Here is a 258,189-nt window from a genome sequence, read left to right on the forward strand (position 1 = left end):
GGTTATGCTCAAATCCGCTGGAACTAAATAAGAAAAATCGTTATAACCACGTATAAACTTATGCGCCAATATTTAAATTAAACAGAAATGAAAGTTATATGTACAATTATGAAATATTTTTCCGATAACAAAGAGTTATTGTACAGCAACAGGTTCTAATATCTGAAAAATACAATGAAAATAAGATGGGTTGCGACGAGGACAACACCGCGAATGTCACATTACCCGACGATATTTCAATGTCCATTGTCATATTGTTTACTGTTTTAAAAGGTCTACAACATTTCTTAGACCTTATGCTACACATTTATGCTAACTTTTAGCCAAATCCCCAACACATAATATTCGAGTGATGTGTACGTTCTTGAAAATATAGGAAAATTAAGCGGCGAGAGCCGGTAAAGAAAAGTATTTAATTAAGGAATGAATTGCGGGGTTGAAGTCATTATCGGGGTATGAACGCAATACTTCAAGCCCGGAAATCCGTATGTGGGTTTTTCCAATATTTACGTCACGTGACACCGGTACAAACAAAGTCAATCGATAGCGCCAAATTTAAACGCTGTTTTTAGCAAAACAATCGTAATTTAAGAGTAAATAAACACAAAATGGTTACAAAACGCTGCAGTTGGGGAACTTGCAAAAGTGACAGTCGGTATAAAGACAAGCCACACATGAAAGACGTTTATTTTAAGCCATTTCCTAAACCAACAAAGAGCCACGACCGTTGTAAACAGTGGATCAAAAATTGTGGCAGGCCACATCAGGATCTATCGGTTGAAAAAATCATTTCGTATGCTCGAAGGTTTATTTGTAAGTCCTGATGTAAGACTAAATATTAGTTAAATGAAGAATTCGTATCGGAAGTGCAGTTTGCAGGCCTATATTATTGACAGTGGTTGCTTGATATTACTTTTTATGAGTATTAACTCTATAAGACCAGCACACTGTCGTTAAGTTTATTTGTCAATGTATTTTGGTAAAAACTTAAATACTTTGTAGCTGATACAACAATGAGTTTATTTATTTTCAGCACTTCCTTGAGGGAGCCATAGATCCAATACCTGCCACCTACCCCACCCACACCTCAACACCCATTGCCACTTCAAGTCGCAAACGACCTTCAGAGAGGAGAACACCTCAACAGCAGTTGAAAAAGTCTAAATTAACATATTCCAACCGTGATAATTTTAGCACTGATAACAGCACACATGAAAATATCTTTCTATGCAATTTAAACCTACCTGTGTTTCAGGATATCATTCAGTGTGAAAATAGCCCAGATGTTAAAATAGAGAGTATTAGTAGCACAAAAGACTTTGGAACACAGACATCTGATAACACATCGGTTGACTTTATTCACTATATTCTAAAAACCAATGCTACATGTTTTCAATATACTGGTTTCCCAACAGTAGCACTTCTTCACTGGCTTTTTGACTGGATATTGCCTGCAGCTCAAAATACTAAGCTTTGGGATGGTAAATACAAAAACACTCCACGTTCCAACCAAACCCGAGGGAGAAAAAGAACATCACAATCATTATTTATAGAAATGTTACTCTGTTTAGTTAAAATTCGAATGGGATTTGGAAACAAACACTTGTCATACCTGTTTGGTGTATCTAATAGTCATGTCAGTAGAATTTTTATCTCTTGGACCAATTTGTTACACCAGTGTTTAAAGGCTTTAATTATATGGCCTTCAAAAGAAATAGTCAAAGCAAACTTACCCCAATCATTTGCTAGATATCCAAGAACACGTGCAATTATTGATTGTACTGAGTATTTTGTACAAAAGCCATTGAGACCAGCTGCTCAAAAGGCAACATGGTCAAATTATAAGCATTCAAATACATTCAAACAATTAATTGGTATATCTCCATCTGGGGCTATTACATTTATATCTAACATTTACCCTGGTTCTAGAAGTGATGCCAAAATTGTACAAGTTTCAGGATTTATAGACAATATTGAAGAAGGCGATGATAAAATGGCTGATCGTGGTTTTAATATAAGGCACTTGTTACTTCCAAAGAAAGCTACACTAAATATACCGGCATTTACACATGGAAAATGCCTCAGCAGTAAAGCAATTAAACGTTCAAGATCTATTGCCTCTGTTAGAATTCATGTTGAAAGAGCTATCCGAAGAATGAAGACCTTTAAAATTTTGTCAGGCATAATTCCATTGAAGTTTCGATTTCTGTTGAGGCAAATTACAACAATTGTTGCAGTTGTTAGCAACTTACAGCCATGTCTCGCCTAAAGTATATGCCACATTCTCTTTTTTACCAAATAGGTTTATGAGTATACATTCTTTTTATGTATAAAAATTAAGGATTTTTATGTACATGTGTTCTTATGTCAGGGAATAATGTATACTTTTGTATAAAACCAAAACCCAAAGTGGAAGTATGAAATCAATATGTATGTACAATACTTATATTTGGTAATAAATGTGTGATTACATTCTTGAACTTGAATTTTGAATTCCCACTCAAGCATTAAAACCTACATCTTGTAGGTAAAGTTGGGTACAAGTACACAAAAACAACTGGATTAATTACTCCCTCATTTAATAACTTGCTTTTTTATCATATCAGAAGATAGATGGACTATTCAACAGATGCAAACATCGAACAATGTTTAATGGTATTTATACATCAATTATGGTACAAAAGCTCATGCAGAGAGACTTGTATGTTTCAATATGAATATGTTATTCAATAACACATTAATACAAATATGAATTTTGTTCATTTAAAGATTGCTCCAATTGTATTTGAAATATAGAACAAAACAATATTTAACAATAATTTTGCCAGTGTGTAACATCTGTCATAAAAAGCAGGTCAGCATACTGCAATATTGTGATTGTTTTCCTTGGACCATATTATTGAATATTGTAGATATATTGCCTTTCATGATTTTCATGTTTGAATATCAGGAAAGCAATATACTTGGTGTTCAAATTATACCAAAATAATGGTATAACAAGGCATCAATATCAAATGGATGGAAAAATACAGGAATGCCATTTGTGCACCATATACCTTAAAGATATAAATTAATCTCACAAGAGCAACAATTCTTTTAACATATGTTCTAAATAACAGTTGTAATAAAACTGTTATGCTGTCTACATGAGATGAACACAGACAAGGCATTAGTCCTTCAATTTGTACAGCATATGTTTTTCAAAAGTGGAAAGTATGCATCAGTGTAAAACTTAAACAATTTATTTTTAGAATTATTCCAAAATGACTCGTCAAAGTCAACTGTTATGGAACAAATGCCTTTGTGTGTGTACCCAACCAACACACATTTCGTGAGGCCAGTTACTCCCATTTGTCCTTGTACTTGGTCAAAATATGTATGTGAACGCCTCAATGTTAAATTATTGTTTTCATCTTCAACACAGACATTTGAAAGTTTCAAGGCATTTTTAGGGTGAAAACACTTATATTTATACATACACTTTATTTCAATCAAAAATTTCCCACATATTTTGCAATCAACTATTCCATCTGGTGAACAAGCTAAAACTGGGTCTTCATTAGAAACAACTAGCCCAGGCACTTTTACAGAACAATGTTTATATTTAAACCTATGTGTCTTTATAAAAATGTCACGAGCTTTATTTTCAAATCGCTGTCCAAATAATATGGAGTCTGGAATAGAGTTTTCTGCAAACACTGATTTTTTTGTAACGCAATTGCTGTTCGATTTAAATCAGTTGAATGTGTAATTTTATGAAAATTGGATGCAGTTAATAGTCCTTTTCTCATCCGATGCCAGTTATTATTTTTTGATTGCCCTCTTGTTAATTGTTCAATTTGCTCACATTCATTCTCTGAATAAGTAAGATAATAATACATAAATATATTAGAACAGTTACAAGATCAATTTTCACATATATGTTCCTTCATAAATTGTTCAGCTCTTTCCATTGGTGTTTTGACGCTCAGAGGTGATGAAGTACAATTCTTTTTATATGAGCAGTCATACATGGCACGTAATCCGCAGGCTGTTGGTTGAAGAGTTTTCACTTTTTCAAGGAAATCGTTAGGATCTGGCACTGGATACTCATCAGACAATGGCGAATACAGTGGCATTGCTGTCTGTGTGCTGCAAACAGGAAACAAAAACCTTAACTGTAGGCAAGTAAGAAAAGGCCAGAGTATGAAATGTTAAGGTTATTGTCTTAAGATGGGGCTTGTTGGCAGTTTATTTTCATCTTTAAAAATATATCTATTTATACATATATAAATATATATATATAACTTATTGATTGGGTTTCAGACAGGGGTGAGGGATGTTAATCTTATATTTTATAGCCTTTAATATTTCATTAAAACATGTTACAAAAATCACAGTACATCAGTTTCCAGTTAATAGGGGTTTTTTTGCATTTTTTGGTACATGTAGTATCATGCAGATAATTTTGAGTTAATATAAGTATTGGTAAAAATAATTTGTGTGTACACATGTTTATCAAAAAACATACAATGCAGGAGAAATTATTTTTTCCAATTCTTATATTAACTCAAAATAGGTACTTAGCCTGTGCTCATCACTAATACAGACACAGCCTGGTTATTTTTAGAAAACATTTAGTTCACCTATATTACCTCTGACTCAATTTCATATGGTGGGTGCTAAATATAAAACTTATCTTAAAGTAAATTGACTAAAGACAAATGAAATATACCTGGGCTCCACCATAACTGAAGTCTCAAGTTGTGAGGCAGGAATAGGTTTGCCTAGTTGATCGGCCTGAGAAGCACGCCGAACCCACATACATGGCCCTGAAGTACAGCTGGTCTTCTTGAAGTCTTGTACAAAGTCAAGGACTTCGAAGAGGGTTGCCACAACATGTCGACAGCATCCATCAATGCTATCAAAAAGCAATGGTATTAAGATGAGCAGCCACAAAAAATCCATGCCTAAACAAACTTATAGATAAATATGTGGCATCAAATTATATCTTATAATTTGGAGTGGGTTTATATAAGAGTATCAATAAGTAAGCTATGATAAAATATGATCTAAAATAACAAATTAAATATTAGATTATATCTATGGATGTTTTTTGTATAACTCAAGTTCATGGTACTGAACTGTTATACAGATCAGAGAATACAAGTTATCCAGGGCCGGTTATCTAAGTTGGTAGATAATTTTTTGTGCACAGGATGTCCTGGGTTCAATCTCCAGACGGGCTTCAAACTTTTCTGAATATGTGAGAAATTGTGTCCAACAAGGGACCGTGGCCTGTACCCTGCATGTCAGTGAGACTACACTGCAGTTTAACAAATATAGCCAGTGGATATATGGTCCAGCAAGTTAGAGGGAATCTATGTCTCAGTTCTATTAATTGAATATATCAGTTATCCAGGGCTAATTAGCTCAGTTGGTAGAGCATACAACTTCCAAGAACAGGTCCCTGGTCCGATTCCCAGGACAGGCCACATACTTTTCTGCATAGATCTGTGACAAGTATTAAACATGAATTGTAGTTAAGGAATAGTAAATTAGACCATTACCCTCCTTTGCAACTGCAATAAGCAGATTGAATGGATCCCTCGTCACTGTTCTTCATCATGATCCAACAGCTGTAGAAACAGAACAGTACTCATTTTGATAAATGCAAATGGCGTTTGTATTTGTACCGGCATCACGTGACAAAATTATTGGAAAAACCCCAAGTGAGTCATTTCCGGGTCACGACTATTGGACTGATCCACGCGTACTTTGACCAGCCCAATTGCGTTCATATCCCCGATAATGACATCAGCCCCGCAATTCATTCCTTATATTTACACCAATAGTTTATTATTTCATTCAAGAAACGTTAAACAAATACTTCATTTCATTTAAGATAACCTTTCAGTAATCCTTTCTTACCCATTCTGTAAATAGAACGACCCGACTGTAACCAGAAACATTTTTTTCAAATGACGTCACAATAACGCGGGAAACGATCAACCACTTGAAATCACTCTTAAACGTAAAATTGAGACACTTTCGGCAATAATACGTTTAAAATACAATAACTTAACACCTTATAAAATGTTGTTTCATATTTATGGGACCTGCTAACACAATACAAACAATAACAAGATCAATAGTTTTCATGTATATTGTTATGCGATGAATTGCGATCCGAAGATGTTGCGTTCATCGAGCGATAACCGCAATTGCCGAAAAGCATTTCATTTAAGGAATGGAAGTTGAGGTGTAAATATGTCATTTTGGAAAGTAAACAAGATCAATTACACAAATTGATACCTGGGTGTATTTATGTGCGTCTGACATAAATTAAATATTTAATTGTGTATACATAAATATTCTGCATTGAAGTGATTAATAACATCACAGTGGGCCAGAACGCCTCTGTGCGGTCCCCAAAATGTTTAACGGCATTACTCTGGTTATTGTTTACCTTTACAACTTCGCATACAAGAGCATTTTTGAAAATGGTTGTGCCTTTGACTTTGCGGTCTTAAATGATACGTTAAAAACTGGTCAACTATAAAATTATTATAATAGCTTGAACATGCACTAGAAAATTCTGCATATATTCCAATCCTTCAAGTCTTGTTTAAACTTGTTTCTGCTGAGCTTGTTTCTGTAGCTATTTGCATATATATTGGGTACGCTCGTGCGTAAGTTAATCTATATGTTATGTGTTGCAAACAAAAACTGTAGTTAAATGTATTTGTTTCTGAGATGACTCCGATTGATATTATTATAATTATTACTTTATTATTATTATTATTATTAATATTATGATTATAAATTATGATTATTATTATTATTTTTTATTATTATTATTATCATCATCTTTTTATTATTATTATTATTATTATTATTATTATTATTATTATTATTATTATTATTATTATTATTATTATTATAATTATTATTATTATTATTATTATTATTATTATTATTATTACCATCATAATCATCATCTTCTCATCATCATCATCATCATCATCATCATCATCATCAGCAGCAGCAGCAGCAGCAGCAGCAGCAGCAGCAGCAGCATCAGCATCAGCAGCATCAGCAGCAGCAGCAGCATCATCATCATCATCGTCATTTTTATTGTATATACGCCCGTTACTTGTCCGTAAGTTTTGATATTTAGCGTTTATTAGGAAGACGTTCACTTATATTAACATATACATTAAAGCTGACAAAAAATCAGATAGAATATTTTCATATTTTCGTTCGAAAATTAATGTCTTATGGCTTTAACTGTTACTAACGGTTTTAGAAAAAATGAATTAAACATACATTTTTGAACTTATGTATACATAAATGTGCGATCTAATTATTTGTCAGCAGTCTTTTATAACTGGTTTCCATGGATTTTCGCAAAAAAATGGCTCGTTCCAAGACACACAAATATAAAAAGGTGTCAAAACGTTCAATCTGTGAGAGTGCAGCTTTAAGCATTAGATGGATAAATCGTTAAGGGAGATAAACAGCCGTCATATCTTCAATTACTTTAGAAGGGGGCGTTCTTGATTAGTTGTAATTTACTTCCTTTTTCGAATTACTTAATGGGAACGGGAGGGCACAACTACTAGGCTGTTCCTCTATCCGAGACGGGCTCAACAGGGGACATGAGGATTAAACGCTACGTTTGCAAATGTTTTCAAGGTTGTTTGTTTTTCTTGTTTACTATTGTACTTCTTCAAGTTTGTCAAGTGGTCTTGATATGTGTCATTGTTCTTAGTTATCAATGTGTACTATGTCTATGATATTCACGTATATCGGAAAGTTGATGTTTGATAAAGGACATTTCACTCTCATAAATCAGTTATTCATTCACTGTCGATTTCTTCTGTATGTATCTCACCAAAAATATTGAAATACTTTTATTAAAACGACTTTTTAAAACTATAATTGATAAATTAGCAAATGTTATCTGGGTCGATATGGAATGAGTTAGTCATTAATTAAGGCAATAGCATGTTTGATATAAACGGGCGACGGACATTGTGAACTTAAAATCGAAATTAACATTTGTTAAATAACTATATCGCTATAACGTTCTGCGGAGTGAGATATGCGATCCAAAAATCATTAGCATAGAGGACTGTGTCGATCTGGCATGAGTATATAGGACCGTGTCGATGTTGCATAAGTATATAGGACTGTGTCGATCTTGCATGAGTATATAGGACCGTATCGATCTTGCATGAGTATATAGGACTGTGTCGATGTTGCATGAGTATATAGGATCGTATCGATCTTGCATGAGTATATAGGACTGTGTCGATGTTGCATGAGTATATAGGACCGTATCGACCTTGCATGAGTATATAGGACCGTGTCGATCTTACATGAGTATATAGGATCGTATCGATCTTGCATGAGTTTATAGGACCGTGTCGATCTTGCATGAGTATATAGGACCGTGTCGATGTTGCATGAGTATATAGGATCTTGTCGATCTTGCATGAGTTTATAGGACCGAGTCGACGTTGTATGAGTATATAGGACCGTGTCGATCTTGCAGCAATATATAGGACCGTGTCGAAATTGCATCAGTATATAGGACCGTGTCGATCTTGCATGATTATATATGATCTTGTCGATCTTGCATGAGTGTATATGACCGTGTCGATCTTGCATGAGTTTATAGGACTGAGTCGATCTTACATGATTATATAGGACCGTGTCAATCTGGTATGGAACAATTAGATGATTGTATTTATATTTTCGCTCTTTATTGTCGATATAAAGCTTGGTCATAGAATTTATTTTGTAGTACAAATTAAACGACACAATTATTTAATTCCTAAAAATCAGAAAATGTTATCGACAAATATTTGTTATTACAGTGATCTTCGAAGACATGCTCGTTGCGACATGTAGTCTGATGTTACCAAAACTATAACCCCATATATACTGACCACGGGCCAATTTTCTATGTAGAAATACGACCCCACTAGTACTGACCCCCTCCCCCACATACACATGTCACAGAAAAAATACCACCTACACAAAGAGTATTGACCAGTAAATAATCCTTACCCTAGAGTGTGTATTATATATTAATTTTATGATCGTTATGAAACAACATTTGGCACAAAATGGTTATTTGAAATGATATTACTCATTTGACTTTCATGGCTTAAACGCAAACGCGTAAGATTTCTGTACGGATTAAACTATTTTGTGCACATTAAATGAAAGCTGTTTAACAAGACAATCGAAAACTAGCAGAATTGTACGTGCACTTGTAGGTATAGCTACACTTTCATGTATAATTTGCAGTTTTATAGTCGTTGACTTAGTCTTTCTCATGGTCCTCGTGTCATCGTTTTTGTACCCATCCAAGTAGTGTTCTCAACCTCTTGAATATCAGAGTACCTTCCACCAACCCAACCACTACCAGCTCCACCATCACCAAAATCTCTACTACTACTATTGCTCCTGATACTGCTGGTGCTACTGCTTCTGCAACTGCTGCTACTACTACTACTACAACTACTTCTACTATTAGCACTACTACTATTACAACTACCACCACATTACCACCTTACATTATAAATTCGTACCGTTTTACAAAAAATAAAACGCATCGTTTGGGTTGTGCGTTTATTTTGGGATCCTCCTTTTGCTGTAGAACATTAAAAATACATTATATATGACATTATTATAAATACAATAACTTATCGCACAATGCCGTATACACTCTTAGGTTCCAAGAAAGTCATTTATACTCGGTAAACATTTTTTAAGATATAGAATACAATACTCTATTGTTTCACCATTAATTCTTCTTTGTCTGTGTAGGTGTCCTTTTTGTGTACAAAAGTGCCAAAAGGATTTGGGACAGGGGACTGCCTCTGTTTGGTAAGTGTTAATTGGACAGCTTGAAGATTTTAGCCAAACCCAAATTTCATTTTTTCTGCTCTCTGACCTTTTGTCAGAAATTCAAAGAAAACACAATATCAATTATTAACAACTGGTATATGTTGCACACTTGTATGTGATGGTAATACTTTTTCAGACTACTTGGAGTGCTTTGCGCTTATTTGTTGCTGTGGACGGTTGACAAAACTCTGGAAATATTTAAAGTAAATGTTTAATTGTTCATTATATGTTTTTGTTTGTAAAATATGAACATAATAGCGATTGCTGCATGCACGTATAGATGAGCGAACCTTACATGGCTTCCTTTGCAATACAAAAATCAAACTTTAACAAAGACCATGTTAAGACCATGTTAAGTATTTGTTCAACAGTTAAAAAAACAGCATCTTATTAAACGACAATCCTAGAAACTATTTTAATTTTGCAGGAATACATCTCGTGATTTACATTTGACTCATGTCATTCTGGACATATTGTTGTTTAATTTGGTTCACATTACTTAAGTATAAGTAAGTATTAACCAGCATTTACTTGTAGATCTACACTGTGATTTATCTAAACTTACAGGATTGTTTACAGTTCTTAACATTCACTCAGTTATGAAAATTATTACCGAAAGCATTCTGCTTGCTCTTGGTTATTTTATCTAAAAAGTACTAAGAGTATTTTTGTTTTAGTAAACGCTATGCCAAGTCCAACAAACCTTCTATCAAGTCTGAAAGTGGCTTGACCAATTTCGAAATAGTAAGTATGCAGGTACAACTGGATCAGAAAGACAATGAGATACATGATCTAAAAGAGAACGTTCGAAAACTTGCACAAGACAAACGTCAGGCAGAGATGGAAAAGCAAGATGCTCTTACAAGGTAGGTGGAAAGTTGTGTGGCAATTAACTTTGACGGAAAGTTCATTATCAAGCTTATGCAAGATTACCTTTTTGAGGCCAACTGTAATCCAACTCTGGGCACCAAACGAAAGGGCAAATGTTAACAAGTGTCTAGGTTATGGGTTATAGGCATATGTTCATTGCTACCAGCTATGAGGTAAACCTTAAGAGATTAATCTGGAGAGAGTTGGTCGAACCTGTAAGCGATTTTCAAGTTTTCAGTCATGTAACCAATCATTAGATAAGGTCTACATAAGATTCACTGACATAGTGTCATTAAAACATCTCGTGATTTACATTTGACAAATGTCATTCTGGACATATTGTTATTTAATTATGTTCACATTACTAAAGTATAAGTAAGTAAAAGTATTAACCAGCTTTTACTTGTATCTACACTGTGATTTATCTAAACTTACAGGATTGTTTACAGTTCTTAACATTCACACAGTTATGAAAATTATTACCGAAAGCATTCTGCTTGCTCTTGGTTATTTTATCTAAAAAGTACTTAGGGTATTTTTGTTTTAGTAAACGCTATGCCAAGTCCAACAAACCTTCTATCAAGTCTGAAAGTGGCTTGACCAATTTCGAAATAGTAAGTATGCAGGTACAACTGGATCAGAAAGACAATGAGATACATGATCTAAAAGAGAACGTTCGAAAACTTGCACAAGACAAACGTCAGGCAGAGATGGAAAAGCAAGATGCTCTTACTAGGTAGGTGGAAAGTTGGGTGGCAATTAACTTTAACGGAAAGTTCATTATCAAGCTTATGCAAGATTACCTTTTTGAGGCCACCTGTAATCCAACTCTGGGCACCAAACGAAAGGGCAAATGTTAACAAGTGTCTAGGTTATGGGTTATAGGCATATGTTCATTGCTACCAGCTATGAGGTAAACCTTAAGAGATTAATCTGGAGAGAGTTGGTCGAACCTGTAAGCGATTTTCAAGTTTTCAGTCATGTAACCAATCATTAGATAAGGTCTACATAAGATTCCCTGACATAGTGTCATTAAAACATCTCGTGATTTACATTTGACAAATGTCATTCTGGACATATTGTTATTTAATTATGTTCACATTACTAAAGTATAAGTAAGCAAAAGTATTAACCAGCATTTACTTGTACCTACACTCTGATTTATCTAAACTTACAGGATTGTTTACAGTCCTTAACGTTCACACAGTTATGAAAATTATTACCGAAAGCATTCTGCTTGCTCTTGGTTATTTTATCTAAAAAGTACTTAGGGTATTAAAATTTTCTTTTTAGTAAACGCCATGTCAAGTCTGACACACCTACCTACAATTGGGATGAAACAGAACAACACCCTATCAAATTTAAAAGAGGCTTGATAAATTTCGAAATAGATCGTATGCAGGCACAACTAGATCAGAAAGACAATGAGATATATGATCTAAAAAAAAAAGTTCGAAAAATTGCACAAGACAAACGTCAGGCAGAGATGGAAAAGCAAGATGCTCTTTCTAAGTAAGTGGAAAGTTGAGTGGCAATTAACTTTGACGGAAAGTTCATTATTAAGTTTATGCGAGGTTACCTTTTGACGCCACCTGTAATCCAACTCTAGGCACATACCGAAAGGAAAAATGTTAACAAGTGTCTAGGGTATGAGTAATAGGCATATTTTCATTGCTACCAGGTTTGAGGTAAACCGTAAGAGGTTAATCATGAGAGAATATGTCGAACATGAAAGCGATTTTAAGTTAACAGTTGTTTGACTTATCATTAGATTCACGGGCATAGTGCTATTAAAACACCTTACATACCATTGCAGATTGAGCGAGGTTATCTCAGTAAAGCTCAGGGACAACAATCCAAATATCGCGGATTTAAATGATCCGTTCAGACCCACAAAACTGGCTGAGATGTTTAGTGAGCTGTACGAGGATGAATGGACTGCCCTTTACACAGTATTGGAGGCATATAAAGTCAAGGACGAACAAATGATAGATTTTCTTCTTGATGTTTTTATGGTAAAATTATACAAACGAATTAACTTGACTTTGCATCAAGATGAACATTTCTTAATGTATTTATAAGAAGAAACATACTTACGTTCAGAAGCGTTGCTTTCAAATGACATCAACACAGATTTATAAACAATATTTTGTGTGTTTTAGGAGTCATTTACATTTTGCAAAACGAAACTGGATACCAACTGGCAGTTAGTTACAGGATGGTATTTTGACGAGGTAAGTCAATTACTTCTATTACGCTACTCAATCAAAATGTACAATTACAATAAACAAACGTTTACCCCTTCTTAATTTTTCAGAATTTGCCCAATAGCAAGTCTTTGAAAAAGGCGTTCAAAGATGGCAGGAAGTCAATGGTTCCTCGACTCCTGACTGAAATTGAAAAGGTATATTTTTGTATTTAGTGATATTGAATTCTCACTTAAAGAAATAATCTTAATGACTTCAAAATATCAGGCCATTTATACCAAAGGTAAAGAACATGCAAATAGAAATCTAGTAGTGCATAGATGTAATAGATAGAAACTTATTTTGTTTTTTACAGAAATTTAATACCTATCTTTGTGGTTTCTGCAAGAACGCAAGTCTCCAGCCCGTTTTGACGAGTGGTAAAATGAAAGAGTACGTGTCCAGTTGCGCAAAGTTGAGTTTGCTGATGAACGCGAGCGATCTACCGGTAATCGTTGACTGTCCTGGCTGGGTGCCATGCACACCAGACTACCAGTCGGAACAGGATGAGCACTCTGGTGTATTTGAACAAGCTACTGTCAACGCTGAAGGCGATGAGAGCAACAAGAATAGTACGTCGGATCTTAAAGAGAGGCGGGATTTCAACAAAGAACTATTTAAAGAATACACCGTGAGAGGGAAATACGTGGAGTTTTTCGTGTGGCCTGTGATGTACCTGCACGAGAACGGTCCGGTGTTGACCAAGGGAATTGCTCAAGGTACCGAAAACAAAATGGTATCAGATGATGATCATCGATGGATGTGGTGGAAGACGACCAATATCGTATAAACATGATGACTAATTGGTAGATACTAATTGACCCAAGATAAGCATACACATTGTAAAATATTGAAAGGAGATGTTAGGAATATGAATCCTTAGCGCCAACGAAGACATATGTTACACAATACAGTTTCACAATATTACAGACTAAATTAATGTGATTGAATAGTTGTCTAGTATTATTTGAGACATACTTGAAACTACATTAATGACTAAGTTCATCTAAAATATTAAAGTGGAGTACTTTCAATTTTACAAAACTTAACTTTAATGCTTACTTATTCAATAAACGCTGAATACGTTTTTTTTTTTAAATGCATTACCTTTTACATGAAAACTGGTTTTAAACAAAAGACGATAACTCATTTGTAGTAAACATTAGATTATCCTTCGTAGTACGAGGGGTTTCCAATTAAAACTTTGACAATATGTAGATTAGAATGTGGCGTCTTGATGCAACAAAACCAATTGTCATTGAAATGTCGAAACGTTGAGGGTAGTCTCCATGACAATGTCCTTTAACGTTGCTCAGTCTAAATTGTCATTTTTAATTATATCTGATTGCCTAATCACTTTAGTTACTCCCATGTGTACATCAAGATTTCCTTGCTTGTGAATGCAAGCGATCCACCCGTATTTCTTGAGTGATGTGAGCTTACTTAAAGGGATAAACAGCCTTTTGAAGCAGGCAAAGAAAATCTGGGGTTTAACATTAATGCATAATCCACAGAAACAAACAGCATACTTGAAAATAAAGTATTGCTAAAAGGCGGCCAAACTTCTAATCCATTTGATATTGCAGAAACGAATTCATAAAAAAGAGAGTATCGAAAATAGATCTCCGAGGTCATGGTACGCGTACTTTCTACCTTACTTTGCGCATTTAAATGTTAGGAACATTTTTCCTTGCGGCAAACGACGCCGAAGGTATTTTTTAAATATATTTATAGTACATGTATTAAATAAAGACTTGTAAGTCGAATCACAGAATAACACTTTCACCAAATTCTAGTCAAAAACGTTTTACTTTATGGACATGTGGACCCTAATGCAAGCAATAAAATAATCACAATGTGCCAAGATAGACAAAACATGACCGTAATATGTTTGCCCAAAAGCTCATCATTAATTGCCCAGGGGCAAAACCAACGTAGAAAGCCATGGAGTTGTCGAAATCTTGAAGTGCTTGAATGCTCCGTATGCTAGAAGGAGACTAATGAGCCGACACTACTAGAACATGTATAATTTTACAAGCATTCAAACTTAGCTTTTATTACGGACACAACTAAAGAACTGCGTCTTTGGTAAACAAACACCTTGCAAAATCAGAAAATGCACTAAAACATGTTCGGGAATGTCAATTTATGAACAGTACTACATCTTCTTAAAACGTAAATATCTCAATTACATTACCGTCTTATAAAAATACTTGCATTTCAATAACCGACCCTACTCCCATGTATTTTATATGATCTTTCGCAAGCCTTATAAGAAATTGCTGGACAAGGTCTTTCCAGCCTAACCCAACATATTACTTAGATGCTTATCTGTTAGCCATTGCATAACATAGTTGCCATTTTTAAGCTTTTGTGTTCTATGCTGATGTACCACTAGAAACATACAATTAGCACAAAGAACGCGTATGTTCCGACAGGTCAATAGTTGTAATTCTTGTTCTTATTGATGGCCTGAATGGGCAAGTACTTCCCCATTAATACAAATATACAGTTTCCGATTAATCAGACTGAGGATAGAGTAAAAACGATGAAATATCTACATATATTCATAATACTATGCTGGTTCAAATGGCCCAATGTCCGAAAATACACAATATGAAATGTTCGCAATTGTTTGCGAGAGCGTATTTTGCACATCTGCTAGAGGTAAATCGCTAAAATCTGTATGGTCACTGTCCCTCAGAGTCTTATCAAGTGGTAGCTGCATCATTCGCAAATCTCGGTCCATAATTTGGGGACCGACGGTAAAAGGCCCGGTAGTAGGAATCGTGGTGACCGCTCCAATGTCGTCTATTCTTCCGTACAGGTCTATTGTCCGGCCTCATAGTGTCGGAAAGTCGTGTCGCACGCCCGATCAAGGCGAACTAGATGACGCGATAACCGGCCCATTGATTTCTTCCCCCTATCCCGCGAGCACGTCCGTCGTCGACAGAGAACCTCTCAGTTATGACGGTGATACGCTTGATGGTGCTGGGCCTAGTCGCGCCATCTTCGGCCTTCGAACTTCCTCCACAATAGGTTGTATTTTGTAGGAAATGGAATGAACAATTTACAACTTAGGGTGACGTAGTTGTCATGCAAGTCACAATTGTTAAATTTGGCGAGAACATGGATTCACTTAGTTAATCCTTTTTGAAATATATCTTAATAAACGTCTTAAGCAATTTATAAATCACACACTTTTATATTATTTCTTTTATTTGAAAATTGTTACACAATTGTTACAATATGGCGAGCACATGGATTTACCCAGTTAAACTTTTTTGAAATATATCTTAATAAACGTCTTCAGCAATATATCAATCACACTCTTTTATATTTTTAATTTGAATAATAATTACCTGCCTAATGTGATCGATCGATGTACCATTTAAACATGTATCACTTGGCGAGTACATGGATTTACAAAGAAAACGACTTTTGTTACTTTCTTTGATAATAATATCTCGCTAATAATATGCAATCAATCAAAAATAGTTTGTTTTTTCATTGTTACAAAAATGTACTCGTTAGTGTACAGTAATAGCTTTAAATATTTGAAAACAAATCAATGAAAATAAGATGGGTTGCGTCGAGGACAACACCGCGAATGTCACATTACCCGACGATATTTCCATCTCCATTGTCATATTGTTTACTGTTTTAAAAGGTCTACAACATTTGTTAGACCTTATATTACACATTTATGCTAACTTTTACCCAAATCGCCAACACATAATATTCGAGCGATTTGTATGTACTTTAAAATATAGGAAAATCAAGCGGAGTTTTTTTAGTCATTTTTTAAAGTTAACAAGATTGGCTACACAAATTAATACCTGGATGTATTTATGTGCGTCTGACATAAATTAAATGTTTAATTGTGTATACATAAATATTCTGCATTGAAGTGATTAATAACATCACAGTGGGTCAGAACGCCTCTGTGACGTCCCAAAAATGGTTAACGGCAGAACTCTGAATAATGTTTACCTTTACAACTTCGCATACAAGTGCGTTTTTTTAAAAGGGTTGTTCCCATATCCCACTCCATGTCTTCAACGACTACTTAGAAAAAAAAAAAAACAAGACAATATAATTTCAAAAATTCAATTATTTCAAATATTGAAATGCAGTAGAGCATTGGACATTGACTGATGTGCATCATAACATACAACATTACATATACAATTAAATATAACATAGTTGTTTAAGTCACTCGATAATATCATTAACTAACAATATATGTAAGAAATTGTAAACATTTTACACACATATCAGATCCATCAGTGATAAACCTCGTAATACTGGCATTATTATTATAAAATTTCAACTTAAACAAAACGCTGTTACTCAGTCAAATGTCCAAAGCTGATTGACTTTCAGCGCCAAAACTCCTCGTGCAACTTGAAACTATGAACGCCACCTATCTGACATTACTTTCAATAAAGGGAATTAATTATCTTCTTATTCATTCCATTCAAACTAAGAAAATTATATTTCCATCGACTTTGTGTTCTGAAATGAAATGATTAGAACTGGTCAACTCTGAAACAAATATAACGGTTTTAACATGCACTAGATAATCGTATAATGCGTAGCATCCAAGTTTTTGGTACGCTCGGGCATAAGTTTATCTATGTGTAAAGTGTGGAGTGTTACAAACAAAGACTGGAGGTAAATATATATGTTACTGAGATGACTGAGATTGATATTATTTTATTTTTTTATAATAATAATAATAATTTTAATAATAATAATAATAATAATAATAATAATAATAATAATAATTATTATTATTATTATTATTATTATTATTATTATTATTATTATTATTATTATTATTATTATCTTTGCTATAATTATTATTTTTCTAAACTTAACATAATTGTTTACAGTCCTGAACATTTACGCAGTTTAGAAAATTGATACTGATAGCATTCTGCTTGCTCTTGGTTAATTTATCTAAAGGACTTAGAAAAATCTTCTTTTTTTCTTTTAAGTAATCGCCATGCGAAGTTCGACAAACCTTCCTACAATTGGGAAAATACAGAACTACACTCTTTCAAGTCTGAAAGAGGCTTGATCAAAATAGGTTGTATGCAGGCACAACTGGATCAGAAAGACTATGAGATACATGCTCTAAAAGAGAACCTTAAAAAAATAGCACAAGACAAACGTCAAGCAGAGATGGAGAAGCAAGATGCTCTAACTAGGTAGGTGGAAAGTTGTGTGGCAATTTACTCTGACAAAAAGTGCATTCTCGAGCTTATGCAATATTACCTTTTGACGCCACCTGTAATCCAACTCTTGGCACCAAAACGATAGGAAAAATTTAACAAGTGTCTCGGGTATGAGTTATAGGCATATGTAAATTGCTACCAGCTATGAGGTAAACCGTAAAAGGTTCATCTGGAGAGATAGGTCGAACCTGTAAGCGATTTAAGTTTACAGCTGTGTCATTCATTAGATAAGGTCTGCATAAGATTCACTGGTATAGTGTCATTAAAACATCTTACATACCATTGCAGATTGGGCGAGGTTATCTCAGTAAAGCTCAGGGACAAAATCCAAGTATCGCGGATTTAAATGATCCGTTCAGACCCACAAAACTGGCTGAGATGTTTAGTGAGCTGTACGAGAATGAATGGACTGCCCTTTACACTGTAATGGAGAACTATACAGTCAAGGACAAACACATGATAGATTTTCTTTCGATGTTTTTATGGTAAACTTCTACAAACGAATGAACTTGAATTTGAATCTTAATGAACATCTGTTAGAGTACTCGTAAGAAGAAATATACTGTCAGAAGCGTTGATTTCAACATGGCATCAAAAATATTTAATAAAAAATATTTTGTATGTTTTTTAGGAATCATTTACATTTTGCAAAGCGGAACTTGATACCAACTGGCAGTAAGTTACAGGATGGTATTTGAACGAGGTAAGTCAACTACTTTTTTAACTATATTACTAAATCAAAGTTATATATTATACACTGAAAATAAACAAACGTTTACCACACGTTTAATTTTTCAGAATTTACCCAACAGCCAGGCTTTGAAAAAGGCGTTAAAATATGGAAGGAAAACAATGGTTGCTCGACTCTTTACTGAAATCGAAAAGGTATATAGTTATATTTAATTATATTGCATTCTAACTCGAAGAAATAATCTTAACGACTTCAAAATATAAGGACATTTATACGGGTCGGTATAAAACGCAGCGATTTACGCAGCCAATATAATCATATAGGGAAAACGCAGCGGTAGCGCAGCCAATATTAGTCCGGGTTCCAAGTCCTCATTTTTGAGAAAAAAGTGTCCGGCATGTTATACAAATTATTTTTATATGTCGTGTTAGGAGAATGTCTATTGTTTATGAAAAGTGCCTTTGGCCACATGGCGGCTCTTGCGAATTCGCTAAATTCAAGATGGCGTTCAAAATGGCCGCCAAAATTTGTAATATGAGAAATAATCAAATAATAGGTTGATAAGATATTTTGAAAGTAAATATTAAAACCAAATCACTTTTAAATATATACATACACTCACTACTGTTCAGATTCAAGTTTATTTACATTTTTATATTTTAAAGGTCAAGGTCATTTTAGAGGTCAAAATGTAAATTTTGAGAAAAATACACTATCGGACTGGCTTCTTTTTTATTTTTTAAAAATGATAATGTGTATCAAGCTTATATATATACCAAAATGAACTGCTATGTATGTTCTTTCAATATTTTACTTTGAATGCACCCTATATGCTGTTTCCATGGAGATATTTAAAATGGCGTACAAACAGTCACTATTCAGAATAAGCAAAAAATGATAAAAACAGATGGCTATTATAAATTGCTAATTCGGTAAAAATGTAATGTTTGAATATATGGAGAAACATTTTCGTGGATATGACTCCTCTCATAATGTTCTTCAAATTGACATACAGCCTTAACTACTTCAAGGTCGAGGTCATTTTTTTTCAAGGTCAAATAAAAAAATGTACCCGAAAAATTGATTCTTTCCTGCAATATTGTCGATTTTTTTTTTATTTATGTGTAGTTTGTGTCAAAAAGAGGCCGGTCAGTTTTCAGAGAACAGTGTCAGAGTTTCTAAACACATTTTGGTGCCATAGCAGTACACGTTGCATAATGAAAGTGCAGAAATTGGCGTTACCATTAAGTTTTCCAGTTAAATTTTTTACTATATACCTATGTCTTAAATCTAAATACAAGCAGTGTTTCTATTTCATAATATGCTTAAAATTACAAATAATGGTTATTATAAGGTCATAACACAAAATTGTACCTTGCACTTAGAGATTGCCAATCTATATACTAGTTTTATCGTTTTGAAGATATTTCAAGTTTAGTTTTGTTAAAAAATATTGCCAAATTCTGTATTTCTACTTCATTTTATTTAATTTATACTAATGTGTAAAGAGAAAGCAGTTCTTAATTGAAAGGTGGTCGAATGTTTTGAATAAAAATGTGGAATGAAGGGAAACTAGTCAAATACGAAAAAAAACTTATAGGATATACAAGTTAATTTAAAACGAAAAGAACAAACTTCGGATTTCATTGGACAAATATATCATATCATATAAATATGAATCTCCTGTTATGTGTCTTGCTTGGGTTTGTTTTGCTCTAAATATACTATATCGTTCCGATAATGTTGTCTTAAGGGCATTGTGTATGCTTACTTAGAGCTTCACATGGCTTTGTTTGGATCTAAATGGGCTCTATGGTTTCCAAAATGTGGTCTATTTGACACTGAGTAGGCTTATTTAGTGCTGCACATGAGTTTGTTTGGCTCTAAACAGGCTTTATATTTGCCAAACTGTAGTTTAATGCGTACATAATAAGCTAATTTACAGCTGCACATTGGTTTGTTTTGATCTTAATGGGCTTAATATTTTCCAAAATGTGGTCTAATGGGCACTGTGTATGCTGACTTAGAGCTGCACATATGTTTGGTTTTATCTAAATGGGCTTTATGGTTTCCAAAATGTGGTCCATTTGACACTGAGTTGGCTTATTTTGAGCTGCCCATGGGTTTGGTTTGGCTCTAAATGGGCTTTATGGTTTCCAAAATGTGGTCTATTTGACACTGAGTAGGCTTACATAGAGCTGCACATGGGTTTGTTTGGCTCTAAACAGGCTTTATGGTTTCCCAAATGTGGTCCATTTGACACTGAGAATGCTTACTCAGTGCTGCAGATATTTGCGAAAATGTGGTCTAATGGGCACTGTGTATGCTTACTTAGAGCTTCGAATGGATTTGTTTGGATCTAAATGGGCTTAATGGTTTCCAAAATGTGGTCTTAAGAGCACGGTGTATGCTTATTTAAAGCTTCAAATGAGTTTGCTTGGATCTATACGGGCTTTATGGTTTCCAAAATGGAGTCTATTTCATACTGGGCAAGCTTACTAAGTGCTGCACATGGGTTTGTTTTTATCTAAACTGGCTTCATATTTGCCAAAATGTGGTCTAATGGGTACTGTGTAAGCTTATTTAGAGCTGCACATGGTTTTGTTTGGCTCTAAATAGGCTTAATGGTTGCCAAATGTGTATTTTCATGACACTGAGTAGGTTGAATGAGAGCTTCACATGGGTGTGATTGGTTCTGAATGGGCTTAATGGTTTCTAAATGTGGTCTATTTGACACTGAGTAGGCTTAATTAGAGCTACACATGGGTATGTTTGGCTCTAAATAAGCATTATTGTAGTCACAATTGACTTGATAGATAATTGAACCTACTTTATTATAGACCTATTGATATGCTTGACTGTACACTGGTACTGGTACTGTTTCGGCTCGTATAGAACCTACATGGTCTTGAATATGGCAACTTTATGGATCACTTGACACTCGATTGGCTTCATACGGTCTATATTTGGCAGATATCAGAAATGAAAAAAGTTTATTGGACACAAAGCGGACTTGCGAACAGCCATAGTGTGATGATGGTCTGGAAGATTGGGTTAGATTACAGCCCCAAAGCGGTTGAATGACCGCTGGCTTGGCTTTCGTTGAGCCCGTATGTGTTTATTTGATAATGAAAGCGTTTGTCTGTTACCATAATAGTGATTTTTGAGCTCTTGACGAACCCTTCTGTAGTAAGAAAGGTACAAAATGGGCTTTATTGCAATCATTCAGAGGGCTGTTGGGGACCTTTTGTGTCATGTGGATTCTTTTTTTGGCGCTCAGAAGGGCACGAAATGAGCCATAATGGGATGTCGGGCATTCAGTAGGCTTATATATACAGTGAAACTGAGTTCCCTCAAATAAGCGGTCGTTCGAGAACCGGCGTTCCCTCAAGGTCGGAGCTTGGTCCCGAACTTTTTTCCTTCTATTTTCATATAAAATATACCCACGCTGCATCGAAACCTAATTATGTCGAACAGTCGAGAAATATCCTCGGTCCCAAGTACACAAATCGTGCACAAAACCTTATGGCTCCCTCGAGGACATAATTTCACACTTTTTCCCGAACGCGTGTTCCAAAATAAATAAACAATTGCTAGGTGTTATCATTTTCGCAAGTTGTAAAAATTGCAATGACAGTTGAAAGGAAATTTGATAAGGTGTGAAAAACCGTTTTTCACTGTTAACGCATGACCGATATTAGTTGATATGGGCATTTGAGATGATAATTAGGAGAAGTTAATGACGAGAAGTTAACGCTTTAGATGTGGTCAGAAGGTTCTTTGAATTCACTGCCGATGCTGACCGTGATCTTCAGACGCTCTGTACGCTGTCGCGTCACATTACGATTGAACAGTTTCGCGACACCGACAAGATGCGCCAATCAACAATCCTTGATTTTGCGAAACTTAAATCTGACTAATGCCACAATATGTACTGTCATTCAAATGTTGCTTGTTACGAAAATGTGCTTTTTTGTTAAAATAAACATTTCTATTTATTCAATTATTGTTTTTTTTCTTTTGCGTTTTACATTTAGTTTACGTCAACCTTTGAACATATGAGCGATTTCCACAACGGAACACATAATCGGTGTCTTAGTAAACAGTCTGTTTGACGACTTCAAACTTAAAATACACTGAAAGATATTTCAGATCAAACTGGAAAAATTGAAAATCGGGTCGTTCGAAACATCGGTTCCCTCGAGGTTTTGGCTCGGTCCCTGGCGACCTCGAGCGATCGCAGTTTTACTGTAAACACTTTATGGCCTGCTTAGCAGGTATTATACCTAGAACGAACTCATTTTGGGTTATGATATCAATACATTAAGTTGGCAAAACATTGGATGGACTTGAAAAGGCTGGATGTGCTTACATGGGACTCATAAAAATATATGTCATGTAGCATGTTTAAATTGGCTCAAGAAGGGACATTTTCTGGTTGACTTGACTTTTAATATGGGAAATATATTACCTATATGGTTAAAACTGCTTGGTTATTTTGGTAATGTATAGACGTTTTTAGATCAAATTTAACCAAAATATAAATAAATTAAATAATAACAACGTCGATATTGAACATATTTGCATTTTGACATTCAAATGACATTCAAATGAGTTTGACTTTGATTTTGAAAAGCTTAATTTTGTATTTCAATGTGAACTACTTTATAAAATAGTTAACATCTATTGGTGTGCATATATGTTTAAAAATGAAACAGTTACAATGTACTAATAATGAAATCTCATGGAATCAACAAATTGTTGTAACTGCCTTGGGTAACATGTACAAGGACGACACCTAGTTGTCTCCATATCATCTTTAAAACATTTCACTTAAAAGTAACTGAACAGAGATCAAAATAGAGAAAACTATCAATCACTTTTCTGCAAACACGAATTAATTAACAAAATTTAAAAAATAAAAAGGCGAAAATAACAATATTCTCAACTGTTTGTGTTTCAATATATTTTGACCTTGAACTGACCTTGACCTTGAAGCAATCAGATAAGTATGTCAACATGAAGCACAGTATGAAATTGATACATGCCATGAATTAAGATATACATATTAATTGACTGTTACACTAGCACAACTTGCCATAAGACTCGTTCAGCAATAACAATCTTGCGATCACCTTTAATTGGCACACTCTAACGGTATGATCCTTGGCGGTGACGGTTTCAAAAAATAAAAAAGCTATACCCTAAACAATTGTTTTAAATGAGGGAACATATAATTTACAATTCTGTCTACGCCTTTAGACACATACTAAATGTAAATTGAAATGAAAATGGAAAAAAGTATATAGAAAAAAACATATTTTGAGTTATTTTGCATATTTTGACCTTGAAATGACCATGACCTTGAATTGGCTGAAATAAGCTTAAATTTGACATGGGAGAGGTCAGACATAAAGCATACAATTTAATAGATACAAGCCATGCAATTAGACTTTCAGAGTAACACTAGCACAGTTTGCTATAAGACTCTTACAGCAATAGCAATCTTGCGACCACCTTTGGCATGCTATTATAGTATGAACCCTTGGCGTTTTCAAAAAATATAGAAGCTTTATCCTAAAATATTGTTTTAAATGAAGGAACATACAATTTACAATTCTGCCAGCACTTTTTGACACACACTTAACATAAATGAATTAAAAAAGAAGAAAAGTGAACGGGAAAAATAGAATTTTAGGGCATTTTTTATACTTTGACCTTGAAAATGACCTTGACAATGACCTTGACTTATTTAAGGTTATATGTCAATTTGAAGTACATTATGAGAAAAGTAATATCCATGTGAATTATATATTTTTTCTTATTTATTTAATGAAAATAGCTATATTCGAACATAGTTATTTTACTGAAAGGGCAATTAATGGCGGCCATTTTGGGCCCCATCTTGGATATTTCCTTTTCGCGACATCCGCCAAGTGGCCAACTCACTTTTCATTATCTACAGACTTTAACCTACAATTTGATACCAAATTATTTTGTATAGCAGAGGGGTGCAGTAAATTTCCTTATTTTTCACATTTTTCTGCCTTGGAACCCAGACTATAATATTATAGTCATTTATACCAAAGGTCAAGAACATACAAAAAGAAATATAGTAGTGCATAGATGTAATTGATAGAAACTTATTTTGTTCATTACAGAAATTTAATACCTATCTTTGTGGTTTCTTCAAGAACGCAAGTTTCCGGCCCGTTTTGACGAGTGGTAAAATGAAAGAGTACGTATCCAGTTGCGTAAAATTGAGTTTGCTGATGAACGCGAGCGATCTACCGGTAATCGTTGACTGTCCTGGCTGGGTGCCATGCACACCAGACTACCATTTGAAACAGGATGAACACTCTGGTGTATTTAGACAAGTAACTGTCAACGCCGAAGGTGATGAGAGCAAAACGAAAAGTACATTGGATCTTAAAGAGAGGCGGCATTTCAACAAAGAACTCTTCAAAGTTTACACTGTGAGAGGGAAATACGCGGAATACGTGTACCTGCACAAGAACGGTCCGGTGTTGGCCAAGGGAATTGCTCAAGGTGCCAAAGACAAAATGGTATCAGATGATGATCATCTGTGGGAATGGTGGAAAACGACCGATATCGTATAAACAAAATGACTCATTGGTAAATACTAATTGACCCCAGATTAGCTTACACACTGTAAAATATTGAAAGGAGATTATAAGAATATGTATCCTTAGCGCCAACCTTGAAGACGTATGTGAATGTGGCTGGCACAATATAGTTTCACAAAATCTTTACAGACTAAATACATATGATTGAATAGTTGTCTTGTATCATTTGAGACATACTAGAAACTACATTAATGACTTTGTTCATCTACAAATATTTAAAAGGAGTACTTTCAATTTGACAAAACTGACTTTAATCCTTACTTGTTAATTAAACGCTGAGTATGTGTTCTTAAAATGTATTACCGTTTGTAGATATAACGTGAGAACTTGTTTTAAACAGAACATATTTTATTCACGTAAACTACATAGGTTCCAGTGACATATAAGTACATTTAAACAAATCAAACTATAAGACATAAGGTAATAGCACATGGATCTTATAAGGAATATATAAGTTTCACCATATAAAAGATATAAAGCATGTTCACTATACAAATATAATTAACAATTAGTGAATAGCAACATAATGAGAATAGTGGTAAATGAGTAAATCTTAGATACAAATTTCATTGCTTTAAATGTACTGAACGTGCCTTTGAAGCTTCGTATATATATTTACTTAACAAAAAAGCTCAGATTTATATTCTGATGACAGTAACTGTACTAGTTAAAACATGCTTGGTCGTTGTCTATAATAATGCTTTATATATGTATCTCTTTTTTGATGGTAAAAAGGAAAAAATAGGATATGGAGTTCATCTTCGATAACATTTACGTTACAAATGTGGCATATACGCTAATGTCTTTCAATTATATTTTAGCAATACCTTCCTGTATGGACGCTTAGACTATGAGCGGACACGCGTAGTTTGGTAAGGGCAAATCTAAGGTGTCTTGAAATAATACTTTCTGAATACGGTTACTTAATCCTTCATGCCTTTTTTTGCGAAAAATTCATCATTTACGCTTTGTTTAAACAAAGGAATAAAACATCAGCATCAACATTGACAACATTTTCATAGACTTCTAAAAATCCATACATTGATAATATTTGCTTAAAGTCAGCAACCAGTATGCTTTATTAGTTTCAACACTCAAATGATCATTTGATAACATAGCTTTTAAAATAATGTTGTCCGTTTGATACAACTTGAACCAAAACTTAATTATTTAAATATATTTATATACTTACAGCGGGAAACGCCCTAGCTCTCCGTATACAGAAACGTTGCTAGTGGATTGTTTTACAAAAATTAAGATAAATACTTTCAAAAGTTTAGACTTACTAAAGCCCCAAACTTCACATCCATATGAAACAAATGGGGGAAATAAACGCTTGGAATTACTGTAACGCTACTTTTGGCAAAGTCTCGTATTGGTTAAGCTTGCTTAACAACGTATTCATTTCATTCAATGCCTTTCCATGCAAAACCTGTATATTAAGATTAAAATTACCAGCATAATTTAACGTGACCCCTATATTATTAAAATCATTTACGACGTCGACTTTTATTTCGGAGCCCTAGTTTGTACAATATTCAAAAGGTCTATCTAACGAGGTTTGCAGATCTTGTGCCGTCGCGCCTAGTATACACATATCGTCTGCAAGCAATAACAGTTTAATACATAAATCATTATTTTCTATGCCACAATTTATCCTATTTTGTAAAAACAGCTCTAGGTCTTCGATGTACAATGAAAATATGATCGGGGAAATTATCTCCCCATGCCTTAAGCCTAATGATATGTCAAAGTATTCTGAGTATCCATCACATCCTTTGACACATGATTTAACCTATTGATACATATTGCGTATAATTCTCAGTATTTACCATTGAGGCCATAGTTATTTAGCTTAAACCACACCGCATTTCAATATATCGAGTCAACACAGCGTTTCAAATCAATAAAACAACAATACAAACGTTTATTTGCATTTCAATAGTTTTCGATAAGTGAATGGAGAATAAAAACAGCCTCGACAGTGGACCTTCCTTACCTAAATCCAAACTGCGCATCAGATATGGTATTATTCTCCTCACACCAGGCAGTTATCCTCTGGTTTAGAACACAAGTTAAGTTTCCCAAAGTAACTCAACAAAGTTATCCCTCTATAATTCGCTACATCATTTTTATCTCCTTTTTTGTGTATAGGAATAAAAATGCCTTTAATCCATGCTTCAGCGAACACTTCACAATCTAGAATTCTATTGAATATATCGGTAATAAAACCAGCTAAAATATCGCTAGCTTCAATAAAGTACTCATTTAATCAGCTTATCTTCTCCAGCAGACTTCCTCCTTTTAAGAATTTTAATAGCTTAACATACTTCATCAAATGTAATAACAGCGTCTAAATTTTCGAAAACGGTGTTATTTTCATCAAAATCACGAGACGTATTAGAATCTTCTGATTTTGCATCTCAGAAAACATCGTTTCAAAATGCGATTTTAAACCAGATAAAAGAATAATGTTTGATCTTGAGCTACCATTACTCTTAAAATACCGCCAAAAGTCACGCGGTGACTTTGCCTTTAGCTTTTCGAAATCTCTACCACGCTTATATTTTAACTGCCTTTTCTTCTCCTTTTTAATACTCTTGTATATGGCTTTAAATCTACACAATTCGATTCTATCAACATTTAAACGGGATGAATTATATCGATGTAAAGCATTTCTATACAACATCTTTGCATTTTTACATTCTTCATTCAAACCACTTGGTGCTGCTATCTATATTACATTTCTCAAACCACTTGTTTGCACTTATTTTCTCAACAAACAATGGATCAGCATCATCTCGTACAAAAGATGAAAAATAAATAACGATATGATTAATGTTTTCCGCATTATTGTCAAGATTATTTTGCAGCAAATTATTTAATTCAGGTAGTTTATCTATAAAACCCGATCTATAATGTTCCTTTAGATCTACGTCCAGGAATTTTTCTCATGATTAGATTCAATATTTGGGTCTATATCATTTGTATTACACTTGGCGTTAAACGATAACATTGCATGGTCACTGTACTCGCTGAAGTCATGGATTTTGAAGCTATCAATTGAGGCGAAATTGACCTCTTTCAATAATAAATAGTCGATTAAGCTCGCTCCGTTGGTATTAAAACAAGTAATGTTCCCTACCCCACAATCAGAGCTTAAGCGACACTTTGCAATTCTAAGGGAAGTAGCCTTGCACATATCTAATAATTTATTACCAAGCGTGTTACTTCCCTTGTCCAGTGAAAACAACGGATTATCTAGCTGGTGATTTTCCACATCGGTATCTGGGACATATTTATCACTATGAATGAAATCCGGTTTACAAGAGGTTCTCGCATTACAATCCCCTGTAACGAGTACAATATCAAGCGACCGGAAATGACATATATCAGTTTCGAGACTATCAAAATTAAAAGATCAACGACTAAAAAGTTATAAATTGGCGAGCTATCGCGCCATAAGTATACACATGCAATAAAGACATCACGGTCTAGTCTTAAAAAGTTTCTATCAATTTTTTTACCAAATTATCGTATCATGTACATTTTTCACTACAGATAACCCATTTTTGATATTTGATCGAACAAAATTAAACAGTCCCACCTGAATTACGCTTGGCATTTCGGTGCTATATTTTCTGCAAAACTTAAAACAGTCATAGCCTGAAAGATTCAACTTACTTGTTTTACTTGTACACGACTCCAAAAGAATGACTACATCATATTCAGTTATTAATGAAATAAAGTTTGTATCATCCCGTTTACTAACACTAAGTCCGTAACATTTCTTAACCAAATACTAAACAAGTCCACCCTACCCGTCCTAGGCATCCCTCACCGGTCTTCCGATGACGTACAAAGTGTTATACGACACCCACCCTTGTTTGCCTGCGTCCCTCTCTTCCCTCATCTTCCTAAAAATGCGTTCCTCTTAGTTACGATTTCCGGTGGACATTGTTCAGAAACATAGTAGTTTGTCCCTCTTAAATTGCAACTTTGACCACGAACCAACTCCTTGTGTCTGAAAAAGCTGAACATACACACAATCCGTCTTCCTGGTTTCGACAACTCCGTTTTTAAACAAAAGACGATAACTCATTTGTATTGAACATTCGATTATTCTTCGTAGTACGAGGGGTTTCCAAACAAAACTTTGACAATGCGGCGTCTTGATGCAACACAACTAGTCTCCATGACAATGTCCTTTAACGTTGCTCAGTCCCAATTGTCATTTTTAATTATATTTGATTGCCTAATCACTTTAGTAACTTCCATGTGTACAACGAGATTTACTTGCTTGTGAATGCAAGCGACCCAACCGTATTTCTTGATTGAAGTGAACTTACTTAAAGGGATAAACAGCCTTTTGAAGCAGGCAAAGAAAATCTGCCGTTAAACATTAATGCATAAACCACATGAACAAACAGCATACTTGATAATAAAGATTTGCTAAAAGACGGCCAAACTTCTAACCAATTCGATATTGCAGAAACGAATCCAGAGAAGAGACTATGTATACTTTAAATATAGTTTAAGCACCGTTTTCCTGTGTGGCCGGCAATGTATTTACAATAAGGCGAGATTCTGAGTAAAGGCATAGCTCAAGACTCAAATTGCAACATGATTGAAATCAGTGACAAATCTTGGGTTTGGTGGAAATCTTTTAAAATGAATTATCATACGTTTAAAGCAATGGCAACAACAGGAAGAAACCTAGTAATCTAATGCTTAACCAATAGCCTCTTTTAACGGCACGCAAATCAAGGCAAACACGATGAAAGAAAAAATGAGACGGGGCTTAAAGACAACAATTTTACACATCTATCAAATTATCGCCATCGGTAATTCAAATTTCAAATCCAGCTGGATATAGTTAGGATTAAAACATCATATTCATATTCACAATGTTAATAATCAGTTGTTGTGAAAACACTACAAATTAAAGATTCATTTAATATCTATCAAATGTTATTCTAAATAAACAGGGTTTTAGTTAAATGTTTGGCAAATAGGCTTGACCTCTGTATTGTAGTTGTATAATAAGTATTTCTTTGAAATAGAATTCCATTTCTCCGGATGCTTTGACACGTGGTAATCTACAATTGATATGTATACTTTAAATATAGTTTACGTTCCGTTTCATCTCTCTGTTCCAACGTGTATTGTGCATAATATTCTACTTCCTGTCTTGTTTAAACTTTTTGCTACTGAGCATGTTTCTGTAGCTTTTTGCATAAATATTGCAATTGCAAGATGCAATTAATATAAAATATTGAAAATAGATCCCCGAGATTATGATACGAGTACTTTGTACGTTACTTAACGCATTCAAATGTAAGGAACATTTATTTCCCTGCGGCAAACGACGCCGATGGTCTGTTTAAAATACAATAATTAGTATTGAATAAAGACTTGTTAGTCGAAATACAGAATAACACTTTCACCAGTTTCTAGTCATTTTTTTAACTTTATGGACATGTGAACCCTAATGCAAGCAATAAAATAATCACAATGTGCCAAGATAGACAAAACATGACCGTATAATGTATGCCCAAAGGCTCATCATTAATTGCCCAGGGGCAAAACCAACGTAGGAAGCCATAGATTTGTCGATATCTTGAAGTGCTTGAATGCTCCGTATGTCAGAAGGAGACTTATGAGCCGACACTTCTAGCACATGTGTAATTTTGCAAGCATTCAAACTCAGCTTTGATTACGGACACAACTAAAGAACCGCGCCTTTGGTAAACAAACACCTTGCAAAATCAGAAAATGCACTAAAACATGTTCGGGAATGTCTATTTATGAACAGTACTACATCTTCTCAAAACGTCAATATCTCAATTACATTACCGTCTTATAAAATTACTGGCATTTCAATAACCGACTCTACTCCAATGTATTTTATATGATCTTACGCAAGCCTTATAATAAATTGCTGGACAAGGTCTTTCCAGCCTAACCCAACATTTTACTCAGATGCTTATCTGTTAGGCTTTGCATAACATATTTGCCATTTTAAGAAGTTTTTGTGTTCTGTGCTGATTTACCGCTAGAAACATATAATTAGCACAAAGAACGCGTATCATGTCCCGACAGGTCAATAGTTGTAATTATTGTTCCTTATTAATGGTCTGAATGGACAAGTACTTGTGTAAAAACGATGCAATATCTACATATGTTCGTAATACTATTTTGGTTCAAATGGCCCAATGTCCGAAAATACACAAGATGAAGTGGCCCCAATTGTTTGCGAGAGCTTATTTTGCACATTTGGTAGGGGTAAATCGCTAAAACCTGTATGGTCACTGTCCCTCAGAGTCTTATCAAGTGGTAGCTGCATCATTCGCAAATCTGGGTCCATAATTTGGGGACTGACGGTAAAAGGCCCGGTGGTAGAAGTCGTGATGACCGCTCAAATGTCGTATATTCTCCCATACAGGTCCATTGCCCGACCTCATAGTTCATAGTGTCGGAAGGTCGTGTCGCACGCCCGATCCAGTCGAACTAGATAAGGCGATAACCGGCCCATTGATGTCAACCCCCCACCCCGCGCGCACGTCCGTCGTCGGCAGAGAACCTCTCAGTTGTGGCAGCGGTACGCTTGATGGTGCTGGGCCTAGTCTCGCCATCTTCGACCTTCGACCCTCCTCCACAATAAGTTGTATTTTGTAGAAAATGCAATGAACAATTTACAACTTAGGGTGACGTATTAGTCATGCAAGTCACGATTGTTAAAATTTTGCGAGCACATGGATTCACTTTGTTAAACTTTTTTGAAATATATCTTAAGGTGGTGGGGTACGTTGCTCCGTCAAAATTGACGTTAAAAATAAAATATCTTTCAAATTCTTTGAAATTTGGCCAGAGTGATGTGTCAGGCATGTTTTTCTCATTTTTGCCCAAATGACTTATGTCGGCGTTGTCGGTTAGTGCAAAAAGACGCTATCTAACACGATGCCCCTTTTTACGTTTTTACTACAGTTATATAACTAATACAATATGCATTTTCAACAAATGTGCAAATTATTTAATGTGCAGAAGATAAGCTAAGTGTCATTAGATAGTTGTGCACGTATATTTACGTTCAACGGCTGGCCTTGAAGTGAAAATAACTTCCTTAAATGCACGGCACTTCCTATATTTTTTTTCTATTATTTTATAGCCTGATATTCAGCCTTTCGTGTTATGTAATAAAATATATGTTTAACGTTGCTGACGTCAACGTTGTTTTGATGTACGTTGTTGTAATGCTGGCGTTAAATTTTGATATTTTGAAAATTGAATGCAAAAAGGGCGGTATGTTGTCCAATAACCAAGAAAGAAATGTTAAAATAGCATTTAGCAAATGCAACGGAAATATGATTTTCTAAAACAAAATGTTTTATGATAGATTTTTCTAAAACAAAATGTTTTATGATAGATTTGCATTAATGATTGATTAATTTTATATGTTGCATGAATGATTGCACATGATTATGCACATTCACGTGCATGCGTTTTGGTAAAGGTAAGATATATTATAATTTGCGATCATCACCTATACATAAAAATGTTAAATAACTTTTTTAAGATATATATCATATACATGAGATCATAACCATTTAACATTCCTGGATGATAACCAGTACTCTCATCAAATGATGCTCCGAGTGGGGATTAAACCCGGGACCTTCTGATCTAAAGTCCGATACGTGCAATCTGTGTTAGCAAGTGCGCGTTTTTGTCGAAACCGTGCACGTGCTCGATAAAACCGGAAACAACGTCATACAAAATACAAATGCAGAAGATCGATGCAACTAAGCAGAAGACATGATTATTCGCAAGAAAAATGGAAAGTCTACTAAAGAAAACACCAAGAAACGGATGCAGAACCTCGTATAGATTCGTAAGATAGGCGAGTGTAACTTGGAAGGAAGACGAGTTGTTGAGTTAAAGATTTTAATAGACGGTTGAAAAAATGCTGCAAGTGCGCGGTACAGTTGTCGCTTACGAACATAACATCAGAAACTAAATACGGTCTTGGGAGTATTCTTCATATAAAATGCATGCCATGTCTGGCTGACAACACAGTGCCGACTGGAAAACGATACAAGGCTTGTGATCACAAAACCGGAACTCGATGCTTTGATGTAAATACAAACGTTGCCAGGAGTTAGATAAGAAACGCCAGTTTAACGCCACACAACACAGGACTGTAAAACAGAAAAGGCGTCGTATCGAGCTAAAGGTAGATACGTTTATAAAGTTCAATCATCACATACACATGGTACATATACGTCCCTTACAAATAAGGATATTCCCTATAGGATTTTAAATCCCGTGATATTCACATGTGTAACCCATCGATGTTAATTAGTGTATAACTATACATTTATAAATCTAGCGAATGGATCTCTTAACAATTTCGCCCTTTCACATATGGTAAAAGTAGACGAGCGTTGGATTGACAAACGTACGTGCGCCATGCGCCCTATCGGGATGCCTCAAGGGTATACCATTAGAAAATGTGTGGTTTTATTTTTTGCTTTGTTTACAGGAACAGCGGATTCGCAATGACACGTCTGCTGAAGTGCACGAGGGGAAAACATATGAAACCGCAATCGATTCAGCAGACGACATCACACCGGACGACATAGTTGAAATCCCACCGCCACTTCTTCCCCCAAGTATAAGGCCGTCTGTGTCTGCCCCGCAACCGGATACTCTCATAGTTTTCGACATTGAGACCACGGGATTAGGTACCAAAATTTTCAGCATTTCTTACAATTTTCCAGAAAAAACAACATTAACGTGTTCTTCAGTCAGCGTAGTATAGATATATTGTCCTTATAACTAGGTATTTTATATACCCGTTTAATAATTCTTTGTGTAATTCCAGCACACGACAGTGACAAAATTCAGCTGTCGGCTATGCATTTGGATTCCGGCGACACGTTTTCGGCATACATGAGACCCGCCGGTGGCCGTATTCCAAACACCATTACATCGCTTACGGGAATCGAGATACATGGAGAGGAAATGTTTTATAACATGACACCGGTTGGGTCTACGGACGTGTTTACTGGCCTGTCTACGTTTTCTGAGTGGTTGAAGAAATTTAAAAACCCCGTCCTGATAGCCCTCAATGCAGGTTTTGACACTAGAGTATTAATAAATAGCTTCCTGCGTTGTAGTGTAAGCCATTCGCATATTCATGGTTTTGCGGATAGTTTAAAGCTGTGCAGAGCAATCTTTCCAGGACAATCATGCTACAAATTATCTGCTATCGTGCAAAACGTATTGAAAATTGACTTCAATGCTCACAAAGCGGAAGCTGATGTTGCCGCCCTCGGAGCCCTGCGTCAAACAGTTGACGCCTCCCTGCGTCAAACAGTTGACGCCTTACCACAGAAGCTGCAGATTTTAGCAGGCTTAAAAATGAAAAGAACATCCTGCGGACATATGATATTTATATCATTGCAAAGGTATTAACAAAATCCGCATCAAAAGTATTGACCGGTACTGGACTGCACGGGAAATTACTCCAAACAGCGTACCACCGTTCTTGGTGCGATGGACTATCTGTAGTACTAAAAAACAGATTAGTTAAATCGGCAAAACCAATCGCTGCTTTATCATCTTATTTTTCAGAATTATATATGTGAAATTTTGTTAAAAAACAAAACAACTGTGATACATATTTTCTTAACAATTATTATTATTATTATTATTATTATTATTATTATTATTATTATAATAATAATAATAATAATAATAATAATAATAATAATAATAATAATAATATTATTATTATTATTATTATTAATATTGTTATTATTATTATTAGCATTATTGTTAGCATTATTATTATTATTTTTATTAGCATTATTATTAGCATTATTATAAGCATTATTATCAATATTATTATTATTATTATTATTATTATTATTATTTTTATTATTATTATTATTATTATTATTATTATTATTATGATTATTATTAGTATTATTATTATAATCATTATTTTTATAATTATTATTATTCTTATTATTCTTATTATTCTTCTTCTTCTTCTTATTATTATTATTATTATTATTATTATTATTATTATTATTATTATTATTATAAGCATTATTTTAAGCATTATTATTATTATTAGCATTATTATTAGCACTATTATTATTATCTTAACAATTATTATTATTATTATTATTATTATTATTATTATTATTAATAATATTATTATTAATGTTGTTATAATTATTATTAGCATTATTATTAGCATTATTATTTTTAAAAAAATCTTAGGATTATTATTAGCATTATTATAAGCATTATTATCAATATTATTTCTATTATTATTATTATTATTATTATTATTATTATTATTATTATTATTATTATTATTATTATTATTATTATTATATTATTATAAGCATTATTATAAGCATTATTATTATTATTAGCATTATTATTAGCACTATTATTATTATCATTATAATTATTATCATTATTATTATTATCATTATTAGTAGTAGTAGTAGTCAGTATATAGACGTTTAACGATTAAATATGCTAGTTCATTATAACCAATGACGTCGACGTTCAACGGAACATAAAGTCGTTTACTTTTTGACATTACGTGTTGTTTGTATTGTGACGGTTAATATTGCAAAAATTAGCCCGAAAATCTCAATTTTTTATTTTACATTTTGAAAGTTTGAACATTTGGCTATAACATATCAAAAAATAGCCAAGTGGACCGCCGTCATCTTAAACACTTATTTTGACGTTGATGACGGCAAGGGTACGTTAAAAAACGAAGAAAATGAACATTAAAAATGCGAGTTTTTCTGATATTTCTAATTTATCTTTCTTGTGTGTGCAAATATGAAAATGAAAACGTATTATGCTTGTTTCATTGTATATTTATAGCAATTTACATGTTTTTTCGATGAGATTTAAATATTTGATGACGCAATTTACCATGAAATTAAAGAAATTACGGTGCCATATAAGATAGCCGATTTTTGCACTTACCTTCATCGGAAAGGTATTTTGTTTCGCGTAAATGATTAAAGGAAGCTTAGCACTTTATGCTGACCAATTTTAAGTACATTTAGAAAATATTTATTTTAACGTCGAAAATTGGTTGAGCAACGTACCCCACTACCTTAATAAACGTCTTTTATAAATAGCAATTTATAAATCACACACTTTTTATATTTTTACTGTCATTTGAATATTGTTTCATGATTGTTTTAATATGGCGAGCACATGGATTTACTTAGTTAATTAAACTATTGAAATGTATCTTAATAAATGTCTTAACCAATGTATTACTTTCATTAGAATAATAATTACCTGCCTAAAGTGATCGATCAATATACCCTTTAACAATGTGTATCACTTGGCGAGTAGATGATTTTACCAAGGAAAACAACTTTTGTTACTTTTTTTGATAATAAATATTTTGCTAATAATTACTTAGGCCACAACAAATTGATCATTTGTTCTACGGATTTTGCCAAAAAAAAGTAGGAGCGAGCGAGCGAAAAAAAAAAAAATACTTTTTTTTTAATTTAAGGCAAATCAGAGGCGAGCGCAAGGCGAAAAATTAAAAAGTATATTTGTTACCAAATTTATCATACAATTATGTCAAGAAATGCTTTCTAATTGCAAACATAGGTTCAGTTATTAATGAAAAGTTTTTGATTGTATCACAGTGACATGAAAATCCCTCTCAATATTTAACAAATGGCAATAAGGTCCGGTGCTTTACTATTAACTTCAATTTAAACGTGGATTATTGTAAAGACAACATTCCTCATAGTAACATACAATTATTCGAAGACCAAAAAGAAAACTATTGTATTCATTCCGTAACTTACTATTACAAAAAAAACATTTTAGACTTGTAAGAGTTATTCATGATTTGAGCATTTCTAAATATTGGGTCAGGTCTAAATTTGAACCTCTTGAAGCACATGATTAAATTGGTGTCAACTACTAGTGACTTTGACATTTCAGAAGATTGAAAATGTAAATAACACAGAGAACATATCTAAAAAAGACACTGTGGATTAAATTGCGGGACAACATAAATGAAGCAGTATCAAACAAATCTGCAAATGTGGCACCAGTCATTATATTAGAGCAGGTGGTGGAATAAAGATATTTCCCTTTAAAGAACCCGCCTTTACCCCGAACCTATGGTTTATAGGTCCGTGCCATGAAAAAGAATATCATGTCGGCCTCCATAGCTTCAATGCCCATAAGAGGGTAAGAGTGGTCTAGTGGTATAGGTGTCCGCCTCTCACCTAAGAGGTTGTGGGTTCGATCCCCACCAGGGGTACTTTCTCATAGCTTCTCAAAAAACGGACACAGTACTGGTTTCTGCCCAGGAAACGGACTCGAGAGTGATTCTATAAGCTATCAGCTTTCGTCACAATCGAGCTAAAAAAAATAGTATAAACCAATGCCCATAAGAAACAGGCCACTTTAATTACAGGCCATTTTATACAAATGGATCAAAGAATACAAGTGGATAAAAACGAAGAATTGAGAAAATTAAAACAGTCATTTTACTTATAAAAGGTTTTATTTTCTGATTTTACTGATGTTTTTTTATACTGTCCATGTGTATGTAATGCACTAGTCAATTGTAACCACGCCCCAAGGTCCAGGGAATAGCGGGGACTTTGATTTTCAGTCCAGCCAACCCCGGGTATATCCACTGCATTCACCCGGCACTGTGGGGCCACCTGGAAGGTAAAAACTTGGCCCATTTCCCCGACTATCCCTGGTAAACCCCAGGACCTGGGGGGGGGGGGGAGGGGGCGTGGATTGACTGGTTCATAAATTCAATGTACAGGCTGTTTCTAAAACATTTACAAGTCCTACTATTTTTATCTGTTTATAACGATTATGATTATATGAAAACTGAGAAATGCATTTTAGAAAATTTAAAAAATAACTCACCAAAACATGTTCAATTGTGTTAAGTCGTGTGTCCGTGTATTTTAATATAAGTTTTGCACTCAAAATCCGATTTAGTTATTATTTAACACAAAATTTTGAGTACAAAACAATGAATTACTTAAAACACACATAGATAATTATTGACTTCGACGCTGTAAAACTGTTGTTGTTTACTGAAGACTGTAATCCATTGACTTTGACACTGATTTTCATTTAAAACGTGTATTTTACATTACGAAAACTGAAAGTAACCCGAAAATTAATACCGGAAATAAATAACAACGGTGCGTCCTGCAAAATATTCCCGAAAAAGACTGTCAACAAATATCGGCTGTTTTGCGGTTACCCGGTGTGGCATGAAATTCTTAAGACCCGTGAAATAGGTCAGACTTACCATACTGCGCATGCGCAGACGGCGGTCAATGATCATCGAGTAATGGCCGTGAGATATGCAAGATTCGTCACTGCATGCGATGAATACTCGACGATTAGAGGAATTTAAGGGAGATTTCCATTTGATTGAATGAACTTACACCCATTATAAACATCATGTTGTTACAATTTATATTTTAGCTTCAAATAGGTCAAATTGAAACATGAACGTACTCAAATATGACCTGTCAATCGTTTCTGGTTGTCTGGTATGCACCACAGGTGTCTGCGCGTTGTTACCACTAACCCCCAACCCCCCCCCCCCCCCCACTCCATAGAACCCCACTCCCCCAAACTATAACTCTCCAAATTGTTTTTAAAAAATATCTAAAAAACATATCCAGATGTTGTTTTAACATCATATTCTGTCTTAAAACTGCACTCTCACAGATTGACTGTTTTGACAACTTTCTTAATGTTTGTCTCAGAATCAGTACAGTCATTGTCTTAAAACCAATTGTTTTCTTATTTGTGCTTATAAATTGATGTTTAATGGCGAAGTTGACGTTGAAGGATTAAATTCTTAGTAAAATAACTTCAGAAGATAGAGGAAATTCAGAAGTAAACAAAAAAAATAATATGCGCGGCCAAATAGTAAGTGCGGGCGCAAAAAAAAAGTTGTTTTTTTTTTTTCGTTTTTCGAATTTTAGGTGCGGCAAATCCGACGAACAAATGATCAATTTGTTGTGGCCTTAGCGAAATATTATTATCAAAGAAAAAATGATAAAAAATATGTTATTTATTTATTGCTTATTATTAATAAGCAATAAATAAATAACAGTTCTTTATCACATTTTTAGAAATAGATTGTTATAGTTAGTATCATAACAAGGAAATTTCCGTACAAGCGTTTACAAAGAAAATGGCTTTTGTTGATTCCTTTGATTATAATATCTCGCTTATAATATGCAATAATTCAATAATAGTTTTTCTTATTTAATTGTTATAAAAAAATGTACTCGTTAGAATCAGAATGAGAATTTGTGTGTATACACCGACCTTATTATTCGCCTTAGTCTTTCTGAAGATGCTGCTTGGCTATCGATTGAGGTTATATACGTACGCTCAAATCCGCTGATTGGCAAATGAGGTTCGATTAATACAACCACGTGTTAACTAATGCGCCAATATTAACGGTAAACAGAAAATGAAAGTTATATGTACAGTTATGAAAAATTGTTCCGATAACGAAAAGTTATTGTACAGCAATAGCTTCTAATATTTGAAAAAAAAATCAATGAAAATATGATGGGTTGCGTCGAGGATATCACCGCGAAAGTCACATTACCCGACGATATTTTCATTTCCATTGTCATATTGTTTACTGTTTCAAAAGTTCTACAACATTTCTTAGACCTTATGCTACACATTTATGCTAACTTTTCCCCAAATCGCCAACACATAATATCCGAGTGATTTGTATGTACTTGAAAATATAGGAAAATCAAGCGGAGTTATTTGAGTCATTTTTTAAAGTAAACAAGATTGGCTACACAAATTAATACCTGGATGTATTTATGAGCGTCTGCCATAAATAAAATGTTAACATGTATACATAGATATCTGCATTGAAGTGATTTATAACATCACAGTGGGTCGCAACACCTCTGTGCGGTCCCCAAAAAGTTAAACAGTATTTCTCTGATTAATGTTTACCTTTACAACTTCGCATACAAGTGCGTTTTGAAAAGGGTTGTTCCAATAACCCACTCCATGTCCTCAACGACTACTTAGAAATAACAAACAAGACAATATCATTTCAAAAATTCAATTATTTCAAATATTGAAATGCAGTGGACATTGACTGATGTGCATCATAACATACAACATTACATATACAATTAAATATAACATATTTTTTTTAAGTCACTCGATAATATCATTAACTAACAATATATGTAAGAAAATGTAAACATTTTACACACATATCAGATCCATCAAATTTCAACTTAAACAAAACGCTGTTACTCAGTCAAATGTCCAAAGCTGTTTGACTTTCAGCGCCAAAACTCCTCGTGCAACATGAAACTATGAACGCCACCTATCGGACATTACTTTCAATAAAGGGAAATTAATTTTCTTCTTATTCATTCCATTCAAACTAAGAAAATTATATTTCCTTCGGCTTTGTGTTCTGAAATGATACGATTAGAACTGGTCAACTCTGAAATGAATATAACGGTTTTAACATGCACTAGATAATCCTGCATATCATCCAAGTTTTGGGTACGCTCGGGCATAAGTTTATCTATGTGTAAAGTGTGGAGTGTTCAAAACAAAGACTGGAGTTAAATATATGTGTTATTGAGATGACTGAGATTGGTATTATTATATTTTTTTAACATAATAATAATAATAATAATAATAATAATAATAATTAGTATTAGTATATTATTATTATAAGTTATTATTATCATTATTATTATTATTATTATTATTATTATTATTATTATTATTATTATTATTATTATAAAAAAATATAATAATAATAATAATAGCAAATATAATAATAATAATAATAATAATAATAATAATAATAATAATAATAATAATAATTAGTATTAGTATATTATTATTATAAGTATTATTATTATCATTATTATTATTATAATGATTATTATTATTATTATTATTATTATTATTATTATTATTATTATATTTTTTTCGTCTTTTGTATCTTGTACCTCATTCATTCGAACACATGAAAAAAAGGAAAATATCATAGCTCACCTTCGCTGTTCTACATTGTTTTCTGCTTTCGATGCCAGTTTTTTTTTTCTTTTTTTATGTATTAATCAAAATAATTGTAAAATTAATGTACCTCATTTTAAGTTGCTTATGTTTTGTTATCTTGTGCTTGTATATAAGCACGTTGCTTGTCCGTCAGTGTTGATATTTATGTTTAGCGTATATTATGAACATTTACAAAAACTAGCTTATTATGTATACCAGATCTTTCTGAACATTAATGGTTAAGATTAAGGGGAAGTAACCAAGATTTTTATTTACACTTTGCTTGTATCGATTAATTACCCTGACACAACTCATGCCTTTCTTGTATGTTATGTATTTTAAGCCAGTGGCCTTTAATTACTCAATAAACTGTTGACTTGATTTATGAAGACGTTCACATATCTTAACATATACATTAAGCATTAAATTGATAAATCGTAAAGGGAGATAAACAGACGCCATATCTTCAATTACTTTAGACGGGGGACGAAGCTGTCAAGTTGTAATTTACTTCCTCTTTCGATTTACTAAATGGGAACGGCAGGGCACAAATACCAGAGAGTTCCCGTTTCCGAAACGGGTTCAACAGGGGACATGAGGATCAGACGCTATGTTTGCAAATGTTTCCAAGGTTGTTTGTTTTTCTTATTTACTAAAGTACTCATGTTCAAGGTTGTCATGTTTATCTGATATGTGTCATTGTACTGAATTATCAATGTGTATTATGTTTATAGTATAAATGTATATCAGAAAGTTGTTTGATAAATGACATTTCATTCCGATAAATCAATTATTCATTCACTATGTCGATTTCTTCTGTATGTACCTCACAAACAATATTGAAACATTACATCAAAACTACCTTTTTAATGATATAATTGATAAATTAGCAAATGTTAATATCCGGGTCGATATGGAATGAGTTAGTCATGAATTAAGGCAATAGCATGTTTGATTTAAACGGACGACGGACATTGTGAACTTATAATCAAAATTAACATTTGTTAAATAACACTATCACTATAACGTTCTGCGGAGTGAGATATGCGATCAAAAATCATTAGTATAGAGGACAGTGTTGATCTCGCATGAGTATATAGGACAGTGTCGATCTCGCATGAGTATATAGGACCGTGTCGATCTCGCATGAGTATATAGGACCGTGTCGATCTCGCATGAGTATATAGGACCGTGTCGATCTCGCATGAGTATATAGGACCGTGTCGATCTCGCATGAGTATATAGGACTGTGTCGATCTCGCATGTGTATATAGGACCGTGTTGATCTCGCATGAGTATATAGGACCGTGTTGATCTCGCATGAGTATATAGGACTGTGTCGATCTTGCATGAGTATATAGGACCGTGTTGATCTCGCATGAGTATATAGGACCGTGTTGATCTCGCATGAGTATATAGGACCGTGTCGATCTTGCATGAGTATATAGGACCGTGTCGATCTCGCATGAGTATATAGGACCGTGTCGATCTTGCATGAGTATATAGGACCGTGTCGATCTCGCATGAGTATATAGGACCGTGTCGATCTCGCATGAGTATATAGGACAGTGTTGATCTCGCATGAGTATATAGGACAGTGTTGATTTCGCATGAGTATATAGGACAGTGTTGATCTCGCATGGGTATATAGGACAGTGTTGATCTCGCATGAGTATATAGGACCGTGTCGATCTCACATGAGTATATAGGACAGTGTTGATCTCGCATGAGTATATAGGACCGTACTGATCTCGCATGGGTATATAGGACCGTGTCAATCTTGCATGTGTATATAGGACCGTGTCGATTTCGCATGAGTATATAGGACTGTGTCGATCTTGCATGTGTATATAGGACCGTGTTGATCTCGCATGAGTATATAGGACCGTGTCGATCTCGCATGAGCATATAGGACCGTGTCGATCTCGCATGCGTATATAGGACCGTGTCGATCTCGCATGAGTATATCGGACCGTGTCTATCTTGCATGAGTTTATAGGACCGTGTCGATCTTGTATGGGTTTATAGGACCGTGCCGATCTTGCATGGGAATAGAGAACCATGTCGATCTTACAGGAGTATAGATGACCGTATAAATCTTGCATGAATTTATAGCACCGTGTCGATGTTGCATGAGTATATAGGACCGCGTCGATCTTGCATGAATATATAAGACCGTGTCGATCTCGCATGAGTTTATAGGACCGTGTCGATCTTGCATGTGTATAGAGGACCGTGTCAATCTTGCATGAGTTTATAGCACTGTGACGATCTCGCATGAGTAACTAGGGCCGTGTCGATCTCGCATGAGTTAACAGGACCCTGTCAATCTTGCATGAGTTTATAGGACCGTGTCGATCTCGCATGAGTATATAGGACCGTGTCAATCTTGCATCAGTTTATAGGACAGTGTTGATCTCGCATGAGTTTATAGGACCGTGTCGATCTCGCATAAGTATATAGGACCGTGTCGATCTTTTATGAATTTAGGACCATGTTGATATTGCATGAGTATAAAGGACCGTGTCGATCTTGCATGAGTATATAAGACCGTGTCGATCTTGCATGCGTATATAGGACCGTGTCGATCTCGCATGAGTATATCGGACCGTGTCTATCTTGCATGAGTTTATAGGACCGTGTCGATCTTGTATGGGTTTATAGGACCGTGCCGATCTTGCATGGGAATAGAGAACCATGTCGATCTTACAGGAGTATAGATGACCGTATAAATCTTGCATGAATTTATAGCACCGTGTCGATGTTGCATGAGTATAGAGGACCGCGTCGATCTTGCATGAATATATAAGACCTTGTCGATCTCGCATGAGTTTATAGGACCGTGTCGATCTTGCATGTGTATAGAGGACCGTGTCAATCTTGCATGAGTTTATAGCACTGTGACGATCTCGCATGAGTAACTAGGGCCGTGTCGATCTCGCATGAGTTTACAGGACCCTGTCAATCTTGCATGAGTTTATAGGACCGTGTCGATCTCGCATGAGTATATAGGACCGTGTCAATTTTGCATGAGTTTATAGGACAGTGTTGATCTCGCATGAGTTTATAGGACCGTGTCGATCTCGCATAAGTATATAGGACCGTGTCGATCTTTTATGAATTTAGGACCATGTTGATCTTGCATGAGTATAAAGGACCGTGTCGATCTTGCATGAGTATATAGGACCGTGTCGATCTTGCATGAGTATATAGGACCGTGTCGATCTTGCATGAGTATAAAGGACCGTGTCGATCTTGCATGAGTATTTAGAACCGTGTCGATCTTGCATGAGTATATAGGACCGTGTCGATCTAGCATGAAACAATTAGAATAATGTATTTATATTTCCGCTCTTTATTTTCGATAGAAAGCTTGGTTGCTGATTATAGTTTGTAGTCAAAAGTAAATGACACAATTATTGAATTTCTAAAAATAAACAAATCAGGAAATGTCATCGACAAATATTTGTTATTTCAGTAATCTTCGAAGACATGCTCATTGCGACATGTAGTCTGATGTTACAAAAACTATAACCTCATATAAACTGACCACGGGCCATATTTCTATGTAGAAAAACTACCCCCACTAGTACTGACCCCCCCCTCCACCACACAGAGAGAAAATACCCCCTACTCAAAGATTACTGACCAGTAAATAATCCTTACCCTAGAGTGTGTATTATATATTAATTTTATGATCGTTATGAAACAACATTTGGCACAAGATAGTAATGATAATGATATTAATTACTCATTTGACTTTCATGGAAAAAACACAAACGCATATAATTTTTGTGTACTGCTGCTACTACTACTACTTCTTCTACCACCACATTACATTAAATATTTGTAACGTTTTACAAATAATAAAAGGCATCGTTTGGGCTGTGCGCTTATTTTGGGCTCCTCCTTTTGCTGTAGAACATTATATATGACATTATTATAAATACAATAACGTTGGGCCAATGCCGTATACAATCTTAGGTTCCAAGAAAGCCATTTATACTCGGTAAACAATGTTTAAAATATAGAATACAGTACTCTATTGTATCACAATTAATTCTACTTTGTCTGTTTAGGCGTCCTTTTTGTTAATGAAAGTGCCAAAACGATTTTGGACAGAGGACTGCCTCGGTTTGGTAAGTGGTAATTGGACAGCTTGAAGATTTTAGGCAAACCCAAATTTTGCTTTTTCTGCCCTCTGACCATTCGTCAGAAATTCGAAGAAAGAACAAATGCAATATCAATTATTGAGAACTGGTATATGTTGCACACTTGTATGTGATGTTAATACTTTTTCAGACTGCTTGGAGTGCATTGCGTTTATTTGTTGCTGTGGACGGTTGACAAAACTCTGGAAATATTTAAAGTAAATGTTTAATTGTTCATTATATGTTTTTGTTTGTAAAATATGAACATACTAGCGTTTGTTGCATGCACGTATAGATGAGCGAACCTTAAATGGCTTCCTTTGCAATACAAAAATCAAACTTTAACAAAGACCATGTTAAGTATTTGTAACAGTTAATAAAAAAAAACCAGCATCTTATTAAACGCCAATCCTAGAAACTATGTTAATTTTTCAGGATTGCTTCTCGTGATTTACATTTGTCATTCAGGACATATTGTTGTTTAATTTTGTTAACATTACTTAAGTATAAGTAGTTATTAACCAACATTTACTTGTATCTACACTGTGATTTATCTAAACTTACAGGATTGTTTACAGTCCTTAACATTTTCACAGTTATGAAAATTATTACCGAAAGCATTCTGCTTGCTCTTGGTTATTCTATCTAAAAAGTAGTTAGAGTATTCATTTTTTTAGTAAACGCTATGCCAAGTCCAACAAACCTTCCTACAATGAGGAAAATGGAGAACTACAATCTATCAAGTCTGAAAGTGGCTTGGCCAATTTCGAAATAGTTAGTATGCAGGTACAACTGGATCAGAAAGACAATGAGATACATGATCTAAAAGACAACGTTCGAAAACTTTCACAAGAAAAACGTCAGGCAGAGATGGAAAAGCAAGATGCTCTAACTAGGTAAGTGGAAAGTTGTGTGGCAAATAACTTTGACGGAAAGTTCATTATCAAGCTTATGCAAGATTACCTTTTGGTGCCACCTGTAATCCAACTCTAGGCACCAAACGAAAGGGTAAATGTTAACAAGTGTCTAGGTTATGGGTTATAGGCATATGTTCATTGCTACTAGATATGAGGTAAACCGTAAGGGGTTAATCTGGAGAGAGGGGGTCGAACCTGTAAGCGATTTTAAGTTTACAGTTGTGTGACTAATCTTTAGATAAGGTCAGCATGAGATTCACTGGCAAAGTGTCGTTAATAAATATATACCATTGCAGATTGAGCGAGGTTATCTCAGTAAAGCTCAGGGACAACAATCCAAATATCGCGGATTTAAACGATCCTAACAGACCCACAAAGCTGGCTGAGATGTTCAGTGAGCTGTACGACAATGAATGGACTGCCCTTTACACAGTATTGGAGAAATCTGAAGTCAAGGACAAACAAATAATAGATTTCCTTCTCGATGTTTTTATGGTAAAACTATACAAACGAATTAACTTGAATGAGCACCGAGATGAACATTTATTAATGTACTTGTAAGAAGAAACATACTTACGTTCAGAAGCGTTGCTTTCAACTTGGCATCAACACAGTTTTATAAACAATATTTTGTGTGTTTTTTTAGGAATCATTTACATTTTGCAAAACGGAATTTGATACCAACTGGCAGTTAGTTACAGGATGGTATTTGGACGAGGTGAGTCAAATACTTCTTTTACGCTAGTTTTAAATCAAAATGTAATATGACAATAAGCAAACGTTTACCCCTTCTTAATTTTTCAGAATTTGCCCAACAGCCAAGCTTTGAAAAAGGCGTTAAAAGATGGCAGGAAGGCAATGGTTCCTCGACTCCTTACTGAAATTGAAAAGGTATATTGTTATATTTAGTGATATTGTATTCTTACTCGAAGAAATAATCTTAATGACCTCAAAATATAAAGACATTTATACCAAAGGTCAAGAACATACAAATAGAAATCTAGTAGTGCATAGATGTAATTAATAGAAACTTATTTTGTTCATTACAGAGATTTGATACCTATCTTTGTGGTTTCTGCAAGAACGCAAGTATCCGGCCTGTTTTGACAAGTTGTGAAATGAAAGAGTACGTATCCAGTTGCGTAAAGTTGAGTTTGCTGATGAACGCGAGCGATCTACCGATAGTCGTTGACTGTCCTGGCTGGGTGCCATGCACACCAGACTACCATTTGAAACAGGATGAACACTCTGGTGTATTTAGACAAGTAACTGTCAACGCCGAAGGTGATGAGAGCAAAACGAAAAGTACATTGGATCTTAAAGATAGGCTGGATTTCAACAAAGAACTGTTCAAAGAATACACTGTTCGAGGGAAATACGTCGAGTTTTTCGTGTGGCCAGTGATGTATCTACACGATAACGGTCCGGTGTTGACCAAGGGAATTGCTCAATGTGCCGAAGACAAAATGGTATCAGATGATGATCATCGATGGGAGTGGAGGCAGTCGACCGATATCGTATAAACAATATGACTAATTGGTAGATACTTATTGACCCAAGATAAGCATACACATTGTAAATAAATATTGAAAGGAGATGATGATAGAATATGTATCTTTACAACTTTGAAGACGTATGTGAATGTGGCTGGCACAATATAGTTTCACAAAATCTTTACAGACTAAATCCATATGATTGAATAGTTGTCTTGTATCATTTGAGACATACTAGAACCACATTAATGACTTGGTTCATCTAAAATTATTAAAGAAAAGTACTTTCAATGTGACAAAACTTGACTTGTATGCTTACTTAATCAATAAACGCTGAATACGTGTTCTTAAAATGCTTTATCGTTTACATGAAAACTGGTTTTAAACAAAAGACGATAACTCATTTGTAGTAAACATTAGAGTATCCTTCGTAGTACGAGGGGTTTCCAAACAAAACGTTGACAATATGTAGATCAGAAGAATGTGGCGTCTTGATTCAACACAACCAATAGTCATTGGTATGTCGAAACGTGGAAGGTCGTCTCAATGGCAATGTCCTTTAACGTTGCTCAGCCCAAATTGTTATTTTTAATTATATTTGATTGCATAAACACTTTAGTAACTTCCATGTGTATATTAAGATTTCCTTGCTTGTGAATGCAAGCGATCCACCCGTATTTCTTGAGTGATGTAGGTGGAAACCGATTAAGGAGCGAAAAACTGTGATGAAAGAAGAAGGTAGCGAATATTCTTGATCACCTATTCAACAAAGTGAACTTACTGAAAGAGATAAACAGCCTTTTGAAGCAGGCAAAAAAATATGCCGTTATACATTAATGCATAATCCACATGAACAAACAGCATACTTGATAATAACGATATGCTAAAAGACGGCCACACTTTGTTTCCCTTCGATAGTGCAGAAGCAAATCGAGGGAGGAGAGAAACGTTTGAAAAGAATGTATACAAGGACTATACAAAGAAGTCAATATGTGGAGTTTTCTGTTTGGCCGGCAATGTTTTTAAAGGCCAGATTCTGAGCAAAGGCATAGTTCAGGGATTAAATTGCAACATGTTTGAAATCAGTTACAATGGTTTGGTGGAAATATGTTCAAATGAATCAGCATACGTTTAAACTAAATAATGAACACTACACGGTCACGCCATGTAGCGTAATTATTAGTCAAGATTGTGTTTACCACCAAAAGAACAACAACAAAACACAACAAACAAAGAAAGAACATTACACAACATTAAATAATCGTCAATGGTAAATGTTTAGGTATACACATTGGTGAAAACTGAGTAAGAGCTCTATATTGGTGATAAAATCATATTTGTGAACTTCCAATACACAGACACGAAAAAACTATTATTGTGTATGTTAAATTACTTGCAACATCAAGTTTACCAATTACAGTGTTTTACGCTATATCTAGCCGTTGTCTTATAACAGGTTGATACACATCATGTTAGCCATCCATTTCAATATTATTAGATCCAGATGTTTTCATTTCTTTGACTCGTAGTTGTGCGTCATATGATACCCAAATCGTTATTATCAACGATTTCAGTTTACATTACAAAAATGTACTTATTATATGCCTGCTTTGTTGTGCTTTTTTATAATTGTAAAGAAATGGGCTGACTTTGATTCTGCGAATTAAAACCCGTTTCATCTCGTGTTTAAAGAAAAAGCCAAGCCTCAGTTACAAGTATTATTTTAAAGGGACTTTACACCAGATTGGCACCAAAAAGAAAAAAAAAATCTGTTACGAATCTCAGGACAATTATTTGATAAAATGTTTTACTCTTTGATATCATAATTGTAAAAGAAAATTGAGTCGGGGACCGTGTTCTAACCGGTGTGGCCAAAATTTCAGTCCAATGTTGTTTCCACTGTGTTACGAAGGTTTACACTAACCGTTGGGCTATTTAAGCTATATATTTAACATGGGTAATATAGCGTGATAACATCGTCGCCACTCACGCATAAGAATGAATTCTACTAGGTATACATACCTAGTAATCTTTTTTAATGAAAACAAACGAAAGAAACTGCGACAAATAAATTAATTGTAAACTATGTCGTACTTCAATTAGTTAGTTACAATGCGTTGTACACATAGATACCAAGTTTATGTCAGTTTCGACAATTATTTTATTTTTCGCTATTTTATCATACGGTGTGTAGCCCTTTTGATATAAAGGTCGAGTTCAGTGGCATTATCATTATATGAATTTCACTAGAAAACCACAATTTGAAATTGCATATCGTATTTACGTGCAAAATCATTAAATGATCTGTATTAAATCAGTTTAAAAGTCCTCTTGAAAGTACATAACTTGTAGCTTGTTTTTAATAATAATTTATTTATAAACAATTGGATGATTTTCAAAGGCGGTGACAAAAAATGGACGAGTAATTATTAATTTGGAATCAATTTATAATGAGTGTAAAATGTAGAAGTACGGACAATGTCAAATTGTAAAATACAAGGCATGCGTGTACCAGGAAGGCAAATGATGGTCTTAGAGGGAAAGGAATTGCTCAAGGAGTAAATGACATTAAGGCTGAACCCAGCGTTAAATCATGGAGCATGGTGGAAATAATAACTTATCTGTTTAATGGCATGGACCTTGTTTTTTAAATTAAAGTTTTTAAGAACGATATGTATCATAATGATTTAAAAGTATGCTACTATAAACAGTAAACTATTATCAAAATGTTGGATTATTAAAAAAATATACCAAAGGAAAATGAGTGGATAATATGCGTTCCGGTCCAATTTATAAATCGAAGACTTATTGTCAAAATATATAAGAGATGTTAAGTGTCATAAGCTCAAAACAGTTTGTCTAATATTTTCTTTATCAAACACTCTTTTTTTAAAGCAAAGATGTATGTTATATATGATCTGTGTTTAAACACTATATACATTAATGACACAATACGTTAAAACTCAGTCGTTACTTATGACATGAATCCAGGAGCAGATAAAATATACAAAATGTTGAGATAATTAAATAACTTATTATGCATTAAATGGGTCTGTGACGCGAAACTAATCTGCCTAAAGACTAACATGGAAAAGCGATTCATCGCGCAATCGCGGCTTAAAAACTAAAACCGAAAATACACACGTCACCCAGATTTACCATGAATGATCCTATGCATAAGCATTACCATGTTTTATCCACTAATGTAAAACGGATTATATCAACGGATTGTCAACAAGACAAACCTCCTATGTAGAGGTGTTTTCACTATACACCAATTGATATATTCGATAGATATATGTTCTGCAAAACATTACAGGCAATAATAAAGGACGTCAGTATAAAAGTCATTTCACAGACAGACATTTTGGTTGTACATAAACTCTATGAAGAAGTATAAACTTAAATTACATATTATAACAGTGTACTAACAATATGAAGCACACAGCAAAACTAATTGTAAACTAATTATAATATAAGTGTTTACAGATGCATTACCATTCGTGTAACCACTTATCTATAAATAGATTTATACAACTGGTTTTCTACTTATTGTTTACGAATTTCACTTAATAAGTAACTGGTTAACATAATAAGATTCATGTTACCACTTAGCTATACATGCAGTTTTGGCTTATTGCAGTAACTGGTTATTTAGTTATGGGTTCCGAATTTCACTTAATATTTGGTAACACGAATATAATTACGTTAACAAGTTAGTATAATACTTATTTAATGGAATTCGCAAACCATAACTAGATAACCTGTTAGCGCCTGAATCTAGAGTGCATTTATAGCTAAGTGGTAACACGTATCTTATTACGTTAACTAGCTAGTAAGTTACTAACTGCCCCACTAACTATGCATTAGATGAATTCTTCTTTGTTTGTGTACCCCATTAAAAGGATTTTGATAAGTTTATAAACGTGGCATATGCATTTGTATGTTTCTATTGTGAGAGACTGATTTTACATTAAGACAATCAGAAAAAAAATGCATGAAAAAAGGCGCAATTATTTGACTTCATGATCAAAACAAAAGGCATATGATTCGTGTGCACAGACTCGAATCTGGCCGTTGGGATGTACTATTTTATATTGTTTATATTTCTAATTTACCATTTTATCATAATATAGATTAACCAAAGTTAATGTCTTAATTTTTAGAAACTCTCAGAAAAGTTTAAAGTTTAAAACTTGAATACATGCAAACACCTATCAATTAATGATTATATCTTGAGATGTCTACTTTCGGTTTTCATTCACGTGATATAATAAAATTCATGTTCGTAGAGTGTAGTTGCATTTAAATTCCTTTCTCAATGGCTCTGCTCTCGAGAGAGAGACGCTATATAGTGTACTGGAGTTAACAATGGTAAGGAAATGTTACACTTGTATTTTGTGTATACATGTATATTATTTATTCTATATATATAAGACAAGATGTACCATTTTCACTATCGTTCATACATGTAGCATATTATTTACTTCCGGTTTGATTGATTAAACTGACTAAGATAACAACCCTCAACAATTGTTTAAAGTTTATTTATAACATGCTTTGTTATTGTTTTGCAGAATTGAAACAAAAATAACAAATGATAATCTGTTGAAAGCCGTATGTTTTGCAAGGACGTGCTTAATTAAGGCCAATCATTTTTGTTGGCCGTTACTTTTGTATTTGACTAAGACAAAGTGGCTTACTGGTTCAATCGAAACATATGTTATTGCTGTAGTAAGTTATGTTTAAAGGATGACAAACACAGTCTGGAGTTAAATGACGATTTAACCTTAATATTTGATAGAAAATAACAGTGCCGTGAAAAGTTAACAAAAAATATTTTGTAGAATGTTTTTATAAAAACAGCAACATGTAATGATAATGTGCACCAATTTCAACTCGTAATGCAGGCCACTCGTGCTATTTAAAGTTAATCTTTCTAATCAATTCCGTCCTTAAGCTAGTTAGATAAGAGTGGCCCTCCATTGCATTTAAACGACTAAAATTGTCCTTATTGAGCTTTGTTATTTCAATAACTAATATTTATTTATAAAATTAATACTAATATCTTTTCTAAATACTTGGGAAATTAATCAATATCGTTAACAAACCACTTAAGGAGTTATCTTTCAAACACAAATATATTTATCATTCACTTTTAAAGCACTCAAAACTTGTTCCCATTTGAAAAGAAGTGATTAATTTTATAGTATCAGTGTGGTTATTGTTTACGGTGTAAGCGAAAAAAAAGGATATAATAGTGAGCATTGATTTGTGTGATGTGTTAAATCGGTTTACTCTGTTTATATCATAAGTAAGATATGTTTGCATGATGTGACTTGTGCATGGTCAATTAAACTTCCTCATTCGTTTTTAAAAGGGTAAACCACTGAAGAGAAATAAACAACACAACCGAAGTTGGAAAGGTTGGGAAGGCTATGTAAAACGACCAAACACCGATAAACAGAAGGCAGCTCCAAACACGTTTATAGAATGTCGGTGAACAGTGATTTGAATTAAACATAGCTGCTCTTATTAATTCACACGTTATATGTTTCAACAACACAAAACTTTTGTTTCAGATACTGACTTGATACTGTTGGTGCCATTCAGAAGTATGGGATGGTTTGCCCTTTTGAAGTGGTGGCCATTTGGAGATTACATTGCTTCAGGTTTACCTCCGCTAGCAGTGATAACATTGTTGTTATGGGGAGGTTTGGAAATCTTTGCAATTTGGAAACGATTGTCATTTAAAAGGCGAAAGCAAGTTAGTATTACTACTTTTTCAGTTATATCTCACACACTCTTCTGTTGGCAAAAGTGTACGTATGCATGTGTACTTAATACATTTTGCAATACACAAAGCAAAACGTGTGGGTGAAAAAATACTGCAAGACAATTGATCGTTAATTAGTAGTGCATAAACAGCAACTACAAACATTTTCAACACCTCAAACCGCGCCCGCCATGCGAACGTATTTTAGAGATACTATATAAACTATACTATAATTGGTCGGTTGAAGTGATTACAATTGAATATGTACATGCATGGATGCTTTGCGCGAGTGGTGGTTTTGAGTTTATCTGTACTCGGACAAGGCCCATACTGCGAGTGCCCCGGTAAGATTGTTATCCTCATTTAACGTTCCTTCCGGGAGACGATTCGAAGATTAGAGGTGAATCGAACCTGCGACCCTTGGACTGACAGTCAAATGTGTTACGTAACGATCGAAAAAGGTCGGCACTCGAATATAGAGCGTGAAATTAGTTTTTACACTTGTTTGTCATAATATGTAAATGTCATTGAGGCCAATGAATATGATTTGCCCCTTGTATTAAGATTTGAGAACTGAATATTTCATATCTGACTGGATTACAGAAATGCGTCCGGAAGCAATATTTAGCAGCATAATGTCAAGATACTCAAAACAAATTATTGTACTGATCGCAATTTTTTTTTAATTTACAATCTTTAATGTTGTTCTTAAGCTTAATAATGAGAATTAATCGAACCATTTTACCATGTAAAACGTGTTTGTTTACAACAACATGTGTGAATACGTAACTGTGTGGAATGATTTTGCTAGAATATAGATAGTGTTTTATCATTTAACATAAGAAATATCACTGTATTAAAATTTACATGTAGCAATACATGTTTAATGAGCCGAAGGCTTCGCATTACAATAAACTTTGTAATGTAATGTTATGTTATGTTATATATTATGTTATGTTATGTTATGTTATGTTAAGGTACCACTTGACCACGGATCCGCTACCCGATTTGCTCGAATATAAACCCGACTCCAGTAGTTGATTCCACGTGGTACGTATAATTATACACCAAGTCGGTTTCTTTTATGTGTGAAATCGATCTCCAGGCTACAGTTATTGAACTGAAGTTCACTTGATTTAAGCAGAGTTAAAGCCACGATTATTCAGTGTTTCAAAAACACGGAATGATAGGTTCATTTGTAAACAGTTATAATGCATTTAACAACCGCGTCAAGAGTTTTTTTAGCATTAAGGGGACTCTTAACTTCTAAAGGATAACGCTGTTGAAAAGAGGATCATTATTGGCTTGAAACTCCATTCAAAATAGTACAGATAGGTCAGTTACTGTATAGTTGCGTGTTCGTAATAACAGAAAAAACTCACATTTGACGTCAAAATGAAGTTTGTGACAGAGACCCTTGATTTTATTTTTAAATATTCACAATGTTATAAATGTATACTATTACGTATCGGAACCGTTGAATAATAACTCGGATAACATTTTTTAAAAGACACGCAAAAATGTTTTAGTGCCGTTGAAGGTCAACAAAAAATGGACGTGTTTTCTAATGTTTCTATTTCAGACTGGTTTTACCATTGACTTCCAAAAATGTTGAAATGAATAGTATAGAAGACGAAATGGCAAAACGGAAACGAAAGTTTGAAAATATGCTTGAAGGAAAGGATGACCAAATTGACGAAGGCCAAATGAGGTTAAAGACTATGGAAAGACAGGTGCCTTTCAAGAGGATCTTATACAGAAAGATAACGACATAAGCGAGCTACAGAAGGAGAACAATAAACTCATTTCAAAACTAAAGCGAACTGAACAAAATCTGCGCGACACAAATAAGGAGCTAGATGACGTTCGAGTCAGGGAAAGCGACGCTGACACAAACACAAAACAAAGAGACAACCAGATTAAACAACTACAGATGGAAAAAGGAAAACTTGATTCAATACTCAAGCAAACTGAACGAGAGAAAAGTTACCTTTATAACGATATCCTAACATTAAGAAAACAGCTTCACGACACTGAGGAGAGACTGATTGAAGTTCGAGAGCAGATTAGGGAAGCGGAATCAGAAAAAAAAAATCAGAAGGTAAAGTTGTTACAATTTTTTCTATATATATATTCTTAGCTCCGGATTCTCACCTCTCGAATACATCTGTTCAGTCCTAAAACAGGTGCCCTTTGGTTTTAAACTTCACAAATTGTTTAATTTTAAGTAAACGCAGTTTGCTTGGAAATGTCTGTTACAGACATATAAAAGAAATTATATTTGTATGAATTATCATAAAACTGCCGTCTAAAATACAAAATGTTATTCACTTGTATTTACTAGGTCGGATGAGATGGTGTCGGTAACTTCTTATGACGAAAATCCTGACATCGTCCACCTCAGCGACGAATACAGACCTACGAAGCTGGCGGATATAGTCAGTGAGCTTTATGACGGCGAGAGAACAGTCGCTTACACGGTCATGGAAGACAAAAACTTTCCAGATCGACACATGATAGACTTTCTACTTGACGTTATCATGGTAATGATTTATGTTTGAATTTTAAAAGAAAAACGCTTCTATTTGCGTATTAGAGTGCTTTTTGCTTTTAAAAATAACAAAATTATAGAATATTAGTTCATGTCTCCAGTATTAACATTACACAGGCATATACTTCCAAAAACAATACACACTTACAAACACAGTTCGCTTTAGACTACGAAGCATCTGAAGAAAGGTCGAAATTAAGTTCCGGATAACTTTGACCTAATAATGCATTCTAGGAATCTTACGTTTTCTGCAAAAACGAGGTTGACAACAGCTGGAATGTCGTCTCAAAATGGTTTCTAGACGACGTAAGTTGAATTTCAATGAAATAGACATTTCGATATGTGTTTCATATGATGTAAAGATACTTAAAGATGGTTAAACCATTGTGCGGTAGTTTTCTCATACATTTGTCATGGTTCTTCTTGAAAATATGCGTGCACAGTGTCAAATGCAGCAAATGCGAAATGCGCTCAAATATGGAAGAAAAGGGATTGTTTTGAAGCTGCTTCCGAAAATTGAACAGGTAAATTAACATGTATACATATGGTATAAAGTAAAATTTTAAATAAATGAGTATTACCTATCATATATGATATATTAATATGACAAAGTTGAACTATTATTCCTTTCAACTGATTTATTTTGCAATACCTTCGCTATTCAGTTTAAAAACAATTAATCATTTGTTTCCGATTATATAAAATACATTAAGTTTAAAAACGTGATTTGTTTTTGTCAGAAAAACACGTCATACATGAAAGGTATTTGTCGACATGAGTCTCTTAAAGAGCTGCTTTCAAACGAAGACATCAGAAAATACATGGTTCTTTGCTTAAAGCTCACTTTGCTGATGAATGCAAACGATCCGCCTGTTCATCTTGAGTGTTCTGGATGGAAACCGATCAGAGACCGGCAAGAGGAACAAGAGGATTTATTGCAGAGCGCAAAATCCGCCGTTGATGCAAACAACCTTAAACCAGCAACATCGCCGACAAATGAAGACAGTGAGACACATAAAGAACACATTTTCGAGAAAAACTTTGAAGAACACACTGAAACGAACAGAGAAGAGCTTGAAAAATCTAAGTACAAAGAGTACACTTTCAGAGAAAGACATACTGTTATCCATGTTTGGCCAGTCATGTATCTGCACAAAGGTGGTCCCATTCTGAGAAAAGGAATTGCTCAACGCGTAAAGGACAGTAAGGCTGAGCCAAGCGATAAACCGTGGGCTTGGTGGAAATAAAGTAAATGCATATGACAAGATTTTGAATGTCATTGCCCTTGTTTTTAGGCTTAAGATAATTATCACTATTTGGTATCATGCCTATCAAAACAAAAATTAATATACAATACAATATTTTGAAAATAAACAGAATGGAAGTGTGTGTATGCTATTGGTTATGCCCTTATTTTGTCGAAACAAAAATGATTGTCAAAATATAGAAGGCAGAAAACATGGTGTCCTTATCTTAACCCAAATATTTTCTTCTCTAGTTCCCAAATATTATTTATCCGTACATTGCATATTTTCCTTTACGATATTAAAAGAAAAACCCTAAAACATGCATGCATGTGTGTGCTCGTCAGGAAGTATATACTTATTTCATGTTTTATACACACTCTTTTCCATGATATACAAAATTTAAAAAAAACATTTAAAAATTGGCTGATGTGTCCATGTTCTTATACATAATTGACTTGATATAAAAATGAACGAAATCCGATCAAAAGCGGAAAATGTTTATGAAACCACCACTATCTGTTTGACATGCGTTTGCTAATGCAGCTTTCTCTCCTGCGCTTAAACCTTAGAAAATCGTTTATCTTAAAAATCAAACACAGTTAATTAAATTCTTAACGATAGTACATATGCTTTCTTTTTAAACATTTTACGTGTTTAAGTTACTTTGAAAAGTCCAAAATATGCTGCAAACAGCTTTTTTAACATCGTTATCAAGGTTTGGTCATTATTTTTTAACTTTTAAAGTATTCGTTATATGACTGTACCGCCAGTTACCAACCGTCGCCGTACGAATATATTTTTTTTCTTCAGTGAATTTCTACGATTGTGGGAAACTGGGGTATTGCAGGACTCTGCTTCATCCATGTGTAGCGGTTACATATTTGAAGGGACCCGCGTGATGTTTGGTTGACCATGTGCAAGCCATAAGGGTACCGGGATATTCCTCCCGACACCACTCGGCGTCCTTGCGGCTTAATTGGCATTTAACACGATTTAAACTTATCGTAAGGGGCTTTTGAGTGTCTCGTATGTACATCATATGATATTCAAATACTTTAAAAATCGTACGAATGCGATTTTACTTCATTTTCATAGTTTTCGACCAAAAGTCGTACGGCATCTGTTAGATTGCTGCGGTGTCTATACGGTGTCAATGCGACTCTACCAGTAGATATATCAACGACACACGAAGACGCCCGAAGGATAACAACAGTACTCTTTCAGCTGCTGTGAGATTAAGAAAATTTCTCCGAAATTTTGGTCCGCACGAGCGCATTATCACAATACACATACATGGATATTCATTTTTAGCAAGAATTACTCTACAGTTAGTTCAGACCCGACTGATTATACCTGTACGTCGTGCTGGCACGACATTGGACATTCAAAAATATCATTCGTGCTGGCACAACATTGGAAATTCACAAATAAATGTCGTGCCAGCACAACTTTGGACATTGGATATTCAAAACTGAACGTCGTGCAAGCACGACATTGGACATTGGACATTCAAAAATGAAGGTCGTGCTGGTACGACATTTGACATTGGACATTCACAAATGAATGTTGTGCCAGCACGACATTGGACATTCAAAAATGAAAGTCTTGCTGCCCTATATAGCGTCTGTTCATATCAGTAAGAAAAACGTTCATTTTAAAAAGTTAAAAGCTAAAAAATCTGCAAAAGATTCTCTTTAAATTCAGATTGGTTTTCATTAAAACGCATGTTACGGACAGTAGTGTAATTATATTTTATATAAACCCAGTTGAAAATGATATGTGGACTTAAAAAGTGTGCCTTGTTAATTCATACATCATCAGTGTTGATGTACCCAACATACCAGATTCTTTTATCTTTTATCGTGTTTGTTAGGATTTATTGTTTGTGATTGATCGTCGATAATGATAATGAACAAATAGAATGTGCATTTCAGTATGTGTCAATCTACCGTACCAGAGAATAATTAAATTATATATGAATCGGAAGGATTTTTTTGAGAAGAACTCTCAATCACTATTCTGCGGCCTTTCAATGCAAGTTTTTAAATAGTCATTAAGTACCTCAATTGTATAATATAATAGCTACTCGGACATAAATGTGACTTAAGGTAAATTTCGCACAGCTAAAGTTGTCAATTCATAAACCATTTGCGATAATGCTACATTTTGATGTATGGTGATCCCATATTAGTTTTGGTATTATTTTAAAGAATATTATTAATGAGTTAAAATGACCTATGTCTATATTAAATGTAATGTTTTTGCGTGTTCTTGCAAGTTTGTATTTTACTCCTTATCTCAACTGATTTTGCCAACAATAAAGGCCAACAATTATTATTTGTATACTTGTTGTCGGTTCATTATTATTTTTTTCTCTTAACATTAAACCCTTTCATTTAATGCCAAAATAATATTTGGTCAATATTCATAGACAATTTTACGTTTTATTATACACCATATTCTATCAAATAAAAGCCAAGTTTGATGCTGTTATTTTACGCAATAATTTGAACGGACAAATAACCACTGCGTCATTATCGCTGGTCCAAGATTTCGAAAAAATACATATGTCTACATAAATAAAAGCCTTAGGCGATCCTTAGGAAACCTTGAAATAATCCTTCAGTGTTTCTAGATTTGACAATAAAGAGCGTGAGAAGGTGTCCAAGTATGCAGGTCATCTGGTAGTGGTCCTAGTTTCCAGGCCAGCCCGTCACACCATAACTTTCCAAATGTTTCAGATTGAAGCACTGCGCAATCGTGAGCTTTTTGAAAGCCAAATGTCCAATGTCCAACATTGAAACAGAACAGCATGAGAAATATTAGGATGATTGGTTTATTATTGGCAGCAGAAAATCAAACAGTTCAATTTCAAAATAGATGTCTAGTAAAAGGAAGCGTTCAAAATTCAGAAGAAGACCGTGATCGAAACATTAACCCGAAAAACGTCACTGGATGTTTGACGTGGTACACACCTAGACATTGATCAAAAACACTAAAGACTTCTGATTGAATTTAAACACTTATTAATAAATAATCGTGCTAATATAAGACCAGAATAATCCCCTGCTTACTTCTCGAAACCAAAGCTCAATTTCTATTGAGAAAAATAATAAAACACTACAATTTTAAGATAATTATGACCTTCAAAAACCTAAAACGGGCAGGTAGGAAGGCAGGACACCGAGATCAACAACAAACCATAATTGCAGCCTACGTTAAAAGCATCGAATGGCACAAACACGCCGCCGACACCCTTATATACCCTCCACGAGAACCCCGTACCTTTACAATTTACTCACAAACAGACGACCATTCGCCAATTTGGAAACGGAAACAATTATATATACTCACTTAAAACGTGAGTTAACCAATTTTTCACTTATTTTAAAATACACCACCACACAAACAGTTTCAGGAAATGATACTTTTACTTACTGAAATCTGTTGACATATAATTTTGGAAACATATATCGATTTGATTGAAAGGCGGCTGCGAAATATCCTTCATTCGATTTTATCTTGACCTCATCAGCGCGATATCGACTCAATAATAATAGACCACAATTCGGAACATCTGCTACCGTACACAGACACTTTCATATTAGAACAAAACTTGGTAAATACTTCATAATTAACGTTAACAAATATGTCATGGCAAACCATAGCCAAATCAATTTCCATTTACGACATTGAAAATGAAAACATATATGTCTTTATTTTAGGAAACCTGCTTGAAGCAAAAGCGTTTCATACAGTGTTGTGATTGTTGGGAAATATATTTTCATTTCTTCTCTTCTATTTCGCTTTAAACAAATCATATTCTAACACATTGGTTTGGGAAACATGCTAACTGTATACGTATTTGAATTTTTACACTTTTGCATAGATCTAAATATGGCCTCTGATGAATCCGTATCCCAGATTTTAACGTATTCCAACATCATCCCTTTTAAAATACCGATAGGTATGGGGTTCTTATTGTTAAGCAATTTTTACTTATACAGCCTGAAAGACATGTTTTAACCAGGAATCGTCACATGAATTACTTTCATTTACAATAGTTACTATGATTGTTATAGTTATGGGGTTCTTCTTGTTTGTGGTCTAAACGACTGTTACTTATACAACCTGATAGATAAGTTTGAACCAGGCATCGTCACATGAATTACTTTCATTTGCAATGATATGGGCCAACTTAATCCTATAAAATACAGAATTTAATTTTTATTGTCTAACTTTACATTCTTGAGTGACTGTTACTAAATATAGACACCAGTGAAGCTGGTAAATTGTTCACTGTTGATTTTTGTACACCATACTCTGATTGTTCTAAACGGTTTAAGACTAATTACGGACAATATTACTTTCTCTGCCGGGAGAAATAACGTCATAGGCTTCTGACAACAGCTCCGCTGGGTGATTGGAAACAATCTGACAAACACCAAACGTTCCCTGCCATCTTGCACATCCTTACACTTCCAAATATGCTTTCTGATCACAACAAAATATAAGTTATAACAAGGTGTAATAAACCATTGTTCGTTTCCACTTACCCGACTGACCCTATTTTTTCCCCCCGACCCTAATCTTTTTGTTAAAGTGTGAATTTATTCGTAATTTCCTAACCATTTTAGAACCATTTTGCTTTTATACCATTTAAGTTCTCCTTGCAACAGTAGGTAAGCCATACGTTTTCATTTGAAATTTTCGTACTATTTGTACATCTCCACACGTTGGCATCTTCCGGTGAGAGTGTCATAAATTCATGTAAGTCTTTATCATCATAAATACTTGAGGTTTGTGATTCTACATTCGGTGTTTAGTTGGTGGTATTTTCTTCTATGACGTCAAAGCTATCAATTATATCTTACGAAAGTAGGTCATTTTCATGGTAGTCAATTTCTTTGTCAGTGCACCTTCTTATTTCCTGATATCTTCTGAATAAAGATAAAATAAACTTTTTTTCGAAGCAGGAGATTTAACTGGAGTTACGGCAGTTGTATTGTTTACCTTCTAGAATGGCGATTTTATCGTGTTTTGACTGTTGCCTTTCTTAAACAGGGGATGTACATGAAACGGGTTTGGATAGTGTATATTTTGTTTTATATACCTTCCATTTGATTGTTGTCATTCCTTCATCCATTGCATATATCCACCTCAGTTTGTTAACATGTGGGGAAATGTGCGTGGGCCGATTCCGTCTCCAACAGAGTTGGCGGCCTTCCCAAAACATGAATTTTACATTTTTAAATCGATCAAGTTGATATATAATAGATGTTTTATGCATTATCGTCACAGTTGAGATAGAAATTCAAACAATAAAATAAAAATAATCATGTTACCATAAAGTAGTAAAACATACCGTTGAAACATAGCTTTCTTTATAAAGCTAAGAAGAAGTTCATTCTCTTTTAACGCTTGTTTAATTTCTTAAATATAACTCATTACTAAGAAATACATACAAAACAAAAGCTCACGGCACACGAAGCATTTCAAAATTCTGTCTAGTTAAAATTTTGGCCAAGGGGATTGCATTGTTGAAATACAAACAAATCAAAAATATTTCAAACGTGTAGAACCAGAAAAAAGCATAATCTTTTATAGGCTTAAAAATATGTTCATATATTTTCTGTCAAAACAATAAGTTGACATCACTTACTTGTTTTTACGGTTTTGACCCGTGGTGACCAATGTGAGAACCCCGCTGAAGTCACATGATTCCTCACCCTACGCTATCCTCACTATTCTACTTTAACCATGCTATAACCAAAGTACCTAAGGCGATTAACCCTTGCGAAGATTTTGCGTTTGTTCCTTTTGCTCTTGTTTCCCTTACACGGCATGTGTTAGTCGTATGCGTATTAGAGCTTTCGTGCATCAGTGTATAACACTGACACATGGGGCCCCGTTTAACGTCTTTCCCAGGAGATGATTAGCTTGCTTTGGTGGTAAAGCGGTAAATCGAACATGCGACTCCTGAGAAAAAGATAGGCCTTTTAATTTTCCTTCAGTACATTAACACCTTTCAGGGCCACTCAAAGTCTATATGCATATGCAGCCTAGCTTAGATGAATAACTCCTGCTTTGCTCTAGCGTAGTTTTGCGGGTTTCATTTCCCCTGCACCGCAAATCAATACACCGGGAATATGCTAATTTTAGATAATTTTTGAGGATGCGATAGTTGCCCCCCCCCCCCCCCACACACACACACACACGCACACACACACTCACACTTACCTTTCTCAATGTTGTGTCTGAAAAGTGTTGGTATTTGGTTATTATCCTATCAAGTACTATCTCGCCTTGACTTAATATGATTTCAGCTCGTATAACATTTACCCCTTCCAGTGTACCAATTCCTAAAAGAACATTTATGGTGCCCCCCTTCGAAGAAGAGGGGTATATTGCTTTGCACATGTCGGTCGGTCGGTCGGTCGGTCCGTCGCTAGACCAAAGCTTGTCCGAGTTAAACTCAACAATTCCTGGACGTATGGACATTAAACTTTACATGAAGGTTAGGCCTGACCAGTAGATGACCCCTATTGATTATAGGGGTCATCTGATTAAAGGTTAAGGTCACAGTGACTTTAATGATAAAAAGATTTTAAAACTTGTCCGAGTGATAACTGGCAAGATGATGACCATATTGATTAAAGGGGTCATCAAATCAAAGGTCAAGGTGACAGTGACCTAAAGTGATAAAAGAGATGCAGTTGGGTTTGGCCAGTAGATGGCCCCTATTGTTTTTGTGGTAATCGGGCCAAAGGTCAAGGTCACAGCGACCTTGAATGGTAAAAGGTTGGCCGAGTGATAACTCGATAATGCATGCACCCATGGTCCTCAAACTTTACTTGGAGGTTTGGCCTGACCAGTAGATGATCCCTATTGTTCTTGGGGCCATCGGGCCAAAGGTCAAGGTCACATGACTTTGAATGATAAAAGGTTGACTGAGTGATAACTCGACAATGCCTGCACCCATGGACCTCAAACTGGACTAGGAGGTTGGGCCTGACCCCAATTAATTTAAGGGGTCATCGGGTCAAAGGTCAAGGTCACAGTGACATTGAAAGCAAACTTAACAATTCTTGAGCCCATGGTCATCATACTAGACATGGAAGTTAGGCCTGACCAGAAGATGACCCCTTTTTTAGGAGTCTTCAGATCAAAGGTAAAGGTCACAGTGGCCTTGCATGTGAAATGTTTTTCGAGTGATAACTCGACAATGCCTGCATCCATGGCCCTCAAACTTGACTTTGGGGTTGTGCCTGACCTGTAGATGACCCCTTATGATTTTAAGGACATCGGGTCAAAGGTCAAGGTCACAGTGACCTTGAACGAAAAGAGCTTGTCTGTGTGATTACTTGACAATGCATGCGCCCATTGCCCTTAAACTTGACATTTAGGTTTATGTTGACCAGCTACTGAGTTTAAGGTCATAGAGTCAAAGGTCATGGTCATAACTCATATTCATCATTAAAATGTCTTCATATTTTCTTATTTCCTGCTGTTAAAAGAATATTTTTTATCTGCAAATATCAGTCATCATCTGAACATGATTAAAATCTGTACCTTCTATCCTCACACTGATTTATTTATCATACCTGTTGTGTGACCCTGAGTGCGTATATGCATCTTTTGAATTGCATTTGTTACTTTTTCGGTAATGTTAACCAATGAGCCTTCATTCAAGGGCACATGACTATCTACTTTAGCCTCAACATTGCTTATCTTTATTTTGCCTACTAAGATGTGTAAAATATGTGTTCCATATAGTCACGATCATTCTGTTCGTTTACATCTGCATGTATCTCATTTGTGCACGAGCATGTATCCATGTCTCATGTTTCTGTTCTTTGCTTACTAAACTATGAGCACTAACATCATTCAGTTAGAGACCTGGGTGTCTTGTTTAAACTATAGGCTTCCAGCAATTAATATATATATCTGACATTATAAAAACACAAGTTAAAGGTTGAATCATTTTAACATTTTTAATTCATTATTTCAATTTTTAATTAATAAACATTCATCTATAATTCAATCAATGCTTCATGCACACATATTTGATTTAATGTTATATAATGTGAAATTGCCTTAGGCCACAGTAAGATCGCAAAATTTAGTATATATGCTAATGCTGAAATTCTGTTGACACTTGGGTTTATATTCAAAAAATTAAAGGTGTAAAACTTCATAAACATGCAGGTTCACGAACGTCCAGGAGACATCACGGGCTGAATTCCGCTGTATTCTGCGCATAAACAAATAGTTATTTCTAAGGCTTTGAGACTGAACGTTCTAATCATTAGGCCTAAAAAAAATATGTCTGTTTCGGGTAACCCGACCCTACCTATAAAAATGCGCCGACCCCAACTATTTTGTTCCGTTTCTGAGCAAAAAAAAACATTCGTTAGCGAATAGAGAGTTACGAAGGGCGGATAAATGCATATTTTAATCAGAATTATTGTTTATATGATAAAACAAAGTCAGGCAATGACAGTAATGTAAGAAAGACTGCCATGTGCAAGAAAACACTCTGAACTTACTACAGATTTTGAAAAAAAAATAAAAAAAATCCCGACCTACCCTACCTAGAAATTTTGGGAAGGTTACTCTAAATAAACAATTATTTTTTGTTGGCCTTACAAAAACATATAATCAACCACTACCTGAAGTATTACTAAACTACCACTGTTATTAATGGTCAAATATTCAAATATCTATCGCAGGCAGAAAATGTAAACATACATGTAATACTGTTTATAATCCGAAGACCTACATATGTGAATACAGACATGTATACTTATAAAGTAAATTATCTAACGTTGATAAACATGTTAAAACGTTGATTAACTTAACATATTTATAGTTTACGATATCTACACAATGAAAGCAGGGCGAAATACTTGCATATATAATTGTACTTAAAGCATACCTCTCCCGGGACATAAGATGGTAGATTTATATGTTAAAGCAGTAAGAGTAAAGAGCAAAGTACGATGTTGATTACCTTTATTGATGTGATCAAACCCCACAGGTTACTATATTTGTAAACAGTAGAATCATGAATAACCGAGAAAAAAGCAACGGCCCCTCCTGTTTAGCTGTAGAGATGTATTAATTATATAAACATCGGCCAGGATACTATTTTTTCTCAATAAGTTTCTACATAGAATGTTTACATAAAAGACAACGAAAATTATATTTTGTAAACATTTCAATGCCGAATACATTTTACAAAACAAAAACACACACGCACGCACGCACGCACGCACATACGCTCGCACATACACACACACGCCCACACAAAATACATGCATATACGCATTTACACACATACAGAGTGATGGGTTTTTTTCATGAACATTTTTTTTTAATTATTGTTGTGGCTACTCACATGTCTATTTTTTTAATTAATCATATAAGATATCAAGTACTCTCCATTTTTGTTTGTGGGTCTCATAGTTGTCATGTATTTGTCAAATGTTTTTTTTCTTCTTTTTAATCTTAGCTTCAGGATACTAATTCTGCAACTTCCCAAAAACAGGAATTGCTCACAAAACATTTAATTTATTGACGAAAATAAAGGATTTTAGTAAGAAAATATCCATATCACAAGCAGACATTTATTGCTGCAAATTGAAAATAAATTGTAAAAAAAATCAGAAAATAAAGAAATGTACTCATAAATTGTATAATCTTACAATGAAGGTACATGTACAATATGCGATACACAATATTCAATGTGTATACACATGCGCAGCTGACAAAAAGAATATAAAAATAATAATTTAACCATAGAAATCACGTACAGGAAATTTAATTCTGTGCGGAAAGAAAGCTTCAAAAATATACAAATGCTTCATTTCACTTTATTATCATATTCAAAGTGTTTTATCTTACAAAGCTATTTTGCCTACGTACTTATTTTGGGACAATATACATTCTATCACATGAAGTTATTTGAAGTTATGGAAACCTAGCGAAATGACCGCCAAGAAAAATGCTTGATCAGTATTAGAATTTAAATATCTAAGTATGACAATTAGAAAAATGCATTAAAAAGGCACAGTTAGTCAGTTAATTTTTTAAAGAGGTATTCTCGGAGTTCATGTGATCATATTTAGAAATACAAAAAATAGCGGGTTGGATTGGGTAATGTTGAAGCCTTATATTACTCAACTACCAAAATGCAAAAAATGACAACACAATTGATTGCTCTCTTTCAAAGTATATTCCACCAAACCATAACGATTTACAAGACAGTAACAAGAAACATTCAAATGTTGACCTTTCGTTCCAATTCCGTTCCTATGTTTGAGTCACATGAAATTCTATCAGAGAATCTGTCCACAGTGGTGTATTCATGTCTTAATTGATCACTTAAATATATTTTTCGAAACTTTTAGAAAAAGTTTTACAATTGAATGCATAAAACAGACAAGTAATGGGCCTTTAATGATTATCTTCATGACATGATAGTTTCTACTTTTGGTTTCAATTCACGAAAAATATCAAATTCAAATTCGTGGAATACAATTGTAAAATTTAATGCATTTAACTTCCGTTATCAAAATTTCTACTCTTGAGAAAGACGTTTAATGGGGTACTGGAGTAAACAATGGTAAGGAACGGATACACTTGTACTTTGTGTATGTATTATTTATTCTATATTTATATAAGACCAGATTAACGTTTTCTTTATCGTGAATATATATGCATTTGCTTAACTTCCGGGTTGGCAAATTCAACGATTGACTGCAAGTCATAAGCTTCAAAACAGATGTTTAAAGGTACCTTATTATATTTTTTGTTATTGTTATGAAAAGTTTTATAAATTATTATAATAGATGATAATCTGTTGAAAGTGTCATGTTTTCCAAGGGCGTATTTAATTAAAGCTGCACTTTCACAGATTGAACTCTTTTTATTTTTCATCTTGGAACGAGCTATTTTTTGCATAAATACATGAACATCAGTCATATAAGACTGCTGACAAAAATTAGATCGCAGATTTTTATATTTAAGTTCAAAAATTAATGTTTAATGCATTTTTCTTAAACCGTTAGTATATAACGGTTTAAGCTATTAAACATTATTTTGCGAACGGAAATATGCAAATCTGCGATCTGATCTTTTGTCTGCAATCTTTTATCATTGGTTTGCAGGTATTTACACAAAAAAAATTCTCTTTCCAAGACAAAAAATAAAAAAAAGTTGTAAAAACGGTAAATCTGTGAGAGTGCAGCTTTAAAGCTAATCATTTGTGTTGGCCGTTCATGTTTCTAAGATGTTACTGAGTGAATTACTTTTTTAATCGAAACGTATGTTATTGCTTATGTAATGTATACAAATAATAGGTTCAAAAGTACATATATATATATCAAATACATTATCAACATATAGTTGGCATTAAAATAAAATATAACCGTATTATTCGATATACAATAACGTTAAACAGCTGTTTCACGTTTGCCAAAAAAATGATGATTTATTAAACAAACAAAGACAAAAATGATCGAGCAGGCATCAGGAAAATGTCTTTCTAGATATGTTTGAAAGCCACCCGTGTTATCTTAAGTTTATCTTTCTTATCAAGTCCGTGCTTTAGCTAGTATGTTAAGTGGTTTGCCGCTCCATGTAATAATTACATATTACAATCTAAATAACTTAGATTGTCCCCACAGTGATTTTTCGTTTTGTAAATCTTGTCTTATTACTTGAATGCTGGTCCACGAAACGAATCAATATCCTTAACTAACCACTTTAAGATTGATATTTTACAAGTAAGTTTTAATCATTCAGTGTAGTAGTACAGGCTGATTTACAATTTGGAATGAAGTTCATTGTGCTTAAACAGTATTATTATCAACTGTTTTAGGAGTTCGTGAAAGAAAGTGCGTTAATTAACATTATGTTTCAAAGTTTTGAATCGGTTTACAATACAAATACCGCATATAAAATACGCAAAACCTGTCATGTACATAAATAAAATTATACTTCCTCTTTCTGTTTTAAAAGGGTAACAACAGAAGAAAGAACAAGGGTAAAACAAGTTTTGGAAAAAATAAAAAGAAATCAAACAACGGCATGGAGGCACTTCCAGAGACAAGCAAAGGTACGTAAAGTGTGTTTGAAATTATATCTGACTTTCCAAAATAGAAAAGAACTCATTTAACACGAAAGTAATATCGTTTTAGCCTCGATATCATGGAAACCTTCGTTCTCATGGATACCATGGCTGCTTTGGGGAACTTTGGAACTGTTTACAATTTGGAAACATTGGCCATTTAACAAAAGCAAGTAAGTACGTTTGTTTATGTTCTATTTCATCCACTCAACTGTTCCTATAATTTTTAATAAAATACCAGTATGTGTATACGTTCATAACAACCGCTTAAGCACTCACTAAGCAGATTTTGTAGCTTAAACTTGACTCTCACATTATAAGTTTATACGTCGAAGTAATATTATATCATGTGTAATATCTATGCAAAATGCTTGTAACAATGGATGAAGTGAAATGTTTACATAAATGGAAAAACAAAATTAATGATAAGCATTCTGAATGCCAACATTCAATGAAATTGCAATAAAGTGAAGAATATATAATGTATATACCCCCGTTTCATTTGTAATCGTGATTCCAAAACTTAAGCATGTTTCGGGAAGATCAACGTGTATTTATTTGTAAACAATGTGGTGTTGTTGAAATTTAATAAAAAAACATGGATGAAGCTGTACTGTTTCTATTTTAGGCAGACTTTACCAATAACTATAAAAGAAGCTGAAACGATAGAAGACAAGATGGAAGCACAGAAACGAAAGTTTGAAACTATGCTGGCGGAAAAGGATGCCCGAATTGACGACAGCGATAAAAAATTGAAAATTACGGAGGAACAGAAAGATAACGACATAAAACAACTAAAGATGGAGAACCAAAACCTCGATTCAAAACGAAAGCAAACTGAAAAAATTCTACGAGACACAAAGAAGAAGCTAGATGACGCTGAAGCCAACACAAAACAAAGAGACGACCAGATTGAACACCTGCAGATGGAAAAGGGAAAACTTGATTCAACACTCAAGCAAACTGAACGAGATAAAACTATTCTTAACAACGAGCTCCTAACAGTAAGAAAACAGCTTCACGACACTGAGGAAAAGCTGTTTGAAGTTCGAAAGCTGAAAAGAGAAGCGGAGGCAGAAAAGCACGATGCACTACGAAGGTAAGCATTTAACTAATGTTTCGATATTCACCCACAGGTAAAAATGCTTGAAGAAAATCCAAGTTCCACTTCCGTCCTAGAATATTATTCATTTTATGGTATTCGATTTTGCATTAGATGGAATCTACTTTAACTAAATAAAAATACTGATTTTGCATGGAAATTTTATATTTATACATCTGAAGTACACATACTATGATCGTATTTCTAATAAGTAATAAGAAACCTCCAAAAACTTCTCAGTTTAGCATGGATTCAGTTTTATCACAAACTTATTTACTAGGTTGAGCGAAATGGTGTCAGTCCAATTGCGTGAAAACAATCCTAACATTGTGGACCTAAATGACGAATACATCATTCTCAGTTCGGAGGCCTTAAATAGGTTCCCTTTATTGTATTCAGCTTGACAATATGTTAGCATATGAAAAATTATCATTAAACTTCAGTCTAAAGTTGTATCGTTAAATTATAACCTAGGTTGGATGAGATGGTGTCGGTAATCTTTCATGACGAAAATCATGACATCGTCAACCTCAGCGACGAATACAGACCTACGAAACTGGCGGAGATGTTCAGTGAACTATATGACAACGAGTGGACAGCCGCTTACATGGTCATGGAAGACGAGCAGTTTCAAGATAGACAGATGATAGACTTTCTACTTGACGTTGTCATGGTAATGATTTTGGTTAGAAAAGCTAGAAACGTTAATATTTGCTTATTAAGCGATGTATTTTGCATTTGAAAAACCAACAATGCAGCATATAATAACCAAGCTTATTGATTCATGTCGTCTATGCATGTAGGTTGTATGAACAAAGCACAGTTACACTTGCAAAAACACTATAAATGTACCTACATAGTTCGCTATAGTCTACGAAGAATCTAAAGAATGGTAAAACATGACTCAATATTGCATTTCAGGAATCCTACCTTTTCTGCAAGGACGAGGTTGAGAAAAGCTTTAATGTTGTCTCAGATTGGTTTCTAGACGACGTAAGTTTCATTTTACTGAAATATTTGGATGGTTCATTATGTGTTTGCTATTAAATATTTTGTATGATGCAAATGTGGTTATATTTTTTTATTATGGTGCGATTGATTTTCCATACATTTGCCAAGGGTCTTCTTGATAATATGTGTGCACAGTTGTGACAATTAAGTCATACATACAGTTTATGTTTCCACGCAAAGGGTTTACCGAAAGTGCAGCAAATGCGAAAGGCGCCAAAAGATGGAAGAAAAGTGATCGCTTTGAAGCGGCTTCAAGATATTGAACAAGTAAATCAACATGTATACTTGTATGAAATAAATTAATTTGAATAAACGAGTAAACTTTCTGAAATATTATCTTGAAAAAAGTGAGGAAAATAGTATTCTTTTCAACTCATTTTTTTTAACTGCGCCAAATTGGTGTACGTATACGATTTATCCTTTGTGTCTAAATTCATATTGAGCATTACTTTTCATTAGCATAATACTGTTGTGTTACTTTTTTCAGAAATACAAGTCATACATAATAAATATTTGTCGACATAAGCCTCTTAAACACCTGCTTTCGAGCGAAGACATCAAGAAATACATGACTCTCTGTTTAAAGCTCACTTTGCTGATGAATGCAAACGATCCGCCTGTTTACCTTGAGTGTTCTGGGTGGAAACCGATAGGAGACCGGCAAGAGGAAGATAAAGATTTACTGGAAAGCGAACATTCTGTACCTGAACTTCCTGGTAATGGAGAACAGCCAAAAATTCAAAACAAAGAAGACAAAGATTCGTCCAACGTCGTTGGAACTGACAAGCAAGGAGAAGCACCTACGGGAAATGGTGACTCGGGTCAAGATTTTAAAAAAGAAGGTGATACTGAGGATATCGGGGAGGAAGGGATAGAAAATAACGTTCAAATTAATGAAGATAACAAACAAGGAGAAGATGAATTGGACCCAGAAGAAAGCCAAAATGCAGGCTGCTCTGGTGAATGTCAAATTGACAAAAGCCAACATGTAAGCGGAAACAATGAACACCCTAATTTGACTGTGTCAACAAAACCGTCCGAAAACAAAGAAGGAACTGACAGCATTAAAAATATTGAAGCTGAATTAGATGGGGAAAGAGAAGCAGTTAAGGGCAATGTTGACTCGGGTAAAGATTTAAATAGTGATGACACAGAAAACAAAGATGCTGCGCTGAAAGGTCAGATCAACGCCACACCAGGCGTGATTGGGGATTCTGAACAGGAAAGAATAGAAAACGGCGGTCAAATCGCTGAAACTAAATTAAATTCAGTAAACGATGCAGGACAGAACGTAGACGCCAAAAGAGAAGAGCCTCAAGAAACCCTTGCCCCATTTCAAAGTGATGACGATCAAGGTTCTATGACTGAAAAAATAGCAGGAGAAATGGAAAACAACAAGCAGCCTTGTCAAAAAGCCAGCATCGACCCTGGCGCAGCATTTCCGACAAATTGTGAACATGACACTCAGAAAGCCCAAATTTACGAAAACAACTTTGAAGAATCCCCTGAAACGACTGGGCGTAAAGATGAAAAGGGTATGCCAGAGAGCAACGATCCAAATTCAGAATTTGAGCCGTCTGTTAAACAACTAGAACAACAAAACGATAACTACGATTCGAACAAAATCAGTGAAGGAGAATTAAGTAACGCGGAAACTGCTGTAGCGACAAGAGGGGAGTTTGAAAAAGATAAGTACAAAGAGTACACGACCAGAGGCAAATATACAGAATTCTATGTTTGGCCAGTCATGTATTTGCACAAAAATGGTCCAATGTTGGGGAAAGGAATTGCACATGGAGTCAAGGATAGTAAGGCCGAACCAAGCGATAAACCGTGGGCTTGGTGGAAATAGATGAACAGCATATCCACAATAATGATCGTTGTGATGTTCGTGAAACATCATGTCTTGCCAGGATGTGCATGAATCAAAAGTGAGCAGTGAAACATTGTTTGATAGTGTAATGAATGATTGACGTTTTAAGAGATATCGGTGCCATGAAAGGAATTTGACTGTTGAGTGGATCTATTGTCTCGAATTCTTAGTATACAGACTGATTGACATATATTGGTAATAGTTGTTTAATCTTCATTTATGATAGTATTGTGTATATTTTTGTAACAATTAAAATATTTCCAGCATTAATTAAACTATAATCAGATATGTTCGATTCTATTATTAAGTTACTTATGCAAAAGATGTGGCATTATTGGTGTAAGCTCGATGATCTAGACGCTTTCATCTGCTCCGGGTTATGACAGTCCGATGCGATCGCTTTGTAGTGACTTTTTTACCTTGATCAATGCGGCTTAATGATAAATTATATGTGTTGCTGAACGACGCACGACGACATTCAACGATGGGACCCAAAGTTCCTTACAGTGTTCCATTTTTCACTAACTGTTTATTTTCTATTTTTGCCTAAATTTTCACTGTTTCCTTCAATAAATTTCTGAAGAAATTAACTATAATGCAATTTACAGTTTAAAAGGACTCTCAATGTTTATACGGTCAAAGAAAGAACATTTAATTGTACTATGTTATGTGGCAAAAAAATTGTAACGTCATGGTAAGTCGTCACTAGAAGTTTTAACAAGAATTAGCTTGTATTTGAAAATATATATACTACTCAGAATTTGATGAGGGATCATGTTTTTTAATATAAAGTACATACGTATTTCAAGAAAACAATATATTAACACTAAATGTTATCAAATGGCATTGTTTCAGGTTTCAAATGTCATAAGATATCAGTACCAAACCAATTACGTTCAAGCGTAACGGACTCCTAAACATGATAGGGGTCAAAAGCAGGCGTATATCAGGTTGTCAACAAATTTGGAAAGTCAACAGAATATCTTTGAACTTTTCATAAACCAATGTTAGTAGCGTATGTGATGTCCACGAGCGTCAATAACAGCTTGACATCGCCTCCGCATGTTGGTGATAAGCCTCCGGAGCTGTTGCTGAGGGAGTCTGGCCCATTCCTCCTGAAGCGCTGTTCTGAGCTGAGGAACCGTTGTTGGCTGGACCGGACGAGTAGAAACAGCTTTCTGAAGCATGTCCCAGGCATGCTCGATCGGTTTCATGTCGGGGGAACGAGCTGGCCAGTCCATTCTCTCGATGGTAGCATTTTCCAAAAATTGGTTTGTGATGATTGCTCTGTGTGGGTGCGCATTATCATCCATGAGAATTAAATCAGGGACGATTGCACCTCCATGCGATCGAACATAAACGTCCAGGATCTCGTTACAATAACGAGCCGTCAACGTACCGTTTTCAATTACGTATAAGACTGTTTTCCCATGCATGCTGATTCCGGCCGATGCCATGACTGAGCCCTTGCCATAACGGTCATGTTCGGCGACACAAACTGGAGCAAAACGTTCATTACGTCCCCTCCACACTCTGGAACGTCATTCTGTAAAGTCAATACCAAACTTTGACTCGTCTGTAAAAAGCACTGTGATCCATTCGTTTAACGTCCATCCAACGTGTTAACGTGCCAAGTCCAAACGCTCCTGGATGTGGTATCAGGTCAATGGGATGCGAATTGCCGGTCGTCGTGCCATCAAGCCAGCTCTATGTAAACGATTTCTGATGGTTTGCGTTGAAACTCTTACTTTTGTGGCGTTCTGGAAGCCATTACGTAACGTAACGAAGTGGCGTTACGAAAGCGGTTACGTCTGGCTAAAACCGCAATGTAACGATCCTGAACATCAGGTAACCTTTGCACAACCACCACCATGTCGGTGTTGAGCATTTCCATTTGTTTGATAACGATTCAACATCCTGCAAACTACTCTTTGTGACACATTCAGGTGTTCTATCACAGCCCTCTGAGACAACCCTGCCTCCAGCATTCCAATGCCAACATGCATTTCATCAGGAGTTAAACGTCTTCTGTTTGGCATTTTGAAAACAATGTGGTAGATGGTCCGAGTAAAACGAAGCGAAAAACAAGAAATGACCACATGTTTAAGTTGTTACATGTATGCCATATGGCCTTATTTCGTGGGTATGCAGTTTTTTGTGCCGCCAGTGTACGCGCTGGTAGCAATACAATCAAAATCATCGAACATTCTAGAGGCCTACGAAGGGATAAAACTAATGCTTTGAAATTAAATAAGCATGCATGTAAGTTTTTACAAATTACTAAACAAGTGATCCTTATCAAATTTTGAGTAGTATATTAGAAAGAGCTTCATTTTGCGAATTTCTTATTAATAAAGGTATTGAAAATTGAAATAATTCAATAAATAAAATAACTTCAAAATGCCCAATCACTGCAAGACGTCTGACGTCTTAAAATCAGCGTTGACACGGAAGTTGCGCCTTTGCATGTATGCAAACAGAAGGTGTGGCTATATGCGCATTTAAATCAATTTGCTTAATTATGAGAAGTCGATTGTCTTCAGCAATAAGTAATGATTGTTCAGTTAAATGGTCCTAAAACAAGGTGTTTTTATTATTAGCTTTATAACTATACAAACGCAATCCGATCAAAAGCGGAAAATGTTCATAAAACCTCCACTTTCTATTTGACATGCATTTGGCTACTGCAGCATACTCTTATGCACTTATACCTTAGAAAATCGTTTAATCTTAAAAATCAAACACAGTTAAGTACATTCTTAATGGTAGTACATGTGCTTTCTTTTCAGATGTTTTACGTGTTTAAGTAACGCTGAAAACTCCTAAAAATGCAGAAAACAGCTGTTTTTAACATCATTATCAATATTTGGTTGACAGAAAAACAAGACATTTTTCATGAAAACTGTTATCATTCATTTTTAACTTTTAAAGTATTCGTTATATAATTGTACTGTCACTTACCCACCGTCCCCGTACGAATGTTTCTATCTACAGTGAATTTCTACGATTGTGGGAAACTGGGGTATTGCAGGACTCTGCTTCATATATTTGTAGCGGTTACATATTCGAAGGGACCCGCGTGGTGTTTGGTTGACCATGTGCAAGCCACAAGGGTAGCATGATATTCCTCCCGACACCACTCGGCGTCCCTGCGGCTCCATTGGCATTTTACACGATTTAAACTCATCGTAAGGGGCTTTTGAGTGCCTCGTATGAACATCATGTGATATTCAAATAGGTTACTTAGAAAATCGTACGGGTGCGATTTTATTTTATTTTCATAGTTTTTTACCAATTGTCGTACGGCATCCGTTTGATTGCTGCGGTGTCTATACGGTGTCAATGCGATTCTACCAGTGGATATATCAACGACATACGAAGACGCACCAAGGATAATGACAGTACTCTTTCAGCTCCCGTGGGATTAAGAAAATTTTGGTCCTTACGAGCGCATTATCACAAAACACATACATGGACATTCATTGTTAGCAAGTAATTACTATACAGTTAGTTCAGACCCGACTGATAATACCTGTATGTAGTTAGCTTAACATACGACATTGGACTTTCAAAAATGAAAGTCGTGCTGGCACGACATTAGAAATTGGATATTCAAAAATGAGAGTCGCGCTGGCATGACATTTGACATTGGACATTTTAAAATGATAGACGCGCTGGCACGACATTTTGACACTGGACATTCAAAAATGAAAGTCGTGCTGGCAAGACTTTGAACATAAGTCTTTCAAAATTGCCACGACATTGGACGTTCAAAAATGTTATTCGTGCTGGCACAATATTGTACATTCACAAATTAATGTCACAACTTTTGACATTGTATATTCAAAACTGAACGTCTTGCATGCACGACATTGGACAGTAGACATTCAAGAATGAATGATGTGCCAGCACTACATTGGATATTGGACACTCAAAAATGAAAGTCGTGCTGGCACGACATTTGACATTGGACATTCAAAAATAAATGTTGTGCAAGCACGAAATTAGACATTCAAAAATGAAAGCTGTGTTGGCACGACATTTGACATTGGATAGGTTCAAATATCCCGGCCAGCCCGTCATATCACAACTTTCCAAAAGCCAAATGTCCAATGTCGTGACAGCACGACATTCATTTTTGAATTTCTAATGTTTGATTTCGTGCTAGCACGACCTCTCATTTTTGAATGTCCAATGTCAAATGTCGTGCCAGCACGACTTTCGTTTTGAATGTCCATTTTCCAATGTGGTATGTTTAGCTTTCTTCATACAGCTACTGATAATGATTGTCAACATATGATAGTGATCATAATTACAACACTGTTATTATATCACATATCAACGATAGACTTCCATTGACCACAATTAAGGTTGTTAAAAGGGCACAGTATATGTTGATGTAAAAATATCTTTATTTAAATGCATTATTATGATTTACACCCTAGTTAAGAACGCGCGAAAAAACGCTTATATCTTTTATTTGTTTATAAATCATGTATTTGTATCATTAAATTCAAATGGGTTGAACAGAACAGTTTCTAGATATGACAATAAAGAGCGTGAGAAGATGTCCAAGTATGGAGGTCATCTGGTAGTGGTCCTAGTTTCCCGGCCAGCCCGTCATACCACATCTTTCCAAATGTTTCAGATTGAAGCACTGCGCAATAGTGAGCTTTTTGAAAGCCATCTGTCCAATGCCCAACATTGAAAAAGGACAGCATTAAAAATATTAGGATGATTGGTTTGTTATTGGCAGCAGAAAATCAAACAGTTCAATTTCAAAATGTCTAGTAGGTTTTTCTTTTTCAAAGGTAGCGTTCATAATCCAGAAGAAGACCGTGATCGAAATATTCACCCGAAAAACGTCTCTGGATTTTTGACGTGGTACACACTACGACATTGGTCAGTAACACTAAAGACTTTTGACTGAAACTAAACACTTAAAAAATCGTGCTAATATAAGACCAGAATATGCTCTTGCTTACTTCTAGAAAAATAAAGCTCAATTTCAGGTGCGAAAAACAATACAACACTAACATTTTACGATAATAACGACCTTCAAAAAACCTAAAACGGGTAGGATGGCAGGCATGACACCGACATTATCAACACAACTTAAATTGCTGCAAACGTTAAAAGCATCGAATGGAGCAAACACGCCACCGACAACCTTATATACGCGGAACGATAACCCCGTACCTTTACAATTTACTCACAAACAGACGACCATTCGCCAATTTGGAAACGGAAACGATTATATTTACTCACTTAAAATGTGAGTAAACCAATTTTTCACTTATCTTAAAATACACCACAACACAAACAGTTTCTGGAAATGATACTTGTACTTACTGAAATCTGTTGACATATAAATTTGGAAACATATATCCATTTGGTTGAAAAGCGGCTGCGAAATATCCTTCTTTCGATTTAATCTTGGCCTCATCAGCGCGATATCGACTCAGTATTGGTAGACCACAATTCGGAACGTCTGATACCGTACACAGACACTTTCATAATAGAACAAAACTAAGTAAATACTTCATAAATAACGCTAACAGATATGTCATGACAAACCATAGCCAAACCAATTTCCATTTACGACCTTGAAAATGGAAACATACATGTGTTAATTTTAGGAATAGAAAACCAGCTTGAAGCAAAAGCGTTCTTATAATTCAATACAGTGTTGTGATGGGTTGGAAATATATCTCAATTTCTTTTCTTCTATTTCGCCTTAAACAAATCATATTAAGAAGTCTAACACATTGGTTTGGGAAATATGCTAACTGTATACGTATTTGAATTTTCACACATTTGCATAGATTAAAATATGGCCTCTGATGAATCCGTATCCCAGATTTTAAAGTATTCCAACATATTCCCTTTTAAAATACCGATAGTAATGGGGTTCCTATTGTTAAGCAACTTTTACTTATACAGCCTGAAAGACATGTTTAAACCAGGAATCGTCACAAGAATTACTTTCATTTACAATAGATACTATGATTGTTTTAAAAACTTAAAGTTATAGTTATGGGGTTCTTCTTGTTTGTGGTCTAAACGACTGTTACTCAAACAGCCTGATAGACATGTTTGAACCAGGCATCGTCACATGAATTACTTTCATTTGCAATGATATGGGCAAACTTAATTCTATAAAATACAGAATTTAATTTTGATTGTCTAACTTTACATTCTTGAGTGACTGTTACTAAATATAGACACCAGTGAAGCTGGTAAATTGTTCACTGTTGATTTTTGTACACCATACTCTGATTGTTCTTAACGATTTAAGACTAATTACGGACGAAATTACTTTCTCTGCCGGGGTAAATCACGTCTTAGGCTTCTGACAACAGCTCCGCTGGGTGATTGGAAACAATCTGACAAACACCAAACGTTTCCTGCCATCTTACACATCCTTACACTTCCAAATATGCTTTCTGATCACAACAAAATATAAGTTATAACAAGGCGTAATAAACCATTGTTCGTTTCCACTTACCCGACTGACCCTATTTTTCCCCCCGACCCTAATCTTTTTGTTAAAGTGTGAATTTATTCGTAATTTCCTAACCATCTCAGAACCATTTTGCTTTTTTATCATTTATGTTCTCCTTGCAACAATAGGTTAGCCATACTTTTTTGAAATGTTCGTACTGTTTGTGCATCTCGACACGTTGCCATCTTCCGGTGAGAGTGTCATAAATTCATGTAAGTCTTTATCATCATAAATACTTGAGGTTTGTGATTCTACATTCGTTGTTTAATTGGTGGCATTTTCTTCTATGACGTCAAAGCTATCAATTATATCTAACGAGGGTAGGTCATTTTCATGGTAGACCATTTCTTTGTCAGTGCATCTTATTATTTCCTGATTACTTCTGAATAAAGATATTTTAACTTATTTTTCGAAGAAGGAGATTTAACTGGAGTGTGGGCAGTTATATTGTTTACCTTCTAGAATGGCGTTGCATATATCCACCTCGGTTTGAAATGTGGTGAAATGTGCGTGGGCCGATTCCGTCTCCAACAGAGTTGGCGGCCTTCCCAAAACATGAATTTTACATTTTTAAATCGATCAAGTTGATATATAATAGATGTTTTATGCATTATCGTCACAGTTGAGATAGAAATTCAAACTATAAAATAAAAATAATCATGTTACCATAAAGTAGTAAAACATACCGTTTAAACATAGCTTTCTTTATAAAGCTAAGAAGAAGTTCATTCTCTTTTAACGCTTGTCTAATTTCTTAAATATAACTCATTACTAAGAAATACATACAAAACAAAAGCTTACGGCACACGAAGCATTTCTTCAATCTACAAAATTGTCTCTAGTTAAAATTTTAGCCAAGCGGATTGCAATGTTAAAATACAAGCATATCAAAAATATTTCAAACGTGTAGAAGCAGAAAATACCATAATCTTTTATAGCTTAAAAATATGTTCATATATTTTCTGTCAAAAAAATAAGTTGACATCACTTACTTGTTTGTTGTTTTACGGTTTTGACCCGTGGTGACCCATGTGAAAACCCCGCTGAAGTCACATGATTCCTCACCCTACGCTATCCTCACTATTCTACTTTAACCATGCTATAACCAAACTACCTAGTGCGACTAACCCTTGTGAAAATTTAGCGTATGTTCCTTTGGCTCTTGTTTCCCTTACACTGCATGTGTTAGTCGTATGCGTATTAGAGCTTTCGTGCATCAGTGTATAACACTGACACATGGGACCCCGTTTAACGTCTTTCCCAGGAGATGATTAGCTTGCTTTGGTGGTAAAGCGGTGAATCGAACATGCGACTCTTGAGAATAAGATCGGCTTTTAATTTTCCTTTAGTACATGAACACCTTCCAGGGCAATTCAAAGTCTATATGCATATGCAGCCTAGCTTAGGTGAATAACTCTTGTTATGCACTAGCGTATTTTTGCGGAATTCATTTCCCCTGCACCGCAAATCAAAACATCGGGGATAAGCTAATTTTATATAAGTATTGTGGATGCGATGATTGCCCCAAATCCCCCCCAAACACACACACTGGACTTCTCAAGTTACCTTTCTCAATGTTGTGTCTGAATAGTGTTGGTATTTGGTAATTATTCCACCAAGTACTTTCTCGCATTGACTTTATATGATGTAAGCTGGTCTAAAAATTACCCCTTCCAATGTACCAGTTCCTAAAAAAACATTAATTTATAGCTATTTTGAATCTGTCATGCATAATAATTTGGGCAGTATCATGCTTTTCATGTATGATTATTTTCATATTTGTTTCCAGTTTTAATAGTTGTTTGAGATTCATGACAGAAAAAAAACTTGCTTTTCATGTATGATTATTTTCATATTTTGTTTCCCGTTTTGATAGTTTTTTGAGTTACCTTGAAATGTATACCTTGAATGTTTTGACCTTTTCCTTGAAGTGAAGTTATAGCTATCAGTTCCCAGACAGTATATTTTTATTTGTCTAAATCGTTTGACTCAGTGCTTGAGAAGATGCGTTATCTTTTGTGATAACTTTTGCGTTTTGGGTATTTTGTTGTTGCTGTTGTTGTTTTGTTGTTGCTTTTTGTTTTAATGTTGTTGTTTTTCTGTTTGATTCTTTTTGGCAGGGGGTGGGGTCGTAGGGTGCTCTGACTCATTCTCATTTTCACTATCCTCACCCCGATGCATACAGCTTGCTCTCGTTAAAGATGTACTTGGCTTATATTGTACTTAACCATCATTAATCGATAAATTTATTTTGATGATTGTGTGGTCTTTCAGTGGTGTTTGGTTTTGTGGTATTTGTTATGCGAGGAATTGCGAACGCAATTGCCGAAAGGCAGTTCATTTAAGGAATGGAAGTTGAGGTGTAAATATACGTTTGTGTCTCAAGAACATTGGTGTTTTGTTCCTTGCTTTTTGTCTCAGGGTGTAACAGTGTTTTTACCATGTCCCTGTAGTTTTTATTGTATTTTTGAATTATGTTTACTCTCTTGCAGACGAACGAAATAGTAAACTGTCTCAACAATGTCTCTAGTTTCCTTAGATAAGTTTACATAAAATATGGCCTTATCATCTAACAACCAGTCCAAACTATCTACGTACTAATTATTATTAACTTGTTGGTGTACCCTTTTTCACAAATGTTTTGTTATAAAGTTGTAGTTGTTTATTAATTTAGCGGCATATAGCGGCATACTCCTCACCGTCTTGCCATTCTTCTTGTTTATATGACTGGGTTTTGTGATGTGAGACATAAAAGCATGAGACAATTCACCATGCATACACAAAATGTATTTCAATACGCTGTTATCTGACTAAAATCTAACCAGTCCTCATGCTTCAATGTTGTCCAATTTCCACACTTTCAAATTCATAAAGCGATTCTTTCAATAGCTTATTTTTAGTAAATGGTGGTAATTTTAGACTATTTCTGTGTCTCCTATTTAAAGGAATATTTATATTTATCAGAATCTGAATATGTCTTACCATGTGGTATGTGTGTGTATGTCTGTCTATATTGTGAGAGTATGATTTATTTATCTGACGTGATGTGTGACCCTGCGTGCCGACATGCATCTTTTAATTGCATTTTCTACTTTTTGGATAATGTTAACCAATGAGCCTTCACTTGGTATGACTTCTTACGCTTCTCCTCAACTTTATCAGGAAAAATGTTGCCGTGACTGCAATAAGATGTCCGTGCGCTCAAGCTGGAGTCACGTGAGCCCTCATCGTTAGCTACCCTCATTATGTTACTTTAACAATGCTAAAACCAAACTACCTAAGGCGATTAGCCCTTGCGAAGATTTAGCGTATATTCCTTTGCCTTTTATCTCCCTTTCACTGCATGATTGTGTATGTTAGTCGTATGCGTATTAATGCTTTCGTGCACCAGTGTATTACACTGGCACACGGGACCCCGTTTAACAACTCTTCCGAGAGATGATTAGTTTGCTTTAGTGGTTAGGCGGTGAATCGAACATGCGACTCTTGAGAAAAAGATCAGCCTTTTAATTTTCCTTCAGTACATTAACACCTTTCAGGGCCATTCAAAGTCTATATGCATATGCAGTCTAGCTTAGATGAATAACTCCTGCTTTACTCTAGCGTAGTTTTGCGGATTTCATTTCCCCTGCACTGCAAATCAACACACCGGGAATAAGCTAATTTTAGATAATTTTTAGATAATTTTTGAGGATGCGATAGTTGCCCACCCCATACACACACACACTCACACACACTCACACTTACCTTTCTCAATGTTGTGTCTGAAAAGTGTTGGTATTTGGTTATTATCCTATCAAGTACTATCTCGCCTTGACTTAATATGATTTCAGCTCGTATAACATTTACCCCTTCCAGTGTACCAATTCCTAAAAGAACATTTATGGTGCCCCCCTTCGAAGAAGAGGGGTTATATTGCTTTGCACATGTCGGTCGGTCGGTCGGTCGGTCCGTCGCTAGACCAAAGCTTGTTCGAGTTAAACTCAACAATTCCTGGACGTATGGACATTAGACTTTACATGAAGGTTAGCCCTGACCAGTAGATGACCACTATTGATTTTAGGGGTCATCTGATTAAAGGTAAAGGTCACAGTGGCCTTTAATGATAAAATAATTTTAAAGCTTGTCCAAGTGATACCTGGCAAGATGATGACCATATTGATTAAAGGGGTCATCAAATCAAAGGTCAAGGTGACAGTGACCTAAAGTGATAAAAGATTGTCCTAGAGATGTCTCGACAATGCCTGCACCCATTATTTTCAAACATGACTTGGAGGTTGGGTTTGGCCAGTAGATGGCCCTATTGTTTTTGTGGTAATCGGGCCAAAGGTCAAGGTCACAGCGACCTTGAATGGTAAAAGGTTGGCCGAGTGATAACTCGATAATGCATGCACCCATGGTCCTCAAACTTTACTTGGAGGTTTGGCCTGACCAGTAGATGATCCCTATTGTTCGACGGGCCATCGGGCCAAAGGTCAAGGTCACATGACTTTGAATGATAAAAGGTTGTCTGAGTGATAACTCGACAATGCCTGCACCCATGGACCTCAAACTGGACTAGGAGGTTGGGCCTGACCCCAATTAATTTAAGGGGTCATCGGGTCAAAGGTCAAGGTCACAGTGACATTGAAAGCAAACTTAACAATTCTTGAGCCCATGGTCATCATACTAGACATGGAAGTTAGGCCTGACCAGAAGATGACCCCTTATTTAGGAGTCTTCAGGTCAAAGGTTAAGGTCATAGTGACCTTGCATGCGAAATGTTTTTCGAGTGATAACTCGACAATGCCTGCATCCATGGCCCTTAAACTTGACTTGGGTGTTGTGCCTGACCTGTAGATGACCCCTTATGATTTTAGGGGTCATCGGGTCAAAGGTCAAGGTCACAGTGACCTTGAACGAAAAAAGCTTGTCTGTGTGATTACTTGACAATGCATGCGCCCATTGCCCTCAAACTTAACATTTAGGTTTATGTTGACCAGCTGATGACTCCTATTGATTTTAAGATCATAGAGACAAAGGTCATGGTCATAACTCATATTCATCATTAAAATGTATTCATATTTTCTTATTTCCTGCTGTTAAAAGAATAATTTTTATCTGCAAATATCAGTCATCATCTGAACATGATTAAAAACTGTACCTACTATCCTCACACTGATTTATTTATCGATACCTGTTGTGTGACCCTGAGTGCGTATATGCATCTTTTGAATTGCATTTGTTACTTTTTGGGTAATGTTAACCAATGAGCCTTCATTCAAGGGCACATGACTATCTACTTTAGCCTCAACATTGCTTATCATTATTTTGCTTACTAAGATGTGTAAAATATGTGTTCTATATAGTCACGATCATTTTGTTCGTTTACATCTGCATGTATCTCATTTGTGCACGAGCATGTATTCATGGCTCATGTTTCTGTTCTTCGCTTACTAAACTATGAGCACTAACACGATTCAGTTAGAGACCTGGGTGTCTTGTTTAAACTATAGGCTTCCAGCAATTAATATATATATATCTGACATTATAAAAACACAAGTTAAAGGTTGAATCATTTTAACATTTTTAATTCCTTATTTCAATTTTTAATTCATAAACATTCATCTATAATTCAATCAATGTTTCATGCACACATATTTGATCAAATGTTATACAATGTGAAATTGTCTTGGACCACAGTAAGATCGCAAAATTTAGTAAATATGCTAATTCTGAAATTCTGTTGAATCCTAGGCTTATATTCTAAAAATGAAAGGTGTAAAACTTCATAAACATGCAGATTCATGAACGTCCAGGAGACATCACGGGCTGAATTCCGCTGGATTCTACGCATAAACAAATAGTTATTTCTAACGCTTTGAGGCTGAACGTTCTAATCATTACAAAAATATATAATCAACCACTACCTGAAGTATTACTAAACTACCACTGTTATTAATGGTCAAATATCTATCGCAGGCAGAAAATGTAAACATACATGTAATACTGTTTATAATCCGAAGACCTACATATATATGTGAATACAGACATGTATACTTATAAAGTAAATTATCTAACGTTGATAAACATGTTAATACGTTGATTAACATATTTTTAGTTTACGATATCTACACAATGAACGCAGGGCGAAATACTTGCATATATAATTGTACTTAAAGCATACCTCTCCCGGGACATAAGATTGTTGATGTATATGTTGAAGGAGTAAGAGTAAAGAGCAAAGTACGATGTTGATTACCTTGCTAATAATGTTTTCCTTTATTGAGGTGATCAAACCCCAGAGGTTACTATATTAAAAGTAGAATCATGAATAACCGAGAAAAAACAACAGCACCTCCTGTTTAGCTGTAGAGATGTCTTAATTATATAAACATCTGCTAGGATACTATTTTTTCTCATTAAGTTTCTGCATAGAATGTTTACATAAAAGGCAACAAAAATTATATTTTGTAAACATTTCAATAAAAAGTTTTTTTTATTATTATTGTTTTGACTACTCACATGTCATTTTTTTAATTAATCATATAAGATATCAAGTACTCTCCATTTTTGTTTGTGGGTCTCATATTTGTCATGCATTTGTTAAATGCTTTTTGCTCTTCTATTTTTATTCTTAGCTTCTGGATAGTAATTTTGCAACTTCCCCAAAACAGGAATTGCTCACAAAACAATTAATTTATTGACAATAATAAAGGATTTTAGTAAAAATATCCATATCACAAGCAGACATTTATTACTGCAAATTGAAAATAAATTGTAAAAAAAAGTCAGAAATAAAGACATGTATTCAAAAATTGTATATCTTACAATGAAGGTACATGTACAATATGCGATACATAAGATTCAATGTGTATACACATGCACAGCTGACAAAAAGAATATAAAAATAATAATTTAACCATAGAAATCACGTACAGGAAATTTAATTCTGTGCGGAAAGAAAGCTTCAAAAATATACAAATGCTTCATTTCACTTTATTATCATATTCAAAGTGTTTTATCTTACAAAACTATTTTGCCTACGTACTTATTTTGGGACAATATACATTCTATCACATGAAGTTATTTGAAGTTATGGAAACCTAGCGAAATGACCGCCAAGAAAAATGCTTGATCAGTATTAGAATTTAAATATTTAAGTATGACAATTAGAAAAATGCATTAAAAAGGCACAGTTAGTCAGTTAATTTTTAAAAAGGTATTCTCGGAGTTCATGTGATCATATTTAGAAATACAAAAAATAGCGGGTTGGATTGGGTAATGTTGAAGCCTTATATTACTCAACTACCAAAATGCAAAAAATGACAACACAATTGATTGCTCTCTTTCAAAGTATATTCCACCAAACCATAACGATTTACAAGACAGTAACAAGAAACATTCAAATGTTGACCTTTCGTTCCAATTCCGTTCCTATGTTTGAGTCACATGAAACTCTATCAGAGAATCTGTCCACAGTGGTGTATTCATGTCTTAATTGATCACTTAAATATATTTTTCGAAACTTTTAGAAAAAGTTTTACAATTGAACGCATAAAACAGACAAGTAATGGGCCTTTAATGATTATCTTCATGATATGATAGTTTCTACTTTTGGTTTCAATTCACGAAAAATATCAAATTCAAATTCGTGGAATACAATTGTAAAATTTAATGCATTTAACTTCCGTTATCAAAATTTCTACTCTTGAGAAAGACGTTTAATAGGGTACTGGAGTAAACAATGGTAAGGAACGGATACACTTGTACTTTGTGTATGTATTATTTATTCTATATTTATATAAGACAAGATTAACGTTTTCTTTATCGTGAATAATATATGCATTTAATTAACTTCCGGGTTGGCAAATTAAACGATTGACTGCAAGTCATAAGCTTCAAAACAGATGTTTAAAGGTACCTTATTATATTTTTTGTTATTGTTATGAAAAGTTTTATAAATTATTATAATAGATGATAATCTGTTGAAAGTGTCATGTTTTCCAAGGGCGTATTTAATTAAAGCTGCACTTTCACAGATTGAACTTTTTTATTTTTCATCTTGGAACGAGCTATTTTTTGCATAAATACATGTACATCAGTCATATAAGACTGCTGACAAAAAATTAGATCGCAGATTTTTATATTGAAGTTCAAAAATTAATGTTTAATGCATTTTTCTTAAACCGTTAGTATATAACGGTTTAAGCTATTAAACATTATTTTGCGAACGGAAATATGCAAATCTGCGATCTGATCTTTTGTCTGCAATCTTTTATCATTGGTTTGCAGGTATTTACACAAAAAAAATTATCTTTCCAAGACAAAAAATAAAAAAAAAGTTGTAAAAACGGTAAATCTGTGAGAGTGCAGCTTTAAAGCTAATCATTTGTGTTGGCCGTTCATGTTTATAAGATGTTACTGAGTGAATTACTTTTTTAATCGAAACGTATGTTATTGCTTATGTAATAATAGGTTCAAAAGTATATATATATATATATATATATATATATATATATATATATATATATATATATATATATATATATATATATATATATATATATATATATATATATATTAAATACATGATCAACATATAGTTGCATTAAAATAAAATATAACCGTATTATTCGATATACAATAACGTTAAACAGCTGTTTCACGTTTGCCAAAAAAATGATGATTTATTAAACAAACAAAGACAAAAATGATCGAGCAGGCATCAGGAAAACGTCTTTCTAGATAAGTTTGAAAGCCACCCGTGTTATCTAAAGTTTATCTTTCTTATCAAGTCCGTGCTTTAGCTAGTATGTTAAGTGGTTTGCCGCTCCATGTAATAATTACATATTACAATCTAAATAACTTAGATTGTCCCCACTGTGATTTTTCGTTTTGTAAATCTTGTCTTATTACTTGCATGCTGGTCCACGAAACGAATCAATATCCTTAACTAACCACTTTAAGATTGATATTTTACAAGTAAGTTTTAATCATTCAGTGTAGTAGTACAGGCTGATTTACAATTTGGAATGAAGTTCATTGTGCTTAAACAGTATTATTATCAACTGTTTTAGGAGTTCGTGAAAGAAAGTGCGTTAATTAACATTATGTTTCAAACTTTTGAATCGGTTTACAATACAAATACCGCATATAAAATACGCAAAACCTGTCATGTACATAAATAAAATTATACTTCCTCTTTCTGTTTTAAAAGACTAAGAGGAACAAAAGAAGAAATAACAGGGGTCCAAAAAGTTGGGGAAAAAATAAAGAGAAATCAAACAACGGCATGGAGGCACTTTCAGAGACAAGCAAAGGTACGTAAAGTGTGTTTTAAATTATATCTGACTTTCCAAAATAGAAAAGAACTCATTTAACACGAAAGTAATATCGTTTTAGCCTCGATATCATGGAAACCTTCGTTCTCATGGATACCATTGCTGTTTTGGGGAACTTTGGAACTGTTTTCATTTTGGAAACATTGGCCATTTAACAAAAGCAAGTAAGTACGTTTGTTTATGTTCCATTTCATCCACTCAACTGTTCCTATAATTTTTAATAAAATACCAGTATGTGTATACGTTCATAACAACCGCTTAAGCACTCACTAAGCAGATTTTGTAGCTTAAACTTGACTCTCACATTATAAGTTTATACGTCGAAGTAATATTATATCATGTGTAATATCTATGCAAAATGCTTGTAACAATGGATGAAGTGAAATGTTTACATAAATGGAAAAACAAAATTAATGATAAGCATTCTGAATGCCAACATTCAATGAAATTGCAATAAAGTGAAGAATATATAATGTATATACCCCCGTTTCATTTGTAATCGTGATTCCAAAACTTAAGCATGTTTCGGGAAGATCAACGTGTATTTATTTGTAAACAATGTGGTGTTGTTGAAATTTAATAAAAAACATGGATGAAGCTGTACTGTTTCTATTTTAGGCAGACTTTACCAATAACTATAAAAGAAGCTGAAACGATAGAAGACAAGATGGAAGCACAGAAACGAAAGTTTGAAACTATGTTGGCGGAAAAGGATGCCCGAATTGACGACAGCGATAAAAAATTGAAAATTACGGAGGAACAGAAAGATAACGACATAAAACAACTAATGATGGAGAACCAAAACCTCGATTCAAAACAAAAGCAAACTGAAAAAATTCTACGAGACACAAAGAAGGAGCTAGATGACGCTGAAGCCAACACAAAACAAAGAGACGACCAGATTAAACACCTGCAGATGGAAAAGGGAAAACTTGATTCAACACTCAAGCAAACTGAACGAGATAAAACTATTCTTAACAACGAGCTGTTTGAAGTTCGAAACCTGAAAAGAGAAGCGGAGGCAGAAAAGCACGATGCACTACGAAGGTAAGCATTTTACTAATATTTAGTTAATCATACTCAGGTAAAGATGATTTTACTAATATTTCGATATTCACCCACAAGTAAAAGTGCTTGAAGAAAATCCAAATTCCACTTCCGTCCTAGAATATTATTCATTTTATGGTATTCGATTTTGCATTAGATGGAATCTACTTTAACTAAATAAAAATACTGATTTTGCATGGAAATTTTATATTTATACATCTGAAGTACACATTCTATGCTCGTATTTCTAATAAGTAATAAGAAACCTCTAAAAGTTCTCAGTTTAGCATGGATTAAGTTTTATCACAAACTTATTTACTAGGTTGAGCGAAATGGTGTCGGTCAAATTGCGTGACAACAATCCTAACATTGTGGATCTAAATGACGAATATAGACCCACAAAGCTGGCGGAGATGTTCAGTGAACTATATGACAACGAGTGGACAGCCGCTTACACGGTCATGGAAGACAATGAATTTCAAGACAGACAGATGATAGACTTTCTACTGGACGTTGTCATGGTAATGATGTGTTTTATTACAAAAGCTTGAAACGTTAATATTTGCTTATTAAGCGATGCATTTTGCATTTGAAAAAAAAATAATGCAGCATATAATAACCGAACTTATTGGTTCATGTCGTCTATTGATGTAGGTAGTATGAACAAAGCACAGTCATGCTTGCAAAAACACTATGAATGCACCTACATAGTTCGCTACAGTCTACGAAGCATCTGAAGAATGGTAAAAACATGACTAAATACTGCATTTCAGGAATCCTACATTTTCTGCAAGGACGAGGTTGAGAAAAGCTGGAATGTTGTCTCAACATGGTTTCTAGACGACGTAAGTTTCATTTCACTGAAATATTTGGATGGTTCAAGATGTGTTTGCTATTAAATATTTTGTATGATGTAAAGATGGTATAAGTATGCTACCATTGCTTTTCTTTATATTTTCCAAGGATCTTCTTTGAAATATATGTTGACCGTTGTGACCATTAAGCCATACATGTAGTTTATTTTTTTCCACCCAAAGGATTTACCGAAAGTGCAGCAAATGCGAAAGGCGCTCAAAGATGGAAGAAAGGCGAAAGCTTGGAAGCTGATTCCGGATATTGAAAAAGTAAATCAATATGTATACTTCGAGTATGATTTAAGCAAATTTAAATTAAAGAGTAACATATCTGAAACATTATCTTGACCATAGTGAGAGAACTATTATTCTTTTCAACTGATTTTTAACAGACCAAAATATGTGTACGTTTACGATTTATCTTATGTTTCTGAATTCATATTAGATTACTTTTGATAAGCATAATACTGTTGTGTTATTCTTTTTCAGAAATACACGTCATACATAGAAAGTGTTTGTCGACATGAGCCTCTTAAAAAGCTGCTATCGATCGAAGACATCAGGAAATACATGGCTCTCTGCTTAAAGCTCACTTTGCTGATGAATGCAAACGATCCGCCTGTTTATCTTGAGTGTTCAGGATGGAAACCGATCAGAGACCGGGAAGAGGAAGATAAAGATTTACAGAAAAGCGAGAATTCTGGAGATGAACTTCCTAATAATGGAGAACAGCCAAACAGTCAAGACGATAAAGACGAAGAAAAAGAAACGGCAGAAACAACAGAAACTGACTCATCTAGTCAAGATATCACACCAGATGACATGGACCAAGATGAAGGACAAAAAATCGAAAAACAACCTGAAGGCAAAAGCAATGAAAACCCTTCATCGACTGAGTCAAAAGAACGGTTAGAAAAGAAAGACGGAACCGAAAGTAATGAAAATGTGGAAACTGGATCGTGTCAGCAAGGAGATGCACCAACGGGCAATGATGATTCAGGTCAAGATTCAATTAACAAGGATAAAGAAAACAAAGATAATGCACAAGACATTGCTACGGAGAAAGATCTATCACAAATAAAAGAGAGTAACGACGAGCTTTCCCCGTCCACCAACGCAGGCGTGAATGAGGATGCTGGGGAGGAAATGGTAGTAAACAACGGTCATGGCAATGCCGAATCTTCTTCATTGAACAAACTAGTAGAAGATCCAATGGACCAAGGAAATAGCCAAAATGCAGGATTCTCTGATGAACGTCGAATTAACGAAATCGATCATGAATGCAAAAACAATGAAAACCCTTCATCGACTGAGTCAAAAGAACGGTTTGAAAAGAAAGACGAAACTGAATGTAATAAAAATTTGGAAACTGGATCGTGTCAGCAAGGAGATGCACCAACGGGCAATGATGATTCAGGTCAAGATTCAATTAACAAGGATAAAGAAAACAAAGATAATGCACAAGACATTGCTACGGAGAAAGATCTATCACAAATAAAAGAGAGTAACGACGAGCTTTCCCCGTCCACCAACGCAGGCGTGAATGAGGATGCTGGGGAGGAAATGGTAGTAAACAACGGTCATGGCAATGCCGAATCTTCTTCATTGAACAAACTAGTAGAAGATCCAATGGACCAAGGAAATAGCCAAAATGCAGGATTCTCTGATGAACGTCGAATTAACGAAATCGATCATGAATGCAAAAACAATGAAAACCCTTCATCGACTGAGTCAAAAGAACGGTTTGAAAAGAAAGACGAAACTGACTGTGATGAAAATTTGGAAACTGGATCGTGTCAGCAAGGAGATGCACCAACGGGCAATGATGATTCAAGTCAAGATTCAATTAACAAGGATAAAGAAAACAAAGATAATGCACAAGACAATGCTACGGAGAAAGATCTATCACAAATAAAAGAGAGTAACGACGAGCTTTCCCCGTCCACCAACGCAGGCGTGAATGAGGATGCTGGGGAGGAAATGGTAGTAAACAACGGTCATGGCAATGCCGAACCTTCTTCATTGAACAAACTAGTAGAAGATCCAATGGACCAAGGAAATAGCCCAAATACAGGATTCTCTGATGAACGTCGAAATAACGAAATCGATCATGAATGCAAAAACAATGAAAACCCAAATTCTGCTGAAACAACAAAACCGTCCGAAAACAAAGAAAGAACTGACAGCAATGCAAATAAGCAACCTGAGAATGGTGAGCGAGGGGAAACAGTCGCGGACGCAGTCGAAGTCAATGGTGACTCGGACCCTGCATCATCTCCGACAAATGATGAAAATGGCACCACGAGACTTGAAGAAGAAAAAGATAAGCTAAAGACCAACAGTCCAAGTTCAGGATGTGAAAACGATAACGACGATTCGAGCAAAATCTGTGGAAGAGAATTAAGAAACGAGGTAACTGTTGCAGCGACTAGAGGGGAGTTTGAAAAAGATAAGTACAAAGAGTACACTACCAGAGGCAAATATACTGAATTCCATGTTTGGCCAATCATGTATTTGCACAAAGGAGGACCAATGTTGGGCAAAGGAATTGCACAAGGAGTAAAGGATAGTAAGGCCGAACCAAGCGATAAACCGTGGGCTTGGTGGAAATAGATGAACAGCATATCCACAATAAGTATCGTTATGGTGACCTTGAAACATCACGTCGTGTCAGAATGTGCATGAATCAAAAGTGAGCAAAGAAACAATGTTTGATAGTGTTATGAATGTTTGACATTTTGAGAGATGTCGGTGCCATGAAAGGGATTTGACTGTTGAGCGGATCTAGTTATTGTCTCGAATTCTTAGTATACAGACTGATTGACATATTATTAGTGGTGATAGTTGTTTAATCTTCATTTATGATAGTATTGTGTATATTTTTGTAACAATTAAAATATTTCCAGCATTAATAAAACTATAATCAGATATGTTCCATACTTTTAAATTACTTGTGCAAAAGATGTGGCATTATTGGTGTAGTATCGATGATCTAGACGCTTTCACCTGATCTGGGTTATGACCGTCCGACCGTCCGATGCGATCGCTCTGTAGTTACTTTATTGACTTTGATCAATGCGGCTTAATGATAAAGTCTATGTGTTGATGAACGACACACGACGACATTCAACGACGGGACCCAAAGATCCTAACAGTGTTGCAGTTTTCACAAATTGTTTATTTTCTATTTCTGCCTTAATTTCCATTGCTCCCTTCAATGCATGTCTGAAAAAATGAACTGTAACGCAACTGACAGTTTAAAAGGACTCTCAAGGTATGTACGGTCAGATATAGAACATTTAATTGTACTATGTTATGTGGCTAAAAATTGTAACGTCATGGTAAATCGTCACTAGAAGTTTTAACAAGAATTAGTTTGTATTCGAAAATACACCAGAAAGAGTTTAATTTTGCGAACGGCTTATTAGTAAACGGGTATTGAAAATTGAAATAATTCAATAAATAAAATAATTGGATTCGAACAAATTTTGAACAAATGTGTCTCCATAAAGTTGCGAGGCAAATTTTTCATACTACTCGTAACAAGAACACCACGGAGAGACAGGAGCGCTCGTCTGTTGTTTTACAGCCGGAATGACGTGCCAATGACGCTCAACGGCTTTGACAATTACACATTTTTTCTTCGAAAAGAGATCAGTGCGCAGCGAAGCGACCGTGCATTCTTATTCACGAAGAAATTACTCATCAATTCGCACCGACTTAATGTTAGCCCCTCCCATATTAAATCCTCTTTAAAATAAACCCATGTGGCTGCCAAAATGACCAATCACTGCAAGATATTCTGACGTCATTTAAATCAGCGTTGACACGGAAACTGCGCTTTGCATTATGCAAACAGAAGGCCACGCCTAGATATGTGCGCATCTAAAGCAATTTACTTAATCATGAAGAGTCGATCGTTTCAGCATAAAGTAATGATTCTTTAGTTAAATGGTCCTCAAACAAGGTGTTCTTATTATTAGCTGTATGACTTTTTATTCCTCCCAGTTTGCTTAAGAGTTTATAGAAACTGATTTTAGCAAATTCTTATCAAATTTGGTTAAAGAATGATTGTAAACAATCGCATAACTTCAGCATTTAGTATTCAGGTGAGCTATAAACATATAATTTGCACACAACACATTTGCACTTTAAAGATGTTTAATAAATCCAAGCCTCTCTATCATGATCATTGTACACAAAAGCTGGGAGTAGGATTATTATTGGTCCCAGACAAAACATGTAATTTGTCAATGCTATAATAGGATTTTAACCAAAACAACAATTATTCACACAAAAGCTTCTTTATTGACAATAACAAAATACATTAGTATTATAATATCACAGACAGTCCTTGCAAATGTCATTTCAAGACTAACAGGTACTATTACTGCAAATCAATAAAATATATCGCCAAAAATAAACTAAAAATAAAAAATACTACATTTCAAATGTATATTACTTGGACGGAATAACAATTAATGCCAGTATGATCATGCACAGCTGACAAAAAGTACCTGTAATCCTTAACATTGTTTTTTATCGTAGAAACATCCTCTATTATTCTCAAAGAAAAAAGACATCACACAAAGATGTATATTTTCTTTCAAGTGGGTCTTCTCTGTTGTGGAATGAATAAGTTTGTGAATATCGTCTCTAACTTTCACTTCTAAGGATCCACAACATCTGTAATGGGTGGTCCTTGCCTTTACTTTTTCCTCGGGGAGTCCTTTACTTCAGCCTCTTCGGCATCTCCCTCCTCAGGCTCTGGGGGTGGGGGGAGGGTAATCACGGGGAAGCTAAAGTCTCCCCCTGGAGCCAGTGTACCACACCCCTGCAGGGCGAGCTCAAGCGATATCAATCTGTTGAGTTTGGAGACCCTCTCTCCGCGACTTGCTCCACCCACCTTGAGGAAGCGGGCGTTCATTCCAACAGCCTAGAATATAAACATCATACCATTGGAAAGGATAGAAGAGATGAAAACTTAAAACATTATTAGTTTTATGAGGATTTTAGGTATCCAATACCCAGATGTGTGACTCTCAGACGCCTGGCCCCATTTTCTCGAAACTTCTTAAGTCCCTTACATCGGGGTTAAACTAAGCGTACTATTTTTGTTTTTTTCTAGTTTTCGTGTAATATTTACTTCTTTAAAATTTGACTTTGAATAGCAATTATCTTCACCATAATCACAATAAATCATCCTTTATTAATCAAAATCAAAGTATGTAATGTTATTATTAAATTAAGCTACTTAAGCCCGCTAAGCTTAGAAGTTTAAGAATTTAGGGCCTGGTGACAACATGTTATTTTGGTATCATTTGAAGGGTTTTATGTGCAGAAGTGACACAGAAAATAACATGTTTTTTGCCTAAAAAAAATATGCAAAATTTCAGTTGAAATAAAAAACAAAAACTACAACTATTTTATGTATAATGCAGTTTTGAAACATTTATTTAAAACATTACAACCATTATCAGCCAGTGCTATCCTTTCAAATGACATCAGTGTTACATAGGGTCACCAGGCATAAAGATTTTACAAAATGGTTAATGGAGCTATCAGAGAACTAGCTTATTGGTGGGTCGGTTTCCTTAAACAATTTTTCCACATGAAGAAAAGCAGAACAAAAATACTGTATATTTTAATATTTAATTATGTATACTATAAAACTGTTAAATACCATGTCAGCTAGGAAAACATCAGTTGTATCTCCAATGTTGGTTGACAGTACAGTCTCATTTCCGGCTTCTGAAAAATATAGAATAAAATGAAATTTTGTTTTCCCCTACAGCATTTTCTAAATAATAACTTGCTCTCTTGGATGAATTGACCAATTTTTCAAAAGGCGAGAGTAACATTGCACTAATCTAACTACAAAACAAGCTGTAAATGCAGAAACAGCTTAAAAGCCTGATTATTTTTCTTGTGTGACTTTGCAGCAGGATGTATGTATATAGAGGAAAAAGAAAATTCTGCTTAATCATAATTATGCACTGGTCCTATCTAGATTTTGACCTGATACTACTTGGTCCTAAAAGTCATGCTGAATAATATCCCTAATGTGTTTCTAAAAGATTGAATTAAAACTGTTGAATTTATGACAGGAATACAAAACTACAAAATTTTGTCTTAATATTTGACCTAGAGACGTTAGATGACCCACATGTTGACAAATATTCAGACCGAGTTTCATGAAGTTTGGACAAACACTGTTCAATCACATAATTTTATTCTTGCTTTGACCTAGTGACCTAGTCTTTGGCCCAAAATGTTCCATATTCACACTGGTCCTTAATATCATGCTGAGAAATATTCTGAGACTGGGTGACCACTGATGAACTTGTGAAAGGAATAGGAAACTTTAATACAATTTTTTTCTTTATATTTGACCCAGTGACTAGTTTTTGACCAGAGATGACCAATGTTCCCACTGGTCCTTAATATCATGCTGACAAAGTTTCATGAATATCAGATCAACACTTGAATTTATGACACACACACAGAAAATCTTTAACGTAAAATTTGTTAAAAACACAAGCACTGACACCTCAACATGATTTTTCTCCGTCATTCATTACATGAATTGTAGTCTCAAATTTGTCGCATCACCAAAGAATGACAGATGCTAAATCAGACTGGACAAAGATTCCCCTATACATCTAATTTGCTACCTTGGTGAACTCATGAAATAAAAACCAACCTTCCGTTTTCTTCGCACACTCTAGGATATTGGTGATAGTGTTCATCTGCTCCAGTCTGTAGACATTGCCTGAGCTGCGGAATGTGTCGGTAAGTTCCTCGTCCTTCAGTAGCCCCGGGCGATGCCATACGTTGTCACCCAGAATGTAACACTTCTCTGATATCTTCTCACACAGTGACATCCACTGCTGGCCTTCCTGTTAAATGAAATGACTTTTGGTTGGTGTAAAATTGATAAAATGTAAATACATGTTTGTTTTCACAATAGTTTTACGCCTAAGCCCTCTATCGATATGATCTGGGAGTAGGATTTGTTATTAATCCCAGATATGATTTAAATTAATCATTCAAAGCAACACAGTTCTATTGACTCAAATGTAGAAAAGGTCTTTGAATGTGACATAGTAATTCATAATTTCACATTTAGGTTGAACAAGCATGGAAAACTTTTCACAACAAAGTAAGGAATATAATTATATATTCTAATCAGCCAACCTGTTTTCTGAAAGGATCAATGATGGCTATGATAGCAGGGTATCTTGTGATGATGTCTACCCAGAAATCGATGACATCATCAGCCGCTTTCTGCTGTCCTGTGACGACCTCATATTTTCCCTTTTCCTGAAAATATGGCAGGAAACAGAGGTCAGAGTTTAATGCTGAAGCTCTATAATAGTTTTAATAGGAAAATAAATGGGTTTCAAGAACTCTGAGGAAATTACAGGAATGACTTAATGTAGTTTTAAAAACAAAATCTCTAAAGTCTAAACTGCTTTTGTCAGTTTAAGAGATGCCATATATGCAAACTGAGCTTTCACTTAGCGTATTAAACATTGAAATCAAAGTGATGTGAATAAAAGAGGCATTTGTATTACAACTAAATGTCTGTCACAGAATAACATTCATAATAGAATAAGACTGTGGAAGTGTAGTATTTCAATTCCTAATTACCCCATATGAGAATAATATGCACAAAAGCTCACCTTCAATTGTCAAATATTGTTGGAAATATTTATTTTTTTAATTGAACTGCTTAAGACTATCTTAACTGAAAAATATTTTTGATAGACTAACATAACATATGCTGATAAAAGAATGAAGAAACATGATACAAAATAATTAATTAGTATTCTATCAAAGATAATTAACCAAATGCATATAATTCCCAATTCCCAATAATTCCCACTGCACTGCATTTCCCAGCATATCTTCTGTGCACTATTTTCCATGCACCATTTTCCATGCACCATTTCCCATGCACATTTCCCATGCAAACCTTGCACTAATCTACTCACCCGGTTTGAAACCTAACACAATGGGAAATGTGAAAAAGCAAACATAATCTACTAAATAGAGTAAGACAGAAGTTTTTTTCATGTGATTTAACCAGTCTTTCTACAAGACACTGAAAAAAGTGTTTATGAACATAGTAGAAAGTGCAGATGTTTTCCATTTGATAAAGATACTAGTAGTCAGATTTTGTTAACCAGTCTTGATAAAGAGAGATGTTTTAGCAAAACGAACAGATCCTGACAGCTCTGTGAAAAAGTGAAAAATGGAAAAGACCTCAAAGAATATGTGAAACTTGAAAAGTACAGCTAAGATGCAGTTATCATTCACAAAAAGACTATACTGTACAGTAATTTACTATATGCTTTCTGGTGATTTATTAACATTCATCAGTGAAATAAAACTGATATTTAAAATTTTAACCCAAATATCAGGGTGCACAGGGCTTTGCAACGATGTCATTTCCAAAATGCCGTTATCTTTGCATACATATTGACGTGCTTGTTTTTAAAAACTATAATTATTTTAAACTGTCAGTTTATATCTTTTTTAGGCATATGATAAACAGTAAAATTAATTGTTTCAGTCAGTGTAAGATTGCAATATCATTCCCTTGTTAACACCAAAATAAAAATATTGCACTCATGGCTACGCCGCCTTGTGTAATATAGCTTTTGGTGCACACTGGTTGAAACTTACAGCTGACCCTACACTACAACAAACAATTATCCTCTTTGACACAATCATAAGTCGGAATACTTATATAGAACATGATTGTACAAGTCAACAAGTTCATCATAAATCAAATATGATTTAAGAACAGTGTAAACCTGTAACAGCTACTGTTAACTACACATGAAATATTTAGATAAGATAACTTGCGTTTGTTTAGTCCCTGATGTATAAAAGTAAATTTAAAGGAAAGACTTATTAGATCTAAAAGAACACGAGATCATTGCCATCAAAGATTCAAACATTTCTCTCTATTTCTAAGTGATATCTACTTCTAAATGCCACATCATGTGAAATTTACATCAACTGAAGAAATCTGAAAATTTAGAAGCACGCAAATTATTGTTTTTTATGTATTTTGAAAACAAAAATATAAGCACATACAGAAATGGAAATACAGAAGTATGGTACATTTTTAACTTGAGCACTGCAATACATAATGTCAGAATCACAAGACTTAAAGTACAGATACATACATAAATGTGTATACATTTGATTTTGCAATATTTAATATAAATGAGCTATTTAGAATACTTTGAGATGTGTATGAGCAGCATTAATTTAGCCTTAAATCTAGGGTTGACCCTGAATCTTTCAGAAGGGCTGATTTAGCATTGAAGGGCATACATCGTATGATACAAAACAAAAATAAGCGAACTAAAAGAAAGCTACCCACACTCAATCTACGACTGCTATACCTAAATGACAATTATATGCTAGGATACTTATTCATCTTATGCAAACCATATTTACAAAAATATTTATTATAACAATCACAACTAAGACCACTCTAACAATCTAAAACATAATTATACCTAACCAAATGAACAAATACAGTTCCACAAAATAATATAGTTATATACATTTGTTAAGCCAAACAAAACCAGTTTATTGAAAGGATAAAATGTATGTAATAGAAAAGACCTGTGAGTTGATGTCACTAAGCTCATCATTTCTTAGTTAACAAATGGGCATGTTAATACGAAATGCTTAAGCCAGTTATGGGCCTTTTGACAAATAACAAAATGCATCGGGTTTTTTGTATGCATACCAAGTTTCATATATATTCCGTAAATAGTTTCTATGATAAAAAAAAAATATTTTTGCATGTTACCACTTCACTGTCTACTAAGACACAAGCTTATGACAATACATGTACCTTGATAAAAAATAGAGAGACAAAAATGTTAAAAATGTTAATACATTTATTTTAAGCTGCACTCTCACAGATTGATTATTTTGGCAACTTTTTTATTTTTTGTCTTGGAATTAGCCATTTTGTGCGTAAATGTCTGGAAACCAGTCATATCAGACTGCTTACAAAAGCTCAGATAGCAGATTTCATATTAACGTTAAAAAATTGATGTCTTATGCCGAGACTCATTTTTCTTAAGGCGTTAGCCATAAAACACTAAATTTCAAACGTAAATATGAAAACTGCGATGAGATCTTTTGTCAGCAGTCTTATATCACTGGTTTCAGACATTATGCAAAAATTGGCTCATTCCATGACAAATTCTTTTTTGGCAAATCAGCCAATCTGGGAGAGTGCAGATTTAAATACAAGTTTTGTTTGGCTTTATAAGGACAGAAGAATCTATATGACAGTGTATAAGGAATACAATCTAGCATCCACATGTACTATACATACGGCAAGCTTTTTCTCGGCCAATGGAAAGCTCTGGGAAACCTTTTCTTTACCGGTTGGGATATCCTTTATACATACCATGGTGAAATAGTGAGGTAAATAGTAATAGGGGTCATTATAAAAGGGATATGTCTGTTATAAACTCTACCAAAACTAGTACAAATGCATTATAAACTAAGTACTGTTTATGAGATGCAGTTAGAGCAGAACATTCATGCAAGTCCATTTATTTTCATGCATTTATTTCTAAAACTTCTATCATCAGTAGAATGAAAGTAGAGAAATTTAAATATGTCTGATTGTCAATTCAAAAGTATTCATTATTGAGATTATCTTTAGATGAAAGTCAAATCACACAAGAATTTATCAGCTACTGCTAAGTCCAAATACATGTCTCAATGTCAAATTTAGGTAAAAAAGATAGGCCATGAATGTAGAAAAAAATGTAATATGCACAATACAACACTGCCAGTTCAGTGCAAACACTAGCATCAATATTCACTTTTCTTCATATAACCACAAAGCAAAACAGCAAATATGGTCGCAAAAACATATTTCATCTTTAAAACTCAAATGTCTTATTTAGATATTTTCAGTCACTTTTAATGCATTATTATTATAGAACTAAGTCCATCAGTAAAGGAATTTAACCAGCACACGCAATACCTAATACATCTATATCATCAAATTTAAATTCATGCATCCTTTCACTCGGGATACCTACATAGTCGAAGATCTCATGTCCAGCCAGGTTGAGGCCCAGATAGAGGTCCTCCCCTGGCGTGAGGCCCAGTCGGGTCATGGATTCCTGTATCATGTCAAGCCCTTGCTCTGGGCGGTCAAACGAAACCATCAGCGCTCCAAGGTCTGTCACATTCCGGGCAACAATCTGCATACAGAGGAAAGAAGTTAAGAAGAGGAAGGGATAACAGCATCAGATGTCCTTCATTGAAATCCAGGCTATTATTCAGTTTACTCTACACCGTACAAAAAAAGGCTAGCAAACCTTTGTAATGCATGAATATTCATTTATAACTATTTCAATTTTGCCTTACGGATAAATCTCAGGCATCCAATCAAACATCCAGATTTCACCTCATCAATTATTCATGAGTGCAAGGTTTCTGCAGTCAATTTGCACAAGGCATCAGTTGGGTCATACATTTAGAATAGACAGGGTACTAAGGATGAGATGGCAGGATAATTAAGACTTATATAGTTAATGCTTCACTGTGAAGACAGCTTCAACATGATATTCATAACTGTCAAGTCAATTTCCTCGGTAGAAACCAGTATGGCTGTATGGGTGTCCCGTCTGAGTGGCTAAGTGAACATACTCCTGGTGGGGCTCAAACCCACAACCTCTTGGGTGAGAGGCTGACACCTTTATAGCTAGGCCACTCTCAGTAGCTGCACCATATACTGATGAGCTCATTTATGGTCATCAATTCAGTAAAAATAATAGTGTTTCAAACACAACTGTATATTTTTTTCAATATAAGAAACACATATTGAATGCAAATTATAGAAAAATCTTGAAACCTAATTAACTTCTTCTTCCGAATCATTCCATTTAATATATATAATGGATGTAATATGTAATATTTTAAAATGTTTTTAGAAAGGAAAGTAAAAAGTTCCCTATCATAGTGCGGCAATTACTGATGACTTCCGTATACTGTATAACTACAATGTACCCACTGCCCGCACAACTCTTCTAATAAACACGTACATTCAAAGACAGAATAATAATAAACAATTCTACTTTCATTTAGAATAACAACTTCTTTTAAACGCTATGTAAATACCTTACTATAGTAGTATGTATCAAAGAAAGATTTAAAAATAAGGATATCTTTACATGAAACACAAGTTTACAGCCCATGTTGCTCCGATACATAAAAAAATATATGTATATGTTTTGTCTAAAGTCCGCTGTGCCATAAAAATGTACCTTCAAGTTTTAATAATAATGAAATAATGAAACCAGGGGCCATATTCAATATAATTCTTATTCTTATCTTTAGAGCTCAAGCAGCCTCACTGAACTCATGCACTCCATTGACTAGGGTCGTATTTATAGAGCATCTTGATAAATATTTTCAACTTAGTGAAAATTTCATTATTTTTGAATTATGATTATTTTAAATACCCTCTACTTTTATCACATTTATCTATATACATGTATCGTTTAGACCATTTTTGGCTTATTTTCATATTTTTGATGTACAAACATGTTTGTTTTCTTAAAATTCAAATTTGAATTTTTTTCCACTATGTTGAAAATTGTCAAAGTCGCTTAATGAATACAGCCCCAGTTTTTTTTACAATCCAACCGAAAGATATGGATTCTAATCTCAAAATAAAGTCAAATCTAAGGTAGATATTGAATACAGCCCAAGGACAAGAGAAGTGCAGCATGTACTGAACCACATATACAGGGTGTTACAGCAAATAATTTTTGCATTGCAAGGTGTGAGTTTCCTACCTTTTCTGCTTTTTTGTTTGGCGTACTCTAAACATTGAATAACAAATGCATGAAGTACAATCAATGTAAGCTGCAGTGATTGCACTGATAGAATAAAGCACCTTAAGTGGATTCTAAAGCTCGCCCATTTTTTGCAGTTGAACAAGGGACATAATTCAGAAAAATTCTAGTCAAAATTATGGGACTTGTTACAGCATGTAATGTAATGAGCATGTGTCTAAAAAACAACAACAGACTAACTAATAGGGTGAAATCCATCACATCAAATACTTTGATAATGTGCAGAAACAAAGCATCTGTGATTGTGATGGACTACTATAACATTAAATAACAATATAAGTTACTGACGTCCATGAAACCAACTGCGCTTTCCTGAAGAACAGGTCATGAGACGTGAAATAATTCTAATTTATTTAAATGAATAGCAATGATAACTTGAAACAGCAAACTGTTTTTGTCAAACAAGGGCAACTTTTTTTATTTATTTCAATGAACATGTTTATCACCTATGACTTTGATAACCATGACAATATTAATGAAGTTTTAAATAAAATACATGTGTTGTATTGAGTACTTTAATGCATGTATAATGGATAAATACACCTATGGAGGGTGTGATCATCTGCGGACACCCGCAAAGTGTGGCAATGTCAGTGTGCATTTCACGCCTAAATGTGTGTACTTTCACTACTATTGCATAAAATAAAGACTAACACTTGATTATTAAGTAGATATGTTCACTTTGATATACTAAATTATAGTTAACTAGTTGCATACATTGACGCTGATGGCTGTAATAGCCATCTCATTTATCAAATAGCTGAGCTGGAACACAACAACCTACCCCATTCTTCCCCATTATAGCCTTGACAACATCATTGTAAACAGCAAATATCTTGGGTACACTCTGAAACATACACATGAATATATAAATATCATTTGTATAAAAACACATTATTCTACTTTAAAGAGAATCTTATTCTCGTGTTTGAACCAAGTTTTCCAACATTGAATACAGTAAGTGAAAGAAATCCATAAGTCCCAAACAGGATGGACTTCATGTATTACCAATAGTAGTGATTCAAAAATCAGTTTAAGATTAGTTCAAGCAGAAAATTTCATGCAATATAGTCTAAATGATATAATTATGCTATGTATCATTCCCTTAATGAATATAAAATCAAATCATGAACTTCCCTTTAAAGGTATAAGTATAGAATATTGCGGACATTATAACATTTCCTAAAGGGCACAGGAATTAACCCATGTTATAATTTCCAATTTATTTTGTCTTATACGGCCTATAAAGCTGTACCTCATTCAGTAGTTTCCCTGGTGGCGATACCAGCATGTATTCCTTCACGCAGTTGGACTTTCCTGGAGCGGCTCTCCCACTCTGGAAGATTGTCACCATGGGCAGTGGCATACGATACTGCTGCGGGGCCTGAACGCAAAAAATAAAATATATCCGGTAATATTATTGCACTTAGTGAACTGTTCGATGAATAAAGACTGCATGCACAAACTGCACTTTTTCTGCACTCCTTTACAGTTACATTATATGTATACATAACTGAAGTACACATGTAGTTGAACATCTTAACTATCATAAACAGATGCAAACATCAGATGTTTGTAAATCAATTTAGCAGTGTTAACCATGTAAACTAAACTTATTGAGTTATCCTAACTTACTTTACGTTTCATGTTTTGAATGTAAAGTGTAAAATAAGATACATTTTAAAAGTCTGTGTTAGTTGTCAGAAAGAACATAAACCTTGTATCACACACTTTTCAAGCTTCTTTCAAAATTACTTCACTCAAATTATAACTAAATCCTTTTGTACAACCAAACATGTTTTCCGCACCTGTCCAAACCTAAGTGCTGCTACATGTTCGTACACCTCGTTACCGTCCGCTGCAGCCCCGGCCTGACACACAGCCTGACTGGTTGCGCTGAGACACACGCTCCCTGCCACCATCCGTTCCCTAGGCTCATCAGGGACCACAACCACGGGTGCCCCGCCCTTACCACCCTTACCTCCCCTGAAAGGAATGTGACATTGCATCATTCAATTAATTCCAATTTCCTCCCCAATACGATATAAATACATAAAAAATGTCATTAGAATCTATAATGTTGTCATTAATGTAGCATTAGTGCAATTATCATTATATTTGTGAGAAAAAGGAGGCACTGGGTTACACAGATTAATATCGTGCGTCTACTTTTACAATAAAATTAATATGTTTAAATGTGAACTATTCTTATCATCTAAAGATTTAAACCCTAGATAGTATGCCATATATTGTAATATGTTTCAAGTTAGAGTTACAGTGAGGTTAAAGTCCACATAATTAAACATTAATACTACACAAACAGACATAATTATATACTGGTAATCACACCTCAAAGAGATCATGATAGCCATCTCTGTGGAAACAACATCATATTCAAACATAAAATAGACATTTACATATTATATGCTATAGAAAATCTTAATCAGTCTTTATTGAAACCCGAGCAAATTAAAAATTAAAAGCATTATGGCTCATGTTGAAGCTAATTGGTAAATACAAATTACATACCGGTACTCCAGGCAAACAAGCCAATGGAACTTTATTATCTAATCAAACATGTCTGAATTTATGTAGAGGATAATTGATTGCTTCAGTGTAAGATCAAAATTTATATTTCACAGAGTAAGCAACAAAAGCTGTACTTCACAAATAGCAAAAGCCACAAGTAAAATATATCAACTTTTGGTATTCAGCAAAATTATTGCAAATTAACACTGAAACAATTGATTTTTCTCTTGATTTTTATTATTGCAATAAATTATATTCAATAATTTAGAAATGACATTGCTGAAATTGTGTCCCAGCCCTGTGTGTGCTGAATTCTTTGATTTTGACGAGAAAGTGGTCTTTTTTGAAACAGTAAAATATTACTATGATCTCACTGATAAATCTCTATAAACCACCTGAAGCCAGTAATAAAGTAAGGTAGCTCCAACACCATTGCAAATAAACACACTAAATTACTCATTTACTTTGCACATACACATTGGCGCAAACAAACCATTATGTTAGCTTACAATGCATGCTCAGTACATTTTGATCAAAAACCTTTAAACCAATTGCAGCTCTTACTTTTTGGAAGAAGCGTTAGACCTTTCCAGGAAACAGTAAAAGTTTATAATTGAAAATAAAATAAAAGATTATTTATTCATGTTATTCCTGAAATTGTAAATCAAACTTTGACTTATATCACAAGTAGCCACAACAACAATAAATACTAGTGCAAAGACTGGCAAAGTGTTGACAAGTTCACGATGGCTCTACCACAGTAGTGATACCCAGAGTCAGGCCTCAATGCTACATGGCTATGAACATTATGACGTGCAGCTGAGGGGAATCCAGTCGCCATTTTGCTTGCAGCCCGACTTATGGCCCTGCTGCCTGCCCTCAAAGACCCTTTTTTCAATCGGGCACTGACTTTGCCCTTCTTTACAGTTTCCTTTACTTTAGGATCTTTATCTTCAGCCATATCTTTCTCCTCCGGCACTTCACTCAAACAATTTGTGTTTTTTTATTTTTTTTCATTTGTCAACTATTAAGACTTACATGATATGTCACTGTTACATAAGATGTGCACAGAGCAATGTGGTTTTGTTTTTTTTTGTTATAGATACATACACATGTACTAGCACATTGTTTATCTGATAGTTGGTATATCATTAACAAACAAAACTTATTCATGCTACAATGTACTCAAATGCTATAATGTTATATGCTACAATGTACATGCTACTCAATATACTGTTATATATATATATATATATATATATATATATATATATATATATAAGTTCTAATATCTAGTATAGATCCTGTGTTTAGTCTTTGTCATTTAAGTTATGGGATATGAATGCTTTATGCCCCTATCAATGTTTATTCCTAGGGGATTAGACAAACTGCAAATTTGTTTTCAATACCCCAGTCCTTGAGCAGGAAAATTTTTCAGAATCACTAGGGTTGGATGTGTCTCAGGCATTAAATATCCAGTCTGTCTAAAGTCCCTTTATACCCCCCCCCCCCCCCCCCCGGGAAAAACATTGATAGGTGCATCAATTCAGCCACTCAGGCATTTGCAAATAGTATCCCCCTATCGAATATAAAACATTACCTAAGATATAAGTGACTAAAGTGCCTTGCAGCATCTCTTAATGTACATACTTTCCGGATTTGGGCTTATCTTTGGTGATGCTGGATCCGGGTTTCTTCTCGTTGTCTGATCCCTCAGTGTTAGCTTGGGTCTCAGCTTCCCGGGCAATTCTCTCATCTTCTGCAGCCTTCAACTCTCCAATGTAGCCACTGCAATAACACACTAGCCTACACACTACCAAACAACTGAATGGTAACAGAAAATACTAAAGGATATCAGCCAGGAAATTTTGGTATTGTATTTTTATTAAATATTATGCTTACCATTTACAGAGATCCTTTATACATTTTGCTATATTGAATCTCTCCTATTTATCATGTCCTACAGTAAAGTTACGGTAAAAATCTTGTGAAACTTAAAGTATATAACAGGACTCTAGCAAAAAGCTTAAACCAATCAACATACTCAGTATCTGTTGATACTTGTTACTGTTTTGATAATTGTGTATGAATAGAAAAAGAGCTCTAGCCTCTATGGTCAAGTGACAAGTACGCCGTCTTGGCCCTAAGTTGCTCATCTGAGTAAACTTTTCATAACTTGCATTTTGTTGGAGATTCTTAAAATTCTGCATTTGTTTACTTCTGAATTCAAACCATAAAATTAAATCCCTTTTCTCAACAAAAAATCATAGACAACCTAGCTTTCTGATATTGACGCAAGGATGGCATTTAGTAAAAAAAAACACAAACCTTTTTATCCAGTGATATTCTTTATAGTTCAAGGATTTTGGTCAACAGTAAAAAGCAGTGGTCGAAATTAGCACAAGCCCGCAAGCCCTGTACTGGTAAAATGTCTTCCGGGCTTGCTCAAATTCTGCATTTTTTATAGCAGGGCTTGTTCAAAAACTTGATGCCAAGCAATAGTATAAGAATTCGGGCTTGTTCATCCAAAAGTCTAATTTCGATGACTGAAAAAGTGACAACCTATACGGTATACAACTCAGTGTGTGTACACCACAGATAAATTACGTCATAAATGCTACATTGGAAGGCATCATTTTGCTTCAAATGAAGACTTTAAACAAAGATAACTTTACTATCTATTCACCATATGAAATGAAACATGGCGCAGTCTATGCCACTTCCATAGCCCTGCGTTCAGGCTTTTACTTAGTTTGATTAAGACTTAAGTTTCTTAAAACACTTTGACAAACCTTTTCACACAACAGCCGCCTGATGGAGTTCTGTCAAAACATTAGTTTGGAAACAGGTTTGGCGAAGTGTTTGAGGAACATAATCACCTAATCAAACTGTGGTAATGGAACGAAGGCAGGGCTGTTTAAGCGGCATAGACAGCCGTTTGTTTCATTTAAAATGGGTGAAGAAAAAGAAATGTTATCTTTGTTATAAGGCTTCAATTTAAGCAAAATGTTGCCTTCCGACATAGCATATATGACCTAATTTATCTTGTTGTATACACACACTGCAGCTGTAGACCAATAAATCTGAATAATTTTACTAAAATACTGCCTTAGAACTGATGTGAGCATGGCTAGATTCACAGCCATATGTGATCATCATCTGATAAGCCCAAACGCAATGAAAAGATGTCTCTATCATGCAGCTTTGGTTTGATTTATAATTGTAACTGTATAATATATTTAAATATATACAATAGGGTTAATTCAGCTTTGTTTTCAGAATACAAAAAATGCTCATTACAATAATCATTATTTTTATTATTGTTAATTTTGTTGTTGTTTTAGTTGTTGCTGTTGTCATTGCAGTTTATAAGAATAGGATCTTAAAGATTGTTCTTTATAACCCTATATACATCAGCTTAACCAGAGGGTCAACATTTTCACAAACTTGGTAGATGACCTGACTTAACATAGCCTAGTGTTTCTATTTTTATCTCCTGGTGTGCAATAGACTGGAACAGGATATTCTGTCAAAGTTTGAGAAAAATCAGACTTGGGGGTTCTGTGCAGATGTACCCGGTAATTTCAAGCCAAACATGTTGACAGCAGACACCAGACAAAACCTGCTCAGTCAATAGATCACTTTTGAGTACTTGGGATCTTGTGAGCCAATGTTTAAAAAGGATAATGAAGCTGAGACTTGGATAGGAGCTAAGATAAAGTTCTAAAAAATCTATCATAACTGAACATTAACGCTTTTCTATTGAAATTAAAATGTAAAACTTAGCTGATTTTATCCAACAAATCTATAAGTAATTCTTTATTTAAAAGAAAGACCTACTTAACCACAGCCAACAATTTCTTACGTGATAACTTTGTCGATATCAGCCTGAGCTGTAGGTTGGAGGCCCTGCAAGCGTGATGCGATCTCTTTATTTATAATGTTAATGGCAGCTTCCAGTCCAGCCTCTCGGTCTTTAGCTTCATCATCAAGTTCCTCTGGCTTGGCAAGCTCAGACAGGAGTGGAGACACTGATGAATTTACACTGGATGCTAACAGCTGTGACAAAAGCAACATATGAATTAATGGGCTGGTAGTGGGAATGAGATGAGATTCATCTCAGAATGCTTAAATTTATATTTTACATTTGGCATTTTACATTTTAATTTGAATAAACTGTAATTGTTTTATCATTGTAACACATGGAATGGAAATAACTGTTTGTCACTGGTTAAGAGTGATGTAAAATGCTTTAACTTTTTTAGTAGAAGTATGCTTATAAGCATGACAATGTACCTAGCACGATACTACTTAAATATCCACAGAAAAGGTCCTACCTTTGTTTTATTATTAACTGAGCAGAAAATATCAGTCAATATGGTTCTTTGTCCTTTTGCGTCAAATGCAGATCTTGCCTGCACACTGGTAATTTTGGCTGGTTGGGCAAACCCTTGGAAGTAATTTGCCTGCAAAATCAAGTGTTTTGAAAATTTGACATAAAAAGCTAGCAAAGTTTAGCTAAAATGAGAGAAAATTGCATAATTCATAGTGTTAGAATGTAACATTTAATTTCATCAAGCAAATGAGACAAACATGTTTACAAAAGTACTCATAGATGCACTTTACCAACTTAGGTCACCTTGGGGCCGTTTCAATAAAGGTTTTCAGTTGTAACTTAAATTATCTTAAATCTGTATAAAGGGCACAAATGGCAATACATCATATTGTTCTTATTTCCTCATCTCTGTATTCATTTTTAATGATGGTAAAAGCTCATTTCACTCAAATTTGAAGCAAAATAATGGAACTTTGATACTTAGATACCGGTAATTTCAATTTACGACTAAAATCGACTAAGATCTTTATTGAAACAGTCCCCCTGGTGCACATTTCAGTGTGGAATTCAACCAGCCGCCAACACGATATGCTCAGTTGACTATATCATACATGACCAACTTCAATAGCTTGAAAGCTTGTGATTTTGTAGTTCAAAAAAAGGAAGAGGACATACATGTTTTGCAGTCAAGCAGGTATTTAAGAGGCAGTATAAATAAATCAAGACCAATTTGTTCTACTACACAATTTTTTTGATGTTTTTGTTCATGTTGGGATTAAATTCATGACATTAGACCCGAAGAGCAGTCACAATACCATTCAGCTATCTAGGTGGTAGAAATCCAGTCCAAAACAAAATAAATAAAGGCTTCCCTAGCCTGAAAGATGATTGATTTTTTTTTCTGATCGTATGGTTTTTTCTAACCAGCCTAGACGCAATCTTGGGAGTAAAATGGGCTCATACAGTATTTCACTGACCGATTTAAATACAAACCATTGCCACGTGCCTTTTATCTCTACACCACTCATGCTCTGACGTCACAAATTGTACCGTTTGATATGCAGCAGAGACACACATCATTCCAATACAAGTCAAACTTTCAAAGGTGTCTGTTTGGATTGTAGTTGAAAAAATAAATAACCATTGATGATTGCAGATAAATAAATGTTAACATTAATGAAATGTGTTTTGAAACCTGCCAGTTAGTCTGCATGATATAAGCAAAGCCTAATTGTAAGAAAAAAAGTATTTTTTTTTATCGGACATGGAAAAGTAACATGTCAAAAAATATTTTCTTCATAAAGTCAGCAAAATGTGTCTCCTGTTATCAACCATGTGTTTGGCTGATAACAAGCGTTTGCCAAATGGAAGATAACAAGTGTTCATTTGGCAAAAGATGAGTTTCTTGGTCCGATCATGGACCTATAAACCATGGATTGGCAACTCTCATCTGTGTTCATGCGATAATCTCAAACTCACGCGTGCAGCGGGATTTCATTCCGAGATTTTACCGTGTGGTCATTTTCGAGACGTCCGACATCGGCCGAATATATACATGTAGGAAAACATTAATTTAAATTGACTTAAATGCGCAGACCTTTCATTTGAGTTGATAATAGTCCAATTGAATCTGATTAAAATCACAGTTATAAATTATAATTAAATATATAATGAACAAGGCATTATAAGCAGAGTTGGCGGAAATAACTGAAGATTGCCGTTAATCACCCATCGGAAATTCGGCCGAATTTTCCGATATTTGCCGAACGCGCGCTAAGAATTGTGGGTAAATTATTATTTCTTATCTTTTTACCGATATGGGGCAGTTGCCAATCCATGGTTTATAGGTCCGTGGTCCGATGGTTGTGATCTGGTCACTTTTATTGGGATGTCATCAACAAACAATCTGTCAGTCAAATACCATATGTTGAATATTACTGATTCTGACTTGATTCTTTCTGAATTTCTTATAGCCTTGCTTACAAGACGGGCCCCCTCCTTTGAGGTTAAAATCTGGACCCAATTTCTCTGACTTATAGATGGGGAAATATGGTATATTTTATGCAGATGTTTTATTCTTTCCTAGAATCGGAATGCACATTGTGGCGACATTGATAAGAATATCTCTTTTAAAAAAACATAACAAATTTATCATAACATGTTACATACCAATACTTTTTTTTATAATGGCAATAATCCTTCTTTTACAATGCATTTCATTCAGATGTTAATTATCTGTTATTCCATTTTTATTATTTTAATTGCGTAAATATGCTGGTGCTCTGGTAGTCCAAATAATTGTACGTTGACAGATATTTTTCAAGATTTTTGATATGGCAAATCCTTCACGTACAAATTGTTTAGTATAAAAAGTGGGTAGTTGTTCCGATCAGGATTCCGGGTTAAAGCATTTAGGGTCTATAAAATATAAAAAAAAACAAGAAATATTACCAGATAATGTTATTTTATATTAGTTCCGTACACAAAAAATAAATATCCAACTTATAATTATGAGTTTGACGGCTTTTTTCATTTCACTCTGTCAAAACATAACGATATATACATGAAGGGCACCTGCAAGGCTTCAGGGCACAGTTTTAAATCGCTCGGAACATTTCGGCCTTGGCCGAATTGTTTCGATTGTATAACGAGGTCTATCTCGAAGCTTTGTTGGAGGAGGCCGAGTTATTACGATTGTATTGAGTTGTTCCCCTTCGCATAATTGTTGTCTGTGTCAGTCAACTTTCGTTTTATTTGAAAGGTAAACAACTTGTTTTAATGCATTAAATGCTTGTTTAGTGCAAAATAACATTTCACTTACATGGTAAAATATGAATATAACTTTTAAATGATCAATTTCAACCATAAAATACTTCACTTAAAACAATTTCAATATTTTTAAAACACCCCTGTTTTTTGCACATTCCCGTTTAGATGTTAGGGATTGGAAGAATCCCGTATAACACGTCTATTATTTTAGACTAGCGCTCTGGATGTTGATGGGTAAGTAGTAACATTGTTAATTATAAAATTATTCAACATAAAGAGAATAAATTTGGTACACCATGACCATACAGCCAATCAGCCCACATTGGCAGACCAATTAGCTCAAATTTTCAGTGTTTTGTCTTAAAATGACAATGTAGGTAGACCCTAAAATTATGGCGAGATTGACATCTGGGAATAGCCATAATTGATCAGTTTACCATGACCACATTTTATCTAAGGGTTTAACTTACTAATTACATACTTAAAGACTTACTAAATGCCCATACACGTCGTTCGGGTTGTCATAAAACATAGAATTGAGAATGTCTTCCATTTTCGCTGGAACTCCATTTTCTGCATAAAATTGTGCAGCTTTTTGTTTTAACTCGTAAAGTTCTCGAGCTTCCTTTACGCTTGCCATAGTTTTTTCTGTGGTAGCCATAGTTAATTGTTAAATAAAAAGAATCTAGGACAATATTTTGCACCAAAATAAAAATGTAAACATCAAAAAGCAGCGTCGTCCATGTTCCCAGGATACGGTGTCCAAGATATTATATTATCATGAAAATAACAAAAGGCTGAAGTCAACAGTTATTGTTTATGTGTTTTAAGATTCCATTTGCGTAAATTATCTGTTCATACAGCTATACTGTATTGCATGCGAGGTACTAGACATGTTGAGCATGCGTTCAAATCGCATTTAAGACGACCCCATCTTATTTTGGTATCATTTGAAAGGAGTTTATGTGCAAGAAAAGAACTATAGAATAAGACAGAACTTAATGCAACAAACAAGCTTTTTGACGTTGGCCTGCATATATGCAAGTTCAAAAGAAATATATAGACCAAAAATACAAACCATAATAACATAATGAAACGTGTAGTTTGGTTATTTAAAAAATAAAATAGTAATCAGCAACCAATGGCCTTTCAAATGAAAACCATAATTTACATTTGGGGTACTTTAATTTAACAGGCATCGCATTTTTAAAACTAAATATTGTTAATTAATAAGAAAAGAACTAGCTTATCTGTGGCTCGGATCGCTTAAATCATAAATGAACAAATACAAAGACATGTATTTCTGAGCAACGTTAAAAGAAAACCACCATCTTCCCCCTCCAATAAAAAATATAAAAAATAGTCCAAGTTAATTTTTAAGCCAATATCGGAAAAAAGTAATAAAATACGTTCAAAATGCACCATTTCGGACTAGAAATTGTTAAAACATTTTAAACCTTATAAATTCTAGTTCTGACGGAGGGGCGAAAGTCAAAAGGTTACGCCCCCTCTAACGTCGAATTCTGCGTACCATACTTGAATTGAAGGAATTAAATGTAAAATGGAGGGACTAGTCCAGTAGTGAACAGTAACCAACGCCATCTTAACGCCACAGCATGAATGCAATGAAAAATACGGTAAAATAAATGTATCAGTTACTATAAAATTATGTCTGCTAAAATAGCTGGTACGAAATGAAAACTGATAAACACGGCAAAAGGCTTTTTTAGATTCTTTGGTCTATATTTTTTCAAGGTTCAGTGCAAATGTCATCCATGTTTTAATGATACAGCAGTCTTTGATAACGTCAGATTAGCCGTTGATTAGATTCTGGAGAAGATCGGTTGGGAAGATGATGTGGTCGATGGCATGGATCACACCGTTACTTGCCGCTATGTCCTTCTCAACAACCTTAGCGTGGTCCACCATCATGCCTAAATGTTGAATAAAAGAACATTGTATATAGACTTTGATTCTCAAACAGACAAATCGTGGTATACATGTATAGCTAGAGTCAGATAAGAAAATAATGGAGAAGTTAATATCAAACATTATTGACGAATGTGATAGATAAAAAAGACGAAAATTGAGCAACAGTTTACACTGATAAGATTTTGCCCCTGATTCTTGTTGGAGAAGTTGCTAATTTGTCGAGATCATTTAGTGGAGGTTTCCCAGTTAACCAAATTGATAATGTTACAATATTCTTTTATATTTATTTATGATTCAGAAATACTATCATATCATTGGTCAACTGATTGCTTGAATGACAACTGGAGAATGCGGGTTCTAGACTACAAACAGAAGCAATGTGTTCATGTTATATCATTTGCGTATTCTTTGTGATATTTATATAAAAAAAATCCAGTTGAAGGTTTTTTGTACTTATTAAAAGTGACACATCAACTTATCATGTTTTCGGGACAAATAATTCGGGAAAATGGTTACGATATCACCTGTCGCGTCAACTGTAATGTTTATTTGGGAGTTATGAAGGGTGAACAACTTGTCTCCGTCATGAAGGTTGTAGCTTGTCCTCCGACCGGGAACCATGTGATACTTGAACACTTCTGAAAAATGGAAGTTTACTATATAAAGGTATGCTAGCAGAATACATTAGACATGTCATATAACCAACGTTTCGATTTCACTCAATGAGTTGTTACGTTGTACATGTTTCACTTCAATCAATTAATCAATCAATCAATCAAGCAATCAAATAAGCAATCAGTCAGTCAGTCAGTCAGTCAGTCAGTCGGTTGGTCGGTCGGTACGTCAGTCAGTAAAACAATCAATCCACCAATCAATCCACCAACCAACCGATCTCTTCATGTCCACCATGACTGGAGATATGCATGTTATATACAAAAAAATAAGAATAAGTATATGTTACATCTCAAGTAATACAATATTTAGATCAGAATTATGGTGATGCATTCAACACAATCATATACAGTATATGGACCATCATACGTAATGATAAGTAGGATATTGACGTGGAATATCTAATTCAATCGTTGGTGAATTTATACGAGTGTTTGATGAAAAAAGATCGTCTTTGTTTAGCAGTGGTATGAGGAGACCGGGTAAAAGAAAATAAATCTTGATCCAAAAGTCAGCGAGGAATGGTGCCCCAAACTCAAGAATGTCGTATATACATGATGATGATGCGTTATACGGTTGTTGTTGTTGTTGTTGTTGTTGTTGTTGTTGTTGTTCGAACAATATGTTCATTTTTCAATCGCTCAGCCATTTAATTGTAAGACACACACTCCTTGAAATAATGCAATCATGAAGCTATGTAAACATGAAAAGTAGGACACACCGTGATAAATCATTTGCGCATTTGGCATATTCGGGCGGATGCCATTCAGTGCAGAATAACGACCAAAGGCTAGGTTTGTAGGGGCAAAAAGAGTGAACTCCGTATCTGAAATTATACAAAAATATTTTATCAAGTTAATCGCTAAAATGACTTTTTTCACGTCTTGTTTAGGCCAACGAAATGTACGTTTAGTATAGTTGTTAAACGTTGAGAAAAAACTCAATGCATTTCGCAGAACGGCGTACAATCAATTTAAAGTTTATTTATGCGCAACAGTTAAACGATTATTCATAAACCAATTGAATAACACTTTAATGAAATAATGTCCGAGTGCTTAGAATGTGTGTTTACCAGCTAACCAACTAATAATACTTTTTTTTTATCTTGACCCTCTTCTAAAATTTAAGCAAAATAGCCATAAATCATTGATTTATTAAATATCAAATTACTACGTGAACTTGTTACTTAATACAGCCAGAACGCGTAGTTGTGTATACTTGATTACCTTCTAAAATGTGTGTTAGATTGTTAAGCAGCAGAGCCAAGAACATGTCCTGAAATAAATCGTCCCTGAGAACGAGGTTTGCGGCGATGTTGTGAGTGCCGAACACGGGTGGCGTGAGCACGGAATCGATCACGTGAACCACACCATTTCTGCATATGACGTCGGAGCTGTTACCAGGTACAGGACGAGTCGAGTTGTTGATCAGAACGTTCTGAACATAAAACGGTTTGAAATATGTATGTGTATACCATTTTCTGCTCGAGGGGTTAAATTAACCTGTGTATCAATCTGTTTTCAATTTCCGACGACGATACTTATTTTCACAAAAGTATTTACTATTTTTAGTCAATAATAAAACAAATATTTTTTAGGCATTATACAGTTATAAATTAATAACAGTGTTTCGTTTTAGAGATAAAATTCCAGAATCGTTACCCCTCCAAAACCAGTAAATCTCATCGGCTGTCCTTCTAGTGTATCAGCCTTGTGCTGTTGTAGAAGTTGTGGTAGCACGTTAAACCCAGGAATCACGTGGTACTGGAGAATCTGCTTCTTCAAGATTGGCTCGTGAGCTAGCGTTCCCATCAGGTTCACGTCAACCTTACTGAAAGCGGCGTTCGTGGGAGCCATGACGGTATATGACGATCCTTAAATTAATATACTAATTAATATAAACATAGAAGTGATTTTGATGCAGTCCGAAGGAAAATGATATCAATTCAACGCGTCATCCGTCTAAGAGTATGCTATCCACCACTAGCTTGCCAGCTGTACATCTGATAGATCTTCGAGTAACTAATTAGTAGTCTAATGGGTTCGATTCTGTTCTTGCATAAACATTAATATTTCATATTTATGAGGTATTTCCTTCAGGAAAGTGTTGATTTTCGTTATTTAGTATGTGACATTAATAATTTATTCAAAGTAGCTACCTGTGTTTGACAAAGCAGAATTCATGTTTGTCTCTGTAAGGAGCTGAACGAGATCGGTGAGGCCCATATCTGTCATACATTGCATCAAGTTCCTATCCGTGTATCGCTTCTCTACTGCAGTAACACTTACAACCAACCCACAAACCAACACAAATCCCCGAAACAAGTCCATGCTGATGTGTGGAAAAAGTGATATTGTGCGTTACAGTTCTAATTGTCTCTGAACCTTTTATGTCAAAGTCATGTGAACAGGGCAGGTTTGGTTATGTTAAAGATAAGGAGTGTTATATCGCAGTCGCTTGTATAAGAGTTCTCATTTTTAAACATATGCCTTAGTGATTGTTATGCCGAAGCACAAATACCATTTTAAATGTGATACAAGAACAAAAATCACACAGTGATCACAAAATGCAACATTTTTACGGATCGCACAGCAATGAGTTAAAAGACAATTTTCTTTTTTAAAAGGTGAAATACATTTTGATCTGACAACCGAGTTCAACAGAAATACTGTTTCTTTTATGCTTAAATTTTAGAAAATATCGATTTAATTGGCGTTAATTGGAAACTAGTATGAGTAAGTGAACATTGTCACGTCATTCTGCTGACGTCATTTTAAACAAATCTATTAGCACAGGGAAAGTATTAAAATTGAAAATAACATGATATTTCATCGAAAAAACACAACAAAATTCACCGAAATGTGTTTATGAGTATTAAATCGATTGCGCGTAATCGATTCCTCGAATACCATTCTGTTCATTTAACCCCTGTCACACAACGGCCGCGTTCCCACGGCGTCTAATAAACGGCTTGAGCGATGATTTATTATATGTGATATTTAAAATAAGATCACTCACTCTCTCACTCTCCACTCACTCACTCACACACACCACCAACTCACAGAAATAACCCACCCACCATTATTTATATTTGTACATACTTAAAACCAATTATCCGTAACAGTACTATATGGAAATAAGAATCAGTACAATGTTCATAAGTGAACGACTTTATTACATACGTAGGGGTGGATATTTTTTAACTTCTACGCAAATACATAGCAATACGGAGGAAAATAAACCCAGTAGTTGGAGTAGGAACGCCAATACGAGTTTGCACAATCTGAGGTATATATTAATTGATAATGATAAAGGTCATATGTTCGTCCATATAACATGCAATGCTACTTGGTATATTTCTGCCATTTAACTAAATTTACTGCTAGAGCAGTGCAGGCATAAGGGAGAAAACCGCACTAAATCATTTATGTATCGTATATCTGAATTTCCTCCCTGTGGTATATTATTTATAGAACTATTATGCCATATTGCTCCATTGAAGTCAACCCAGAACTGCAAGGAATTTTCCAGTTTGTAGGAGTTCTCCCTTTCATATCCGCGTTTTATGCATGTGTTTAACTGCTCATATACGCTAATATACGATAAAATCTTTCATATTCGTACATAAACTTCTTTTAATTCCAGGTATATTCCACAGTCTGATTTTTATTGAATCTGGTACTTTCGAGTATGATGTTCAACTCCACATGGACTCAGTTGATTGTTTTTGGTCTATAACAAACGACTTTAGCTAAAGCTCAAGCCTAAAAATCAAGAACAAAAATTTGCACGCAGTGGAATCGCAAGCATCGTCGTGGCAACGCAATGCAATCGCCAGTGAACTCGTTGAGATCGCATAGAACGCCGCATGATGGCACGCACTTTCAGCATACCCAAAATCAACGTACGGCGTTCTCTGAGATGACACTGCGTCTCTATCGCACACAAACGTCGCGTATAAGGCGCTTACAAGGATTTTTTTTACTGCGCTCTTACAACGATTGTACTGAGCCGCTATGTCGAACATTGCGTTTCCAATGCGCTTCTTACGCGTCAATCGGCGTTTGCATGATAATAAAGTGAATGAACCAACACCACAAAATAATATAAAGGAATTATGCATGCAAATAAACATTCATTTGGCCATTTTTTAATGATGTGCAATATAGTAGGTACAATAGGTACAATATAGTAGGTAGTGCAAAACAACACACCGTCAGCGCAGTGTGAGCGCTGTGAAAGCGCCGTGCATATGCAGTGCGCGCGCCATGACAGCTCGATGCAAGCAGTAGAAGCGCTGTGATGACGCCCTGAGAGCGCAGACAATTACCAACTAGAACTCCGAAGGACCGCTGTAGAACGCCATGGAGCTCCGAATGAACGTCAAGGTCGCCGGTAGGGCGCAGTGACATCATCATCTTCATGAAAAATATCATTTCTTCTAGCGATCTCACGGCGCTCTGAGAAGTTTAACAACGCCGTTAATTCGCAGTGGCAACGCGGGTGTGACGGGGGCTTTAATTGACGGTCAATCTAAGTTTGTAGATAGAAATTAATATGTAACTTGCACTGTTCACATTTTTTGTGTAAACAAAAAAGCCAAATTCCCTCTATCCAATAGTCTATGATTTAATTCAATCAATATCATTTGAGTGTAAACAGCATTACAGTTACTAGTAAACCTTATTCAGTCCTACAGTTTATGCCGCTACAGAGTATCAAGCTGATGCTCGGGCTTATCAGTGGAACTAATCTACCATAGCTGTAAACTGACCACTTGACCCTTTCACTGCTGGGAACTGTTTGCCTGACTAATTTGATTGTAACAGCTGTTCTTGTCTTGAGACTTGGGCCATTTTATGTTAGGAGGTTTTTCTTGGTATTTCAACTTTCGCTAACTTGATTATTAAAATAATATTATTATCGAATGCTTTTGTATAAATTTTGTTTATCATAGTTATTATTATTATTATTATTATTATTATTATTATTATTATTATATACGGTAGTCCAAAATCCACTATACTGACGTCCATCAAGTATCATTGTGCAATGTTTAAATGACGTCATAAAACAAGTTTGTCATGAAGATAACATTTATTACGAAATCATGTGTCTTTTAAGTAATTTAAACCATTGATATAAAATTATAATATATTAATAACGTGCTGATCCGGAATGTCTTATTCAACTGTTGTTGATGTTTTAAGATTTTGATTTCAGTCAGTAAGCGCCTCGTGGGACTTGAGTCGAATTTCATCTCCCCGTGATCAATACGCACTACTAATAAGTTATTACCCTATTATACGATTTTTTAATATGTATATTTCCTTTTCGCAAAGAGAAAATAATATGGAGAAAATATATATTTCTGGAAAAATTCTCTACATACATTATATTACAGACACATGTAATAAAAGTTCAGTGACTGCTGTGATTATACATTAACTGTGCGTGTAGACATCAAGTGCAAATGATCAGAAGAAGTTTGATAAATTTAAATATTATATTAAAATAAAATGAGTCATATAACATTCAAATATACTGGTATGATATCAAAAGTCCGGACATAGAGGTTTAAGATACATTATTGCTTTGTTGTGATCATTTCTCATATGATGATAATGGCTTAAACTGCTTTGAAACACGTAGTATATATATTGAGATAAGGTAGCAATGTTTTATGATAATTCCAAAAGCAAAGACAAAATAGTTAATGATATATTTATATAGCATATGGAAAGCTTACATGCAGTGTGTTTAATGTTTAATCACTCTTCTAATGAAGAATGTTCTCACACAACAATGCAAATTAAGAAGAGAAATCTTACAAAGAAAACAAAGGTTGATTTAACTGTGTCAGTAAAGAAGATTCTAATCGCTGTTTCAAAAGCTACATTTTAGGAAATGAATTTTATAGAAAATACATAAACGAAGATACACAAACATAAAGAGGGCTTATATAATTCACATGAAAAGTGGGCAATGATGTTTTTTGAAATGCATTTTGGCAAAGACCACAATGTCAATGTATCAATAGAAACATATGAAAGTTCAGTTTCAACATCAAGGTAATATAGTGCTCAGATTAAAAAAAGTTATAAGCTGTGTTATAAGTAATAAGAATATCTAAGTGCATCAATATATGACCTTATTTCTTGGCAAATAGTTAAAATAGTACATTTCTTTTAATATAACATCTTATGCCCCCAGAAAATGGGGGGACATATAGATTTGCCCTTGGTCGTCTCTGTCTGTGATTCCGTCTGTAGGTAATATGCCAACTTGTGTCACTTAAAACTCGATTATATCACCTAAAGCCCAGAAACCTCGGGCGCCATTTATGTAAGGAAGTTTTGCGTCTGGGGTTTCGTTTCCCACTGCACTTAGTAAAACCAGAGTTATTATAATTTAATCAAAAAAGTATTTCACAGGAAAACATACGAACCCCAATCCAAGTGATGACTTCAGAGTATACAAACTTTAGACTTTATAATTATGAGACTGTTTGCAATTGGATAATGTTGCTATGATTTAATGTTAAATTACGCGTAATCATCGTAAAGTGAAAAATAGCAATGTATCAAGTTAGCAGTATTCTTTTCTTGTTCCAAAAATGCAGCAAAAGAAAGTTGTTGTAAAAAAGGCGAAAAAAACTATTCTTTACATATAACCATATATAACAAACTTTATTATAACTGCATGAGTGACACTGTTAGATATACATGTAATACATAAATTATACATTTTATAAAACCTAAATATCCATTTCATTCAATTGTACATGTCATTGAGCATAATTGGGTTGATATTGATACTTTTGTAGTAAGTAGACATCTTACGTTATCTTAATGTAAATTATAAATAAAAATCCCATGTATAACGTTATTCCGTTAGAAATTAAATCAAACGATAAGACTGAATATTTTTTTTCTTTTATGTACTTCAATGTTTCATTTCTTTGCTATGGAATCAATGATTATCGTGTGTGTTTTTTTTTCATTTTCATGAATAGTTTAAACCTAAAGTAAATGATATACTAGTAAATTGCTTTTCCATAGTCATCATGAATTTTTGTGCAGAAATCATACTGAAGTTGTATATCCTTCTGACCACCAAATTGACCAGGGAAGAGTGGTTAATGGGCCCCTGCTGATAGAAATTGGTTATCTCAATTACATGCATAATAAACACCCAGCTGTGAAGTGAGGCTTCGAAAATGGACCAAAATCCAGAAACCTGGCATAAACTGTAGGACTGTATTATTTTAGCAAGCTGTATGAAAATGAAGTTGTTGAGTTATTGTTATGGCTAATACCGTTGTTTTTTTCATGGATGTATGTGATCGTTAAACGCTCATAAATATTGCAGTCTACATAGGCACCAGCATTTCTATCAGAAAGGATCTAGCCACTATCCTATCTGTAGAATCACTATGAAGTAGAATAGAATCGCAGCTTAAAGCCATTATATTTTGATCACCATCTGATTAACCCAAAACATCAAGTTCATTAAGTTTTCATGCTAAATATGGAGTATAAATAAACCATGTCAACGTCAATTTGTCGTAGAAATATATATGACATATTATAATATAATTTTATATATAAAAGAAACAAAAGTTTTAAAACAATGACCTAGCTATATCGGTTGTTCGTCAGAGCAATTATTATCAGTAACCATCACACTTTTACTTGGCACTTACTTTAGTTTGTCAGGACCCCTATCCAATTTTTATTTTGACGATTCTAAAACACATTTATTTAGGGTGCCGACACAACAGACTCTTTGATATTCCTGGGATAAACAAGCTTTTGGCCAACGGTGGCTATGTTCGGTGCTTGAGTGTTAATTTGTAAAAATGTTTCCATATACATGTATATTGTCACGAGGATCTTGTGTCGGTATACGATGCTGAGAGAAACATTTGTCTGTGTTAACTTTGCCATAATGTTAAATTAATTTTCCGATGTTTGTATTATATAGAACCTGTGACGTCTGTATTCAAGGCTAAGAAGATATGTTTTTTCTTATGCTTAGTAAAGATGTTTTTTCTTGACATGTAGGAAGGAATCTGGATATATATATATATATGTATATATATATATATATATATATATATATATATATATATATATATATATATATATATATATATATATATATAGGCCTATATTCATGTTCATATTCGCGGTATTGTGTTTTCATGTGCTGAATTCACTTCTTTAATTGCACTATCATCAGTATTATGGTTTTCAATGTGATCAACATTATGTGTGGATTTGCTACCAGTTTGCATGCATTTCTTCGTATCCAAAAGTAGCTTCCATTTTTGGCTCAGCTATATAATTGTACGCATCAAATATATGTATACTTTATAGGCATTCTGTGTTCTTGCCTGTCGTCTTTCGTATAGTGATTGCTTTACACAGCTGATTGTCGTCTTCAAATACATGTAAGCGGACCATTTGACTGCATGGCATCAGGCATTTCATTGCTGAATATCAGGACGAGTTCTGGCCCTAGTACCGACCCTTAGGGGCAATCCACTTCTTAAAGGTGGCCATCCAGACTGGTCGCAAATTCGCATTCAAAAAATGAGCCTTTGTAATCGCTTTTGAAGAATATTTTCTAACCATTTATAAATAGTCTATTACAAGAATACCATATATTCCCAGATTGGTTTTAGTAGCCAACTGTATGGAACTTTATCAAATGCAGCCTTGAAGTCCAGATACAATTAATATGCAAGTGTAAGATTTCCCCTTCGTTTATTGTTAATGACCATATCTAGTTGCATTCGGGTAATCAGGTTGCACATGTGTGAATAGCATGGTCTCTGATCAAAACCCAATGGATCACTGAGAATATGTCTAGATCCGAAATACCTTAGACCGCACTATCCATCAAGGTCATTATATAGACGCCATATTACCAGAATTTACAGCAGCAACTATATTTCCAAAACTGGATGCACGAAACGGGAATTGGGCGGTTAAACTGAGGGGAAAGTCCTTTACTTGACGGTATTCAACACTTCATTTTAAGTATCGTTTTCTACACGTACCATACAGATTTAATAATGCAAATGATGCTTTTGTACAGAAAATGGACGAATGCTTAGAAGGTCTTACGGGGGTCATGGTCATTGTTGATGGCATTGCATGTTTTTGCAAAGACAGGGCCTAACATGACACAAACCTCAATATGCCAATGCAAAGATGTCAAGACAAGTGTATCAAATTAAATGCTGACAAAACGGGAATTGGAAATACTGAAATTCCATTACTTGGGCATTAACTGACGCCATATGGACTTACAATTGCCACGAACAAGACCAAAGCAATTAATGAAATGCCATCACCGACTAGCAAACCAGAACTAGAGACGGTTATCGGCATGATAAACTATCTGCAACAATTTGCACTAAATATTGCAGAGATGACAAGTTCATTGAGAAATCAGTTAAAGAATGACATTTTATTCCGTGGGATGCGGAACATGAAAATGCCTCGCAAAAGATTAAGACTGTTATCACACAACAGCCTGTCACAACCTCATAGCAACTAGTTTAAGAGAACAATGCGAGCCATTTATGAAAAAGAAGCTTAGACTTTAAGGTCATATAGGAACAACAAATCAATATTCAAATGCTTTCCAATTTTATAGTTTTGTTTGTTTATTTGAGTTTATCAAGGTCTGCCCGCGCCCATTGGCTGCATTATGGCTTGACCCCGCCGTTACGCCATCACGACTTAAATTGTGTTTAAATGCCATAAGTGACATGAGATAGAAGTGACAGCAATCGCAGTCAAATCCAGACATTGGAAGACTTGAAGAAACAGAGTGAGATTCAAGAGATCCGGGTGCGATACCCTAGCTCTTTTCGAAGAGACCTCTTGGTTCTTTAACGTGCTCGATGTAAAGCACCGATACACGGGATACAACTTTCCTGACCCGTTGAACCAGTACTGAGGAATTAAATTTTATAGTTTTTTTTTTTAAGTGTGAAATTTAAACGGGACTGTCAACCTATTAAGGGCCGGCCACATAACAAACGTCGCTTGAAGGACGGCAAAAATTTAAAATGTTTAAAAATCATTTTCATTTTAGTTTTGAGGTTCAATATCAATCAAGCATATATATATATATATATATATATATATATATATATATATATATATATATATATATATATATATATATATATATATATATATATATATATATATAATTCATACATTCATAGTACATGAACTGCAATGATACCGGGCCTCTAGGTAACGGGATTTCGTAAGAGAAATTAATATTTCCCGGTACCGACTGATGAAAAACCGTATCAACATAATCCGGTATCGTACTCTGTGCTACCGGCATTTCCCAGTATCGTTTATTCAATCAATCTTTTGATCACATGAAGGGTACGAAATAACAGTCCAAAGGGTACGAAATGACCAAAAATCGGAGGGTACGAAATAGTCAGGGTACGAAATGACTAACCTTTGATACCGGGTACCGAGCTTTAGCTACTTTTTAAAGGCGCAGTATGAAATGCATACAACAAAGAAATAGAGTAATGCATACAACATAGGCAAAGAAGGGTTTTCACATTTGCATACAACATACACAAAGAAGGATGTTGAGAAACGCATACAATATAGAATAAGAACAAAAATATTGACATTGAAATATTATTGTTTAAATCAATAAATTAGTATGTTTATGAGGTTAGTCAAGTGAGAAATAGTTTATTAACTTTATATTTGAATTTTGCTTTTAAAACTAAAACATAATTGATTTGTTTTTCAAACTTTTTGTTTTGTTTGAATAGGGAAAAGATCCTTATATGAAATCATTAAAATTGGTTTAATAGCTTGAAGGAAACAAAAAGTTTATGAAAACTTTGCAATTGGATAAAATAAAGATTGTATTCATTGTGTTTACTACAAGTATATAAGTACATTTAGGAAACAGAAACATATCATGTCACACTGATTACAATACATCAGAAACTTGTAAAATAAATCTTTATAAATAATTTCTCATAAGTATAGTAAAGCGCCTGGTATTTGATAAAAGACATACATGTATTTTTAAGAATTATTGTAAATTATATGTAACAATTATAAACTGTGTCCGAAATGAACAACACATTTGCATAAATATATTATATAAAAAATGATGAATACAACAGAGAAGCATGTGGGATGTAAAGGTTTACACATGATAAATGTACATTCATTTGTTTACTATAATGAGTATTTTTTTACTTAAATATTGCATGAAAAACACAGAAATTCCTCAGTGGTTGTTGAATTATCTGAAGGTGTGTTAACACAATATTTGTTGGTCTTTACGGGTGTGGTGAATTTGACATGTAGGCGAAATTGTTGGGTTCATTTTAAAATTATATTTCCACCGTTCTTCATCCTCATCGAAAAGTGGGAGACATTATATAGTTACGTACTAAGTAAATGTGTTCTATACAAAATATGTGCTGCTTCCATATGTTTCAAAGAAAGCTTTTTGTTAAGTTTTTGTCATTAACAGTCAAATTAAGGTTGACCAGTAAGAAACATTTCTGAAACTGGTTCAATATAATTTCTTATGTTTTCAAGATATACAAAGCTTTCACATTTTTCTTTTTCTGGTAATGGTTCTATTTTAGGGATTTTATGAATTCAATTTGCCTCAAACTTTAATTTAAAAAAAAATCTTTTTTTCCTGCTTTGGAGTCCTTGATGTTTAATTAGTAATTTTGGCGTTAATGCAGAGTAAAAAAGTGTTTTTTGCTTTCCCGGGATTTTGTATTTTCTTTGGCGTTAAACTTAATGTGTTGTCTAGACTGTAACTGACCTGAACGCAAAAAATGATAAATTTATTCCAATCACAAATATTGCAATCAATATAATATGCACATGTAATAACTATAAATTTAATCTAACAGAATAACCAAATTTACTACACGAAATATATATACCTACCCTTTTTACTCATTTTTCCTTTCAATTTATAATTTCAAAAGGATCAGTTTATATATTTGGGATTGTTTGTTCTGATGAATGTATTGGATACGGAAAGATCAAATGTTGTTTTTTTGCATTAAAAGTCAAACTATTAAACAAATTTAACATCTGAGGTTTATCCCTTTACAAAATATATTAATAATTATCTATATTTCTCATTGTGCAATAATGGTAAGAAATTATAAATCCTATTTTCACCTATTACAATACAAATCATCAATCCAGACATTTTTACAACTACCAAAAAATGGTTTAGTTTTTCATCTTATGATGAAATGAAAGTTATTAAAAGTAATTCTGTGTTTGGTTTTATAATCCTCATGCTTCTTCAGGTTATCTTAAAATTTATATTTTGTTATTGTTGTTCCGTGTCTTTGCTTTCCCCGATTTCAAAGTTTTCATAAAAGAAGTAATAAACTGTTTCTTTATAAATCTAGATATTAAACCATTAAACCAAATTTAATGATTTGAAATAAGGTTCTTTTCCCTATTCAAACAAAACAAAAAGTTTACACACAATCAATTAGGTTTTAATTCTAAAAGCAAAATTCAAAAATAAAGTGAAATAACTATTTTTCACTTGACTAAACTCATAAACATACTAATTTATTGATTTTAACAATAATATTTCAATGTCAATATTTTTGTTCTTATTCTATATTGTATGCGTTTCTCAACATCCTTCTTTGTGTATGTTGTATGCAAATGTGAAAACCCTTCTTTGCCTATGTTGTATGCGTTAGACTATTTCTTTGTTGTATGCATTTCATACCGACCCCTTTTTAAAGTTGTTTACTTCAACAAGGACATAAACAAAATATTAATATCAAATAATGACGTACGACTACGACGACTGAGGTAAGGCTATGTTTGTCTATCAATTTAGACTATCAACATTGCTTAATCGAATATATTTAATAACAATTTCAGTCGATTTAACATCTAATTTTAAGTTAAAATGTAGAAATACTCACTGCCACGAATGGGCAACTGTGATCCTGTGGTGTCAAGTTACCATTTTCGACTTTGCCTATGTGTCGATTGTTTATTAAGTATCCCGATTTCTGTATACCTGGGACAAATCTGACTGCTTGTGTACTGTACATGTATAAGCGGTATTAATGACGCAGAATATATTTATGTGAAAATAACGACTTAAATGACAAATAAAATCCAGTTTACACCAACAGATCCCTTCAGGGAAAAGCATGCTCGACCCTGAAGGGGTCCACTGGTCTTTATATACACTAACTTCTCTATTCTCACATAACCCAGGCTTTGCTAATTTGCATATTACCAACCAAGTTTACATCCGGTATGAACGTACTTCTGTTTTATACAGAATATTAACCATTAGGAAAGCAGAGCTTTCTCTGAAATATTGTTGAAGTTCCAACTTACTATGCCTCACAGGACAGCTGAGCTTTCTAGCAAGCGCATAGAAGCGTAACGCACATCCGCCACCTATAGCGGACCGTTACAATATTACTATAAATTCTTTTGCCCGGTGTCAAATGGTAGAGAGTTATAGCATTACAGGAATATATAAGAAATGTCAAAATAATAAAAAGAAATATCAAAATAATAAAAAGGTATCCCTGATCACTTATTTTTGTAGCTACCAGGTATGTACAGTAGTTTGGGGTATTCCGGATCAGTAACAACCTTTTCGCGTATTTTTAGTTCAAACCCATTGGTATGAATTATATTTTTTATATAACATGAAAGACAAACTATTCCTAAGTTGAACCAAACTTGTTTGTAACAAAATGTTACGGCTTTTATTGATATTTACACGCTTGAATAAACTTACCAATTTGGTTACTTCCGGTTCACCTTGGGCAGTTTCGGATCAAAGTATGGGTGTTCTCAAAGTAGTTATAAAACTTTGTCAAAGGGTTACACTTCACTAAGTTAAAAGTATATAATGTGTTTCACATTGAATTAAGAAGTTGTGGCATACATTAGTACCAGTTAATCAATGTATTCCTATATATGCCTTGTGGACATGCCATATTCAAATTTAACAAAGGGGGCATTTTAAAAGAGAACAATGATTTAACTAGATTGTATTTTAAACATACATGCTAGCATTAAATAACAAACTAAACAACTTAAAAACATGCATTCATTAAGATTCCATTTATAAGACAGGAATTAACAAATACTCACACTCATAACATCACAAACCAGGTATACAAAACAAATACACCTATAACATCACATACCAGGTATACACAACAATCAAAGTTTGACTAGACTTATAAAATCACATTTTTAAAACATAATTACACACTTGAAGAGTTTACCCTGTATCATCAAGCATCAATTAACAAATACATTGTACTCACACTTATAACATCACATACCAGGTATACAAAACAAATCAAAGTTTGACTAGACTTGTATAAAAAATCACATTTAAAGAACATGATTACACAAGTGCTTGGAAGATTTTACCCTGTATCATTAAGCATCAATTAAACAACTGTTCTTTTTACTAAATAAATGACACGTTCATAGCTGAACCTTCTGGCATTGTTTCCAATGCTGAGCGCAACAGGGAGACAGACATTTCAAATGTTCTTGATTGACACGAGATGAAATAGGAGCATGGGATAACAGCACCCCCTCCTTTCTCGTTCAGTGCTGGCCAGGGAGGAAAGCTTGGACACGGTTCACCAGTTGTAATGGGGTAAATACTTCACTCCTCAAGAACACTTCTGAAAAATCCTGCCAATGTTCTTGGTACATGACCAATGGGAAGGCCGGCAATGTCGGATAATTTCAATTGTCTACTTTGGTCTGTATCCATGTCATGAATATGTTCATTAAATGTCTCAAGGTCCGGCAGCCACAAAAGACATGCCTCTTTGTCTACAATGTTAGTGTATTCACGGTCCACCCTAAGTTTAGTAGGCGGATCCGTAATAGGTGGCTTGATCTTGTAGACATGGTATCCCTTAATAACACTTTTCTCCAACACAATGGTCTTCAACAAAGTAGCATCAGTTGTGCCTGAAGGACCAGGAACTGGCTCACTGGTTTTTACCTGAAACAGAAAGTATTTAATTGATCAATATTAAATTAGGTATATTCACTAAATTTTATGTTTTTAGTAGGAAATTGAATTTGAATATCACAAAACAGGATAAGTGTATTTGTTTTTAAGATTCACTATATTTACAAATGTACATGTATATCAATTTCAAGGCAGTTACAGATGAACAAAATATTAATGTGTAAGATGTACTGGTAATAATTAGAAACATGTTCTCTTCCTGGACAGTAGATAGGTTCAGTAGATTTGAGTTGAGGTTCTTTACTGCACTCAGAGTGCAACCACTGGTCGCAGATGTCACACTGTACCCAGACACGTTCAATTCCCAAGAAGTTGTCCTCTGTCCAGCTTATTTTACAACAAATACATGTCACGTCCATTTCGTTTGTATTATCCCGTTTATCATGTTCATTTTCTTCTTTTTCAGTGGACTTTGGCTCATCAGTAAAAGACGTTTTCCTTCTGTATGTTTTTTTCAGAGCCAATTTAATGTTCTTAGATTTTTTGCCTACAGTTTTTTTGCTAGATTTTGCACTATTAGTTTTTGATTTAGTATTTTTCTTCAGTGCTAGTGACATGTATTTCTTCTTTGCTTTAATTTCCCTTTCTCTAAATGCTCTGATTTTACTCAAGCTTTTCAGAGACATAGCACGTAATGAATCAGATGATGTGAGGTTGTCATGTAGGTCATCAATTTGTGATTTTCGCTTCAATTGCTTCTGCGCAGCTGATGGGAATGAAAGTGCCTCCTTCAATGTTGGTGAAATAATTGAAGATTGTTGTTTTTCTGAGCTACACGCAGATGCAACTGTTGCTAACATATCAAGTCCACAGACACTCTCATTCTCAACATTTGTTTCACTTTGTACATCTGGCTTGCTTTGTACATTTTCAGATGGTTCACACACTGAAGCGGTTATAGGTTTGTTTGTCACAGTTTTGGGACATGTTGTTGACAGAAGTTTCTTGTAGACATCATAACATGGCGATTGTCCTTCAACATCATAGCCCTCTTTTATACGTTTAGTGTACTTGGCTTTTATAGGTGTTGTCAGCGCACTTTCTAACGCTTCAAGAGCCAGCGATGATCCACTTGGCTGTTGATGATCAGGCTCTGGTATTTCGAGACTCGATTCTGTTGTGGATTCATCCAGTGATTTGGACTTTGCACTACCGAATGTGATACCTGGTTTAAGATGCTCCTTTGTGATTACAGTACTATCCACTGGGTAGATTCCAGATGAACGAAAGGCATTGATGACTGTTAAAGGCTTATAAAACAGAAGGAAGGCTTCTTTAATTTTTCAGCAAAGTTCTCTTTGCTGATTGGTACACCAGGGCTGATTCTGGTATGGGACCTCACAACCTGGTGCCACCTTTGTTTCAGTGGTCCAATCACGCCTACATCCAGAGGCTGCATTAGATGTGTAGCGTTTGGCACAATACGGTAAAGTTTGATGCCCCTTTTACAAGCTAGTTCAAATGCAGGCATGGATATGTGACTGCTCACACTATCTATCAATAGAGCCACTGGGCGTTTATCACCAGCATGCAGATGGAAATGATCTAGAAACTTCGCAAATGTAGAGGCATCCATCCAACCCTTTTTGGTGTAGGCTATGTCAGATCCATACAAGGCACCCGTCAATGGATTATAGCCTCTGGGTTTAGGTTCTGGATATATGAAATATGGAGGCATTATTGTTCCATCAGCAGATCCACAAAACATGACAGTTAGACGTTGTTTACTGTGGCCACCAGTCAGATGAGGAACTTGAGATGGATGTTTTGCTCTTGTGGGACTGATGACTTTGCTTGACACACTTCCCATGCTGAAACCTGATTCGTCTGCATTCCAAATGCATTTCGGTTTGTCAATCAATCCTTTAACAGTCAAAAAATCACTGAAAGAAATGTACCAGTTGTCAGTTTTCTCTTTTGTTAGTTTGGCTCTACATGTTTCTAGTGAGTTTTCTGTTCTCATTTCTATAATGTGTCTGTTCCGCCTCATAAAGGCATAATACCAATCATATCCAGGTCTGTTGTTGACGAATGGTGTCTTTCTCTTATCCTTAGTCACAACTTCCTGCACAAAGTCCAAAAACTCTGTTGGCTTTAAACCCATGCCACGGCTGGCCATTTCTTGCAGCCAATTAGCCATTGCCTCTTCTTCATCTTTATTAAAAATGGGCATTGGCCCATTTCGCCTTTCTAAATCAACTTCTCCAGAAAGCCGCCTTTGTAAATAACCATAGGATACACCATAAAATTCTGAAGCTTTTCTTATAGACTTTACCTCCTTTTTTTCGAATGCGATAATGGCTCGCCTACATCTCAGGGCTTTCCCGGGGGATCCACTTTGGTATTTCTTTTTAATACATTTAGCTTTCTTCACAGCTGGGCTTTGATGTTTTGGTTTTCCCATTTCTGAAAATAACAATTCAAATTAATTACATGTATTTCAATACACAATACTTAGTTTAAGTAAATAAGTTGTTTTTTAAAGCTCAAAATTTTCAATCCAAAGTTCCATTAAACAAAACTATCATAGATATATCCTGGATATGTCAAAATGATCATTCAAATAATTCACTTGAACATTAAAATGAAAATAAGCATAAATATTCAATTTCTTTTGAAAAATACAACTTATACAAGCTGTTTGACAGCTCAAAATACATTTGAGAAAATCCCCCATTGAGTATCAATTTGGGAGTCACGTGATCCGTAACTACCTGAACAATCAATATCATATCATAACATGTGGCAATTTACACAGGCTGCCGATATAATATTGGCTTATTTTGGGTCATAGAGGACATATTTGTGAACATTTTGATGTATAAATATGATGCATTTAAACAATACTTACTGGTAAGACTCCGATGTTTTTATTGAAACGCCATAATTTTCCCGTACTTTTTAAAGAGCGAGTGCGCATGTCCGATTGTCTGACACAAAAAATAGGTCATGAAAGTCGCAATTTGTAAACAAATAATCGTTTGAACTCTTAAAAAGTTAACTCTTTCAATATCAACTAACTGTTTAGGACAATTTTTATTACAATTTTCATAATTGATTGTTTTCACCTGCTTTGATCCGGAACTAACCAAGATCCAGAATACCCCAAACAACTGTATGTTATTGAATTATGTCTCATGATTTTAAAAACAGCCTAAATAAAGTAGTCCATATAAACAGCCGCTTCAGAGTCTTTGACGGTTTTTGTTTTGGCGATTCTATGCAGCCATATCCCACTTGTTGTTTTCCTAGCCAAGAATGACAGATCAAAGCGCTTTAGTATATCAAGCAGCAAGATATCACGCACCTGCTCGATAGTTCCAAAATGGTGATGCTTTGTTGACAGAAGCCGATTTGAATAAGTATTTCATGAAACACTAGCGTAATAAGAGAAAGGTAATGGCATAAAAAAAATTGTGTAACTATTGTGTTTTTATTTAATAATGCAGTGCCATTGTGTAATAACAGTCGAAGAATATATTTTATATTGGTATTAATAAGTTGACTTGTGGCGTTAAGGGGACAAAATGAATATCCAAATGTTAAAAAGTTCCCTTAACCTGCATTATCGTGGCTACAGATAATTTGGCTCTGTGTTCCTATATTGACATGAATATCCTATCACCATGAATGTCAAAACAATGCCATCGGTGCACTCATGCATACTTGTTTCTGGGTCATTTTCAATGCAATTGTTTACTTACTTTCAGTTGTCAAACTAGTTTGGAGGTAAACCGTGAGTGACTTCAATCATACACAGTAGCTTAAAGAAGAGTTGCCAACAAATGAACCGTCACACAGATAAAATCAAAAACAGAAGACAAAAACACAAAGCTAAATAAATCAGTGGTCGAAGTTAGCACAAGCCCTGCACTGGTAAAATGCTTTCCGGGGTCGCTCAAATTTTGGGTTTTATACTGCTATTCAAAAATGTAATGTCAAGCAGTAGTATACTATTTCGGGCTTTGTCATCCAAAAGACTAATTTCGATGACTGATATATACTGTATGGTTGGGTGCCCAAATACGAACACTTGAAGGTTTTGTACTATTTTATTTGAGATTTTTTGTCTTAGTTTGAAATTCATATGAAACATCTTTGGTTTATGAACCAGTCAATTGTAACCACAGCCCCCACACACCACTAATGGCTATATGTCTAACAAGCATTTTAGGGGCATTTTTCACTTTCATATGATTAGTTCTTGTACAGCTACAGGAATGGTAACAACTACAATGAAAAAGCTAAAAATGAGGACAGGGTGATAGCAACAGCTATGTGAGACCAAAGAATAATTGCAGGAGTGGAGAAAAAACAAACCCAACAAGTAGGCTAGCATGATGACAGTTTAATTAGCGCAGACAGGAGGCAAAATAACGTTGACGGGAATCATTTTGAGCCAAAAGATTTTGTTATGTGTCAAGAAATAAAAAATTCTAAAGGTTGTGGTGCAGAAAATTCCCAGTCCCAACGACCTCCCAGAATATGCGGAAGAGTTTCTAAATCAGGTATAGCCCAAAACCATCCATTTAGGGACCGTGTCAGCTCCAAGAAGGTCCGTAGTGACACCGTGTTGATCCTCAGCAATCAGGCATGTCCTGTAGGACACGGACCATCCAGGGGTGGTCAGTGACTGGTCCAGGACAGTCTGTAGCTTATCCAGGATGTCATCTGTGTTGACACAGTATTGGTCTAGGATTGACGAGACAGACCTTGTGTTGGTATTGGGGGTAATCTGTGTCGGCTCTGTTTACATCAAAAGGCATGTTCTTTTGCTGTTGTTCTGTGTTGGGTCTGGGCTGGTCTGATGATTTGCGACAGTCAAGGGACTCCATTTCACCTAGGACCATCATGAATTAAGATATCTCTTGATATGTGAATGTTCAGTGTTAATCAGGGGTGGTCTGTGTTGTGTCTGGCTTTAGTGTGAAAGTTGATTTGCCATAATTTTTGCACTTTTTTTGTGTCGCCTGACTAGGCGACATAAAGGGGTTACTTTGTCGGCAGCAGTGGCGTCCGCGTCCCGTTTTCACTTGTCCGGGGCATATCTTGTAAACTATTAGTGGTATCAACTTGAAATTTCATGTAGATAGATCTCATTGAGGGCAAGTGCAGTGCACAAGAACTGTTACTCTTGCTTCCATATTTCAAGAGTTATTGCCCATTGTTAATTTTCATGCTTAAAGTTTTGTCCAGGGCATATCTTGTAGAATATAAGAGTTATCAACTTGAAACTTCATAGCTTGGTAGATCTCATTGAGGGCAAATGCAGTGCACAAGAACTGTTACTCTTGCTTCCATATTTTTATAGTTAATTTTCATGCTTAAAGTTTTGTATGGGGCATATCTTGAAGAATATAAGAGGTATCAACTTCAAACTTCATAGCTAGTTTTTAAGATTTGATTTTGTGAATTTTCTGTTGCCAATCTAGGTTATGGTGTGAATTAACTTGTGTGGTGCTCATGCATTGTTTTTAGCTGTTTAATGGATTGAGACAATCATCAAAATCTCAAAAATCAAAAATTCCATGAAGAGGAAAATTCAGTACAAACAGAAGGGTGTGGTAATGCCAACTAAAAGGAAAAAGGCAACAGGTTTCAAAAAAGAAAAATAAACAATGTACGGAGCTTGACAATCAGTGCTTGACATTCAGTGCGTCACAATGTGATAACAATCCTAACTCTTTATGCTAAAGGGTGTGTATTGTACAGTCAGACAAGTTCACAAGAATGATAATATTTTCTGCTTCAGCCTCAATCTGATATATCCTTGGTAAACGTGTCTACCCAACATTATCTCTAACAAGTATCTCCAGAAACTAAACCAATGGAGAAGGAAAATTACCTGGTTTAAAATGACTGATGGAAGTTCATTTGAAGGACCGTACTAGGTAGGCTAGCGGTTGTCCTTTGTCAGAGAAATCTGCACTGAAACAAACTTGATATGGTCCTCTATATATAAGTATAATTTCCTTGTAATTGTATGTCACTTAAGAGAGTACAAGTCAACACCTACACAGATAATAGCCAATCATATTATACCATATTGGGCATGGAGTTAACAAGTGAAACGTTTCAGTTGTATGACTTAATTTTTTTAGTTTAATATTTGGATTCTGTGATAGATTCATACAAGTATGTATTAAAACAATTAATACATTTTTAAATACATGCACACCAGTTTATTAACCTAATCTTATTTCAGATTAAAAGATGTAGGTTACCAATTGTAATTTTAAAACTTTATTGTAATTCATTGCGAGATAATTATCCTTAAAGGTGTAATATATCTTAATATATAAAGAATGATTGACTTTTAGATTAGCAATAATATCCCAAAGAATCAGTTAATTAGCTTCTAGTTTGATGTTACTGTAAATGAAATGACAAAAATTATAATTATCAAGGTAATAAATTAAATTAAGACATGACACCTGAATCAATAGTTACATAGCTTGGACACTTGAATATTGCCCTTCAGTCCTTAGATATGATATGAAAAGTAATAATATTATGCCTTATATAAATGTGTCCCATCTTATATGAACAGCTCCATATATAAGTTTATTTTAATCAAAAATCCAGTTTTATGACGTTAATTGGTAATATAAAAATGGTATATTTGTTTATATAAGACAAGACTTAGGGCCATATGACATTATAAGGACCGGCCAGTTAGCCCCTGAATGTGAATGGACATCGGCTAATGCCTCGGTCCATATACACCTTCGTTGGCTGACTGGCCGGTCCTTATAATGTCATATGGCCCTCTGTGGTGTGTTATATTTCTTAAATATAAAATTTCAGAACTATTCTTAGAATTTTATGATTTTTTCCAGTAAAATTCTGTCAACGTGTCACTTGCAGGACCCATGTCTGGGCTGAAACTTTTTCTTATATAAACAGATTTGAAAATATAAGTTGTCATAAATGTGTGTGAAAAAACAAAAAAGATGTGTTACGTGCACAACTGGTGCCCATACCTCTAAGGTAAAGATCACACTTAGCGTTTGTTTATATAAGGACAAAGAGTATAGGTTGTTGTATCCGGGCTGTAAATTACTTATGTATGGACAGATTTTAAATAAACTTGCCACATGTGTTTAATTTATCAAGACGGCATGTCTTGTGCAAGAACAAGGTCCCTTTTTCTTAGTTAAAGGTCATACATTTTCAGTTAAAGGTCATACTTGCTGGTTGTTCACAATGGAATGCTGCAAAAAAACACCCACTACCGCACCCACCCGTGCCTATTCTTGCACTTGAAGTATTTTCTAGGGAAGGCCCTGCTTACTGTGACAGCATTTGTTTCTGTTTTGATTTGCAATTGTTTGTAACTGAAATCTTCTTTTCGATCTAGCTTTTTTTTTTAATTGTTTCTTAAATATAACATACTGTAATGTTAAAACAGACAAATGGTGTCGGTGACATTCTAAAACAAATAAAATCTTCACATTTTGTAACTAAAAAATGAATCGTTTCCAGTAGCAGTATTTGGTATTAATTATGGATGGATTACCTAAAAAAATGGGTATAAATTAAGATGTGTTTTTTTTTTGTGTGTTTATTTTTTAGTACAACTTACCACAAACTGATATCTTTTTTGTAAGTCTTTAAATTTTCAAATGGAATATGATAATTTAATACTGTCACGCTCAGTGTTAGAACTACACTGTGTTAAAATGACAGACCATAATATTTATTATTTAGTATATTTGTTTGTTGACAAATTATAAGATGCATACAATTATTAAACTTTAAATGTTTTTATAATAGAGGTGAGTGGTTAAATACATTTAGCATTATTCTGAATTACGCAGTAATGCAATAAATATACCCTATCGGTAGTGGATAATTTTATGCCTTCAAAGGGAATACCGTCTATCTGTTCTTGCTTCCTTCCATCCCTCCGTCTCCAAGGCTTCTGCTCAGTATCTGAAGAACACTTGGACCCAGGGACCTCAAACATGGTAGGCAGGTTGGTCATGAACCTTAAATATTTTGAGGTCAAAGGTCAAGATCGTGGTGACCTTAAGGTGTAAATATGTTTCCATGAATTACAAAAGAAGGCTTAGTGATAAGGTCTCAAACTTGGTAGGCACGTTGTTCATGAACAGCAGATGATCCCTATTGATTTTGAGGTCAGTCGGTCAAAAGTCAAGGTGACCTTATGCTGAAAATCTGTTTCTGATCAATAACTAAAGAACAATTACCCAGTAGGCCCAGGGAACCAGCAGATAAATGCTATTGATTATGAGGTCAGATGGTCAAAGTAAAAGTTGTGATGATGCCCAAGCCCCAGGACCTCAACCACTGTAGGTAGGTTTATCATGACCAGCAGCTGAATTCTTTCAATTTAAGATCAGTGAGTCAAGGTCATGGTGAACTTTGGCTAAAAAGTACCTTTTTTGATTATTTTGGTTGTGTTACTTGAACTGAGTAATTTACAATATTTTCATGTTACAGTACAATCATCTTTCAATTCTAAATGCTGTTGTGATGGCTAAAGAACCCATGTGATCAAAAGTTTTTAAGATGGTGTTGTTCAAGAGTTTTCATCTTTCAACTCTAAATGCTGGTATGATGGCTTAAAAGAACCCATGTGATCAAAAGTCTTTAGCATGGTGTTGTCAAGAGTCAACTGCATGGTGTTGTTCCTAAAATGTAGTTTTGACATTTCCACTGTTCATTGTATTAGGACTGAGCACATCAGCAGGCTGGTTGTTTAGCTGTATCATTATCTATATGCTCATGTTAGTCTGGTGATTATTGTAGTCCGAATTAGTGTTGGGAATCAGACAGAAAAATTACTATTAATAATGATTATCGGTTTATGAAATAATCAATGATTGATAAGTAATCGATTTAATTATTATTGATTATCTTTGGTCATCATAATAAAGGCATACCGCTACAGTACTTGCACCAGTTTTAAGCATCAATGTTCCCGAACAATATTGTTTGTAAATTTCTTTGTATAAATTACATTATTTATTTAGAATGCAACTATCTTTAAGTGTTTCCAAGTTACTATTACAGAACATGAGACCACAGCACAGGCTCTTGTTTTTGTCTTACATTTAGTATTGTATACATATGTGTAAAAAACACAAAGAAAGATTATAAGTATCTTCCATGGCCGAGAGTGTAAGATAGGTTCATTCCGACCCGAGCGTAGGGTGATTTGTGGAAACGAGCTTACCGACTTTCCAAAAAACACCCTGCGCGAGGGTCGGGAAGAACCTATCTTACACGAGCGGCTATGGTAGATGCCTTTTTTTCGACCTCGGTTATACAAAATTAAGTAAAAATGTATTTTTTTGCTGGAACTCTTTTGTGCTTAGTGAAAATAATTGCGTATGGAGATGCGTTAATTCGTTGTTGTCATGGATATGCGCGCAGTGATTCAGATTATGTTAATAGTCAAATTGGTCTTTAAATAGTTCTAAGGAGAGTGAAGCATTATTTCTTGAAAGGTGCGTGAAAACTGTTTTATGGTGACATTTGAAGCGAGAAATAATTAATAAACGTTCTAAATATTGCCACAAGACAAGGTTTCCATGATGCTACAGATGACAGTCTTCAACAAGGGAGGTAATAACAATGTGGCGACCATTAAAGAGGAGTTCCATACAGGCATTTTATCTTCGCCCGCTTGTGCTTGTGATATCATGAATCGATATATTCAGCCTAATGACAAATTTAGGAAGAAGATAACAATTCTAAGTAACAGTACTCGTATATCACTGAATGACATGCACTTAAGCTACAAGGAAGTGAATGACCTTATATGGACATATCCATCCTTTCATTCCTTTACTGCAATTGAAACGCATAAGCACCTGCACAATGTGGGCTGTTAACAATTTTCATGGCTATGAATTAATAGTCCAGAAAGGATTTGGCTTTAAAAACATGTTCAGAAAGTGGAGAAAACTTTTAAGCTAATGTAATGCATGGAAATGCAAGAACGCATTTTCATCAGGCAAATCATGTGTAGAATTAAACTTTTTCATCCATCTTTGTTCATCTTGAATATATTGCTTATTGACTGTGTGAGTGGATCATTCTAATAAATTCTATTTTATATTGCACGTCAAACATTTACATGTATAACCGTAACTGTAGAAGCTAATGAAATAAAATCAGATGTCATTTCTTACTGGAAATACCAATGATCGATCGTTTGTTTTGTCAAGTAGTGAATATTCCACAGCTTTCAGTGCTTTGATTTCTAACAGGTTTGAAGGAATTGCCGTATTTACTCTAATACACTATTGCACTATGCTTTGTTGTGTACTTGGCGCGATTTTGCTTGGAAAATTTCGATATCATGAATAATGAGGCAGCTTCATTGGCAAGGAAACCTCTTCGAAAATCTGGCTGTCAAATATGTAAGGACACTCATACTGAAATTTTCCCCATGGAAAAATATTCTAATGCAAGCATGAATAGAACTCTGTCTGACTGATCATTACAAATTTTAAACCAGCCACTTAGACACTCATCTGCAGAGACAATTGATAGTATAGGAGTACTTAATTTTTACATGTGGAAAAATTAAGAGTTGCCTCCCTTAAGCCTCATGCTTATAATATTCATATAAACATTGTCAAGATTGTGTCGGTCAATTTTCCGACTTTATGTATGAAGTGTAATGGAAGAAACTACAGTAGTTGCCAACAATGGTTGTAGGGTAATGTGAAGCTGTCAAGATGCCTAATTTAATCTGCAAGTTAGTTCTCTTTATTTGTAAATAATAAACAAATATACTGGCCAGAGAGTGCTGCTTTAAAGTTTAATTTTCATTTTAATCAATGTTACATCAGAAGAGCACAATGATAGGCCGTCTAAAAAAACAGGATCTTAAGAAAACAGTTAATGTATTGTTATACTCCAATATAAGGTACCGTAGAAGGAAGTTATCCATAACTATAACCGTGTCTATATAATACTCAATTTATGACCTACTTTTACAATTAATCAAGCTATCAGTGTATGTGGACTGAATCTCAACGATATTGTTATGTTTTTTGGATTTTTAAGGATTATGAGAAGATATCCTAAGTGTGTCTGTTTTACAGTTTTCCTTCATAACCCTGTAATTATTTGACATCTTTATAAAGTAGTCTTAATATGAACAGTTTCTTAACGACAATCTTCTTTCATTTAAACAAGGACATTTTTGTTTACAATTAACATACATGATTTAGACAATCAGATTTTCGTCATTGAAAGATAACAATAGGTCTGTTGTTGAAATAAGGAAAATTTTAAGGAAAAGTGCTTCAAAATTATCGGTAATGGCTCTGGCCTTGGGTTTGAGTTCCCATTTAACCCATTACTTAAGAAACCGTACATAATTATAGTGTTACTCAAAACGAAAGTTGTAATGATCTTCGTGATATATGTAAACGGCTAAAACACGGTATTTGTCCATTTTATATTTTTTGGTTGTTATACATAGATTGAAGGAAAGTGTGTGATTTCAAACTTAATTCTTTGCAGCCAAAGCATGTAACCTAGTCCACTCCTGCTGGCCTCCAAATTTCAAGTGAAAATATCAATTTGTATTCGAGTAACAGCAAAAAACATATCCCAAAAATGGCCATTTTCAAGCGTTATGCTGTCTCATTTGATTTTTTTATATATTCAAACTGTTATATATCTATTTTGCATGATGATTTGGAAAAAATGCATTACCTCAGCTTATAGAAAATTTCAAGTGCTAAATTTTGGTGGGTAAATCAAGAAAATAGACAAATTATTACAGAAAATATGACTTATTAACATAAAGTGGTGCTTTTGCCAATTTTTCAAAATCACAATAAGTATCCCTTGTTATATGCATGAAAAACATTGAAAATTCACCCATTTACAAGTGATAACTGTTTTGTAAGACTGATTATTAATCAAACTTCCAATTTTTTGTTGCTTTGGGCATTCATGATTCACATTCTTAAAAAGAAGGAGGTTCACCTGTAAGATTTTCAGGGTTAAAAAATCTGTAGAGTCCGTAACCATGGGTTTGTATCTACATATGTATTAATGACAGAAATGTGGCATTCCACAAATAAAAACCTCTGTATGAGTATGTTTAATGGCTGAAATATTTTTGGAATATTTTGATTTTAAGTTGCATTTTTTACATATTTAATGTTACGGACACTACAAAATCTGCCTTCAAATTTTGATTTGAAATTTCCATTGTTTTCAATAGCATATTTCCTTATATTTTTTCATGGTAAAAGCAATTTTTTTATTGTGTAATATTGCATCATCTTTTAACTATTGGAAAATACCAATAAAACGGCTGATGCAACAATATTTGTGATGAATTATTGCATCATCCAAAACAACCGCCTTTCTAAGAAATACAACAGTCCAGCTGTAATGATGGAATCAGTTAAGAAAATGGCTTATTTTGGGTAATAGTCTGTCAGATTCCAGCAAGAAGTCCTTTCAAATGGAAAACACTAAAGGTGTTGGTTCCAGTGATGCTCTAGGTATGTATTATCCTTATCTAAACATTCCATGCTATGTTACGTAGGGTCCGTAACCAAAACCATATGTCTGTACATGATGCCCTGAATTAATGCAATTGTCCACATGAAATGCACATGTTGTGATGCTTATTTGTTGAAATTGCCATGCCCAACATATAACAAACTAAAATGGTCTTAACAGGTTGTTTAATGGAAATCCTATGACAGTATGACACACAATTTCATTTTGTGTAGCCTATTACGGAGCCGAGATGAAATATTTTTACATAAAGATTGGCGTGTATGCCAATGAATACAATCAGTATTATAATATACAGATCACAGACACAGTGGATACTTGTTAAATGTACAGAATTGAAGCTTAAGTAATATTTGATTTGTACTTGTACTCAGGTTACAGACTCTACAAAATACGGCCACTTGTTTCTAAGTCTACTGTAAGTATGTTCAAAAACATTTTTATGAACAGAAACAATACATTTGAACCATATAGGGACATTTATACCTTTTGAGGTTTTTCTTTTCACAAAACCTGTCTTTATATGAAGATTTATATACCATATATATTAATATTCTAAGGTATACATTGAACCCAACCGTTTAAGGTTAATTAATATTCAGAATGTCTTTTTACAGAAGAGAGCCAAAATCATCACTGCGATCTGTAGCCATGGTAATGGATTTCAGTGAGAACTATGCATGTGTCTTCCAAAGTGAAGTGCAGTCAGGGTTCTTTGATAGAAACCAGGTAACTGTACATCCAATGATGTGCTACTATAAAGAAAGTCTTGATGACAAAGATGTTACAGTAAAACATGCCATCATTGGAATAAGTGAAGAAACCAAACATGATGCGGATTTAGCAATTGTCTTCGAGAATCAAGCCATTAAATTACTAGAAAGCAGAGGGGTGAAGATTGGTGAACTCCACGAGTGGACTGATGGGTGTGCAGCCCAGTACAAGGGGAAAAAGGCGTTTGCTGATATCAGTCTCAGAAAGCAGCCCAAAATGACTCGAAACTACTTTGAAACGTCTCATGGAAAGAATGTCTGTGATGGGTTGGGTGCAACTGTAAAGAATGCTTGTTATCGTGCTGTAATAAGTAACAGGAAAGTTCTTGGTAATGCTGAAGACGTTTACCAATTTTGTCAAGAAACTCTGAATATGGAAGTAGTGGACACTGTAAAAAGCACTCTGTCGAGAAGAGAATTTGTATTTGTTGAAAATGTGAATAGAAACCGACCAGAAACAAATGTACAAACATTAACTGGAACACGGAAGCTGCACTCTGTTAAGTCTGTTGGTAAAGACTATGAGCTGAACTCAAGGAAACTTAGTTGTTACTGTGATGCTTGTGTGAATGGTTTAACATCAAAATGTGAGAATGTAGACATAGTTAATAAGTGGGAGAAAAGAAACCTTGATGTTATTAGTAAAGTCCAAGAAAAACTAAATGTAAAGAAGAAACAACCATCTAACAAGGAGCAGCCTAAAGCAACCTGCAAAGAACAAACAAAAGAACAGAAACAAATAACTTTGAAAAGAAAATCGGAGACCAAGCAACCAAAAGCCAAGAGGAGAAAAATAGAAGAGACAGCAGCAACAACATCCCAACAAGATACAGCCTTTCAACCTGGTGATTTTGTTACCGTTGGGCTCAAACCGAGAAAAGGACCCATAAGTGTTTACGTTGCTGAAATTACAAGTAAATCTGAAACAGAATATGGGCTTAAATATATGAAGAAAGCTGGAAACGCATATGTGTGGCCTGAGAAGTCAGACGTTTCTCAGGAGCCAACAGAACATATCATTTCAAAGCTAGAAGCTCCTGAACTTGTCAATGAAAGAGGTCATTTTAAATTCAATACACAGGAACTCAGCAAAGTTAAAGTTAATCTGTTGAAAATACACAAACATGTGTATTTCAAATAGAAAATGTTGAGCATGTGTTGGTTCTTACAATGTGTAGAGTCCGTAACCGTAGTGCAGTCTATTTCTATCTCATACAAAAAATATGTTCTATTGATATAAACAGCAGAAACTGACTATACTTGATAGGAAAAGTGTTTATTTTAGAAAAACAATGTGCTTGGGGCACTTGGTTCTACAAACTTTAAAAGTTACAGTTAAAGTTGTGTGATCATTTTTGTCAATTTTTAGAGTTCATCGCAACTGGGATGAAATATGTTTTTTTTTTATGCTTATCTCAAGCAGAGATTTTATGCATTTGTTTGTTAACATTCTAATCGTTAGTTTTCTGTGTTAACCTGAATAATACAGACTTGTTTCCATTAAAATCTTTGTTGTTATATGCCTGTTGTAGTGTCTGTAACCTTACACTGACCTGTATGTAAAAGTCGCCAAAAAAGTAAATTTATAAAAGCGACTGTAGGAAAACAAATATCATTTCCAATGACTGAAACTTTAAACTAAAAATGGACAAAATTTCATGGCCCTGCATGGAAGTTCATTTTTCCACCTTGGTGAGACACTTAGGTGGACAAATACCGTGTTTTAGCCGCATACAAGTTAACTCAAGATAATTTCTTCAGCCATTCTAAAACATAACTGCAGACCCCTAAGCAAACTAACATTTAAAATCAGCTGACAGTTACAAATAACAATCTATTAATGAATCCATTGCTTATTAAGTTTAGAAAATGTGTGTTTTTCCCATATGTATAATAATAACATTAATTATTATTTGCTGAAAGACTGTCAAAGTAAACTTTATTTTTTCCAGGTGTGATAACCATGCATACAGTACCAGTGGTCGTGTTTTCATTGTTGCTCTCTTTGGCTGCTGGCAAAGAGACGTTTAATCTCACACAGGGGCCGCTACCTGACGAAATAAAAAACTTTCCTGACACAGCAAACCGCTTGTAAGTACCATTTGATCGATTTTTAGCAAAAATATTCAAGATATTCTCATGTTACTTAGCACACATGGTAACCATTGATAATTCACATTTTTGTTAAACAAGGCCCATAACTAAGGCTTTAATAGTTGTTGAGTTTCACCCCTTCATTGACCGAAAAAATAAACTGCTTGCGGTGCTATTTCTATTCTGTTAATGTGGTTTCGCTTGAGTATGCAATTTCATTGTGGCAATTTTAATTGCACACTGATTATCTTACACATGGCATGAATCAGCACTTAACTAAATAATTAGTTTGCTAATTTGTACAAATATTTTGGTTTAGAAAATCTGAGAATGTTGGGGTTTTTACCCGCGTTGTAAAAACACTTATAGTTTTGTAAATAATTATAAATAGTCTTTTTATCGATTTACCTGTGACTGTACGCCCACATCAAAATAGTTTTTTAAAGTAAAGGGTATAACTATCGGTAATTTTTTGTTTCCTTGTTTCAGTTTCTAGAATGTAGTTGATGCAGGAAAACAATTGCGTAGACTGATGATGAAATGTGTGATAAAATTCTTTTTAAGCAATTATTGTTTCTGTTTCTGGTCTCTTTCATTTATTGAAGTGACATAATTACAAGATGTATTATAAATATATAACTTAGCATTATTTTTCTTAAAGAAATCTCTTATCAAAATTCCTTTTTTCAATTTGAAGAAAATACACACTGAAACAAGAATAAGATCTTAACTTCACCATTTTAATCATTCGTCATGTGCGAAGTATGACAGGCAGAGTCATTATAAGTTATTACTTTTCCCAGCAGAGCTTAAGCATCACACTTTCATTCCTGATCATTATGCCCCCCTTTGAAGAAGCGGGGCTGTATTGTTCAATCGGTCAGTAGTAGATCAAATCTTGTCTGATCGATAACTATGGTATGAATGGGCCCAAATTAAGGTCCTCAATTATCATTTAGGAAGATTGGTTATGATTTGCAGATGACCTTTTGATATTTCGAGGTTGGTAGTTCATTGTGACCTTAAACACAAGAAGCTTGTCTGATAAATAATAAGTGAATGCTAAAAATAGTCCTACGGTCCTCAAACTTGGCACAAATGTAAGTGATTACCAGCGGATAATCCCTATTAATTTTGTGTTAAGTAGGTCAAAGGTACATTTGTATTAACCTTGAACACAAAAAGCTTGTTCGATTGATATCTGGAATATGCTTGGTCCTATGGTCTTTTAACTTGGAAGGTTGGTTGGTCAATACCGGAAATTGACCGTTTTTAAGTTTGAGGTCAGCAAGTCAAAGGTCTGGTAGACCTTTGACACAAAAAAGCTTGTCTGATTGATAAATAGAGCATGCCTCAAACAGGGCTTGGAGGTTCAGGTCATGACCAGCAGATGACCCTGTTGACTTTGAGGTCACCATTCATGTTTGTGGTGACCTTAAACACAAAAAGATTGTCTGATCAACATAAAGAGAATGCTTTGACCTTATATTCAATATGGAGTAATTTAAGGTCGTGATCAACCATGTATTGGTCCTTAAACTTATTGGAGAGGTTGGTCACAATCTTAAATTACCCCACAGCCATTTAATGTGAAATGACTATTAATCTGATATTAGGGAGGCATTGATGTTCTACAAACATCTCTTGTGCTTTAATAATGGCTACCGTATCTCGATGATCAGGCCTGCAATCTAGGAAATATGTCACATGACAGCTCTTGCTTTTTTGTTAACCATCTTGGTGGGTTGCATATTGTTCATGATCAATGGATGGCCCTAACAATTTTAAGGCTCATAAGGTCAAAGGTGAAGGTCATGGTTATCTTATTAAAACAATCTTGGGTTCTCCCTGCAGTGGACACATGCAGTTCAAGGAATTCTAGTAAAACAAGGTATTTTAAAATGAATCGAAAAATATTGTTAACAAACATTCATGTGTATAAAGTTATATAGATGTATTATTATGTATAAATAGAAGGTAAATTGTTACAGGTATGATGTATTCAACAGATTTTTATGAACTTGAAAAGAAAATATTAACTTCTTAAGGGGTTAAGTGTAGTACCGGTATTATTTTCTGGTACAAGTGTATATCAACAAAAGGAAGTCATGCGAAAATTCCCCATTCACTGAAATAATTGTGCACTGCCAATCGAAATTTATTACAAACAGGAAGTTAATTATAACTTCCTTCTGGGTTACACAACAGTAAATTATTTGAATAGTCATTTATGGCTTAAACAAATTAATAAAGGTTTCCCTTTCCTCAAATAAATTTACTGCTTTAAGTGCGTTGATTTATTTTGTATTTTGGGTATTCCAGCTTTGAGTAGATACATTTGTTTCAAAAGCAAGCTACTCTTTAAGTAAAAAAAAAAAATTGTTATAATTTTTTTTTTTTTATGTGTGTGTTTTGGAATTGAAAGTTTTTATTAAATGTTTATTTAAAAAAAAATGTTTGTCAATCTCCAAGCATATAACTGACTATAAAACTTAAAGATGACTCTTATTCCCAAATAAAATGAACCACATTTAATACAATTGTTTTAATTTACCGAAAAGGATGAATAAATAGTGAAAAACAATGGTTCTTATGAAGAATACCTCATATAATTTAAGGAAACAAGGTGCAGAAAGCATGATATTTCTTTCTTATGAGATGATATATGATCACTGTAAATCTTTAAGGTACCAACCAGTCATTTAATAATTTAATTGTACATTTTCAGCTATGATTAGATACACAGTTACAATTTGTAATTAGTGATTAATATTTTTCATTAATGCATTATTTAGTAGGTAGTTAAGGGTTTTAAATCACTCAAAATGTGTGTTTGTTATACAAGTGTATGTATTGATTTTAAATGAGAGTGTCACTTTAACAAATTGTTGAAACCTAGGAATATAAATTATATTTGGGGGTTTTCAAAGAGAGAAAAGGTGAAACACCAAAATGATAATGTTAACAACGGGGTACATGTAAAGTGGGTGTATTGCGGTTTTGGCTGATTTCGAAGATCATGTGGCAAAAAAATGTAAAAACACCTTCTTTTTCTTCTAATGTCAGTTTTATTTTCCTGGTGCTTTCATTGCTTCAGTAGAGACTTCGTGGTAAAAACCTATTTATTTAAACCCTGATAGTTCACCTGATCCTAGGTCTTGCTCATTTTGAGAAACGATTCTAATTGAAATTGATGGTTTTATTTTTATTATTTCACGTGTTATGACATAAAGAAGTAAGAATAAGTTGAAAGATATACCCCTGCAAAAAGAATAAGGAATATAAGAATAAAGAGTCCATTGCTTGGTCCATCTGTCTGTCCGTCTGTATCTTATCACAATTTAGTGAATTAAACTACATGAACATGTTGCTATTGAGTGAATTTACCTTATTTTAGAAGTGACACGCATGATGAATAGTAATATTCCAAAACGTATATTTAAGCCATACAGACATACAGACAGACAGATAGACAGACAGACAAACAGACCGAGACAAGCTCGACGACTTGTACCATGTGTTCCTTATAGGTAAAACTTAAGACAGGTATGCCTGTGAATATTTGTAGTGATTTTCAAACTCTGTGCTGTTGCTTGACAAAGGGAAATGGCCACTGCATCTGACCATCGACCAGTTCCAAAAAAAGGAAGGGAAAATGTTTTGTTTTTTGTTAGACGTCTGGCTTACATTCTTTAACATGTTATTTTATATTGATATTTAATCTATTCAAGGACATCAAAACTGTTCCTTTAAATCACAGTTTAAGGACAGTTGAAAAAAATATGTAAAGTGATAAGTATTCACTTTTCTTAAAGTCTAAAATTTTGATAAAATTGACACTTGTCCATTAGAAATTAAAAACATATTAAGGCATGACCTTCCGGCCTCGGCTCATGAAGTAATAAACTAGAGCGTAACAAATCATTTGTTAGCCTCGGCCATAAACAATATTTAATTTCATTTCAGTATGGCATATCTGGACCCAGCCAGTAAAACAACAAAGACTCACTGTTATTGGTGCGCCCCAGGGGTGTTGTCCGACTCCTCCCAGAACAAGAAGCAGAGCTCGCAATGTAATGACCACATTAAGGGGCGAGTCTTGATTGAAATGCTCACACCGAAAGAGCGCAACCAAATGAAGATTCCTGTTTGCCATGTTGGAGAAGTTCCAAGTATGTTATTTTAATTAGTTTGAAAAACTTCAAAACCCTTTTATAATAACATGCGGCTATTGAAGAAGGTCACCTTAAATCAGATCTGCTTAGGTGAATAATTTGAATGGATTTAATAAATAAATAAATAACTTCTAAATAGATGTGTAAGTTGAAATGCACTTTCGTTTTAAATGAAATAATCTATTCTGTTCAATGAGTATTCTAAAATGCAATTGGAGAATATAAATATTTCTTATGAAGACAGTTGTCTTGTTATATTGTCTTATTGACATAGATGGGACCTGGTTTAGTCCATTTTTGTCATCTCTCTGCCTCAGATTGTGGACCGCCGCCACAAGACCGGAAGAAGGAATCATTTCATTGGTACATTGACCGAGGTTGGAGTAACGCAGATTATTCCGTGTACTTCTCATCTGCCCTGGTTTGCAACTACACGCAGGAGATTGTAGCAGAGTACTACTGTAATATCACACTGCAATGGCAGTTGTTGCACTATAATCCAACTAAGAAATGTGAACAAGGTGAGTAAATGGATGTAACTATGTTTCACTTGCTGGTCTGTTTTTCGAAGTAAAATCATGATATTGTCAATGCCTTGATGTTGACATGGTTGTCATAGGAAACTGGAACTTGGCCATAACTTGAAAAAAAAATAAAGAAATTTTCATGGAACTTGTTACCAATGACAATACAAATACGCATGTGTGTAGCAAGGTCACTTTGCATTGATAGTCATTTAATTACACTGATCAATTCAGGAAAATATGATGAGTGTTTTTATTACTTGTGTTGCTCTTGTTAAAATTGCACTCTCCTCTCACAGATTGACCATTTTGACCAAAAAATTTTTTTTATCTTGCATTGAACCAATCTTTGCATAAATATCCTGAAACCAGTGATATGAGACTGGTGGCAAAATATCAGATCACAGAATTTAATATTTACGTTCCAAAATTGATATTTATGGCTAACAGCATTCCTTACCCTTTAAGAAAAATGATTTTATCTGCATAAAACATCAATTTTAGAACGTAAATATGAAAAACTGCCATCTGATTTTTTGTCAGCAGTGTTTATCAATGGTTTCCAGACTTTCAAGAAAAAAAATTGCTCATTCCAAGACAAAATATAAAAAAGTTATTAAACTGATCAATCAATGAGAGTGCTGCTTTAAATTCAGTTAAAAACTGTGATCTGATTTTTTGTCAGCAGTCTTTTATCACGTTTCCAGACATTTGCCCATTCCAAGACAAAAATAAAAAAAGTTACAAAACGGTCAATTCGTGAGAGTGCAGCTTTTAATTAAGTTAGAAACTGTACATAAGTTTCATTTCATCTACATCAAAAGTTGTACATTGTTTGGCTTCAAAGAAAAAAAAATGGCAGAAATATTGTATTGATTGCATGAAATCTTCTTTAATGGTTGGCAGTTAAAGTACAAAATTCATAAATGTATATTCCTTTGAAGCACCAGGTGCTAATGATCACTCTAACATGCATTATATTTTGTGTAAAACAAGTATTAACATACATTATTTAATATATTATAAAGACATTTGGATTTGGGAAAAACACTTCAACATACTTCTTTGATTAAAACATTTATAATTTTAGTTTTATGCACATATATTTTTCAGAGCCCACAATCATTCCTGTAGAGGAAAAAGGTAGGTGTTGTAATTGAATGTAATTTATATGTTGTTGATCTTCCATTGCTCTAAGGTAAAGTGAAACATTTATAATTGTATTCTATTTCTCAGAAATTATCTGTTGGCCGTATATCCCCTAAGTCTTGTGTGCAGTCATATATTAACCATGCATTTGTGACATTACTACTATTATAGCATAAACATTTTTTTTGTCGTAGACCAAAATTTACAGTCCATGCTGTATTTATCTGCACTTTCAATTTAAGTATTTACCTAGTAATCACAGAAAGCATTTTTTCATAAATAAAGCAGTGAAATGAATCTTGATCTTGCTCCATAGATGAACAATTTTTCTGTTTCTTTGATGCCAAAATTCAATTATAAGCTTGACTATTCGACGAATAAGGAGAGCTACTCTACTCACCCTAGTGTTGGGCTCAAACACCCTTGTTAAGGTTTTGCATGTAAACACCTTTAAGTCATTATCTCTGGATATACATCAATATTGCATTGGAACTTTAGATATGCGTTTCCAACTTTCCAACCTATTTGATTAATTAAGTTAGATAACTCAATTTTGCATATCTCAGTAAGAACTTGATATACTGCATTGAGACACATGCAGAAACATGGCATTGTGACATTTTAATTGTGAAAATAATTAATTAATTTAATTTAAAAAAAACATCCACCCACACACCAACACACAGTAACCCCCCCCCCCCCCCCCCCCAAAAAAAAAGACAACAACATATGATTTGTGTACAGTATAGATAATAATGACTCTTTTTCAGACAACTATGTTGCCCACATCATTGGAGGAGTTGTTGGAGTTGTTTTGCTGGTAGCTGTGATTCTGATTGTTGCCTGCCGGTTTTTCAGGAAAAGGAAGATGAAGTCAAGTAAGACTTGGAATAGTTAAATTATAAAAAAAAATCATTTACAAAGTTTTAATTTTTTGTACACAAATAATCTCTTGATATTGATTCTTATATGCATAAACAGCTCACGTTTGTATGGCAATTAATGAGGTGTTCCAGGCAACACCAAATTGATAACATTGGTCCATACGTGCCTACTTTCACTATTAAGGATTATTTCATTATTCGTCTTTATACAGCTGTACAGTTATTTTTTATTTCTATTAATAGATTCAGATGATGTTGAATTAAAAGTGATAATGACACAACCCACTTCTCCAGGTTAGTACATATGTAGGATCTGTCACCAGTCGTATATAATTCACAATTTTATTTTAAACGAGTTTAAGAAATATGTTAGTAAGCGAGTTTTCCATGATCTTACTAAAATGTTTCCTGGATGAGTTGAATAAAAGTGTGTATTATGAAATTACCATATATAATGATGAATGTCAGATTCTTCTTTATCATGCTTTATTCCAGTAAAAAATAGCAAAGATGACCTACCTGTTTTACCTGCTTGATTAATTAGCCAAATACCACGGAGCAATGTCATTTCCCATGCTACATGCCTTGCAGACATGTAGAATCCGAAACAATATTAAATATTAGATATATGCGATCAATTTAATTCTGCTTATAAGTAAAAAGCATACTAAGATGATATTCAATACAATTTACTACAAAAATGCTATACTTTTTTTTTTACAAAATTTGCTTTCTTTTAAATTATGATGTCAAATCTGGTAAAATGACGTCATAGATTGTTATATGTGATATTTAAATAAATCTTTGTCATCAACACAAAATGAGAAATAAACATGACTTGCTAGAATATTTGCCAATTAAGCATTTATTTTTGCCAATTTGTTTTTACAAACATTTTGAAGTGGTATTTTTTCTGTCCAATAGAAATAGAGCAATATTATATTACACAATCATGTGTACCGGTAATTCAGAAAAATATGTGATTGCTATATCCAATTATAAATTGGGTATAGCATGCGATAAGCTCATTTATTAAAATACATGATTGTTTACAGAAATTAATATTTTATAGATGTTTATAAAGTTGTGTTTATAATAATATTAGCATACAGATCATATGAAAAAATACGGCCATCCAATTGATCAAAATAAATTTTCAAATGCTTAACATATGTACAATGACTTCCTATTACCCCGGTAGATGATCTATTCACTCTTCTAGCAAGTCATATGTTTATTTCTCATTTTGTGAAAATATATGAAAACTAACTTAAGAGCCAATTATACTTGTTTTTCTTTTTCTGTAATGTACTATTAAACTTTCTGTTTTGTTTATTTATTATTACAATCAGCCAATCCGAGCGTCTCCAAGGGAAGCTATATTAGTCGCACATCGTCAAAGTCGAAAAGTTCAATTGAAGAGGATTCAGAAATTCAGGAGGAAGAAGAGCCATTTCTATATAGTATGAAATCTTTAAACAAGACAATATCATGCCAAAAGTCATTTCAATTTCTCTGTTTTTTGATTGGTCTATTAGATTTGGGAAAGTCTGTGGTTGGGTTTTCAGGTGGATGGGCGGCCTCATGGGTCAAGGACATCTGTAGTTTCAAGGTCAAGGTTGCACTTAAAGGCCATTTGTCAAATAACCGTGCACTCAGGCTTGTTGAGGCTGTAATTGGCCATGCATAAGAAGATTTTGAAATAATTTGCCACAAATGTTCACCACGATTAGTCAATGTGTCGCCTTGAAGGGTCATTATCGATAGATAAAAAATTAATTGTTGGTACTTATGTTAAACACCATATAATACAGATCATCTTTGTCCTTTGTAACAAACTACTAGTTTTCATGGAGTTATGGCACTTTTTTAACTTAAAATTTGCCATTATATGGTATACAGGAAATAATTCCTGAAAGCTTTCATGGTTTTTAAGATTTTTGGTTCAACACCTTAACAAACAGGTTAAGTTTGACTTAAGGTGCAAATCACTAAATATTTTACAAAGTTATAGATCTAGCTGTTTTCAACTTATAATTTCCAAAACAAAATGGTGTTCAGGCTATCATGAAAGGGCTACAAACAACAGCTAGATCTATAACTCCATAAAAAATTACTGTTTTGATAAAAAAATAATATCCAAGCCTTAAGTTGAATGGGGATATAAATCCATAGTTGTAACTACAGTAATATAAATAGGTTTTGGTACACATTTTTAATGCCAAATTCTAGTTTATTTTTGGTTACAACCCCCCATTGTTTGACAAGTTATATGGTCCATTATCAACTTAAAATTTGTCAAAAGTATGGTGTTGGGACAATAACTCAATAAAGGGTTTGAATGAAATTGAACATGATCAAATACATGTCATGTTTGACTTTGGTTACAAACAACTATGGATTTGTATCCCCATTCCAACTTAAGGCTTGGAATTTATTTATTTTATCAAAACAGTAATTTATTCCGGTTTGATGGATTTAAATGATGTTAAATGTTACACATGTTACAATGTTTAACATCATAAAATACATGTCAACTTTGACTGAGTTTGTGGAATTCCAGTTTTAATGGAGTTATGCCCTCTTCAACTTAGAATTTAAGTGTCCACTTACTTATGACAGGTACTATTGATTTCGATTATTTTGGGTACGCATATTTAGCACTTTGAAATAGAGGAAAATTCTGACGACTTTCATTGCAATAAGCCAATATTTGATTTATGGCCCCTTTTCTTTAAAGAAAAAGTTGGCATGTTCGGGGTATTCATCATTCCTGTGACAGCTGCAGTTGTATTTGCCTATTAGACATCAGACATGTACAGTAAAACTGTGATCGCTCGAGGACGCCTGGGTCCGAGCTGAAACCTCGAGGGAACCGATGTCTCAAACAACCCGAGTTTCAAATTTCCAGTCTGTTCTGAAATATCTTTCAGTGTATTTTAAGTTTGAAGTCGTTAAACCGACTGTTTACTATGACACTGATTATGTGTTGCGTTGTGGAAGACACTCATATTTTTAAAGGCTGTCTTATACTAAATGAAAAAACAATAAATAGTTATGTTTATTTTTACAAAAGCAAAAAACAAGCAACATTTATATATGACAGTAAAATACATATTATGGCCTTCAGATTTAAGTTTCAAACTCATAATTATCTACCTTATCAATTATTAACAGTCATAGGTAAAGAGTGATAAATGTTTTCACACCTTATGAATTTTCCTTTCAACTGTCATCCAAATTTTTACAACTTGCGAAAATTTTAACACCTAGCAATTTATTGTTCATTTTGGAACATGTGTTCAGGAAAAAGTGTGAAATTATGACCTCGAGGGAGCCATAAGGTTTTATGGATGATTTTTGTATTTGGGACCAGCTATTGTGCTCGACTCCTCAACTTATTTCGGTTTCGATGCAGCGTCAGTATATTTTATGTGAAAATAGAAAGAAAAACATTCGTGACCAAGCTCCGACCTCGAGGGACTGCCGGTTCTCAAACGACCGCCTGTTCGAACAACCGCAGTTTTACTGTAGTTGAATATTAAAAACTTTTAACTGTTAAAGAGTTTGGTTATATATTAGGAAAAATATTCATGGTATATGGGACTCCTGTTAACAAAGAAAATAAATGTACATGTAGATCTTTTCTCCCTTGTTTACACATTTTTTCAAATGATTGTAGGCCTCCACAGGAAGTATCATTGCTTTATTGCTAAAACATGTTGTGAAAAATATAGTGTGTTTTCTGAACTTACTATTGTTACAGAAAATACAAAATGATATTTTTTTTTCAGAAAATGAGAAAAGTTCTAACGACACATTAATCAACGAAATAAATAAAGAAGAACAGCCTGTAGCCCTTAAACCATCTAAACCTCCAGGTAATTGATAGTATATCTGTAGGATCATAACTAAAAGCAGGATTTCTATTATCATGTTATGTCTTACTTTTTCATAGAATTGTACAAGATTTAAGCATGCCTATTGTTGTTTATTGATGTATTGTGATATAAAATTGCCATTGTCACAAGAACAAAAAAATGTCGTTAACTGAGACAGATTTTCAAATCAAACTTGGCACAAATGTTTCCAGAGGCAACATGTACATGTCTGTAGCAAGGCAAAAAATACAACTTTACATAATGTTGTGTGATTGACTTAGTACTTGTCTCGTTTAAAATGTTAAATATTCAAGTGTAGATCTCTGCTGGCAAAGGGCTAGAAAAGCTTATGCAATGGTGCGGAGTCAGTTTTGTGTGCATTTGTAAACAACTGCTTGTGTTTGCGATACAGTCTTCAGTTTTGGTTGTATCTTAATCAAACAAATAAAGATGTTGAGAGCTTGGTTCCTTTCATAAAACAGCCAGATCTGTTTACCGTATGCATGATTTGACTATGGCCCTTTAAATGCAAATTAATTTTCTAAGAAATACAGTTTTGTACAGAGATTTTTTATCATTGTAGAAGTTATTTCCCTTTGCTCAAAATGCTGCATAGCAAAAGAATTTAAAGTATGACAACGTTGTACAGAAAGTTGCGTATCATTGTAGTAGCTCTTTCCCTGTACTTGAAATGCTGCAAAGCAAAGTATTTTCTAAAGGAGACAGCTTTGTACAGAAAGTTGTGTATTATTTTAAAACTTACACCTTATTTAACCTCCAACAATAAATTTTGTTGCAAATACAGTTGAACACCGCTATTCCAAACATCGTTTATCCGAAATTATCGCTATTTCGAAATTATTTTTCAGTCCTGATTTTATTCCTTCTTTGTTTAACTAATTTCTAATCTTAAACTTGACATCGCTAAGTCCGAAATAATCGCTATTCAGAAGTATAACTGACAGTCCCGATTTGGTATTTCACACCTATTTATCAATCCTTATTTCTAACTCGATCATCTCATAGTTTTTCACACCATTTTGCGAATGCACTCTGGCATCGGCTTAAGGTAACAATGGAGCACAATTAGCGCTTGTTAAAGAATGACATTGAGCACGCGTATGTTACAAACATTGATGTAAGAAAATGAGCAATTGATTTGGGTGATGCAGTGTGTATATATTTTCTGGTTAACACAACCTGAATATCATTCGAAAAGTCAATCTCATCAGATTTGATTGCTGCATTGCTCACTTGACCCGTTAACAAACAATCCGGAGAAGGGCCCGGTAACCAACCCGGGTGGATATTATATTATTGTTTTAAATATTTAATGTTGTAAATGTCATTTATTAAACAATAATTTAACAAACATGTATACAAAAGATAACTCAAACCAAATGTATTGTATTGGTTATGTGTAACCAACATTGCAATCGTCACGACTAAATATTGCATCTTTTATTCGCGAACGCTGTCATTTTTGAAAATTGATAATCCGAAGTATCACTATTTCGAAATAATTTTTTAGGTCCCTATGATTTCAGATTAATGGTGTTCAACTGTATTTTATGATATATAATCTATGTAGGATAATGTTAAAAGTAATATTACGCTGTATTTATTTTATTTGCCAGTGTTAAAATCAAGCGCTGTGTTTGGCTACCGATTGAACAACATAGACAAGAAAGACAAAGAAGTAAATTTTAAGTTTCAGTCTCTAGCCAAGCCTGTACCACCTGGTAAGTGATATTTTTAATCCATAATAGTAAGTTTTATATTATATTTATTGTGTTTTGCACTTTTGTAGTTAAACAAGGTGTTCTTAATTTCTCCTTTATTATTCAAAGTTTTTACATGATTTTTGAAAAAAATATGTACCATCTTTTTGGGACTCACAACTGTAACTACACATTTTTTTAAGCATTATTTTAGCTCACCTGACCACAAAATGGTCAAAGGTGAGCTTTTGTGATCACCTTTTGTGTATCACCCACAATGAGATTGTTACCGACATTCTTTATCAGTGTTATTATCAGTGTTATTCAAACTAGGACATACTGTATATGGTCACAGTATGGCAAGGGGTTCATATATCAGGTCAGCGATCTCAGGCCCTATGGGCGCTCGTGTATTTTTAAGAAATATGTTTAATAAACAAAAAAATGAAAACACAATTGCTTAACTTACCTATCCTTAAATTTTTAGGATAATTCCTCGTCCATTTTGTTAACTCCATAACAAACTCAGTCGATTGTTGATTTGATAAATAACAGTTTTCACTACTGTTTGTAATAATTGGCCTTTATGCTGTTTGACACATTTTTGACTAGTTTTGTATATTGGTTATTAACGTTCTATCTATTTGAATGGAAACCTAGCTTAACTAAACATATTATTCATTTGATCATCATTTCTTACCTCAGGTGGTGATATATATGTGATAGTGAAAGGAGCCACTGGGTATGTGATCCGAAGGGAAGATTCTGGCAAAACATGGAATGGCCCACTTATTGAAACGGCCAGTCGAGCATGTGTAATGACATCACTGGGTCCTGACGACTCTTGCAGATACATTTATACCTTAACATTTGCAGACGGAAAAAAGATTGAAGGCAATTTTTCAGTTACAGGTATGCTAAATGATTAAAGAATTAATATATATGTTCTCTCTTTATCATTCTGAATTCAATTATCACATAATAGTGTTTCATATGGAATGGTTTTCTGGTCAAAGGTGAAAGAGGTTATGCTAAAATAAGCATAACAGTGGTTTGGGGTAAGTATTTCACAATACTGCATGGAATGGAATACAAATGAAATAAAGAAGGAACTGTTTTCTAATTTACCTTGGGCCAGTTGTTCGGAACTTTGATAAGTTAACAACGCTGTTTACATCATCATTATTAACTTTACAAATTTTTTTGCTCTGGATGTTGAACGAATACACTTGTATTCTGCAGTATTTGTAACAAGCTTAATGAGACAGCTGTACTTGTTATTTAAATATATGAGCACATCATCAACTATTTCATGGTTAGAAGTTTACAACAATGTCATTGATCATGTTGCATGGGTGAAAGTGTTCCAACATCTGCCATATTTTCCAATTTTTCCTGGTCTTGCGGGGTCGTTTTTCCAAAATGTGTAAATCCATTGAGATGTTTCAGAGTATGGGTGGGGGTGTTGTTAGACCCAAGCTCTCCTCCAAATTTACATAGATAATGTCTCGGAGGTCAACAAAAAGTTTGATTCAACACCTTATTTTGAGCGAGAAATTCCCTGAAAATGAAGGAGCTGGTTTCAGCATGAGGATATTTGAATTTTTGTACTGAGATCACCCATCGTGTCGTTTGATTCTGGCCAAACGGAATCAATTTTCTTCGAAATGCTGAATCCAGGCCGTCAACAAATTACTATTTTCCTATATTTTTGACAAATTTCCTATATTTTTCCAAACCTCCTATATTTCCTATATTTTCCTATATTTTGGATTTTTTTCCTATATTTTTCTTAAAAAGTGGTGCTATTTGAAATCATTTAAAGGATTGATACTGCCTTTAGTATTGTTTATTTACAGTTTAAGACTGCCTTTATCCTCCAAACCATCACCATCATTCAGAATTGCTGTCATACTGTGACCCTTGGTTATCCATCTGGACACCTTTGATGAAGAGTATGACGAACATCAAATCTTAAAGGTGTCCACTTTGGTGACCACAGTTGTGTTGCTGCAGCATGGTCTGCCTTGATGGAGAGGTTTAAAGGGGCCATACTCCGTATGATGAAATAGTGAAAACAAAAAGAAAATTGTCGAAAACTAACATAAACTTGGTATCGATGTGTACAATGCATTGAAACTTACTAACTGAAGTACCACATAGTTAACAATTAATTTATTTTTCGCCATTTTTTGGTATTTTTTACATTTAAAAAAAAATGTATGTATGTATCCCTAGTAGAATTCAGTGATTATGCATGATTGGCTAGTCGATGTTATCACATGATATTACCAAGTTAGGTATATAGCTAAAATATTCCAACTGTTACCAAGGGTAAGCCTTCGTAGCACAGTGGATACAACACTGGACTGCAATTTTGGGGACCCGGGTTTGAAACCCGTCTCCAACTCGATTTTTTTTTTTTTTTACATTTTGGTATTTTTAGCTCTACTGGCCAAAGGCCAGAAACGCTCATGTGATGCTAATGTGTACGTAGTATGTGCGTCCGTGCGTCTGTGTGTCTGTAAACAATTTCTTGTTAACACGATACAGTCTTCAGTTTTGATTGTATTTCAATGAAACTTGTACAGTAGTTAGATATCCATTAGAGCTCGGTTCCCTCTGAAAACCAGATCTGCCCATGCATGCCTAGATTATGGGCAGTATAAAAAATCAGTGTGTCTGTAAGCAATTGCTTGTGAACACGATATAGACTTCAGTTTTGATATTATATCGATGAAACTTGTACAGTATCTAGATATCCATTAGAGCTTGGTTCCTTTCGAAAACCGTTCATGCATGCCTAGATTATGGGCCTTGAAAGTATTAAAAAAGTATGTGCGTCTGTAAACAATTGCTTGTGAACATGATACAGTCTTTAGTTTTGATTGTATCTCGATGAAACTTGTACAGTATTTAGATATCCATTAAAGCTCGGTTTCTTTTGAAAACCAGCCAGATCCGCCCATGCATGCCTAGATTATGGGTCTTGAAAGTATAAAAAATGCTATATTTAGCTAAGTCTATTTTTAGCCAAGTCTACATGAGCAAATTCTATTTTTAGCCAAGTTTACATGTAAAGTCACAACTGCTTGTAAATGTTTGTTCAAATTATGCCCCTGGGGTCATAACTGGCCACGCCCAGGTTTCACAGGTTTGTTATACGTAAATTGGGAAATGTTAAAAAACCTCCTTGCTATTTTGAACAAGGCTTTATTTAGTGGTCCACTACCATGGTTATTCAAATTATGCCCTTTGGGTCAAAACTGGCACTGCCCCGGGGGTCACAAGTTTCCTAGAGACTTATTTAAGAAATATTTTCAAAATCTTCTTATTACAAACCACAAGGCCCATACCTTTGATATTTGTTGTGGAGCATCATATGATGACCGTCTAGCAAAACATTTGAAATTAATCCCCTAGGGCAAAAGCTGGCCCCACCTTTTTTGACTTCCTTTTTAATTTTTAAAGCTACAACAATGAAACTTTGACCATGAGTACAGTTTTGGAAGCAAATATTTTTTACCCTCAGATTACCTTTACCTGGCACATATTAAAATAGATCATGCAACTAATCTGCTTACAACACTTTCTGTCCTCAGATATTGAACATGCAGCATTTTTTATCTAACCCAAACACAAAAAGTGAACTATATATTTGTTGCCTATTACTCATACGTACATGCTCTGGATTGAAAATGACCTCCTATTTTTGAAGATACAATGTAGAGTAATAAAATTTGGACAGTAATGAAATTTGGACCATGCATACATTTTTTAAAACAAATATCATCGTTGTCCTTGGATGAACTTGACTTTGACCTTTTGACCTACTTTTTTTTTTGAAATTTTAGAAATGAAATTTTGATCATGTGTACAGTTTTGAAAACAAATATCAATGTTGTCCTCAAACTGTGACATTTTTACCTACTTTCTTAATTTTGAAGCAACAGCAATAAGATTTGGCCCATGTATACAGTTATGAAAACAAATATCAAGTGTGTGATTTAATGACCTTGACTGACTGTTTGACCTACTTACTTATTTTGAAGCTACAGAAATGAAATTTAGTCCATGCGTGCATTGTTGCAAGCTAATATAAATTTTCTCATCTGATGAGCTATACTGTGTCATTTTGACCTACTTTCTTGCTTGGATGACCTAAGCCACTAAAACATTTGACAACACTTTATCATTGTTTAATCACTGGTTGCATTGCTGTAAACCAATAAAGTTATTCATTCTCATAATAAAAGAAAGGCATAAAACTTTCAATCAAGACAGTGATTTCAGGCCCCTTGTTTAAATTAGAATCAAGATTGCAGCCATTTTTTATCTTTATTTAAATCATGGCATATTTTTCCAGTTCATTCCTTTACAGTTTCAGACAGACAAGACACATATGGGCAAGAGATAGGTCAAAGTTCAGCTTCAGTACATATGACCCGCGCTGAGGTGCATCCAAGCGGAATAACTAGGGATTATCAACCCTTCACTTCTAGCATTCTTGACAGTAATCATGATTCTGCATTGGCAAGCCGTTCGGAAATAAGTCAAAGTGGAAATCCTTCTTATGCAAAAGTAGGAGTTAGTTCTAATGCAGGAAGTAGTAATATGAATGCTATGTCTAATGAGAGGGTAAACAGTCGCCAGTTGTCAAACAAAAGTTCTAGTGGATATTGTTCTGAGCTTGTCGATCTTAAATCTGGTGATACTCTATCTGTGTCATCATTAATTTCAAATGAGGAATGTAATGTAACACAGCCTGAGACTTTCAGTGACAGCAATTGCAATGATAAAAATGATTTGGGTATTACTGAGAACAATATTCCTGATGTCCCTCTTCGGGAAGATGGAGATGGAGCTGTTTCCTCAACCGAATGCTACGCTGAAAATGAAAATGATGAGGAACATAACACAGATCCAAAGCTGCTTATTAGTAAAGGTATACAACAGAAAAATATGCTTTGAAGTACACAAATCATGTGGGTTTTTTTGGTTTTTTTATCACTAAAGTCAAATGAGTTAGACATAAAAAATAAATAAAAAGTTTTTGCATCAACCTTCATGTATATTGTGCACCTTAAATGTTATTAAGTTAATATTATATTACAGTATATGTTTCACAGGTGACAGTCTCTTCTCCTGATTTGATCCTATTAGCACTGTATAAGCAAATATTCCTTTACACATACATAGTTTAGTGTAACAAATTATTCAGTAAAATGCTCTTACTTTATTGCAGACATACTAAAATAATTTTATATGTTTTTGTTATTTTAGATTCTGATAAGAAAAAGATGGGCGGCTGTTCACAAACTCCATCACCAGCCACGAGTGAATCATCTAGGTCATGCACATGGTCACCGGCCAATCGTAAACCAAAAATAGAAAGAGACCATATCAATGGTAAATTATTGTTGTTCTAATGATTGCTGTACAAAGTCTTCTCAATTGCATTTTAAGGCAGTTAATGTTGGTCATAATATATACAAAACATTAACAAACACGTTTCTTCTATTTATTAAACGTCTGTTAAGAAATTGATAATATGTACCCCTGCATTAGATTTGTGAATATTTCATTCCATTACATCATTTCCGGCACCAAAATATTGTGTTGTTAGAAGCTCCAAAAGTATTGCACATACACACATGAAACTTCATGGCAATGTTGATCAGCATGTCAAGTGGTGCTCTTGCAATTTGGGTGACGTTTTACTTTGTTTAGTAAAAGTTATTGCCCTTTACTTAGACAAAAATGGTCTGAAAAAACTTTTGTTGTGTGTAGCTCAAACTGTATTGCACATGATTTACACATGAAACTTCAAAGGATTGTTGGTTAGCATAGAAAATTGTGCAATTGCAATTTCTATGACATTGAACAAAAGTTATGGCCCTTACTTGTAACTAAGGTCTGTAAAGTCTTCTGGGAAATACGACATTGGCTGAATGTTGGCCAGGTTTATAATGCACATGTTGTTTATTCTAAAAAAGGTATTTAAACATTCCTGTGTCCAGGTGGGGTTGGGGGTGTTCAGCACCTCTGTGACCGCTCTAGTAGAATCCTATATATGTTACATAGCATGAGATGCATACAAGTGGTCCCTTATATGTCCAGTTAAGGCTTTTCATTTGCCATTCAAATGATACCAAGGGTACCAATGTTAGGAGTGAACTGCTTATGTATCCTCACTCAGAATTATGTCTGTTCTTCTGTCATAAAATCTTGCATCGCTTGTTTCACCACAAGTGTTTTAGCCAAAGTGATAAAACTCTACAGAAATGTTATGTTATCAGCATGTGAAGTTGAGCACCAGAGAATTTGTGTTTGAATGCACCCAGTAAGTGTAGAGTTATGACCCTTGAATCAGCTATTGAAAAGCTTACAGAGCTTGAAATTTTGTGTTGCACATATCGCCAAAAGTTTATGAGCCGGAGTCACAAAACCTATATAGGAATGTTAACCAGGATGTGAAGTTGTGCACCTTGGGTTCTGTGTGTTCTTTCTCTCAAAATTATGGCCCTTGTCAGGGTGTAAATATGGCATTTGGAGCATGCATTCTTGAGTCACACATATCTCCTTAAGTATGAGAGCCAGAGTGATGAAACTTTACAGGAATGTTAACCAGCAAGAGAAGTTCTGCACCTGGGGTATAGCATGTGGGTACCTCCAGCATAAGATGAGCTTTGGCCCTTGACTTAGTTAAAAATTGCTCATAAAGCATGGATTTGTGTGTTATTCTGTTCTCAAATTTTATTAAATATGTTGGCCACAATCATTTAACTTGAGGGAATGTTAACAAGCATGTTGTGCATCTTGGGTTTAATTGTGGTGGTCGCAGCTAAGTTATGGTCCCTGTTTCTAATGTTTCACTTCTAGATAACATTTCTTCAAACATGCCTCCATAAAGGGGAGTGAGTCATCAGCCATAAAGGGGAGTCATCAGTTTTCAAAGGAAAACACTTCTAGTTGTTACTGAAACTTGTTGTAACTGAAAAGGATTTTTTCCTAGATTTTAAAGCTACATGCAGATATCTTCTTTAAATTTCATTTGGTAATATTGAAACTTCTCATGTTTTGTTTTTATTTTCAGAAGGAGCACAAGCAACAGCACCAAATGAACAGCAGAAGCAAGAAGTGTCCTGTGGTATAAAGAACCAGTCTAAATCAATTGAGCGTGAACATAGCAGAACATCCTCCAATAATGTAACTGAGACTGGAAATAATGTGATACGAAAAGATACAGACTTAAGTACAGAACTTAAGAATTTGAGGCAATCTTATGCTGTCAATGGTATGGACAATCAAAATGGTGGGGACAGCCTCAGTCATACTCAGCATGTATGCATTGATGTATCAACCAAAGACAGTTCCAAAGATGATATGATTGTCATTACTGAAAAATATGATTCTCTAGATACTGACAGTTTAAATAGTGAGTCTAATTCATACACTGTCAATGAAAGTTGATTAGTACTGCCCCCCTTCTAAGAAGCGGGGGTATATTGCTTTGTATATGTCGGTCCATTGGTCAGTCGGTTGGAAGATCAAACCTTGTCCAATTAATAACTAGAGCATGCATGGGCCTTAGGTCTTGAAATTTGGTAGAGAGGTTGGTCATGACCAGCATATGACCCCTATTGATTTTGAGGTTAGTGAAAGATCACAGTTGTGATAACCTTGAACAAAAAAACCTTTTCCGCTTGCTAACTAGAGTATGCTTGGACCTACTGTTCTCAAATATGTTAAGGTCTTGGGTCATGAGCTGTAGATGGTCCTTATTGATATGAAGGTCAGCAGGTTAAAGGTCAAGGTCACAGTCACCTTGCACAAAAACCTTGTTTAATCAATATGAACTGAACAATTGGTGGAGAGGTTGGTCATGACCTGTATATCCATATCGAGACTCCTATTGATTTTTAGCTCACCTGAGCACGAAGTGCTCAAGGTGAGCTATTGTGATCGCCCTTTGTACGTCGTCCGTCGTTGTCGTCCGTTGTCAACAATTTGACTGTTAACACTCTAGAGGTCACAATTTGGGCACTATCTTAATGAAACTTGGTCAGAATGTTTCCCTCAATAAAATCTTGGATGAGTTCGATATTGGGTCAACTTTGCCAGAATGTTAATATTAATACTCTCTAGGTCAAGTTCGATTCTGGGTCCTAGCGGTCAAAAACTAGGTTACCAGGTCAAATTGAAGGAAAATCTTGTTAACACTAGAGGTCTCATTTATGACTGTATCTTCATGAAAGTTGGTCAGAATGTTTATATTAATAATCTTTAAGTCAAGTTTAAATTTGGGTCATGTGCGGTCAAAAACTAGGTCACCAGGTCAAATCATAGGAAAAGCTTGTTAGCACTCTAGAGGTCACATTTATGACTGTACGTTCATGAAACTTAGTCAGAATGTTTATAATAATAAGTTCTAGGGCAAGTTCGAATCTTGGTCATGTGTCAAAAACTAGGTCACCAGGTCAAGTTGAAGGAAAAGCTTGTTAACACTCTAGAGGTCACATTAATAAAGGTTTCTTCATGAAAGTTGGTCAGAATGTTTACATTAATTATCTCTAAGTCAAGTTTAAAACTGGGTCATGTGCGGTCAAAAACTAGGTCATAAGGTCAAATAATTGGAAAAGCTTGTTAGCACTCAAGAGGTCACATTTATAATTGTATCTTAATGACAGTTGGTCAGAATGTTTATATAAATAATCCCTAAGTAAAGTTTAAATCTAGGTCAATTGTGGTCAAAAACTAGGTCATTAGGGCAAATCATAGGAAAAGCTTGTTAGCACTCTTAAGGTGACATTTATGACTGAATGTCCATGGAACTTAATCAGAATGTTTATATTGATTAGCTCTAGGCCAAGTTTGAATCTGGATCATGTGCGGTCAAAAACTAGGTCACCAGGTCAAATAATAGGAAAAGTATTTTAACACTCTAGAGGCCACATTTATGACCATATGTTCATGGAACTTGATCAGAACGTTATTGTCGATGATCTTTATTGGATCAGGTGAGCGATTCAGGGCCTTCAGGGCCCTCTTGTTTTATCAAAGGTCAAGGTCATCAGATTGACCATGCTTATGGTCCTTTTTCAAAACAGATCATTTGAAAGTGGCAAGACCTTTTCAAATGACCTTTGAGCAGCCATCAGTACATCTGTATAACTTGCATTGCCCATATTTATAATGTTATATCATCCATTTAACTAATTCACTGATGTCAGGAAGATGCATACATGTTTTACTGGAAACTAGAACTCATCCTATAACAACATTTAAAACTGGCATGTTGGGCATAATCTCAAATTACCCACAGACATTAAATGGGAAATAACTGGCAGATGTGAATTGATCAGGGTTTCTAAACACCGACAATTTGCAATTGAGATTTCAAAATTTTAGAAGCCCTGGTATTGATTATGCCCCTGTAATGCATTTTGAGGTAAGGGTAGGTAGGTAGGTTGGAAGGTTTTAGATACCATTTTTTAATGCTTTTTGTGATGAAAACATATCACTTAGGTGAAGAAAAAAATACTGGCGGGAGATTTAAGCTAAGAAACAAGTTGCTGGTATTTTGTGAGCTAAACAGATCAAGCCAAACATACTATTTATTAGCTGTAGCCCTGTTGAACTAAGGTCTTTTTTTGTTTTGTTTGTTTTAATTTAATCTTGTTTTCTCTTTAAAGGTAAGAGTTGTGGTAGCTAATTTTTATCTTGCTGGTTCAAGTATTGTATCAAATTTAACCGAATTCAGTTATAATTGATAACTGAACTTCTGTAAGCTGTTGCTGGTTTAAATTAAAGAGTAACTTATTTTGATAACAGGTAATTGCTTGCTGGACAAGTATTGTATAAAATTGAATTTAATTTGGTTATAATTGGTAACATAATTACTGTAAGGTGCTGCTGGTTTGTGTTGTTAAATTAAAGGAGATAAAATGTTCTGTACATTCATGGAGAAATACAAGAATTACTTCAAATGCATTGCATCCCTCTGTATGTATATTATATCATATTAACATACCGGTAATCAAATCATATTTTCAGATAGCAGTACAACAATACTAATTGCTGGTAATTGAAAGCCATATTGTAATTAGAAATGACTTATTTTATATTAATCTTAAAGTTTCTTCATCACATCACTGAGGTTTGGTTGCAAAGTCATTTTTTTTGGCTCAATGAGTTTTTGAGATTATTAGACATGTGTTGTTATTAGACATAGAAATCCTATTCCTTTTGTTTGCATTTTCTTTTTTATTTCTTTTGTTAAACTCTTTTATAATATTCTTACGAATAATGGAACTCACACATATTCCCCAATAATAAATGATTGACCAGTAATGTACAAATGTAAAACAGAATTTCAAAGAGTTATGCTGTATGAACACAGTTGGGCATGCGAACAAATTCCATAAAGCACGCTACTGCTTTTTGGTACAGCATAAACGCAAGAAAAAATATGATAAATACTTATATTTACATTTTACATATTTTTTTATTATGGTTAAAAATTAGCATTATGTTCTGCAATTGAGTATTTATCCTTAAAAAAATAAAACCAACAGCATACATTAATATTTTGTATAGCGAATTTTTGTAACGTTGTATCAAATCAAATCAAATCAAATTTTATTTTCAGTCGGTATGACATAAAAGAGAAAACATTAGCTATGAATAGCTATTGACCGACTACATATATATATATATATTATTACAAGCATATATCTATATAAAATATTTAAGTATTAAAGAGATTGAGTCTAATTAAGAATTAGCACATTATTAAGACAAAATATAGATATCACATACTAATACATATGTACATATAAAATATTAAAATATGTAAGAAATTTTATCTAACTAAAAGTTAATTAGCACATATATTATGCCGCTCATTTTCAGCCAACTAAATGTTCGATTTTTAACACATAAAAAAATAATTGTAATTATGCAGGAGATCATAATTAGATATTAATGGCATTTCCTCAAATACTGAGATATTTCATTTAGGACACATAAGTAATAATTATCACTTCTTACATCTCTAAGTTTGAGACAGGGTCTAAATAATCAATAAATGATCTTTCAGTAATTGACATTATTATGTCATTATTTTGCTTAAAGACAAATATATTCATTTTTTGATCATCACATTCATCACCTGTCATATTTTATCTAACTCTGTATCTCATCTTAGGAGTATATAAACACATACATGTTTTCATTTAAATAGTGATGATTTAGTAATCAATAAGGCAACAACTTTGTGTAACTTTGTGAAAGACATTATACTCTATGTCTCTATGTGTAAAACTTTGTGCTTAATACTTTGTGTGCATCTTAAACTGTGTGAACATTCTAAGTGACTCAATTTAATTGAACGAGCTAATAATTAGGCTTCTATATTTAAGTTAAACTATTCATAATACTCTGTTATTTGTTACTGGAATAAAACGTGAAAACAACATGGCGCTGCACGTTCCTTTTTGTCGGAGTAACGTTATGTGGCAGACACACGTTATGTCGTGTTGCGGGTGTGAGGCGCACAATGCCGCGCACCCGAACGGTCGCATAAAACATAATTAAGACAAAAATACAGATATCACATACAGTATACACATTTAAAAACTGGGATGCTGGCGCTAATCTTGACCGTAGTCTAAAAAGATCTTAAAATGAAAATTTATAAAAATAAAAAAACTGAGAGGAAAAAATAGCACAAGTGTGCGTGTCTTAAAAGGATACTGAAACACATATCCGCTTGAATCAGATTCAAGATGACCTGATTAGCACCAGCCTCTCAGAAGTTGCAGCAAACATTTATGCAGTGAACATGCAAGCACATAAATATAATTTAAAGCAAAGGATATCTATGACAAAAGCACTGATTAGAAATAGATATGATTGATGTAATACAGGCTAAGTAAGCACGAAGCATAACTAAACTAAAAAACATGGCAAAAAGCAAAGCTTGGCAAAAATCTAAGCGTGGCATAATGACAAAAACAGTCAGGGTAGAAACAAAAGAGGGGAAGGTTTAACTATGAAAAGCGCAACAAGAACACCTGCAACTCTGTCCGTTCCATGCGTTGACCAAACTCCGAAACTGACTTAGGTTTGTTTTGTCACGAAAGTGCTGAGGGAGTGAATTCCAGAGTTTGGGCGCTGTTGAACGGAAAGAGTTGAGGCCATACTTTGTGGTCCTTACCTGGGGTACCTCTGCGGTGTTACTATATCTAAAAGAATAAGAGTTATTTTTATTTTAACTAAATCGCGAAGATAAACTGGTGTTTGTTTGTTTATGATCTTAAAGGTTTCTAAGGCAATAGTTCTTAGTCATCTAATTTTTAATGATGGTAGATGTGACTTGATTAATAAAGAAGAATATTTTGATGTATGGTCATTGTAGATAAACCGTAATGCTCTCTCTTGAATCTTTTCAATCTTATTAGTTTTTACTTCTCCACAGAAATGCACTTATGGGGTAACAGTACCAGTTAATTGAACAGAAAGCGCTGAAGAAAACGTACAGCGCATGTGATAGAGACACTGCTACTGTTGAAAACACTGGAGGAGGAACTATGTTCCGGTTCAACACAGGAACCTACGAAGTGTTTCCTTATGCATGTTTGCCAAGAAGGGTGACCATCCACACATTCATTCAATAATATGTTCGTTCGTTCGTTTATTCATTCATTCATTTATTCATTCGTTCGTTCGTTCGAGCGGTCGTTTGTTAGTTCGTTCATTCAATCATCCATTATTTTATTTTTCCGTTCGTTCGATCGTTCTTTTGTTCGTTTGTTCATTCATCCATTCATATATGATTTAGATTTACTCTGAAAAGCTTGTGCAGGTTTATTTTAGTGGTAAAAGACAATCACATTTTCCTGTTAAAAGGATTTGTTTTATACTGAATAAGGTTATAATGAAGTGGTCAGCGCCCATTTTCAAGTCGCGGCACAAAACGTTGTTTCTCAATACGTAAAGCGACGTTCTGTGAATGCGCCAAATGACGAATCTTTGACAGCTGCACATCACTTTCAATTTTCCATTAAAATGTGTATCTTCAATATAATACTTATGATCATAATAAGAGGAATAGTAATAAGAAAAAAATGATTATATACTGCAAATGATTTTCCTTAGTAAGTAGTGTAATCTAAAACGTGAATATAAATAGATATAATATGATATATTATTAATCAACTATTACGTACTTGACGAGATACAGAGACAATTGCGGTATCAATACCAGACAATTGAAGACAATATATGCCAGAACTCGCCCAATATCGACCAAGCTCGGCCAATATCAACAAAACTCGCCTAATATGAGTTTCCTTCGTCTTTATTGGCTACAAAACTCGCCTAATATAGGATTTGAAAAATGTGCCTTTTCATTGGCTGTCAAAACTCGCCTAATATGAAAAATATGCTGGAAATTACTTTTTAAAGGTAGCCATTTTTTTCCGTTTTCCGACTGTTTAAAAAAAATGTGCTTCGTATAACTTTTTTTGGAATACTTGAACCTATTGAATGATTAACCACTCTGTACGGTTTGATATAACAGTTCTATTTAACCTGTTGGTTGTTTTTACGTCTAAGGTTACTTTTGAACGCCTTAGTGATGATGATGTTGAAGTTTATCTTAGATTTTTTATATTGTTATATGCAGATGACACGGTATTATTTGCTAAAAGTAATCATGACTTACAAAATGCTTTAAATGCTATGTTTGATTACTGTACGTTATGGGATTTGCAAGTCAATGAGGATAAAACAAAAGTTGTTCTGTTTAGTAAATCAAAAGTTGAAAATAATGTAGTATTTTTCTATAGCAATAAAATACTACAGTGTGTTGAAGAATTCTCTTATCTGTGAATACTTTTTAATTATAATGGCAGTTTTTGTAAAGCTAAGAAAAGATTAGTTGAACAAGCTAGAAGAGCTATGTTCTCACTTATTCAAAAGTCCCGAAAACTCAAATCTTCTCATTTCAGTTCAGTTACATTTGTTTGATTCTATGATTGCTCCAATTTTGTTATACTCTTGCGAAGTATGGGGTTTTGAAAATATCAAAATAATTGAACAGTTTCAGCTGAAATATTGCAAATTAATACTCAATCGCAAGGCTTCCACCCCTATCTGCATGGCGTATGGTGAACTTGGTGTAAAACCCATAGCTCTACAAATTAAATCGAGAGTTTTATGTTATTGGAGTAATATAGTGAACGAAAAAGATTGTAAAATATCTAAGTTATTATATAATACGGTTCTAAAACTACATAATAGTAATGTTATTGTTTCTCCATGGTTATCTTTCGTTAACAATACCTTAAACGAACTTGGTTTGTCTGATTATTTTAGAAGTCAAACAGTCATTAGTCCTGTTAATTTTAAGTCAATTGTTAAAAGTAGACTGTATGACCAATTCTTACAAAACTGGATTTGTACTGTTGATAGCTCTTCCAAATGTCTTGTATATAGAATGTTTAAAAGTAATCATTGTTTTGATGATTATCTTGACTTGTTACCTAGTAACCTTTGTAAAATACTTTGTAAGTTTAGGACCACAAACCATTCTTTGCCAATTGAAAAAAGGCAGGCATTTGAACATTGAGAGCAATCAAAGATTGTCAGTTATGTACTAAGAATGTTATTGGTGATGAATTTCACTACTTACTTGAATGTAATCATTTTTCAATCATACGTAAAAAACTTATTGTTCCTTATTACATTCGTCACCCAAACTCTTTTAAATTAGATGAACTTATGAACTGTAACAATAAACCTTAATTAATTAAGTTGGCATTGTTCTGTAAAATCATCTTACTGAAATTCAGATGACTCACTCTCCATACTCCGATTAACCAAAGATCTATTGATATTTACAATACCATTCCACTGTGCCTTATTACTTCATATTTTCACTGATGTTGTTTAGTAAAGTTTCTTTTTTTCTTGTGTTTGACATGTTTGTTCACTGTTTTATTTCATGTTAATTAATATGTGTTTCATTGTTTTGTTATGTCACATGCATATCATATACCTTGACGAATAAAAACTTGAACTTGACTTGAACTTGACTATTATGATTTTGTACGCCGACAATGGACGACGAAGGTAAAACATTTGACGTTTTGACAAACGATTTACAAAATAAGACGGAAAGACATGCTTCCTTACAATGTACAGTGCTTTATTCATGAGTATGTGCAATGTCACTGTAAGGATGCATGTCAAAATCAGCAAAGTCAAGTCTTGAAAAGCAGACACCATGAATGTATAAGGGACAAATACGGCTTCAATGTGAACTAAAAGTAAGTTTTAAGAATGTTTTTAACCAAAACGGTAATAGTTAATTAATAAAATACTTATTAATTAGTTGATTTCATATTGGCCCAGTTATTTGTCCCCGGTTAGCTGTATTTAGCTATTTCGGGCTCAGACAAATACAGCTAACCTCGGACAAATAACTAGGCCAATATGAAATCAACTAATTAATAACATTATAATAAAACAGGTTAATAATGACACATTACTAGACCCGTACTACTTAAGTTTTCCTTTTCATTCGATTGAAATAAACAGTAAACTTCTACCTTTCATTGAATACCACAATTGTTACAATCGCTTAAGATGAACGGACACTATTTAAAGTTTACGGAACGTATGTCATAATGAAACGTTTATTGTCTAATTTGCGAGGTTCTTATTATTATTAGCTGGCAATTCTCAAAAGGAAAACCTCTAGCTCTGCAGGTAGACATTTATAATACGTCGCCATAAAGCAATTAATACTGCTCTGTAAACAAGCACAGGGGATTGAACCAGGAAACAGCCACATGTATTAGTGCAGATAACTCGCATACTTTCAGACCTGTGCAATTCAGAACCATGACATTCTCCGCTCCGTTGCTGAATTTGTTTTAAAACTGCATGGATTATTTATAACTATTGTCAGTGTCCTACATGTACTTAACAAAATCTTCATGTAGGACCACATCATGCGCTGGGCACTATTTGTGGCCACGTGCTGTGCGCTAAATTTCACAGGCTCAGATATGCTTGTGGTCAGTCTGGGTATCTCACCCTTAAGTGCAACTGGCCTGGAAAACTCACAAACTCTGACCGGGCAGTGAAAATCAGTTATGACAAATATAATTATAATACGTACACCGTATTTACAGACCTAATTCTGTGGCATAAAATTTAAAGCCAACCTACACTGTACTTTATGGCTCATAGATTGTATTGGTGACATCATTGAAAGAGCTTAAAAAAATGACATCGGGTTATTTGTATTGTGTTTTGTTATTTTTGGTTCTTTTGTATATTTAAAGTGACTGTACGGTTGTATATGATCAGGCGACAGTTGGAAACCCTTTGTTGCGTGACGTGAGAACACTGAGTCAACCGTTGTCTGCATCTTCTATTACTTGTGTGTACATTTTCGTTACGTTAAAAGATTCTAACGAGCACGAATAATGCAGACTTTTGGATAGAAATTCGCTCTTTTCTAGGACATTTTGACTAATTTGTAAGTACGAGAAATTTCATTCAGTGTATCCCTGTATTTTCTACTGCGTGTTTTGAATTAGTTAATTAATCAGATGTGCTGAAAACAGCAGTGTGTATTAGTGGATTGCAGTTCGGATAATAAGGTTCGGATATCATTTTTTATGAATTTATTAATATCAGATATGTTGTTAACAATAAGAAGATATTTTAAAAACAAATACAGTTATCATTTATTCTTTTAATGTTATTAATGTGCAGTACCATTAAATTTCATTGATCCTCCAGTCATGATGTCTGATTCAAGTTGGTCAACTTCATTGATGAATTCTGGTTAAAGGTATCATATTCTATTTTTTGGGCCAGTTTCTCCGAATTGATTATTGAAGATGGCAACCAAGGTTACAGCCAGTCAGGAGTTGGATGTTTTCAAGGATGAAAAGGAGGGACTGCTTCGGGAAGTAAGCAGTCAGGCTGTATGGTCACTGTCTTCTTGTAAACCAGGTAAACAGGAATATTATACCTTGCATACAGTACACTTCACACAGAACTACCACTTTCCGTTTTCCTTGGCGGATTTTTGTCATCGTAGACACGAAATCAGATTTATTGAAATCCGCTTTCCTCGGCGTTTTCACTCGTTCACCTTCCGAGGCTGATCAGTGGACCGTATAATTACAATCGCTGCGTTACTCGGGAATTAAACACCATGAAAATCTGAGGTAACCGATAAGAATCTCCTACTGTACATGTATCTGATTTTGTGTAATTTATTTGAATACTGTTTTTTATTGTGTTGTTTCAGACTGACTTGCACATAATACAACTGGTAATCCTTTGACGGCGCAAAAATGCAATACATGTTGATGTCCATTTTTGACCCAGTTCTAATTATATCTTACTCATTTGACTTCCAACAGTCCCAGTTACATTCTGTTTGCTACATGTATTCAATTAATTTCTCTTAACTGTTTTACATTTAAACCTGCAGTTTGATTAAAATGAATTTTTTCGCAATAACAAACATGCCAGATAACCAAAAGTAGTCTAAATTTAGCACGCAATAAGTCGCTACAAAATTTGCATATCACGTGACTTCCACATTATCAAAAATACTAGATTGCGTTTACTAGATTGCGTTTCATACTAATAATTTCTAATTGTAAACTAGGAAGTAACGGTCTAATATTTTTTAAACACAATATTCATACTAACACCATAACTTTTATAAAATAGTTCAATTGAAAGCTGAATTATATTCGTTTAGAGTAGGAAATAGATTACGACAATATCTTCATACAGTCTATGTTTATTAAATCGGCAATTTATAAACCACAGAACATGAGTAACTTAATACTTTTTTAATGCATAATTAACAATGCAATTAAATTATTATCTTGAATGTGGAAAAACAACTGATATGTATCACAAAAGAAATAGTGACAGGTAAAATATTCACACTTACATGGTTCACAACACCTGCCTATTACTCCAATCCAATTTAGTTCTCAACAACACAAAAAGAGTATGACGTAATAATGGTAAACAAACAACACGTGGTGTTATATCTAAAATGTGTGGATATCAATAGGCAATTAATGAATATTAGTTGAAAGGTAAATTAATAACCGAACGAGATATAGATGCATTATTTTATTGAATAAAAAATTGTCTTCTTTCTTTCTTTACGAGAAAAATCAATTTTTTATAAACGAAATAACTGCAAATGTAATTATTTATTTTCATTTATAGTAGGAAAGCATAAGACTTAAAGTTCGGCTTTGAGTCCAATAAAACAACACGATCACCGGCGATACTGGCAATAAAACCCTCGGCAGAAAAAGAGCAACTTGTGAAACTCGGCAGATTTAAGATGGGAAAGCAGTTACGTACTCGGCGGATGTCCGCAATAAATTAAAAAACCCTCGGAGTGACCGAGGAAAGTGGTAGTTTAGCGTGGAGGGTACTGTAAATGAGTCCCTTCTTTGTATATTACTATAAATAAAAGTTGATCAATTCAGGTATCTGTATAAGGACCAGCCAGTCAACCCCTGAATGTTAATGGCTTTTGCTTACACCTCAGTCCATATACACCTTCAAGGGCTGACTGGCCTGTCCTTATGACCCTTAGTGGTGTGTAATATTTCTTTACAAAATCACAGTTATAGTACAAATATAGTACAAATACGCTTTAACTTATCCACATTCTTAATTATTGAAACTTAAAAACACAAAATTAACTAGACCCATTGTATTAAAATTTGAACGTATAATGTTAAAGAATCAATTTATTGCTATTTTTAACAGGAATCACCTTTAACATTTATGTTTGATTTAGGTCATAAAAAATCTGACATGCATGTCCATTTAGATATAAAGAACTCAAAACTCACATGTAGAGATCACATCTTGAAAAGATTCCTATTCTGCTGTCTCTACAGGATATGGTGTAGAGCAGTTGCGAGAAGACTCCAGTGAGACATACTGGCAGTCAGACGGTCCCCAGCCCCACCTTGTGAACATTCAGTTCCAGCGAAAAACCACCATCCAGGATGTTTGTATCTATACAGACTTCAAGGCAGATGAAAGTTACACACCTAATCGGTAAATTACATCCTGGGATGTTTTTTTGATTTTGACAGACAGTGATGATTAATATCTGTTCAATCTTGTATGTTTTTTATAAAAGACATTTCTGTGTGTCATATTGGATAATTGATTGGTTTTATATATTTGGTATTATATTGCTAGGATTATAATAAACATAAAGTTTTGGCATTGCCATTCTTTCTCTTTGACATCTGGAACCTTTACTACGAAACTTTTTGGCAAAAATTTACTTTACTTATGTGATTAATGTAAAGTTATAGTGTGGTGGTGCACATGCAATCTGTCTTGATCAGCTGAGTGACCTTTACAATTTTATTAAAAGGAAAATTGTTAGCTAAAATTTGTCTGTCTAGAGCCATTACAATGTACCTTATTGACAAAAAAATCTGAAAAGTTACACTATATTTTAATACTTTTAAAAAAGAAAGCTAAAAGTTGTCCATCCAGACGTGTAACTATGCAAGGTACATGTAATAACAGAAATTAATAAAATTTAAATGAAATTTGTATAACCATAGTGTGATGGTTCATGTGCAGGATTCATATAAATTAGGTAAAAAATCAATAACACTTTTTGCACTTTAATTTGTGAAAAAAGCTCTAAACTTGGCCATTGAGAGCCTTTTATATGCGATGTGTGTACCAGTACACCAAGGTGCAATGCAATGGATGAGAAAAACAGGATCTATCTGCATTATTTAATGTCACTAAGAATCTTTCTGTTTTCATCCTTTGAATGGTGCAAGCACATGTTTTGTCTTGACTGGATCTGTACATATGCCGTACTGTCTGAGTTCATGCCCTTTGATTTATGATAATAGTATACTGGAATTTGACTATTTGAGGCAACGATTATGATTTTGCTAAATGTAAGTTTATGAAGCAAATATCATTTAATATACAGGATTGTTAGCTGACAACAGCAACTCTTCTACCTGTACTGGTTTTAACTGAAACAAATTCTATAAACTGTTGTTTGAAGCCTAAAATCAATAATGAATTTATCTACATGATTATTTTGATGCATTTCAATACATAGTAATGTATGTGAAGAATTGTATTTAAAAAAAATCTATTCTTTTACAGGATATCCATACGGGCAGGGAGTCATTTCAATGATCTAGCAGAAATTGAACAGATAGAACTGGGTGAACCAATAGGCTGGGTGTGTGTGCCATTAAAAGACCTTGTCAGTGGGAAACCTATCCGGACATTCATGATACAGATCGCTGTGCTATCAAACCACCAGAATGGTAGAGACACTCATATAAGACGAATCAAAATCAGGTCGCCGGTGCAGAAATACCCAATGTTCACTAGCTTAGACTTTAACATGAAGGCTAATATAAGATAGTGAATCGCTAGTGACTATCGTGATTATTGAACTCAGTTGGTTGAAAAGAGCCATGTCAACATCACTGAGATAAAATATCATTGTATTGTGCACTATGACAAAAGTGTCTAAATTTAGCAATGATGCAGGTATTCTGAAGGTTTAGAACCAAATTGTCACTTGGGTTGAAGATGTTCACGGTGCATATAGTGATACTATGTTGCCAGCCAATTGTGTTCAAAGATAAAGAGTTAAGATGAAGAAGCCAGTCAGTGGTTTTGATTTCACGTTTATTTACAAAACTATATACATAACGACATAAGCTAAAATTGGGAATGTGTCTAACACATACATGTACATCAATAACAATTTTACATGTAACTAATTGAAAATAATGATTTGTTAACATTGATGAAATTTGTACACATATTTTCATTGAATCCTGACGTAAATGTGTAACTAGTTTAATGTCCATTTAGAATTATTTTAATGTATTTATTTGGTACTTTGAATTTAAAAAACAAGTAGATTTGTACACAACACTATAATATAGGTATTGAATTCATGCAAATAGAAATAATTTAAATTCATGCAAATTGAATTAATTTAATCTATTTATGTACATGCATGTGTGAAGTGTTATCATAAAGGCATACGAAAAATGCTTCAAACATAATGCTTAATACACATTTAACATTGATTTAACATGTACATTGTCAGTGATCATAGATAATGATTGAATGAGATACATGTACATATATTGCTTCATGACCAGAAACAAAATTATGCATTTTTTAGAAATCTACCATTTTATACATTATATGAATTAAAAATGCTTACATGGTTAAAAATCTCTGAAAATACACAGAAAAAAGCTTTTCATATGATATTGAATTAAGAATAAATGTTTTACTAGTATTAGTAATTTATGTATATCACAATTTATCTACATGTATTTTTACTAGTCAATTTATAGTGATTAAAGCACTTGTTTCAAAACATTTAGAGTCATCATATTGTTCATTGTGTTACTTTTTTCAATGCCATACCATGCGAAACAATCAATTTCAGTTATAATAAAATAAATGAGAATACTATGAACAGCCTCTCGTGAAGAGCTCTTCTATATAAGCTGGTTAAGAAATACGAACGTTATATAAGCTCTATTAATTTTTACAACAGCTTTTTTGGGGCACCTTCCTTTAGGTCAGCAAGCATTCAGGCGAAAATTATTTTGGGCATCTGATTGATTGGTTACAAAACTCGTGAGTTAAAAGATCAACCCTAAGAGTCCACAGTATTTCCATTTTTGAAAATCTGAAACCGCTGTGCCTATATCGCGCACATGGCCCTCAGTACTCCGTGACGTTGAGGAAGTATATCCAGTATATCATGTTGAAGATGGCGAAGGCAACCGGAAACAGAACCCTGGAGGCGATGTCCAGATAACGGGAACACAACAGGATGCGGCTATGGGGGCTCTGTCGTGCCTCCACCGTCACACGGCCGTCTTGGTCCACTGCTGTCTGTAGAGGGAGAAATACAAGCACACTTACAAGGACACTTGTGTATAGAATTCAAAGCGTTATATGAACTAGGGCAACGTTGTCTTTGCGTTTTTGATTGATACCTGTGCTGTTTTCTACCAAGTTGTTTCATAACAGATTCTAGTTCATAAATGAAGGAGATGGTGTTCATAGAAATGCTAGTTTCCTGATTGTTGTGAAGGGTTTGTCTGAAAATAACGGGAAACAATGTTTGTATGATAATGTCTTTTGTTGGATATGAAGCTTACTATGGTGTACAAACTACAGTGTACAACTTTTGGAACTGAGTCTGTTTTACAGTTTCTCACTGTCGCCACTTTTTTATTGTTGCCGAGGGAAATCATTGCCAAAAACCGACACCCGGGTATCGAGATAATTGCGTATTGGATCTAGAAATCAATCAGTACACTTTCTTACCAGCCCCACACCCCTCGAACACAGTACCCTCTACCAAGTTCTTGCGTCTTAATTATCGAAGCAGTCTTGTTTGCACGAGAAAGAAACTCAAGCAACGATGGAAACATATATTAAGGTCTACAATCGAACCCAGTCGGTAATGAGAGTATCTTGCCAGCTAACGCTACCTCTCATCAAAGTATCAAGACCATGTGTGAGTACTTACTTCTTTCTCCTCACCGCCTTCCTTCTGTGCAAGGAAGAGCGTTGCCAGGGAGAACCGCCTTCCGGGCACTTTCTGTGCCAGCACGTTAACCACCGCGAACTCGATCAGTGCCGCAAACACGAACACCAGACACGTGATCATCCAAACGTCTGTTGGTATGGATTGAATTGATATGGAATGAAGTCCTCCGGAAATCATTCAAGAAAGTCCCATGTTAGTTTTTGTTGTTTCTTAATAGAAGTATTTTCTTGTAAAAAGCGCCACAAACCTTGAGCTGTTAAAACATTTAAAACGAAGTGCAGTTACGCGAATTACGGATTACGAATTATACTAGTTTAAGATAAAGGCCCGCTCCAAGTTCCATATTATTATATCGAAAACATAGCTCTTACCAATAGCCTTTGTGTAGCTGACCCTGGGAAGGGAGGCGTTGACGCTTGTACTCTGCGTGGAGATAGTGAGCACGGAAAGGACGCCGAGAGTGACGCGGCCCGGGATTGAGTTGACGTTCAGCCAGAACGAGAGCCACGAGAGCATCACGATCAGCAGGCTGGGCACGTACATCTGGATCACGTAGTAACCGATGTTCCGCACAAGGTGGAAATCCGCCTGCAGGCAACTGTGGTTACCTGAGGAAGGGGAGGGGAGAATACATTATATGTATGTGATGGCCCTTTTGTTTAAAAATGTAAAAGTCCTTTCGACGATATTATATGGTTTCTGGAAACTTAAACGACTATTCGCATACATTTGAAACCAATATGTGTGGGCCATGCGGTACCCACCATCAATGTTGTGAGTACGTGTCGGGTTTGACCAGTATGGCTGGACCATGTGGTACTCACCTTTGATGTTGTGAGTGCGTGTGAAGTTTGACCAGTGTGCGGACCGTGTGGTACTCACCTTTGATGTTGTGAGTGCGTGTGAAGTTTGACCAGTGTGGCTGGACCATGTGGTACTCACCTTTGATGTTGTGAGTGCGTGTGAAGTTTGACCAGTGTGGCTGGACCATGTGGTACTCACCTTTGATGTTGTGAGTGCGTGTGAAGTTTGACCAGTGTGCGGACCATGTGGTACTCACCTTTGATGTTGTGAGTGCGTGTGAAGTTTGACCAATGTGTGCGGACCGTGTGGTGCTCACCTGGGATGTTGTGAGTGCGTGTGAAGTTTGACCAGTGTGTGCGGACCATGTGGTGCTCACCTGTGATGTTGTGAGTTAGTTCGAGGTTTGACCAATGTGTGCGGACCGTGTGGTGCTCAACTGTGATGTTGTGAGTTAGTGTGAGGTTTGACCAGTGTGTGCGGACCGTGTGGTGCTCACCTGTGATGTTGTGAGTTAGTGTGAAGTTTGACCAGTGTGTGTGGACCGTGTGGTGCTCACCTATGATGTTGTGAGTTAGTGTGAGGTTTGACCAATGTGTGCGGACCGTGTGGTACTCACCTTTGATGTTGTGTGTTCGTGTGAAGTTTGACCAGTGTGTGCGGACCGTGTGGTGCTCACCTTCGATGTTGTGTGTTAGTGTGAGGTTTGACCAATGTGTGCGGACCGTGTGGTGCACACCTGTGATGTTGTGTGTGCGTGTGAAGTTTGACCAATGTGTGCTGACCATGTGGTGCTCACCTGTGATGTTGTGAGTGCGTGTGAACTTTGACCAATGTGTGCGGACCGTGTGGTGCTCACCTGTGATGTTGTGTGTTCGTGTGAAGTTTAACCAGTGAGGCTGGACCGTGTGGTGCTCACCTGTAATGTTGTGTGTTCGTGTGAAGTTTAACCAGTGAGGCTGGACCGTGTGGTACTCACCTGTGATGTTGTGTGTTCGTGTATAGTTTAACCAGTGAGGCTGGACCGTGTGGTGCTCACCTGTGATGTTGTGTGTTCTTGTGAACTTTGACTAGTGTGCGTACCATGTGGTGCTCACCTTTGATGTTGTGTGCTAGTGTGAACTTTGACCACTATGTGCGGACCATGTGGTACTCACCTGTGATGTTGTGTGTTAGTGTGAAGTTTGTACAATGTGTGCGGACCATGTGGTACTCACCTGTGATGTTGTGTGTTAGTGTGAAGATTGGCCAGTGTGCGGACCATCTGGAGCTCACCTGTGAAGTTATTTGTGCGTGTGAGGTTTGACCAATGTGTGCGGACAATGTGGTGCTCACCTTCGATGTTGTGTGTTCGTGTGAGGTTGACCAATGTGTGCGGACCATGTGGTGCTCACCTGTGATGTTGAACGCGTGTGTGGTTTGACCAATGTGTGCGGACCATGTGGTGCTCACCTGTGATGTTGAGTGCGTGTGAGGTTTGACCAATGTGTGCGGACCGTGTGGTGCTCACCTGTGATGTTGTGTGTTAGTGTTAAGTTTAACCAGTGAGGCTGGACCGTGTGGTGCTCACCTGTAATGTTGTGTGTTCGTGTGAAGTTTAACCAGTGAGGCTGGACCGTGTGGTGCTCACCTGTGATGTTGTGTGTTCGTGTATAGTTTAACCAGTGAGGCTGGACCGTGTGGTGCTCACCTGTGATGTTGTGTGTTCTTGTGAACTTTGACTAGTGTGCGTACCATGTGGTGCTCACCTTTGATGTTGTGTGCTAGTGTGAACTTTGACCACTGTGTGCGGACCATGTGGTACTCACCTGTGATGTTGTGTGTTAGTGTGAAGTTTGAACAATGTGTGCGGACCATGTGGTACTCACCTTCGATGTTGTGTGTTCGTGTGAGGTTGACCAATGTGTGCGGACCATGTGGTGCTCACCTTTGATGTTGTGAGTGCATGTGAGGTTTGACCAGTGTGTGCGGACCATGTGGTGCTCACCTGTGATGTTGTTCGTGCGTGTGAAGTTTGACCAGTGTGCGGACCATGTGGTGCTCACCTGTGATGTTGAATGGGTGTGAGGTTTGACCAATGTGTGCGGACCATGTGGTACTCACCTTCGATGTTGTGTGTTAGTGTGAAGTTTGAACAATGTGTGCGGACCATGTGGTGCTCACCTTTGATGTTGTGAGTGCATGTGAGGTTTGACCAGTGTGTGCGGACCATGTGGTGCTCACCTGTGATGTTGAATGGGTGTGAGGTTTGACCAATGTGTGCGGACCATGTGGTGCTCACCTGTGATGTTGTGTGTTAGTGTGAAGTTTGACCAATGTGTGCGGACCATGTGGTGCTCACCTGTGATGTTGAATGCGTGTGAAGTTTGACCACTGTGTGCGGACCATGTGGTACTCACCTTTGATTTTGTGAGTTAGTGTGAAGTTTGACCCGTTTTTGCGGACCGTGTGGTGCTCACCTTTGATGTTTTGTGTTCGTGTGAGGTTGACCAATGTGTGCGGACCATGTGGTGCTCACCTTTGATGTTGTTTGTTCGTGTGAAGTTTGACCAGTGTGTGCGGACCATGTGGTGCTCACCTGTGATGTTGTGTGTTAGTGTGAGGTTTGGCCAGTGTGTGGACTTTGTGGTACTCAGCTGTGATGTGAGTGCGTGTGAAATTGACCAGTGTGTGTAGACTATGTGGAACTCACCTGTGATGTTGTGTGTTAGTGTGAAGTTTGACCAGTGTGTGTGTGGACCATGTGGTGCTCACCTGTGATGTTGTGAGTGCGTGTGGAGTTTGACCTCTGTGTGCGGACCATGTGGTGTTCACCTGTGATGTTGTGTGTTCGTGTAAAATTTGACCAGACTGTGGATCATGCGTTACTCACTTGTGATGTTGTGTGTTAGTGTGACGTTTGACAAGCGTGTGCGGACCAATGGGGTACTCACCTGTGGTGTTGTGAGTGTGTGTGAAGTTTGACCAGTGCGTGCGGACAATGTGGTACTCACCTGTGATGTTGACAGTGTGTGAAGTTTGGCCAGTGTGTGGACCATGTGGTACCTGTTATGTTATGTGTGCGTGTGAGGTTTGACCAGTGTGTGCGGACCATGTTTAACTCACCTGTGGAATTATGTGTGCGTGTGAAGTTTTGCCAGTGTGTGCGTACCATGTGGTACTCACCTTTGATGTTGTGAGTGCGTGTGAAGTTTGATCACTGTATGTGGACCATGTGGTACTCACCTGTGATGTTGAGTGCGTGTGAAGTTTGACCTCTGTGTGCGGACCATGTCGTGTTCACCTGTGATGTTGTGTGTTCGTGTGAAATTTGACCAGACTGTGTGGATCATGCGTTACTCACTTGTGATGTGGTGTGTTAGTGTGAAGTTTGACAAGCGTGTGCGGACCAATGGGGTACTCACCTGTGGTGTTGTGAGTGTGTGTGAAGTTTGACCAGTGCGTGCGGACAATGTGGTACTCACCTGTGATGTTGAGAGTGTGTGAAGTTTGGCCAGTGTGTGGACCATGTGGTACCTGTTATGTTATGTGTGCGTGTGAGGTTTGACCAGTGTGTGCGGACCATGTGGTACTCACCTGTGATGTTTTTGTGTTCGTGTGAGGTTGACAAGTGTGTGCGGACCATGTGGTACTCACCTGTGATGTTGTGTGTTCGTGTGAAGTTTGGCCAGTGTGTGCGGACCATGTGGTGCTCACCTGTGATGTTGTGTGTGCGTGTGAAGTTTGGCCAGTGTGTGCGGACCATGCGGTACTCACCTGTGATGTTGTGTGTGCGTGTGAAGTTTGACCAGTGCGTGTGGACCATTCGAAACTGGCGCATTTCCTTCACATTGTCCGTGACGACCGCCTTCTCCTCTCCTTCACCCCAATGCAGCACCAGCTTATCCACCGTGTACCCGACTATAACATAATGTAGAAATCCACTTAAATAAAGTAGTAAAGTAGGAACATAGTGTGAGCTCCCTGCGATTTGAAAATATGATAGTTTGCTGCTTTTTTGTTGATTATACTATGGCCGCTGTTTTTTTGTCATTTCGTATTTCGCCGCGATATCTTAAACATCACGCCCAGACTTTAATAGAAATATCCAGGCGGGGCTGATGTTGCAATTTTATCGCTTAGAACTTAGTGGATCCGGGACAAGATAAATATATTGGCAATGCGTCGAACAGCCCGATATGTGGACTTAAATTCTCCACTATTTAACAAAAGTTTGTGCCCGTGTTGTGGACGGTGCGCAGTAACCGTATTTTGGGTTGTGAATCACCGAAACCGTCGGTTCGCTATTTGGAACATGCTTCGGTCATATATTAGCCAGTCCGGCGTACTGTTGTCGTAAATATGACAACCAGTGGGGTCGGGGGTATTGGAGCTTGTAAATTTCCATACCACTCAGTACGGTATGTATTTAAGTTATACATTACAATGGTACCGTCCAGTTTGGGCATACTCACAGCTCTCAATCATAATGGAGCAGACCTGCTTGTCGAACGGATACTTCCGTAAGTTCATTCGGCAGCTCAACGTCACGGCGACCCTGAAATTCAATAAGGTGCATTTTGAAGAACTTCAGCCTCAGTTCACTGATCTGTTGTAACAATGTGTATGCCATTTTGTTTGCGGATCGCTCTTTTGTGCATTTGGTTATTTCGGATAGCCTCGTGATAGTGAAGAAGTTTAATGTTATGAGATTATGTTTTATATATGCTACACATAGTACCTTTCATGACTTATTAAATTCTATTTCGATAAACACGTGCACACGCACTGTTTCAATCGGTGAATTCATCATATATATATATATACATGAACATCAATCCACCATTATTTTTCAATAAACCACCCAAAACATTAACAAATAGAAACTACATACTCGTTGCATTGCCTTTTAAAAGAGAAGAACAATGTTTTAAATTGTCAAATGTTTCACCTGATGATGTATTTGACGGTGCTGTCGCTGTAAAGACGCAGCATTTTGTTGTCCATCATAATGGTGTGGACGGCCGCCCGCTTCTCGTTCGGAAAGTAAATGTCCGGTACCCACACCTGAAGGGAACGACCAGATCGCTAATTATATGTAAATTTTGCTTTAAATTATGTTTGAGTTATGCCCCTTTTTCGATTGAAACAACAATATCAGACGAGCGTTGGCACCCGTTCCGCAACGCACTTGCGATTTCCGATTTCTGTACCCAGTCTGTTTTAAGTCCAATAATACATAATTAGAATTACGACAACCATTTGCTTTTAAGTATTATTTTATTAGACACCAAATGAACCTTAAAGTCCGCGAAGCTGTGTGGTAGTAGGTCATACTTTAAAAAGATCGAAAATGATATTAATTCAGTTAATTGTTAATTTTCATGTTATGAAATTGCTACAGTTTTTTCACAATTCGTTTCCTACTAAATAACTATTCATGAACACCACAACCTATTCATTGGCACCACAACGTTCAGAAAATCGAGCGTAGTGCAGCAAGTATAACAAATAAAGTTCTAAAATTTGTAACCCGGCAACCTTTTGTCAATAAAAAGCCACACACATGTAAAGAAAATGCTTAAACCTAAGGTATGTGAACAATTCTCACAAAAATTCAGATTTTTACGTTGTCAACACTAACGTCTAGCAGTTATGCAAGTTCTAGACGATCAGATATTAAATTTTATTTAGTACTTTTACCTTTAGAACCACTCATGGCCATTCCTATGTGGAACTACATTCTCCAATTTTTTTAAATTTACTCGTATAAACCTCTAAAAATGAAAAATAAGAAACCATACTCAATGTTTACATCCATATTCCACTCATTGGCACTATAACGGAAGACGCGTTGGAGCATTTTCAACACATAACAAAATGTTATGGCTCCAATGATTACCCGGCGTGCTTTAGACTGCCTCGGTTTAAATGTGCCTCTGGCTACGGCACTGTTATGGAATACAAAATTTGAATTTTCCTGGTATTGTGAGTGTACATAGTGCATATGGTATCGTCGACTGACCACCGGAGGAAATAAACGCATGCGCATGGTATGTAAATGAGGATTTGACTGTAGACAAGAACAGACTTAGAAGAGGCTAACCTTTTGCATGTTCTGTGCGTCGAAGTCTAGGTAATCGAAATCAACCTTGATGGATTTGAAGTTGTTAATGATGTGAGGGTTTTTCCAGGTCAGATGAAGCTTCAGATCCACTGTAAAATCCTGAAAATAGATGAACTTGTATTTCAAACGTTCAAATACGGAGAACGTGGTGGAAGGATCAATAATTGGGTATTTTGTCTGCATCTATGAGGTGCTGTTATGTCTAGTTTAATATTCACACGGTAGCTCCCTATTTACCAAAGGAATTGAAAAGAAATTGTGTGAGTGAGAAGAGAAGGAAATATTATTTCATTTAAAAAAACAAACAATAACAAACCCGTGCAATTCCTTAATCACATCAGTTATATTTTGCATTCATGTTTGTGATAATAAATCGCGATGAACAAGATGTGTCGGATCTTTTGAAAATCTTATGTCAAAAGCGTTCAAAGTTCCTAAATATTCAGTACTGACAACTATGTTTGGCCGTCCGTTAAGGTCCAGAAAATAAATCAGAAAGTAATTGAAATCTGATCATTACGCCCCATTGTTTAACTTCACTTACCATACTTGGTGCCCGAATCATTTGCAAATGTTGGTCTCAATCAAACAAATTATATTAGCTTTCCTAATCATATCCACTATTGATGGCTATTTTATTTACCCTGTCTGCTTATCTGAGCATTCCCTAAATTGGTCGTTATTTCAGTTACCCTGTCTGCTTATCTGAGCATTCCCTAAATTGGTCGTTATTTCAGTTACCCTGTCTGCTTATCTGAGCATTCCCTAAATTGGTCGTTATTTCAGTTACCCTGTCAGCTTATCTGAGCATTCCCTAAATTGGTCGTTATTTCAGTTACCCTGTCAGCTTATCTGAGCATTCCCAACATTGGTCGCCATTTCACTTACCCTGTCAGCTGATCTGAGCATTCCCAACATAACTCGCTATTTCACTTACCCTGTCAGCTTCCCTAAGCATTTCCAACATTGGCCGCCATTTCACTTACCTTGTCAGCTGATCTGAGCATTCCAAACATTGGTCGCAATTTCACTTACCCTGTTAACTGAATTGAGCATTCCCAACATTGGTCGCAATTTAACTTACCCTGTTAACTGAATTGAGCATTCCCAACATTGGTCGCCATTTCACTTACCTTGTCAGCTGATATGAGCATTCCATCCAATGGTCGCTATTTCAGTTACCCTGTCAGCTGATCTGAGCATTCCCAACATTGGTCTCCATTTCACTTACCTTGTCAGCTGATCTGAGCATTCCCAACATTGGTCGCCATTTCACTTACCCTGTCAGCTGATCTGAGCATTCCCAACATAACTCGCTATTTCACTTACCCTGTCAGCTTCCTTAGGCATTTCCAACATTGGTCGCCATTTCACTTACCTTGTCAGCTGATCTGAGCATTCCAAACATTACTCGCTATTTCACTTACCCTGTCTGCTTCCCTAAACATTTCCAACATTGGTCGCTATTTCACTAACCCTGTCAGCTGATCTGAGCATTCCCAACGATGGTCGCTATTTCACTAACCCTGTCAGCTTATCTGAGCATTCCCAACATTGGTCGCAATTTCACTTACCCTGTTAACTGAATTCCAAACATTACTCGCTATTTCACTTACCCTGTCAGCTGATTTGAGCATTCCCACCATTGGTCGCTATTTCACACACCCTGTCAGTTTATCTGTGCATTGTCAACATTGGTCGCTGTTTCACTTACCTTGTTAGCTGAATTGAGCATTCCAAACATTACTCGCTTTTTCACTTACCCTGTCAGCTGATTTTTGAATCATTTTAAAAATCTTTTTGATGGTGATGTTTTTACTAATGAGGATGTTGATAATTCTGATGATGATGATATTGTTAATGTTGATCAGTTAGATACAGACTTTACTATAGAAGAAGTCACTAAAGCCATTAGTTCATTAAAACGAAGTAAAAGTGGTGGTGTTGATGATTTAACACCCGAAATGTTTATCGATTGTAAAGATTTATTTGCACCTGTTTTATGTAAATTGTTTAATTATATGTACAATAATTGTATTTACCCACAAAGTTGGACTAGAGGTATCATAGTCCCGGTTCCTAAAAAGGGAAACCTCAATGATGTAAATAACTATAGAGGTATTACCTTAACAAGTATATTCTCTAAAATATTTTCTATATTGTTAGATAATAGACTACGCCTGTGGGCTGATAACGACATTATACTAAATGATAACCAATTTGGCTTTAGAGGCAAACGTAGTACTGTTGATTGTATTTATGTGTTGTCATCTATTATTAATAAGGTTATTAATACTGATAAAAGAAAATTATACTGTGCCTTTATAGACTTTCGTAAAGCGTTCGATGTTGTGTATAGAAATGGTATATGGTACAAATTGTTACAATATGGTGCATCAACCAAACTTGTATCGATGCTCAAAAAAATATATGAATCAGTGAAATCCTGTGTACGTGTTAGATCACAATATAGTGACTATTTTGATAGCAATATGGGTGTTAAGCAAGGTGAGCCTCTTTCGCCGTTGTTATTTCTGTTTTTTATAAATGATATGGAAGATAGTTTAAGTCGAGATTGTATTGATACAGTCACTATTGACGAAATTCGTATATTTATGCTGTTTTTTGCAGACGATACTGTCTTATTTTCATATACTGAGCAAGGTTTGCAGCTCTTACTGAATAAATTACATGTATATTGTAATACATGGGGTATAACTGTTAACATAGATAAAAGCTTTGTAATGGTATGTCAAAAAGGAAACAGAACTGAGAATGTTAATTTGATGTATGACGGGCATAAACTTGATGTTGTTAAAAAATTCACATACTTAGGTGTTGCAATATCGCAAAATGGTACATATTTGCAATCACAAAAACAGTTGCCAGAACAAGCACTGCGTGCTTTGTATTCTTTAAATCGATTGTTTGATGTTATATCTTTAGATATACGTGATAAATTAAAGTTATTTGATGCTATGATAAGCCCCATACTGAATTATGGTTGTGAAGTATGGGGTTTCCATAGAGCTCAGGATATCGAGAGAGTTCAACTAAAATTCTTGAAACAAATTCTAAGTGTTAGACAGCAGACTTGTAATGCTGCAGTATATGGTGAATTGGCAAGATTCCCATTTTCATTGTTTAGAAAAATTAGAATAATTAGATTTTGGTATAAAATAAAACGTTATCCTGGGTCTCTTTTATATAAAGTTTATAGTATGAAAAATAACAATGGTATGTATATAAATACATGGACACTAAAAGTGAAGGAACTGCTCGATGAGCTAGGATTTACTTTTATGTTTGATTGTGAAAATGTTACACGACTGCAATTAGAGGCTGTTGTAAGACGGTTGTATGATAATTATTTGCAACAATGGTATACGAGTGTTAGAAACTCAATTACAATCTTATGTTGGTTTTAAACACGATTTTGTCATTGAAAAATACTTGTCTTGTATAAATAATAACAAATTACGAATGTGTTTAACTAGATTTAGATGTTCAGCACACTGTCTTAATATTGAAGAAGGGAGATATAGGAATATTAATCGTGAAGATAGAAAATGTGTACATTGCAATATGAATGTTGTTGAAAATGAGTATCATTTTCTTTTGATATGCCCAAAGTATAGAGACCTTCGTGTCAAATATTTACCAAGATATTATTGCCAATGGCCAAATATGACCAAATTTAATACTTTGTTAAGTACTGACAATGTTAAGCTGTTAAATAACATAGCAACATATATATCGTTTGCTACAGATAGAAGAAATGCTTAATTGTATAAATTCTATTATACCATGATATTATAAAACATACTTTTCTCTTTTGATGTTATACTGATATCATTAAATGCCATCTTGTATATATGTTTTTGGCAATGTTCAATTTGAATAATGCTAATAAAATTTTGACTTGACTTGACTTGATTTGAGCATTCCCACCATTGGTCGCTATTTCACACACCCTGTCAGTTTATCTGTGCATTGTCAACATTGGTCGCTGTTTCACTTACCTTGTTAGCTGAATTGAGCATTCCAAACATTACTCGCTTTTTCACTTACCCTGTCAGCTTACCTGATCATTTCCACCATTGGTCGTTTTTATACTTACCCTGTCAGCTTCTCTGATCATTTCCACCATTGGTTGCTATTTTACTTACCCTGTCAGCTTCCCCGATCATTTCCACCATTGGTCGTTATTTTACTTACCCTGTCAGCTTCCCCGATCATTTCCACCATTGGTCGTTATTTTACTTACCCTGTCAGCTTCCCCGATCATTTCCACCGACTTACCCTGTCTGTTTCAATAATCATTTCCATCATTGGTCGTTATTTTACTTACCCTGTTAGCTTCCCCGATCATTTTCACCGACTTACCAAGTCAGCTTCCCCGATCATTTTCACCGACTTACCAAGTCAGCTTCCCTGATCATTTCCACCATTGGTCGCCTTTTTACTGACCCAGTCAGCTTCCTTGATCATTTTCACCGACTTACATTGCCAGCTTCAATGATCATTTCCACCATTGGTCGTTATTTTACTGACCCGGTCAGCTTCACTGATCATTCCCACCATTGGTCGTTATTTTACTTACCATGTCAGCTTCCCCGATCATTTCCACAGACTTATCCAGTCAGCTTCCCTGATCATTCCCACCATTGGTCGTTATCTTACTTACCCTGTCAGCTTCCATGATCATTTTCACCATTGGTCGTTATTTTACATACCCTGTCAGATGCCCTGAACATTTCCACCATTGGCCGCTTTTTACTTACCCAGTCAGCTCCCTTGATCATTCCCACCATTACTCGCTATTTCCCTTACCCTGCCAACTGCCCTGATCATTCTCACCATTACTCGCTATTTCCCTTACCCTGTCAGCTTCCCTGATCATTTCCACCATTGCTCGCTATTTCGCCTTCCCTGTCGGCTGCACTGATCATTTCCACCATTGGTCGCTATTTTACCTACCCTGTCACCTTCCCTGATCATTTCCACCATTGGTCGCTATTTTACTTACCCTGTTACCTTCCCTGATCATTTGTCACAATTGGTCGCTATTTCACTTACCCTGCCAGCTCCCGTGATCGTTTCCACCATTGGTCGTTATTTTACTTACCCTGTTACCTTCCCTGATCATTTGTCACAATTGGTCGCTATTTCACTTACCCTGTCAGCTACCCTGATCATTTCCACCATTGGTCGTTATTTGACTTACCCTGTTACCTTCCCTGATCATTTCCAAAATTGGTCGCTATTTCACTTACCCTGTCAGCTGCCCTGATCATTCCCACCATTGCTCGCTAGTTCAATGACCCTTTCACTTTCCCTGATCATTTCCACCATTGGTCGTTATTTTACTTACCCTGTCACCTTCCCTGATCATTTCCATCATTGGTCGCTAGTTCACTGACCCTGTCAGCTACCCTGATCATTTTCACCATTGGTCGCTATTTTACTTACTCTGTCACCTTCCCCGATCATTTCCTCAATTGGTCGCTATTTCACTTACCCTGTCAGCTGCCCTGATCATTTCCACCATTGGTCGCTAGTTCACTGACCCTGTCACCTTCCCTGATCATTTCCACCATTGGCCGCTATATTACTTACTCTGTCACCTTCCCTGATCATTACCACCATTGGTCGCTATTTTCTCTTACCCTGTCACCTTCCTTGATCATTTCCACAATTGGTCGCTATTATACTTACCCTGTCAGCTTCCCTGATCATTTCCACCATTGGTCGCTATTTTACTTACTCTGTCACCTTCCCTGATCATTTCCACCATTGGTTGCTATTTTCTCTTGCCAGGTCACCTTCCCTGATCATTTCCACCATTGGTCGCTATTTTACTTACTCTGTCACCTTCCCTGATCATTTCCACCATTGGTTGCTATTTTTTCTTGCCAGGTCACCTTCCCTGATCATTTCCACCATTGGTCGCTTTTTACTTACCCTGTCAGCTTCCCCGATCATTTCCACCATTGCTCGCTATTTCATTTACCCTGTCACCTTCCTTGATCCGTCCCACCATTGGTCGCTATTTAAATTACCCTGTCAGCTATCCTGATCATTTCCACCATCGGTTCTTTTTTGCTTATACTGTCAGCTTCCCTTATCAATACATCATTGCTTGACATTTCATACCACGTCAGCTGTTCTGATAATTTCATCAATTGCTCGCTATTTTACTTATTATCTTAGCCGCCCTGATCATTTCCCCCATTGCTTGCTATTTCACTTACCATATCTGCTTCCCTGATCGTGTCCACATTGTTTACAAACAGGTCACACTCTATTTCAGTGGGGACCTCTGAAAAATATATCCATTATTAAATATTTACAGTGAAATCAGTCAAAGAAGTATAAAAGTACAAGGGCTACATGATTGTTCTGTGGTAGGTCTACTCTAAAGACAGATGGCGCCCATATATATTCAGCAAAGTGAATACCAGTCTGAAGAATAATGTCTTCATTTATGTATTATTGATACAAAAAGACACAAAAAAAGTTAACATTTATTTTGTTACTACAACAACGATTAACAGACCGCTGTCCAAAACACAATCTACAAATGTACTAGTAAAATGCTGCCAATTCCATACACTATGATCAGTTGGTAATTAGATCACCAACAGCCGAGAAATCTGACATCTACAATCTGATCTTCGATTTTACATCATTTGCCAGACATTGCTGAACAGGTCATTTTTCCCCAATAAATGCATCCAGGCAGACTTTACAGAACGATACTGACGTCGGAACGCATTAGCATGAATGCATCATCGCCATGGGGATGCAGCTGCCACAATTGTTTAGGTTAATTGATAGAGTGTTTTTTTTCAATTGGGCAAAACATGCGACATAACAAAGTTGTTTGTTAGCATTTCCAGGAGAAAACATCCAATGGTTAACCATAGAAACGGACAATTCGATTAAACAAATGAAAACTTTAATTCCTATATTTTTCAAAATCCATTCTGCTTCTGTATACATATTTACAGGTATTTCTAAAATTTGATGAATTCCATGCATGTCAGTTCAAACAGATATTTCGTAACAGACAAATGTGAGTAAACAAAAACGCCTGGAACTGACTCTTTCTGTTCATAGTACACTTAACCAACGTTCTTATCCATATCTTTTTAATGCAATTTTTCAGTTTTATTGATTTTGAGAAGAGGGGTTGCAATTAATTGTTGTTGTTTTTTAAAGTATTATAATTTATCAATCTAACTAAAATCAATAACTTACCACAAATAATAAAACATATTTCACCGATCAACGAATTTGAATTTTGCAAACAGTTTATAAATAACTAGTAATATAAGTCAAAGTGCCTGAATTTCAATAATTTTAGCCGTAATGATAAATATGCTAATTTTAAAATGGATGCGTTAGAATTTTGGTTGAGTGTATATCGTCCAATCTGGAGTAAGTGGGTATCCAGTGATATACATTATTCAAATTCCTATAAAATGAATACGATTTAGAAATTCACAAAACTGTCAAAATGTTTATATGTATTGAATATTATTAAATATCATTTATATGACCTACGTATTTTATAAACAATAAAATATGATTAAACTATGTATTCAATAAAGTATATACATGTAAGTTCTTCATTTTTTACAAAGACATCGAACAGAACCCTGTGTAGTTATTTGATCATAAATTACAGTTGTATTATACTACTCTGTCCCTGCAAGCATTGAGCTGCCCCTAGTTGTCATGTTTGCCATTATACAATTGAATTTAATTTCATTTGTAACAATAGTATAATACTTTTTTATCATATAAACATATGTAAGTATGTTTCTTGGCAATGCGTTATTATATCACTACTATGAAGAACAGATAGTGATCTGCTCAGTACTATTATATATTCATCTTGGATTTATTAAATACTTTGTGAATAATACACTTCCCTGAAACTTTGAAGGTGGTTTACCCTCTGGCATATTGCACAGGTTGGTAATGAAAGATGAACTAAATATATCATTTCAAGTATTGTTAATAAAATTGCATCATTTAACATCTGCTTTTCATCAAGTTTTAGCATTATTTTGCATACTTGGAACCAGTTTAAAATACCAATTTAAGAATTTTGAATTGAAACCGTAAATACAAGTATACGTACATAAGTATTACACATGTTCATGACGTTTGTATACAACAAAATTTTCAATTATTTTTGAAAATTGAAATATTTTATTAAGCATGACCTGGCAGGCAATGCCTGTACCCTGTAACATCCTGTCTGTCTGTCTGTTGGTGCCTGTCAATCCGTCTGTTTGTTCACATTGTTATGTTGTTTTCCGTTATTAACTTAATAACATGAACTCTGTGGTGTGTAACGATTAACTCCTGTAAAAGAGATAATATGCAATTCTTCCCGAATTCATTTGCCTCAACAGACAGCAAGAACACAATCAACAGATGTAAAATAGATCCATATAAAAGTGCCAATTTCATACAAGATGATTAATTGCGTATCAGACCAACAACAGCTGAAAAATTGACGTCACTCCTATCTGACCTTCAATATTTTTAACTTTTAGACACTCCTGAACCAGATAGTCCTTCACTTTTCAGAATTAATAAGATACTTTAAGTGATTGATCAGTCTAACATGATCGTTTTCCCAAATAAATGTATCGATACGACGTGAATATGCTGTCATTGTTATCAGGTGGTAAAGTTTATGTAAGCATTTCCAGGTGTAAGACTTTTAATGATGAATGAGAAAACCGCAATTTTTTTTTTTTAAATAAAATGATTTAATTTCTTTACTTTCCATTCCTCATTTGTTTGCAAACAGAACTGATGCCTAGGGCGTGCGAATTCAATGAGGTGTCGCGTGACAGGCCAAACGCCCGAAACTGCCCTTTAATTTCCGAAGTTTATCGTCTTATATAAAGAGACTGCCATTTTTAATTACGAAAACTTATAACTGATATCTAATTGAAATAACGAAACATTACTTTCCTTTATAAGAAAATACAAGAAACTGAAGCGAATTGTCTAATCAAGATAACGGTTTACGATGTGCTCTTGTCTATGCCTTAATAAACTGTTATGTTCTTTAATTATACCAAGAAAAATGGTTTTGTTTGTTTGTTGTTTGACTAAACACTTTGTCTCATTTTGTAAATTCAGTTTTGAAATCAGATTTGCTTCAAATGCAGTGTTAAAGCTAAATTTCAAGTTGTGTGGCTAAAAGCGCTACTAATGTCAAAAGAAAAATGATCTTAATAGACATAAAACATCAACGTCTTATATCAATGGCTCTCAGACATTTACGCAAAAATTGGCTCATTCTCATTCTAAGACAATTTTTTTTTTAAAAATGTCAAAACAGTCCATCTGTGAGAGTGCTGTTTTAAGCCTCTCTATAACAACGATGAACTCCTCTAAAATATTTATGCGAAAAACTACAGAAACAAGCTCAGTAGCAAAAAGTTTAAACATAAAGTCTTCCAGAATATATTCGCCTCAACAAACAACAAGAACGCAATCCCAAGACGTAAAAGCTGCCAATATCATACAAGATGATTAATGCGCATCAGATCAGCAACAGCCGATAAATCTGACATATGGAAAATCCTGGTTCCAATCTGACTTTCAATATTTTTTATTTCTCAGACTTTGCTGAACAAGATTCAGTTATTCATCTTACAGAATTAATCAGACACTAAAATTGATTTATAGGTCTATCATGATTTGACGGATTTTTCCCAATAAATACATCCATACGACGTGATTACGCACCATGTTGCTGACGTCGGAATGCACGAATGCGCATACATCATCGCCGTGAGGATGCAACTGTTATTCATTAGGTGTATGAAGTTGAACTAGCATGAGGGGAAACAGTTAAACATTACCATTTTATTTATTTTTCAAGATTCAGTCAGACTTAACTGAATGTAACTGACGTCGGAACGCACTCGCATGCATGCATCATCGCCATGGGGATGCTGCTGCCACCATTGTTTAGGTTAATTTATAGATTTCTTTTGAATTGGGCAAAACATGTGACATAACAAAGTTGTTTAATAGCATTTCCAGGAGAAAACATCCAATGGATAACCATAGAAACGGACAATTCGATTATACAAATGAAAACTTTAATTCCTATATTTTTCAAAACCCATTCTGCTTCTGTATACATATTTACAGGTATTTCTCAAATTTGATGCATTCCAGGGCATACCAGTTCAAACGGATACATCGCAACAGACAAATGTGAGTCAACCCCTCCCCTCATCACCCGCCCCTCCCATTTCTAAGATGAGCAATATTGCAATTGCAAAACTCACGCTTCGATAGTTAACTTTGTCCATACATGTATAAAGTTTCGCTTACGTTCCCGACGATTGCGCGTATACAAATACGAATTGTAAAATTTTGTTTGTCTTAGGATCAATAAAGAAAATAATTTCCTTAAGAAACAAAGACAATATTCAAGAACACATGTATTATGTTTTTTACATGCTGAAAGTAACAAAAATGCAAGATATTGCTGAGCTTGTTTGTGTTACTAAGCGGTACATGAAATCCCTTAGCTGATGGTCTATTAAATTGAGACCTCTAAGCTAACGTTGCGGCGAAGGACGTAGACTCTTTCGGGCTATCAAAATTTAAGACGTTCACTTGGGACCTTTAGCAATCTCGCGTAACAACCACACGAAATACCGATATTAAATTCCATTGTTGTCTTTCGTTGTTCATCATAATGGTTTCAAGTCCTATAAAAACAGCAATTTGAGCCATATTTAGCAATGGACATACAATTGGTATCAATTTGATAGGCATATTTCCTTCGCCGAACCCATTGGGATCATTTTTACTAAATCTATTACATGTATAAACATAGTACAAAACGTTTAATTGAGAAAAAATATTATGAAAACGATTCAACAGTAAAATATCAGGTTAAAAATACCGAAAAACGATCCGAAAAATATAACCAAAAAAATATGCTTATTTAAAAATTGATGTTTTAGAATTTTGGTTGAGGGTATACCGTCCAATCTGGAGTAAGTGTATATTCAGCGATATACATTATTTAAATTCATATAAAATGAATACGAATTTGAAATTCACAAAACTGTCAGGTATTATTAAATATTATTTATATTACCAGGGTATATTATATACAATAACATACTATTAAAATATGAAGTATATACATGTAAGTTCTTCCTTTTTTTTACAAAGACATTGAAGAGAACCCTGTGTAGTTATTTGATCAAAAATTATAATTGTATAATACTACTCTGTCCCTGCAAGCATTGAGCTGCCTCTAGTTGTCATGTTTGCCATTATACTATTGAATTTAATTTCATTTGTAACAATAGTATACTACTTTTGTATCATATTAACATATGTAAGTATGTTTTTGGCAGTGCGTAATTATTTCACTTTTTTATTAGGACATATAGTGATCTCACGGTTCTGGACTCTTATACATTTATTACTTATTAGATACTTTGTGAATAATGCATTGAAAATTTGAAGGTGGTTTACCCTTAGGCATATTGCACAAGTTGATAATTAAAGACCAACTTAATATATCATTTCAAGTATTGTAAATAAAATTGCATCATTTAACATCTGTTTTTCATCAGGTTTTAGCATTGTTTCGCATATTTTAAAGCAGTTTAAAATATCAATTCAAGAATTTTGAATTGAAACCGTAAATACAAATATACATACATAAGTATTACACATGTTCATGATATATGCATACGTCAACATTTTCAATTGTTGTATACATTGATCTATTTTATTAAGCATGGCCTGCATGTACCCTACAACACCCTACCCGTATGTTGGTGCCTGTCAATCCGTCTGTTTGTTCATACTGTTAAGTTGTTTTCCGTTATTTTTATAGCATGAACCCTAATGCATCCTGCCTGTCTGTCCGTCCATCTATCCGTCTGTCCACATGTTTATGTGTGTTTAAGGCATCATTTACTTATGTACCTGTATATATTTAGACGTTTCACATAGAAACAAACATCTGTAAATCATGCTAAATTAAAATCAGTACGGAGAAGAATATTTTGATTCACGAATTATTGATACTGAACGTACACAAAGGAAGCTGTGATGTGTAACGATTAACTCCTGTAAAAGAGATCATTTGCCTTTTCCCCGAATTTATTTGCCTCAACAGCTTGACAACAAGAACGCAATCAACAGATGTAAAGCAGATCCATAAAAAGGTGCCAATTTCATACAAGGTGATTGATGGCTTATCAGATCAACAACACGTGAACATTTGACATCACTCCTATCTGACCTTCGATATTTTTAACTTTCAGACTTTCCTTAACAAGATATAGTCTTTCATTTTTCGGAATTAATTAGATACTTTAAGGGATTGATAGGTCTAACATGGTCGTTTTTCCCCAATAAACACATCTATATGACGTGAATACGCACCGTGTTGGTGATGTCGGCATCCACAAAGGCACCACACTTGTAAACACACATCATCGTTATGAGGATGCAGCTGCCATTGTTTTCAGGTGTTTCATGAGTTAATGTAAGCATTTCCAGGGGAATGACTTTCAATGATGAATGAGAAAAATAGACAAATTCGAATAAAGAAAGAGGATATAAAAAAAATTCTATTCCTCATTTGTTTGTGAACAGACCTGATGCATAGGGCGTTCAAGTTTATTAAAGTTTCGCGTGACAGACCAATGAAATTTAACAAAAAAAACGCCCAACACTGCCTTTTATTTTTGAAGTTGATCGTGTAATATAAAGAGGCATTTTTATTTATGAAAACTTCAATTCTTATTAAAATAACAAAACACTATATTTCTTTAAAAGAAAATACAAGTTATTGAAGCAAATTGTCATTTCGTGATAACGAAATAATACCACCAACCGTTATATGTATTATTTATATATAAATGTTTCATGAAAAAGCATAAGATTCAGCTGCAACATCTCAAAATGTGACGCAGGGAATGTGTATCGCATGAGTGGCAGTGGTCGGACCATCAAACCCGCGAAAGGTGGAATTGATTGATTATTTCAAATACTTAATGATTGCCTATATGCAATTTCATTGGCTAAAAAGGTTGTATTCTAATTATAGGTAACACATATATTTCGACAGGTGGGTAACATCATTCGACGATTTACGTTGAGCTGTTCTGAATGTCTAAATACACTGTCAGTTCTGTATCTTTCTTTTATCAGGAAAAATGTTTTTGTTTGTTGTTTGACTAAAAACTTTGTTTGATAATTTTATAAATCCAGGTTCGAAGTCAGTTTTACTTCAAAGGCACTGTTACAGCGTACACATATTCTAAAAAATATACATCCAATCTGACCAATAGTTATAAGTTTACAAAGTTATATTAAAGTCTTGAAAAGGCTCTTTCATTTAGAGTTAATACGGATGAAAATATATGGAAAATTAAATTTCTAACACTCATTCTGAAAATAACAACAATAAAGTTATTGTAATCAAAATGATATTGTAATCTCTAGATCACATTGTGCTGTCTGCCAATTAAGGACGAGCTAAATAAAAAATATACAGATGTTTCACATCAAAATTCATTTCTTACCGCCTGTTGTTTACAAACCTTAAGATAATTAAGCATTATTAGGAGAATCAAGTAAATAAACTTTGAATTAAAACAGCAGTAACAAGCATATGTTCAAAAGTTTTATACGTGTATTTTTAGGTTATAATAAAATCATGAGTATTTTATGTGACCCGCCAATTTGTGAAATCTGCATGACCGTCCGTCCACTTTTATTTTTCCTTAACATACTACATATACGTTTACGTAGTACGAACCTTAAAGAAATGTAACATTGTTAAGCATGCCATTTGAATGCCATTCTGAAAAAAAGTATATTCATTTATACTGAACGAATACAAAATAAGTTATTAAGCCTCTCTTTCAGAAAATATTCGCCTCAACAAACAACAAGAACGCAATCCCAAGATGTAAAAGCTGCAAATATCGTAAAAGATGATAAATGCGCATCAGATCACCAACAGCTGAGAAATCTGACATATGGGAGATCCTGGTTCCAATCTGACCTTCGATATTTTTTATTTCCCATACTTTTCTGAACAAGATTCAGTTATTTATCTTACAGAATTTATCAGACACTAAAATTGATTGATAGGTCTAACATGATCGGATCCCCCCCCCCATAAATGCATCCATACGACGTGATTATACATCATTTTGCTGACGTCGGAATGCACGAATGCACCAACATCATCGCCGTGAGGGTGCAACTGTCATCTATAGTTGTATGACGTTGTATAAGCATGAGGAGAAACTAGATAAACATTACCATTTTATTTATTTTTCAAGATCCAGTCAGACTTTACTGAATGTTACTGACGTCGGAACGCACTATTAAGCCTGTATCGTCGCCATGGGGATGCAGCTGCCACAATTGTTTAGGTTAAGTTATAGAGTTTTCTTTTTTGGGCAAAACATGCGACATAACAAAGTTGTTTATTAGAATTTCCAGGAGAATACATCCAATGGTTAACCATAGAAACGGACAATTCGATTAAACAAATGAAAACTTTAATTCCTGTATTTTTAAAGCCCATTCTGCTTCTGTATACATATTTATAGGTATTTCTCGAATTTGATGCATTCCATGGCATACCAGTTCAAACGGATATTTCGTAACAGACAAAAGTGAATAGACAAAAACGCCTGAAACTGTATTATGATTTGCATAGTACACTTAACCAAAGTTCTTATCCATGTCTTTTAATTGATTATGAAAAGACGCGAGAGGGGTTGCAATTTAATGTTATCGTATAATATCAATCCAACTTAAAATCAATAATTTATCACAAAAAAACAACAACAACATAAATCACCGATCTTCGTAATTTGAATATTGCAAACAGTTTATAAATAACTAATATTATGAAACAAGGTGCCTAAATTCAATAATTTTAGGTAATGAAAACTATGCTAATTTTAAAATGGATGTGTTAGAGTATATCGTCCAATCTGGAGTAAGTGGATATCCAGCGAAATACATTATTTAAATTCCTATAAAATGAATACGTTCTTGAAATTTATAAAACTGTCAAAAGGTTAATATATATTAAATATCATTAAATATCATTTATGTGACCCGCGTATGTTATCAAGAATAATATATGATTAAACTTTGTATCTAATAAAGTATTTACATTTAAGTTCTTCATCTTTTAACAAAGACATCGAACAGAACCCTGTGTAGTTATTTGATCAACAAAAATAATTGTATAATACTTCTCTGTCCCTGCAAGCATTCAGCTGCCTCTAGTTGTCATGTTTAAATTTGATTTCATTTGTAACAATAGTACACTACTTGTGTATTATATAAAAATATGTAAGTATTTTGCTTGATTTGCTACAAAGGCACTGTTAAAGTGAAAATTGAAGTGTTGTGGCTAAAAGCGTTGCTAATGACAAAAGAAAAAAATATCTTAATTGGCATAAAACATCAACGTCTTACATCAATGGTTCTCAGACATTTACGCTAAAATTGGCTCATTCTCATTCTAAGACAAAACATTTAAAAGATGTCAAAACGGTCCGTCCGTGAGAGTGCTGTTTTAAGCTTCATTATAACAATGATAAACTCCTGAAAAGGACTTCCAGAATATATTCGCCTGAACGGACTACAAGAACGCAATCCCAATATGTAAAAGCTGCCAATATCGTAGAAGATGATCAATGCGCATCAGATCACCAACAGCCGAGAAATCTGACATATGGTAGATCCTGGTTCAAATCTGACCCTCGATATTTTTTATCTCCCAGACTTTGCTGAATCAGATTCAGTTATTCATCCTACAGAATTAATCAGACACTTCAATTGATAAAGAGGTCTAACAAACATCATCACCGTGAGGATGCAACTGGCATTCATTAGGTTCTGGCATGTTTAGGAGTAAATAGTTAAACATTGTTATTTTAATTATTTTTCATGATCGAGTCTGACTTTATTGACCAGACCGTTACTGACGTCAGAACGCACAATTATGCATGCATCATCGCCATGGGAGTGCAGCTCCCATTGTTTAGGTTAATTTTAGTGTTTTGGTTAATTGGGCATAACATGCTAAATAGCAATAAAAGTTATTAGCATTTCCAGGAGAAAACATCCAATGGTTTATCATAGAAACGGACAATTCGATTATACAAATGAAAACTTTAATTCCTTTATTTTTCAAAACCCATTCTGCTTCTGTATACATATTTACAGGTATTTCTCGAATTTGATGCATTCCATGGCATACCAGTTCAAACGGATACATCGCAACAGACAAATGTGAGTCAACCCCTCCCCTCATCACCCGCCCCTCCCATTTCTAAGATGAGCAATATTGCAATTGCAAATCTCACGTTGCGATAGTTAACTTTGCCCATACATGTTGAACGTCCCGCATAAGTTCCCGACGATTGCGCGTATACAAATAAGAATTGTAAAATTTTGATTGTCGTTGGATCAATAAAGAAAATAATTTCCTTAAGAAATAAAGGCAATTTTCAAGAACACATGCCTTATGGGTTTTTTTTTGTATGCTGAAAGTAACAAAATTGCAAGAAATTGCTGAGCATGTTTGAGTTACTAAGCGGTACATGAGACCCCTTAGCTGATTTTACGACGAAGGTCGTGGGCACTTCCGGCCTAATAAAATGATACCCCTGAGCTGACATTGCGGCGAAGGACGTGGACTCTTCAGGACTATATATATTTAACACATGTATTTGGGACCATTTCGCAATCTCGCGTAACAAACTCATAGAATATCATTATTAAATTAAATTGTCTTTCGTTATTCAACATTATGGTTTCAAGGCCTATAAAAACAGCAATTTGAGCCATATTTATCAATGGAAATGCAATTGGTATCAATTTTATAGGCATATTTCCTTCGCCCAACCATTGTGATCATTTTTTACTCAAAATATTACGTGTATTAGCAAACATGTTACAAAACGTTTTATTAAAAATATATATTTTGAAAAGGATTCAACAGTAAAACAGCAACATAAAAATACCGAAAAACGATCCGGTTGGGTTCATTTATCTCCAATTTGAATTTTGCAAACAGTTTATGAATTACTGATGATATAAGTCAATGCGCCTGAATTTCAATAGTTTTAGGTAATGAAAAAAATATGCTATTTATGAAATGGATGTGTTAGAATTTTGGGTGAATTTATATTGTCCAATCTGGAGTGGGTGGATATCTAGCGATATACATTATTTAAATTCCTATAAATTGAATACGATTTTGAAATTCAGAAAAATTCAGGTTATTATGTTTTAAATATTATTAAATATCATTTATATGACCTGCGTATGTTACAAACAATAACATATGATTAAACTATGTATTCAATAAAGTATATACATGTAATTTCTTCATATTTTTACAAAGACATCGAACAGAACCCTGTGTAGTTATTTGATAATAAACATAATGGTATAATACTACTCTGTCCCTGCAAGCATTCAGCTGCCTCTAGTTGTCTTGTTTGAATTTAATTTAATTTGTAACAATAGTATACTACTTTTTTATCATATAAACATATGTAAGTATGTTTCTTGGAATTGCGTAATTAATTCACTATTATAAAGAACAGATAGTGATCTGTTCAGTATTGTTATATATACATCTTGGATTTATTAAATACTTTGTGAATGATGCATTGAAATTCTGAAGCTGGTTTACCCTTTGGCATATTACACAGGTTGGTAATGAAAGACAAAATAAATATATCATTTCAAGTATTGTTAATAAAACTGCATCATTTAACATCTGTGTTTCATCAAGTTTTCGCATTATTTCGCAGACTCTGGAGTAGTTTAAAATACCAATTTAAGAATTTTGAATTGAAACCGTAAATACAAGTGTACGTACATGAGTATATTACACTTGTTCATGACGTAGGTATACAACGATATTTTCAATTACTTTTGTACATTGAAATATTTTACTAAGCATGGCCTGGCAGGTAATAACTGTACTCTGTAACATCTAAGTCTACGTTTGAGGCTAAGACATGTACGTAAATACGGCCCCTGTTTGTCTGTCAATCCGTCTGTTTGTTCACATTTTATGTTGTTTTTCGTTATTACTTTTATAGCATGACCCCTAAAGCATCCTGTCTGTCCGTCCGTCCAACCATCCGTCTGTTCACATTTTTATGTGTTTTTAAGGAATCATTTACTAATGTATCTGTATATATTTAGACGTTTCACGTAGGAACAAACATCTGTAAATCGTGCTAAATTAATGTCAGTCTGGAGAAGAGTAGTTTGATTCACGAATTATTTATACTAAACGTGCACAAAGGAAGCTGTGATGTGTAACGATTAACTCCTGTAAAAGATAATTTGCAATTCTTCCCGAATTTATTTGCCACAACAGACAACAAGAACGCAATCAACAGATGTAAAGTAGATCCATGATAAGGTGCCAATTTCATACAAGATGATTAATTGTATATCAGATCAACAACAGCTGAAAGTTTGACATTACTACTATCCGACCTATATTTTAAACTTTCAGACTTTTCTGAACAAGATTTAGTCCTTCATTTTGTTCAGAATTAATCAGATACTTTAAGTTATTTTTTTTATTTTTGGTTTACTGAAGGTTATCATGTTAGACTTATAAATAACTTGTATTCATGTCGTATGGATGTATTTATTGGGTATTTTTTTACTCAATAAATACATCCATACGACATGAATACGCACCATGTTGCTGATGTCGGCATCCACAAAGGCACCACACTTATGAACATACATTATCGTTATGTGGATGCAGCTGCCATTGTTGTCAGGTGTTTCATGAGTTAATGTAAGCATTTCCAGGGGTAAGACTTTCAGTGATGAATGAGAAAAATAGACAAATTCGATTAAAGAAAGAGGAAATAAAAAAATTCTATTCCTCATTTGTTTGTGAACAGACCTGATGCAAAGGGCGTGCAAGTTCATAATAGTTTCGCGTGACAGACCAATGAAAATTAACAAAAAACGCCCAAAACTGCCTTTTATTTTTTGAAGCTGATCGTCTAATATAAAGAGGCTCCCGATGAACAGTTGTGAATGTCTTAATACACTGTCTGTTCTGTTTTTTTATCAGGAAAAAATGCTTTTGTTTGTTGTTTGATTAAAAAATTATTTTATTTTATCAATTCAATTTCGAAGTCAGTTTTGCTTCAAAGACACTGTTATAGCGTACACATATTCTAAATTATATATCTCCAATCCAACCAATAGTTAATGTATAGGTTAACAAGTTGTATTATAGTCTGAAAATACTCTTATATTTTCAGTTGATACAGATGAAAATATACGGAAAATTAAATTCCTTACACTTATTCGGAAAACAACAACAATAAGTTATTGTTATCAGAATGATACTGTATTCTCTAGAGGCCACTGTGATGTCTGCCAATTAAGGAAGACCTAAATGCAACTATAATTATGCAAGTGTTTTACATCAAAATTCATTTCTTAACGTCTGTTGTTTACAAAGCTGTAAGACGATTAAGCATTATTAGGAGAATCGAGTAAATAAACTTTGAATAAAAACAGCAGTAACAAGTATAAATTATGTTCATAAGTTTAATACGTGTATATTTAGGTAATAATAAAACCATGAGTATTTTAAGTGATCCGCCAAATTGTGAAACCTGCATGACCATCCGTCCACTTTTATTGTCCGAAATATATCATATAAGTTATACGTAGTAAGTACCTTAAAGAGACAAAACATTGTAAAGTATGCAAATTGAATGCCGCCATTCTGAAGAATAATATATATTCATTCATAATTGAATCATTTGTATGAATTGAACGAATACAAAATATGTTATTAAAGCTGCACCCTCACAGATTGACTGTTTTGACAACTTTCCAATTTTGTGTTGGAATGAACCAATCTTTGCGTAAATATCAAGGAACCAGTGATATAAGAATGGTGACAAAATATCAGAATGCAGATTTTAATATTTACGTTCAAAACGTAAGTATCCAAAACTGCGATCTGACTTCTGTAAAATTCTTCCAGAATATATTCGCCTCAACAGACAACAAGAACGCAATCCCAAGATGTGAAAGCTATGATCAATGCGTATCAGATCACCAACAGTCAAGAAATCTGACATATGGGAGATCCTGGTTCCAATCTGACCTTCGATATTTTTTATTTCCCAGATTTTGCTGAAGAAGATTCAGTTATTCATCGTACAGAATTAATCAGACAATTGATTAATAGGGCTAACATGATCGGATTTTCTCCAATAAATACATCCATACGACGTGATTACGCATCATTTTGCTGACGTCGGAATGCACGAATGCACATATATCATCACCGTGAGGCTGCAACTGTCATTCATTAGATGTATGAATGTGTACTGGCATATTGAGGAGTAACTAGTTGAACACTATTTTTTACAAGATCATTTTTTTTCAGTTGGTTTAACCAGTATGTATTTCAGATACTATATCATTAACCATGAACATTATAACTGATAAATAACGAAACTAATTATAATATAAAGTGAATGCAAATATATGAAGAACAATGGTTACAATAGTATAAAATCTTTAGATGTGAGCAGTTATCATAATAACAGTTTTTCATTTGAACATGTCTATTCCTAGAAACTTAGCCATCGGTCACAGTTAATTAAGAAGCAGTTTATGTAATTATAATTATTATGTGTTTACCTATTGCTAATTTAAGTATATCCACGTCTCCACTCGTGCAAGTTCTAAAAGATATCATGCAGCGGATCAATAAACTATAAACAGTGAATTATTTGAATCTAGAAAAAAATATTAAATCTAGAATGCTTAGACCAAGTTGAGATTGATATCTTATATCAACACAGTGCATAGACTCTATACACTATATGGATATGCACGATACACCGTGACAGTACATACACTGGTGTTATATTCTATACCAGTATATACTGTGCACGGTATATATTCTATTCATTCTCAGAGGTGTTGAAGCAGTGCTTCAACACCCCAATTCTCTATACAATGTATACAGCCAGAGATTTTGAAGATTTACTTTAACTCCTCTGTTATAGTCTATATACATTGTGGAAGCGTGCACTATACTCTGTTCATTGTGAAGGTGTTGAAGCATTGCTTCAACACCCCTGTACTCTATACAATGTATACAGCCAGAGATTTTGAAGATTTACTTTAACTCCTCTGTTATAGTCTATATACATTGTGGAAGCGTGCACTATACTCTATTCATTGTCAAGAGGTGTTGAAGCAGTGCTTCAACACCCCTGTTCTCTATACAATGTATACAGCCAGAGATTTTGAAGATTTACTTCAACTCCTCTGTTATAGTCTATATACATTGTGGAAGCGTGCGCTATACTCTATTCATTGTCAAGAGGTGTTGAAGCAGTGCTTCAACACCCCTGTTCTCTATGCAATGTATACAGCCAGAGATTATGAAGATTTACTTCAACTTCTCTGTTATAGTCTCTATACATTGTGGTAGCGTGCGCTATACTCTATTCATTCTCAGAGGTGTTGAAGCAGTGCTTCAACACCTCTGTTCTCTATGCAATGTAGATTTTGAAACTTTACTTCAACTCTTCTGTTATAGTCTATATACATTGTGGTAGCGTGGACTATTCTCTATCTGTAGATTTGAACCCCTGTTATAGTCTATATACATGGTGGTGACGTGCACTATTCTCTATTTGAATAGAGAGGTGTTGAAGCAGAGTTTCAACACCTCATCACCTTTATGGATTCTTTGTCCAGTGAAAATGAAAAATGGGAGAAAAATGCTTAGATTTTTTTTTTGTTGGTTTTGTGTTATATCAGACACCACATTTAATATACTATAAGTATAATACAATCACATTGTAATATAATTTTTGGGCAAAATGTTTTAAAAGTTAAATGAAAATGAGAATTTCTGGACTTAGCATCAACTCTGCCAAATATTGCAATAAAATTACCAAAATAACTTTTTAAAACAGATATTATATATCATTATAAGATACTTGAAATATACAAACTATGTATTTTGTAAAATATGATTTTTAGGTAAATTTGTTAGAAAAAAAAAATGAAAATTTCTGCATTTTGCCAATTACTTTGTCAAATTTTGCAATAAAATTACCAGAATTACTGTTTTTAAATATATTTTATATTGCAGTATAATAGACCTTAAGTAAAGAAACTACATACTTATGTGAAATGTGCTTTTGGGGCACAATGTTTGACAAATGAAATGAAAATTTTTGAAATTTGGTCACCTAGGCATCAATGAATTTTAAGTTTTTATATTGCAGATATTTACCAGTCGCGCAAAATGCACAATTGCAAACAACATGCAAAAGCACTTTGTAACCAATATAATGAAACGGGCGCTTTGGTTTGCCAAGCCTTGCCTTGCAAACATCTACATAAGCCTAAAAATGTCTGTCTGAGATACCAGGCGTGAAGCTGCATATAACACTAGTATGCGGATGAATCCACATGATCCTGATAAAAACATAAAAAAATCAGCCAAAGTTGCAGTATGCGTACTTGACTACATGATCCTTTAAATGTCATTTTTATTTTCCAGTACAAAATAAAGCACCTCAAAACGCCCAGAATGCACCATGTTTTTCAAAATATTCTGAGGGGGCATGCCCCGAGACCCACCTAGCAATTATGAATCCACATATAAAGGGCTAGCTAAGCCCCTTACTTCTGTATGCAAAACAAGACTACATGCTCATCTTTTCTTTATCTATTCTGCCTGTTAATTTGCTTGTAAGCTTATGTTAGTCAACAATATAATAACATTAGCTGGGCCAAAATACAAAAGTCTCTTCTTATGTTGAGAAAAATTCGAAAAATTCCGTTACTGTTTAATTTCTGTGAATGTTTATTATTCTTTTGCAAAGAGGTATGCAATTATGATTGCCGGGTTTATATGAAAATACGATATCAGGAATGGTCTGAAACAGCCCTAAAACACACAAAAGCCTTAAATGAAACAAACATATATTACATATTAAAGAGAATAGGAGTACTGTCTATAAAACATACACCTTAAAACACAATCTATGAACAGTTTTTGCCAATGTCTCTTATAAAAAAAAGCTACAACAAAAATATCGCTGGAAGTGATGGTACTTCCCATATGCCCGTTTTCTTTGAAAAAGCAGAACTTGTAATTCAATGTGCTAGTAGAAGGTAAATTGTTGTTGCATTATTATACACAGTTGGAAATACCATTATTAATAATTGTTTTCATTGTTAATGCTGCACTCTCACAGATATATGAATTTTTATTATTTTTAACTTGGAATGAAAAACTTTTGTGCACATGTCTGATAACAGTTATATGAGACTGCATACAAAATCACAGTTTTTCCTATTACCATTTAAAACTCTATGTTTAATGGTTAGTAATGCTTGAGAAGAAATGAAAATTTTGGCAGTTTTTCAGACAATTGAATTCTGTTTCATTGAGAGTTATCTTATATGACTGGATTGAAGGCATTCATGCAAAAGTCAGACTATTTTAAAAAAAAAATTTCAAAGCAAATGTGAAAACTCTTAATCAGTGACAGTGCAGCTTTAACATCCTTTTAGATTTAATCACTATGATTTCAAAATTATCAGACAAACATGATACTAGATGTATACTGTCTTGTTTGGAATTCTTGCCCTTATTCAGTATTTGTTCAATCATAGCAGTATTTATTTGAACTGCCTCTAGGTTAAAGTGTGATAAAATTCATAAGATGTCAAATACATAATTATATAAGATTCACAATTCTTTGAAGGAATGAACTCCTGCTTACATGTCATATGACAAATTATGGACAAATACAGAACCTAATCCTAATGGTTTTTCTCCAGAATTATCAAAGGGGTCACTCTTAACAAAGATCTAGTATAAACTTAATAATAATTTCTTTAGTTTAACAATGTTATAAAATCTTGAAAGGCCATAGGCAGGTAGTTCTGACGTTCATACCCTTCAAAACCTTTGACAAGAGGCATGTCTATCAAATATAATTATGAATTACTGGTGTAAATGGGTAGTGGGTAATGCACATGTCAATTGTAACCACCACCACCCCCGTCTGGGGGTATACTGGGTGTGAATGCGGTGGTTTTGTCTTACCTATGGTATGTTGGATGCGGGGGAATTTGGCAGGGATTTTAGTTCAGGATCAGTTCAGGGAATTTAACCTGGGGTAGGCTGGACCAAAAGTCAAAAGTCCCCGGACCTGGGGGCGGGATGTGGTTACAATTGACTGGTGCATTATGCTATTCATTTTGTTGCCCACTCTTTTGTTTTTCTTTGATAATCCATTGCACACAACTATAGATCAGGATCTCAAATACTATATATGTTGAAAATTGACTTTAGACATCAATGTTTTAGTTATAGTTATGAATAATGAGCGTTCATTCATTGCTTTTTTATCGAATCACAATCTTAAGTGTTAGCAAAGCACACCACTTTGTGCAGTAACGTTTAATGCTGTGGCTCCTCTTATCAACCAAGCACTTGGGCTGTTGGTGGAAAACCATTTCTCTAGTTTCCTCCCTGTCTGGTCACCTGTTTGAAAATTAAAACATTGATAATATATAATAATGAAAAAACTTGAAAGTATCCAGAATTGTACACTATGTTTATACATTTGCTAAATTAAATGAATAAGCTAAGGAAATGTACATTCAAAACAAAAGGGCCAGCATGGCCCTTAATTGATCACCTGATTAAAATGACCATGAACAAGTCAGTCAGGTAACAACTGGTTATGAAAGGTGTTGCTATTTGCTTAGCAGGTTAGTGGTTGCTGTGTTATTTGATGGTTGATAAGGACTCCTCAAAGAAGGCTGCTCTTTGTTAACAGAAATGAGAAGTATGGTAAGCTGGTTGTTCCCATGGTCAATGGATGTTACGGTAATGAACCAGAATGTTGCTATGGAAGTAAATGATTACTAAGGAAGTAATTGGTTGCTATGAATGTTGGCTGTTGCTCAGGAAAAAAGTGGTTGCTAAATAAGGCATTGGTGCCTATAAAGGTAGTTAATGGATGCGTTGGAAGGAATTGGATGCTAAGGAAGTCATTGGTTGAATGGGAATTCATTTGTTGCTATGGATGAAGGTAGTTGCTAAGGCAATCATTGGTTGATAAAGAAGCCAAGGATTGTTTAGGAAGTCATCATTTTTTATGGAATGCATTGGCTGCTGTAAATGAAGTATTTGATAAGGATGTCCTTGGTTGCTTATAAAGTGGTTGTTAAGGAAGACATTGTGAGTTTGGATTGTAGTCACTAAGTCAGACAAGTGGGTTCCTTAAGGGTACTACGAGGTCTACGATTTCCTCAACAAGACAAAACCTTGCTTAACATCCTGCCAAAAGGTGATTATTATATTGTTGTAACAACTTGTTTCATAATCTTTGAAACTAAATACCTTTTAGTTTAGACATCAGTTTCTAAGGAATTCATACATTACTGCAGAAGTCATTGCCTGATTTGAATGTGTATCAATTTTTGTTCTAGAAGTCTATCAGTAACAGGGGAACTCTGGTTGGGACAACTTTGACCCCAAGGACGAAACTTGAACAACATTCATAAAAAAAACACTTAACAACAATCAGTGATTTTTTATGAATTCTTTTTACTGCCTGTACAATGTACCTCGCAAATTCGGTAAAAAGTCAACTTTGGGAAAAATACAAAATCAGGCTAAAATTGCTTATATAATGGCAAATATACATTTTTTAACTTTTTTATGCATACCTTATGCTGTGAAAGAGTAAGACTTGTCAAGATTTTGTTTATATTTCAAGAAATTCATTGCTATTTTAATCTGGAATGTAATGTAATTTTTTTTAATTTTGGGGAAAATGGAGTTTTTCACAATAAAAAAATCACTGACAATGAACTACAAACTCCAACATATAAACACCACATACACAAAAACAAATTGATTACATATATAAATTACTGAATATTCACATGGTCTTATGATATTATTGATGAATATTATAATGTTATTTTTAGATACCAGTTACGGGTAGTAGTAATGAAGAATACCAGATTACAAAATCAAAGTGGAAATTGGAACTATTAGAGAATCACTTTATTTGTGGGTAGGTCACTTAAATATTCATTGAGGTGAAAAGAAATTACCATATGATGTATTGCATATGTTTAACCGCTGTTGCACAATCATCATTTCCAAGTGACTGTCTTCATGTCCAGTACTAGCTTACAAAATCCCTTTCTAGATAGTCAAAGACTTCATCTGATGCATCTTAAAAAGGAAGAATACAACACAATCATGAACACAATAAATGCAAATAATGGTGGGTATGCTTTAAACATGATTCAAATGCAAAACATCTTGGCAATTATTTCTAGAGCAATCTAAATGTCCTACATGAGATTTATTCTCTTATGAAAAAGTGATGTTTATGTACAAGCCAAATATACTAGAAATGTGTCAAGTGGACATTGTCTTGTGTTACTTGGTGAATTGCATATACTGTGAATGAACATAATTAACAAAAAAACAGGGATTTCTCATAATATGACAAAGTTTTTTTTTACCAAGTTTGGTGAAGATTATTGAGCCATACAATGTTTTTATCTGGACTGCATCGTCTTTTATTCTGGGCAGCATAATATGGAAATCCAGGCCATGTATACATCTGGGTATTATCTGTAATGGACCACATTTTCCAAAATGTATGTAGGCAAATGAGTTACATGGAAATAAAAACTATCTATACATAATAATAAGTGATGTGTGTACATGTGTTTACCTTGGTATTATATACCCATAGATATATTATATGACATAATATTGGGTTAATACAAAAAAATGAAATAATATATAATTAGGTTAATGATAAATCAAGCAAATTTAAACTAACACAAACAATTATATGTATATATTTACATTATTTCACAGTAAAATATAATAGAAATTTATAAACATTGGCATAATGCTTAAATCAGGTATCTATTTCAAGGCAGTTGTCATTAAATCATAAAATTTAAAGCTGCACTCTCACAGATATACCATTTTTACAACTTTTTTATTTTGTCTTGGAAAGAACAAATTTTTGCATAAATATCTGCAAACCAATGATATAAGATTGCTGCCAAAAAATCAGATCGTAGATTTCCATATTTCCGTTCGAAAATTAATGTTTTATGGCTTAAACCGTTACTAATGGTTTAAGAAAAATGCATAAAACATTACTTTTTAAACTTAAATATAAAAATCTGCTATCTAATTTTTTGTCAGCTGTCTTAAATAACTGGTTTCCATGGATTTTCGCAAAAATTGCCTCATTCCAAGACAAAAAAAATTGTCAAAACGTTCAATCTGTGAGAGTGCACCTTTAAGGTCAAAACAACTAGAAAATGGAACTTTAAACAATAAACTTAAAAACCATGACTTATGGTACAAGTATTTCCACATCGGAGCGGCTGGTTCTTACACACTGACAGTGACACACAATACACTCCACTCCTCTCCATTAACCCTTTATATATATATTACAGTCGAAACTCGTTGGCTCGATATCTCATGGCTCGATATCCTCGTTGGCTTGAACCAGATTAAAAGAACTGATTTTGTTTAACTCTTTGTTCATATAAAATTTGATCGGATGGCTCGATATATTGTCTCAGGGTCGATATTTCTCCACGCTCGAAGTCATTTTCGCGGTTCCAAGTAAGAATTTTACAATTTTGTTTGCTTGGGTCGATGTCATTTTCGCGGGTTCATGTAAGAACCTCACACCTTGATTTGTTTTGTTGCAATCTGTGAGAGTGCAGCTTTAAGAAAATGATGTTTTATGCATTTTTCTTCCAACTGTTAGTAGCACTTTTAGCCATAAAACAATTTTTTTAACGGAATATGTTAATCTGCGATCTGATCTTTTGTCAGCAGGCTTATATCACTTATTTGCATATATTTACACAGAAACTGGCTCATTCAAACTCCAAGACAAAAATAAAAAATAACAAAGTTGTCAAAATACATGTATAACCACCTGTGACATGTATCCCGGAACAACGGGTTTTCGACCGCCTAAGGATTATTTGCATTTTAATCATAAATAAGTGATAATAAAAAAATAAATGTTTGTGTGTACCATTTAAAGCAATCATTCATCTTTCAAAAAAACAAAAAAATAAAATCTGTTTCAATCGTCTGTTGTTTACATTTTGAATCCAAAATGGCGGCTGTCACATGTTGTATTTGACCTAGATACAACATGCTTTCGACCATGACCTTTAACTATACTTCGCAACAAAAGTTTGTGCACAATATTTTTTATTTTAATTTGTATAACTTGTTTAAACTGTTTAATGTATTTTATTTAAAAAAAAAAGTTCTTAGATATTTACATATTTGCCACACAGTCACTTTTTAGTGACTTATCACCACAAGAGAGGCAAAGGAATGCACCATCCCTGCTTTCACAAGGGTACAAAATGATAAATTCACCCATCATGAACCCTGTTATCACTGGTCCAACTCTGAATGAGCCTCATATGACCTGCCTAGGCTGCAATATGTATATTTTTATGGTAACTGAGCTCCCAAATGCAATTCAATATAGTTGCCTGTAGATGAATTTCATTAATTTTAGAATAAGCAACATACCATATTTTGATGCGCTTTTAATGTTGTGCACTATACTTAGAAAACAATAGGGCATAGGTTTTAGGCTTTGGTAGATATGTAAGATCTGGCAAACAAAAACAACACGATTTTAAAGAAGTGTTTCACATGTGAAATCATTTTATACGAAGGGTCTAATTTGGCATTAATTAAAAATGACAAATTGGTGTTGTTTCAAGTATAACTAAAGTTTTTTTAACTCTACCATTCCCATTCTTTTTCAAATGAAGTTTTCTGACAGTATCACTGTTATGGTTAACTATTGGAGCATATTTTTACCGGAAGTGACGCAAAATAGAAGTGTTTTACCCATTTTCAGGAGGCGGTCGAAAATAGGTTGTGGTCGTAAATAGGTTGTTCCGAGATATGTGAGAGTGCAGCTTTAAGGAGTACTTCGTTATATCAATAAAATATACTCGTTAAACTGTCAATTGTTTACGTATCTACATAAATTCAATTACCTTTTGAACTCGAAAGTGTTATATTTTCAAAGAAAATAACCATTTACCTCTGTTCAGTGTCGGTCAAATTCGATGTTTTGAATCACTCTAGCGCGTGCTAAATACTAAATGACGCAATGTTTTGGACTGGTCTTCATTTTCTTCGATACAGGCACAACCGAGCGTAAATATTAAGCGAGAAAGTCTAGTGGAACGATGCAGGGTTCATTGGGCCACTCCTTTTTTATTTTTTGGTTTACAAGAATTTTTGGAAAAACTGTCCACCGGGTGGTCGAAAAAAAAAAAAAAAAAAAGGTAAAAAGTCACAAAACATACTCTTAAAGGGTGAAAGTCAGAGAACAACATAAATACATTGATAATTTATATCATTTACTTGACATTTTAAATTTTTAAACTAATATTAATGCATGTTTTAATACACTCAAAGTTTCAAGGTTCTAATTAAACACACAGTTTAAATCTTACATACTGTGCATATAAAACATCAATGATATTACTATAAAACATGTTTACATGTATAAACTACACTTTTTATCAAAGATACATTGAATATTACTCAGCAGGACATTTGTTTAGCTTTAAGGGTATGCTAAAGCAAAAGTGAATGCAGAACACTTAAAAACTGACCAATATTAAATTGGAAAAAAGGGAAGGCAAATTTTACGCTTTAAAATACACAAGAATTGCACTGTATTAAGACAACACATTACATTTTCTAAGCATTGTTTCAGTTATTTCAATATTGGAAAATGTCAATAAAGTGAAATAATTTCCAATTTTGTAAATAAGGAAGTAATATTGTATGAAGACATTGTGCTTTAATATTGTGCAAACAATTCCTGAAAAACTAAAAACCAAACTAGACCTAGATTTGAGTTTTAATAACCTTTACCATGCGGGGTCCTAGTTGTGTGTAACCCAATCCATGCTAAGTCCGGATATTTTCGGACCGGGATATTTACCATGCGATGTTCAGCAAATCCATTTCGGATTCAAATCTTGCAGCAAATTACCACATCAGTACATAAAAATCACATAGCAAAATAATAAATCTAGCATGTGACTTAACTTTATGTACCAATGATAGCAACAGTGAAATCCATAATTATTTATCGGATATTTTCATCTTCTCCCAACTCCGCCATTTTGTGTATCATGCGTTCACAGGGCATCTATACTTCATGATTGTTTATTTTTCATTTTAAAGAGAATTCCTTGGTTACAACAACAAATCTCATTTATAGTGAAATATCAAGTTCATAACAAATTAAAATGGACTTATTCAAAATAGTTTTCCGTGTTGTTTTATCTTAATGTTTTGCACACAACTCCTGGCATTAGTAAATTGCATTGACACATGTGTTCAACTCTTTCATTGTTTTTACTCTACTATTAACCCAAACATGAATAAACATTGTAATCTAGAATAAACCCAAGCTTTACATTGACTCAATGACCAGTATTTCCAAACCAGTTTGTGATTTAAAATCCATAAAGAGAACCGACCGAACTTGTGAAACTAGATCACCGGTGTCAACTTAAAAATTTTACTTTCGATTTCACCACTCACACTAAGTGCACTGTTATTTTATATTAACCATAAAATGTTATAAAATATTTTTCTCACACATAATTTACAGATATTTGTGTCTACTTATTCGATGGCAGCCGCTGCCACTTATTTTTCATCTATAAACAACAATATTTTCATGACCTAAATTTGCGGGGAAAAACAACAATCACGTGACCGTTATTGTTTGTGTCGGCTGTTAAATTTGCCAATGTATTTTGCTATTGTTATTTTAACAACTCCTGCATATTTAACTTAATTATTTTTATACAAAGAATGACTGCTATCGTCAATTTCGCCATTGCCAACGGCGCTGCCATAACAGTTGACTGGCTCACATGTTATCACTATAAATCGGCGAATACGACTACGGAACAACAAACCAGTCGAGATCTACTGCATTCGTACTCTTATCCGTTCGTTTTTCTTTCGTTTCGCACCAAAATCAATACGGTCGGGAAAATGATCTTTAAAAAAAAAAGTGAAATTCATTTTTTATTTTTTTTGTACTTTTCGGAAAATTAGACCCGCCGGTTTTGTTAACCAATTTATATAAAAGTAGTGGCCTTGGGTTTGTTTACAAAAATTCAAGCATCCGGTTAAGAAGACGACAAATAAGAATGGTATTAAGTTGGTAGAATGGAACTCCTTCCTGATTCCTGCACATGTAAGTTGTAAGTATTGACTATATCGGGATACCATACAGGACACTCAAGTGTTATTTTATATTTTCTTAGTTATCATGCAAATGAAAATAATCACTATCATTTAAAAGTTATTCATGGATAGTTGCAAATGGTTTGTTTACATTAATTAGTTTTATGAATTTAATTGAATACACAAATTTTTATTAGAGCTTTGCACCAAATTAAATTCAGTTCATTTTACGGGAGTAACCCACACTAGCGGATCCAGAAAGGGGGTGGGACCCCCCCCCCCCCCAAAAAAAAAAAAAAATATTCTGTAAAGAATCTCAAGACAATTATTCAAAAAATATTTTGATCTTTGATGTCATAATGGTAAAAAAAATTACCAAAATGCAAAATGTAAAAAAAAATATCAAGTCAGAGAATGGGTTGGAACCGGTGTCGCCAAAATTGCAGTCCAGTGTTGTATCCACTGTGCTATGAAGGCTTATCCTAAACAGTTGGAATATTTAATCTTTATACCTAACTTGTAATATATTGGCGAATTTTTTTTATTGTAAATTATGTGGTACTTCAGTTAGTAAGTTTTAATGCATTGTACACATAGATACCAAGTTTATGTCAGTTTTCGTCAATTTTCTTTTTTTCCGCTATTTCATTAAACAGATTACAGCCCCTTTTAGACAAGTCTTTGGGAGGAACTGTTGGGGATTGTTATTAAAGCTGCATTTTCACAGATTTACCATTCTGACAACTTTTTTTTCATCATGGAATGAATCATGCAATGTTAGTGCATAAATTATGTCCGCGAACTATGATTTAAAACTGCTGAAAAAATATCAGATAGCTGTTTTTCATATGTACGTTCATAATTGTTGTTCTGTGACTTAAATTTGAACATTTTCAGTAAAATGAAATATTAAGCAGATTTCTCAATACATGACATCTGTTTTATTGTCAGCAATTAAAGGCATTGATTCTCTGAGATAATAATAATGTTAAAACAGTCAATCTGTGAGAGTGCAGCTTTAAGACTCATTTTTCCTAAGATCAGCCAAGTTAGTATTATAGCTAATTTTAGCTTAAAAGTAGGTGAATTTTATATTTATTTCAGACCAGATACTTTTGAGGGACCAATTTAAGGGCAAACAGACAAACGTTTTGATGCAAAGAAAGCATTGGATTTGAAAGGTAGATTTTTAACACATATTTACATGTACTCAATGTCATTTACTAGTATAACATAATGTATTCAAGTATAAGATATTTCAAGTATTTGGTCAGGTTGTTAGGTTTAATTGAAACTGTTAAGCAAATAAATGAAAGTCCATGCAATTTTGCATGCACATGTTTGTTGCATGCAGATTTTACTCAGATGGCATAGGGTACAGTTACTCTTGTAACTTGCTTAAAATAAATGCAAATAATTCTGCATGTGTCTGAAGTCATGTTTTATTTTTCTCTACAAATTGTTTTAAAAAATGCAATTGTTTGATTTCCTTTCTTATGTGTTATGCATTGCAGTTCCCATGGAGAAGAAAAATGGAGAGATTCTAAAAGTATGAAGATACTCCTGTGTATAATGAGGAAATCTTGTCAGTGAATGGTAAGTTCTCTTTGGATTAATTCTATGTATAACAATATAAATATGAGGTAAGCCAAGAAATGAGAATTAACATAATTATGTTAATTCTGTTCAAACATACATTGACATATTATATATAAAGACATATGTATGATTTGTCTCTGCTATTATACTCCTACCACTTGATGGTTAGGGTTCATTTGGACAAGTCTTCTTTTATCCATAATTCCAAATGCTTCTGAGATTTCTAACACATATTAAATATGTTGAGGAGAAGTGCTGTGCAAAAAACATTTTTGTTTATGGTATTTTAGAGTTATTGGTCTTTGATTATTTTTCTTTCACTTTTCTATGTTTTTGAGGTATTAACTTAAAACTTCATGCACATATTGGACGTGATAAGAAAAATAGCTGTGCATATGAATCATTAAATTGTGTATGGTAGTCAAAGAATTGTAAACCTTTGATTATTATCTTTATATTTTTTTCTTCTCTTCATAACTTTTTTTCATTTTTTACTTTAATTTAACAAAACACTATTCTGTTTTTGGTATATTAAGGATTATTTTCTTATGTTTATTTTGTGCTTGGCAGTTTTAAAATTATTGCCTAATTGGTGACTGTATGCTTAAAAGCAAACATCACTCTCAGTGAAACCTCTTATTACAATAGGTGATAGCTGTAGTTTTTCATGGAAACAAGTGTTTGACAGTATGAGTCATTTTTTAGTAGCAATATATTATGTACATTTAAGGTATAAGTTCTCTTTTGCTAATTGTTCAGTTGTTTTTCAGTTGTTGCAATTGTGGACCAGGCCAGAGTTGTACTAAACCAACTAAGACACAATGAGATACAGGAATGACACAATGAGAAACAGGAAACAGGAAAGTGATGAATGATCGCCACCTGTTACAAATTCATCTAGGTACAGTTTTTATTCCAGATTATGTTCATCATGTTTGTTTTAGACCGTGATGATGAGGACTAATCTATTGATTATCCCTTGCCAAAAGGCAAAGTGGATACAGTAATTGTGTAATTGTGCACGTGTGTGTGCGTGTGCACGGAATGTAATCTTGAGCATAAATCCCCCAGGTATTAACTTCAAACTTCATATACAGATAGATCCCTATTGAGAAGAAGTGCAGTGTTAAGGGACCATAACTCTGTTTACAGTTCTTTTTGTAATAACCCTTTGTTATATTTCATACTGAGTTTTTGTCTGCAGCAGAACTTGAAAAGTCTTTGAGGTGTTGATCTCAAACTTCAAATATGTACAGATAGATCTCATTTAGCAGAAGTGCAGTGCACAGAAACCATAACTCAAGAATTTTTTGTAGTAGTTGCCCTTTGTTAGTTTTCAATGTTATCCTTTGTTGTAATGCACAGTTGTGATCATGCTCAAATATGCTCATTCACATTAAAATTAATTGTCCAGGTTTAAATCCTGTAATAGAAACAATTATTTTCTTTCTGTGTTTAGCAAAGTTTATATGAACTATCTATCAATGTAAAATAAACTAAGATTTGTGTGTTTTTATCATTTCTTATTTATTTGTATATTTTTTGTTACATATTTTTATGTGCATATATATAAAATCTATATCACAAAAAGTGTGGCTAATTTTTAATATTAAGATATAATATGTATAAGAACTATCATATTTCAAAATCAACCATAGAGCTTTTGCAAGATAGATAATAACTTAATGTATCTGATGAACAATAATGTGATTTTGGGATGCCAGCAATAACTTTTCAAGGTGAAAATATGTTCTTGTCATTGATTTTACATATAAGTAATCAGTATGCAAAGCCCTTTCAAATGATTCTTATATGGGGTAACTATCAAATTTTAACATTGAAGCCAATGGCACAAATGAATGAAAAGCTCCTTAATAGTTCAATATTTGAAGCCAACAATGGAACTGTGTTTATGTATTGCTTAATGTTCCTTTTTCTTTCAGAAAACTCCCCACATCCAACAAGAGACAGTCTGACTTCAAAATCTTCATTGAAGGCAACTTAATGGACAAGACATCCATCACATAAAGATTCACTAAAATTGGAATGATATACCAATTTTAACTTTTAACAGACAAATACATTATAGATTTGAAAATAGATTACCCTTAAATAAGTTGGATGATTAACATTTACCTCAACACAGTACAAAGTGCTCATGTTGAACTATTGTGATTGATCATAGTCTGTCCTTCATTTTTATTAACAGTTTCATACAGTGTTAACACTTTAGTATGGGGACTCATTTTTAGCTCAACTTTTCAAAGAATATGGAGAGCTATACTACTCACCCAAGCGTCGGCGTCACCCCTTGGTTAAGGGTTTGCGTGCAAGCACACATAGGTTAATATCTCAGCAACTACTTGAGGTATTGCATTGAGACTTTATACAATAGTACTCAACCATCCAACCTACTTAATTAACCAAGTTTGATAACTCTACTTTGCATTTAATGCCAATAATAGGCCTTTAATATTTGACTTAGAAATTCTGGTTAAGGTTTTGTATGCAAGCACACATAGGTTAATATCTCAGCAACTACTTGAGGTATTGCATTGAGACTTGATACAATGGTACTCAACCATCCAACCTACTTATTTAAACAAGTAAGATAACTCTAGTTTGCATTTAATGTAAATAATAGGCCTTTATTATTTGACTTAGAAATTCTGGTTAAGGTTTTGCATGCAAGCACACATAGGTTAATATCTCAGCAACTGCTTGAGGTATTGCATTGAGACTTGATACAATGGTACTCAACCATCCAACCTACTTATTTAAACAAGTAAGATAACTCTTGTTTGCATTTAATGTACATAATAGGCCTTTATTATTTGACTTAGAAATTCTGGTTAAGGTTTTGCATGCAAGCACACATAGGTTAATATCTCAGCAACTGCTTGAGGTATTGCATTGAGACTTGATACAATGGTACTCAACCATCCAACCTACTTATTTAAACAAGTAAGATAACTCTTGTTTGCATTTAATGTACATAATAGGCCTTTATTATTTGACTTAGAAATTCTGGTTAAGGTTTTGCATGCAAGCACACATAGGTTAATATCTCAGCAACTGCTTGAGGTATTGCATTGAGACTTGATACAATGGTACTCAACCATCCAACCTACTTAATTTTCCAAGTTATATAACTATAGTTTGCATTTAATGCAAATACTTGCCTTTATTATTTCACTCAGAAATTCTGGTTAAGGTTTTGCATGTAAGCACACATAGGTTAATATCTCAGCAACTACTGGATGAATTGCATTGAGACTTTATACAACCACCCAACCTAATTGAATAATCAAATTAGATAAAAATTCTGGTTAAAATTTTGCATGTATCTCCGCACATCATGTATTGCATTGAAATCTAATCTAACAATGATCCATGCATGTTTCGCCAAAACTTTTCAATCCTTACACTGAAAAGCAGCGGAATAGTCGAGAGCGCTGTCTCTGTGACAGCTCTTGTCTCTTTGGTCTTTATTCATACTGGCCAGAATATGTTTACCAAAAAAATCTTAGTAGAGATTGATAACTGTTCAGGTTGGACAAAAAGCATGTAGGTTGTTTGTTCTAATAATATAAACTGTAAATGCTTCAGAAACTATATATATAATTTTTCATGATATTTGTCAGTATTTATTCTCGTCAACATTTAAATAATATTAGGTGAAACTTGTTTATTGGTCAAAATGTGTTTGATTAGAGTGGCCTCAAGTTCCACTTCATATGAATGAAATTTGGTCAAGTTTTAGAAAAAAACTATGTTCTAGTTTTATAGGCCATATTCTCTTCCCAAGCTTTCCTTAAAGAATGAATGTAGGTAATATGAAACAGGAGTCACTAAGTCAAGTATTAAAAACCTTAAAAATTGCTATTCATAGAGGTATTGTTTCCTCATCATAAATCACAACTAAGCCAGCAAGACTTTTCAACAAATAAGGCATAACATGTAAAAAGTTAATAATTAGGCACATATTTTAGTGAATAAAAGCTTGTGAACATATTATTGAAACAAATAATGTGTCTGGTTCTGAGGTGAGCAATAAAGCACATTGCTTAGTAACAATTGAGCTAGCTCATTATTAAAAGTTTGTTTTAAACTTGAATTAAATGAATGCAAATCATATATTATTATTTTTAATCTATATTTTTTTTTAGTTACATTGTTCTGTTGTTAATTTCCATACTGACTTGGTCAATTATGGCTAATTGTCTAATTATATTTTAACTTCTAACCTAAATGTTTCATTGTACTTTTGAGTGTTCTGTTAACTATATTGCACATTACCCTATATGACAGTATAAATTCAATAAAACCTTGGTTATTAAGTTCCATACATATTGGAGCACATGGTAAGCCTCTAGAAATGTCACTTCTTAAACCTAGATTCTTGATCTGTTCGCCACATTGTTTTGTTAATTTTTTGTTTATAAAAACAAATGATTGTTTAATGTCAAGGAAACCTTTTTAAAGTTAAAATGTAGATGTACATAGATAACTGTCAAATATTATTTACCATTTAATAACTGTCTAAAGGCAAAATTTCCATTCATTTTTATACGCCCATCTTGCGATGGCCGTATTATGGGAACACCCATGGCGGGCGGGCGGGCGGCTCCACAATGTTGTCCGCTCTCTAACTTGAACATTTCTCATCCAATTTCCACCAAACTTCATGAAAGTGTTTGTTGGTAAAATATCTAGGTCAAGTTCGATAACCAGCCAAATCGCTTTAGGCACTCCAGAGTTATGGCCCCCTGAATTTGTCCAAATTGGCCATTTTAGCTTTGTCCGCTCTCTTACTTGATCATTTCTCATCCAATTTCCACCATACGTCATGAAAGTGTTTGTTGGTGAAATATCTCGGTCAAGTTCAATAAACAGCCAAATCGCTTTAGGCACTCCAGAGTTATGGCCCCCTGAATTTGTCAAAATTGTCCATTTTAGCTTTGTCCGCTCTCTAACTTGAACATTTCTCATCCAATTTCCACCAAACTTCATGAAAGTGTTTGAGGTGAAATATCTAGGTCAAGTTCGATAACCAGCCTAATCGCTTTAGGCACTCCAGAGTTATGGCCCCCTGAATTTATCAAAATTGGCCATTTTAGCTTTGTCTACTCTCAAACTTGAACAGTTTTTATCCGAATTTCACCAAACTTGCTACTATAAATGTTTGTTGGTATATATTCTTGGCAAAGTTCTATAACCAGCCAGGCTCTTCAGGATTATGGCCCTTGAATTGGTCAAAATTTGCCATTTTTGCTTTGTCCACTGTAATTTGAACAGTTATCATCTGATCTTCACCAAACTTGCTGAAAATATTTGTTGGTAAAATAAATCGGTCAAGTATGATAATCAGCCAAATGCCCCGAAGCACTTCAGGATTACTGCCCTTGCCATTTAAGCTTTGTCTACTCTCTAACTTGAACAATTCTCATCTGACCTTCACCAAACTTGCTGAAAATGTTTGTAGCTATAAAATCTTTACCAAGAATGTTTGCCGGTATAAATGCTTTGCCAAGTACACACTGATTGTCTCTTGGGTACGATTAAGGATGAATTTAGAATCCAAGAAATTATTGATGGGCGAATTTTGTGAGTGTCACTCTTGTTATATTTGATTTGGGTCCCTAGGTCACTGTAACTAAAAATAGAAAAATGCTTGGTACTGAATAACTTCAGTTTTAATACATTTAAAACTGAATCTCACAATAAAGGCTGAAGTTCTTGTTGCATTGCAGCATTTCTAGTTAACTTTTTAATTTGACTCTTTTTATTGCTTTCGACAGGCACATATTACATCATTATTGTATTCATTTTTAAGACAAAGCCTCATTTAATTGAGCGTGCTGTCCAAAGACAGCTCTTGTTGACATAATTATAAGACACCTTATGTTATGGTTTATATGAACAATAGCTGTTTCTGTGTATGTTTTAGAAGAAACTTCCATTTCTTATCATATTGATGGACATAGATATACATACATGTACGGGATTATTGACATCAGATTCTTAGGATTAAATTTACTAATGTTCTGTTCATGTTCAAAATAGATACAGTTATGGTAAATGCATAGTCTTGTTTGTTTATAACATAGACAACCATGTCTTTTGGTTGTCCTGGTCTCCTGTCCTGTTATGTGAATTGGGTTTTATGGACATCTTCGATATTGTAGGTCCAATTCTAGTGTCTAGCTGGAAAAGTATTTAGCCTAGGGAGACCTTAGTTTGGGTTATCATGTTGGATATGTCTAAATGTTGGCATGTCGGGAAATGACAATTTTAGGCTATGATTTTAGGCTATGACAATTTAAAAATGTAGACGTTGCTGGGCAAGGCTCCACACCCAAGTGACTGTCGCATTATATTCTTGAAAAAATGCCTTGGGCTTTTGGTTTGTTATGAATTTTGCGAGTCTGGCAAATATCTGCATTATAAAATTCATCGACATACAGGTGACAGAGAAAAAGGTCAATTTTCAATGATTTCAAAAGATTTATTAACTAAAAGGGGATCATCATAAATGAATACAGAGAACAAGGTTAATTGATTTGACAGAGGATTGATGCAGAGCTTCAAAAATTAAGGAGACAATTTCAGAAAAATGCACATAAATGATTTTTGTTTATTTGTGTTGTTTGATAACTGCTGTGTGTCGATTTTTATTTAATTTCATTTTACCCCCCAAATCACACTTCACACAATACATGGTTTCTACACTTTAGGTTTGTTATACTGTTTTATAGTATCTATTGAATACAGTAAAATTTCTGGTCATTGTATTGCAAAATTTGTGCTAATAATTTGCAATTTCAGAAATTCTCATTTTTATTTAATTTTTCAAACATTTTCCCCAAAATTCACATTTCACAAAATTACATAGTTTCTTTACTTTTGATATATTAAACTGTAATATTTATGAAATACAGTAATTCTGGTCATTCTATTGCAATATTTGAAAAAGTTATTGGCAAATTCCAGAAATTCTCATTTCCATTTAATTTTTCATACATTTTACCCCGAAAATCATATTTTAAAAAAAAACTGTGTTTCTATATAATATATAATAATGTTAAATGATATATATTAGCTGCAGTAGTTCTGGTGTTTTTATTGCAAAATAAGGCAGAGTTATTGGCAAAATTCATAAATTGTCATTTTCATTTAATTTTTCCAACATTTTACCCCAAAAATCATTTTTTGCGCCATATAATTGTTCTATGATTTAAGTATATTAAATATGTTGCCTGATATGACCTAAATTCATCAAAATTATTTTTGTGCAGTTTTCTCCATTTTTTGTTCAAAAATCTCCGTTTGTATACATTGAATAGAGAACAGAGGTGTTGAAGGACTGCTTCAACACCTCTGAGAATGAGTATAGTATAGTGCACGCTACCACAATGTATATAGACTATAACACAGGTTCAAATTTACAGATAAAGAATAGTGCACGCCACCACAATGTATATAGACTATAACAGAGGAATTGATGTAAAGTTTCAAAATCTCTGGTTGATACATTGCATAGAGAACAGGGGTGTTGAAGCACTGCTTCAACACCTCTTGACAATGAATAGAGTATAGCGCACGCTTCCACAATGTATATAGACTATAACAGAGGAGTTGAAGTAAATCTTCAAAATCTCTGGCTGTATACATTGTATAGAGAACAGGGGTGTTGAAGCACTGCTTCAACACCTCTTGACAATGAATAGAGTATAGTGCACGCTTCCACAATGTATATAGACTATAACAGAGGAGTTGAAGTAAATCTTCAAAATCTCTGGCTGTATACATTGTATAGAGAACAGGGGTGTTGAAGCACTGCTTCAACACCTCTTGACAATGAATAGAGTATAGTGCACGCTTCCACAATGTATATAGACTATAACAGAGAAGTTGAAGTAAATCTTCATAATCTCTGGCTGTATACATTGTATAGAGAACAGGGGTGTTGAAGCACTGCTTCAACACCTCTTGACAATGAATATAATATAGTGCACGCTTCCACAATGTATATAGACTATAACAGAGGAGTTGAAGTAAATCTTCAAAATCTCTGGCTGTATACATTGTATAGAGAACAGGGGTGTTGAAGCACTGCTTCAACACCTCTGAGAATGAATAGAATATATACCGTGCACAGTATATACTGGTATAGAATATAACACCAGTGTATGTACTGTCACGGTGTATCGTGCATATCCATATAGTGTATAGAGTCTATGCACTGTGTTGATATAAGATATCAATCTCAACTTGGTCTAAGCATTCTAAATTTAATATTTTTTTCTAGATTCAAATAATTCACTGTTTATATGTTTAAGAAGCAATACAACTGCAGCTGATATATAGTATATGTATCCTCCATTTGTTAAAACAAAACGTTTACAGCGTTAAATTGAGCTGTATTGTGCGTTCATTGATTATGAGAAAGCTTTTGATTCTTTCCTTCGCAATACTTTTATTGATAAAACATAGTACAGTTTGGTATCTGTTCTAAAATGATAAATCTGATGAAGCCAATCTGCAGACTTCTAACGATACAGTTTTACCAAAATGTGCGTGGTTTCCTAATAACGCATCATGATTCATTGATAAATTATAAAAATAGCCTTGGCTTTTTATTTCGTTACTACAATTACCAGCGTGTGTATACCTCGTGATAAATTATTATTGAGGCCAGTAGTAGTAAGTATAAACAAAGCACGAATCTATAATTATCCAGTCAAACAGGAATCATTATCTAATGTTTAAATCTGGTTAAGTATTTGAAAAATATCTCTTCGATGTTGAAATTGATGAATATAGAAGGTAATTATCTAAATTTAGAACCTTATCTCACTGTTTAGACATAGAGACGGGTAGATTTACTGACAGTACCAGCAGGAAAAATATAACTTTACATACACAGAGTTCTGTAGAATCCAAATACCATTTAATGCAACTCATTTACAAGTCCTATCAATCAATATTTGGAAATGGCAAAATACAAATATTGCCGATTGTCTCAGATATACTCTAAAACTAAAGAAAATACGAAAATGCTTTTGCTTTCTAAGAACTTCAATATCCAAAGACAGTGTCACTGTGACCGCAGAGTCTAGAACATATCTTCAAAATTCCTAGCAATTGATTAAAATTCACGAAATGGCACCAGTTTCAAAATGAGTGTGTTAATAAAACGCTTGAGCTATTTAAAAATATTAAACTTTTAAACATAGATTCTCATGCAAAACCGGAGATAAACCAGAGGAGTTTGAAGAGATCAGAAGTTCGGATTCTTATTAACATTCTGTTTTTGCTATCATTATACTGTTCTCTCTGGAATATTGCACTTACTGGTAATTTAAGGTCCAGTAGATGTCTAATTCCTGTAGTAGTTCTAGGATTACTTCTTATATGATCTAATATTTTAATTGGAGAATTCAATTATAACACTCGAAATTGTTCGGCCATTTTCTACGAAAACAACTTCGGATGTATGCCAGTACATTAGTAGTAGTTCGTAAAATTTTGAATTATGTTATTGATTTAATGTAGTGTTTTACTGGGGGCCTGTATTTTTAGATCCAAGTTTAAATTGATTGTCAAATAAGTGTATTATTGCAAACATAATTAAGATTCCCAAGAGTTAAGACATTAAGTTTAACTGCCAAATTAAAATTACTACGCGATCTAATTGCAGCGTTGTTTTCGTATGTATGTATACCGAGGAGAGAACTTATGACAATTATACAAGTAGTATATATGTGCACATAGGTGCACACATACACATATTTATTAAATACACGTTGTAAGTATGTTTACACACATTTCTACAGCATTGACCGCAATTGAAGGACAAACTTGATATATCTCGCTGGGACTCATTTTCACATTCTGCAGGAAGATTGGATATGTTGTTTTCACCCCTCCATTCTCCTCATTTTCGTTTTTATTTCCCAAGTGAGCGCATATCATTTTCATATATTCTAATAAAAAGGATGATCTTATGCAAATGATAATAAATGAGGTCAAAAACGGAAAACAAAAATGTCCATACTTTCAGTCAAAGGTTAAGGGCCAGTCTTGTTTTGTAATGTGATTTTACTGCGTATCGACTGTATAATAACATAATGAATTGGTGCGACGTTTCAAACTTATATGCTTACATACGCTTATTGGTCGTGATCGGTAAATGATTTATTTTGGGTCAAGGTCGCGGAGATATCAAGTTGAATAGGCCTCAGCCTAATCTAGCTTACGATCTTACCGTTATGGTTTCTGTCAGTACCCAACAATGTAGTCATGTATTACACTCGGTATATTTAATGTCAAGGTCATTGGTGACTGCTTATGTGTTAATGCTGTTCTATTATATTACATTCAATTATATTCTATTCCACTCCATTCTTTTCATTTCATTCTATTCTATTCCATTACATTCTTATCCATTCTATTCTATTCTATTCTATTCTATTTTATTCTATTCTTTTTTCATTCCATTCCATTCTATTGTATTCTTTTCTTTTCTCGTTTCTATTCCAATGTATTCTTTTCCATTCGGTTCGGTTTTACTCAATTACACGTTTACTTATATGGCTCTATGTAATTATATGCCTGTTTAACTAGAATAAATACCATTATTTATCGCTGATATGTATTGTAAGTTTGACGTTTACGTTTAAACCCATAATTTAGCATTTTATTTTTTTAGCATGTGACGTTTCACAAAACATTATGAAGAATTCGCACGATTTCCTCACAACATGAAATCGTTCGTGTAAACAATAATATTCAACAAAGCTTATTGGCTTTAAACTAGTATAGAATAAGCATAATGATTTTACTTTTCGGCAAATATGGAAAAGTGCGACGGCCATAAAGCATTTTGATAAATGCTTACATTCGACACGAGATAGGCGATGCTACACACATAACAACGTATTTAACTCACTCATGTCGTAGTTCGGCGGGGTCCGAGTCGGAGCCATATCGTTTAGAAGCTGAAGAAAATACGACCTGCAAAATACAAAGGGATTTGATTTAGCGTCCCGCCATATAAACGATTGATCCAGGAGGCTGGGGGAAACGGTTTGAGCGTATACATCGCCCTGGGCCCCGGATTATTGCGTGGGACGGACAATGCTTTTCAAAGTACATACAAATGAATGCAACGCACAGACAATATGTGCATTTCTTGTGATTAACTGAAAGCAATAGCCGTGGTAACAAACGTTAGTTTGAGACAACGAGAACTATGTATGTCCAGGAAGGGAAACATTCTTCAACATTATGAAAAGTATTCCGCAATAGTCTAATCATCAAAAGTATATTTTATAAAAACGAATAAGATCAAAGGCACGCTTATTCACCTCCTAAATAGCATGTCGATTAGATATCCAAGAAAAACTGATCTGTGGCTACCATCAGATTTTAATGAAAAATGAATAAACCATGAAAAGTAAATCGTATCTGCCAATTACCTTGTTTTATCAGAAACTCCACATACTTCCAATGTGCACAACGCAATTATAAAATATACACTCGAAAAGTATCCACACTTCATTTTCGTAGAGAATATTCAAAACACAAAAATGACCCCCGAAATGTTCGCCTAAAGTTATCCACTTAAATCATTTCATAATCTCGAGTTCCGGGGGAAATCATCTCAGTAAAGTCGATATTGAACTGATAGTTGTTCGCTAACTTGGCCACAGAGCCAAGCCAATGTCTTGTATTGCGTCTTGTATGGAAAACCGCTTGATGAATTAGGCAAACATGAATTTCTTCAAGGCTGCATGGCAACATTTGGTACGTCCATTCTGTTCTTATTTGGTTCTTTGATTTATACTCTTAAATACTTAAATTAAAATATGAAACTGTTGTGTATTTTCCCCGCCAAATTTCGGGAATTTGTTACGTTTTAAGGGACTCGCCCACGTTTAATTGGGTCCTACAGAAAAATGATAATCAAATTTGAACTCCATTGTTAATAATTATTTAAAAGAAATTCAGAGAAGAAGAAGAAGAAGAAGAAGAAGAAGAAGAAGAAGATCCATGCCCTAGCTTGTTTAAAGCAGAATGAGAATAAGTTGTTCCCATTCTGCTTTTCGGAGTTTTTTGTCAAAACGTGACCGGCCTACCCAGTACACTCGGCCGTCGGTTTTGTAATTATTTTAATGATCGTCACTGTTGAAATTTTGAATTACACGCTGTTCACGATTTGTTTTCATTGGAAATATTTTAGATGATTATACAGCGGTTTAGATAGGCCCGGGACCGTGGCATCGGAACTTAATTTTCTCAATAATTTACCGCGGATAAAAGAATGCTGTGAAGCACGAAATATCTTTATCAATTCTGTGATCTCACCCATCAATTTTAATAGATTTTCCTGTAAACAAACTGCACGGATCCTCGTGAATACGTTGCTGGAAAAGTAGGCCGGGATAGATTTCAGATAATTATCCCAATATACGAGGGCCGTTCAAAACATTCATAGACACTGTACATTTAATAATTAATAGCGACGGTAATTATTATAATAATAAATAAAAAGTATCACAGAAATCGTTGGAAACTGCATAATTTCCTTAAGACTTATCTAAGTTTGGAAACAGGTGAGGTAGAGCGAGGGTATTTTAGGTTTGTCAATTTGCTCCAGGTGCTGTTGTTTTGCTGACGGAATTTCTATGATAATTTTAATATTTAAAGATTCACTCTTACTCCCAAATAAGATTTACCACATTTAATAATATTGTTTTAATATTCCAAAAGTGATAAATGAATGTCGAAAACAATGGTTCTAATGAAGGATACCGAGTTGAATTTGAAAGTAATGCGCATAAAACACGTTACTTCTACCTTCTGAGACTATAGTATAGTAGATCACTGTAAATATTTTAGCACTCACCAATCATTTAATATCTTTGCCCTTTCTCATGCGATTAGATATACGGTTACAATCTTCTTATCAGTAAATATTAATATTTTCCATTAATGCATTATTTAGTAAGCAGTTAAGGTTTATCAGTCAAAATTGATGTTTGTTATACATGTCTATGTATTGATTTTGAATAAGAGTGTCACTTTAACATTTTACGAACTTAGTGATATTGCTGCATCTTTAAGATTGTAGTTCGAGAGTACTGTTTAATTAGTTCAAACTTCTTTTTATACATCGTCAGTGAAACAAGTTATATCAACTTATATTACTGAATCACTCTCTTTGGCACGAAGTTGCGCGAGAGTGTGGTATTGTGTATTGGGTGAAACGGAGAACCCAGATAGAATCCGCTTGTCCGACTTTATGAAAACAAACCAAACTCACATGCGCCCAGGCAAGGAATCAAACCCGGTCGCCTAGGTGAGAAGCGAGGGCACTTGTAACTGCGCTTACCGGACTACTTTGAGTACTTAAATTAGTTCTAAACAGAAAACTTAACGGAAGCAAGATTTCTATAAACATACAAAAATAGTGTTCTCACCCCCTTCGGTAAAAACGCTTGATTCTGAGAAAGTTTGGTTCAGCTTTGATAACTATTTTACATTTTACCTATAGTACACATAAGTGCGTTCAATTACACCGAATTCTAGCATTATACGCATGCATATATATGTTTAATCATTAAATCAGTTACATTTTATACCCTTTGCTTAAACTAAATATTTTAATACTAAGTATTAAAACAATCACAAAAACACACACAAAAAGATAATGTATTAGTCTATTTTATATTCTCACCAAATACTTTGAAAATACGTTATCATGAACGACAACGCATTTTAGACAGCCCTCGTACGTGTGTGTTTCAATTGCAACATGCTTTAATGCACCAGTCAATTGTAACCACGCCCCCCCCCCCCCCCAAGACCGGGGGTGTCTCTGGGATGCGGGGGCATTTGGCCGGGGTTTAACCATCAGTTCCCCGAAGGGTGGGGATTTTACCCGGGGTTGGCTGGACCAAAAGTCAAAGTCCCGGCTATTCCCCGGACCGGGGGGGGGGGGGCGTGGTTACAATTGACTGGTGCATAACATAATAATGACTTCAGATAAAAAACAACAATGTTAAATCTAGTGCACATTGTTTGAATCTAAGTGCTATCATTTAAAATCATTAAAGACTCAAAACAAGACAGTGTTTTTTTATTATTTATTTTCAATACTAAAATAGAAAGCAAACATGATATATATATATATATATATATATATATATATATATATATATATATATATATATATATATATATATATATATATATATATATATATATATATATATATATAAATATATATATGTATGTGTGTACACTGGTTTTGCTTTAATGAAATACTATGATAGGTGATTTATGACAATCTCTGAGGTTTCTATGACTTGCATTAATGAATAACAACGTTTGTTTACCAACTGCGATGAAATAATAGATATAACACATGTAAAAGAACTCACTATAACAAAAAATATTATGCGCTTGATCATAACACAAATATATCAGACTGAGCTGTCATAAAAATTCGTATGTGAAAATGTCACGCAAGTACAAACATATCGAGAATACATATGGATTGACAATATCTCCTGTATATAAATGCATCGCTAGTATAAATATCCTTACACAATCGTAACATCAAAACAATGAAATAAACCAAACGAATCTCAGTATGGAAAAGTAACCGGTACTAGTAAACGATATGGTTTTCCATACGTATCGACGTCTTCAAAACAAATACTGAAAATACATCAATACGATTCAAAACAAGAAACAAAGACCATTGCAAGTATATCATCTTGAAACACATTGAGCCTTGAATACCTTCTAGTGTTTAACAAAAATATATCTCTATAACATATGTGAGTATACACTTGTAAAATTATGGAAGCGTATATCGTATATACTTATGACAAAATTCATGTACAAGTCGACATAACTTAGGCAAAATGTCGTTCGTTAACTCGTTATAAATAAAATCGACACACCGTCAGAAAAAACCTTATACGCTTCGCTAAAATATATGCAAATTAACAATATCTGAGTGAAACAAAAATGCATGTGTTCCATTGAAAAGAAAAAAAAAATGCATTGTCCGTTGAAAAATAATGGTACATGTATTATTTTGTGCATGTGCCCCATAGTAGCAGGCTCCGTTGAAAAGTAAAGGAACATGTATTAATTGTGCATTCGGCCCATAGTAGCAGGCCCCGTTGAAAAGTAATGGTACATGTATTAAGCGTGCATGTGCCCCATAGTAGCAGGCTCCGTTTATAAGTAATGGTACATGTATTAATCGTGCATGTGCCCCATAGTAGCAGGCTCCTATGATAAGTAATGGTACATGTATTAAGCGTGCATGTGCCCCATAGTAGCAGGCTCCTATGAAAAGTAATGGTACATGTAATAATCGTGCATGTGCCCCATAGTAGCAGGCTTCGTTGAAAAGTAATGGTACATGTATTAAGCGTACATGTGCCCCATAGTAGCAGGCTCCTATGAAAAGTAATGGTACATGTAATAATCGTGCTTGTGCCCCATAGTAGCAGGCTCCATTGATAAGTAATGGTACATGTAATAATCGTGCATGTTCCCCATAGTAGCAGGCTCCGTTGAAAAGTAATGGTACATGTATTAATCGTGCATGTGCCCCATAGTAGCAGGCTCCTATGATAAGTAATGGTACATGTAATAATCGTGCATGTGCCCCATAGTAGCAGGCTCCGTTTATAAGTAATGGTACATGTATTAATCGTGCATGTGCCCCATAGTAGCAGGCTCCTATGATAAGTAATGGTACATGTATTAATCGTGCATTTCCCCATAGTAGCAGGCTCCGTTGAAAAGTAATGGTACATGTATTAATCGTGCATGTGCCCCATAGTAGCAGGCTCCTATGATAAGTAATGGTACATGTATTAATCGTGCATGTTCCCCATAGTAGCAGGCTCCTATGATAAGTAATGGTACATGTAATAATCGTGCATGTTCCCCATAGTAGCAGGCTCCTTTGATAAGTAATGGTACATGTATTAATCGTGCATGTTCCCCATAGTAGCAGGCTCCTATGATAAGTAATGGTACATGTAATAATCGTGCATGTGCCCCATAGTAGCAGGCTCCTTTGATAAGTAGTGGTACATGTATTAATCGTGCATGTTCCCCATAGTAGCAGGCTCCTATGATAAGTAATGGTACATGTAATAATCGTGCATGTTCCCCATAGTAGCAGGCTCCTATGATAAGTAATGGTACATGTATTAATCGTGCATGTTCCCCATAGTAGCAGGCTCCTATGATAAGTAATGGTGAGTAATGGTACATGTAATAATCGTGCATGTGCCCCATAGTAGCAGGCTCCTTTGATAAGTAATGGTACATGTATTAATCGTGCATGTTCCCCATAGTAGCAGGCTCCTATGATAAGTAATGGTACATGTATTAATCGTGCATGTGCCCCATAGTAGCAGGCTCCATTTAAAAGTAATGGTACATGTATTAATCGTGCATGTTCCCCATAGTAGCAGGCTCCTATGATAAGTAATGGTACATGTATTAAGCGTACATGTGCCCCACAGTAGCAGGCTCCTATGATAAGTAATGGTACATGTAATAATCGTGCATGTGCCCCATAGTAGCAGGCTCCTATGATAAGTAATGGTACATGTATTAATCGTGCATGTGCCCCATAGTAGCAGGCTCCGTTTATAAGTAATGGTACATGTAATAATCGTGCATGTGCCCCATAGTAGCAGGCTCCGTTGAAAAGTAATGGTACATGTATTAATCGTGCATGTGCCCCATAGTAGCAGGCTCCGTTTATAAGTAATGGTACATGTATTAATCGTGCATGTGCCCCATAGTAGCAGGCTCCGTTTATAAGTAATGGTACATGTATTAAGCGTGCATTTTCCCCATAGTAGCAGGCTCCTATGATAAGTAATGGTACATGTAATAAGCGTACATGTGCCCCATAGTAGCAGGCTCCTATGATAAGTAATGGTACATGTAATAATCGTGCATGTGCCCCATAGTAGCAGGCTCCTATGATAAGTAATGGTACATGTATTAATCGTGCATGTTCCCCATAGTAGCAGGCTCCTATGATAAGTAATGGTACATGTAATAAGCGTACATGTGCCCCATAGTAGCAGGCTCCTATGATAAGTAATGGTACATGTAATAATCGTGCATGTTCCCCATAGTAGCAGGCTCCTATGATAAGTAATGGTACATGTATTAATCGTGCATGTGCCCCATAGTAGCAGGCTCCCATGATAAGTAATGGTACATGTAATAATCGTGCATGTTCCCCATAGTAGCAGGCTCCTTTGAAAAGTAATGGTACATGTAATAATCGTGCATGTTCCCCATAGTAGCAGGCTCCTATGATAAGTAATGGTACATGTATTAATCGTGCATGTTCCCCATAGTAGCAGGCTCCTATGATAAGTAATTGTACATGTATTAATCGTGCATGTGCCCCATAGTAGCAGGCTCCTATGATAAGTAATGGTACATGTAATAATGTGCATGTGCCCCATAGTAGCAGGCTCCTATGATAAGTAATGGTACATGTATTAATCGTGCATGTTCCCCATAGTAGCAGGCTCCTATGATAAGTAATGGTACATGTATTAATCGTGCATGTTCCCCATAGTAGCAGGCTCCTATGATAAGTAATGGTACATGTATTAATCGTGCATGTTCCCCATAGTAGCAGGCTCCTATGATAAGTAATGGTACATGTAATAATCGTGCATGTTTCCCATAGTAGCAGGCTCCTATGATAAGTAATGGTACATGTATTAAGCGTACATGTGCCCCATAGTAGCAGGCTCCTATGATAAGTAATGGTACATGTATTAAGCGTGCATGTGCCCCATAGTAGCAGGCTCCTATGATAAGTAATGGTACATGTATTAAGCGTGCATGTGCCCCATAGTAGCAGGCTCCTATGATAAGTAATGGTACGTGTAATAATCGTGCATGTTCCCCATAGTAGCAGGCTCCTATAATAAGTAATGGTACATGTATTAATCGTACATGTGCCCCATAGTAGCAGGCTCCTATGATAAGTAATGGTACATGTATTAAGCGTACATGTTCCCCATAGTAGCAGGCTCCTATGATAAGTAATGGTACATGTATTAAGCGTGCATGTGCCCCATAGTAGCAGGCTCCTATGATAAGTAATGGTACATGTAATAATCGTGCATGTTCCCCATAGTAGCAGGCTCCTATAATAAGTAATGGTACATGTATTAATCGTACATGTGCCCCATAGTAGCAGGCTCCATTGATAAGTAATGGTACATGTAATAATCGTGCTTGTGCCCCATAGTAGCAGGCTCCTATGATAAGTAATGGTACATGTAATAATCGTGCATGTGCCCCATAGTAGCAGGCTCCATTGATAAGTAATGGTACATGTATTAATCGTGCATGTGCCCCATAGTAGCAGGCTCCATTGATAAGTAATGGTACATGTAATAATCGTGCATGTGCCCCATAGTAGCAGGCTCCATTGATAAGTAATGGTACATGTAATAATCGTGCATGTGCCCCATAGTAGCAGGCTTCGTTGAAAAGTAATGGTACATGTATTAAGCGTGCATGTGCCCCATAGTAGCAGGCTCCATTGAAAAGTAATGGTACATGTAATAATCGTGCATGTGCCCCATAGTAGCAGGCTCCATTGAAAAGTAATGGTACATGTAATAATCGTGCATGTGCCCCATAGTAGCAGGCTCCATTGATAAGTAATGGTACATGTATTAATCGTGCATGTGCCCCATAGTAGCAGGCTCCATTTAAAAGTAATGGTACATGTATTAAGCGTGCATGTGCCCCATAGTAGCAGGCTCCATTTAAAAGTAATGGTACATGTATTAAGCGTGCATGTGCCCCATAGTAGCGGGCTCCTATGATAAGTAATGGTACATGTAATAATCGTGCATGTGCCCCATAGTAGCAGGCTATATATAGGTTATAATTGTGCATGTGCCCCATTGGAGGACACTTGTATAAAGTAAGTACACAAGTATTAAGTGTGCATGTGCCCCAAGGCAGATGTGTATAAGATTATTTTGACTTGAAGAATTTGATTCCAATTAAAACATTCTGCATTTTCAACAACGAAAATGTTCAGCAATTAAGGGCGCAAGTTTGGAATGGTATACAATGATTTCAGTGTTACAATGTGTTCTTTAAACGTGATCAAAGAACGTCAATCCGTCAGACTAAACGATTGTCAACAATGAGTATTAAGAAATAATGAGAACACAATGTTCACCCAAGGAATCAGCCCTGATGCCTGTGAACTGCAGGATGACACCTTTCTGGGCAGTTGGGTTCAAACTGCACAACGCCCGACATTAACAATTATATTGTGGGAATAAGTAGATACAATTCGATATCCACTCAACTCCTGAAGATCCAATATTGAAACGACATGTTAATCCGGTTCGTGTGTCAGTAATGTATATATTTACCGAAGCATGCAGTATGTCTCGAGAAAACGTTCTTCTCGTAAATATCACAGATATGTAAATTTCACAACCCACGTGTGTTACAAGTTGTATCAAAATACTATTTAGGCGAAAAAAAATATATTGTTTGATTAGGGTAACCTTCCCAAAATTTCTAGGTAGGTTAGGTAGGGATTTTTAAAAAAAATAATTCAAAATCTGTCGTAAGTTCAGAGTGTTTTCTTGCACATGGCAGTCTTCCCTACATTACTGTCATTGCCTGACTTTGTTTTATCATATAAACAATAATTCTGATTAAAATCTGCATTTATCCGCCCTTCGTAACTCTCTATTCGCTAATGAATATTTTTTTGCTCAGAAACGGATAAAAATAGTTAGGGTTGGCGCATTTTTATAGGTAGGGTCGGGTTACCCGAAACGGACATATTTTTTTTAGGCCTTATAAGGCTCGCCCCTTGCGTTATACATAGCTATATAACTATCATTGGATATTAACAACATGAACTTCAATACAAGCACACGTGGTACATTGAGCAAATAAACTCCATATGGTCCCTGACGTCATAACCAGAAAAAGCGCATATAGAAACCAGCTCTTACGCAATGATCTTTCAATTTAAAATTCTTGGTAATAGGAGAAGTTTCCATCCTCAAGCGAACGACTTATCCCGGAAGCCAAACCGTTCGTCTCCAAGGAAACGGGCCAGCTCCTCGGTGTAGGGACGGTAGAGATCAACGAGCAGCTTCCGGCTCTCAAGGAGCATGGGGCCGGCCGCCTGCTTCTTCGCGGTCGCGTAAAAGGCGCCTAGTCCCGCCATTGACTTCAGCGTGGGTTCACTGGGTTGCGCTGAAAAATATTTAAATGTTCCCGTATAAGCTCATTTAAAGCGAGTGTAAAGCAAGTTGACATGTTTACCATGTGTGTTAACTAGAAAACAATGAATTATGCATATGAACACACACTTTGTAGAGCACACTCCATAAAATAAAACAAGCGGACAATTGCCAGGACGCAGCAGATATTGTCAATTGTTTCCAGATGTGAAATTGTATTTTTTGTAAAAAATAAAAGCAAATTATAAATATGAATTGCATGCTGATCCAAGAGGGGAGGGGCGTGCACCCGGCGCCCCCCCCCCCCCCCCCCCCTAAAATATTCCAAGTTTACTTTTTATTTCCTTATAGGAGAAAACAAGTGATAAATTGCGTCCGGAATGCACCATTTTGGGCTAGAAATTATTAAATTTATTCTTGAGGGAGTAGTCCCAAACCCAACACATCCAACAAATCAGATTTCTGAGAGAGGGGCGCAAGTCAAAAAGACACCGCCCCTAACTTACGCCATCTCTAACGTGGAATCCTGGTGCCGACCTTGAAAAACGTCGTATTCTTATTGTTTACATACTAGTATATTTCAACAATATTTACGATATCTACCTATATCGAGAAAGCGACATATGCTGGAAATGGTTGCCCGGATATCACTCGTGTAGTCCTCGTTCCGGAAGACGAAGAGTTGCTCGCGTGGGAACACCTTCAACCACTCCAGCAGGTGCACGATGTAAAAACTCGTGTAAATCGGAGCCTGAAATATATTTACATGTAATACAGTAATATAAATAAATTAATGTTACTTGATGTTGCAAGAGACAAGATTTTTTTATATTTTGATATCAGCTTCGAGGCACTGTTTTGATTTAGGTGACAAGTATAAAAACACAGAGATTGCAAAGAAAATCCAAAACATTCATACGGAATAACAAATATACGTAATTAATTACACTTGATCGTTTCAAAATTCAGTAAAATACGTCGTTAAGCCTTATCACCATGGTGATGATTTGTCCACTTATGTTCTCCATGTTTGTATCTGTATCCGATATTGGTAACCGATGTATAATTATGTGAATTCTGGATGCCTGGCGACCCTATATTATTTGGTATCAATAAAAATGTTTAAAGAGTATAGAAAGGGTATGTAAATGTTGAAAAAAACACAAGAAAATAAACCGAAACAATATAACAGACAAGCGTTTAGGCCAACACATAGTGTAAACTATGTCATTAAATGCACGATTTCAGTTTAACCAAATTACTAAATCGTGTCTTCTCAATTATTTTATATATTGGTAGTCAGCAGGCAATGCCCTTTCAAATAGAACAATACTTTAAATGACCACTTCGGGTGCGAATGATCGGAGTTCACAACCGGATTCGTCATAATAAAAAAAATATGTCTGTTTCCTGTAACATGCTGAAAAAAAGATGGGTCGGTAGGTAGGGATTTTTGTTTTTTTTTGTTTTTTTAATGTCAATGATCCAATATTCAAGTTTATTTCAGGTGAATTATTTTAATAAGAATTCAGTGTGATATATAGATTCAATCTTTCTGCCACTTATAAGCTAAAACTGCTAGCTTGACAGCCATCAAAACATAAAATACATCATCATTGTAATAAATCAAGACTAAGTGATTTTTTCACATCTATATATAGGTGAAGCTTGACAAAGAAACAGCATTGTTTATCAGTTATTTTTAGCCATGGTACATGTATTTCAGTTGTAGAATGCATCCTGTTGAAGGGCAAGCCATGGGTTCGACTCCCAGCGGTGGCAACATTATGTGCAATTTTGAGCATTGTCAGTATGTTCACCAGGGAAGCAGTTCATCTTTAGACTTTGCAAATATAACCCAGTGAAAGAGTGAATCAAAGAACATTTAGACAATTTATTTTTTGCAAATGTTTTAAACAAAACTTTCAAAATGCATACATTTTCTAATAATAAAACATGATATTATTACACAGTCTATCTTAAAATAGTCTGTGTAATAATATCAAGTTGTATTACAATTAAATGTACATGACAACTATTATAAAATAAAATGCTGTTACAACAAGAACAGGCAAGAATCTCCACAAAACATAATTTTATATAAATCAATACTTCGATTGATAAATGACTAGAATCAATGACTAAACCATTTAACTCTTAGAGGCTGTCAGAATTGTACAGATCTTTGGGATCAGTGTAGACCCATGGTCTACGCTGTTCACTGCTTGGACACTTAAACCTTACCTGCTGACTCGACAGCGAAAAGTGTAAAATAACAGATTGGACTGGAATATGTTTAAATAGACTAGAATCAGTATCAAAAAAGCTTAGACTGACTAATAAAAAGTAATACCATTTTCTTTTTTAAACAGCAAAACTAGTACACGTACAGTACCTTAAATAGTTTCCACAACTTATTATTTTTAACAATTTTCAGTGTTTTGAAAAGATCTGCTGTATTAGATCCACTGTTCATTCTGTAAAAATCTCAAGCACGATAATCAATGTAACTTTCAATAGAATACCTTGTTGTTTTTTTCCTTTTCTGGACTTGACTAGACTACGGGGGTTAAAACATTCCCAGAGTCAAAACTTGGTAAAATATGTTCTGACTCTGACGAACATATTATTTAGTTAATGCATCTTCTATATGTAATCCAGTGCATCCTTGTCAAATTCCGATATGCACCAGCGATTGTTTAGTTGCAACGACATCTTTCTTACTTTAACTTTCACTTTCAGGTTTATCTTTTTTTCCGGAAGTAAACAAAAGCATTTAACGTTCCTATTGCCAGTATTGCAACATCGTATTTTTCATAAATGGCAAAACCATAACAGTTTTGTTATAGAACCACGGACCTATAAACAAGGTCCGTGATAGAACTAAACTATAACACTGACAACGATCTACGTAGTTCTCCTTTCACTTTCATTAAAATTGACAGGAAGTTAGCGTGCACCTGTTTTCCGTGCTTTTTAGACCATGTGGTATGAAAAATGTTTATTTTTCTGTTAACTCATTAAAAACTTATAAGAATATTTTTTAATTAACTGGAGATATAATAAAAAAAACTTAAAATAAATGAACAAAATATATCCTAGCATTGTTGTTTTTCAAAACCATTGCACTTAGCGAAAAAGCGGAAGGTATCCGTTAATTTGCATAATGGGCGGAGTTAATATTACGTCATTGAGTTTGAGTGCTGCTAATTGACTAGGTTACCGATCAGATTCCAGATCGATAATCACTTGTTACTTCGGGTGTAAATTGCTCTTGCGGGTTAAACAAACATTCAGATTATGCATTGAGGCTCCTTTCAGATGATACCGACTCTCACACCGAAATATCCCGTGTCAAAACTGATTACAAATGGATGATGCGTTGATTTCGGGTCATTTACGATTCCTGTGCGTCAAAACCCGGGAGCTTGGGTCAATTGAAAGCCCTGCAGTTTAATGTCACAGCCATTAAGGTTTTTGCCATTGTTTCAACTTGCCAAACCGTAAACGTTTGTAACTATGCAACGATTCGGACACTACCAAAATATTTAAATTATCGTTGTCATCATAGGCCAGAGATCGCTAAAAATCTGACTTTTCGAATTTTTGGGCATAAAAAAATTGCGGTCGGCGGTAAAAAATTACGGTCGGTCGGGTTACAGGAAACAGACATATTTTTTTTTTTAGGCCTTACCATTGGTTCCAGCATTACAGTTTTAGAGTACTCAGAACTTGTCAAAGCCAGGATACTTGTTGCCCATGTATCGTGTATTTACACCGGGCACGTTTAACTTAGAAAGCTATGGAACCCGGATGTCCTTGTATCGCACCCAAATGTCCTTGCTTCGCACCCGAATAATATCTAGATGTGACCGAGATATGTTCACTTCTATATCATTCCAAAGTCCCTTAAGTCGTGTTGACGTCATGGCGAGGTTAAGACATAATGCAGCCAATGGGCGAAAGCAGGCCTTCATAATTACTAAGAAACAAAAATGGGATCGCCCCATATCAACATTTTCCAATGGCACGATATAATGATGAACATTTTAGTAACCCTACGTTTAAACAAATCTATACCTTTAGGGACTTCCTGAACTTATCGTCGTAGATGCAGTGTCGGATCGTATGTTTTGAAGTGCACTCATACCAAAGGGGCACCGAGGCACTTACGTGCTCATGAAACGACTGCGCCGAGTTGCCATATCCTCCGTGGAAATAGTGCGAGTACAACCTGAAAGTAAACGAGAGTAGTTTTTGCACGGTCGAGAAAATAAGCGACAAAACACGAACTGAAAACAAACGAGAAAATCTGCATGGTCGTGAAGAGAGTGGCGTAGAAAGAGCGGATATACGAAAATGGTGGGAAACTGCAATGAAATGAACGACAATATTTGCACGGTCGTGGAAAGTGTGAGAGAACAGCTAGGAAATGAACGAGTTTTGGCACGGTCGTGGAAAGAGTGTGAGTACAGTTGAAAAAAACGAGGATATTGGCACGGTCGTGGAAAGAGTGGGGTACAGCTTGAAAATTACAGAGAAGATTGGCACGATCGTGGAAAGAGTGGGGAACTGCTGGAAAATGAACAAAGATCGTGGAAAGAGTGCGGGTACAAGTGGAAAATTAACTAGGATATTTGCACGGTCGTGGAAAGAGTGGGGTACAGCTGGAAAATTACCGAGAAGATTGGCACGGTCGTGGAAAGAGCGGGGTACTGCTGGATAATGAACAAAGATATTAGCACGGTCACGGATCGAGTGGGGTACAGCTTGAAAATTACCAAGAAGATTGGCACGATCGTGGAAAGAGTGGGGTACTGCTGGATAATGAACAAAGATATTAGCACGGTCACGGATAGAGTGGGGTACTGCTTGAAAATTACCGAGAAGATTGGCACGATCGTGGAAAGAGTGGGGAACTGCTGGATAATGAACAAAGATATTAGCACGGTCACGGATCGAGTGGGGTACTGCTTGAAAATTACCGAGAAGATTGGCACGGTCGTGGAAAGAGCGGGGTACTGCTGGATAATGAACAAAGATATTAGCACGGTCACGGATCGAGTGGGGTACAGCTTGAAAATTACCAAGAAGATTGGCACGATCGTGGAAAGAGTGGGGTACTGCTGGATAATGAACAAAGATATTAGCACGGTCACGGATAGAGTGGGGTACTGCTTGAAAATTACCGAGAAGATTGGCACGATCGTGGATAGAGTGGGGAACTGCTGGATAATGAGCAAAGATATTAACACGGTCACGGATAGAGTGGGGTACCGCTTGAAAATTACCGAGAAGATTGGCACGATCGTGGATAGAGTGGGGAACTGCTGGATAATGAGCAAAGATATTAACACGGTCACGGATAGAGTGGGGTACCGCTTGAAAATTACCGAGAAGATTGGCACGATCGTGGATAGAGTGAGGAACTGCTGGATAATGAACAAAGATATTAGCACGGTCACGGATAGAGTGGGGTACAGCTTGAAAATGAACAAAGCTTTTAGCACGGTCGTTGAAAGAGTGCGGATACAGCTGGAAAATTACCGGGAAGATTGGCACGGTCGTGGAAAGAGCGGGGTACTGCTGGATAATGAACAAAGATATTAGCACGGTCGTGGAAAGAGTGGGGTACTGCTGGATAATGAACAAAGATATTAGCACGGTCGTGGAAAGAGTGGGGTACTGCTGGATAATGAACAAAGATATTAGCACGGTCACGGATAGAGTGGGGTACCGCTTGAAAATTACCGAGAAGATTGGCACGGTCGTGGAAAGAGTGGGGTACTGCTGGATAATGAACAAAGATATTAGCACGGTCGTGGAAAGAGTGGGGTACTGCTTGATAATGAGCAAAGATATTAACACGGTCACGGATAGAGTGGGGTACAGCTTGAAAATTACCGAGAAGATTGGTACGATCGTGGAAAGAGTGGGGTACTGCTGGATAATGAGCAAAGATATTAACACGGTCACGGATAGAGTGGGGTACAGCTTGAAAATTACCGAGAAGATTGGCACGATCGTGGAAAGAGTGGGGTACTGCTGGATAATGAACAAAGATATTAGCACGGTCACGGATAGAGTGGGGTACAGCTTGAAAATTACCGAGAAGATTGGCACGATCGTGGATAGAGTGGGGTACTGCTGGATAATGAACAAAGATATTAGCACGGTCACGGATAGAGTGGGGTACAGCTTGAAAATGAACAAAGCTTTTGGCACGGTCGTTGAAAGAGTGCGGGTACAGCTGGAACATATACAAAGATATTGACACGGTCGTGGAAAGAGTGCGGGTACAGCTGGAACATATACAAAGATATTGACACGGTCGCGGAAAGAGGGCGGAAACAGCTGGAAAATGTACAAAGATATTGGCACGTTTATTGATTGATTTGGAATATAATCTGAACATAAACAACGCGACTGCAAATTCAAAATATACGAAAGTGATATTTACCTACTTAAATTAATATGGCTTTAGCATGTACATGTATATTATTCATACACGATTACAACAAGTTAGTGATTTTGCAATAACCTTTCTTTATCGTTTACTTATAATGGACCCTGCAAATGGCTACAGTATACCTGTCTACGGGATCCCTGAGCATCAGTAGCAATTTTACGTTGGGATTGATGTGCTTGGCGGCGTAGGGCGTGGTCCAGAGCAGTTCCTCGGCTCCGGGTGAGTTCTGGGGCGTGTTCGACTCGAGGAACCGGTCCCAGATATCCATGGGGTCGCCATGGCCTAGAAAACATAGACTGGAATTTGCATACATGTTTACAGCTCAAAACTTTATTATTAATCTGTGTTTCCGTCTCCTGTGAACTTACTGGCGACTTCAGTATGAACATCTTTCAGTTTTATTACTTATATTACTGTAAATTACACGGATAATCTATAACTGATTAGAAAACACATGTTACAGTAACTACGTGAAGGCTTGACAAACACAACTGTGTCAGTGTTTGCGATGGACAAAAAGACTTCAAAACTATTCCATTGAATCGTTTATTATCACGCTTTTTTTGTGAAAATTGGTTGACGTCAAATGTGTTCGTAACGTTGCTTGAATAGTTATACTGATTTTTCAGGCCTTTAATAATCTTTGGCTAGTTAAAATATGTCATTATGACAAATTTATTCGAGTATCACTCAAAGATATTTATCAGAATCGAATAGTTTAATTGTCCCAACATTAGCAGAGGCATAACTTTACAATCCAAACAACCTTTCAAACACCTGACTTAGTTTAATGAATGTTCACATACCGGTTATTTTATTGTGGTTTCCTTTTGGACCCACCCCTTTCTGTATAATGGTGGTTTGAAACTGGTTGGTGAAATCTCTCAAGGTCATGCCCTGCTTCAGCTTCCCCGCTTTCTCCTCTGGAAAAGCATACATTTGTCTATAACTCATTTTTAGTCATTTATTTGACATATGAGTAAACACCATGCAACAGCCTTTCAAATGATACCAACATATTATGGGGTCACCAGTCAACTGTAACCCCGGCCCACCAGGTCCGGGGGTATACCGGGGATAGCGTGGCCAAATGGGCCGTGTTTTAATCTTCCAGGTGGCCCGCAGTGCCGAGTGACAGCGGTGGGGTTTTTTCGCGTCAAAAATAGCGGAGAATGGGCCTAACCTAGGATGTCCCTGATGTGCAGGGGCTTTTGGCATGGATTTTACCAGCATTTTGTCCCTGCAGGACGGGAAGTTTACCGAGCGAAGCTCGAACCAGGGTATGGTTTCCTGCGCCCCGTACATTCCATATCGGGTCACCAACTAACCCCGTAACGTATATATCATGTCAACAACCTATTAACATTGATCAAGACGCCAACATAATCAGGGAAATGTTTCATTTATTCATCGGAAAATGGACGCCATTTTGAAAAAAAAATCCGTCAACGTACAATTATTTGGACTAGTTGGAGGCGTGATATATTGACACGATTAGTTATACATCGGACACATTTATAATTTAAAATGTACACGGAGACCGAAAATATTAATTAGCGTAAGAAAAACAGAAGACAAAGGCATGTCCGCATTTCACCATTTAAAGGGAATAGACACCAAATGATACCATTGCAGGAAAAACAGAAACTTGTCAGAAACTTACTTAAAATTGAAATCGCTGTGCACAACAAATCTTACTTGCTGATGTATCACGTTGCTTTCGACACATGTATATTTCACCGTTTTTGCATATTTTCTAAATCTGAATTACCGGGGTTTGTCTACAACGTAAATCCCAGTCAATTTAAAAATAGCATCGGTGTATGTATCTGTATTAATCAAGTGATTTTCACATGCTTGATACACAGACTATAAACTGGGAAACCATTTTACGCTATTTTTAAACGGGTAAACACAGGTGAGACAACGACGAAATATTCTTTTAATCATGTAAAATGATGTATGTATAACTGGCATCATACAAGTTTGTATTGTTGAGTCTATACTTGTATTGAGGAAATACTGTACGTTTTTGACGATTTTGGGACCATGTGGTGTCAATCCCCTTTAATAAGCTCGAAATTTTGTTGAATTAAGCGGACACAAAATCCTTGGTTATGGGGTACAAGCACAAGCAACCCAGCCCATATAATGATTGATGATGGATAGTCAATAAATTTGCAAAATCTACTAGTCTAAGATATAAGTTTGCTCTGAAAGAGACCGAACGTACCACGCTTAATCGTTACTATTTCTATTTTACCACTTATTTAGATAACCGATTGTTCATAGCCTAGTTCAAATTAAAGACGTTGCTAACATCAGATCGTTAAAGAAATAGATTTCTCAAGTGAAAATTGAGCAATATGGACAGTATTATTCATACGTATCGCTAAATTCAAATAGACTTCCTAATCGTTTCTTAACAAAAAAATAAACACAAGTAAAAACCCTTTAAATAATTGCAGTTGTTCAGGTATTGTTTGTTAAAAAACGCTTTGTTTGTATGTTAGTTTAGATTATACTAAGCAATTTTCAAATACTTGACCACAGGGAACTTTGCCATTGCAAACATTCAACTATTTGCACAAGGGTTGAGCGACAAGTTTTATTCAAACAATACGAGTTTTCTTAAGGCTTTGAAAAATCCTATTCATTAGCTCCTAAGCTCCTGCAATTAAAACTGAAGACTTTAAGCATTAATATTTAATCGCACGAAGTAAATTTTTCAGTTATTGGTGAAAACGGAATGGCTCCACAGGCACGAGAGAAAAGAAGACAGTTTACCGATTTTACAAACTATGAGAAAATATACAAAGTAACAAAAACATTCTCATTTCTGGTACCATGTGCATGTAGTTCCATGTGGTTAGGTGACCTGCATTGGTTGGTATTCAATATTGGTCTTAATTGGATCAAAAAACGATGTAGCTAATCGGATTACTTATATTTTAATAACTGACTAAAAGAGTGAATGAAGTCAATGATGTATGACCCTAAGATTAATTTAGGGTCATACATCATTGACTTCATTCCCTCTTTTTCTTTAAAAGAAAGGCTATGAAAAACTAAACTTAAGTTGCATATTGAATACTTCCCCTGAACGGACTAAATGCACAGTATTTCATAGCCTTTCTTTTATAACCTTGAACGCCACGATGTTTCACACAGCTCGGCAATTTATAATTCCTAAGAGGGTTTAAATAATTAATTGAGCTCTTGATTCAAATATCGCAAAATACTATGGCACTAGTTGACGATATAGTGATTGTTTAGTAAAACAGCTACCTAAATATTTTAACACTATTAAGCATGGCTGCTTTTGTCGTATTTGAGCGGGGATCTTTGCCGTAGACCACCCCTAAACCATATTCCACTTTTATATTCATATCAAACTCTTGAATGTAACTATCACAAACTCTGTTAGAACTACATGTAAGAACTACATGTACAGATATCAAAGCACAAAACGTATATACTTAGCATATAGTCTTACCACCTCCCTCAATAGACAGCACAAAGTAACAGAAGGCGGATCATGTTTAAGGTTTCTCTGGGCATTTATTTTATTGATGAACTGATATCAATATAAGTTACCCATATCGGGTCACCTATTAACCCAGTAACGTATATTATATATGATCACGTCGACAACCTGTTGACATGTTAAAATGTTTCATTTATTCATCGGAATATTCATCGGAATCGGAAAGTAGACGCCATTCTGGTACGATATAAATTTGTTCGATATGGAACCGCGTGACCAGTCCTAGGCCAATGGTGTTGCGTCTTTTATGTTGGAGGCGTGATTTATTATTTTAAAGCCTACTACCCGCCAACAAAAGATAGCAGGGTATGATTACCGAAGATTTAGATGGTGGAATGCTACTTATGCATGATTGTGTTTTTAAATAATATGATTCCATAAAGGTTTTTGCACAAGTTTCAGACCCAAATATATCTTATTTGTACGTGACTCTGAAACTAGTCACTCTCTTCTATTCTTGTATGTCTACGACTATGATGAAACTTATCAATAAGTAGCAAAACTCACTTATCCAGAAGCGTTTCCATGACCAGTACCAGATCTCCTTGCCAAAGATGCCTCTGTTAGGGACGATGTCGGGGTGCAGGTGCAGACGCTTAAAATGGAGAACATTGTTAGACATGCGGCGTTTTATGACAAACACCAATCATTCCTTCAGAAAATTGATTGGAAATACTATTGGAAATATAATCGGCTCGTTCATATATAATCAGTCAATTTAGTTTAATCATAGTTTCATATATTATTTAAGTCCCGCAAACATGGCACTTAATATGCCACACAAACAATTTTCATCAATCAATGAACATAAGCGTGGTTTTAAAAGCTCATAGAAAAAGTGAAGCACCCGACTTGATACTGACAAAACCTACCAGAAAGGCATACTGGGATTAACATGAAGATTATCTAATAATATGGAACCAATATCATATGTATGACCTATGATATTGTTATTGTTTGAAACACAACACTAAAATAGCTCTCATTTAACGTTTCTAACATCGAATTATCGACTTACGCAGGGGCAGATCCAGCAATAAACGTTAGAGGGCGCGTAACTTAGGGGCGCAACCTTTTGGCATACGCCCCTACCTCAGAACCGAAAGTATATGGCATAAATTATATGCATAGGCGGTTGAGGTGAATCCCTTAAGAAAATTTTAACAATTTGTGATCGGAATTGGTGCATTTTAATCGTATTTTATTACTTTTTTCTCCCATTTTGAAATAAAAAGTAAACTTGGACGATTCTAGAGGGGACGTACCCTGCGAATACATCGTCATACCTTAAACAGGTCGGAGGTTCCGCTCTTGCAGATACCGATCAGATGGAAGTAAGGGAGGCACCGGAACTGGCCATTGTCGTACCAGCACGGGTTCTTGTATTCCGGTAAGAATTCAGGGGGTTTCTGTAGAGTAAATGGTTAAGTTATATATATGTACTGAACATACATTGTTGCATAACAGTGCATCTTTTTTCATTAAGTACCTTAAAGTTTTATACGAAATTCTAAAAGGGTCATAGCGGTCAAGCCCCATACCCCAATTTAGAGGCGTGGAACGGGATCACGGTACCGCACATAGCTCACACGTACCGCACATAGCGCACACGTTTCCTACATATATCACACGTATCGTACATAGCTCACACGTATCGTACATAGCTCACACGTATCGTACATAGCTCACACGTACCGCACATAGCGCACACGTACCGCACATAGCTCACACGTACCGCACATAGCGCACACGTACCGAACATAGCGCAAACGTACCGCACATAGCGCACACGTATCCTACATATATCATACTTATCGTACGTAGCTCACACGTACCGCACATAGCTCACACGTACCGTACATAGCTCACACGTACCGCACATAGCGCACACGTACCGCACATAGCGCACACGTACCGCACATAGCTCACACGTATCGTAGATAGCTCACACGTACCGCACATAGCTCACACGTACCGCACATAGCGCACACGTACCGAACATAGCTCACACGTACCGCACATAGCGCAAACGTACCGCACATAGCGCACACGTATCCTACATATATCATACTTATCGTACATAGCTCACACGTACCGCACATAGCGCACACGTACCGCACATAGCTCACACGTACCGCACATAGCTCACACGTATCGTACATAGCGCACACGTATCGTACATAGCTCACACGTATCGTACATAGCTCACACGTACCGCACATAGCTCACAGTATAGAGAGGTCTGTGGTGAGGAGAGGTTAGCACTCACAGTATAGAGAGGTCTGTGGTGAGGAGAGGTTAGCACTCACAGTATAGAGAGGTCTGTGGTGAGGAGAGGTTAGCACTCACAGTATAGAGAGGTCTGTGGTGAGGAGAGGTTAGCACTCACAGTATAGAGAGGTCTGTGGTGAGGAGAGGTTAGCACTCACAGTATAGAGAGGTCTGTGGTGAGGAGAGGTTAGCACTCACAGTATAGAGAGGTCTGTGGTGAGGAGAGGTTAGCACTCACAGTATAGAGATGTCTGTGGTGAGGAGAGATTAGCACTCACAGTATAGAGATGTCTGTGGTGAGGAGAGGTAAGCACTCACAGTATAGAGAGGTCTGTGGTGAGGAGAGGTTAGCACTCACAGTATAGAGGGGTCTGTGGTGAGGAGAGGTTAGCACTCACAGTATAGAGATGTCTGTGTGGTGAGGAGAGGTTAGCACTCACAGTATAGAGATGTCTGTGGTGAGGAGAGGTTAGCACTCACAGTATAGAGAGGTCTGTGGTGAGGAGAGGTTAGCACTCACAGTATAGAGAGGTCTGTGGTGAGGAGAGGTTAGCACTCACAGTATAGAGATGTCTGTGGTGAGGAGAGGTATGCCTCGAACCTTCCCGAGAAAAAAGCCTAGCTCAGATTGGCACCAAAAAAGTGTTTTTCTGTAGCGACTCTCAGGACAATTATTTAATAGAATGTGTTACGGTTTGATATCATAATTGTAAAATAAAGTACCAAAATGTAAAAAAAAAGGTGTCGGAGACCGGGTTCAAACCCGTGTGGCCAAAATTGCAGTCCAGCGTCTTATCCACTGAGCTACGACGGCTTACTCTAATCGGGTGACATAATTAAGTTATACACCTAACTCGGTAATATCACGTGATAACACCAATTAGCCAATCACGCATAAGGAATGAAATCTACTAGGTAGACATACCCAGTAAACTTTTTTAATGTAAAAATACGAAATAACTGCTAAACTTAAATAAATTGTAAACTATGTGGTTTCAAAGCATTGTACACATTAATACCAAGATTATGACAGTTTACGACACTTTTCTTTTTTCCTTGCAAATTGATCATCTGGTGCACAGTTGCTTTAAGGAAACAATTTTTAGTTTATAATAATTATGTTATTATAATTCTCATACCATGCAAAGAATATCTTCCACCCCGGTGTTACGCCGAGGTGCGGCACAGGGGTCCGGCATCCCTGGAAACTCGCTGCTTTCAGGGATCCCCGGCTTCAGGGGAGTGAGGCCCGTCAACTTCGCTGGGAGTTTCGGCTCGAACCGCCGTATGTCGAACTGGTTTCGCATGTAAGGTAGAGGTAAATCGCCAGTTGTTAATTGCTGATTGGATTTCATTGGTGCCTCTTTTTGAGTTTTTACCTCGCTTTTGGGTTGGTGATCTTCTTTCTTTGGTGTTTCATTCCGTTGCGCAATTGCTGGTTTTAAAATGGTATTTCCGTTCGATTCTTGAACAAGATTCACTGGTTTTGTAAATTTAGTTTGATTTGGCACAGCCTTGGGTGACTGTGGACGGACTTTTGAAGAGTTGAACAGCTGTGAGTGAGTGTTTTTTGTAGAGTTTTCAAAAATACGGATCAGTTTCGATCCCTTTTCCGACTTTAAAACGTTATAAACATACTTGGTGTCGTTTCGAATTATCTGTTGTTGTGGTCGAAGGGATTGGAAATATGCGCTTTTGTCATAGTGTTCCGTCGTACCATACAGAAACGTCAACGTCAGAAACATGAGGGCAAACGTCAAAATAAACGTACGTCTGACGCGCGTTATACATTCCGTTGTCTTTGATACTCTTTCTGTTTCCGATTTCATTTTAATAATTTCATAAAACTCCAGTTGTGAACCACAAAATCAGGGACTTAAAATCAGATTAGACGTTGTGTTCGATCTTCAGGTTTCATATAGGTCCAATTCCATCAACAATTATATTGTATCGGTTTATCGGCATGTTTTATCGACGTTTGTCTCCCGGTTGCTTTGAAGTTCTGTTCTAGACGCATCTCCCCCACTATTTGCACGCCTCGTAAGTCCTTTGTACACCATATATTGTCGATATTTACTCCTTCACCTCGCTGAAAGACAAAGGTGTTATAATCAATATCTAATAGTCTCATGAAATACCTCGTAACATTTAATTAAAAGTTAAAGATATGTTACGGCGAAATTGTGGCCCTTTTGGGCATTTTTCTTAGTCATAAAGTGAAATTATCTTATGGTCATACATTTGGTTTTTGTCATATTTATGTATGAAATCTGATTATTTACAGCCAGTACTAAAATTGAAAAATCAGTTGAGGAAACGGAGAAGCTACGACTAATGTCCTTTATTGAATCTGGGCCGAACATCTGCTGTCATCATCGCGCTAGAACACAGAGAATAATTGTGTATAGGAATAGTAGAGCGCGTACACGGCGAAGATGACGATAATAACGACGAGTAGGAGTACAGCGCTTTTTGTTTGACGAAATAAAGTGAAGCAAATCATTAGGAGTGTTAAAACTAAGATACCAAAAGCTGAAACTCATCGGCAAATGTTGATATTCGCTCAAATATTATCTTAGAAGACCACAATTGTCACTTAATAACTACTTTGTTGTTGCGTCATTTGTTAATTAACATCATCACGTGATGTTATCAATGTGTTGTTAAAAGGTAAAACTATCCATCATTTTTGTTCAAGTCCTGGTTTAATGCGTCGGTTTCCTACTTTTTTCTTCACTTTACAGGCGTGGGGTCACATCCCACTAAAACCAGAATACTTATATACTATAATTGTATTTTTTTCTGCAATTTCGCTATCATAGAATAAAACAATAATAAAATAAGTGATTTCAGAAGCATTACCGTGAAAGCTAATTTTTGGTCTAAAACATGAGCGAATCCCTTTAAGTAAGGTTATTTTTCTACTTTGTAGACAATTGCCTACTTTCAAAGCTGTTGTCAACAGAAAATTAACGAAATAGTGACTGGATACCGAACAGACATGCTTATGACTAAGGATCCAGGACGAACTAGTGACTGGATACCGAACAGACATGCTTATGACTAAGGATCCAGGACGAAATAGTGACTGGATAGCGAACAGACATGCTTTATGAATACGGACCAGGACGAAATAGTGACTGGATAGCGAACAAACATGCTTTATGAATACGGACCTAGGACGAAATAGTGACTGGATAGCGAACAAACATGCTTTATGAATACGGACCAGGACGAAATAGTGACTGGATAGCGAACAAAC

At 34.9% G+C, this 258,189-nt stretch overlaps 11 protein-coding genes and 3 long non-coding RNA genes across 46 annotated transcripts; 8 read left to right on the forward strand and 6 right to left on the reverse strand.

The window, feature by feature from the left end:
- Positions 1 to 2,595: 2,595 nt before the first annotated feature.
- LOC128228147 (uncharacterized) lies at positions 2,596 to 5,663 on the reverse strand. Its single transcript, XM_052939297.1, has 3 exons — positions 5,550 to 5,663; positions 4,715 to 4,900; positions 2,596 to 4,131 (listed from the first exon to the last, which is right to left on the reverse strand). The coding sequence occupies exons 1-3, from the start codon at positions 5,606 to 5,608 to the stop codon at positions 3,906 to 3,908; spliced, it is 471 nt and encodes a 156-aa protein (XP_052795257.1). The 5' UTR covers positions 5,609 to 5,663; the 3' UTR covers positions 2,596 to 3,905.
- Positions 5,664 to 7,592: 1,929 nt separating this feature from the next.
- LOC128228144 (uncharacterized) lies at positions 7,593 to 14,084 on the forward strand. 2 transcript variants are annotated; one of them, XM_052939291.1, is made up of 9 exons: positions 7,593 to 7,677; positions 9,823 to 9,882; positions 10,040 to 10,106; positions 10,581 to 10,769; positions 11,321 to 11,509; positions 12,590 to 12,788; positions 12,936 to 13,007; positions 13,091 to 13,177; positions 13,336 to 14,084. In XM_052939291.1, the coding sequence occupies exons 1-9, from the start codon at positions 7,641 to 7,643 to the stop codon at positions 13,807 to 13,809; spliced, it is 1,374 nt and encodes a 457-aa protein (XP_052795251.1). In that variant the 5' UTR covers positions 7,593 to 7,640; the 3' UTR covers positions 13,810 to 14,084. The 2 variants fall into 2 exon arrangements, with proteins under 2 accessions (XP_052795251.1, XP_052795252.1); XM_052939292.1 differs by lacking the exon at positions 10,040 to 10,106.
- A 19,331-nt stretch (positions 14,085 to 33,415) lies between these two features.
- Positions 33,416 to 35,077, forward strand: LOC128225673 (uncharacterized). Its single transcript, XM_052935581.1, has 4 exons — positions 33,416 to 33,481; positions 33,756 to 33,833; positions 34,143 to 34,344; positions 34,485 to 35,077. Exons 1-4 carry the CDS (start codon positions 33,416 to 33,418, stop codon positions 35,075 to 35,077), a joined length of 939 nt encoding a protein of 312 aa, XP_052791541.1.
- A 7,127-nt stretch (positions 35,078 to 42,204) lies between these two features.
- LOC128228149 (uncharacterized) lies at positions 42,205 to 49,894 on the forward strand. Its single transcript, XR_008259891.1, has 6 exons — positions 42,205 to 42,362; positions 46,034 to 46,100; positions 46,560 to 46,778; positions 47,096 to 47,517; positions 47,604 to 47,690; positions 47,849 to 49,894. It is a non-coding gene; the product is annotated as an uncharacterized LOC128228149 (long non-coding RNA).
- A 2,686-nt stretch (positions 49,895 to 52,580) lies between these two features.
- Positions 52,581 to 58,287, forward strand: LOC128228145 (uncharacterized). Of its 3 annotated transcripts, XM_052939294.1 has the most exons (9): positions 52,593 to 52,666; positions 53,673 to 53,787; positions 53,875 to 54,059; positions 55,046 to 55,118; positions 55,651 to 56,169; positions 56,413 to 56,611; positions 56,854 to 56,925; positions 57,063 to 57,143; positions 57,360 to 58,287. In XM_052939294.1, the coding sequence occupies exons 6-9, from the start codon at positions 56,423 to 56,425 to the stop codon at positions 57,864 to 57,866; spliced, it is 849 nt and encodes a 282-aa protein (XP_052795254.1). In that variant the 5' UTR covers positions 52,593 to 52,666; positions 53,673 to 53,787; positions 53,875 to 54,059; positions 55,046 to 55,118; positions 55,651 to 56,169; positions 56,413 to 56,422; the 3' UTR covers positions 57,867 to 58,287. The 3 variants fall into 3 exon arrangements, with proteins under 3 accessions (XP_052795253.1, XP_052795254.1, XP_052795255.1); XM_052939293.1 differs by lacking the exons at positions 53,673 to 53,787; positions 55,046 to 55,118 and having other exon boundaries at positions 52,581 to 52,666; XM_052939295.1 differs by lacking the exons at positions 52,593 to 52,666; positions 53,673 to 53,787; positions 53,875 to 54,059 and having other exon boundaries at positions 54,952 to 55,118.
- A 10,067-nt stretch (positions 58,288 to 68,354) lies between these two features.
- LOC128228142 (myb-like protein X) lies at positions 68,355 to 94,640 on the forward strand. 9 transcript variants are annotated; one of them, XM_052939281.1, is made up of 8 exons: positions 68,355 to 68,493; positions 69,891 to 69,987; positions 70,070 to 70,172; positions 70,628 to 71,098; positions 91,183 to 91,381; positions 91,634 to 91,705; positions 91,898 to 91,984; positions 92,204 to 94,640. In XM_052939281.1, exons 1-8 carry the CDS (start codon positions 68,491 to 68,493, stop codon positions 94,325 to 94,327), a joined length of 3,156 nt encoding a protein of 1,051 aa, XP_052795241.1. In that variant the 5' UTR covers positions 68,355 to 68,490; the 3' UTR covers positions 94,328 to 94,640. The 9 variants fall into 9 exon arrangements, with proteins under 9 accessions (XP_052795241.1, XP_052795243.1, XP_052795250.1 ...); XM_052939283.1 differs by having other exon boundaries at positions 68,385 to 68,521; XM_052939290.1 differs by lacking the exons at positions 68,355 to 68,493; positions 69,891 to 69,987; positions 70,070 to 70,172; positions 70,628 to 71,098 and adding exons at positions 68,609 to 68,662; positions 89,690 to 89,792; positions 89,875 to 89,977; positions 90,432 to 90,860.
- Positions 94,641 to 95,949: 1,309 nt separating this feature from the next.
- LOC128228574 (enolase 4-like) lies at positions 95,950 to 115,850 on the reverse strand. 7 transcript variants are annotated; one of them, XM_052939966.1, is made up of 16 exons: positions 114,762 to 115,850; positions 111,501 to 111,629; positions 111,029 to 111,222; positions 108,814 to 108,951; positions 107,728 to 107,748; positions 106,443 to 106,620; positions 105,890 to 106,018; positions 105,419 to 105,481; positions 104,575 to 104,601; positions 102,811 to 102,975; positions 102,090 to 102,152; positions 100,740 to 100,754; positions 98,912 to 99,037; positions 98,418 to 98,613; positions 97,398 to 97,465; positions 95,950 to 96,650 (listed from the first exon to the last, which is right to left on the reverse strand). In XM_052939966.1, the coding sequence occupies exons 1-16, from the start codon at positions 114,927 to 114,929 to the stop codon at positions 96,423 to 96,425; spliced, it is 1,908 nt and encodes a 635-aa protein (XP_052795926.1). In that variant the 5' UTR covers positions 114,930 to 115,850; the 3' UTR covers positions 95,950 to 96,422. The 7 variants fall into 7 exon arrangements, with proteins under 7 accessions (XP_052795926.1, XP_052795930.1, XP_052795927.1 ...); XM_052939970.1 differs by lacking the exon at positions 102,090 to 102,152 and having other exon boundaries at positions 95,951 to 96,650; XM_052939967.1 differs by lacking the exon at positions 100,740 to 100,754 and having other exon boundaries at positions 95,951 to 96,650.
- A 134-nt stretch (positions 115,851 to 115,984) lies between these two features.
- Positions 115,985 to 129,937, reverse strand: LOC128228575 (transforming growth factor-beta-induced protein ig-h3-like). 2 transcript variants are annotated; one of them, XM_052939974.1, is made up of 7 exons: positions 129,873 to 129,937; positions 119,031 to 119,203; positions 118,534 to 118,745; positions 118,099 to 118,309; positions 117,594 to 117,698; positions 116,725 to 116,838; positions 115,985 to 116,202 (listed from the first exon to the last, which is right to left on the reverse strand). In XM_052939974.1, exons 2-7 carry the CDS (start codon positions 119,200 to 119,202, stop codon positions 116,081 to 116,083), a joined length of 936 nt encoding a protein of 311 aa, XP_052795934.1. In that variant the 5' UTR covers position 119,203; positions 129,873 to 129,937; the 3' UTR covers positions 115,985 to 116,080. The 2 variants fall into 2 exon arrangements, with proteins under 2 accessions (XP_052795934.1, XP_052795933.1); XM_052939973.1 differs by lacking the exon at positions 129,873 to 129,937 and having other exon boundaries at positions 119,031 to 119,426.
- Positions 129,677 to 168,086, forward strand: LOC128228573 (uncharacterized). Of its 9 annotated transcripts, none has more exons than XM_052939959.1 (14): positions 129,677 to 129,756; positions 147,231 to 147,369; positions 151,339 to 151,544; positions 151,865 to 152,068; positions 153,185 to 153,214; positions 153,991 to 154,098; positions 154,348 to 154,398; positions 155,457 to 155,567; positions 157,899 to 157,985; positions 159,623 to 159,727; positions 160,412 to 160,618; positions 164,088 to 164,651; positions 164,990 to 165,115; positions 166,803 to 168,086. In XM_052939959.1, the coding sequence occupies exons 2-14, from the start codon at positions 147,242 to 147,244 to the stop codon at positions 167,177 to 167,179; spliced, it is 2,304 nt and encodes a 767-aa protein (XP_052795919.1). In that variant the 5' UTR covers positions 129,677 to 129,756; positions 147,231 to 147,241; the 3' UTR covers positions 167,180 to 168,086. The 9 variants fall into 9 exon arrangements, with proteins under 9 accessions (XP_052795919.1, XP_052795922.1, XP_052795918.1 ...); XM_052939962.1 differs by lacking the exon at positions 129,677 to 129,756 and adding an exon at positions 134,733 to 134,833; XM_052939958.1 differs by lacking the exon at positions 129,677 to 129,756 and adding an exon at positions 137,964 to 138,115.
- Positions 168,087 to 176,159: 8,073 nt separating this feature from the next.
- Positions 176,160 to 180,932, forward strand: LOC128227250 (anaphase-promoting complex subunit 10-like). Of its 2 annotated transcripts, none has more exons than XM_052937603.1 (4): positions 176,160 to 176,261; positions 176,606 to 176,743; positions 178,681 to 178,843; positions 179,936 to 180,932. In XM_052937603.1, exons 2-4 carry the CDS (start codon positions 176,629 to 176,631, stop codon positions 180,201 to 180,203), a joined length of 546 nt encoding a protein of 181 aa, XP_052793563.1. In that variant the 5' UTR covers positions 176,160 to 176,261; positions 176,606 to 176,628; the 3' UTR covers positions 180,204 to 180,932. The 2 variants fall into 2 exon arrangements, with proteins under 2 accessions (XP_052793563.1, XP_052793564.1); XM_052937604.1 differs by having other exon boundaries at positions 176,250 to 176,385.
- A 362-nt stretch (positions 180,933 to 181,294) lies between these two features.
- LOC128227249 (glycine receptor subunit alpha-2-like) lies at positions 181,295 to 234,520 on the reverse strand. 5 transcript variants are annotated; one of them, XM_052937598.1, is made up of 11 exons: positions 234,469 to 234,520; positions 233,809 to 234,278; positions 233,280 to 233,344; positions 195,534 to 195,601; positions 189,259 to 189,378; positions 188,104 to 188,219; positions 187,628 to 187,710; positions 186,930 to 187,073; positions 182,744 to 182,980; positions 182,352 to 182,536; positions 181,295 to 181,708 (listed from the first exon to the last, which is right to left on the reverse strand). In XM_052937598.1, exons 2-11 carry the CDS (start codon positions 233,889 to 233,891, stop codon positions 181,535 to 181,537), a joined length of 1,275 nt encoding a protein of 424 aa, XP_052793558.1. In that variant the 5' UTR covers positions 233,892 to 234,278; positions 234,469 to 234,520; the 3' UTR covers positions 181,295 to 181,534. The 5 variants fall into 5 exon arrangements, with proteins under 5 accessions (XP_052793558.1, XP_052793557.1, XP_052793559.1 ...); XM_052937597.1 differs by lacking the exon at positions 234,469 to 234,520 and having other exon boundaries at positions 233,809 to 234,366; XM_052937599.1 differs by lacking the exon at positions 234,469 to 234,520 and having other exon boundaries at positions 182,352 to 182,500; positions 233,809 to 234,363.
- Positions 212,093 to 217,694, reverse strand: LOC128227251 (uncharacterized). The gene is made up of 4 exons (XR_008259788.1): positions 217,506 to 217,694; positions 215,947 to 216,058; positions 215,527 to 215,650; positions 212,093 to 213,940 (listed from the first exon to the last, which is right to left on the reverse strand). It is a non-coding gene; the product is annotated as an uncharacterized LOC128227251 (long non-coding RNA).
- Positions 217,909 to 228,409, forward strand: LOC128227252 (uncharacterized). 2 transcript variants are annotated; one of them, XR_008259790.1, is made up of 5 exons: positions 217,909 to 220,736; positions 221,831 to 221,907; positions 222,241 to 222,322; positions 223,096 to 223,226; positions 224,269 to 228,409. It is a non-coding gene; the product is annotated as an uncharacterized LOC128227252 (long non-coding RNA). The 2 variants fall into 2 exon arrangements; XR_008259789.1 differs by having other exon boundaries at positions 217,910 to 220,743.
- A 7,936-nt stretch (positions 234,521 to 242,456) lies between the features above and the next one.
- Positions 242,457 to 256,756, reverse strand: LOC128225674 (carbohydrate sulfotransferase 15-like). Its single transcript, XM_052935582.1, has 9 exons — positions 256,067 to 256,756; positions 253,943 to 254,065; positions 253,155 to 253,251; positions 249,916 to 250,023; positions 249,232 to 249,391; positions 246,740 to 246,874; positions 244,927 to 244,945; positions 243,244 to 243,391; positions 242,457 to 242,653 (listed from the first exon to the last, which is right to left on the reverse strand). The coding sequence occupies exons 1-9, from the start codon at positions 256,754 to 256,756 to the stop codon at positions 242,457 to 242,459; spliced, it is 1,677 nt and encodes a 558-aa protein (XP_052791542.1).
- Between the last annotated feature and the right edge of the window lie 1,433 nt (positions 256,757 to 258,189).

Source organism: Mya arenaria, chromosome 3 (genome assembly GCF_026914265.1).
Source record: "Mya arenaria isolate MELC-2E11 chromosome 3, ASM2691426v1".
NCBI lineage: Eukaryota > Metazoa > Mollusca > Bivalvia > Myida > Myidae > Mya > Mya arenaria.

Excerpts from the sequence above, each read along its gene's own strand:
- LOC128228147 (XM_052939297.1), bottom strand. The coding sequence starts at position 5,608 with ATGATGAAGAACAGTGACGAGGGATCCATTCAATCTGCTTATTGCAGT. Across the intron at positions 4,901-5,549 it reads TATTGCAGTTGCAAAGGAGG|CATTGATGGATGCTGTCGAC; the intron begins GTAATGGTCTAA and ends GCTTTTTGATAG. Across the intron at positions 4,132-4,714 it reads TCAGTTATGGTGGAGCCCAG|CACACAGACAGCAATGCCAC; the intron begins GTATATTTCATT and ends TCCTGTTTGCAG.
- LOC128228144 (XM_052939291.1), top strand. The coding sequence starts at position 7,641 with ATGAGGATTAAACGCTACGTTTGCAAATGTTTTCAAG. Across the intron at positions 10,107-10,580 it reads AAACTCTGGAAATATTTAAA|TAAACGCTATGCCAAGTCCA; the intron begins GTAAATGTTTAA and ends TTTTTGTTTTAG. Across the intron at positions 11,510-12,589 it reads AAGCAAGATGCTCTTACTAG|ATTGAGCGAGGTTATCTCAG; the intron begins GTAGGTGGAAAG and ends ATACCATTGCAG.
- LOC128225673 (XM_052935581.1), top strand. The coding sequence starts at position 33,416 with ATGATTATTCGCAAGAAAAATGGAAAGTCTACTAAAGAAAACACCAAG. Across the intron at positions 33,482-33,755 it reads AGAAACGGATGCAGAACCTC|GAGTTAGATAAGAAACGCCA; the intron begins GTATAGATTCGT and ends AAACGTTGCCAG. Across the intron at positions 33,834-34,142 it reads GGCGTCGTATCGAGCTAAAG|GAACAGCGGATTCGCAATGA; the intron begins GTAGATACGTTT and ends CTTTGTTTACAG.
- LOC128228145 (XM_052939293.1), top strand. The coding sequence starts at position 56,423 with ATGGTGTCGGTAACTTCTTATGACGAAAATCCTGACATCGTCCACCTC. Across the intron at positions 56,612-56,853 it reads TTCTACTTGACGTTATCATG|GAATCTTACGTTTTCTGCAA; the intron begins GTAATGATTTAT and ends AATGCATTCTAG. Across the intron at positions 57,144-57,359 it reads TGCTTCCGAAAATTGAACAG|AAAAACACGTCATACATGAA; the intron begins GTAAATTAACAT and ends TGTTTTTGTCAG.
- LOC128228142 (XM_052939281.1), top strand. Across the intron at positions 91,706-91,897 it reads CAACATGGTTTCTAGACGAC|GATTTACCGAAAGTGCAGCA; the intron begins GTAAGTTTCATT and ends TTCCACCCAAAG. Across the intron at positions 91,985-92,203 it reads TGATTCCGGATATTGAAAAA|AAATACACGTCATACATAGA; the intron begins GTAAATCAATAT and ends ATTCTTTTTCAG.
- LOC128228574 (XM_052939966.1), bottom strand. The coding sequence starts at position 114,929 with ATGGCTACCACAGAAAAAACTATGGCAAGCGTAAAGGAAGCTCGAGAA. Across the intron at positions 107,749-108,813 it reads GATAAGCCCAAATCCGGAAA|GTCTAACGCTTCTTCCAAAA; the intron begins GTATGTACATTA and ends TTTCCTGGAAAG. Across the intron at positions 96,651-97,397 it reads ATGTTTTCCTAGCTGACATG|GCTGTTGGAATGAACGCCCG; the intron begins GTATTTAACAGT and ends TTTATATTCTAG.
- LOC128228575 (XM_052939974.1), bottom strand. The coding sequence starts at position 119,202 with ATGGACTTGTTTCGGGGATTTGTGTTGGTTTGTGGGTTGGTTGTAAGT. Across the intron at positions 118,310-118,533 it reads GATTTACTGGTTTTGGAGGG|AACGTTCTGATCAACAACTC; the intron begins GTAACGATTCTG and ends TTTTATGTTCAG. Across the intron at positions 116,839-117,593 it reads TGCGCAAATGATTTATCACG|AAGTGTTCAAGTATCACATG; the intron begins GTGTGTCCTACT and ends TCCATTTTTCAG.
- LOC128228573 (XM_052939956.1), top strand. The coding sequence starts at position 142,314 with ATGAATAATGAGGCAGCTTCATTGGCAAGGAAACCTCTTCGAAAATCT. Across the intron at positions 160,619-164,087 it reads AGGCAATTTTTCAGTTACAG|TTTCAGACAGACAAGACACA; the intron begins GTATGCTAAATG and ends ATTCCTTTACAG. Across the intron at positions 165,116-166,802 it reads AGAAAGAGACCATATCAATG|AAGGAGCACAAGCAACAGCA; the intron begins GTAAATTATTGT and ends TTTTATTTTCAG.
- LOC128227250 (XM_052937603.1), top strand. The coding sequence starts at position 176,629 with ATGGCAACCAAGGTTACAGCCAGTCAGGAGTTGGATGTTTTCAAGGAT. Across the intron at positions 176,744-178,680 it reads ACTGTCTTCTTGTAAACCAG|GATATGGTGTAGAGCAGTTG; the intron begins GTAAACAGGAAT and ends CTGTCTCTACAG. Across the intron at positions 178,844-179,935 it reads GAAAGTTACACACCTAATCG|GATATCCATACGGGCAGGGA; the intron begins GTAAATTACATC and ends ATTCTTTTACAG.
- LOC128227249 (XM_052937598.1), bottom strand. The coding sequence starts at position 233,891 with ATGAAGTGTGGATACTTTTCGAGTGTATATTTTATAATTGCGTTGTGC. Across the intron at positions 189,379-195,533 it reads CGATCAGGGAAGCAGATATG|GATTTTACAGTGGATCTGAA; the intron begins GTAAGTGAAATA and ends ATCTATTTTCAG. Across the intron at positions 188,220-189,258 it reads ACGCACAGAACATGCAAAAG|GTGTGGGTACCGGACATTTA; the intron begins GTTAGCCTCTTC and ends CGTTCCCTTCAG.
- LOC128225674 (XM_052935582.1), bottom strand. The coding sequence starts at position 256,756 with ATGAAATCGGAAACAGAAAGAGTATCAAAGACAACGGAATGTATAACG. Across the intron at positions 253,252-253,942 it reads GAACCTCCGACCTGTTTAAG|CGTCTGCACCTGCACCCCGA; the intron begins GTATGACGATGT and ends CTCCATTTTAAG. Across the intron at positions 242,654-243,243 it reads ATGTCGCTTTCTCGATATAG|CGCAACCCAGTGAACCCACG; the intron begins GTAGATATCGTA and ends AATATTTTTCAG.